Below are 288358 nucleotides of genomic sequence, written 5' to 3'. Positions count from 1 at the left end.
CCTGATTTATCTTAACGTGCCACTCCTCCAATGTGGGGGGGGGGGCAACATCTTTCCAGTGTACAGCTATCAGCTGTTTTGCAGCACTTAGCATCAGTGGGAGTAGACCATGCTTTTTTGGTAAGAAATCCTTTGACGGGCACGAAAGAAGAACTTCCGTAGCCCTAAGATTAGTCTTTATTAGTTGTAATTTTTTGAGAACTAGCTCAACGCCATCCCAAAAATGTCTCAGTTTGGGACAGTCCCAGAATATATGTGTGTGATGTCCTCCAGAGTTGAGGCATCTCCAACAAGCATCATTATCAGCAAGACCCATCTGAAAGAGCTTCGCGGGAGTCAAATGCCACCTGGTCAATATTTTATAAGAATTTTCCTGCAAAAGTACACACCTAGAGAATCCCCGTGCACTAGATAGCATTCTAGATATTTCTCTGTGAATGTAGTGTTGAGTTCCATTTCCCAGGAGTAAATAAATGGGGGTTTAAAATGTGCTCTCGGAGAGATAAGGTGTGAGTAAATACGAGATAAAATTTTTAGCCGTGGAGGCAGAAGTTTGATCATAATATCTAACCAGGACCAATTGGATTTGGTCGCGAATTTCTTCCTAAACCGTAGAAGCGTACGTCGAATGTGCTGGCTCTGAAGAAAATTAGTTGGTTGAGTCGTTGCTCTTGGTGGCCAAACTCCTCCCTGTAATATTTTATTACCATAAAAGCTACTCAATGTTTCTCTAGGGAGGGTAGACCATAGATTATATGGATCTTGAAAATCAAGATCTATTAGATAGGGTATTGAGCCAATCGGCGTTGGCGTCGAGGGAAAAGTGTCCTCTGGTAGTTCCCCCAACATCAATCTTTTGATACGTAATGTAGTAGAAGTTATCTCGTCTAGCCTAAGAGCGACTGGTGGTTTAGCTTTAGTCCAGAGATAAGGTAAACCCCTCGGGCCCAATAGAGCCAGGTCAACACAAGTTCCCTCCCCACCTTCAGCGCAAGACACCACCTTTAACCATCTGCTAAGATGGATTGCTTTATAATATAAAAGGGAGTCTGGGACTCCCAATCCACCAGAGGAGACTGGATAAGAAAGAAGCCTATAAGGCAACCTAGCCGGTTTAGATTTCCAGATAAATTTTCCTATTAGTGACTTTAACGACCCGAAAAAGGTCAGGGGTATCTGAATCAGAACCATATTCATGGCATACAATATGATAGGCATGATATATGCCTTAAACACGTTGATGCGACCCATCCAGGATAAAGTGGGTAGGTTATATTTATGCATCAGGTTTGTGACTTTTTTAATTAAAGGAATGAAATTACTTTGAAATAAGTTAGTGGGGTCTCTAGTTATGAATATTCCTAAATATTTAATAGAGCTATTAGCCCAAGAGAAGGGAGTCTGTGTACGAATAGTGGAGAGTTGAGAATGAGGGAGAGTAATATTTAACGCTTCAGATTTAGTTAGATTAATTTTAAAATTAGAAAGGAAGCCAAACTGTTGAAAAATTTGGAGGATGATCGGGAATGCCTGAGACGGGTTGGATATGAGGAAAAGCAGATCGTCTGCGAAAGCTAGCGTTTTGAGTATCCCCGGACCCACCGACAACCCCTCTATGCGTTGTTCTTGTCTGATGCTTTGTATCAAAGTTTCTATGACTAAAATGAACAAGGATGGAGACAGAGGGCATCCCTGCCTAGTCCCGTTGTGAATCTCAAAACTGTTTGACAGGGTGCCATTAATCCTGACCTTGGCCGTCGGTTGAGAGTAGAGAGAGAACTGCTGTTATATATTGAGGAGGGAAGCCAAATTTAATCAATACCTGTTCCATAAATCTCCAGCACACTCTGTCAAAAGCCTTCTCGGCATCCGTTGACAGGAGTACTAAGGGGACCTGCCGGGTCTTGGCAAATATTATAGACTGTATGGCCCTAGTGGAGTTATCCTTCTCTTCCCTACCCCTCACAAAGCCCGCTTGATCCACATGAATTAATTTGGGTAAAAAGTTGCTTATTCTGCCCACCAGTATTTTAGCCCACATTTTGATGTCAGCATTAAGCAATGAGATTGGCCTGTAGCTGGTGCACAAGTTGGGATCCTTACCCTCCTTCGGGAGAACCGTGATGTATGCCTCCAGGGATTGCTTACGGGGAAGCTGGCCCTCCAAATAGGAATTGAACAAGGTCACCAGATGGGGTAAGAATGATTTTATGAACTTTTTATAGTATATAATAGGGAGACCATCCGGGCCTGGGGCCTTTCCATTTGGAATGGTGGAGAGGGTGTCTAAAATTTCTTTAGGGGTAACCGAAGCAGTTAGTAAAGATTGGCCTTCCGGGGTTATTTTAGGGAGATTTAGTTGAATCAGGAACTCTTTGATTTTTTCTATAGCTGTTATTGGGTCTTGCATGCTATCTGGTATGCTTAAGTTGTATAAACTGTCGTAAAAGGATCTAAACTACTCGGCAATGACTGCGGTCTCGAAAATTGAAGAGCCGTCCAGAGCTTTGAGTTGTCTAATAAACGTCTTGTCCTGCTGCTTTTTAAGCAGTGAAGACATAAGCTTACTACTTTTATTGCCGTGGAGATAGAACCTCTGTTTACTTCTCATATAGGTTTTGGCCGATTGAATATTTAAAAGATTTTTTAGTGAATTCCTTAGGTCCGCCAGTTCAGTTTGTATCTTATTTAACTTGAGATCTCTTGTGCAATCTTTCCAAGGAATTAATTTGGTGCAAAATAGACACAACCTGTTTTGTTCTTTCTTTTTTGAGATGGGAACTCAAAGCTATAAATTCTCCCCTCATTACCGCTTTATGTGATTCCCACACCACAGGTAAGGGCGGGCCAGAGTGTAAATTTGTCTGGAAAAAGAATTCAAGAGTGCCAGTCAGTTTTGTAATGTGGGAATCAGAATCTAATAATGTTTCGTTAAGTGACCATGACTTGGCTGGCCGCGGAAGGGTTACTATGCCTATGTCGAGAAAAATAGTAGCATGGTCCGATAGAGAGATAATGTCTATAGTCGCATTTTTAACTAATGGGAGATTAGTTGTTTGTGTCAATAGATAGTCAATTCTGTGATAGCTACCACACGGGTGGGAATAAAAAGTGGAGTCTCTGCCCGAAGGAAAGAGTGTCCTCCAGGGGTCTATCAAGTGCAATTCCTGTAAAGAAAGGTGTAATTTTCTCAGTGCCCTTTGAGAAAGGGTCGACTTGCCCGTTGAAGTATCTAGGGATGGGTTGAGTGATACATTAAAGTCTCCCCCCATCAACAACAAACCCTCAGTAAATAGTTTTAAGGTATTCATTGTTTTGCACAGCCATCCAATCTGATTCCTATTTGGGGCGTAAAGGTTGCACAGAGTAACTTTAGTATTGGCTATAAGGCCCTTTAGTATAATATATCTTCCTTCGGAATCTGAGAGGCAATCATGCAAGACAAAAGGAACATTCTTTTTAATAGCAATACTCACTCCTCTAGACGCAGACCCACCCGTACTATGATACCAGGTCGGGTAACGAGATCCAGACATATCCGGGACTCTCCCCACTTTAAAATGTGTCTCCTGTAGGAAGACTACACTAGCCTTTTTTTCATATAGAAGGTTCATTACCTGGCTCCTTTTACAAGGGGAACGTAAGCCTTTTACATTGTATGAAGCCACTACCATAGTGGCGAAATTGACTTAATCACCCATAGCAAAATAGATGGAGCAAAAAAAAAAAAATGATTAAGTGCCCCATGCCGACGAGCCACAAAAAATACAAAAATAGAAGATAAAGTAACAGATAGATAACAATAACCAACTACCTGCCTGTGGCAGGGGTAGGGGGTCAAACATACCCCCTATAGCAGAGCAGGGAATCACATCACCAATACACGAGTGGTACATGTTAGCTTATAGGGCAGTTAAATGAAAGCAGCAACACATTAGCAGATGCCAATCAAGGCAAACTAAAGTGATCTAAAACATTACAGTTATACAAAAATTTCCTGGTCTATATGTGAGAAAATACGGCTAGACAGAGCACAATAGAACTCAGGGGGGCATCTCTTTCCTCGCCCCAGATTTCCCTCGTTTAGGAGGCATACGTCTCTTCACTGAGGCCCAGTTACCCTGACCTCCTGTATAAGCATTGATAGGAGGAGGCGTGTGAAGATCCATGTCTAAAGGTAACCATGAAGGATTATCAATAGGAGCAATGTCGAATGTGTCCCATATTTTGGTTAAATCTTCGGGGCTCCTCACTGTTATTTGTTTGCCGTCTCCATTTACAGATATTCCAAATGGAAATAGCCATTTATAAAGGATTTTACGCGAGCGTAGCACTTCCAATAGGGGTCTTAGGATCCTTCTTTTTGCAAGAGTCGATGGCGCAATGTCCTGATAAAGTTGGATAGCAGATCCTTCGTAGGTGAGATTTTTAACGTCTCTTGAGGCAGACAAAATAATATTGGTGCCCACATAGCTCAACAAGCCGCAGATCACATCCCTCGGGGGTTCAGAAGGCTTAGGCTTGGGTCTGAGCGATCTATGGACCCTCTCTATTACAATTTGGTCGCATTTTTCTTGCGAGATTAAGAGGGCAAAGATCTCTTTCGTGGATTTTTCTAATATTTCTGTAGAGACACTTTCAGGCAAGCCTTTAATCCTTATATTTTTTCTGCGACTCCTATTTTCTTGATCTTCTAAGGCCAGAAGAGAGTTATTAAGCTGTGTTCTGTGGTAGTCCAAATGATCTCTCATGGCGTTGGAGTGGCTAATGAGAGAGAACTGAGATGATTCAAGGGACTCCACTCTATTACCAATATGTAACAAATCTGCTCTCATACCAGATATCTCCGTAACCAAAGGCTTTAAAGCTTGGGCCAGAAGTTTCTTGAAGACTGATCTAGATAACTTCCCAGAGTCTGAGTGGGTAATATCACTGCCTGAGACATCATCACTTGAGTCCGAGTCCTCGACCTGTTCCTCCACCTCAGCATTTGCATGCAGCTTTTTAGGTGTAGACCTAGCTGACCCAGGTTTATTTTTCAGAAATTTCTCCATTTCACTTTGCCTGCCCTGATGTACACTAGTAGCCAGCGGTTTTGCACGCTCTTTATTAGATTTAACCATAATGCTTAACTAAAGTGTGTGTTTGAATCACCCCTCGTGCATTCAGGAAAAGTCTACTAATGCATGTTCATAGATGAAGATAACCCCATGCGTCTTGAAAGGTGATGCGCTGACATGAGTGAATAGGGCGGTATCAGCGCTCTAATGTGGTGCACTATATAGAAAGTCTCTCACTGCCGTGGCATAAAATTAGGCCGGTCTTGGCGCCTCTGAAAGGGGGGAGCGGTACCCCCAAACCCCAGGTCGCCCCAGTTCCCTGTATGCAGCAGGAGCAACCGCCTCAGATTCCCCGGGCACTGCACCAGGAGCACCCTCCGTTCACCAGCCAGGCACGTGCGACCAGCTCACCTCCCTCTCCTCTGGTAAGCTAATCCGTTCCTTCCTTTCCTTGTTAGTCAGCGGTCTCTCTTCTGGCAGAGGCCACGGGCCCTCCACCACCTCCAACGGCTCTTTGCAGACTGCTGTCTGGACCACCTCAGGAAGAAGCAGTAAAGATGGCGCCTGACCGCCTCTGGCGCCAAGGCCCGCTCCCCGTGACCGTTCTCCTTGCAGAGGGCCGCGATTCTCTCCTCGCTGTCCTTCACCACCTTCTCTAAGCCCAGCTCTCTCTGGGGGGCATATAGACACTTTCGTTGGGGTCAGAAGAGGGTATATTTCGTGGCTGGCAGTGGGAGCTGCAGCAAAGCGCGTCTTCCCTACAAGCGATCCAGGCCACGCCCCATGTTATATAATTTTCATACCAGGACCCTAATAAGCCCAGATAGCAAGAAAGGGGGGAAAAAGTTAAACCCTCCACATATCAGTGGTGCCAAAACACATAGTATCGAAACTGCCATAAAAACGATCAATAGCCGCAATGAAAATACAGATACACGGATGCCATACCCAGGACCATAACCCCACGCGTATCGCCGTAACAGGATCCATTTTATTTATATGGCAAGAGCCCATGTGAAAATGAAAAATTGGATGCTAAAAGAACATTTTTGTTGGAAAAATTAAAATGTCCATTTTTTCCTTCCACGTTGCTTTAGCTCCTGTGAAGCACCTGAAGGGTTAATAATCTTCTTGAATGTAGTTTTGAGCACCTTGAGCGGTGCAGTTTTTAGAGTGGTGTCACTTTTGGGTATTTTCTGTCATATAGACCCCTCTAAGTGACTTCAAATGTGAGGTGGTCCCTAAAAAAAAATGGTTTTGTAAATTTTGTTATAAAAATGAGAAATCACTGGTCAACTTTTAACCTTTATAAATTCCGAGCAAAAAAAAATTTTGTTTCCAAAATTGTGCTGATGTAAAGTAGACATGTGGGAAATGTTATTAACTATTTTGTGTCACATAACCCTCTGGTTTAACAGAATTAAAATTCAAAATTTGAAAATTGCAAAATTTTCGCTAAATTACCATTTTTTTCACAAACGCAAGAATTATTTACCTAAATTTACTGCTAACATGAAGCCCAATATGTCACGAAAAAACAATCTCAGAATCTCTAGAATCAGCTGAAGCATTCCTGAGTTATTACCTCATAAAGGGACACTGTCAGAATTGCAAAAAACGGCCAGGTCATTAAGGTCAAAATAGGCTGGGTCATGAAGGGGTTAAAACAAACAATTTTGCTAAATTCCTTTCTCAGCTCGTCCAGTTCACATTTAGGTACAGCACAAGTTACTTCACAAGACATGACATTTTCTGTCTCTGTGCTGTCCCTCACTTCTTCAGGAATATCACAGGGTTGCACCGTTGTCCCCGGCGTTTTTAAGTAAAAGAGCCACCTTGTGCAGCACTAATGCTGCATTCTGTCAAAGTGGCTCTGTTAGCTTCCGTTCCACCGCAGAAAAAATCGTTTATAAATAAGAGAGCCGCAGATAACTACTGCGCATACCCGAGATTCCCAGCTCCGCAGTGTGAATAAATCATAAGCGACTGCGGGGCGGGATCTGTGGCCGCGCGATATGAAGGCCAGGATGTGATCTGAGAGCACGGGCACGTCGGGCAGCGCTAACTGCGCATGCCCACGGAACTATAGTACAGCGCAGGCGCCAGCATTTCAAAAGAACACTGAGGAGGCGGCGCCAAATACGAAATGACTGATGGATGCGAGACGTCTGTCAGAGTGGGAAAGATCTGCCCCCCTGTCAAATTTCAGGTATTTTTGAGCAATTTTATAAACGATTATTTCTGCGGTGGAACGGAAGCTAAGTAACAGAGCCACCTTGACAGAATGCAGCATTAGTGCTGCACAAGGTGGCTATTTTACTTAAAAATGCCTGGGAGGGGTGACAGGTTCCCTTTAATGATAAGTAAATGGTGAAAAAACTGGAAACCCAATTTTCAAACCATCAATTTATTTAGTATCACACTCAGAAAAACACACACTTACACAACTTGGCATGCTATCACATAGGTTAACAATGGTTGTCTAAGGAACCTTCTGCCATGCTGAAAGCACATTTTTATGCAAATCTTCAATATAGGTTGCTGACAGCTTCCTTTGCAATTGCTGCCCAATGACATCTTAGATGTAATTAAAGGGAGACAATTCCAAAGAAGCTGCAGATCCTGGTCATACTTGTAGGCCACAAAGGCTGCTCACAGAAGCACAAAAATTATATTGAAGTTTATTAACCCTACAGGTGTTCACAGGAATTTTTGGAATGTTTAAGAATAAAAATTAATAACTAACTTTTTGTCACATAAATTTTACTTTAGGCCCCAATTTTTTGTTATTTTTTTCCAGGGTAACAGGAAAAAATGGACCCCAAAATTTGTTGTGCAATTTCTCCTGAGCATGCCGATATCACATATGAGGGGGGAACCACTGTTTAGGCACAAGGCAGGGCTTGGAAGGGAGTTTGCTGCGGGCGCCATGTTTCATTTGGAGACCACTTGATGTGCCTAAAAAGTAGAAAGAAGTGACATCCATTTTGGAAACTAGAACCTTCAGCTAACGTATCTAGATGTGTGGTGATCATTTTGAACCCTCAGTTTCCTCCCAAAAGTTTATAACATTGAGCCGTGAAAAGAAAAAAAAATTTTCCCCACAAAAATGTGTTTTACCTCAACTTTTGCATTTTCATAAGAGTAATGGGAAACATTGCACCATATAATTTGTTGTGCAATTTCTCCTAAGTTTGCAGATATCCTATATGTTGAAGAAAACTACTGTTTTGGCGCTCATTAGGGCTTTGGATGGAAAGCTGGCCATTTGATTTTTTTTGCATGCAAAATTTGCTGGAATAATTAGCAGACACTCGTTCGGAGAGCCCCTGATGTGCCTAAACAATGGAAACCCCCAAGTGACACCATTTTGGAAACTAGACTCTTCAGGGAACTTATCTAGGTATGTGGTTAGCATCTTGAATCCACAGGTGCTTTACAGAAGTTTATAATATTGAACCGTGAAAATAAAAAAAAAATCAAATTTTTCCCACAAAAATATTATTTTGCCCCAATTTTTTTTATTTTCACAAGGATAGCAGGAGATAAATTGACTCCAAAATTTGTTGTACAATTTCTCCTGAGTACACAGATACCCCATATGTGGGGGGTAAACTACTGTGCAGGTTCACGGCAGGGTTCAGAAAAGAAGTAGTGACGTTTTGATGGAATGGTCTGCCAGTGTCATGTCTCGTTTCAAGAGCCCCTGATGTGCCTAAACAGTGGAAAACCCCCATAAGTGACAGCATTTTTGGAAGCTAGACCCCTCAAGGAATGCATCTAGATGTCTGGTGAGCACCTTGAACCCCCAGTTGCTTCACAAAAGTTTATAATGTAGCGCAGTGAATATTTATAAAAAAAAAATCACATTTTTCTCATAAAAAATGATTTTAGCCTCTTTTTTTCACAACAATAGCAGGGGGAAATGGACCCCAAAATTCATTGTGCAATTTTTCCTGAGTACACCGATACCCCATATGTGGTTTTAAACTACTTTTGAGGCACAGTGCAAAGCTCAGAAGGGAAGAAGGGCTATATTTTAGTTCATATTTTGCTGGACTGGTTTGAGGGTGCCATGTAACAATGGAAGAGCCCCTGAGGTGCCATAACAACATAACCCCCCAAAAGAGACCACATTTCACAAACTATACCTCTCAATTAATCTAGGGGTGTGATGATCATATTGACACCATAGGTGGGTCACAGAATATTATACTATTGGGCAATGAAGAAAAAAATAATTACATTTTTACCACTAAAATTTTGTTTTAGCCCCAGATTTTACATTTTTACACTGGGAAATGGATAAAAATGGCACCCAAATTTGTGTCACAATTTCTGCTAAATGTAGAAATACCCCATTTGTGGCTGTACAGTACTGCTTACATACGGTGAGACACGGGAGAGACAGCAATATTGGCAAACAGCACTTCATCCCTCCTGAGTCTCGCCATATGGCTAAGCAGTAATGTTATACAGGAGGCATCATGTAGCACAGAATTTTCTATAATAGTTATATACAGAGCCCCTAAGTGCTAGAAGAGCAGAATCCCCCTCAATTGACCCTATATTGGAAATTATACTTCTTTGGGACTTTAACTACAGATGTCATGACAATATTGACTCCATGGGTGTTTTCCGGAAACAAGCAACAGTGAATGCCGTTGTAGTGACCAATACATTGTGCGCTGCTCATGCACTTGTAAATTAGGTGGGCTGTCATCACTACAGAAATGCCAAACATGTGGACACTAACTGTGGTTTAGGCACACTGGAGCTCAGAAGGGGTATTTGGATTTGGGGGCACATAATTTGCTGAATTTCTTTTGGAGGGCAAGGGCAAATTTGGTTTTCCAAAGCCTTTGTACCACCAGTAACGTGGAAGGCTCCTATATTTCTGTTAACAGACGACGAACTTGAGGGGGATTTGCTTTTTTGTGGATTGAGTTGAAGCCGTTATTGGGAACATTCTACATAACATTTGGGACTACATTTATCCAGCGCTCTAGATCGAGGTTTCCTTCTAAATCTACGAGTGATGTAATTCAGGTGAAACCCACAAGGGAGGCACTCACTATAATGAGGCAGCAGAGCTACTCTGGGCTCCATCTAGCTTCTGTTCAGCGACGTCCTTTTTTTTAGAGGTACACAAAAGTGTGGCTAACGGCACTTTTATGCACGCCTAAAGAGACAGTCACCACGGGATCATAGGCCAGACGGCATCCAAGGTGCCTCCATATGCCTCATTATAGGGAATCTTCAGCCGGAGGGTTTCGTCTGAATCATGTACAGTATTTCAGAGATTTTTCATGGAAATACCAGTGTAAGCGTTTAGAGCATAGCGCAGGATAAAAATGAGCTGAGCCTTAGGCCGGGGTCACACTGGTGATTAAATCGGACGAATGCAATGCTATAAAAAAATCGCATTGCATTCGTCCCAGTGTTACTCTATAGGGCAGCTCCCATCATGCGATTTTTGATCGGATCCGATCCTCGGACCGAGACAATCGCAGCATGCTGCGATTGTCACCGATTTTCGGATCGGATTCGACAATACAAGTCTATGGAGGCGAGAAAAAATGGGACTAAAAACGGACTAGATGTGTGACTTGCGATAAAATCGCACCCGGTGTCCTTTAGCAAAAGCCGGCAATTCCTCCAATACAGTAAAATCACAGAGACCAGTTAAATAAAGAATGAATAGATCTAGACACATTATATATATATATATATATATATATATATATATATATATATATATATAAACAACGACAGAGCAAAGTCCAGCAATAACGTGAGCAATCCAGGATGCTGTTAAAAAATTTTTTGTCTTTCTTTTTATTCATAAATCCATTAAAATACAATGGTCCAAGCAGTTCAAAACAGCAATAACGCAGGAAAGTAGTGCAGATAGGACTACGCGTTTCAGCGGTAAAACCCGCCTTCTTCACGGTCCAGAAGACCCGTGGAAGCGCTAGAACAGCGCGAAACGGCCGTTGTCAGCTTGTGAACACTCTTGCCACTCTACTCTGACCTGACATGTAACTATGTGTCAATAAAGGAGCTACATTTCATCCTGTCGAGTGCGACCCTTTTCTACATATGGATTCAAAGTCATGTGAGGTCTTGTTTTTTGCTGGACGAGTTGATGTTTTATTGGTACCATTTTTGGGCTCATGACATTTTTTGATCGCTTTCTATTCCGATTTTTGTGAGGTAGAATAAATAAAAAAAGCAATGCAGGAATTGTTTTTTTCATTTTTTTTTAATACCTTTCCACATGTGGTAAAATTGATACTGCAGCTTTATTCTTCGGGTTAGCACTATTATAGCGATACCACATTTATATTTTTTATATGTTTTGGCTCTTTTACACACTTCAAAGTATTTTATATAAAAAATCATTATTTTGCATTGCTTTATTCTGAGAGCTATAACTTTTTATTTTTCGGTGATGGAGCTGTATTGTGGCTTGGTTTTTACAGGATAAGATGACATTTTCAACGATTCCATTTTTATTTATATTTGTCCTTTTCATCGGGTTTTATTTGGCAATATGATGATTAAGCATTGTTTTTTGCCTAGTTTTTTATTTTTTTACGGCGTTCACTAAAGGGGTTAACTAGTGGGACAGTGTTATAGGTCGGGTCATTCCGGACATGGCGATAGCAAATATGTGTACTTTTATTGTTTATGTAATTATATTCAAAATATTTATTTATGCGTACAATATATACAGTATATACAGTTGTGCTCAAAAGTTTACATACCCCGGCAGAGTTTTTGCTTTCTTGGCCTTTTTTCAGAGAATATGAATAACACTAAAACTTTTTCTCCACTCATGGTTAGTGGTTGGGTGAAGCCATTTATTGTTTTCTCTTTAAAAATCATAATGACAACCCAAAACATCCAAATGACCCTGATCAAAAGTTTACATACTCTGGTGATTTTGGCCTGATAACATGCACAGAAGTTGACACAAATGGGTTTGAATGGCTACTAAAGTTAGCTTCATCACCTGTGACCTGTTTGCTTGTACACAGTGTGGGTGCACTATACTGTATGTGTGTGTGGGGGTTCTACATTATACAGTACTGTGGGTGTGGGGGGTCTGCATTATACTGTGTGTGGGGACAGCACTATACTGTGCTGTGTGTATGTGGGAATTGCACTATACTGTGTGTGTGTGTGTGTGTGGTTCTGCATTATACTATGTGGGTGCGGGGGCTGCATTATACTATGTGGGTAAGGGGGGGTGGCATTATACTGTGTATGGGTGGCTGCATTATACTGTGTGTGGGGTCTGCACTATACTGTGTGTGTGGAGGCTGCATTATACCGTGGGGAGGGGGCTGCATTATACTGTGTGGCAGGGATTGCACTATACTGTGTGGGTGGGGGCTGCATTATACTGTGTGCATGTGGGGGATGCATTATACTGTATCTGAGGGGGCTGCACTATACTGTGTGTTTGTGGGGGGTGCTGAATTATACTGTGTGTGTGGGGAGCTGCATTATACTGTGTGTTGTGGCTGCATTATACTCTGAGGGCGCTGCATTATACTCTGATTGGGGCTGCATTATGTTCTATGAGGGGGGTCAATTATACTCTGATGTGGGCTGCATTATACTCTGATGGGGGCAGCATTATGTTCTACGAGGGGGCTGCATTATACTCCGAGGGGATCATGTTATACTCTGAGGGGGGCTGCATTATACTCTTAGCGGGCTGCAGTATACAGGGCTGTATTATACTTTGAGGGGGCTGCATTATACTCTATTAAGGACCATGGGGAGTGCATTTTACTATATGTACTACAGTGGGGAAAAAAGTATTTAGTCATCCACCAATTGTACAACTTCTCCCATTTAAAAAGATGAGAGAGGTCTGTAATTGACATCATAGGTACTATGAAAGTCAAAATGAGAAAACAGATATAGAAAACCACCTTGTCTGATTTGGCAAGATTTATTTTGCAAATTATGGTAGAAAATAAGTATTTGGTCATTGACAAAAGTTCATCTCAATATTTTGTTATATATCCTTTGTTGGCAGTGATAGAGGTCAAATGTTTTCTGTAAGTCTTCACAAGGTTGGCACACACTATTGGTGGTATGTTGGCCCATTTCTCCATGCAGATCTCCTCTAGAGCAGTGATGCTTTGGGCCTGTTGTTGGGCAACATGGACTTTCAAATCCCTCCAAAGGTTTTCTATGAGGTTGTGAAGTTGAGATCTGAAGATTGGCTAGGCCACTCCAGGACCTTCATATGCTTTTTACAAAGCCACTCCTTTGTTGCCCTGGTGGTGAGCTTGGGATCATTATCATGCTGAAAGACCCATCCATGTTGCATCTTCAATGCCCTTGCTGATGGAAGGAGGTTTGCACTTAAAATTTCACAATACATGGCCCCATTCATTCTTTCATGTACACGGATCAGTTGTCCTGGTCCCTTTGCAGAGAAACAGCCCCAAAGCATGATTTTGCTACCCCCATGCTTCACAGTAGGTATGGAGTTCTTTGGATGCAACTCAGCATTCTATCTGCTCCAAACACAACAAGTTTTGTTTCTATCAAACAGTTCTACTTTAGTTTCATCTGACCATATGACATTCTCCCAATACTCTTCTGGATAATTGAAATGCTCTCTAGCAAATTTCAGACGGGCCCGGACATGTACTGGCTTAAGCAGGGGGAAACATCTGGCACTGCAGGGTCTGAGTCCCTGACAGCATAGTGTGTTACTGATGTTAGCCTTTGTTACAGTGGTCCCAGCTCTATGCAGGTCATTCACTAGGTCCCCCCATGTGGTTATGGGATTTTTGCTCACCGTTTTTGTAATCATTTTGACTCCACGGGGTGAGATCTTGCCTGGAGGCCCAGATCGAGGGAGATTATCAGTGGTCTTGTATGTCTTCCATTTTCTTATTCTTATTATTGCTCCCACAGTTGATTTAATCACACCAAGCTGCTTGCCTATTACCGATTCAGTCTTCCTAGCCTGGTGCAGGGCTACAATTTTGTTTCTGGTGCCCTTTGACAGCTCTTTGGTCTTCACCATAGTGGAGTTTAGAGTGTGACTGTTTGAGGTTGTGGACAGGTGTCTTTTATACTGATAACAAGTTCAAACAGGAGCCCTTACTACAGGTAATGAATAGAATACAGAGGAGCCTCTTAAAGAAGAAATTACAGGTCTGTGATAGACAGAAATCTTGCATGTTTTTAGGTGACCAAATACTTATTTGCCACCATAATTTGCAAAATAAATGTTGCCAAATCAGACAAGGTGATTTTCTGGATTTTTTTTCTCATTTTGACTCTCATAGTTGTGACCTACGTATGATGTCAATTACAGGCCTCTCTCATCTTTTTAAGTGGGAGAACTTGCACAATTGGTGGCTGACTAAACACTTTTTTCCCCACTGTATATGGGATCTGCATTATACTGTTTTGAGGACTATATGTACCAATCATTCTTCCTCAGCTGGACTAAGGGTAGGTGCACACAGTAAGTAAGCATTGCGGGTTGGACGCTGTGTACTTGTGCAGCCTCCAGATGTTACAGCATAGTGGATGGGATTTCTAGAAATCCAATGCCTACTATGCGTGCACAGACGCCCGCGGAGACAGACATGCGGCGCGTCTCTCCAGACCGCAGAATGTCTATTTATCTTGCGGAGACGCAAGCCTCCGCAAGATAAATTTCACCCGTACAATGTATTGGACATGGTCAATCTGCACAGTTCAATGAACACATGCGGATTCACTTGCATTCAATAGCCGGCAGCACTTTGGTTGCAACGGACATGTGTTGCGTCCAAAGCGCTGCCAATTACTGAAAATCTGCACATACCCTAAAGAGGCCAGGAAACAAGCGTCGAATGACTTCAGTATTGTCAATTGCACTCGTTTAGCGGCCTGAACTCAGCACAAGTAAATACAACCAAAATGTTTCTGTGCAATATGTGAACATTTGAGGCCCCATTTTAAACTTTTGCCCAGGGCCCCACTTTGTATAAAACCGGCCCTGGCCACAAACCAAAATGCTGTTTTACTAAAGCTAGCTAACTTTTAGACTAGACAGTCTTTAAATGTGACAAATTTATCAGTCTGGTGCATCTTTAGGCTGGCTAGTAGTGATGAGCGAGTATACTGAAGAAGTCTTGTACTTTGCAATGTGTTGAGAATAAATCCACAATTTAATGGCTACATGGTCAGGATCCTGAATTATTCAGCAGTGCAGATTAAATCCACATTTACCCATTTTTTATCTCTGGTTGGTCACGAGTGGATCGGTGGATCTGCAGCAGCGGATATCTCTATACGCTTGCCTTTTGGCTCAAATTGGTGAGTACAATTTGATCCAGCAGCACATATTAAATTTTGGTGTATGGGATTGTAGTTTAGACCACAGCCCTTCATACAATTCTAGGTCACAGCCCTTTGACGCACATGCAGAAAAAAGTACACAGTTTAGAAATCAGCCCCAATGTGCAATACAAATAATAATTTTAACCTTGTAATTTATGCATATTTCTTACAATGCTACTAAAATGGCTTGAGAATAGTTATAAAATATATTTTTCTATAACAAGCTCAGTAAGAGCTATATATATATATATATATATATATATATATATATATATATAGTTTTTAGCTTAGTCACTGCATTGCAAAGTTAATTGAAGGAATAATTTGCATATTATGATCTAATGTAAAACTATATGGTGCACAAATAGCTTTTTTGTTTTTGTAAAAATTTCATTTTTTTTCTAGGAAAATCTTATCTGAGGTTGATTCTGTAAATAAAGAAGCATACGAACAAAAACGAAAAACTGTTTTTCTAGTTCAAAGATCCCCTCTGCAAAGTATCAGGGCAGGTGTTCTTGGAGGTTATATGCAGGATTATAAATTGCCCTACAGAAATCTCCTTCCTGTCCCTCTCTTTGTGCCAAGCAGACTGCACACGCCAGATACGCTGTCTTCAGAAGATCTCCGCTCCAAACAGAACCTGACTCATACAAATGGACTGTATACTGACAAGCAAGATATTACGGCTCTTATTAACAGTTTGCCTAAGGTTGCACAACCAATTACGCTACAGGTTTCAATCTTCATATCTCCTCCCCCAAGCTTATATAATACAGACACACATTAATAAGTACTTTGGATTGGGAAATTGCACTTTTAGTAAATATTGCATGAGAATATGAGAATACTACTACATGAACATTTCTATTCTAGTTAATTTTTAATTACTTCCTACCACTTCCTTTATGGGTTTTCTGGGCTCCACAACATTATGGCAGTCACTCCATGTGGTTGTTAGGGTATTCAATTACTTCCAGCTTGATTGGGAGGTCATGTGACTGGAAATATTCAATCTGCATGCAAATATGTGTCACGTGGCCTTCACTAGATCTGGAAAGAGAGCGGAATGCTGACTGTGTGCATACTGTAATTGTCAGACTTTGTCAATATTCAGCGAAAATAGAGTGATTGCAAAAATTGTTTTGAGCTCAAAAAACATCTATCATAATGTCTGGTTACTGATAATGTATATGTTAGTCTTAAAGGGGGTGTCTGGCCAAAATAATATTTTGTCTATGGGATATGTAAAGCATAAGCCAACACCCACCTAGATCCAGTAAAGGCCACTCTGTACGATGACCGGAAACGGTGATGTAACGGTCACTGGCTGCAGCAATCAGGTGACATGAGCTTCGTGCCCAAAATCATCTGACTGCTGCAATCAATCACAGGCTGCAGTGGTCAAGGCGGCTAATATACAGTCGACTTCACCTCTTCCTGTCTTCGTATAGATCACAGAACAGCCTGTGTTGAATCCAGGTGGCTGATGGTAATTAATCATGACCGAATTTGTTATGTTTTTTATATTATATTTTGCCTGGACAACTCCTTTAATTATTTGATTTGGTGTTTTTATTAAATTTGATTACCATGAATCTGCTAAAACTTATAGTCACTTTTGAATATTTGCAGTGAATAATCAATAGCTATTTAGTTATTACAAGCAATAGTAATTCTTAAGGCATTTTGCCACCTCTTCTGCGCACTATGATTGCTAAAGAGTAATTTTTTTAAGGTTCTTTAAGGAATTACAGGGTTATTGTCAACAGAAATAAGTGAATGGGTTATGTTAAAATGGTAGAAATGAATGTTAGATATCAATTATATTTTAGTTAAGAAATATTTGAAATATCTAAAGAATTAAAAAGTGAAGCAGCAAATTTGTAAAGAGATTACTTTTACAGCATGATCGTGGTGTTGTTTATGGACAGTTACAAGGCAATCAGATTAGTTCAGAGAAATATTTGTGTACTTGGCAGTCAGATTTATAGGATCACAGCCAAAACAAGAGTAAAGGGATACGAATGTGTGAAAACATCTAATATTACATAACACAGGATCAACTCGGGAACAGATTTAAATCAGTCCATCGGTGGAGAAAATTATGAGAGAAAACAAAAGTACTTTTTAAACCCTTAACGACCACCGATACGCCTTTGAACAGCAGCAGTTAAGGGTACTTATTCCTCAGCGACGCTTTTTAATGGAGCAGAGAAAAAAGGTTATAGCGAACCCCAACATTGGAAAATCTCGGCTAGCGGGGGTAGCTGAGACCCCAGAGTACATGATTCAGGTCGGTTTTTACTGACCTCAGTGTTGAAATCAACGTTATTCACAGAAGAACGGCGACCACAGAAAAAAAAAAAAAATCAAATTTCCTATTTATTTCTCTCTCCTATAATATGGTGTAGCACATCAGATGAGAGAAATGGGGTCCCCCGAGCCTCCTCAGTACCTGCGATGTACTGCAGTACCTCCTGCTGTGTCCCCTGGCCCTCTGCGTCTTCTTCTGGGAAAAAAAATGGCGGGTGCATGCGCAGGGCATACGCCGAGATATGCCAGTCATCACCCGGCAACAATAAAAGATTTCTCCTATTGATTAATTTTGATCACTGTGATAGACCCTATCTCAGTGTTCAAAATAAAAATTAGTAAATCAAACCCCCCTTTATCACCCACTTAGGTAAAAATAATTAAAAAATGTATTTTTTTTCCATTTTTCCAATAGGGTTAGGGTTATGGTTGGAGTCATAGTTGGAATTATAGCTAGAGTTAGCGTTGGGGCTAGGGTTATGGTTGGGGTTATAGCTAGGTTTGGGATTATAGTTGTGTTTATAGCTATGGTTAGGGTTGAGCGAGGGTTAGGGTTGGGGCTAGGGTTGGGGTTAGAGTTTTGTTGGGGTTAGGGTGGTGTTGGGGTTAGGGTTGTGGTTATGGTTGGGATTAGGGTTAGGGCTGTGTTAGGGCTGAAGTTAGAATTGGGGGTTTAAACTGATTATGTACATCAGGGGGTCTCCAGATGTGACCTGGCTCCTGCCATTGATTCCAGCCAATTTTGCATTCAAAAAGTCAAATGGTGCCATGCGCCCTAATAATGGCTTTTCCACACATGGGTATCGGCATACTCAGGAGAAATTGCACAACAAATTTCTCCTAATACTCTTGTGAAAATAAAGTTTGGTTCCAAAGTAATTTTTTTGTGGAAAAAGTAAAATGTTATTTTTTTCCTTCCACATTGCTTTAGCTCTCGTAAAGCACCTGAAGGGTTAATAAACTTCTTGTATGTGATTCTGTGCACCTTGATGGGTGCAGTTTTTAGAATGGTGTCACTTTTGGGTATATTCTGTCATATTGACCCGCCCAAATGTGAAGTGGTCCCTAAAAAATATGGTTTTCTAAATGTTGTTGGAAAAATGAGAAATCGCTTGCCAAATTTTAACCCTTATAACGTCCTAACAAAAAAAATATGTTTTCAAAATTGTGCTGACGTAAAGTAGACATGTGGGAAATGTTATTTATTGACTATTTTGTGAGACACAAATCTCTGGTTTAAGGGCACAAAAATTAAAGGTTTGAAAATTTTAAAATTTTTGCCAAATTTCCATTTTTTTCATAAATAAATGCAAGTCATATCAAAGAAATTTTACCACTATCATGAAGTACAATATGTTATGAAAAAAACTGTCTCAGAATCGGTGGGATCTGTTGAAGCGTTCCAGAGTTAAAACCTCATAAAATGACAGTGGTCAGAATTGTAAAAATTGGTTTGGTGATTAAGTACCAAATTGGCTCTGTCATTAAGGAGTTAATTGAGCCTTTGAACAAAAGTTATAGTGGGCAAAACAAATCATTTTCTTTCACAAAAGAAAACTTTTTTTTAACAAAATGGTTACATGGATTTGGACTTAGTAAAGCCTTAATCACATGTTGATGTAGTTGATCAGTGTTTAGTATTATTTGTAAGCCAAAATCAAGAGTGGAACACAGAGAGAATCTATAGTTGAAAGAGTCACACCTTTTGTCTATGGTTTGTGGCTACTATCACGTTGGCCTAAGTTACCTGGATGTGGCTGAGCTGTAAAAGCATGCACAATCCATGGACAGGAGTGGCCTTTTACTGGTAGAAGACAGCCATGCTTATTCCAACTCGTACATCTCCTCAAGGGAAATTAGTCATCTTGTGTATGAAAATATTGTAGGAAGTATGTATGTTAGAGTTTTAAAAAAAGTTTTGCTTCTTAAAAGTTTAAGGGTAGTGCACACGCTTCGGATTCTCCTGCGGATCCGCAGCAGATCCGCAAGCAATGTACAGTACCATGTTAACCAATGGGATTTCAAAACCGCAGTGCACATGCTGCGGATTTGCTGCGGTTTTAAATCCGCAGCATGTCAATTCCTGTTCCATTGTCCAGGTGTCAAGCCGCAGGGGAAAACCGCAGGCAAATCCGCAGGAAAACCGCAGGTCACTTTACCTGCGGTTTTACCTGCAAATCCGTGTGGAAAAATCCGCAGGTGAATCCGCACTGTGTGCACACACCCTAAATGGAATATTTGGTATGTGCTAAATCTTTTTTAAGTTTGCTTTACCTTCTGAGGGTTACTATATGTATACTTACCTAAAATACGATGAAAGATGTTAGGAACACTCTAATAAAAAGAATTTGTGTTACAAAACCAGTGGTATCTTCATCAAATGTTTTGTCTGTTTTTCAGTCATTTCACAATAAAGTACTGGGAAAACTAGCTAAAATATTAATCAAATAAACAAAGATTTTTCTAAAAGAAGGGCTTGAATTCCGGTTTTACCTTAAGGCCGGGGTCAGACTTGAGAGTGTGATGCGAGAAACTCGCGCGAGTCTCTCGCATCAATACCCGCCACTGCCGCCGGCACTCGGGACCGGAGTGGGTGGCCGCATAGAAATACATGCAGCCACTTACTCTGGTCCCGAGTGCCGGGTATTGATGCGAGAGACTTGTGCAAGTTTCTCGTATCACACTAGCAAGTCTGACCTCAGTCTAAAGGGGTTTTCCCACAAATAAAGTATATTTTAATTAATAGATCTTGAAATAAAATTAAGTTTCACAATTAGATGTTGGAAAACTCCTTTGAGCATTATTCACATCGTGCTTTTTTCCAATATTGGCGATTGTTGGATTACTGATGCATACCTCCAACAGGAAGCTGCAACATTTCCCACTGTATAGGCAACCTTGCTTCACCTATTCTATTATATCCCCTCTCTGTGCAAAGCTTAGAGCTTGCAGTTTATTCTGTCAGTAGGATCAACTCTCCTCCTAAGTTGTTTGGGAATGTAGGTCTTAAACATTTGAATAAAATGATTCTTTGATAATTGTGATCTAATGTCTTATTTCAGAGAAATCCACATTTTTCTCATATGTAAATGAGCAGGTAAGATCTATGGGCCGGACACTGATCTGATTGAGAATCTGCCTTTATCGAAATGGGGAGTTATCAGTGTGCACTAACAACCTGCTCTCATAATCACTTACATCACAGTGAGATCAGAACTAACACTGTACAGCAGAGCTAAAATATTACACTTAAAGGGAATCTATCAGCAGATTTTTGCTACTTCATCTGAGAGCAGTATAATGTAGCAAATCTGAATCCAACAATGTATCACTTAGTTTAGAGTGTGCAGCTGTTATGACACAATCAGAGTTTATAAATTTAGTAATGTAGCACAGCTGAGAAAGCAAACCCTGCCCCGATGAGGCTCTGTGTGTACAATGTCTATTGACAGTGAGCTGCTTATCACTGGAGGAGGCGGAGTCGGATTAGCAAGTGACGCGCCCACCAGAGCCATTGGGTACCCAGAATCGGACCAGACAGTTCTAAGGGGTAGGGTCACGGGGCTGTGATCCGTTTCCGTGGCCCTGGCTGTGTCATAAAATAGAGAATAGTTATGTCGTGTTTAATCGTGACACCACCCGTGGTGATCAGCAATGAGTGGCCAACGCTGCAGTTTTGTTTCACTGGAGCTGATGGTGATGCAGCAAAGATGGTCCAGATCCCCACGGGTAAAGCGGGGCACCAGGGCAAATATATTTTATTGTTCAGATGGTGGTGAACGTTGGGGTGCAGAGAATAAGTGTAGGACACAGAGAGGTGCAGTTTTCTTTACCTTTTACTTGAAAGTAGATGCATTCTGGGGTACCAGTTACAGATGACGGATTGAGTCCGGTTTGCCTGGAAGCATTCAAGGGATCGACCCTGCCAGGTGGGGTTGGGGATCTTATTTCTGCGCTCTCTTTTCAGATTCCTGCTGCTTGTAGATAAGCTGCAGCCCTCTCCTGCGTGATGGTTTCTAACCTGTATGGCAGACAGCGTGAGCCTATATCACGGGCACTGTCCTTTTCACTGTCAGACCCAGGCTCTTGGTCTGCTGCCATGCCTTCAGGTGTTCGGTGTGGCCAGGGAGCTTGCAGTCCCCTGACCTCCAGATTCGGCTGTCAGGGCGTACAGCACCCACCCAGCCAAGGACTTTGGCGTCCATTTTTGTCAGCGCTCCACTCTGGGGTCAGCTATACGCAGTTTTTATTCCCCTAAGCTCTTGTCTCTGCTCCTGTCCCTTCCCTCTCCACAGACCAACTGGCAACTCTCCTCTCTCACTGTCCTGTCACGAGCTCCAGCTGGCTCCTGTTTCCATGACAACTCTCCTGTTTCCTCTCTCAGCTGACTTCTTTCTGACTTGCTAACCCCACCTTCTGGTCAGAATTTATAATGAAGCTCGCCTTTCTGGCCTGCAGCAGGAATTGGCATGTACATTGTGTTAACTGGCATTAGGACCCCCTGCCTCCAGGAATGACATCACCTCTTAGAGGGAGTCAATGTCACTGTGGCAACTAGACTCTGGGGTGCCACATTCCCCCCAAGTGAAATTCAGTACTCCCGGACTGAGGTAACATAACAAGAACTGTTAACAACAATAAAAGAAAATCTACAAAGTATTAAGAAATGTAAAAACTATCAAAACCTAGAAAATAAAAAACAATAACAGTTACTGCAGCGACCAGTCCATATGCAGCCATCCAGGAATTGTCTTTGTGCTTGTACCTGGGGTTTGGTTGGTGGGAACCATCTTAGCCCACTTTGTGTGTCGTCCCTGGACGTGGCCACAGGGCAGTCTGTAGATGGGTCTGGTTTTTCGGCCACGCTGGTGGCTTATTTTCAAGGCCAAGTTGGGGTAACTATTTACAAATAAAGTCCTGACCACACATAGTCCTGTGGCCCAATTGTCCTTCAACAAGCTTAACAGTTACAACTATACATTCTTATTAACTTATTTACATTATGTATTCTCTAGAATGGACAGGGATCTGACTTCTGGTACTACGAGTGGATCTATGCAGTACAGTTATCTCCAATGACCTGACCTGTTCTCTAGTGTCTACTGCTGGTGCAGCGAGTGCACTAGTCACTACGCTATAAGTAGACCTGTGTAGTATTGGTATTCTGGACTGCCTTCTCCTGACTCTTAGACTCACCATGATACTGACAGATTCACTGCTAGCAGGGGGCAGATTTCCGCATTCCACTGCAGATGTGGCATCTATTACTGGAGCCATTTCATTAAGAGTCTCTGCTTCATCCGGTGCAGTAGGCTGGTGAAAGGTTAGGACTGGTACTACGATAGCCTGATTCACTTGTGTCCACGGCCACGGAAATTCTCCAAGGATAGTATGGATCTCATCCACCTCTACTGAATGCCAAGGGGTGTTTTGGACTTCCTTTTTGTCTTTCAGTTGATCAGGGCACACTTTTAGATGATCTCTTAAGACTGCCTCTGAGGTTTCTCCTCCATCCTTGCTGTTATTTTTTTTTTTAAACTTCTTTTTTATTGAATTTATAACGAATACAACATAAAGACCATTGTATAAAGTGCAATAGCTACAAGCGTAACTTATACATACAAAACGTACATAAGGTTGGGTCAAACAAATTGAAATTACCCAAGCAAAAATAACCTATCCTCATATGTCCATAACTCTACCTGCCACACATTGATCAACCAATATCCTTCCTGCAAACTTTCTGATGTGATTAACCTTGGTGTTATTAAAGTCTGAAGGTATAACGGTGTATGGCTCAGCCTCCCACTGGTCATCTACTTTGTGAACTCATCTCTTTCTTTTGAGTACTTGTTCTCCTGGTGTTAAGGGAACTGCAGGGGTGTGTTGACTGTAATTCCTTTCCTTCCTCTGTCTTGCCTGGGACAAACTTTTGTCAACACATTCTTGCACTTTGCGGTATTGTTGCTGACGCTCCGTATCCCAGTCTGCATCTGATGATGTCATCTCAGGTGTTAAAACTCCCATGTCCAAATCAATGGGTAACTTGCCAGGTCTTGCCCTCATCAGGTAGGCCGGAATACAATTGGTGGAGTTTACCGGTATATGATTATATAGATCTACCAGATCTGGCAACTTCTCTGGCCACTGGTTTCGTTCTTCCAGAGGTAAGGTCTTCAATAGGTCAACTACCACCTGGTTAATCTCACATATGCCATTTGTCTGTGGATGGTAAGGCGTCATTCTGACTTTCTTGCAACCGTACATGTTACAGAATTCCTGGAACACTTCTGCCTCAAAGGCTGGATCTTGGCGGTGAGCACTTGTTCAGGGTAACCGTGCGGTCAACAAAAGTGTTGTTGAAATGCCTTGGCTGCTGTCTTCGCTGTTTGGTCATTGACAGGCACAACTACCAAGAACCTTGAGTAATGGTGAACGATGGTCAGAGCGTGAGTGTAGCCAGTCCTACTCGGAGTCAACTTCACGTGATCCAAGGCTACCAGTTCAAGCGGCTGTTTCGTGATGGTTGGCTGTAATGGGGCTCACTGACTGTTACGATCTTTCCTGCGCAGGTTGCATGGGTCACATTCTCAGCACCACTTCTCAATAGCTCTCCTCATGCCAACCCAGTAGAATCTTTCACGAAGTAGGACCTCCAACTTCTTCCACCGGAAGTGTCCTACTCCATCGAAGGTATGCCTCCAAGACCATTGGCGAATCCCGCTTTGGAACTACCACCTGTCAGACCAGTTCATGTGTGCGCGAGTTGATGTTCCTCCGACACAGCTTACCCTCATAGATGAACAGCTTGCCTTTCTCCTTCATAACTGCTGTGCTTCCTGTGGGGCATCTGTACTAGCGTTTGAATCAGCTTGTGTCAGCAACTCCTTTACTAGGTGAACGGCTGGGTCACTATCAAGCATCTCTGCCCACTCATGATGGCGTAATGGGTTCAACGTTGCCTATCGTATGATATAGCACTTATTCCTCACCCCTTGGGAGCGCTGGGCCGCAACTGGATGGTGGAAGGCTGGTAACTCGATTTCTTCTGGATGATCTTCCCCATTTGGTGAATTGGGCATCCTGGACAGCACACCAGCATTAGTGTTTTTATGTCTCGCTTGGTACTTGATGGTAAACTCGTAGTTGGACAGCCGGGCCATCCATCGCTGCTCAAGTGCACCTAGCTTTGCCGTTTCAAGGTGGGTTAGCGGATTATTGTCCGTGTGGATGGTGAACTTTGCTGAAGCCAAGAAGTGCTTGAAGTGCTCCATTACCTCTCAGACTATGGCGAGGAACTCCAGTTTAAAGGAACTGTAGTTGTTGGAGTTCATTTCAGTGGGACGATGCTTCCTGCTGGCGTAGGCAATCACTCTCTCTGCCTTTCTGCACTTGTGACAGCACTGCTTCCAATCCCACGTTGCTGGCATCAGTGTAAGGTACAAATGGTTGGTCATAGGGTAGGCCAGGACCTCATCTCCCGTGAGGGCCAATTTCAACCTGATGAAGGGACTCTTCTATCCTTTTGTTCCACTCAAATTGAAGACTCTTGTTCTTGGCCTTCTTGGACTGGCCCACTAGAAGATCTTGCAGGGGTGCGGCTATTTTGGTGAAGTCCTTCATGAAACTCCGGAAGTAGCCTACCAACCCAAGAAACTGCCTTACTTCATGAATGGTGCTGGGTCTTTGCCAGTCCCAGATAATGGTGACTTTGTCAGGGTCTGGTGCCACACCTTCCGCGCTTACCATATGGCCTATGTACTGCACCTTGGTCTTCAAAAGGTGACATTTGGACGGCTTTACTTTCAAGCCAAAGATGGACAGGGCTTCGACTACCTCGGCTAGGTTCTCCAAGTGGTCTTTGTAGGTTTTGGAGAAGACAATAATGTCTTCCAGGTACAGCAGAATGGTTTCAGAGTTTTATGTCCACATCAGCATTTCACTAAGTGCTGAAATGTTAGCAGCGCATTGCTGAGCCTGAACAGCATGTAGATAAACTCACAGAGGCCCACTGGTGTCGTAAACGCTGTCTTCTCTTTGTCTGCCTCTGCCACATGAATCTGCCAATACCCACTGGTGAGATCTAAAGTAGAGAAATAGTTAGCGGTTCTCAGTGCAGCTAGTGATTCCTCAATTCTAGGTAATGCGTAAGGGTCCTTATGTGTAATGCTGTTAATCTGCCTGTAGTCTACATACATTCTCATAGCACCATCTTTCTTTTTAACGAGAACTAATGTGGCTGCCCAGGGGTTACAACTATCTCTGATTACCTCAGCCTCCTTCATCTCCTATAACATACTCTTGGCACATTATTAGTGTGCTGGGGGTACAGGCCGGTACCTTTCTTTAATGGGTGGATGATCTCTGGTGGGGATATGGTGTTTGACCCCTTTTGCCTGCCCAAAGTTTAGAGGATGTTTGCGGAAGACCCGTTCAAATTCTCGAGTCACCCGGTAAGCCCCTTGCTTTTTGTGCGAAGAGGTGCAGTCAGTGCCTGCGTGTAAATGCCATTGTCCTCCACCTGGTCGGATGGAAGCAAGGGCTCTGCTGCCTCTATTGCATTGTTACTGACAGTGAACAGCTTAGCAAGGGTGGCATACCGGGGTAGGTGGACCTCTCTCTCCCCACAATTCAAGATGTGTATTGGTACTCTCCCCTTGCGGACATCAACTACCACTCTGGGTGTCAGGATAGTGGGCCTACTATCAGAGTACATGGGTAGTACCGGGCTTGGTAATCTAGACTGTTATGAACAGGTCACCGAGGAGGATGGCAGAAAGGCTAGGCCACCAGGAAACCAGAAAGGTTGGTCACTTAGCGAATTGCAGACCCCTAATCCTAACAACACAACTAACAGTAGCCTTGTAGCATACCTACGATGTCCTAGATGCCTCAACACAGCCTGAGAACTATCTAGGCCTAAAGCAAGAAAGGTGAAATCTAAACTGCCCTGGAGTAGAACCCCAAAGAAATACATAGCCCCCAAACATGAATTGTCAGTGAGACCGGATGAGGGACAAACACAGGCAGAAAATAGACTGAGCAAATGATGGGGCCCAAACTGTCTAGATAGGATAGGAAAGGAAAGACACTGTCTGCAATCATGCAAAAACCCTAAAAAATTCAACACGTCTGATGTACAAAAAACACTGAGGTCTCACGACCTCTCCCCCACTATATCAGCATTCTGGTGTAAACTGGCAGCAAAGCAAAAATGACTAATATAACAGGGGACTGAACAAACTGACAAGCTGTAACATATGGAGCGGGGTCCAGCACAGCCGCAGCAGGGAGCACGCTGAACCCGCACAGCAAAGCAGAAAAAGGCAAAACCAGATCAGAAGCAAAGGATTAGCAAATGAACAACTTAGCTGAAAAATGCAGGATCAGGCAGGAGACAGCAGACCTCAAGTTGCACAGGAAGAACTAATCACCAGCAAAAATTGAGGGAAGCCTGCTCACTTAAATACTCCCAATTAGTAACCCCAGATTTCCAATCATCATCGTCAGGTGGCAGACCTCTGTCAATCCGGCCAGCTCCACTACCCACAGCAACCACCAGAGGGAGCCCCGACTCAGAAGAGAATTCACAACACTTGACCCCTGAGGCCTATTGCTGCCTGACACCAAATTAGCATTTCACTTCTGGAAGGTACTGCAATGGGGAATGGATCACTTACTCTGACACCGCCGACTTCTCCACCAGACAGCTCTACCTGTTTTCTCTGCATCAGGGCTCTGATCTCCTTTTGCAGGAACCGCTGACTGGAGCTGGCGGTCTCGGCTACCTGTTGTAAAAAAACAATTTCTCCAAGATAATTTTCAATTACATTAGTGCCTAAAATGATCATAGGATGGCATTCTCGTTTGTCAATATCAACTATAATCAAACCTTGCAACTGCAATTCTACTCAGCCAATCTTGATGGTCACCTCTTTATATCCCATTTGAGGCAAGGGCTGACCATTGCTGGCAAGGATGGCAAGGTATTTATCTGGGCTGTATTGTCTGAATCAGGCCAGTACCGCTGAAAGAGGACATATGGCATCGTTGTCACTTGGGAGCGTTCTTCGAGAAGCCATCAATCATGACGGGCAGGACTGACCGTCCTCCTACGTACTTGTCTCGACAACTTGGTGTGCCTGGTCGTCTTACTCCTGGGGGTTGGCCATTTGCTCCAGGGGTTGCTTGTTTAAATAACAGAATCTTTCTACATGTTCCACCTTGTTGCAGCAGTGACAGATAGGCTGTCCGTCCTCGTTGTAATCTTGCTCTGGTCGGTAGTATTCTCTGTTGTCGCCACGGGACATCGTTTGAACTGGAGGCCAGCTGGATCTCCTTCTTTGGAGCCACTTGTAAGGACTGCACAGTTTTTGTGAGTGCAGCCACACTTTTGGTCAGTTCCTTGACTTGGAAACGTAGGTCTGCAGCAGAGTCATCATCTTGGGTCGGCATGTCTGTCTTAATAGGGGTCTGGGGAAAGGATGCTGCCTCTTGCTGGTATGTAATTGCTGGTCGCATAGAGGGCTCTGTGCCTCTAGGATTTGGCTCACGCAGCACCCGGATGGCCCTATCCTTAAAGTGGGCAAAGTCCAGTTCAGGATTCTGTAGGGCCATTATGCGCAGCTGTGTTCTTTGATTGTTAGCAATCTATCTTCATCTTGCAAGCTTGTCAGGGTCAACCTGCTTTACGGCTCATAGCACCCCTCCTGAATCTTAAGAGTATAATCCTGTATACTATCCTGCACCCTTTGTTTGGCCCCAAAGAATCTCATTTTTATCTCTGCTGCAGTACGGGTGTCAAAAGTGTCCTTCAGTCTGGCCAAGATTTGTTTGACAGTTCCTTTATTAGTGTCCGGCCAGGACTTTACTTCCTCTGGGCATCACCAGTTAACTGGCCAATGAGGATACTGCCTTTTTGACTTTTAGACAGGGGGTACACTTTGAACCAACTACATAGTCTTTCCTTAAAATCGCTCAGGGTGCGCAACGCCCGTGAGTACTGGGGTAACCAGGCCGCTCATAGTATATTTTGCATTGATAGCAGCATTACGGATTCTGCGGCTGCCACTGGATCTTGCTGCACTATGGGAGTTGCGGCTGCATCCGCCACTAGATCTCCACCTGGGTTGGGCATTCTCTTCCCCCTTCAGTGAACCTCAGCCAGGCGCTGTTTGCTTTTACCGTTATTAGCAGCTGCTCTCCGATGGGCTGGATTAAGCTCCTTCTGGTCTCCAAGTCAGGACTACCTGCTTTTCACTTGCTCACAATCGAGCGCAGCTCCAGCTTAACTTCGCCTGATGATGTCAGAGCGTGGGCAGGGCTTCAGGCTCTTTTTCTGGCTCTGTCCATGACGGCACGCCCCTCTCTGCTTATGCGCACTGTGTGATGCAGTTATGGCGGTGATTTTGAAAATTAAATTGCGTGCACAGTGTGACGCAGTCATGGCAGTGATTTGAAAGCTCATTAAAGTCGCTGGCACACAATTTAATAAAGTCTCTGTCACATAATACCTGGCTATGCGGCGCTCCGAAAATCCTGTTCGTGACGCCAAAATGACACGTCTACCAGGGCAGTGGGGAACCCGGAATTGGACTGGACAGTTCTATGGGGGAGGTCACGGGGCTGTGATCCGTTTCTGTGGCTCTGGCCGTGTCATAAAATAGAGAATAGTTATGTGGTGTATAATTGTGATGCCACCCGTATTGTTCGGCATTGGGTTGCCGACACTGCGGTTTTGGTCCACCGGGGCTGATGGTGTCGCAGCAAAGATGGCTCAGTTCCCCATGGGTAGAACGGGGCACCAGGGCAAATATATTTGACTGTTCAGATGGTGATGAACGTTGGGGTGCAGAGAATAAGTGTACGACACAGAGAGGTGCAGTATTCTTTACCTTTTACTTGAAATTAGATGCAATCTGGGGTACCAATTGCAGATGACAGATTGAATCCGGCTTGCCTGGAGGCATTCAGGGGATCCACCCTGCCAGGTGGGGTTGGGGATCTTCCTTCTGCGCTCTCTTTTCGGGTCCCTGCTGCTTGTAGCTAAGCTGCGGCACTCTCCTGCGTGATGGTTTCTAACCTGTATGGCAGACAGTGTGAGCCTATATCACGGGCACTGTCCTTTTCACTGTCAGACCCAGGCTCTTGGTCTGCTGCCGTGCCTTCAGGTGTCCAGTGTGGCCAGGGAACTTGCAGTCCCCTGCCCTCTAGATTCAGCTGTCAGGACGTACAGCACCCGCCCAGCCAAGGACTCTGGCATCCATTTTTTTCAGCACTCTGCTCTGGGGTTAGCTATACGCAGTTTTTATTCCCCTGAGCTCTTGTCTCTGCTCCTGTCCCTTCCCTCTCCACAGACCAACTGCCAACTCTCCTCTCTCACTGTCCTGTCACGAGCTCCAGCTGGCTCCTGTTTCCATGACAACTCTCCTGTTTACTCTCTCAGCCGACTTCTTTCTGACTCACTAACCCCATCTTCTGGCCAGAATTTATAAGGAAGTTCCCATTTCTGGCCTGGAGCAGGTATTAACATGTACACACTTTTACCTGGCATGGGGACCCCCCCGCCTCCAGGCATGACATCACCCCTTAGAGGGAGGCAATGTCACTGTGGCAATCGGACTCTGGGGTTCCACACAAGCACTGCTGCTGTAGCTCTGGCAATGATAATCATCAGGTCATAAAACCTTCAGGGTAGGTAAACAGCAGCACACAGCCTGACATGGGATGCATGGTTGAAATTGTGTGTTTAAATACATACCTCATGCTGTCCTCAGATTACATATCAAAAACCTGCTGACAGCGTAATTAACATTTTTTTAACTCCCAACAGGCAATGGCTGTGTGCTCTGCTCCACCTGCGATTGTTAATCTGCTAAATGTCACTGTCAAACTCTGACAGCAGCATTTAACATGCATCAACATTGGGGTGCCTTATTTCATGCACCTGTGGCTGGCCTTCAAAGGAGACCGTAATTTTGGATAGATGCAGAGATGATGTGGCATCGCTATACAGTAGATAGCACAAGCAATCAGACAATTGCAGCTTCAAGTCCCTTAAGGTGACTAAAAGGAACAATGAACAGAAAAACATAAAAGTTCAAATCATCCCTTTTCTCCCCATTAAAAATAAAGATATTAAAATAAATTTAAAAAAAAACACAAATGCATCGCTGAGTTCAGAAAAGTCCGATCTATCAAAATATAAAAATATTAGCCTGATCGGTAAACACTATAGATGGGAAAAAAAATCAAAAAAGCCAAAATTGTTTTTTTGGTAGCTGCAGTTCAACAAAAAATACTGTAACAAGCTATGCTTATGTGGCATGCAGATGCTGTATGGCACCTGCAAACCATACCAGTAAAATTTAGCACGCCTTGCCTTCTTAGCATTGCACTGTGCCTGAAAAATATTTCCTGATTACATGTAGGGTAAATATGGAGCTCAGTGTTATAAAAAAAAATTTCCTATTAGCACTTTGAAAAAATAAAAACTTGGGGCTAAAACAACATTTTAGTGGTAAAAATGTAATTTATCCTTTCTTCACTGCTCAGTGATATAAAATTCTGTGAGGCACATGTGGCGTCAGTATGATCACTGCACCACTAGATGAATTCATTGGGGAGTGTAGTTTGTAAAATGTGGTCACATATAGGGGGTTTCTGTTGTTCTGGCACCTCAGGGGCTCTGCCAATGTGACATGACACCCTCAAACCATTCCAGCAAAATCTGAACACCAATATGGTGCTGTATTGCCAAGTTTTTAACATTAAGGTTTGGATTCAGCTTTAAAGAAGGCTACTACTTGCAATATAATGCAATTTTATTTTAAAGTACAAAATTAAAGGAACAGTATGATTGAATAGTATGATTGTGTACAATTTTGTATATTTTAAGATACAAAGGTTAGTTAACTACATATAAAGATTAAATACATATAATGATTAAGTACATATAAAGATTAAATACATACAGTATATTCACATCATCACCAAGAGGCTTTTAAACATCATCTGCCTGAAATATCAGAGAAGCAACACCAAGGCAGTGAACCCCTGGGAAATTCACAACACTGCACGGGCGTCCACAATTATGCAGGTATTACAACACTGAACATGTACCCCAGTTTTTGCTTCTGTCTTAGTCATGTTTCTCTGGCCTTATATAGTGATTTACACTATATGTAACTCTAGTTTCACCCTGCCCTTCAAGTGGCCAGCTTTCAATATAGGATGAACCGAGATACTAGGTGAACATCAAACGATGAGAAAAGCCTACATGGATTTAGATAAAACCACCACAGAGGTTAAGTAAACCTTAAAGTTTTACAATAACAAACATATAGAAACTTAGAACTGTTTGTGAGGTGAAAGGGTTTCAGGTAATAAGCAAACAGTTCTCAAGATTGTGTCACTATGAGCATTGTCTGTCTGAACTGTATGACCAGAAATGCTCTGTAATTGGTTTGAATGGATTCTGTATATTTCAATATGGACTCAAAATAGCCATTATTATATTCACACTACAATCCACCATTGGCTATTTTGAGCTATACATTATTTATACAAGGTACCATATCCTAAGGGGATGGTTTTAGTGGATTGGCATAAGGATAATAATACAACAACACAAAGCAATGCATGCACGAAGTATAGCAAAAATTATTACTGTATGTGAAGTTCTGGGTCACATTTTCTTCTTGTATGTCTTCATCTTGAGTAGATACCCCTATCAGCTTTGTGCAGAACTGTCAAGGGGCTGATACCGCCACCACACAAGTTTCTAATGTATTGATGGCAGTAGTAGTCTTGGTCATACAAAAATGACTAGTGTTCATCAGCTGAGGCCAGTAAATCCACAGATCCTGTTTAATTTTTCATAAAGCCCCATTTTACATGGTTGGTCTCTCGGTCTTTGGTTTGAAGATCTCTTGGGTAGTGGCAGAAGTTGAAAGGACCACAACACTGTGGCTGCAACGATGCACCATTTCCATATTTTGATCTAAAGGGAAAATATATATATATATATATATATATATATATTATTCTCTGAGATAACACCTGTCAGCTGGGACATGTTCCCACTTCTCTTGCCCGGGTTTCATAACTATCAGCATGTTATCAGCTCCATGAGCAATTACTTCAGCAGGTTCTGGAGGACCTTTGTCCCCCAGATTTTTGCACCATCATTGATAGGATGGGATCCAAATCCTTTATTAAATCTAACCTGATGGGCACCCCTCTGGCCTGTGCCCATTTGTAAATAGCTTTTTCTCCCAGGTGTCCATATTTCTGATGTGCCCACTGAGTCAATCCAAGCAGCCCCTCAGTGGTGTCAGTCTTTGAACTGGATTCAGCGACTGATATTTTGGAATGTTCCTCTGCTAATAAGTTGAAGAGTTTTCCACTGTACCTGAAGCACAATAAGTATCAACATTAAACACAATCACTTTATTTCTTTGCACAATTGCCTAGATATCTTGCCACAACTCTTTCCCCACACTACAGGATTGTTCCATTCAGTAATACTAGGCAGATGCACACCGGTCTCCTAATCCTGTAATTATAAGCTTGTGCCCACTGAATTGTTTTGGATTTACATAAACCAAACTGGTCTCCACCCTTGTATCTACCAAAGCTTTAACATGTTGGCTGTTTTTATTTTTCAGTTAATCACCAAATCTATGTGGGGGAATCTATCCATTTGTGGGATGTGGCCAGCAAGTCAATAACTTATCTCCCCCCCATCGATCCTCTTCCCATGGGTATGTTATGAGATCAGATCTGCTTGCTGTGCAGAGGATTTTTTCTGCCTGTGACCTGATAGTTATACGTCTCATGGAGATCATTCCCCTCCATAGTTTGTGTTTCTTTCTACTTCTCCCTAGGGACACATAGGGTCGTAGCGTGTTTGTTACAACATATACAGTGGAATAAATCCTAAGAAAAATAGGAAGCTAAATGCCTTAAAATAAATCAAATTTTTATTTTAACAAATGCTAAAAACATTACACAAATGCTATAATGATATAGTACAAATGAGGGCAACAGATGCAAGAAAGCAGGCCTCAAACAAAGGTACATAGGGGTTTCAAAAAGGCATGTATATCTGAATCCTATTTATCAATAAATAGATGCAATATTAGAGCAGGTATAATGCAGAAGGAATGTCTCAAAAATAGTAAATTGAGCAAAAAAAGCTTCCCATATAAAACGTCCTTAAGTCAATCCCTGTTTCAAATCAACAATGAGGATTCTAGAAAGAAATGTCCCCATAGAGTAACATGCCAGCCAAATTCCTATATGTAATGGCTATATTGCATATAGGCTGCATAAGTGCATAGTACTGTGCAGACAAGTATACCACAATAGGTAGCATATATAATTAGCCAGATAGGAGAAAGGAAAAGTAGCTGCTGCAGAACAAATACCATACCTAGTCGGCCCTGGCACCCCTGATGCGCGTTTCGCGGTTATGCTTCTTCCAACGGGGCACACTATTTTTGAGACATTCCTTCTGTATTCTACCTGCTCTAATATTGCATCTATTTATTGATGAATAATAGGATTCAGCTATACATGCCTTTTTGAAACCCTATGTACCTTTGTTAAGGCTTGCTTTCTTGCATTTGTTGCCCTCATTTGTACTATATCATTATAGCATTTGTGTAATGTTTTTAGCATTTGTTAAAATAAAAATTTGATTTATTTTTAAGACATTTAGCTTCCTATTTTTCTTAGGATTTATTTGTGATTGGAAGAGCATTTTTTTAGGCGATATACCATTTTTGTGAATATATACAGTGGGTACGGAAAGTATTCAGACCCCTTTAAATTTTTCACTCTTTGTTTCATTGCAGCCATTTGGTAAATAAAAAAAACCCCAAAAAACACAAATGTAGAAATTTTTGCAAATTTATTCAAAAAGAAAAACTGCTATCACATAAGCATAAGTATTCAGACCCTTTGCTCAGGCACTCATATTTAAGTCACATGCTGTCCATTTCTTTGTGATCCTCCTTGAGATGGTTATACTCCTTCAGAGGAGTCCAACTGTGTTTAATTAAACTGATAGGACTTGATTTGTAAAGGCACACACCTGTCTATATAAGACCTCACAGTGCATGTCAGACCAAATGAGAATCATGAGGTCAAAGGAACTGGCCAAGGAGCTCAGAGACAGAATTGTGGCAAGGCACAGATCTGGCCAAAGTTAGAAAATAATTTCTGCAGTACTCAAGGTTCCTAAGAGCACAGTGACATCCATAATCCTTAAATGGAAGAAGTTTGGGACCATCCAGAAGTCTTCCTAGACCTTGCCTTCCAGCCAAACTGAGCAATCGTGGGAGAACCCCCCTTGGTGAGATAAAGAAGAACCCCCCTTGGTGAGATAAAGAAGAACCCCAAGATCACTGTGGCTGAGCTCCACAGATGTAGTAGGGAGATGGGAGAAGGTTCCACAAAGTCAACTATCACTGCAGCCCTCCACCAGTCGGGCCTTTATAGCAGAGTGGCCCGACAGAAGCCTCTCCTCAGTGCCAGACATATGAAAGCCTGCATAGAGTTTGCTAAAAAAACACAAGAAGGACTCCCAGACTATGAGAAATAAGATTCTCTTATCTGATAAAACAAAGATAGAATTATCACTAAAACATTCTAAGTGTATGTGTGGAGAAAACAAGGCACTGCTCATCACCTGCCCAATACAATCCAAACAGTGAAACATGGTGGTGGCAGCATCACGTTATGGGGGTGTTTTTCAGCTGCAGGGACAGGACGACTGATTGCAATTGAAGGAAATATGAATGCAGCCAAGTACAGAGATATCCTGGATGAAAACCTCTTTCAGAGTGCTCTGAACCTCAGACTTGGCTGAAGGTTCACCTTCCAACAAGATAATGACACTAAGCACACAGCTAAAATAACAAAGGAGTGACTTCAGAACAACTCTGTGACCATTCATGACTGGCCAAACCAGAGCCCTGACCTAAACCCAATTGAGCATCTCTGGAGAGACCTGAAAATGGCTGTCCACCAACGTTCACCATCCAACCTGACGGAACTGGAGAGGATCTGCAAGGAAGAATGGCTGGGGATCCCCAAATCCAGGTGTGAAAAACTTTTATTATTCCCAAGAAGACTCATGGCTTTACTAGCTTCCGGTGTTCCTGTTCCATCCTGCTCCAGTCCTGCCGCCCTACTCCAGTCCTGCCTCCAGTGTTCCTGTTCCATCCTGCTCCAGTCCTGCCTCCAGTGTTCGTTCCATCCTGCTCCAGTCCTTCCATCCTACTCCAGTCCTGCCTCTGGTGTTCCAGTTCCATCCTGCTCCAGTCCTTCCGTCCTCCTCTAATCCTGTCTCCTGTGTTCCTGCTCCAGCCATCCCTCCACGTTCCACTCTACTGTCTTACTCCATTCCTGTTCCCCTGTGTTTTAGCTCTGTTCTGGCATCTACTCTTCAGTCCCACAATCCTACTCCAGTCCATCCTGAGCTGCCCCTCTCAGTATCGGCTACCGTGGTACTCGATCCCCTGGGCCTGCTCCTAACGGTCCCTGTATAGGGGGTCGGTTCCACCTGGCAGCTCACCCGGGGCCCCTCGGTGCCACGGCCCAGAGGGTCCACTCCTGGAGATTCCAGCTCCAGACCAGCCACGCTAACAGATTGACTGCAGCCTTTTATCCCAAGCCTGGACTACCACTTTACAGGGAGCCTGACAGGTTATACAGGCTGCTCAAACTATATGCAGCGTGTATCAGCACAGGCTGTAGTATCTCACCAGGTATGAATGTCTCTGTAAGGGTATGTGCACATGTAGCGGATTCGTGTTTGGAATTTTCTGCGCAGAATCTGCTATTTTTGGCAGAATCTGCTATTATTGGTAGAATCCGCAGGTAAAAATCAGCACGTTTTACCTGCAGAATTCCTGTGGATTTACTGCGGATTTTGTGTGGATTTCCCCTGCGTTTTTACACCTGTGGATTCCTATAATGGAATGGGTGTAAAAGCGCTGCGGAATCCGCACAAAGTATTGACATGCTGCGGAAAATAAACCGCTGTGTTTCCACGCGGATTTTTCTGCAGTATGTGCACAGGGTATTTTTTTTTCCATAAGAAAACATTGTACTGTAATCTCTTGCAGATCCGCACAGCAATCCACGTGTGCACATACCCAAAAGCTGCAGCGTTTCAGAGAAAAACATACTAATAGCTGCTGGGCAGCTTGCGGCGCTGTGCACTAGTCCAACAGACATGTCCCTGGCGACCTCTTCCCGCCTGCTGACAGTGACTGAAACGTGTCATCCTACGTGTGCGTATAGCAGAGACTTGTCAGTAACCATCAGCAGCCGGGGAGAAGCGGCCAGGGACCCGTCTGTAGGACTAGTGCAGAGCGCCGCCAGCTCCCCAGCAGCTATTAGTATGTTTTTCTCTGAAACGCCGCAACTTTTGGGTATATGCAGAAGTTCAGGAATTGGCAGCGCTTTCGACGTAGCACATGTCCGTCTCTGCAGGTGAGCTGTGGATGTCGGTGCACGCATAGTGGACATAGGATTTCTTGAAATCCCATCCACTATGGCCTCTTTCACACTTCCGTTTTTTACAATCAGTCACAATCGGCCAGGTTTTGAAAAAAACGGATCCTCAAATTTTTTTTGAGGATCCGTTTTTTTTCCCCATTGACTTGCATTAATGGCGGATTGTGACGGATTGCTGTCCGTTGCATCCGTTTTTTGTGAGGATCCGCCAAAAGTTGCTGTCCGTCACCATCCTCAAAGATTTCAAAACGGAGCTTGTAACGTTTTTTTTCTCTGGCGGATCCTCCAGACACTCATTTAACCCGAAATTCTTTCTGGGTGCCGGACAAAACAAAAATCTCTCTCTCCACATCAGTTAACAACGGATCCGCTTGTATGACTTTTTGGCGGATTTGAACTGATGCAAAAAAACTGAAGTGTGAAAGAGGCCTATGCTGTAACATGTGGATGCTGCGGGTTGGGCGCTGTGGATGTACGCACCGACCAACCCGCAGCGTTTACTGATCGTGGGAACATACCGGCTGGGACACTACAGCCGCTGCTGATAGACGCTGCACAACCCATAAGCGGCCTGTATCACTGGTCAGGAGAGGTTTAATAACTTTATTATTATAATAAGTCATTTACTATAACAGTATTACATATAAGGCAGCTCATGCCGTGGTTACTGTATGGGGGCTTGTTGTACTCACAGGCTGGGCGTATAAGCCCCCTACCTCCCTTTCAGCCCCCCAAACAGCACATGTGCTGTGGTGTAGTGCATGTAGTGCAAAACAGTAAGTAAACACTAATAACAAGCCCCCTGTCCTCCCTCCACCACCCCTTCAGCTCCCACCCTACCACCATCTTATCACATACACCCCACAGTGATCATTACATACCTGAAGTTACTTAGCATAATACATTCTGGCTGCCTTCAGATGAAGTTTGCAGGGGCCCTGGAAATTTCTCATCCAGTGCTGCAGGTGAAGAGCATGCGATGAGGACAGGCCCAGGCAGCGTCAGAGGACACTCAAGGACCCAGGGGAGCCCCAGCAAGGAGCAGAGCTGACCCCAGCCAGTCAGAAAGTCAGGTCAGCTCCGTGTTACCGCTGCACTGAGGACTCTGCCACGCTGCGAGCCTGTGTGCACAATCTCAGGCAGGCAGCCTTATGACAGAAGCGATCATGGATTGGGGGGCCCCTTCATGGAACGGGGCCCAGGGCGGCTGCCCCCCAGTAGCTACGCTACTGGTCTGAATACTTATAACCATGTGATATTTCAGCTTTTCTTTAATAAATTTGCAAAAATTTCTACATTTGTTTTTTTTTTTTTAGTCAAGATGGGGTGCAGAGTGTACATTAATGAGGAAAAAATTGAACTTTTTTTTGAATTTACCAAATGGCTGCAATGAAACAGAGTGAAAAATTTAAAGGGGTCTGAATACTTTCCATACCCACTGTACCTTTTATTAGTAGCTTGGGTCACTCATCTTTAATTATTTAGGTATTTGCTCTATAGGACTTCTTCATACCCTTAGGCTGTGTGCCCACGATGCGATGATTCTTAAGCGTTTTTGCCGCAATTTTCGCTTAAAAATTGTGTACAGAACGCCCCCCATGCATTCCTATGGCATTCCGCACATGCTGTGCTAATGCTGCGCTTTTTTCTGCGGCGGAAACGCATCGCGGAAAAAATCGCAGCATGATCATTCTTTTGTGCGGAATCGCAAAGAATTGCCGCAATTCCACACCCATAGGAATGCATGAGAATCGCTTACTTCCCGCATGTGGCTATGCCCACCATGCGGGAAGTTAAGCGTCTCATGTGCAGTTGGTACCCACGCTGTGGAGGAGAGGAGACTGTCCTCGAGGCCCTGGGTACCATACCTCTGTAAAAAAAAAAAGAATAAAAAATAAAAAAATCAGGGTATATTTACCTTCCGACATCCCACGCTGCCATCCCGGGCCACAGCGTTCCCAGTAATGCCTTGCGGCAAGGTCCTGTGATGACGTGGTCTCGCGAGATCGCTATAGTAACGCGAGACCAACGTCATCACAGGTCTCGCAAGGCATTACTGGGAACGCTGATGCCCGGGATGGCAGAGCGGGACGTCGGAAGGTAAATATACCCCGATTTTTTTTATTTTTTTTTTATCATTTTTCACATTCTATCTTTTACTATTGATGCCGCATAGACGGCCTCAATAGTAAAAAGCTGGTCACACTCGTCAAACACTATGTTTGACGAGTGTGACCAACCTGTCAATCACTTTCCAAGCGATGCTTCAAATCGCTTGGAAAGTGCTTGAGAAAATCACGGCAAAATCGCGAACAGAATCGCGGTAAAATACCGCGCGATTTCTGGGAAGGAATCCGGTTTTCTGTGTGCATTTTAAAACGCTACGTGGGCACATAGCCTTATTGTCAGTGGGCACTGCATTCATACAACCTCTCCTCCAGTGGATGGTTATTTGAGCTCATTGAGGATAGACAGAATCTGTTTATTTCCAACTCATTTCCAAGGCTGCCTATGAATATTATATCAATTTGTTGCACTAGTTGGTTATATACTATTTGGACAGGGTTATGGTTTTGTATTGTTGCATGTTTTTAAGTGATTTTATTACTCTTATGTGTATCCTTTTTGTATCAATAAAATCGTATACTTATTAATTTACTAGGTGTGCACTAGTGATGGGCAAGCACTAAAATGCTCGGGTGCTCGTGTCGAGCAAATTGGAATCCTCGGTGGCTCGACCCAAGTAACGAGCCCAATGTATGTCTGTGGGAAACCCGAGCATTTTTGGAGCAACCCCCCACTCCAGTGGTCTTTTTAGGGTCTAAAATCATCAGAAATCAAGGGGAACAGTGCTCAAATGACATGGGAACATCATGGGTAAGACCCCTAGAAGCATTCTGATTTCCAGGTCACAGCTGTGAACAATTATCAGAGTCTTAGGCTACTTTCACACTTGCGCTTTTTGCTGCGCTTTTTGCGCAGACAAACGCATGAAAAAAATGCATCATGCGTTTGTGTGCATTTTTTTGCGGGCTTTGTTTTTTTTAAAAAAAACCTCATGCTTTTTTTGCGCATACGTGTGCATTACAATGCGCACGTATGCGCACCCATAGACTATAATGGGTGTTTTGCTGTAAAAAAACGCATTGCGTGCGCATGCGTTTTTTTAGGGGCAAGTCGGACGCACAAAAAATGCAACAGGATGTATTTTGTGCGCCCGAGCGCACACTACAAAAAACCGCATGCGCGTACAAACGCATGTGTATGCGCACCCATGTTAAATTATAGGGAAAAAAACCGCATGCAACTTTTACAGGCGCACAATAAGATATACAAAAACTAAACCAAAATGGATTTTCCTGGGAAATATGTTAAGGAACATCCTTTCTAGGGGAATGATTTGTATGTAAGGCAAAATAAAAAACCCAAAACAAAAATGTTTCTCCACCACTTGGGCAATGTTCACACGTACCGTTTTTTGATGCGTTTTTCAACTTTAGCATGGCTTTCAACAAAGAGAAATGCATTCACTGGAAAATGTCATTTGAACATTTTACAACCTTATCTGGCCATGTGGTGTGTGATACATCATCAGAGACATCCTTTTTCATTTAAGAAAGAGGGACTCTGAAAGTCACAAAGCCAATTTTTATAGGGCCGGCAGTCAACCATCAGTATTCTTAGAGAGCCATCAGCCGGCTATGCTTTGTTGTTCCCATTATTAAACAGTGTGTCTCCTATACTGTTATTGCGTATGCAGTGAGTGGCAGGGCTGTCCAAAATTTGGACGCATCACAATAACCCATTGAACGGATGTCCTGGATGGCCACATGAAACCAACGTTCCCATTATTAGTCATTTGGTACTCCCATAATGTTTGCCCATGAAATGACTGCAAGGCCTGCTCCAAATTTGGCTGCACTCCATTAACCCATTGAACAGATGTCCTGGATGGCCACATGAAAACAAAGTTCCCATTATTCATTTGGTACTCCTATACTGTTTTACTATGCATTGAATGCAAGGCCTGCCCTGCACCAAAGTTACACGCACTTCAATAAGACTTTGAAAAGACGGTCGAGATCTCCACATGAAACCAAAGTTCCCATTATTCATTTGGTACTCCCATACTGTCTGCTTATGCATTGAATTCAAGGCCTTCCCTGCCTCAAAGTTACACGCACCCCAATAAGCCTTTCAACCGACGTCCTGGATGGTCACATGCAACCAAAGTTCCCATGAAGGCTACACTGGGATAAGGACGTGCTTGAAGATTGTGCTAGTTGAGTGTGGGCAACGACAGGTACAGGGCAGGAGGCATCTTAACATGCACCGTGGACAGGGGATTGGCTTGCACGCACAACAGTGAAACAAGCAATGGTGTCACCCGCAGACACTGTTCCTGGAGCCTGGTGTTCGGCCCACAAAGTCGGGTGCTTTGCTGCCATGTGCCTTATCATGCTGGTGGTGGTCAGGCTGGTAGTTTTGTTAACCCTGCTGATGCAGGCATGGCAGGTGGTGCAAATGGCCTGTTTGGGGTTATCAGTAGTGTTGAGCGATACCACCCGATACTTAAAAATATCGGATCGGAATGGATCGGCCGATCTAAAAAAAAGTATCAGGTATCGCCGATTCCGATCCCGGAAGTCCCATTCAAGTCAATGGGACAGAAATATCGGAATTGAAAAAACCCCTTTCTTGCCTTGTACAGCCTGTTCGTGAGGGGGGAAGAGTGTGGGCGGTGCGTGGGCAGACACTGTGCGGTGGTCTGTATGGGCCTCTCGGGGGCCTGTGCCGGCTGTCGGTACGGGCCTGCCGGGGGTCTTGTGTGTGTGCAGGCATCGTCCGATGGGACACAGTAGTAGTCCCATCATCCGGCTAATGTGTTGAATGTAAAAAAAAAAATAAAAACATACTACATTCATACAGCATACATACATACATACTACATACATACATACTACATACATATTAGCATACTACATACATATTAGCATACTACATATATAAATACATGCTACATACATACAACATTCATACAACATTCATACAACATACATACATGCTACATACAGTGGGGCAAAAAAGTATTTAGTCAGTCAGCAATAGTGCAAGTTCCACCACTTAAAAAGATGAGAGGCGTCTGTAATTTACATCATAGGTAGACCTCAACTATGGGAGACAAACTGATAAAAAAAAATCCAGAAAATCACATTGTCTGTTTTTTTTTTTTTCATTTTATTTGCATATTATGGTGGAAAATAAGTATTTGGTCAGAAACAAGCAATCAAGATTTCTGGCTCTCACAGACCTGTAACTTCTTCTTTAAGAGTCTCCTCTTTCCTCCACTCATTACCTGTAGTAATGGCACCTGTTTAAACTTGTTATCAGTATAAAAAGACACCTGTGCACACCCTCAAACAGTCTGACTCCAAACTCCACTATGGTGAAGACCAAAGAGCTGTCAAAGGACACCAGAAACAAAATTGTAGCCCTGCACCAGGCTGGGAAGACTGAATCTGCAATAGCCAACCAGCTTGGAGTGAAGAAATCAACTGTGGGAGCAATAATTAGAAAATGGAAGACATACAAGACCACTGATAATCTCCCTCGATCTGGTGCTCCACGCAAAATCCCACCCCGTGGGGTCAGAATGATCACAAGAACGGTGAGCAAAAATCCCAGAACCACGTGGGGGGACCTAGTGAATGAACTGCAGAGAGCTGGGACCAATGTAACAAGGCCTACCATAAGTAACACACTACGCCACCATGGACTCAGATCCTGCAGTGCCAGACGTGTCCCACTGCTTAAGCCTGTACATGTCCGGGCCCGTCTGAAGTTTGCTAGAGAGCATTTGGATGATCCAGAGGAGTTTTGGGAGAATGTCCTATGGTCTGATGAAACCAAACTAGAACTGTTTGGTAGAAACACAACTTGTCGTGTTTGGAGGAAAAAGAATACTGAGTTGCATCCATCAAACACCATACCTACTGTAAAGCATGGTGGTGGAAACATCATGCTTTGGGGCTGTTTCTCTGCAAAGGGGCCAGGACGACTGATCCGGGTACATGAAAGAATGAATGGGGCCATGTATCGTGAGATTTTGAGTGCAAACCTCCTTCCATCAGCAAGGGCATTGATGGTGAAACGTGGCTGGGTCTTTCAACATGACAATGATCCAAAGCACACCGCCAGGGCAACGAAGGAGTGGCTTCGTAAGAAGCATTTCAAGGTCCTGGAGTGGCCTAGCCAGTCTCCAGATCTCAACCCTATAGAAAACCTTTGGAGGGAGTTGAAAGTCCATGTTGCCAAGCGAAAAGCCAAAAACATCACTGCTCTAGAGGAGATCTGCATGGAGGAATGGGCCAACATACCAACAACAGTGTGTGGCAACCTTGTGAAGACTTACAGAAAACGTTTGACCTCTGTCATTGCCAACAAAGGATATATCACAAAGTATTGAGATGAAATTTTGTTTCTGACCAAATACTTATTTTCCACCATAATATGCAAATAAAATGAAAAAAAAAAACAGACAATGTGATTTTCTGGATTTTTTTTTCTCAGTTTGTCTCCCATAGTTGAGGTCTACCTATGATGTAAATTACAGACGCCTCTCATCTTTTTAAGTGGTGGAACTTGCACTATTGCTGACTGACTAAATACTTTTTTGCCCCACTGTATATACAACATACAGTGGGGAAAAAAAGTATTTCGTCAGTCAGCAATAGTGCAAGTTCCACCACTTAAAAAGATGAGAGGCGTCTGTAATTTACATCATAGGTAGACCTCAACTATGGGAGACAAACTGAGAAAAAAAAAATCCAGAAAATCACATTGTCTGTTTTTTTTTTCATTTTATTTGCATATTATGGTGGAAAATAAGTATTTGGTCAGAAACAAAATTTCATCTCAATACTTTGTGATATATCCTTTGTTGGCAATGACAGAGGTCAAACGTTTTCTGTAAGTCTTCACAAGGTTGCCACACACTGTTGTTGGTATGTTGGCCCATTCCTCCATGCAGATCTCCTCTAGAGCAGTGATGTTTTTGGCTTTTCGCTTGGTAACACGGACTTTCAACTCCCTCCAAAGGTTTTCTATAAGGTTGAGATCTGGAGACTGGCTAGGCCACTCCAGGACCTTGAAATGCTTCTTACGAAGCCACTCCTTCGTTGCTCTGGCGGTGTGCTTTGGATCATTGTCATGTTGAAAGACCCAGCCACGTTTCATCTTCAATGCCCTTGCTGATGGAAGGAGGTTTGCACTCAAAATCTCAAGATACATGGCCCCATTCATTCTTTCATGTACCCGGATCAGTCGTCCTGACCCCTTTGCAGAGAAACAGCCCCAAAGCATGATGTTTCCACCACCATGCTTTACAGTAGGTATGGTGTTTGATGGATGCAACTCAGTATTCTTTTTCCTCCAAACACGACAAGTTGTGTTTCTACCAAACAGTTCCAGTTTGGTTTCATCAGACCATAGGACATTCTCCCAAAACTCCTCTGGATCATCCAAATGCTCTCTAGCAAACTTCAGACGGGCCCGGACATGTACAGGCTTAAGCAGTGGGACACGTCTGGCACTGCAGGATCTGAGTCCATGGTGGCGTAGTGTGTTACTTATGGTAGGCCTTGTTACATTGGTCCCAGCTCTCTGCAGTTCATTCACTAGGTCCCCCCGCGTGGTTCTGGGATTTTTGCTCACCGTTCTTGTGATCATTCTGACCCCACGGGGTGGGATTTTGCGTGGAGCACCAGATCGAGGGAGAATATCAGTGGTCTTGTATGTCTTCCATTTTCTAATTATTGCTCCCACAGTTGATTTCTTCACTCCAAGCTGGTTGGCTATTGCAGATTCAGTCTTCCCAGCCTGGTGCAGGGCTACAATTTTGTTTCTGGTGTCCTTTGACAGCTCTTTGGTCTTCACCATAGTGGAGTTTGGAGTCAGACTGTTTGAGGGTGTGCACAGGTGTCTTTTTATACTGATAACAAGTTTAAACAGGTGCCATTACTACAGGTAATGAGTGGAGGAAAGAGGAGACTCTTAAAGAAGAAGTTACAGGTCTGTGAGAGCCAGAAATCTTGATTGCTTGTTTCTGACCAAATACTTATTTTCCACCATAATATGCAAATAAAATGAAAAAAAAACAGACAATGTGATTTTCTGGATTTTTTTTTCTCAGTTTGTCTCCCATAGTTGAGATCTACCTATGATGTAAATTACAGACGCCTCTCATCTTTTTAAGTGGTGGAACTTGCACTATTGCTGACTGACTAAATACTTTTTTTCCCCACTGTACATATATACTACATACATGCTACATATATACTACATTCATACAACATACATATATACTACATACATACATACTACATGCATGCTTCATATATACTACATTCATACAACATATATATATATATATATATATATACTACATATATACTACATAAAACATACATACATACTTGCTTCATGTATACTACATTCATACAACATACATATATACTACATACTTGCTACATATATACTACATTCATACAACATACATATATACAACATACATAGTACATACATGCTTCATATATACTACATTCATACAACATACATACTACATATATACTACATTCATACAACATACATACTACATATATACTACATTCATACAACATACATACTACATATATACTACATTCATACAACATACATACTACATATATACTACATTCATACAACATACATACTACATTCATACAACATTCATACTACATATATACAACATACATACTACATATATACTACATTCATACAACATACATACTACATTCATACAACATACATACTACATTCATACAACATACATACATATATACTACATTCATACAACATACATACAGTCATATGTAAAAGTTTGGGCACCCCTATTAATGTTAACCTTTTTTCTTTATAACAATTTTGGTTTTTGCAACAGGTATTTCAGTTTCATATATCTAATAACTGATGGACTCCGTTATATTTCTGGATTCAAATGAGGTTTATTGTACTAACAGAAAATGTGCAATCTGCATTTAAACAAAATTTGACTGGTGCAAAAGTATGGGCACCCTTATCATTTTCTTGATTTGAACACTCCTAACTACTTTTTACTGACTTCCTGAAGCACTAAATTGGTTTTGTAACCTCATTGAGCTTTGAACTTCATAGCCAGGTGTATCAAATCATGAGAAAAGGTATTTAAAGTGGCCACTTACAATAGTTCTCCTATTTGATTCTCCTATGAAGAGTGGCATCATGGGCTCCTCAAAACAACTCTCAAATGATCTGAAAACAAAGATTATTCAACATAGCTTTTCAGGGGAAGGATACAAAAAGTTGTCTCAGAGATTTACCCTGTCAGTTTCCACTGTGAGGAACATAGTAAGGAAATGGAAGAACACAGGTACAGTTCTTGTTAAGCCCAGAAGTGGCAGGCCAAGAAAAATATCAGAAAGGCAGAGAAGAATGGTGAGAACAGTCAAGGACAATCCACAGACCACCTCCAAAGACCTGCAGCATCATTCTGCAGATGGTGTCACTGTGCATCGGTCAACAATACAGCGCACTTTGCACAAGGAGAAGCTGTATGGGAGAGTGATGCGAAAGAAGCAGTTTCTGCAAGCACGCCACAAACAGAGTCGCCTGAGGTATGCAAAAGCACATTTGGACAAGCCAGTTACATTTTGGAAGAAGGTCCTGTGAACTGATGAAACAAAGATTGAGTTGTTTGGTCATACAAAAAGGCGTTATGCATGCGCTGTATTGTTGACCGATGCACAGTGACACCATCTGCAGCAAGATGATGCTGCAGGTCTTTGGAGGTGGTCTGTGGATTGTCCTTGACTGTTCTCACCATTCTTCTTCTCTGCCTTTCTGATATTTTTCTTGGCCTGCCACTTCTGGGCTTAACAAGAACTGTACCTGTGTTCTTCCATTTCCTTACTATGTTCCTCACAGTGGAAACTGACTGGTTAAATCTCTGAGACAACTTTTTGTATCCTTCCCCTGAAAAGCTATGTTGAATAATCTTTGTTTCCAGATCATTTGAGAGTTGTTTTGAGGAGCCCATGATGCCACTCTTCATAGGAGAATCAAATAGGAGAACTACTTGCAAGTGGCCACTTTAAATACCTTTTCTCATGATTTGATACACCTGGCTATGAAGTTGAAAGCTCAATGAGGTTACAAAACCAATTTAGTGCTTCAGGAAGTCAGTAAAAAGTAGTTAGGAGTGATCAAATCAAGAAAATGATAAGGGTGCCCATACTTTTACACCGGTTAAATTTTGTTTAAATGCAGATTGCACATTTTCTGTTAGTACAATAAACCTCATTTGAATCCAGAAATATAACTGAGTCCATCAGTTATTAGATATATGAAACTGAAATACCTGTTGCAAAAACCAAAATTGTTATAAAGAAAAAAGGTTAACATTAATAGGGGTGCCCAAACTTTTACATATGACTGTATATACTACATTCATACAACATACATATATACTACATTCATACAACATACATATATACTACATATATACTACATACATACTACATATATACTACATTCATACAACATATATACTACATTCATACAACATACATACTACATATATACTACATTCATACAGCATACATACATAGTACATACATACTACATTCATACAACATACATATATACTACATACATACATAATGCTACAGACATACAACATACATACTGCATACAATACATTCATACAATACATACATATAGACATACAGTACATATAACAGTACATACTCACCAATACTTGACACTGGCTTCGGGGATCAAAGTGACATCTAAGGAAAAATATGAAAATACCAAACCACCAAATACTCCCTGATCCGCAGAAATCCACGAGTGAGTGTCCCATGCTGATCTCCCGTGGAGAGCATCAGCATCAGCTGATGCGACCGCTCTCTACGGGGCTCAGGAATCCAGTGTCGGGAGGTAGGTATCCTTCCACACTGTATTCCTCCGCCACTGTAAAAAAATAGTCCCTGGTCTCACTTTATGGCAAATGCTGCGTGGGAACTTTTTCCCGTCCCTTGCCCACTTTAAATGTACTACAATATTTTCCACTTTCACTACATATGGCTGAATTTGGAGCAAACCTATATGTGATCTGTGTGCGGGAAGATCACAGTATCTTGCCTGTAGGTAATTTTTTTTCAGCAGACTGGTGTCAATATCTAGGCTAAGACACCAGAAAAGCAGTTGAATAGAGGCCTCAAATGCCACAATTTGTAGCCAACAGATAGATGAGGCGTGTGACGGAGTTACTACACTAAAATATGTGGCCTGTATTTTTATTTTATTCACAGCAAAATAGTGTCACTATGGTAGCACACAGCCTAAACAGTTCAATGTACGCCTGAAATGCCACAATTTTTAGCCCACAGATAGCTGAGTCGTGTGAAGGAGATAGCACACTGTAAAATGTGGCCTGTATGTTTTGTGTTTTTTTTAACAAAATAGTGTCACTAACTTGGGTAGCACACAACAAAATCTGCTGCATGGAGGCCTCAAATTTGTAGCCCACAGATAGATGAGACATATGACAGATACTACACTGTAAAATATCTGGCCTGTATATTTTTTATTTTGGACAGTAAAATTGTGTCAATAAGTAGGCTAAGACACAACAAAAACAATTCTATGGAGGCCTGAAATGGCACAATTTTGACCGCAATGATATACGATCCGTGTGACAGACAAAACCCCCTTGGAAAACATCTGCCCTGTAGCTAAATATTTTTTTGGCAGCTATCTTTTGGCCAGCAAAATGGTGTCAAGAAATTGTATAAAACACGCAAAATTTTTTTACAGTACCACAAAAGTGGCAGAATTTTCTGCGCGCTCAGATGTGATCAATGGGACGGCCAAACTCGTTTAAAATAGCTGGATTTTCATGCTGTACTATGAACAGGATCTGGCTGTATTCTGCAGTGTCAACAAGCAAATGAAGAAAAAAGTGTGCTCAGGATTCCTTTTGAATAAAATAATCAGGATTAAGATGCAAAAAAAATATTCCTGGCCACGGATACCTGGGGCAATGTATATACGGTCAATATATGTAATAGGCAGTAGCAGCTGTAATGGAATGGACCCTCTTGATGTATGCAATGAAGTATGTCACATACAATGCCTGCCTGACTAGCAGTGATATCTATATACCCACATACACTCCCTACCACTACAATCTATATACCCTGTCATTAGTCCTTAGAAGGGCTGTTGATTTAGCTGGATTTGTGTATTCAACTATGGTATACCCACAGTAACTGTATACCCCACCTATTCTGTCCCTATCGCTGCCGCAACTCTCTCTACACTGGTGCTTCTGGAGCTGACTGGGACAAGCAGGGCGGGGCCAGGTCTGATATAGACCTGATGCTGTGCGGCCAGCCAATCACTGAAATGCCACAACCAACATTGCTGCGGCATTACAGTGTGTGGCAGACAATGCCTGCATGTTGATTGGCGCTCTAAAGAGCGCCAAACATGCAGGGCGGGGACCTGAACTCACGTCGAACAATCCTGGAAATGCTCAGCGCTCGCAGAGTACCGCGATGCTCGGGCAAGCACCGATCATTACCGAGTATGCTCACTCATCACTAGTGTGCACACTAAAAGTGAACTTGTGCTATAAAAAACAAGCTCCCACACAGCTCTGTTGGTCAAAAAAAATCAAAAAAGATGAAACTCAAAATTTGGTGGTGAAATGTTGATAAAAAAAAATAATTTTGTGTGCAAAAGTATCAAGACATAAAAAACTACTTAAAGTCACCAAAACCACTGGCCAGCATACCTGTTGGTACAAGTGTAATGTCTGGGTGCACATTCACAAATGTCTACAATAAAAACAATGAATGTGTAACCCTGCAGTAAGTAAATAGTAGTGACACACACAAAAAAAGTTGACACTTTAGATAAAAAAAAAATAAAGTGTAAAAGAGTTGGCCCACCTTGACAAGATGTATCGAATCAGGATAATCTCCAACTGTAGTAATTCACCTTATGATGTGCACGCAGTTGGGATGACTTTTATGCTATTCCACCTGCTGAAAGGTGTGTCATTTGTGCTCTACTCCCAGCACTTCCAACCATGCAGGAGGTTAGACCAGGAGGTCAGAGCTGTACAATTTCATCTCACACTGTGAAACCTGCTCTAAGCAATGTTGGGCGTGTGCTTTTTCTCCTTAGCGTTGCTGACTGCTTATGTTCAGGCAATGTCATAGAGGGTCATTCACGCCCTCAGTTAAAACTGATAATTTTTAATAATTCCAAGGGGGTGTTAACTCATTAAGTATCAAATACTTTGATTGCTAATATCTTTGGAATGGAGATGCAAAATTAAAAAAAATAAATAAATATTCCGTTCTGCAGGCAGTATTATATCCTGTGTCCAGCTCAATATGAAAAATTTGATGAATGATCCTCTAATGCAGGGGTCCCCAACCTTTCTTACCTTGAGAGCCACATTCCGCTATGAAAGTTGGTCGAGAGCCACATTGCAGATAAAGACATAGTCAAAGCCAATTTACTAGTAGAAAACAAGAAACAACTGGAAACTATCATGTAGTAGAACGTCAACAGTGCAATGAAACTTGAAAATGTCCAGCTTAATAGTTCAGTGTGAAATCTGGCACTGCATGTTTTCTGTCAGTCTTTCAAAATCTGGGTTGTAATTAGTGAGAGCCATGCGCATGCAATCATTCAGGTGTTCGTCTGTCAAACGAGATCTGTATTTAGATTTTAATATTTTCAGAGCTGAAAAACCAGATACACAAAGATATGTTGATCCAAAGCAGGCATTCAGTCGTTGTGAAACAGATTTCAAAAGAAGGTACTTGCAGCGATCAACTAATCTCCAGAAGTTATCCTCCTGACGCCTGGATTTGAGCAACGGATCAGTGTTCAATGTTATAATCTCATTTTCAAGTTGAGAGGTGTCCATTGTAAATGCAGTTGCAATTTCTGATGAAATTACAGAAATATCGGTCATAAATGGATTAAACATAAAGCTATGGCTTCAAGAGCATGAAACTCTGAAAACCGTTTCTCAAATTCTTTGGTAAGTTTTTCACAAATTTCAAGGTAGACATTTTTATCAAATGGAGTGTTCTCCTTTAACAAATTTTGCAAACTGGAGAAAAGATGAAACACACCTGTTCTGTCTCCAACAGAATTCATGATCCTTGACTGTCTGATTATATATATATATATATATATATATATATATATATATATATATATACACACACACACACACACACAATCAGGGCCGCCATCAGGGCATTACTGCCCTGGACTGGCGTATGAGGCCCGGTCGGCAGAGGGGGCCCACATCAGGCCCGGTCTCCTCTGCTCACCGGGCCCCTACCGGCAGGTAAACCGGGCCCGTAGTGCGGCAGCTAAACGCTATTGACATGTGGTCCCGCACATCAATAGTTAACAGCCGCCAGCAAATTGGAGGCTGGCAGCTGACGTCAGCTGCAGCGCGCACATCGCCGGCGTCTGACGTCACTGTCAGTCGCTGGCTAGAGCGCGCTTCAGCAGCTTGGAGGGACGGAGCCTCGCCCGCTGCTGGAGCGCGGCCAGGTAGGGAGAACTTTTTTTTTTTTGACAGCGGCGATCCGGGGGGCCTGGGGCAGAATGCTGGGGGCACAATGCGAGACACTGGGCAGAATGGAGACAGATCGCACAGGATCATTTGGCAGGATGGATACGATGGAGATTATATGGGGGCAGAATGGATACTCATGAAGGCGGGATGGGAGAAGATATGGCTAAAGCCAGGGATGAGACACACGGTGGTCAGGATGGGGGATAAAATTACCATAGGGGCTAATTAAGGGATATTACTGCATTGATGTATTTAATTTTTTGAGGATACTGTTTTAAATGGGGGGCGGTCCTGTTACTGTGCAGAACGACACTGTCACCTTTTTTTCTTCATGTGGTGTAATGTAGAAGTTGGGAAAAAATAAGTAATGTGTTCTGCAAGCGGAGCTCTAGATAACTTATTTCCTGCAGAGACGAGCCCTGGCTGGAAGACGTGATGGCGATCTGTGCTTGATGAATGAAAAGCAATGATGAAGGACTTCACCTAGAGACATCACTAGTGAGTTAGTGTGTTACCTGTACACTGACACTATACATTGTATACTATATACAGAGGTCCTGTGTATAATGTCACCAGTGATCACTGTTACCTGTACATTATATACAGAGCTCCTGTGTATAATGTCATTGATCACTATATTACCTGTACACAGAGACTGCATACTAAATACAGATCTCCTGTGTATAATGCCACTTATGGTGATAGTATTATGTTTTTTATTAATGATCAGTATTGCAGTATTCAGTCACGATGTGGTGGTAATATGTGGTCTGGGCATGGTGCGGTGGTATTTGTCCCTTGTATGTGCTATTATTTGGTCAGTTTGTGGTGGTAATATGTGGTCTGGTCATGGTGCGGTGGTATTTGTTCCTTGTATGTGATCTTATTTGGTCACTATGGTAGCAATATGTGGTCTGGTCATGGTGTGGCAGTATTTATTCCTTGTATGTGGTATTATAGGTCACTATGTGGTGGTATTATGTGGTCTGGACATGGTGTAGCGGTATTTGTTCCTTGTATGTGATATTATTGGTCATTTTAAAAATTGAAAAAGAAATAAAAATATACCTAAAAATTGTATTGCATATTTTAACAAATATTTAATAGGTTACAGTAGAGTAGAGCCCGGCCAAAAGTGTCTACCCTGTTATGGTGGCGGCTTAAAAAAATCTTTTGTCCAAAGCAAAAGCTGCCGGCTATGTGTGATCTGGTGATGGGAACTGTTAATGTGTGATTGGTGAGAAGTGGAGTTTTTCCAAGAGAGAGCGGTAGGACTGTGGACAGTTTGAGGGGTGGAGGCGGGGCTGGGTGGACCCTGGGCGGAGTCTCAAAGTGGGCCCCGAAAATTTTGCCAGTATGGGGCCCTGTATACAATGATTTGCTGTGAATATTCGCAAAGAATTATGGTTTAGTCCAGCCCCATTCTCCCTCCAGTTCACCATTTTCTCTCAAGCCTGCTTCCTGTGAACATCTCATTCCTCTACTCCCCTTGTGTCAGCATCTGTGGTAGGTAATCACTCTTCCCAAATCTAATTCCTGTCTTAGATCACCCTGCTTAGTTATCTCTCCCCTGGTTAGCTATTATGTATTCCTATGAACCCAGTACTGATTCTGTGTATATGTTTTCTATTGTAGTTTCACCACACCAATATATCCTACGTTCAATAAGATACAGATTCAACTACAGTCTCCCTTATTGGACCCCAGTATAGCGGTTTAGCTGCCTGTCAAGCTACATGAAGTCTGCTTCAATTAGTGAGGACAGAACAGTGAAACACAGGCTCTCCAGGTAGTGGGAATACAGAGAGAAGAGCCTTCCATCTTGCAGGACCACAATGAACAACGGCCATCGAGCTAGTGAAAACTCAGAGATAGAAGAGTCTTTCATCCTGCAGAGGCAAGTTACACAGCGCCATCTAGCTAGTGCAATTCAGGGAAAGGACAGCCCTTCATCCAGCTTGCAGGAACTAGTAAACTGCAGAAATCCATCTAGTGAGATTCAAGCCACAGACTACAGAGACTAACACAGCTACAGCAATCTCTGCACAGCCAAGCATCCCTCTAAGACACCAGGTCCCACAAATCACACAGGACAAAATCTGCTAGATCTGTCTCCTCAAAGACTGTATCAGCAGCGTGGTCGCCATTGTCCGCGCAAATGCTGAAGCCGCCAAAATGCGAGCAAGCTATGCTGAAGAGATGCAACTTAAATTAGAGAAAGCACGCCTAGAAGATCAAGAGAGAAAGTCACGCTTAGAGAGGAGCAAGAGAGAAAGACGCAGTTAGAGAAGGCACGTGTGGATGCTGCCTTAGAGAGCCTAGCAGTAAAAAGAGAGGCTGCTGCAGGACTAGCCGAGGCAGAATCACTAGAAGCCGCGCACAACCCTGAGCTGCATAGCCGTAGCAGTACGTCAAGTCTGAAGTTGCCGCTGCAAGATTCACCACAACGCACATCTCAATATCTTAATGAACTTCCTGATCCAAACTATAACCAAGATCACGACACATCTAGTGAAGCGAGTGAGAGTCATCATGAGGCTCAGCTCCAGGAAAACGTGGAGCAGAACAACTCTGCTAATGTCTACCTTGCCCCTCGCCAGATAACCAACATGAATCAATTTGCTGACTCACCGCACGTCAGACCGAAGCAATATGACACCTGCTGGCGCCACCCTGAGGATACTAACAGGTATGAACGCACCTCACATCACTATCAGGGTGACCCATCACCAGTATACTCTGCTGACAACCGGTTCACAACAGAATTTGCTAAATTCTTCACATGATGTGATCTGGTTGCCAAGGGACTCATGAAATTCCCTGACCATGCTGAAGGTTTCAGACCTTGGAAAGCTTCCTTCCAAAATGTCATAGAGACTTGGGGCTACAACACAGGGAAGAAATAGACCTCTTAGTCAAATACCTGGGAGAAGAGTCAGTCAAACAAGCAGTAAAGAGAGACATTAACATAAAGCACCCTCAAATCGGCATCAAAGAGATCTGGAAGAGGCTGGATGAGTGTTACGGCTCAGCAGAGGTAATAGAGAGAGCCTTGTTCAAAAGAATCGATGACTTTCCTAAAATATCTAACAAAGGTCTCCCAAAACTTAGAGAGCTAGGTGACCTGCTAAAGGAGGTCCTAGTTGCCAAATGTGAAGGTGACCTACAAGGACTTGCATACATTGATACAGCCAAAGGTGTTAACTCTATAGTCCAAAAGTTGCCCTAAATCTATAGGAGAGGTGGCTCACACGTGGTTCCACGTACAAATAGAGTGTTTCATTCTCTCCCTTCTCCGTTTTTGTAGACTTTATACATGAACAAGCAACAATCAGAAATTATCCCAGCTTTGACTTTGCAATGTCATATGCCACACCGTCACCAGCTGCAAATCCATGCAGAACATCTGTGGCAGTGCACAATACTTATGCTTCTTCCCCAAGTTCCAATTACAGGTCTGCTGGTCGCTCTCAATCAGAGACAAAGGTGCAGGACCCTGACAAGCAGTGCCCGCTTCATCAGAAGCCTCATCCTCTCCTGAAATGCAGAGCCTTCAGAGAGAAACCTATGCCAGATTGCAGAAGCTTCCTGAAAAAGAATGGTATCTGCTACAAGTGCTAATCATCCACCACTCACCTCGCTAAGGATTGTAAGGTCAGTGTAAATTTCACAGAATGTGGCACCACAGATCATAACACTGCGCTACACCCTGGCCCAGCTCCATGGAGTGCAGAAAACACACCAGCTGACAGTGAGCATGGTGGGGAGGAAAGGAGCACTGGTGGAGCTACGCGAGATCACTTCACAATGTACTGAAGTCTGTAAAGGGACATTAGACAGTAGGACTTCTTAAAAAATATGCCTCAGAGTGTACCCAAAGGGCCATAGAGACAAAGCTGTAAGACTGTATGCTATCTGGGATGATCAAAGTAATCGATCCTTCGCTAGATCAACATTCTTTGACCTATTCAAAATCAAAGGACCAAGCACCCCATACTCATTAAAGACATGTGCAGGTACTGTGACAACAGCAGGCAGGAAAGCTACTGACTACCAAATTGAGTCCTTAGACGGACAATTCTGCCTACCACTACCTACAATCATCGAGTGTAACCAGATCCCAAACAACAGATCTGAAATCCCTACACCAGATGTGGCAATCCATCATACTCACTTAAAATGCATAGCACATCTTATACCGGAACTCGATCATCAGGCACAGATAGTACTGCTGTTGGGAAGAGATATCCTACAGGTTCATAAACTGAGAAGTCACATCAATGGACTCCAAAATGCACCCTATACCCAAAAGCTAGACCTAGGATGGGTCATAATAAGAAACGTATGCTTGGGACATATGCACGCCCCATCTTCTGTGACAAGTATGCTAACAATTACATTGGACAAAGGACGCCCATCTCTGTGTTTCAACCTTGCAACAACGAGTTCCATGTCAAGGAACTACCACACAGCATCCAACCACCCAATCATTTAATAGACTTTACTCATGACAGCAGTATGGTGTCAGGAAGCTATGAGGATCAGTTGGGGTGCAGTCTTCCAGAGAACTAAGCAAGACAACCAAGTAGGAATGTCGGTAGAGGACAAGTTGTTCTTAGAGGTAATGGACAAGGGACTCGTAAAAGATGAGACCAACAGCTGGGTCGCACCTCTCCCCTTCAGAACGCACAGACCACGTCTACCAAACAGAAATTAGGCATTAAAACATTTCTCCTCTCAAACATAATCTGCAGAAGAAACCAGAGATGAAAGATCACTTTTTCTCCTTCATGTCAAAGATATTTGAGAACTGTCATGCAGAACCAGCTCCCACTCTCAAAGACTCTGAAGAATGCTAGTTCCTACCCATGTTTGGAATATACCACCTTAAGAAACCGGGCTAAATTAGAATGGTGTTTGACTCCAGTGTTAAGTTTGATGATATCTCCCTGAATGATGTTCTACTGACAGGACCAGACCTCAATAACAAACTGCTGGGAGTACTTATGCGCTTCTGTAAGGATTCCATTGCTTTCATCGCTGACATCCAGCAAATGTTCCATTGTTTCCTTGTGAGAGAGAGAGAGAGAGACAGGAACTTCCTAAGATTCTTCTGGTACAGATACAATGATCCTACTAAAGAGGCCACAGAGTACCACATGAAAGTGCACATCTTCGGCAATAGTCCTTCTCCTGCAGTCGCCATTTATGGACTCAAAAGGTCAGCTCAAGAAGGAGAAACAGAATACGAATCAGATGTCAGACAATTCATAGAAAAAGACTTATGTTGATGACTGTCTGAAAGCCATGCCTTCAAATGAGACTGCCATCAGTCTTCTCAGGAGAGCCCAAGAGATGATTGCTTGCTCTAACCTCAGGCTTCACAAAATAGTTTCAAACAGCCAAGAACTCATGAAAGCATTCCCTTCACAAGACTTGTGTAATGGTTTCAGAGACCTGGACCTGGGGTCAGACCCCAAACCAATGAAACGCAGCCTCGGGCTTCCCTGGAATCTACAGTCAGACTCCTTTACCTTTGAGGTCAGCCAGGAAGAAAAGCCTTTCACACGCTGAGGTGTCCTGTCTGCCATCAACAGCCTGTATGATTCGTTGGGTTTTGCAGCTCCTGTTACTATACAAGGCAAAGCCATACTAAGAGACTTAACTAAGGAAACATCTGACTGGGATGCACCTCTACCACCTGATAAGAGAATCCTGTGGGAGGTATGGAAGAACTCTTTAGCAGCCCTCTCCAACCTGAATGTACCAAGGCCATACACCCCTGTGCCGTCTACAGAGATACAGAGCTAAAGACTGTATGTATTTGCAGATGCTTCTGTCAAAGCAATTGCTGCTGTTGCCTATCTCAAAACTGTGGACTCCAAATGTCAGAGCCACATTGGATTTATTATGGGGAAGGCCAAACTTGCTCCACAACCAGAGCATACCATACCAAGGTCAAAACTTTGTGCTGCAGTCCTAGCCGTCGAGTTAGCAGAGTTTATCGCATCAGAGATGGATATCGACCTGGCACAAGTCAAGTTCTACTCAGACAGCAAAGTAGTCCTGGGATACATCCACAATGAAACCAGACGATTCTACGTTTATGACAGAGTACTATGAATTAGGAGATCAGTTCATCCAAAACAGTGGCATTACATTCCCATGGACCAAAACCCTGCAGATAATGCAACTAGAGCAGTTGACGCAAGTCGACTAGACAGCACAACATGGCTCTCAGGACCAAAACTATTGTACACTGAGGAACGTTGTCCAGACACCTTTGAACTAGTAGGAGAGGACTCAGATGCTGAAATCCACCCTCAGGTGTCTACACTTCATACAATGACTTCTGCTATCCAGGTGGATCCCACAGATTTGACAAATTTTCAAGTTGGAAGTCACTTACTCGAGCCATCACCTGCCTGACTCATATAGCTCGCTCATTCAAGATCACGAGAGCTTGTGACACAAAAAAAAGTAGAGGTTGGCATCTCTGTAAAAACACCTATGTTGCCTCTGACTTGGAATCTTCCAGAAACCACATCATCTCCACAGTTCAGAGAGAAACCTACTCTGTAGAAATCCAATGTCTCATTAACAAAGCTCCAATACCAGTGAGTAGTGCACTGAGAAAACTCAACAACAACGGTCTGCTGAGAGTAGGAAGCCGACTCAAAGAAGCTAAAATGGAGTTTTAGGAGAAATTCCCTCTTATCATTCCTGGAAAATGTCATGTTGTCTACCTAATCATACAACACTACCTCAATCTTGTCAAACACCAAGGAAGACTATTTACAGAAGGAGCCATCAGAACTGCTGGCCTGTGGATTGTCGGTGCAAAGAAACTCATCAGTAGTGTCATCTACAAATGCATTATCTGCCGTAGGCTTCGTGGTTCCACTCAAACCCAAAAGATGGCTGACCTACCAGCAGGTAGACGCACCCCAGACCCTTCTTTTACCAGCGTTGGTCTCAATGTGTTTGGACCTTGGTCAGTTGTTACTCGTCATACGAGAGGCGGACAAGCTAATAGTAAACGTTGGGCTGTCATTTTTACCCACATAGAGCTGACTGAGTCACTTGACACTATAAGCTTCATCAATGCTTTGAGACGTTTCATTGCCATACGTGGTCCTATCAAACATATACGTTCAGACAGAGGTACCAACTTCATTGGTGCAGCAAAGGAATTGGGCATACCTTCAAATCTAGACCATAAGACTCTCGAGAGGTTCCTCAGTGACCAAAGTTGCACATGGTCATTCAACCCACCTCACTCCTCACACATGGGTGGATCTTCGGAACGAATGGTCTAGTACGGAAAATTCTTGACTCTACTCTTCTTTAGGAAGGAGCAGCGAGACTTACCCACGAAAGCCTAACCACCTTCATGGCAGAAGCCACAGCTATAATCAATGCAAGGCCCTTGGTTCCAGTCCCTAATGACCCCGAAGAGCTCGTTATTGACTCCAGCTACTCTCCTAACCCAGAAAACAGAACTATCCAGTGCCCCTCCAGGAGGATTCGACACTAAGGACCTCTACAAGTGCCAATGGAGACACGTACAAAGTCTTGCCAATACATTCTGGGACAGGTGGCGCAAACAGTATTTGTCTACCCTGCAGCCACGGACGAAGTGGCAATCTTCCAGGCCTAATCTGAGGATTGGTGACCTCGTCCTTGTGAAAGACTGTCAAGTCCACCGAAACCAGTGGCCACTTGGACTAGTGACTGCAACATTCCCGAGTAAAGATGGCAATGTCCGCAAATTCCAACTTAGGATGGCCAAAGGGGATGAACTTAAGACATTCTCCAGACCAGTAACTGAGCTGGTCCTATTGTTGTCTTCGGAGAATAAAAATGGTGACATCCATTTGATGCCAGACGGGGAGTGTTCTGTCTCCGGCATAATTCATGATCCTTGACTGTCTATTCGTTTATATATATATAATACACACACACACAATGATTTGCTGTGAATATCCAGAATATTCAGTTTCAGCCATAGATTTAATGTTTTCTGTATCTTTGGCTCCATCTACTGACCAAAGTCATAACTGCAGTGTTATTGTGTGTCTTAGTTTCACTTTCTAATCTTCTTTCCCTTCAATTCACAATGTATTCTGGGTAAGTTTGCAAAGCATTATGGTTTAGTCCAGCCTCATTCTCCCTCCAGTTCACCATTTTCTCAAGCCTGCTTGCTGTGAACATCTCATTCCTCTATTCCCCATGTGTCAGCAACTCTGGTAGGTAATCACTCTTCCCACATCTAATTCCTGTCTTAGATCACCCTGCTTAGTTAGCTCTCCCCTGGTTAGCTATTATGTATATTATGTATTCCTATGAATCCAGTACTGATTCTGTGTATATGTTTTCTATTGTAGTTTCACCGTGCCAATATACCCTACGTTCAATAAAATACAGATTCAACTTCAGTCTCCCTTATTGGACCAGTATAGCAGGTTAGTTGCCTGTTAAGCTACATGAAGTCTGCTTCAATTAGTGAGGACAAAACACCACCTTTTTGTAGCTGAGACTGGCACAATTTTAGCTTTTGTGTAAAAGCGTTTACTGCCCCAATCATTTCAGTTATTGTTTTGTCTTTACCCTGAAGCTCACGGTTGAGGTCGTTTAATTTTGATGTTATATCAATTAAAAATGCCAGGTCTGCCTGCCACTGGGAGTCTAAGATTTCAGCACAGAGGTCATCTTTCAGTTCTAAAAACTGAATGATTTCTGGTAAAAGGCTCTGAAAACGTTCTAACAGTTTCCCTCTGCTTAGCCAACGTACTTCAGTGTACAAAAGAAGGTCTTTGTATTGGCTATCAAGCTCTTCAAGAAAAGACTTAAAAGAGTCTACAGTTGTGGCCAAAAGTATTGACACCCCTGCAATTTTGTCAGATAATACTCAGTTTCTTCCTGAAAATGATTGCAAACACAAATTCTTTGTTATTATTATCTTCATTTAATTTGTCTTAAATGAAAAAACACAAAGAATTGTCCTAAAGCCAAATTGGATATAATTCCACACCAAACATAAAAAAGAGGGTGGACAAAAGTATTGGCACTGTTCGAAAAATCATGTGATGCTTCTCTAATTTGTGTAATTAACAGCACCTGTAACTTACCTGTGGCACCTAACAGGTGTTGGCAATAACTAAATCACACTTGCAGCCAGTTGACATGGATTAATGTTGACTCAACCTCTGTCCTGTGTCCTTGTGTGTACCACATTGAGCATGGAGAAAAGAAAGAAGACCAAAGAACTGTCTAAGCACTTGAGAAACCAAATTGTGAGGAAGCATGAGCAATCTCAAGGCTACAAGTCCATCTCCAAAGACCTGAATGTTCCTGTGTCTACTGTGCACAGTGTCATCAAGAAGTTTAAAGCCCATGGCACTGTGGCTAACCTCCCTAGATGTGGACGGAAAAGAAAAATTGACAAGAGATTTCAACGCAAGATTGTGCGGATGTTGGATAAAGAACCTCGACTAACATCCAAACAAGTTCAAACTGCCCTGCAGTCCAAGGGTACAACAGTGTCAACCCGTACTATCAGTCGACGTCTGAATGAAAAGGGACTGTATGGTAGGAGACCCAGGAAGACCCCACTTCTTACCCCGAGACATAAAAAAGCCAGGCTGGAGTTTGCCAAAACTTACCTGAAAAAGCCTAAAACGTTTTGGAAGAATGTTCTCTGGTCAGATGAGACAAAAGTAGAGCTTTTTGGGCAAAGGCATCCACATAGAGTTTACAGGAGAAAAAAAAGGCATTCAAAGAAAAAAAACACGGTCCCTACAGTCAAACATGGCGGAGGTTCCCTGATGTTTTGGGGTTGCTTTGCTGCCTCTGGCACTGGACTGCTTGACCGCATGCATGGCATTATGAAGTCTGAAGACAACCAACAAATTTTGCAGCATAATGTAGGGCCCAGTGTGAGAAAGCTGGGTCTCCCTCAGAGGTCATGGGTCTTCCAGCAGGACAATGACCCAAAACACACTTCAAAAAGCACTAGAAAATGGTTTGAGAGAAAGCACTGGAGACTTCTAAGGTGGTCAGCAATGAGTCCAGACCCGAATCCCATAGAACACCTGTGGAGAGATCTAAAAAATGGCAGTTTGGAGAAGGCACTCTTCTAATATCAGGGACCTGGAGCAGTTTGCCAAAGAAGAATGGTCTAAAATTCCAGCAGAGCATTGTAAGAAACTCATTGATGGTTACCGGAAGCGGTTGGTCGCAGTTATTTTGGCTAAAGGTTGTGCAACCAAGTATTAGGCTGAGGGTGCCAATACTGTTGTCTGGCCCATTTTTGGAGTTTTGTGCTTTTTGCTTCATTCTCTTGTATTTTTTCATTTAAGACAAATTAAATGAAGATAATACCAAAGAATTTGTGATTGCAATCGTTTTCAGGAAGAAACTGAGTATTATCTGACAAAATTGCAGGGGTGTCAATACTTTTGGCCACAACTGTATGCTGAAGTGGTCTAGCTCTTATAAAGTTCACAATCTTCACAACTTCATTCATAACATGCTGAAAGTTAATGACTTTGGTACATAGAGACTCCTGGTGAATAATGCAATGATAATTAAGAAAGTGAGGAAAGTAACGGTCATTCCTGCATAATGTGACAAAACCAAATTTTAGACCCAATCATTGCAGGTGCACCATCAGTTGTAATGGATACTAGCTTCTGGAGAGGTATGTTGTGCTCTTGTACATAAGTCTTGAAAGCAGTGTAAATATCGTCCCCTCTGGTTTTCTCCTTTAATGATATTACTGCTAGGAAATCTTTTACACTCAAGACTTCAAACACCATTCGTATATAAATGTTAAGCTGAGCTGCGTCGACTACATCCAAGGATTCGTCAAACTGCAAGCTGAAAAAGTCACACTTTTCTAAGTCTCTCTTCAGCTGGTGACGTATATCTTCAGACAGATTCAATTCTCCGAGTTATAGTGTTTCCAGATAGTTGGAGGCTTTTTATAGCAGAAATAATTTCTGAGTTTTTCTTAAAATCTTGGACTAGTGAGTCTGCGGCTGCAAGCATGGCATCTTTAACTATTTCTCCATCTTCAAATGTTTTTTCCTTTGGGCAAGAATATGTGCAACTTTAAAGGATGCAACTGTAGCCGCTTTAGATTTATTGAGTGGCTTTCTAAATACAGCTTGTTGGGCAGACAGAACACACTTCAAATCTTTGACTTTTATCTTTCTTAGATTAGTGCCCTTTGGATATTCCTGGTCAAACTTCTTGTGTGTTGTTGTGAAATGACGCTCGACATTGCACTTTTTCGCAATAGATACAGTGGCCTGACATAAGGCAGATACACTTGTACCTAAAATGAGTAAAAAGGATATTATTCTTCCCATTCTTCATGAAAACTGTATGAGTGCTTCTTTTGTGACGGACCTTCGTTAACAGAAGCCATGATTTGGATGGGTTCTGAACCTGAAATATGTATGATAAATACTATCAGAATGTGTAAGTTTCTGGTTAACCTACAAATATAGCACATACTTTTGGCTTGGGTAAGTTCTGTGAATCATTAATACTTACCTCTGTAGGGCTGTTCTTTGCACGTTTCTATGCAGGAACTCTATAGTCTACTTTTGTAAGTGCTGCTGTTCACTGCCTCTTCCCCCAGATGCAGACCTTAAAAATTTTTGGATTACCTGTAAAAGGGAGACAACAATTAGTGTTATGAGTGTCCAAAACTGCACATTTAGATGAGCACTACCCACTGCAATTAATACTTACCTCTGTAGTGCTTATTGCTGTCCTCCAATTTCCCAGTAATAGAGGGAAATTGTGTCGACAATGGCGTAATTTTCTTTTTTTTGTGCCTTTCGTATTCCACAGCCATAGAAAAACCTAGAGAAGGCACAAATAAGAACATGCAGATTTTCACTTTCAGTCTATCCTTATGTATTTTACATTATTGTTATGCAAATTGCTTAGTCAAAGAGGACTTGAACTCTAGTGCCACCTATACCCTTTAACAAGCCTTCTCATTTAACCAAGGGTATAAGCCAAATCATATTCTCAATTTGCAGACGGCGTTTGAGTGTTGGCTCCTCGTCAGTGCAAAAATCGTAGTTACTTAACGTTAACTGTATTTCTCTGAGCCCACGACGGCACCACGGAGAGAGGGGATCCGCCTCACAGGGAGAGGAAACCTACAGATAAAAAGGCGGTACCTCTCTCCCGCATCAGTTGTTTTACAGAGCATTAACGAAACTTCTGCCTAATACTAACACAACAACTTTAAGAAAAAGAAATTTCTATAATCATTAAACTGCATAGAGGAGACACCACGCGACTTTTTGACTAAACTGTATTTACAATAAGTGCGCACCCCACGTGTGTAGGGAGGGAATATACAGGTGCCGTCATGGGCTCAGAGAAATACCGTTAACGGTAAGTAACTACGATTTTCTCTTTCCCCCATGAAGGCACCACGGAGAGAATTGCAGAGACTATTTATTAGGGGGGTACCACTGCCTCCAGCACCCTTCTACCAAAAGTTAGATCTGAGGAGGTGGCTAGGTCCAGCCGATAGTGGTTAAAGAAAGTCGAAGGAGAGGACCAAGTGGCGGCTCTACATATCTGTTCAATGGAGACGCCTGCTCTCTCTGCCCAGAAAGTTGACACAAAAAGAGACCTATCCTTTCTACACTCCCTGGTGGCCGCTAGGTATCCAATTAAGTGGAAAAAATGGTTAGCACTCGACTTTTTGTGAAACGGTGCCAGTGAAAGGAACCCGAGGTCCCATAAGCATAAGTTCAGAGAAAATCACTGCACACGTACAAGAAAAATAATGCTTCAGGTGAGTTTATTGCTGATAGGTGAAGCGACAATTTAAACGACGTTTCGGCCAATCATTAGCCTTTATCATATAGTCGCCTTTTCAAAAAAGCAGCATGGGAAAACCAGGTAAGTAGTGTCACCGCAATACAATATGGTATGTCAGAGCATATTGGGTCATTCATTGGTGACGCAGTGGAGGGTGCAGACACTTCTGTGTCCCTGTGGTGACACCGCTCTTGTGGAATGGGCTGTTATTCTGCCTGAAATGTCCGCACCGTGACGAGTACGACAAGGTGATGGTGTCTCTTATCCACCTCGCCAGCGTGCTCTTTGATGCCTTTCGCCCTTTCTTTGGCCCCTGAAAGCAGACAAATAGAGACCTATCCTTTCTACACTCCCTGGTGGCCGCTAGGTATCCAATTAGGCATCTCCTGACATCTAATGTGTGTAGGGTCTCGTCTCCCTTGTTTTTGGGATTGGGGCAAAAGGAGGGAAGTGAGATTTCTTGAGTTCTGTGACATTGGGACGCTACCTTCTGCAGATAGGCTGAGTCTGTCCTAAGTACCACCCCGTCATCCAGGATCTGTGTAAATGGAGGGAAGGCTGACAGGGCCTGGATGTCACTAACTCTACGGGCTGATGTGAGGGCTATCATGAGGGAGGTCTTGAGAGATAATTTTAGCGGTGCTTCTTGCAAAGGCTTAAAGGGAGGCTTGGTCAGGGCTGAGAGTACCAAGTTTAGATCCCAGGGGGGGTATGTTTAGGGAAGACACGGGCCTGAATCTACCGGCTGCCTTAATGAATCTGGACACCCAACAATTCCCTGCCAAGTCACAGTTGTATAGGGCCCCCAGGACCGCCACTTGAACCTTTAATGTCCTGGTAGCTAGACCTTGCTCTAAGCCCTTTTGCAGGAACTCTAAGATTTTTGGTATGGGTACCTTCCCCTTTGGACTGGCCCTTGATACTGAAAGGAACTTCCTCCAGACCCTCCCATACTGTTTATAGTGGTTATCGGTTTTCTGCTTCGTAGTAGAGTGGATACCAAATTTTGGGAGAAGCCTCTGTTGATTAATAGATTCAAATTCCAGGCCATCATATGTAGGTTCCCCACCTGAGGGTGGGCCCTCCGGGAGGATCCAAGGGTTGGAGATGGACATTCTCCTCAACCAAGAGAACCACGTTCTTCTCGGCCAAAAGGGGGCTATTAATATTACCCTCGCTTTGTTCTCCTGAATCTTCCTCAGAACTGATGGAATTAGGGCTATTGGTGGAAATGCATAAGCAAGAGGAAAGTGCCAGGGGATCATGAGGGCATCCAGGGCTACCGGGTTCCCGGAGGGGGTCTATGGAGCAGAAGGTTTCCACCTTCCGATTTGTTCTGTTGGCGAATAGGTCTATACCGGGTTTCCCCCATAGAATCGTGAAAATTTCCTGGTTCAACTCCCACTCGCCCTGTCTCAGCTGTGTGCGACTTAGAAAGTCCGCTGTGACGTTGTCTGTCCCTTTTATGTGGAGTGCCGTCAGTGAGCCTAGGTTTCCCTCTGCAAACTGGAGGATTGACTTTGCCACTGTCATTAGGGCGTGGGATCTTGTGCCCCCCTGATGGTTTAAGTAAGCCAATGCCGTGCGGCTGTCTGAAAACACCCTTATGTGGTGGCTTCTGAGGGATTCCACAAAATACAGGAGGGCGAGCTTTACCGCTAGCAGCTCCTTCATGTTCGAGGAGGCTGCCTTTTCGCCCTCTGTCCAGACCCCTTGTCCAAGTGAGCCCCCCATCCCCTGGGGCTTGCATCTGTAGTCGGGATACCGGTATTACCCAAGGGACCCCCTGGATCGGTTGGATGATTCAGTCCACCACTGTAGTGAATGGGCTGTTTTGGGTGATATGTCTAACAGCCCTTCTAAAGCTCCGTGAAGGGAAATTTCTGCTGCTAGTGTTTCCCACTGTAGATCCCTTGTATGGGCTTGGGCCCACTGCACGGCTGGCATACAAGCAGTCATTGACCCGAGCAAGGACATGGCCTCAGTGTTGTTACTGTGCGAGTTATTGCCCCTGTAGCTATTTGCTTTACATGTAGCATTTTCCCTTCCGGGAGTCGACACTCCTGCCTGAGGGAATCTATAGTTATGCCCAAATACTCTTGTACTTGGCTCGGGACCGTCCGGGATTTTGGTAGGTTTAGCAGCCAACCTAGGTCGGTCAGAGAATTCATAGTCCTGCTCAACTGGTCCCTGCAGTGTGATGGGGAGTTGCCTATTACTAGGAAATCGTCCAAGTATGGGACTATTAGGATGTCCTGCTCCCTTAGATGTGCCATGACCTCTGCTATGATTTTTGTGAATACCCTTGGGGCGATGGCCAGCTCGAATGGGAGAGCTTTGAACTGATAGTGCTTTATCTCTCCCCCCATGGTTACGGCTATCCTGAGAAATTGGCGGTAGTCTGTGTGTATGGGGACGTGGTAGTACGCGTCCTCTAGATCGAGTACAGTCATGTAACAGGACGGAAACAGCATTTTCACTGTAGATTTTATTGTTTCCATTTTGAATGGGTAGATTACCAGGCGCTTGTTTAATTTTTTCAGGTTTATTATTGTCCTGAATGTCCCATTTGGCTTCTTCCTCAGGAAGATAGGGGAATAGAAGCCTTCTACTCTTTCTTGGGGAGGGACCTCTTGCAGTACTGATTTCTCCACCAGGGTCTGAATCTCCTGTTGAATTGCGGCTTGTTCTTCAGCCAACTGCCTCTGTGGGGTCACTACGAAAGAGGGTTTGAGTGAGGTGTGAAATTTTAATTTGAGGCCTGTTTTTATGATGTCTAAGATCCATTGACTGTTTGATATGTTTTTCCAGGTTGGAAAGAAGAGGGCCAATCTTCCTCCTACCTGAGAGACACCTTCATTGGGGTGGCTTCTTGTCTGCCGGTTTTCCAAACATGAACCCCCTTCCTTTGCCTCTTCTATCTTCCCACTTGTCCTGGGAATTTTTAGGCGGCTTCCTCTGGATAAATTTCCTGCTCCAAAATCACTTGAAGGGGAAATTGGATGGGTTAGGGAAAGACTTCTTTTTATCCCCCGCTTTGTCAAGTATGTCGTCTAGCATAGGTCCGAAAAGGAATTCACCTTCACAGGGAATGGAGCAAAGTTTTGATTTTGCTTGCAGGTTTCCCGTCCAGCAATTGAGCCATAGGGCCCTTCTAGCTGCGTTCGAGAATGAGGCTGCCCTGGCTGTTAGCCTGATTGAATCCGCGGATGCGTCTGCAAAAAAGGCTGCCGCTCCTCTCATTAATGGAACGGAGTCTAAGACTGATCCAACCACACCATAAGGGCTCTAGCTGTGCAAGTGGCAGCTATGGCGGGATTTAGCCCTCCTCCGGCTGCCTCCCAGGAACTCTTTAGGAACGTATACGCTTTTTTGTTCATGGGATCTTTCAGTGTACCCATGTCCTCAAATGGCAGAGTGAATTTTTTTGAGGCTTTTGCGATGGCTACGTCCACCTTCGGTGCTTTGTCCCAAAATGAACAGCTTGGGTATTCAAAGGGGTATTTTCTTTTGGGGGCTAGGAGGCCTTTTTTCTCCGGTCTTTTCCACTCCCTCTGTATTAGTGCCTGAATTTTATCGTTCATAGGGAATGATCTCCTTTTCTTCTGCTCTAACCCACTGAATATAGCATCCTGGATAGTCCTTTTGGGCCTGGTGTCTACTAGTCCCACAGTGGTTCTGATTGCTTTTATTAAATTATCGTTTTCCTCTATAGGGAAACAGCTGCGACCTTCCTCGGCAGAGGACGAGGAGTCGGGTGACGGGGCTGTCTGTGTCTGATGCAGAAGAATCGCTCTCCCTATCTCTGTGATCTGACTCGGGATCCCTGCTTTTAGGCTTCTTATGCTTTTTACTTTCTCCCTGGAGGGATTTGAGGGTGTTCTCTACCTGATGTTTAATTAGGTTTCTAAGGTCAGAGGTGAAGCCTGAGGATTCCTTGCATATAGTGTGCTCTATGCAGGATTGGCAGAGCCTTTTTCCCCACCCTGCGGGAAGCTCTTTACAGAGAGGGCAAATCTTGTGGTTGGCCTTTTGCGTGCACTTCTTCCCCTATAAGAGGAGGACAGGCCCTAGTTACAATATGTACATTCACATAGTTCACTCACCCACTGGACCGAAGGATACCGAGTCTGAAGGGACTCCTGGATCTGCAAGAGGCTTGTCTTTTGGGACCCCTGTCCCACCGGACTCCCTGCTGCGGCGGGACTCCGAGTGGCTGCTGCTACTGCATTGCTGTGAGCCTGTGGGATCCTTCTTTCGGTGCCTTCGCGGCGATTGCCGCTGTTGCTGCTGGGGTCCTGCGTCGGAGGACATGTCCCGCAGCTGCTGCTCTTCCTGTGCTGAACTCATAATCCAAGGAACAGGTCAGCGTCGTGCTTCCTGCACCTTTCAACCGAGCGGCCGGAGTTTTTCTTTTTTCTGTGCTCTGAGCGCTCAGCGCCGGCACCCAGAGATGCCTAGCGCTGCCCACACGTGCGCACTCCCGGGCCTCCCAGTGATGCCTTGCGCCGGCCCCACATGACCCGGCTGCGCTCCGCCCCGCGCATGTGTACTGCCGCCGTCCCCGGCTCCCAGCAATGCCTTGCGCCGAGGCTGGCGCGATCTGCCTGTGCTGCCCAGCGCTCGCTGGCCTCCGGTACCTGCCCCGGGCCACCTAGGTTGGTTCCGGGCCCGCTTCTGAGGGGGACGCCATCTTCGGGAGAGGCGGTCTTATATTCTCCCGGGAGTCAGTCGCTTTCATTCATGCGTGGAGTAAGATACAGTATACGTACATTTCCTCACGGTGGCTGTGCTTTCATTAAGATGACCAGGTAGCATTTTAACTATTATTTCCCTGCAGTTTATTTGCAGATAAATAGCATTTAAAAAAAAACAAAAAAAAAAAACATGTGTGCCTTTAGGAGCACAAGCATTAAAAATTTAAAAACACATTTTTCTAAAATTTGAATGATTACACATATTTCTATTGAAAGATTGCAAAAAAAAACATTGACCTGAATACACTAGCAAAGTACAATGTGTCATGAAAAAAAAAGAAAAATAATCTCAATCACTGGGATATGTAGAAGCATTTCAGCGTTATGAGGTAATAATAGATCAGCAGTTTCAAAATAGATAATTGATTACGAATCCCTCACAATCATAGGAAATAAGCAAAAATAGGGAACTTAAAACTTAACATTTAATATTACCATTAAAATGTCACGACACAACACAAAATCAGTGTTCTGTTTTTATGTGTGTTGTGTCGTGACATTTTAATGGTAATATTAAATGTTAAGTTTTAAGTTCCCTATTTTTGCTTATTTCTTATCAGGTAATGACCAGGTCCCAATTTTTCATTCTGACATGTCACATTGAGGTCAAAATTGCTTTGTCACTAAACTGCTAAAATATTCCAAATAAATGTAAGCCATCAAGAGAGATGTTTAGCAGGTTTCAACACAAAGTCTACTTAAAAAATATATGCTTTTAGACTTTTTTATTGAGTTTCTGATTTTTTTTTTTTTTTTTCAGCAGAGACATGGCAGGAATATGTCCTTGCTAACTAAACCAGGTTGACACCTGGGACTCATTCAAGCCAAAAAACAAACACACAGAGTACCATCAGACTGAACAGTCAATCAAGTATTACATAATTATTTTTTTTATGCTAGTAGTTAGTTTACGCTGTCGACAACTATTTAATCATTCATATAAAAGGAAATAAGTTGATCATTCACTGGATTTATGCTTAAAAATCGGCATCCGTGAGCAAGCATGAGTATTAGGGTAAAGCAAAAAGCATCCTAAGGCTACATTTACACATCCGTTATACGTCTGAATGCAGCCCGTTTTTTATTTTATTATTTGTCTTTTTTTAAGCAGCCAGCACACTGACCTATAAAGTTGAATTGAACCCTACACATTTCAGTTTTAAAAACTGATCCATATCTCTTGGTCCTTCAGCCTCTGTGCATGTCTTGACTATTAAAGTCTATGGGAATTTGTTAGGCATGAATGAAAAACAGAAGACATCCTTATTACTTCAGGTTTTGTGTCCTTGCTTCATACGGTTTTAACTGATATATTGTTAAGAGTCGATGGATAAATAAAAGATCAGTCTACCTCCTTCAGTTTTTAAATACAGATGAGACCAAGGATACAACACAGATACAAAACAAGAAGCAATGAGATGCCACATGAGAGAAAACTATAAGTATACAGAAATAGACAAGGATGTGTGAATGAACCTAACAACCTTTAGTATAAAGAAAAAAAAAAGTAACATGTACCGCAACAAAAAATGTTATTAATGTTTTACGCCAACAACATTGAGCACAGATCTGTTACAAAAATGTGTTGTACTAGATGAGGATTACTATATGAATAATTAGACTCACCATGTATACTAAGCAACACTCAGTAAGGTTGTAGATATTTAATCTCTGCACGTCAAAATTTATGGTTTACCACCATTACATTTTTGCATGACATTATTACAGCAAAACCAGTGTAACAGTCACATAAAAATAACTGCCAAGTAAATAAGCCATTATTGATCTGAAATATTTGATACACATTTTAATCCAGGACTTTAAAAAAAAAAAAAAAAAAAAACTAAATAAAACAAGACACTGCACTTTGGGAATAAGGCTTTAGGATATGTTAATACGATCAGTAAATGCTGCGGGTTGAACACTGCGTACTTGTGCAGCGCCCAGCTGGTACCGCATAGTGAATGGAATTTCAAGAAATCCCATGTCAACATATGCCAGCAGCTCACCCGCGGACACGGACATGTGGCATGTCTATCCGCATGAGAAATTTCACCCATACAATGTATTGGATGTGGTGAATCCGCACGGTTCAGTGAACATATGCAGATTCAATAGAAGGTAGCGCTTTGGATGCAGCGAACATGTGCTGCGTCCAAACCTCTGCCGGTTCTGGATTGTCTGCACAAACCTTACACTGGTTTCCTGTAACCTAGTAGACTTGATAGTCATGGCATCCACAAAAATAATTGAAAGTCTTTGGGGCTGTGTGTGTAGCTGAATGCAGAATCATATTGACAAACATTATATTTGTCAGAACAAATTATAGAGTTATGCTCATGTGTAACTGATTTTGATGCATTTTTTTTCTATATGAAAAACGCACGCTATGGCCTGCATGCAATTTAAATACAGGTTTGGTATGGGTTGTTTTATGGGTTTTATGGTTTTAACTCATTATGGTTTTAATGAGTAAAAACTGCAGTAAAAATGTTGAAAGAATTGTCAGTTTTAAAAAAAAAATACAGGTCATAGCTGCAGATGGTGGGGGTAAAAGCAGTGCATCGGTGCCTCAGTCACTTCTCACGCCAATAGCTTCTAACACTATCTTGGATTCAGGACACCTTCAGATTGCAACGACATGGTAAGTGACTGCGGTACTGACATACCATGACCAAGGAAAGTTCTATGTCTGAAATGTGTTGGTTTTGCCTTGATGCAATAATTTAAATGTACCTGGAACGTTTTAAGCTGTACTAATAATTTGGTTAAGTTTTATATACAAACTGCTGAACACCCTCATTTAGGCTAGTTTCACATTAGCGCTTTTGAGCGCAGCGAAGGCCTGCGCACGGCCGCCGCTAAGCCCCGCCCCCTGCCGGTAGCTCCGCCTACCGGCGCATGACGCTGCATGCATCCTGCGTCCCCTATCTTTATCACTTGGAGCGCAGGCCATGCGCAGTATGCGTTTGGCGGCGCATGCGTCCTTTTGACGATGCGCCGACCTGCGCCAAACGCAACCTGCTGCAGTTTGGTTGCGCTCGGCGCACCGTCAAAAAGGCGCATGCGCCGCCAAACGCATGCTGCGCACGGCCTGCGCCCCCAGTGATAAAGATAGGGGACGCATGCAGCATCATGCGCCGGTAGGCGGAGCTACCGGCGGAGGCGCGGCAGGGGGCGGGGCTTGGCGGCAGCCGTGCGCAGGCCGTCACTGCGCTCAAAAGCGCTAATGTGACACTAGCCTTACTTTGACAACAGCATCGCCCTGTGATGACATCCTGTTCCAGGCATGGTGATAGCCAATGCGGAAAGTGAATGCAGCCCCAGGATCCTGTTGACGCCTCGCTTGAGAATCTTCTCAAAAGAAACATCACAAGGAAAGCACAAAAAAAAAAGAAAAAAAAACCTCACTAAATAAATTAGCTGGATAGGGAGAAGTGTAGGGTATTTTGTAATAAAGCAAATTACAAAAGGTGTAAAAATAGAATACAGAGATTTTTCCCCAAAAGAGCATGATGACTTATAACTAGATATGCAATCACTTAATGATTAGTGGTGCTTAGGGTATACAGTATGTACTCATATCAGAATTGTTTCATAAATTGTGTAGGTTTAACACATACCACAGACTTTGGAGAACGGTTGTGCTCACATTTTGGCAAAAAAATAAAGGGCTCTGTAGTCATACAATTTCAGCAACTTCTGCCCAAAACCTCCACTTCCAGCAAGGCAGATTGCTTGCCACATTTATTTATTGTCATTTACAATTAATGTAGATAGAAAGAGAGACATATGAATATAGAGATTTCACACTTGTTCTTAGGATAGCATTTTCTACTTTCCAGTAATGGCTTCTTCCATTTTTTTGAATTTCTTTACGTCTACAGTCAATTGCCAGTATTTTAGGTAGATCCACATTAACCTGCCATTTTCCAGTTTATTGGTGTTTGTTAGTACTGCGCAATGTTTGTCATGTTTAAAGATGTCAATCAAGCCATCGGTCATTCCTATCTCTACAGCTATTGGATTGCTGGCAGCTTTCACAAGCAAATTATTTTCTATTTCAAATCTATTGGTTTTCTGTGCCGTCCAACTGCAATAAATGTTCTGTCTTTCTTTCAGAGCATCTTCAAATTCTTTTAACAAGGTTTTAGCTTTTGTTTGCCATTCTTCCTCCCTCTTAAGAAGACTTGCATAAAATTCCTGTGTGTGGCTACTCTTATGGGCTTCTTTGATTTGCTGCTTCAATTGGTCTCTCTCATTTTCCATCTGCTTTCTCTCTTCGACAAGCTTTTTGCTTTGAGAGATGAGGGCATTGCGATAACTAAGAGTTTTGTTTTGCTCTTTCTCAAGTTCGATTTCTAAGTGTGCCACTGCACGTCTGTTTTCTACAATGATGTCTCGATATTTTGTTTCAAACTCTTTTTCTGCAATGGACAATTTTTTAAGGTATTCTGATTTGGCTTTTCTAACTTCTTTCTCAGATTCTTTTGACCAAATCCATCCTAAAAGAGAAAAATCATACAATTCATGTGTGCAATAAAAGCGATACATTTCTTTAGTAGATGACATAAAAAAGCAACTACATGAATGACTTGGTATCGTGTTCACGGCTTTATACAATTGTTGGGGCCTCGCAATTATACATCTAGTGACTTAATCACACTGTATAGACGGCTAGAGCTTTGACAGGAAATATTCTCATGCATCTGATAACAGCTCCACCAATAATAATAGGTGGCATTAAAAAGTTCATATTTGTAACTATGAGGAAGAAGACCTTCACGCTATGAGGCTGACCAGAACGGAACACTGACATTTTCTATAGGATATCCAGAACACTAAAAAGTCCATTATAACTTCTGAGTGCTACAGCCAAGTCAGCAGGTTGTAAGAACCACATTCCAGAAATTAGGAATACTGCATATACTACATAAGTATGTGGATGCTCTTACTTAAAAGGGTTTCACTAACCTAAGTAACACACTGCTTTTTCATGAAACGTCCACAGATATAAACACTGGCAGGGTGGTGCTGGAGGCCACAATAATGCCTGTACATGCTAGTTTAAGTTTAAAGGGGAACTCCGGGAAGATGAAAAAGTTTGTACTGTCCCTGGCCTCAAACTATAAAGATGAGATGCCCAGTGCACTTTAATTATCTTTATAAACACTTAAATTCGTGTGACAGGAGCTGCTCCTCACTGCTCACCCCTCCCATCTGGGAGATTATATCACACAAAAGTGTTCGGCTCCCCTGCTGTCACTGCTCAGAGCAGATACCATGGTCAATGTTGTGAAATGAAAGTGTGTTGCTATAGGGACATACTATAACTTTATTTGAATATTTTTCTGCAGCCTCATTATCTATCATCACACTGTGTAAACTCTCCCATCGGAGCAAAGATCAGTGTTATATTGATAGACAAAGAAGCTGCTGACAAGAAAGGACAACTGAAATATACTTGTAGCAGGTGAAGGGCAAGGGAGTGGTGGTGATTGGTCTTATAATACAGTGCTGCAATATCCCGAGAGCCGCATGTATGGAATACTCCGTCTATCCTCACTAAACAGTGAAACGTCGCAAGGGAGATACCAGTAAGCGTTCCCATATGCACGGTTCTTGGGGACATTGCTGCACTTTAATACTAGACCAATCAGTGCCGCTCCCCTACCCTTCTCCAGTGATAACTATTTCAGTTCAGCTTATGTGTATATCACTATTAGGCTGTGTGCACACGCTGCGGAAAAGGTGCGGATTCATCCGCGCGGATTTTGTACAATCCGCAGGTGAAACCGCAGGTCAAAAGACCTGCGGTTTTACCTGCGGATTGCTCTGCGGTTTTGCCCTGCGGTTTTTCATCTCCTCAATGGAGGAGATGGCAAACCGCAGGAGAATCCGCAGAAAGAATTGACATGTCAATTCTTTCTGCGGATTGAAAACCGCAGATAATCCGCGCGGAAAATTCCGCACCGTCTGCACTGCGGTTTTTGATTCCCATAGGGAATCATTGTACTGTACACCGCAGCAGAAACTGCTGCGGGTCCGCAGCGGCCAAAACCGCTGCGGAACCGCAGCAAAATCCGCAGCGTGTGCACACAGCCTCAGGCTGAGTGCAGACGTACTTTTTAGCCCTGCGGATTTTTCCGCGCAAATTTCTTCCATTTTTAATGCGGTTTTCCCCCTGCGGATTTGGAGACGGGAAATGGAAAACCGCACAAAAGTAACATGCTGTGGATTTTGTACCGCGGAAAAATCCGCAGCGTCTGCCAGCGTTTTTTTTCCTTCATTGCTTTAAATGCTACTGTACATCACAATGCGGATATGCAACGTTTCTGCGCGGTAAAATCCGCTGCGGATCCGCTGGATATCCGCATCGTGTGCACACAGCCTCACACTGGTGTTGGCTCTGATGGAGCGTTTTCACTGTGATCATAGCACAGACCAGTATGACAATGGTAGGTAGTGAACCTGTAGACAGGCAAAGTTTTTTAATAAAGTAATAGCAGTATGGACAAGGCAGCAGCAAATTTATAATAATTTTATTTCTATAGCGCCGACATATTCCGCAGCACTTTACATTGTAGAGGGGACTTCTACAGACAATCGACATTACAGCATAACAATAAACACATAGATCAAAACAGATACCAAGAGGAATGAGGGTCCTGCTCGCAAGCTTACAATCTATAAATATCTGGTCTTCCTACCTGCACAAAAGAAGCATGTGTGGTGCAGAGGTATCAGTGAGAAGCTTTGTGCCATCCACAAGGTGGCATAGTACTTCTTTAGGAAAACAGATAAAAATAAAAGGAATTTGGATAGATACTGAGTGTTTGTAAAATCAGTACCTAAAATTAGTAAAACGCACATACCGTATATATACTTGTGTATAAGCCGAGATTTTCAGCAATTTTTTTGTGCTGAAAACGCCCCCCTCGGCTTATACACGAGTCATTGACCAGAAGACCAGCGAGAGAGTGGCAGAGCAGCAGCAGGAGCCGGCAGCTGTAACATCATACTCGCCCTCCTCGCGCCATCGTTGAACGTTCCATATATAGGAAAAGGGTGCACTATATATCATATAAATAAAGGGTGGTGCAAAATTGGTAGTAAAGAATGCAATAAAGGAGGAAGAAAAGCACTGCCATAAATATGCACACTACACCATATATTGTGAAAAAATGTTTAGACAAGCTTTATTGGCACAAACTGAACAAGTGCATGATAAAACACAATTAAAAATAGGGGTCCAGTGCTGGGTACCTGCCAAAGCACGGGAGAATAACACGCATGTAATGCATATAATACAATATGAAATATCATGCTGTAAACCTGATAAGCGGCATAAAATACAATATAAAATATCATGCGGTAAACCTGATGAGAGGCAATATATAACACCTACAATAAACCCAACAAAATACCAAATGACAAGAGGTGCTAGCTCCTGGTATTGCAAATAAGAAGCACCATATGGGCTGAAAAGGTATATATGGCTGACGCTATAAAATAATTTGAGGGCAAGACTATGTCAAGTCCTATATGCATGTAACTGAAGGGCTGCTCAGGAGTGAAAATGATCTTATGGAAGTAAATAATATAGTGCAACCAAAGAGAACAATCAGGCCAAGCAACAAAAAGTACAAGAGAGCCAGCCCCAACCCAAAGAATAATGGGTTAAGTACAGCTCTCAAAAAAGCGGCCCCAAATATACAAGGGAACAAGGATTCCCTAACAGAGATCATTCGTGCAAGATTGTAGCAGGCAGGACCCAGAGTGGGAGCCCAGGAGGGTGGCCCCACGCGTATCGCCGTAACAGGTACGGCTTCGTCAGGAGAAGTCGTTGAACGTTCCTGTATCTCCTTTGTCCCGGAGCTGGCAGCTCTTCCCCTGTGCTGAGCGGTCACGTGGAACCACTCATTAAGGTAATGAATATGCACGCATCTCCACTCCCATAGGCGGGAAGCACATATTCATTACCTTAATGAGCGGTATCATGTGACCGCTGAGCACAGGAAGAGCTACCTCGCCAGGACAACGGAGATGCAGGGACATGCAGCGATGGCACGAGGAGGGTGAGGAGGATGGGGGAGTCGAGCCATGCATACGAGGGGACTGGGGGAGCCATGCATACAATGAGGAGACCGGGGGAGCCATGCATACAACAGGGGGAGCCACACAGAGCAGGACAGGGGGGAGTCACACAGAGCAGGACGGGGGGGGGGGGGGGGGGAGTCACACAGAGCAGGACGGGGGGGGGGGGGAAGTGTCACACAGAGCGGGACAGGGGGGGGAGTCACACAGAGCGGGACGGGGGGGAGTCACACAGAGCAGGACAGGGGGGGGTCACACAGAGCAGGACGGGGGGGGGAGTCACACAGAGCAGGACAGGGGGGGGAGTCACACAGAGCAGGACGGGGGGGGGGGGGGGGGGGGGAGTCACACAGAGCAGGACGGGGGGGGAGTCACACCGAGCAGGACAGGGGGGAGTCACACAGAGCAGGACAGGGGGGGGAGTCACACAGAGCAGGACAGGGGGGGAGAGTCACACAGAGCAGGACAGGGGGGGAGAGTCACACAGAGCAGGACGGGGGGGAGGAGTCACACAGAGCAGGACAGGGATGAGGGGACAAGGATACCCGGCTTATACTCGTGTCAATAAGTTTACCCAGCTTTCCGTGGAAAAATTAGGTGCCTCACCTTAAACTCGGTTTGGCTTATACTCGAGTATATACAGTATGTTATTATACTTTTTAGACTAGAATATTGGTGAAGGGTCCTTTTTAAAGAATGGTTCATGCACATTACTACACACCCAAAACTTCCCTGCCACGATCACTAGGGGGTGTCTTGGGGCGTAGAAAGCTGAAGCAAGGGGAAATGCCATGATACTCCTCCTGTGAGACTGCTACAACTTGTGACCACTGTCTCTCTAACAATATATAGACTATAGACCTGCAGGATACAGGTCACACCATCCACAAAGCCATACCCCCTTGCTTCTTCATAGGCATTGCTCAGGAACAGCCAGGAGAGAGGTAACATAGTAACATTAGTTAGCAAGGCCGAAAAAACACATTTGTCCAACCAGTTCAGTCTATATTCCGTCAGAATAAATCCTCAGAACTATGTCCTTCTAAAGAACCAAATAATTGGGGCGTGGCCTAGCACACTCCATATGAGCAGACTTGCTTTCAGGACTCCTCTGCTGTAATCCTGATTTTATCTGATTAAAAGTGACTCCAGAATACCGGTAATGCCCTAAACCGGTGACAGAAGATTGCAGGAACCAGCCCTGACGTGCGGTGTGACTGAGGACTGTAGCTTTGGTGAGAAGAAGGCAGAAGGATGCAGGTGCAGGAGCAGGGAGTCAGGAGTATGATGGTGCCAACAGTGTGGAGGCAGTGGAGAAATCGGATGCAACTAATGCAGCATACAAAAAGCGGCTGGAAATTGCTGCTAAACTTGAAAGATTTGCGCGGATGGATGGTGCAGCACAGGAAATGGCTGAAAGAGGTGAGGAGAGGGCTGGGGAGAAGATAGATGGAGAAGATATGGAGGATTGTGCAACACAGGAGGGGCCAGAGGGAGAGGAGAGAAGGCAGGAGCAGGAAAGCATGATGCAAGAGACTTCTGAGGAGCCTGTAGTAGGGGAGCCCACAATGAGAGACATATATGATCTGGTTAAGTTTTGCAAAACTGCACTAACTATCCTTACAAAGAGAGTGGACGGTATAAAGGAAGAATGATAAATATGAAGGCAGCCATTAACAAGGCCGATACCAAAGTGGGGGTGATGGAAAGAAAGTGAGCACACTGGAGGACCAACTTTCTAAGCTGCGGAAGTCTCACACTCAATGCCTGCAGCAGTGTGTCATTCTGGCTGATAAGAGGGATTTAGAAAACTGCTCCAGGTGGAATAATGTGCGGTTGGTGGGCATCCCTGAAAAGGCAGAAGGGACTGATCCTACAGCATTTGTTGAGGAATGGCTCCACAATAAAATTGGTGCTAACAATCTGACCAAGCTGTTTGTAGTGGAGAGAGCACATCGAGTCCCCGTGAGGCTCCCCCCTCCGGGTTCCTCCCCACATACCATCCTGGCCAGGATCCTTAATTATAGAGATAGAAACATTCTACGGAAGGCAAGAACGGCTAAGGATATGAATATTAACGGCCAAACAGTCCATATACCCCTACTCGGTTGAGGTTCAGAAGCAAAGAATGCGGTATGGTGGGGTGAAGAAAAGGTTGAGAGATATGGAAATGCTGCACTCTACTTTGTATCCTGCTAAGCTCAGCGTTGTGGCCCTGGGATCTGTTCATTTTTTTCGAACTCCGGAGGAGGCAACTAAGTGGCTGGACTTTAACGAGAAAAGGATCAGAGCTGGTAAAGGAAGGGAGAAGTGAGAAGACGCGCTGAGAGCACATTGCCAAAAGTATGGGGCTAACACCAATAGCCAAATTAGATCATCAAGGTAAATTACCTATGTCCATGCTGTAGGAATGTAGGATCATTGAAACGCACCCCAACGCGCATTTCACCGCCACAGGCCTTACCAATTATCCCATTGGTACCACATTATTTAAAGTCTAGGTACATCCATGCTACTCACCTCCTGACGAAACTGCAAGTTAGCCCCATAATTTTGGCAATGTGCTTATATATACACACTATATTCTTTTTTGAATATTTTGCATTCTGTGACAGCTTCAGGCACAATTACATGGTGCCCAATTATTGTTAATCAATATTTATACATCTATTTTGAGCATCATTAGCACTTTATGCATTATATGCATTTTTATGTATTACAGCCACTTATTGTCCACTGTATTAGGTTATTATACTGAATTATTTAATGTGATTGAAATATACTTTGTACTTTTTTGCTGTAGGGAATCTGCTGTATTTGTTCTTATGTGTTTGGTCCCATATATTATCTTTGAGTCCTATTTTATTATGTGCTGTCTTATAACTTAATAAAATATTTTGATATTTTTACATTGATATTGGCTGATTCTTCCGTGGTTCTCTATTGGTGTATAGGACATGCAAACCATTTGCTTTGCTGTAAGCAGCACATAATCCTCAGGGTACACACATTATATATAGTATAGCAAGTCCCCCCTGCTCCTTTTATAGTACTTGCTCGCTGACAAGTCTGTGCCATACCCATACCACAACATTTACAGCAGGTCTCGGTGGTCATGAAATATTTACATGGAATTCTATAATAGATTAGAATAGAATAAATGTGAATGCATGGGAATTTATGTCTGATTTCTTGGTCCTTCTTTGCTAATGAAGGTGACAATTTCGCTGAGCATCTTCTCATTCACACTTTACCAGAGATAAAGCATTAATGGGTTTCTAGCAGCTGTGAAGCCCTCCAATGAGCACGAATTACACACCTAGTGATCAGGGCTGTGGAGTCGTAGCCCATGTTGGTGTAGTCGGAGTCAGTATAAAAACAGGATTTTTGGGTTGCTTACCGTAAAATCTGTTTCTCGGAGCCTTCGTTGGGGGACACAGAGACCATGGGTGTATGCTGCTGCAACTAGGAGGCTGACACTATGCACAAAAAAAGGTTAGCTCCTCCTCCACAGTGTACACCCCACCGACCGGCAGGAAATTCCTCAGTTAGTGAGAAAGCATTAGGAGAAGTAACAGAATAGATTGAAAAACAGAACAGACAACTCAACTGTAAATAACTAACAAACATAAGAACAGGCGTTGTAGAACATGGGAGGGTGCTGCATCCCCTAATGAAGGCTTAGAGAAACAGATTTTACGGTAAGCATCCCAAAAATCCTGTTTTCTCTATCGCTTCATTGGGGGACACAGAGACCATGGGACGTCCCAAAGCAGTCCCTGGGGAGGGAGAACAAACTTCCATCAGGCCAGCGGACTCACCACCGCTGCCTGCAGGATCCTTCTACCTAGGCTGGCATCCGCCGAAGCGTAGGTGTGGACTTTGTAGAATTTCACAAACGTGTGAACCGATGACCAGGTTGCAGCTTTGCAAAGCTGCAGCGCGGAAACTCTGTGGCGCACCGCCCAGGAGGCACCCACTGCCCGGGTAGAGTGAGCTCTAATTCCCGGAGGGGCCAATCGATGTTTGACCCGGTAGGCTTCCAAAATTGTCGATCTGATCGAGCGAGCAATAGTAGCCTTGGAGGCCGGCTAACCTTTTCGCGCCCCATCTGGAATAATGAAGAGAGAGTCTGTCTTCCGCAAAGGAGTCGTCCTAGCTAGATAGACCTTCATCGCCCTGACCAAGTCCAGCTTGTTCAAGGAGCGCTCCCGAGGGTGAGTTGGACAAAAGGACGGGAGAACAATATCCTCATTCAGGTGGAAAGTGAACACCACTTTAGGAAGAAAAGAGGGCGGAGGCCGCAGAACTACCTTGTCCTGGTGGAGTACCAAGAAAGGAGAGCGGCAAGAGAGGGCCGCCAATTCCGACACGCGCCGGATGGAGGTGATGGCTACAAGGAAGGCTACTTTCCATGAAAGGAGAGATAGGGAAACTTCCCTGAGAGGTTCAAAGGGAGGACCTTGCAGAACCTCGAGAACCAGATTAAGATCCCAAGGATCTACGGGCGCTCGGTACGGAGGAGCCGTATGAGCCACTCCTTGAAGGAAGGTCTTGACCTGAGGACGGGGGGGCCAACGTCTTCTGAAATAAATTGGACAGCGCCGAAACTTGACCTTTTAAAGAGCTGAGGGCAAGGCCTGCATCAAGCCCTGTTGAAGAAACGCCAGGACAGAAGGGAGCGAAAAACGCATGGGGAGAATGTCGTTGGCCTCGCACCAAATGAAATAGGCCTTCCAAGTACGGTAATAAATTTTGGAAGACGATGGCTTTCTGGCCCAGATCATGGTATGAATAACTCGATCCGAAAAGCCTGACCGTATCAAAACCTCGGTCTCAACAGCCACGCCGTTAAATTGAGTGGTCGAGAATTGGGGTGGCAAATCGGACCTTGAAACAGAGATCTGCCCTGTCTGGAAGCTTCCAGGGGGCGTCCGCGAGAAGGTTGACGATGTCCGCGAACCAAGACCTTCTGGGCCAATTCGGGGCGATGAGGATGACTTGAAATCCTTCTGCCTTGATTTTCTTCAACAGCCTGGGAAGAAGAGGCACGGGAGGGAACAGGTAGGGGAGCTGGAACTGCGACCAAGGAATGGCCAGAGCGTCGGCGCCCACTGCGAGAGGATCTCGAGACCTGGATACAAACTGTGGCAATTTCCTGTTGAGACGAGAAGCTAGCAGATCTACGTCCGGGGTTCCCCAACGACGGCAAAGCTGAAGAAATACCTCCGGATGTAGGGACCACTCTCCCGCCGCGAGACCCTCGCGGCTGAGAAAATCGGCGGCCCAGTTGTCCACGCCGGGAATGTGCACTGCGGATATTGCCGGGACTGAAACCTCTGCCCAATGAAGAATCTTGGACACTTTTGCCAGGGCTAAGACGCTCCGTGTCCCCCCTGGCGGTTGACATATGCCACCGCTGTGGCATTGTCTGTCTGAATCCGGATAGGCAGGCCCCTGAGAAGTCTCTCCCAGTGAACGAGAGACAGATAAATCGCTCGTATCTCGAGGACGTTGATCGGCAGAGCTGACTCCTGAGTCGACCATCGACCCTGAACAGTATGATTGCGGAACACTGCCCCCCAGCAGAGGAGGCTGGCTTCCGTTGTCACAATCTGCCAGTGAATGGGAAGGAATGACCACCCTAGGGAGATGAGAGGAGACATCAGCCACCAATTGAGGGACTGCTTGACCCGGTATGAAAGACGAAATGGGCGATCCAAGGAAAAGACAGACCTGTTCCACCGAGACAGGATGGCGTGTTGGAGAGGTCTGGAGTGAAATTGGGCAAAGGGAACCAACTCTGTCGCCGCCACCATCTTTCCCAGAACTTTCATGGTTGTCCGGAGAGATTGAAGTCGTATAATCTGTAGCGATCGTACATCCCGCTGCAGGGAGCCAATTTTCTCTTGAGGGAGAAAAACCCTCGATCGACGAGTGTCGAACAATAGACACAGAAACACAAGACGTTGTGTCGGGACAAGACAGGACTTCTTTTTGTTGAGGAGCCACCCGAAATTGGACAGGGTGTCTACGACGATGGTAAGACTTTGGTGAGCTTCATGAAAGGATGGAGCTTTGATCAGAATGTCGTCGAGGTACGGAAAAAGAACGAGACCTCTGATTCTCAACAAGGCCATCAACGCCGCCATGATCTTTGTAAATACTCTGGGTGCAGTGGCGAGACTGAACGGCAGTGCAACGAACTGGTAATGTTCCTGGCGAATCGCGAAACGCAGGAATTTCTGATGCCCGGAGAATATGGGAACATGTAGATAGACATCTTGGATGTCTATTGAACACATGAACTCCTGCGTCTCCATGGAAGCGATTACCGACCGAAGAGACTCCATTCGGAAATGACGCAGTCAGACTCTCTTGTTGAGTAACTTGAGGTCCAAGATGGGGCGAACTGTCCTGGCTTTTTTCGGCACCACAAACAGGTTTGAATAAAACCCTGTGAAACGTTCTGATTCGGGAACGGGCACATTCACTCCGGAACTGAGGAGAGAGGTGATAGACGCAAAGAACCCCGGAACTAGGGCAGGATCTTTTGGAGGTCGGGACTCGAAGAAACGATCCCGGGGACGAGAAACTCTATCTTGTATCCTGATAATACAACTTCCCTGACCCAAGCGTCATCTACTGAGGCATGCCAGACGTCTCTGAAGAAAAGGAGTCGACCTCCCAATTGGGAAGGGAGTTCGTGGATAGTCATGCTGATGTGGACCGTCCAGATCTGGACCTGGAGGATCTGCCCTGGGAGGAGCGAGATCGCCAGGAGGGAGTGGGTCTGAAAGACACCTTTTTCCTATCCTGGCGTGCCTGCGGTCTCTGTTGGTTAGAGAAGTTCTCTGCCGTATTGAAGTGTCGGAAAGACCGAAAGGGCCGAAACTGACGTCTTAGCGGAGGTCTGCGAGGCTTGGACTGAGGGAGGCGGGAACTCGTGCCCCCAGTGGCGTCCTTAATAATCTGGTCCAGCTGGGATCCGAAGAGACGCGCTCCCTGAAAAGGCAGATTGGTAAGGGACATTTTTGAAGACAAATCCGCCTGCCAAGCTTTGAGCCAAATTGTACGTCAAACTGCCACCACGTTGCTTGAAGCCTGAACTGCGCAGGACACGGCATCCAAGGAGGCAGAGAGCAGATAATCCCCTGCATGGGAGAGCTGGTTGGCTAGTTCGGCCAAATGCTCTAATTGGGCCTTATCTAGGATGCCCTTGCGGAGATCCTCTGCCCAAGTGGCTATGGCCTTCGCTACCCAAGATGAAGCGAAGGCTGGGCTTAGCACCGCTGCAGCCGCTTCAAATGCTGACTTTGCTAAGGATTCTATAATTCTATCATTAGAATCCTTTAGTGACGCCACATCTGAAATTGGGAGGACCGTGTTGTTAGAAAGTCTGGACACGGGTGCGTCTACCGAGGGGGAAGCAGACCAGTTGTCGGTGAGCTCTTTGGCAAAGGGGTACAGCACGCCGAGGCGCTTCCCTCTTTGAAAGCGCCTGGTTGGATTTTCTCTTTCCCTGGTAAGAATCTTGCCAAACTCAGAGTGGGAGGCGAAGACCCTGGAGGGTGTTTCTGCCCGTCTGAACGAAATCTCCTGATCTGAGGACTTCGCAGGGGAGTCTGAGATTTCGAAGGTGTGGTTAATCGCAGCAATGAGGTTCTGTACTGTAACCTTCATGTCCGCATCCTGGTCCGAAACCAGCTCTAAGAACCCTTCGGATGACACATCCGAAAACGCTTCACCTGACTGGGGTGAGGATGCACGGGAGGGCGACTGCTGGGAAGGACTATGTGGGGATGTGAGGCCAGGAGAGGATTCCGGCCGGAGATCCCACCTGGGTCTTTGGCGGCTTCTGCTGGTTGGCTCAGATGGAATGTCTTGTGACCTGCTGGACCCTGCAGAAGTGTCCAGGGGCAACTTATCAAGAACGGCCACTAAGGACTGAGACACTCTGGTGAGGTCTGCCACAGATTGTGAAAGAGACGAGGCCCAGCCAGGGATGGGAGGTTCGCTTTCACGTGGCACAATAGATGGCTCCTGAATGGGGTCATGCTGAATGGGATTGCTGCAGTCCAGGCAGAGGGGAGTATGCTGACCTGAGGAAATTTTGTGATTGCAAGAGGAGCGTGCGAAGAACTGGACTAGAGTGCCTGTGTGGGCCGGCGGACGGCTACGCTCAGACTTAGAGTTAGACATAATGAAGGAGGAAAAGAAGGACCCTGAAGAAATGCTGGAAGGTTGGGGGACAGAAAGGCAGAGGAGGGTGTCAGTCTGCAGTTGCAGAACTACTCACGGTCCGGTATCCCTCAAAGCGATGTACCATGCTAGTGAAAATTGCAGGGCCCCAGCAGGGGATAGCTGACATCCGTCTATCGTCTCCGGCTGACAGGCTACAAAGATGGCGGAAGCCTGAGGTGGAGGAAAAAATGCGGTTCAGGAGGGACAAGAAGAAGGGCGGAGTTAGCCGTCTGAACTAAAGGAAACCGCCCCCCCTACCCAGCCACAGGCCAAGAGAGGCGGTGGGAGGGCCTAGGAACGGGCGGGAGCGCAGACGGCCTATGAGAGTGAGCGGGGGGCTTGGCCGCGACGGGCGCGAAGGCCTAAAATGAAGCCGGGGACTAAATTTGAGACGGCGGCCGCCTGTCAGCACTGGGCGGCGCGGAAGTCCCGCAACGCTGCCTCGGCCACCCAGAAGGAAGACGCCGCCAGAACCGCGCTGTAAGATGAAGCCCCCTATGAATACAGGCGGGGGGGACAAGGCCCGCACCACAGTCGGGGCCTAGATGAAATGCGGCGACCGTCGGAAGGCGCGGGCCGCGTATAAGAGCCTGCTGCGCTGCCTTGGCGCCGCTCCAAGGTATCTTTGCGGTGATTTGCTCCGTGCGCCGCTCCTCTGCTCCAATAAAGGTACCTTCTTTATCCAACGCTGTCTGTTAATGTTTCCCGTGTCCGCGCCTCTTCCGACTGACAGGCTCTGGTGGGCAAGTGGGTGGGAGGCGTTTGGCAAGGACCATCCGTCCGCACGGAGAGCTATGAGGATTCGGGGTGGCAGTACACGCCGTACTCAGTCTGTTTGTGGGAGTACAGTTGTGACTCTTCACACTGAATCCCTCCGGAAACCTGAAAAGGAACGACGCACATCGAGGTAGATATGGGTCTAATGAAAGACCCGTGCCCACCTCCTACTAACACTAAGCTAAACTGAGGAATTTCCTGCCGGTCGGTGGGGTGTACACTGCGGAGGAGGAGTTAACCTTTCTTTGTGCATAGTGTCAGCCTCCTAGTGGCAGCAGCATACACCCATGGTCGCTGTGCCCCCCAATGAAGCGATAGAGAAATAGACCGACTCAGTCCTAAAATATATAAGTTGGGTACAGTAAGTAGTTCAATGCAGTTTGTGGGGAATATTTTTTTCATAAGAATTTCGGAAAGTTATGAAGTGTCCTATTACTGATCTAAGGTGTAGACTTTTAGCTGAGATGAATATGTGCTGCAGTTTATGTTCATGATAAGTAGTGAAGCTCCTCCTCTACAGATAATGGGAAAAAATAAACATACAGGGAAGGAAAGCCTACATTCATTTCAGAACTTCTGTAGTGAACAGGAAAGCAATATTAAGGAAGGTAAGTACTTCTGAAAGCATATCTAAATTTTCAATAAACTTTGCATAAATCAATAGTCCAGTATATGTTGTCTCTGTATACTTGATATTTTAGTTTGTTTTTCCTCTTAGCTCATGAATGGAGAAATTAGTTGCTCTGATGACTTACATACACTATACAAATAATATAAGGGGAAAACGGTTTTCTAACATCTCAAATTCGGAAATACAATAACAGAATTGATGAGGAAATATATATGTGTGTGTGTTTTCGAATATGATTCAGCACAAACATACTCCCTCCCTCCTCCCCCTTCATAGACTGTGAAGTAGTATGATGTGAAACATTTAGTGAGCTGTACCCTGAGACAAGCCCGACATTGAAACGTCAGAGTAAAGCTAACATATTTTACAAACTTTATACTTATCTGTCTTATTGATTTATGCAAAGTTTGTTTTATTTCTATCCTAAACTATACAGTAAATGATTCCCTATTCTTACAAGAAACCTTATTTTTTTACAGGACAAATTTTGAGAGCGAATTTGCATAATTACAAAATGTCTAAGCATCATCTTATGAAGTCAGCTGTATTTGAGCATTTCACAGTGACTCAAGATAAAAACATTTTGTGTGTCACTGTAAAAAAAATCAGTGCATACTTAGGCAGTGATAAAAATTCTCCTTCAAGAGCTTTCAATCTAAAAATACATTTACAACGCTGCCACCCAGAAGTTCACAAAGCTGTGATTGAAAAAGACCACAGCAGCACCACGAAACCGGAGACCAGCACTTCCCACATGGCAAAGGAGGAAAGAGTCGCAAACATCAGTTGCAAGATATTTTGTAAGTGACAAAGTTACTGTAACAATGACAACAGATGTGTTTAAAAGACAGCTCATCAAGCTAGTTGTGAAGGACAGTGTACCATTATTATTTGCATGACCAGCTTTTTACAGCTCTTAATGGAGAAATGGCCCACAAGATTGGTGTTTCTCTGGAAAGAGAAAGTATTAGAAAATTAGCGATTGAAGAAGCTCTTAACCAAAAGAAAGATGGTAAAAAGACTCAAGAGACGCTTTGTGTTTCTTAAAATGGATGCCTGCACGCGTCACAGAGTGAAATACTTTGCTATCAACGTTCGATATGTTTGTGACAACAAAAAAATTGTTACTAAGACGCTGGCAGTAAAAGATACTAAAGCTCATCACAGCAGCCAGTTTCTCCATACCTTAGTGGAGAAAGTTCTGCAAGATTATGAACTCAAAAAAGAACAGGTTCTTGCTATTGTAACTGATAATGCTTCAAACATGATAAGTACATTTAAACTGATGAATGAGAATAATGAAGGTGAAAATCAGCTAGAAGAACATTTCACATTCATTATGTTGGACATGGAAGGTCACAGTCGTGTTCCCATAACGGAGGAACAAACAGATATTACTACAGAACAGCAAAATGATTCTTTACAATTAGATGATCTTGTTGAAGTGGCTTCACACCTCTTTCTTATTCATCACATGTGCTATGTTGTGCACACACTGCCTAGCAATAAGAGATAGCCTGCAAGAGGGACATGCTGGAACTCTGATTAGCAAAGTGAGGAAATTGGCCATTGCTGCCAGAACCCCTAAAATTGATTCCATCTTGAAGAGACGTGCTGGAAAAGGGGCAATTAGGGCTAAGCAACAGCACATGTGAAAAAGACTTGGGTATACTAATAGATCACCGACTGAATAGGAGTCAACAGTGTGATGCAGCAGCAAAAAAGGCAAAGGCAATTCTAGGATGTATTAACAGAAGCATACAGTCTACAGTTAGGTCCATATATATTTGGACAGAGACAACATTTTTCTAATTTTGGTTCTAGACATTACCACAATGAATTTTAAACAAAACAATTCAGATGCAGTTGAAGTTCAGACTTTTAGCCTTCATTTGAGGGTATCCACATTAAAATTGGATGAAGGGTTTAGGAGTTTCAGCTCCTTAGCATGTGCCACCCTGCTTTTCTAGATCTAGAACGAAAATTAGAACAATGTTGTCTCTATCCAAATATATATGGACCTAACTGTAGATCACATGAAGTCATTATTGCCCTCTACTCCCTCTTTGGTCAGACCTCATCTGGAATACTGTGTCCAGTTTGGGGCGCCACATTTTAAAAAAAAAAGACATCAACAAGCTGGAGCAAGTTCAGAAAAGAGCGATCAGAATGGTGACCGGTCTGCAAACCCTGTCTTATGAGGAAAGGTTGCATGATTTGGGAATGTTTAGCTTGCAAAAGAAAAGACAGAGGAGACTTAATAGCTGTCTACAAATATCTCAAGGGCTGTCACACTGTAGAAGGATCATCTTTAGGCTGAGTGCACACATACTTTTTTGCCTTGCGGATTTTTCCGTGCAGAATTGAAGAAATCCGCAGGTCAAATGACCTGCATTTTCCCTGCGGATTTCTTCCATTTTTAATGCGGTTTTCTTGCAGTTTTACACTGCGGTTTTCCCCCTGCGGATTTGGAGACTGGGGAGGTGGAAAACCACACAAAAGAAGTGACATGCTGCAGATTTTGTACCGCAGCAAAACCGCGCGAAAAAAACGCAGCGTCTGCACAGCGGTTTTTTTTTTTCATCGATTTAAGTGCTACTGTACATCACAATGCGGATATGCAACGTTTCTGCGCGGTAAAATCCGCTGCCGATCCGCTGGATATCTGCATCGTGTGCACACAGCCTTATTCTCATTTGCACAAGGAAACACTAGAAGCAATGGGATGAAACTGAATGGGAGGAGAGACAGATTAGATATTAGAAAAAACTTTTTGACAGAGTGATCAATGAGTGGAACAGGCTGCCACGAGAAGTGGCGACTTCTCCTTCAATGGAAGTCTTCAAACAGAGGCTGGACAGACATCTGACTGGGATGATTTAGCGAATCCTGCTTTGAGCAGGGGGTTGGACCAGATGGCCCAGGAGGTCCCTTCCAACTCTATGATTCAATTGTGGATCAAGCCACTCGGTGGGGCAGCACCTATTTAAAGATTGAGCGACTGCTTGAGCTGAAAACCCTTCCTTGTAGCTATGGCCGACTCTCAGAAAACACTACCTGAAGGTCAATGGACACAGGTGACTAAATTAAAGGAATTGCTTCATCACCCATTTACAGTGAATAAAAAGCTGTAAGCTGAGGATTTAACTATTGGCATTTTTATAATAGGATTAATCCCGAATCCCCACAGTCTTAGGCATGCCCTAAAAACGCTTTTGTTCGGACTGGCCTACTGCCTCATCTCATTAACCTAATTATCCCTGTGTGGCTCATTTAAAAATATTTTTTACCATATTCAGGTTCCTCGCATCATGTTCTCACATGCTTTATGCATTTAATAGCCCTGTGTGTCTGTACTGTTAAATACTTAGGCTGTTAACTGGTTCATGCAGCATTACAGGAACACCCGATTCGTACACTATGGCTGGTCCGAACAATGAAAGCAATTGTTACCATCTACCTTTTGTGTCTCCCCTTTTTCCTCATAGATTGTAAGCTTGCGAGCAGGGCCCTCATTCCTCTTGGTATCTGTTTTGATCTGTGTTTATTGTTATGCTTTTATGTCTAGTCTCTGTCCAAGTCCCCTCTATAATGTAAAGTGCTGAGGAGTATGTTGGCGCTATAGATATAAAATTATTATTATAAAGGAGTGGAAGAATTTGTTGATTTGCTTGTCCCAAAGAGGAGGATTAATACCAGATGGCATAGCTGCTTCAATGAAACGGAGAGACTGCTATTAGAAAATACAATTCTTCTGGCAGCTGTTTATGTGGACCTGAGTCATCGTATATTACTGGATGATTAACAGCTTACTAAAGGAAAAGAAGCTCTGATTGAGGTAGCAGCTAGGATGAGTGGGCTATAGGACAGCCAAGAGCAAGAGGACTCGGGTCCTGCCAGTGCTGCTGCCATCTCTTTATTCTCATCAGATGAGGAGTTGGATTTCGACAAGTATTTGGACGACATGGAGCAAGCAATGCATTGCTGCAGGGAAAAAGATTCCACTCCCATAGAAAACAAATTGACCATATTTCAGCAAAAATTTTCACTTGCTCTCAAAGAAGTAGAAGAATTCAATCGTTCATCAAAACTGACTGTGCATGAGGAAATTCCTTTATACCGTGAAATTGTTAGTTATGTTACCCATGTGGTTACGGCTTTGCCACCAACCCAAGTTAGTGTAGAGAGGTTGTTCTCTAGCCTTAAAATTATTAGGTCAGATTTGAGGTCATCTATGAAGGAGGATCTGATAGAGGTGATACTATCTCTCAAAACAAATTCATAGACTGCACAAATGTTATTCAGTAAGTTATTGTTGAAAACTGTTTTTTCCCCACTTACGACAAAGTGTATAATAAATTGTAAATATGCAAAAGTTGTATTCCAATAAATATATTTTTTGTTCTATCTAAATGGCTTGATTAGTGTATCATAATAATGATTAAAAGCTTGATGTTACCATTTTACTAGAGTAAATTTATCACTTAAACTTGAGCCATGTATGAGGGAGTCCAAGTCGGTGTCATGGAAATTGAGGAGTCTGAGTCAGAGGTTGGGCTTACCAACTTCACAGCCCTGCTAGTTATACTATTGACTTCCATATTCATAACAAGTTCTGCAGTCTTAAAATGGACATCTCAAGCATCCCCACAGACAGGTTCCATCCCTGGTCCAGGTACAGCAGTCAGAAGCACATCTGAGCATGCAATTTAAAGCACCAACATGTGAAGTGTACCTCCAGTTTTATAGAAAAACTATTACAGTGTGCATAATCAATTGTAAATCAGTATGTTTCCGATTTTGCACTCAGTAGTAGCATGAATCAGTCATTTTGTGCTGTGACCTCAGTTTTGATCTCCCGAGATGTGTAAACTTTTCACATTCCACTGCGCTGGAGACTGAAACTTAGGAGATCACATGGATTATAGCTGATCCATGTGGCTACTGAGAGCAAAAGGAATAAAAGTAATGAAAGGGATTAAGAAAAAAAAAAAAAAACCATTATGGTATAAAACACAGATGAACACAATTTGAACTTACGAAAAGCAGCAAGCCCCAACATTGGTACCAGTAATGCATAGTTCCATTTACTCCCATCTCCGCCATTTCCATCTGGACGAATGTTCAACTCGCGTGGATTGTTTAAATTATTCATTTGTATCCACTTTAGAAATCTAAAACAATAAAAAATACATCAAACAATATTTTAGGTATGTGTAAACAGACTGACACACCCTAGTGAAGACCTTCGAAATCTCCTTTGCTTGTTAAAAAGATTTTGATGACCTATCTATCCATCGTTGCAAGCTGATGAAATGAAATGCCAAAAAAAACTTATAAAGCTAAGCATATACCAAAGTGGAAAAACTCCTGCTCATGGCATGCGCCTCTGGTCACAGGAGCAGATTTCAGTTGAAGTCACGATGCATAGCAAAGGGGAAGTGAGTTATGTGCACTGCTACTCATCTGTCACCAGCCCCTGAGACAGCACCTGTCCTATTCTGAAAACAATGGAGCTGACAAGTTATCAGCAAGCTGATTACAGAAGTGGTGATGATCCTTATACAGATCTGCTCCACTGCAATCTCCACCTGCAAGAGCTTCAGCATTCATCCCTCATCCACTGAAGTCTACAGAGATCCAGACTTCAGAAAATAGGTATATTGTGTAAGTGTAAAGGCTAAAGATGTACTGTACGGCCGCATTGTGTGTTATGTAGGAGCACAACTCCAATAGAGTAGGGTATGGAGTCTGTAGTTCCTGCCATAGAAAACCAATGAGTGGAGCATAACTCTACAAAAGCTATCACCTCTTCTGTGCTGCACTAATTATAGTGGTTTGAAAAAACCACTATATTGTAATCCGAACGCTGCTAACTTATTCTTCTTCTTATTATTATAGTGGTTTGAAAAAACCACTATATTGTAATCCGAACGCTGCTAACTTATTCTTCTTATTATTATTATAGTGGTTTGAAAAAACCACTATATTGTAATCCGAACGCTGCTAACTTATTCTTCTTCTTCTTCTTATTAAGTTGATTTCCGCAATTAATGCGGCCCGAACCACTACACGCACAGACTCCGTTGAGGTGTCGTTTCGAAGCCAGCGTCCATGAGAGGTGTGCTAAGTATTTTTCGTGTTGATCGGATTTGTAGTTTTTGCGCAATTTGCGTTTGAAAATTTTTTTTCCCGTCATTGGAATGCACTGTCTCCAATGCTTTTCAATAGGATATGGCAAAACGTGCCCTGAGACGATTGAAATGGCAGTTGAGCTCATTGATATGCGCAGGCAGACCCAGTTACTATGCCAACGCCTACGAACTTCACCTGAACCCCAGCACAGAGCCTCTGCCACATAATATCAGCTCTTAAAGCGAAACTCACAGCACAAATGCAAATCTAGCTTCATCACATGACACATGCCCCTGAGAGAGAATGTGTGCGCCAAAGTGGATTTAAAAGAAGCCCAGTGAGCCAAACTAGCTCTTAAAGGGCCAATGCGCCAAAGTGATTGTTAAAGGGCCGACACACCAAATCGGAGACTGAGCCACCCCGGCCTCCAAATCGGAGGCTGAGCCACCCCGGCCTCCAAATCGGACGCTGAGCCACCCCGGCCTCCAAATCGGAGGCTCATCGACCCCGGCCTCCAAATCGGAGGCTCTTTGACCTCGGCCTCCAAATCGGAAGCTCAACGACCCCAGCCTCCAAATTGGAGTCTGAGCGACCCCAGCCTCCAAATCTTACCCAGAGTGGCCCCACCCACCAAATCAGACCCAAAGAGGCCCTGCCCACCAAATCGGTCCCTGAGGGGCCCCGCCCACCAAATCGGACCCTGTGGGGCCACGCCCACCAAATCGGACCCTGTGGGGCCACGCCCACCAAATTGGACCCAGAGTGGTCCCGCCCACCAAATTGGACCCAGTGGGGCTCCGCCCACAAATTCAGACCCAGAGGGGCCCCTGCCACAAAATCAGACCCTGAGGGGCCGTGGCCACAAAATCGGACCCTGATGGGCCCCGGTCACAAAATTGGACCCTGATGGGCCCCGGCCACAAAATCGGACCCTGAGAGGCCCCGCCCACCAAATTGGACCCAGAGTGGTCCCGCCCACCAAATTGGACCCAGTGGGGCTCCGCCCACAAATTCAGACCCAGAGGGGCCCCTGCCACAAAATCAGACCCTGAGGGGCCACGGCCACAAAATTGGACCCTGATGGGCCCCGGCCACAAAATCGGACCCTAAGAGGCCCCGCCCACCAAATTGGACCCAGAGTGGTCCCGCCCACCAAATTGGACCCAGAGTGGTCCCGCCCACCAAATTGGACCCAGAGGGGCCCCACCCACAAAATTGGACCCAGAGGGGCCCCGGCCACAAAATCGGACCCTGAGGGGCCCCAGCCACCAAATCGGACCCTGAGGGGCCCCGGCCACAAAATCGGACCCTGAGGGGACCCACCCACCAAATCGGACCCTGAGGGGCCCCGGCCACAAAATCCGACCCTGAGGGGCCCCACCCACCAAATCGGACCCTGAGGGGCCCCAGCCACCAAATCGGACCCTGAGGGGCCCCGGCCACAAAATCGGACCCTGAGGGGCCCCACCCACAAAATCGGGCCTTGAGGGGCCCCACCCACAAAATCGGACCCTGGGGCCAAAGTGGCCCCTGAGAGGCACCCACAGTTAAAACGGATCCTGAGTTGAAAGTCTTGCAGGGGCATCAGGCAAGTCTCTCTTAAAGGGGCAGCCTGGGCACCATTTCAAACCACTATCTGTACTTCCTTCAGGAAATACACATCTAGTTTTCCAGTTGATTTCCGCAATTAATGCGGCCCGAACCGCTACACGCACAGACTCCGTTGAGGTGTCGTTTCGAAGCCAGCGTCCATGAGAGGTGTGCTAAGTATTTTTCGTGTCGATCGGATTTGTAGTTTTTGCGCAATTTGCGTTTGAAATTTTTTTTTTCCCGTCATTGGAATGCACTGTCTCAATGCATTTGAATGGGGAAATTTTGCTATAGACAAAACATGCCCTGAGGCGATTGAAATGGCAGTTAAGCTCATTGATATGCGCAGGCACACCCAGTTACTATGCCAACGCCTACGAACGTCACATGACCTCTCCAAGACAGAGCTTCTGCCACATAATATCAGCTCTTAAAGCAAAACCCACAGCACAAATGCAAATCTAGCTTCATCACATGATGTATGCCCCTGAGAGAGAATGTGCGCCAAAGTGGATTTAGAAGCCCATTGAGCCACCCTGGCTCTTAAAGGGGCGACGCGCCAAAGTGATTCTTAAAGAGCTTGCGCACCAAAATGAGTCTTAAAGGGCCGGCGTGCCAAATCGAAAGCTGAGTGACCCCAGGCTCCAAATCGGAGGCTGATAGACCCGGCCTACAAAAAGGAGGCTGAGCCACCCTGGCATCCAAATTGGACCCAGAGTGGCCCCGCCCACCAAATCAGACCCAGAGTGGCCCCACTCACCAAATTGGACCCTAAGGGGCCCCACCCACAAAATCGGACCCTAAGGGGCCCCACCCACAAAATCGGACCGAGGGGCCCCGGCCACAAAATCGGACCCTGAGGGGCCCCACCCACAAAATCGGACCCTGAGGGGATCCGGCCACAAAATCAGACCCTGAGGGGACCCGGCCACAACATCGGACCCTGAGGGGCCCCACTCACAAAATCGGACCCTGAGGGGCCCCACCCACAAAATCGGACCCTGAGGGGCCCCAACCACAAAATCGGACCCTGAGGGGCCCCGGCCACAAAATCGGACCCTGAGGGGCCCCGGCCACAAAATCGGACCCTGAGGGGTCCCGCCTACAAAATTGAACCCTGAGGGGCCCCAACCACAAAATCGGATCCTGAGGGGCCCCACCCACAAAATCGGATCCTGAGGGGCCCCAACCACAATATCGGACCCTGAGGGGCCCCAACCACAAAATCAGACCCTGAGGGCCCCGGTCACAAAATTGGATCCTGAGGGGCCCCGCCCACCAAATCGGACCCTGAGGGGGCCCGCCCACCAAATCGGACCCTGAGGGGGCCCGCCCACCAATTTGGACCCTGAGGGGCCCCGCCCACTAAATTGGATTCTGAAAGGCCCCAACCACAAAATCGGACCCTGAGGGGCCCCGCTGACCAAATTGAACTCTGAGGGGCCCCACTCACCAAATCGGACCCTGAGTGGCCCCGCCCACCAAATTGGACCCTGAGTGGCCCCGCCCACCAAATTGGACCCTGAGTGGCCCCGCCCACCAAATCGGACCCTGAGTGGCCCCGCCCACCAAATCGGACCCTGAGTGGCCCCGTCCACCAAATCGGACCCTAAGGGGCCCCACCCACAAAATCGGACCCAGAGGGGCCCCACCCACAAAATCGGGCCCTGAGGGGTCCCACCCACAAAATCGGACCCTGAGGCCAAAGTGGCCCCTGAGAGGCACCCACAGTTAAAACGGATCCTGAGTTGAAGGTCTTGCAGGGGCAGCAGGCAAGTCTACTTGTGTGAAGTTGGCACCCCATGTTCTCAAAAGATGAATAAAAATACACCATTTGTTTGTGCTGGTTTGTGCCGCAAAAATGAACGTTTGCGCCGCTTTGGTTCCAGAGATATTGCGCGTTATATTTTTATGAAGCTCCGCCCACTTTCCACCCCATGTTCTTAAATTTTAAAAATGAATACACCATTTGTTTGTGCTGCGCTTGTGCTGGTTTGTGCCGCAAAAATGAACGTTTGCACCGCTTTGGTTTCCGAGATATTGTGCGCTCAATTTGCTGAAACTCCACCCACTTTCCACCCCATGTTCTTAAATTTTAAAAATGAATACACCATTCATTTGTGCTGCGTTTGTGCTGGTTTGTGCCGCAAAAATGAACGTTTGCGCCGCTTTGGTTCCTGAGATATTGCGCGTTATATTTTTATGAAGCTCCGCCCACTTTCCACCCCATGTTCTTAAATTTTAAAAATGAATACACCATTCGTTTGTGCTGCGTTTGCGCTGCAAAAAAAAACGTTTGTGCCGCTTTGGTTTATTAACGTTTGTGCCGCTTTGGTTTACGAGATATTGTGCGCTCAATTTGCTGTAACTCCACCCACTTTCCACCCCATGTTCTCAAATTTAAAAAATAAATAAATACATCATTCGTTTGTGCTGTATCTCGCACTGAGTTTGTGCCTCAAATCACTGTAACTGATATATGGATAAAGGGAGATAAAAAGAAATGAAAAACACCGGCTAGCCATAGCAATTTTATAATAAAAAAAATGTATAAATTGTTCCTTACTAGACCCCATACTTCATTTCGATTTCCTGCTTGTGATGCCCCTCCCCCACACACTGTAACTTGGGGAAAGGCCTAACAATTTGACTACTAGCTGAGAGACTCCCAGGGTAAATCAAGTGTACTTACTTATTTGAACTGAAAATGTGCTAAACTGTCTTGGTAGATTTCTGCAAAGCTATTACCTGAGCAAAGAAACTTTAGTTCAATCATGGAGTTGTACTTTTATCTGTCTACAACAGTGTTTCCCAAGCAGGGTGCCTGCAGGTGTTGCAAAACTACAACTCCCAGCATGACCGGACAGTCAAAGGCTGTCCGGGTATGCTGGGGGTTGTAGTTCTCCAACACATCAAGTTGTTTGTAATTACAGTAATGCTTTAACCCATTAAAAGAGTACTGTGCTGCAAAACTTATCCCCTATCCCACCCCCCGGGGGGGGGGGGGGTTTGGTACTGACCACTGGGACCCCCTGCAATCTCCTGCAGTGGCCCTCAGTGCTCCCCTGCATGGAGCAATCACCGCCCTGTGCAGAGTGACTGCCAACCACAGGGCTTTGCTGTGGCAGGCACGCCCCCACCATTTATTACTATGGGAGAGGCAGAGATACACAATACACTTTTCATCTGTAAAAGTAGAGAGAAGTGAGCATGCTAAGAATAGGATTATTTAATCTCAGTACAGTGATCCCTCAACACATACAATGGCCCCAACATACGATCATTTCAACATATGAAGGACTCTGTTGAATGCAGCATCATCTGCTGCTCCAGTATGGTTTTAACATACGATGATTCACCTGGAACTAATTACCATTGTATGTTGAGGGACCACTGTATCTTAACTATTAAAAATTATGTAATCAATTATTTTCCATATAATACACTGCATGTAAAACTAATAAAAACATTTTTTGTTTTGATCAGATGCCCAGGAAGCCAGCCTGTGACTATGATGACATTATAAATGTCATCTGTTCTTCACATGAAAAAATTATTACAGGACAGGCAATAGCATTCCCCTCAGAAAAAGTATGGGTAGACTTGTGTCAAAAATTAAATAACAAAATGTCACCAAAAAACCTTTACACGTTTGTAAAGACAAATCGGCACAATGTATGGGAAGCCCTTGGTCTGTACAAAGATGTTACAAATATCCCAAAACAACCTTCCAACAGTGAGAGCTCAGAAGGAACAGAGAGTCATTCATCAGTTCAGTGCTATGACATTCAGTTTGAGTTCAGTCTTTCTTTTCAGAGCTGGATCAAAATTTGGCCTGAAAAAGTAATTTACAATGACAAATCTATGTATGCTGATAAAAGAGAATACACAATCTTAAAACCTGGTACATGGACTCACATATTGAATGAGGAGATCTGGAAAAATATCAAGTCATCGTGCACACTTAAATTCAGGAGGGCAAAGGTTTATCCAAATGTTGTATCTAACTACATAGATATAACAGGGTGCTGCACAGAGTGTGATGCACAACTATCCATAAAAGTTGAAGAAATACCAGAGATTGCTAAGCCAGTAGTGCTTAAGTGTATGATCTGCAATATTGATGACAGTCTCCACACAGGAAAATCAAAACATAAATTATCAGGAGATTTAAGAAAAAGGTTGTCAAAAGAACTCTGGGAAGGACGAAAACAAGCACATGTATGGCGAGCAGCTGAGGCTTATAAAGTTATGGATGTTGGTGACCCTGAGCCTAGCCATCTACCAAATCTAGCAACGTTAAGAAAAGCCAAGCAAGAGATTGGCGAAAGAGAGTTAATGCACAAGGACCCAATTCTTTCATTACATCTCCTGAAATACAGTGTTCCTCAGACTGGAAGCATACACAACATTGGTCGAGATAAATTTTTTTGCCATTACTGGACCCAGTCTCAGATGCAAGTCTACCAAATAAAGTCAAAGAACTTGGGTTCCTATGTAAGTTTTGATGCAACAGGTTCAGTAGTGAGAAAACTAAAAAGACCTGTTGGCATTTCTGCACACATCTTTTTGTACCAAGGGGTTTTGTGTTCGAGTGGAGATCATATCCCAGTAGTGCAGATGCTTTCTGAGAGCCATACTGTTAATTCTATAGCACAATGGCTGACTGAATGGAAACAAGCAGGTGCTACTGTTCCAAAGGAAGCAGTTTGTGATTTCTCCCTCGCTTTGCTTGGAGCTCTAGTTAAGGCTTTCACTCCTTACCCCGACTTGAAGACATATATAAATCAGTGTTTTGGAGTGTTGACCAGGAATGTTGCATCAAAACTACCACCATGCTTTATTAGAATTGATGTTGCGCACTGTATCAAGCTTATTAGCCGATGGGAATGTCTGAGGCAAGCTGGAAACAGAGTAAGGGAATTCTATCTCAGAGCAATGGCACAACTTCTACAGTCTACATCACTTGATGATGCGAGAGAACTCATTCATTCAATTTCAGTTGTTGCTTTTAGTGAATCAGAAGGGAATGATGACAGAGGCACACCAGTTTTATCAGAGACTAGCAAAGTTCAACTGAAGAGACGGATTGCAGAGGGACGTGTTTTACCCACTGTCACTGAAGATGACTATGGAATAGAGATGAAAGAACAAGAGGATGAGCCAATTCAACCATGCCAAACAGACCTGAAAATATGGGCAACAGAAATTTGTGAAAGGAGTAAGATGCTTGCAGCAAATCATGGTGACCGAGACAATTTACATTTCCTTCCAGAACTTGTTCCAAATCTTTTAAGAATGGCATGTTACCTTCCACTTTGGACAGCCATAATGGTTCCACACTTTAAAAGTGTGAACATGACAGCAAGTTCTGCAAATGTTGAGGCTGAATTTAAGAACATAAAAAATGGACTCTTTAAACATGAATGTCTCCCTATTAGAACCGACCGATTTGTAATTCGTCACCTTGAATTTATGGAAGGCAAAATGAGACTTTCCTCAGCTCCCATAAAGAAAACCGAAAGCAGTGAAAATATGAGCCAAGAGAATGGGCAAAAAAACAGCAACTGTGAGGAGGATTCACAAGTTCACATAAAATTGGGTGATGAAAGTAGCTTGCAGGAGCAGCCTGTTGAAAATTGGAAAGGTCTCAGTATTCCTCCAAAAAAGAGATTGTCCTACCTAACCCCATGTTCCGAGTTGCTGCACATGGACACAAAATTTAACCGAAAAAAAAAGGTGAGCATTTTGAAAAATGGTAACCATCTAGCTAAAAAACCAATACAAGTAAACAAAAAGCTTATAAGTATCATTAATACCTGTGCATTTGATTCATTTTGCCAGTGTCTTTGTTGTGCATTCTGGGACAGTGGATTATTTTGCAATTATGTCATCAAAGAAAACACCGTTGAAATTTTTGAATTGGTGCAGACAATTGTGACAAAGGGAGTTGGAAAGGAAGTTTATGCAATGAGGGCTAAAATACTGTCTGGAATATTTGAATATGTTCAGCTGAAGTCAGGTGTGAGGCAGGTCAATGCTGAATGTAATGTTGCACACATAATCTCAATGACAATGAGACAGGTACCAAGTGTAATAATTAAAACACAGTGTTCTTCTGTGTACTGCAATAGAAATATAGCTACCGTAATTCAAGAGCAATCCCTCTTCTGCCAATCAATATACATATTTTAGAAACTAATGGACTTAGTAAACTTCAGCTAGCATTGGAAGATGGGCTACACCTAAATGTTTCAAAATGTCTAAAGCCATTAAAGTCACCTCAAGAGTGTCCAGATGGCTTGAAAATTCAGGATGCATCTTCATTGAAATTCCTTTGCAGTGGTTCGGTCACGCACAGCTGCACCACTGGACAAGTACTTTGTATTGAAATAAGTGCAGAAACACAGTATACACTGTCCGAAATACCTGTGAACATACATCTGGACAGTCATTCATTTGTGCTACGAGGGGTTGTTGCCTTCATTCCAGGAACTGGCAATATGTCTCTTGGTCATTATGTTGCCTATTGTAGAAGAAAATTTAATGGCTGGGAGAAATATGATGACCTGTGTGACTTTATTACAACAGCCTCTGCAAAGACCAAGATACAACCCCATGTTGTAATATTTACAAAGGAGGAGTGAATATGTGGAGAATCTGTCTCATCATGAGTCCCGTGGCAAGTCACAGGCACCAAGATTGTTGTGGAAAGTTTAAAAGTATCCTGGCACCAAACAAAGTGTTAGTAATGCTTTCCTCTAAGGTTGTTTTGGTGCTTAAAGTGTATGTTTAAAATAACCTAAAATATGCCTTACCAATATTTTTTTATTCTGTTAACATTTTGTTAATGTGGATTTCCCATTATGATTAAACCGTTTCATGGTTCTTTAAACAGTTCTGCTGTCTACAAAGTTTCATCATTTTTATCTGTGTTTGATTTGCAAAGATTTATTAAGCTCTGAAGGTCCTGTTTAGTTGGACAGCTATATTAAAATAACAATACTTTTGTTTTGAGCCAGACACAAAATCATGGTCTACCATGGTTTTGAGTCCAGCAAGAAAACCACATATGGAGCAAAAATGAGCCAACTAGGGTCACTTGCGGACCCCAGCCAGATCATAGAAATGAATGGAGCGTATGCCCAGTATGCCCAAATGTAATGTTAACCCAGCCATATTCACACTGCAATCCAAAGCCATCACACACAAAGTGGTGATGTCTACGGTCATTGCATATTTATGCAAAGATTTTCATAGAAGATGACAGTCACTTTACATAAACTGGCCAACGTCAAAAGTAATCACAATCTTTTTTTTCCCTGGAATTCTTTTTATAGTGCAACGTAATTTGGCTAAACAATGTGTTAGGCCTGCTGGGTAATATAAAAAAAAGAAACAAAACCCCTCAGCAGGCCCAGATGGAACTATGGGAGCCACTGGGTCCTAAAACCCTCCCTGCAAGGTGACGTCAGCAGGGAGAGGACAGCCAACACTCACGTGACAAAAATAACCAATAAGACTGCAGCTGAAAAGTCAGACACACCTCTGGCTGAGAAACCACAACAGAAAATATATACAATAATTTAATAACGTTGAGACCAGGTGCGGACCACTGGTGCCCCCGCTGATCTAGATTCCCTACGCTGCAACCCTAACTAGACCGTCAGACTTCACACCCGCAAGGGCGATCCACCCGACCACCATCTCCCTAGTCTCACTCCTGTCTCCAACCTGACTAGGGTGGGAGCCCTAGGGTTACAGCTGGTAGTGGCAGAATGTAAATAGGGCACCAGCAGTCCACAGATGTTCTTACCTGGTCCGTAGAAGAAACTGCAGAAGCAAACAATATCTCGGAAACCAAAGCGGTGCAAACATTCATTTTTGCGGCACAAACCAGCACAAACGCAGCACAAACGAATGGTGTATTCATTTTTAAAATTTAAGAACATGGGGTGGAAAGTGGGTGGAGTTTCAGCAAATTGAGCGCACAATATCTCGGAAACCAAAGCGGTGCAAACGTTCATTTTTGCGGCACAAACCAGCACAAACGCAGCACAAACAAATGGTGTATTCATTTTTAAAATTTAAGAACATGGGGTGGAAAGTGGGCGGAGCTTCATAAAAATATAACGCGCAATATCTCTGGAACCAAAGCGGCGCAAACGTTCATTTTTGCGGCACAAACCAGCACAAACGCAGCACAAACGAATGGTGTATTCATTTTTAAAATTTAAGAACATGGGGTGGAAAGTGGGTGAAGTTTCAGCAAATTGAGCGCACAATATCTCGGAAACCAAAGCGGTGCAAACGTTCATTTTTGCGGCACAAACCAGCACAAACGCAGCACAAACAAATGGTGTATTCATTTTTAAAATTTAAGAACATGGGGTGGAAAGTGGGCGGAGCTTCATAAAAATATAACGCGCAATATCTCTGGAACCAAAGCGGCGCAAACGTTCATTTTTGCGGCACAAACCAGCACAAACGCAGCACAAATGAATGGTGTATTCATTTTTAAAATTTAAGAACATGGGGTGGAAAGTGGGTGGAGTTTCAGCAAATTGAGCGCACAATATCTCTGAAACCAAAGCGGTGCAAACGTTCATTTTTGCGGCACAAACCAGCACAAACAAATGGTGTATTTTTATTCATCTTTTGAGAACATGGGGTGCCAACTTCACTCAGGTGGCAAGTCTCTCTTAAAGGGACAGCCCGGGCACCATTTCAAACCACTATCTGTACTTCCTTCAGGAAATACACATCTAGTTATAGTGGTTTGAAAAAACCACTATATTGTAATCCGAACGCTGCTAACTTATTCTTCTTCTTCTTATTATTATTATTATTATTATTAAGTTGATTTCCGCAATTAATGCAGCCCGAACCGCTACACGCACAGACTCCGTTGAGGTGTCGTTTCGAAGCCAGCGTCCATGAGAGGTGTGCTAAGTATTTTTCGTGTCGATTGGATTTGTAGTTTTTGCGCAATTTGCGTTTGAAAATTTTTTTTCCCATCATTGGAATGCACTGTCTCCAATGCTTTTCAATAGGAAATGGCAAAACGTGCCCTGAGGCGATTGAAATGACAGTTGAGCTCATTGATATGCGCAGGCAGACCCAGTTACTATGCCAACGCCTACGAACGTCACATGACATCTCCAGAACAGAGCTTTTGCCACATAATATCAGCTCTTAAAGCTAAACCCACGGCACAAATGCAAATCTAGCTTCATCACATGACGCATGCCCCTGAGAGAGAATGTGTGCGCCAAAGTGGATTTAGAAGCCCAGTGAGCCACCCTGGCTCTTAAAGGGCCGACGCGCCAAATTGATTCTTAAAGAGCCGGCGCACCAAAATGAGTCTTAAAGGGCCGGCGCGCCAAATCGAAAGCTGAGTGACCCAAGGCTCCAAATCGGAGGCTGATAGACCCTGGCCTACAAAATGGAGGCTGAGCAACCCTGGCATCCAAATCGGACCCAGAGTGGCCCCGCCCACGAAGTCAGACCCAGAGTGGCCTCGCCCACCAAATCAGACCCAGAGTGGCCCCGCCCACCAAATTGGACCCTGAGGAGCCCCACCCACAAAATCGGACCCTGAAGGCCCCACCCACAAAATCGGACCCTGAGGGGCCCCACCCACAAAATCGGACCCTGACTGGCCCCGGCCACAAAATCGGACCCTGACGGGACCCGGCCACAAAATCGGACCCTGAGGGACCCCACCTACAAAATTGAACCCCGAGGGGCCCCAACCACAAAATCGGACCCTGAGGGGCCCCAACCACAAAATCGGACCCAGAGTGGACCTGCCCACCAAAATGGACCCAGGGGGCTCCACCCACAAAATCAGACCCTAAGGGGCCCCACCCACAAAATCGGACCCGGAGTAGACCCGGCCACAAAATCAGACCCTGAGGGGCCCCAACCACAAAATCGGACCCTGAGGGGCCCCGGCCACAAAATCGGACCCTGAGGGGCCCCAGCCACAAAATCGGACCCTGAGGGGCCCCAGCCACAAAATCGGACCCTGAGGGGCCCCAGCCACAAAATCGGACCCTGAGGGGCCCCGGCCACAAAATCGGACCCTGAGCGGCCCAACCACAAAATCGGACCCTGAGGGGCCCCGGCCACAAAATCAGACCCTGAGGGGCCCCGGCCACGAAATCAGACCCTGACGGGTGCCGGCCACAAAATCGGACCCTGAGGGGCCCCAACCACAAAACCGGACCCTGAGGGGCCCCAACCACAAAATCGGACCCTGAGGGGCCCCGGCCACAAAATCGGACCCTGAGGGGCCCCGGCCACAAAATCGGACCCTGAGAGACCCCGGCCACAAAATCGAACCCAGAGGGGCCCCACCCACAAAATTGGACCCTGAGCGCCCCCAACCACAAAATCGGCCCTGAGGGGCCCCAACCCCAAAATCGGACCCTGAGGGGCCCCGGCCACAAAATCGGACCCTCAGGGGCCCCGCCCTCAAAATCGGACCCTGAGGGGCCCCTCCCTCAAAATCGGACCCTGAGAGGCCCCGCCCACCAAATCAGACCCTGAGGGGCCCCGCCAACCAAATCGGACTCTAAGGGGCCCCACCCACAAAATCAGACCCTGAGGGCCCCCAACCACAAAATAGGACCCTAAGGGGCCCCACCCTCAAAATCGGACCCTGAGTAGACCCGGCCACAAAATCAGACCCTGAGGGGCCCCAACCACAAAATCGGACCCTGAGGGGCCCAGGCCACAAAATCGAATCCTGAGGGGCCCCACCCTCAAAATCGGATCCTGAGGGGCCCAACCAACAAAATCGGACTCTGAGGGGCCCCAGCCACAAAATCGGACACTGAGGGGCCCCACCCACAAAATCAGACCCTGAGGGGATCCGGCCACAAAATCAAACCCTGAGGGGCCCCACCCACAAAATCGGACCCTGAGGGGCCCCAACCACAAAATCGGACCCTGAGGGGCCCCGGCCACAAAATCGGACCCTGAGGGGCCCCGGCCACAAAATCGGACCCTGAGGGGCCCCGCCTACAAAATCGGACCCTGAGGGGATCCGGCCACAAAATTAGACCCTGAGGGGCCCCACCCACAAAATTGGACCCTGAGGGGCCCCACCCACAAAATCAGACCCTGAGGGGCCCCACCCACAAAATCGGACCCTGAGGGGCCACACCCACAAAATCGGACCCTGAGGGGCCACACCCACAAAATCGGACCCTGAGGGGCCACACCCACAAAATCGGAGCCTGAGGGATCCCCGCCAAGGAATCAGATCCTGAGGCGCCCCACCCACCAAATCAGACCCTGAGGCCAAAGTGGCCCCTGAGAGGCACTCACAGTTAAAATGGATCCTGAGTTGAAAGTCTTGCAGAGGCAGCAGGCAAGTCTCTCTTAAAGGGGCAGACTGGGCACCATTTCAAACCACTATCTGTACTTCCTTCAGGAAATACACATCTAGTATTATTACTATTCAGTTGATTTCCGCAATTAATGCGACCCGAACCGCTACACGCACAGACTCCGTTGAGGTGTCGTTTCGAAGCCAGCGTCCACGAGTGGTGTGCTAAGTATTTTTCGTGTCGATCAGATTTGTAGTTTTTGCGCAATTTGCGTTTTAAAAAACATTTTCCTGTCATTGGAATGCACTGTCTCCAATGCATTTTAACGGGAAAATGTTGCCATAGTGAAAACACGGTGCAGTCGTGAGGTGGCAGTTATGCTCATTGATATGCGTAGGCCAGGGCCGGCGTCAGCACCCGGGCAAATGCCAGGGCCCTGGCGAAATGGGAGGGCCCACTCACGCTGTCTGGGATACCCCCCGGCCGCCGCCATGCCCCCATGTACTGACCCCAACCTGCGCCCTCCGCGAGGGACCCACGCAGTGACGCAGCCCCTTAGGCTGAGTGCAGACGACTTTTTGGCCCTGCGGATTTTTCCGCTCAGAATGGAATAAATCCACTGGTCAAATGACCTGCATTTTTCCTGCGGATTTCTTCCATTTTTCCTGCGGTTTTATTGCGGTTTTTGTACGGTTTTCCCCCTGCGGATTTGGAGACAGGGGAGATGGAAAACCGCACAAAAGAAGTAACATGCTGCGGATTTTGAACCGCAGGAAAACCGCGCGGAAAAATCCCCAGCGTCTGCACAGCGGTTTTTTTTTCATTGATTTTAAGGCTACTGTACATCACAATGCGGATATGCAACGTTTCTGCGCGGTAAAATCAGCTGCGGATCCACTGGATATCTGCATCGTGTGCACACAGCCTTACTGCCAGCAATGACCATCGCTTCCTTCGGCTGTAATCTTGTGTGCGGTGTTGACACAGGACCTGTGATGAGGTCACAGGAGGGGAGGAGTCAGGGGTCACATGATCAGGGTGGCTGCAGCACTCTGTTGTGCTGGTCGCTTGTCATTATGGTGCTGGTCTGGATGGATGAGGTAACGTTTGTGTGTGGGACGGTGGGCGTAGCAGAGCTGTTTGTGTACTTGTGTGGGGTCAGAAGGGGTTTACAAGGTGGATGTAGCAGTGCCGTGTGTGTATTTGTGTGGGGTCAGGGAGGGGTTTTACAAGGTGGATGTAGCAGAGCCGTGTGTGTACTTCTGTGGGGTCAGGAGGGGTTTACAAGGTGGATGTAGCAGAGCCGTGTGTGTATTTGTGTGGGGTCAGGGAGGGGTTTTACAAGGTGGATGTAGCAGTGCCGTGTGTATACTTGTGTGTGGTCAGGAGGGGTTTTACATGGTGGATGTAGCAGAGCCGTTTGTTTACTTGTGTGGGGTCAGGAGGGGTTTACAAGGTGGATGTAGCAGAGCCGTGTGTGTACTTGTGTGGGGTCAGTCGGGGTTTACAAGGTGGATGTAGCAGAGCCGTGTGTGTACTTGTGTGGGGTCAGGAGGGGTTTACAAGGTGGATGTAGCAGTGCCGTGTGTGTACTTGTGTGGTGTCAGGAGGGGTTTACAAGGTGGATGTAGCAGAGCCGTGTGTGTACTTGTGTTAGGTCAGGTGGGGTTTACAAGGTGGATGTAGCAGTGCCGTGTGTGTACTTGAGTAGGGTCAGGAGGGGTTTACAAGGTGGATGTAGCAGAGCCATGTGTGTACTTATGTGGGGTCAGGAGGTGTTTTACAAGGTGGATGTAGCAGAGCCGTGTGTGTACTTGTGTGAGGTCAGGAGGAGGGGGTTTTACAAGGTGGATGTAGCAGAGCCGTGTTTGTACTTGTGTGGGGTCAGGAGGGGTTTAGCAAGGTGTATGTAGCAGAGCCGTGTGTGTACTTGTGTGGGGTCAGGAGGGGTTTTACATGGTGGATGTAGCAGAGCCGTGTGTGTACTTCTGTAGGGTCAGGAGGGGTTTACAAGGTGGATGTAGCAGAGCCGTGTGTGTACTTGTGTGGGGTCAGGAGGGGGTTTTACAAGGTGGATGTAGCAGAGCCGTGTGTGTACTTGTGTGGGGTCAGGAGGGGTTTTGCAAGGTGGATGTAGCAGAGCCGTGTGTGTACTTGTGTGGGGTCAGGAGGGGGTTTTACAAGGTGGATGTAGCAGAGCCGTGTGTGTACTTGTGTGGGGTCAGGAGGGGTTTACAAGGTGGATGTAGCAGAGCCGTGTGTGTACTTGTGTGGGGTCAGGAGGGGTTTACAAGGTGGATGTAGCAGAGCCGTGTGTGTACTTGTGTGGGGTCAGGAGGGGTTTTACAAGGTGGATGTAGCAGAGCCGTGTTTGTACTTGTGTGGGGTCAGGAGGGGTTTACAAGGTGGATGTAGCAGAGCCATGTGTGTACTTTGTGTGGGGTCAGGAGGTGTTTTACAAGGTGGATGTAGCAGAGCCTTGTGTGTACTTGTGTGGGGTCAGGAGGGGTTTACAAGGTGGATGTAGCAGAGCCGTGTGTGTACTTGTGTGGGGTCAGGAGGGGTTTTACAAGGTGGATGTAGCAGAGCCGTGTTTGTACTTGTGTGGGGTCAGGAGGGGTTTACAAGGTGGATGTAGCAGAGCCATGTGTGTACTTTGTATGGGGTCAGGAGGTGTTTTACAAGGTGGATGTAGCAGAGCCGTGTGTGTACTTGTTTGGGGTCAGGAGGGGTTTTGCAAGGTAGATGTAGCAGAGCCGTGTGTGTACTTGTGTGGGGTCAGGAGAGGTTTTACAAGGTGGATGTAGCAGAGCCGTGTGTGTTGTTTGGTGGGGTCAGGAGGGGTTTACAAGGTGTACGGAGCAGAGCCGTGTGTGTACGAGGTGTACGGAGCAGAGCCGTGTGTGTACGATGTGTACGGAGCGAAGCCGTGTGTGTACGAGATGTACGGAACGGAGCCCTGTGTGTACGGAGCTGAGCCGTGTGTTTATGGAGCGGAGCAGAGCCGGGGGTGTACGGAGCGGAGCCGTGTGTGTACGAGGTGTATGGTGGGGAGCATTTATACCTCCCGAGTCCCAACCGTCCCGGATCCAGCGAGACAGTCCTGATTTTGAGAGAGAGACTGCCCCAGCCGGGAGCATACTTTCCCCGCGGGACACAGGAGTACACAGTGGAGCCCCAAGGAGCAATTTAAAACTTGCACGTAACGCTCTGCCGGAAGTGACGTGCTGGAAGCTGACCAGAAATTAGGTCATTTCAGTAGGAGATTGTGACGGAACCATAGAGGCACTTCAGGGAATGCTTCAGATCCATCACCGTGTCCTCCTCTGACAGAGCGGACAGCGGGATCGCCTTGGAATCGGGGATGTCGGGCATGTGAGCGGATCATGATATGTCCTGCACCAGGAGGCTCAGGTGGGCACTACAATGGGAGCTGGGCTGCTATAGTATCTTTATAGAATTTTTCTTTCTCTGTTTCTTTCTCTCTCTGTTCTTTCTCTCTAATCTTTTTTTCTCTCTCTCTGTTCTCTTTCTTTCTTTCTTTCTTTGTTCTCTCTCTCTCTCTCTGTTCTCTCTTTCCTCTTTTTCTTTCTCTCTCTCTGATCTTTCTTCCCCTCTTTCTTTCTATCTGTTCTTTCCCCTCTTTCTTTTTCTCTCTACCTCTCTGTTCTTTCTTTCTTTCCCCTCCTTCTTTCTCTCTCTCCCTGTTCTTTTTTTCTGTTGATGCTTTTTCTCTGTGTTCTTTCTCTCTCCGTTCTTTCTTCCCCTCTTTTTTACTCTCTCCCTCTGTTCTTTTTTCCCCTCTTACTTTCTTTCTCTCTCTGTTCTTTTTTTCTGTCCACTCTTTCTTTCTCTTTGTTCTTTTTCTTTCTTTTTTCCTTCTCTCTGTTCTTTCTTTCCACTCTTTCTCTATCTGTTCTTTCTTTCTTTACACTCTTTCTTTCTCTTTCTCTCTGTTCTTTTCTTTCTCTTTCTCTCTCTGTTCTTCCTTTCTTTCTCTTTGTTCTTTATTTTCTTTCTCTTTCTTTCTCTGTTCGTTCTTTCTATGTTCTTTCTTTCTTTCTCTCGCTCTCTGTATCTTTCTCTCTCTGTTCTTCCTTACATTCTTTCTCTCTTTCTTTCTCTGTTCTTTATTTCCCCTCTTTCTTTCTGTTCTCTCTCTGTTCTTTCTCTCGCTCTCTTCTTTCTTTCATGCGTACACTACTAATCAGTAGCCTCCTTCACATGAACGTGTTTTGCCACAGAGCGAGTGTCTGTGTGTATCACATGCGTGTCCGTGTGATCCACACGGAGACAAGTCCGTTTTTGGCGGTCACCACGGATGTCACACGGCATGAGTCGTGGTATGTGTTAAGGGGGGGACCACTGAGACTTTTTCGCCCGGGGCCCTCAAAAACCTGGAGTCGGCCCTGGCGCAGGCACACCCAGTTACTATGCCAACGAATACGAACTTTACATGACCCCAGCAGGACACAGTTTCTGCCAGATAATATCAGCTCTTAAAGCGAAACCCAAAGCACAAATGCAAATCTAGCTTCATCACATGATGCATGCCCCTGAGAGAGAATGTCCGCCAAAGTGGATTTAGAAGCCCAGTGCGCCAAACTAGCTTTTAAAGGGCCGACGCGCCTAAGTGATTCTTAAAGGGCTGACGCACCGAAATGAGTCTTAAAGGGCCGGCGCGCCAAATCGAAAGCTGAGTGACCCCACGCTCCAAATCGGAGGCTGATCGACCCTGGCCTACAAATCGGAGGCTGAGCCACCCTGGCCTCCAAATCGGACCCAGAGTGGCCCTGCCCACCAAATCGGATCCTGAGGGGCCCCACCCACCAAATCAGACCCTGAGGGGCCCCACAGGCCAAAGTGGCCCCTGAGAGGCACCCACAGTTAAAACGGATCCTGAGTTGAAAGTCTTGCAGGGGCAGCAGGCAAGTCTCTCTTAAAGGGGCAGCCCGGGCACCATTTCAAACCACTATCTGTACTTCCTTCAGGAAATACACATCTAGTTATAGTGGTTTGAAAAAACCACTATATTGTAATCCGAACGCTGCTAACTTATTCTTCTTCTTCTTCTTCTTCTTCTTCATTATTATTATTAAGTTGATTTCCGCAATTAATGCGGCCCGAACCGCTACACGCACAGACTCCGTTGAGGTGTCGTTTCGAAGCCAGCGTCCATGAGAGGTGTGCTAAGTATTTTTCGTGTCGATCGGATTTGTAGTTTTTGCGCAATTTGCGTTTGAAATTTTTTTTTCCCGTCATTGGAATGCACTGTCTCCAATGCTTTTCAATAGGAAATGGCAAAACGTGCCCTGAGGCGATTGAAATGACAGTTGAGCTCATTGATATGCGCAGGCAGACCCAGTTACTATGCCAACGCCTACGAACTTCACTTGAACCCCAGCACAGAGCCTCTGCCACATAATATCAGCTCTTAAAGCGAAACCCACAGCACAAATGCAAATCTAGCTTCATCACATGACACATGCCCCTGAGAGAGAATGTGTGCACCAAAGTGGATTTAAAAGAAGCCCAGTCAGCCAAACTAGCTCTTAAAGGGCCAACGCGCCAAAGTGATTGTTAAAGGGCCAGCGCACCCAAATGAGTCTTAAAGGGCCGACACACCAAATCGGAGGCTGAGCCACCCCGGCCTCCAAATCGGAGGCTGAGCCACCCCGGCCTCCAAATCGGAGGCTGAGCCACCCCGGCCTCCAAATCGGAGGCTGAGCCACCCCGGCCTCCAAATCGGAGGCTGAGCCACCCCGGCCTCCAAATCGGAGGCTGAGCCACCCCGGCCTCCAAATCGGAGGCTGAGCCACCCCGGCCTCCAAATCGGAGGCTGAGCCACCCCGGCCTCCAAATCGGAGGCTTTTTGACCTCGGCCTCCAAATCGGAAGCTCAACGACCCCGGCCTCCAAATTGGAGGCTGAGCGACCCCAGCCTCCAAATCTTACCCAGAGTGGCCCCGCCCACCAAATTGGACCCTGTGGGGCCCCGCCCACCAAATCGGACCCTGAGAGGCCCCGCCCACCAAATCGGACCCAGAGTGGTCCCGCCCACCAAATTGGACCCAGAGTGGTCCCGCCCACCAAACTGGACCCAGAGGGGCTCCGCCCACAAAATCAGACCCAGAGGGGCCCCTGCCACAAAATCAGACCCTGAGGGGCCGCGGCCACAAAATCGGACCCTGAGGGGCCCCAGTCACAAAATCAGACCCTGAGGGGCCCCTGCCACAAAATCGGACCCTGAGGGGCCCCTGCCACAAAATCAGACCCTGAGGGGCCCCTGCCACAAAATCGGACCCTGAGGGTGCCCAGCCACAAAATCCGACCCTGCGGGGCCCCACCCACAAAGTCGGACCCTGAGGGGCCTTGGCCACAAAATCGGATACTGAGGGGCCTCAACCACAAAATCTGAACCTGAGGGGCCCCACCCACAAAATCGGACCCTGAGGGGCCCCACCCACAAAATCAGACCCTGAGGGGCCCCACCCACAAAATCAGACCCTGAGGGGCCCCACCCACAAAATCAGACCCTGAGGGGCCCCACCCACAAAATCAGACCCTGAGGGGCCCCACCCACAAAATCAGACCCTGAGGGGCCCCACCCACAAAATCAGACCCTGAGGGGGCCCAGCCACAAAATTAGGCCCTGAGGGGACCCGGCCACAAAATCGGACCCTGAGGGGACCCACCCACAAAATCGGACCCTGAGGGTCCACACCCACAAAATCGGACCCTGAGGGTCCACACCCACAAAATCGGACCCTGAGGGTCCACACCCACAAAATCGGACCCTGAGGGTCCACACCCACAAAATTGGACCCTGAGGGATCCCGGCCACCAATTCAAACCCTGAGGAGCCCAGGCCACCGAATCGGATCCTGAGGGGCTCCACCCACCAAATCAGACCCTGAGGCCAAAGTGGCCCCTGAGAGGCACCCACACTTAAAACGGATCCTGAGTTGAAAGTCTTGCAGGGGCAGCAGGCAAGTCTCTCTTAAAGGTGCAGCCCAGGCACCATTTCAAACCACTATCTGTACTTCCTTCAGGAAATACACATCTAGTTCTTCTTCTTCTTCTTCAGTTAATTTCCGCAATTAATGCGGCCCGAACCGCTACACGCACAGACTCCGTTGAGGTGTCGTTTCGAAGCCAGCGTCCAAGAGAGGTGTGCTAAGTATTTTTCGTGTCGATCGGATTTGTAGTTTTTGCGCAATTTGCGTTTGAAAATTTTTTTTCCCGTCATTGGAATGCACTGTCTCCAATGCATTTCAATGGGAAATGGCAAAACGTGCCCTGAGGCGATTCAAATGGCAGTTAAGCTCATTGATATGCGCAGGCACACCCAGTTACTATGCCAACGCCTACGAACGTCACACGACGCCCTGAGGACAGAGCTTCTGCCACATAATATCAGCTCTTAAAGCGAAACCCACAGCACTAATGCAAATCTAGCTTCATCACATGATGCATGCCCCTGATAGAGAATGTCTGCCAAAGTGGATTTAGAAGAAGCCCAGTGAGCCAAACTAGCTCTTAAAGGGCCGGCGCACCGAAATGAGTCTTAAAGGGCCGACACGCCTAATCGAAAGCTGAGTGACCACAGGCTCCAAATGGGAGGCTGATCGACCCCCCGGCCTCCAAATGGGAGGCTGATCGACCCCCCGGCCTCCAAATGGGAGGCTGATCGACCCCCCGGCCTCCAAATGGGAGGCTGATCGACCCCCCGGCCTCCAAATGGGAGGCTGATCGACCCCCCGGCCTCCAAATCGGAGGCTGATCGACCCCCCGGCCTCCAAATCGGAGGCTGATCGACCCCCCGGCCTCCAAATGGGAGGCTGATCGACCCCCCGGCCTCCAAATGGGAGGCTGATCGACCCCCCGGCCTCCAAATCGGAAGCTCATCGACCCCCCCGGCCTCCAAATCGGAAGCTCATCGACCCCGGCCTCCAAATCGGAAGCTCATCGACCCCGGCCTCCAAATCGGAAGCTCATCGACCCCGGCCTCCAAATCGGAAGCTCATCGACCCCGGCCTCCAAATCGGAAGCTCATCGACCCCGGCCTCCAAATCGGAAGCTCATCGACCCCGGCCTCCAAATCTTACCCAGAGTGGCCCCGCTCACCAAATCGGACCCAGAGAGGCCCTGCCCACCAAACCGGACCCTGAGGGGCCCCGCCCACCAAATCGGACCCTGTGGGGCCCCGCCCACCAAATCGGACCCAGAGTGGCCCCACCCACCAAATCGGACCCTGAGAGGCCCCGCCCACCAAATTGGATCCAGAGTGGTCCCGCCAACCGAATCGGACCCAGAGGGTCTCCGCCCACAAAACCAGACCCTAAGGGGCCCAACCCACAAAATCTGACCCTGAGGGGCCCCAACCACAAAATCGGACCCTGATTGGTCCCGGCCACAAAATCGGACCCTGAGGGGCCCCGGCCACAAAATCGGACCCTGAGGGGCCCCGGCCACAAAATCGGACCCTGAGGGGCCCCGGCCACATAATTGGACCGAGGGGCCACGGCCAGAAAATCGGACCCTGAGGGGATCCGGCCACAAAATCAGACCCTGAGGGGCCCCGGCCACAAAATCGGACCCTGAGGGGCCCCACTCACAAAATCGGAACCTGAGGGGCCCCACCCACAAAATCGGAACCTGAGGGGCCCCACCCACAAAATCGGAGCCTGAGAGATCCCCGCCCAGGCCAAGGAATCGGATCCTGAGGGGCCCCACCCACCAAATCAGACCCTGAGGCCAAAGTGGCCTCTGAGAGGCACTCATAGTTAAAACGGATCCTGAGTTGAAAGTCATACAGGGGCAGCAGGCAAGTCTCTCTTAAAGGGGCAGCCCGGGCACCATTTCAAACCACTATCTGTACTTCCTTCAGGAAATACACATCTAGTTATAGCTGTGCACCTTCAGGACAGTATATACACAAAGCCATGTGTATCTATTTATATAATTGCCTTGTAATGTTTTCATTTCCTGTTCTGTCCAGATGTCACCGTATCCCAGAATTCCAAGCGGAGGAAGTTCACCGACCGCCATATTGGGACACCCAAGTGATGGGTGTCTCAATATGGAAACTGCTGCTGGTACCAACCTATTGCGTGGTACCACCAGTGGAACACCGCCGCAACACACATACTCACACTCTATACGCCGTACACACCTCACACACTCACGCAGCCTCTTGCGCGGTACCACCAGCGGAACACCGTCGCACTGCGCCTGAGCGACTTCCGCGCAAGCGCAGTGAATCATTCGGCTGATCCCGGCGGCAGATGCGCGACATGTTAACAGGCAGAGGAAGCTGGTCACATTAAAGGGGTTTTCCCACGAACGAAAGTTAATTTTAAAAATTGTCTGTGTCTGACCGTGTACGAGCATTTAAACAAAAAAGGAAGCACACTGTAGCGCCATAACATGCAAACATGAAATATGAAAAATGAATTGCATTACTGCATTAGAAGTATGAAAAATTGAGAAAGTTTTTAATCAAAGCAGGGCCACTACCCCTCCACAGAGATATAGATTTCAATCTAAGGAGAGGATTTACATAGGTTCCTATTCCGATGAAGACTTCAGTCTAAGTGAGGATAGGAATTAGGTTAGAGTCCTAGAAAATGAGAAATGCCTTAGCGTGGCTTCCAGGTACACAAATTGGCCATTTTATGAGCCAAACTTTCTCAATTTTTCAAACTTCTAATGCAGTAATGCAATTCATTTTTCATATTTCATGATTTCATGTTATGGTGCTACAGTGTGCTATCTATTTTGTTTGAATGTATATGAGTTGGTGACTCTAAGTTAAGCACCTGTTCACTGTTTATGCTTGGATGTGACGGTCAGTTTTTAAAATTCGTGTACGGATCATACCACATTTCCTGGGCAGGGGAGGAAGCAAAAGACAATACTGACATTACAGCAGGGGATCACAGTGGATTCATTTTGTGAGGTAAAATATTTCACTGACTGTTTTTAAACAATATTTTACCTCACAAAATGTATACTCTGCGATCTCCTGCTGTAATGTCAGCATTGTTTTTTGCTTCCTCCCCTGCCCAGGAGATGTGGTATGTTTTGTACAAGGTCAGAGAAAGGGGTGAGAGAGACAGAGCACAGGAGAGAAACAGCACATGAGGGGAGAACACAGCACAGGAAGAAGAGAGACAGCAGACGAGGATAGCACATGGGGAGAAATCAGCACATGGGGAAAGAGTGGATAGGTGGGTGAGCACATGGGGGGGTGAGAGATTCTTAACGCTGCAAACCCTGGCCCCATCGTGACATTACCGCCCTCCCTCCATCTAGTTTATATTGAATAAATCTGCATTTATTAATTTATAGCTGTGCACGTCATGGGGGAATAGTCAGGATTTGAGGTCATGGGGGACTGGTCAGATTTCCTTTAAGTGAAAACTAAGGGGCTTCAGTTTTGGCACCATTTCTGTGTACTTACTGCAATACATGTCCCTCTACTTGTCTTTAACAGTTTGTAAATATGCCCTGCAAATGCACCATGACCCTGTCAATTATTTTTATTGCAACAATGGATGAGGGCGCAATTGGAACTTTGGCTTTAGGCTTCTAACATTTTCTTGTACACTCTTGACAAAAATCTAAAAATATATGCACATAAACATACGCATATCCCTAATGTATTTTTAGTGATGAGCGAGCATGCTTGGATAAGGCATTAACCGAGTCGACATGTCTATGTCTCGCGGCTGTTTGACAGGTGCAACATATGCAGGGATTCCCTATTAGGCAATCAATGCATATGTTGCGGCTGTTACATAGTAGCATAGTATTTAACCCCTTACCTACAATTGACGTAATATTCCGTCCATGTGACCATGGACCTAATTACCATGGACGGAATATTACGTCATCGCGATCAGCGGCGCCCACGTGGTGAGCGCCGCTGATCGCGGCCGAGTGTCAGCTAATTATCATAACTGACACCCGGCACAATGTGTCAGGGGCGGTCACGGACCGCCCCCGACACGTTAACCCCTTGCACACCGCGATCAAACGCGATCGCGGTGTACCGGGGGTTAAAGGGAAGCATCGGCAGGGAGGGGGCTCCCTCCGTGCTTCCCTGAGCCCCCCACGGCAGCGCAATGTGCAGCGCTGCTGCGGGGGGCTCTTTCCCTACAGGCCCCCGGATCCAAGATGGCGACGGGGGCCTTCGGGGGCCTGTAGAGAGCTGACTTCCTCACTGCCTGCAAAGCGCAGGCATGAGGAAGTCTGCAGCAGTGCCTGTGACACATCGCTGATCTGTCACAGTGATCTGTGATGTGACAGATCAGCGATCTGTCACAGGACAGTGATGTCCCACCTGGGACAAGGTAATAAAGTAAAAAAAAAAAAAAAAAAAAAAGTGTTAAAAATAATTAAAAAAAAAAAAATCGCTAAATAAATTAGTAAAAAAAAAATATTCCCCAATAAATCCATTTTTTCAAAATAAAAAAACAAAAACAATAAAAGTACACATATTTGGTATCGCCGCGTCCGTAATGACCTGCCCTCTAAAACTGTCCCATTAGTTAACCCCTTTAGCGAACCCCTTAAAAAATAAAAATAAAAAACGAAGCAAAAAATAATGATTTATTATCATACCACCGAACAAAAAGTGCAATAACGCGCGATCAAAAAGACGCATATAAATATGCATGGTACCGCTGAAAACGTCATCTTGTCCCGCAAAAAACGAGCTGCCACACAGCATCATCCGCAAAAAAATAAAAAAGTTATAGCTCGCAGAATAAAGCGATACAAAAATAATTATTTTTTATATAAAATTGTTTTCATTGCAAAAAACCGACAAAACATAAAAAAAGACCTAAATGAGGTATCGCTGTAACCGTACTGACCCGAAGAATAAAAACGCGTTATCAATTTTACCGCACGCGGAACGGTGTAAACGCACCCCCCCAAAAGAAATTCATGAAACGCTGGTTTTTGTTCATTCTGCGTCCCAAAAATCGGAATAAAAAGCGATCAAAAAATGTCACGTGCCCGAAAATGGTACCAATAAAAACGTCAACTCGTCCCGCAAAAAATAAGACCTCACATGACTCGGTGGGTCAAAATACGGAAAAATTATAGCTCACAATATGTGGTGATGCAAAAACTATTTTTACAATAAAAAGCGTCTTTTAGCGTGCGACAGCCGCCAAACATAAAAACCGCCATAAATCGTAAATCAAACCCCCCGTTATCACCCCTTTAGTTAGGGAAAAATAATAAAACTAAAAGAAAATGTATTTATTTCCATTTTCCCGTTAGGGTTAGGGCTAGGGTTAGGGCTAGGGTTAGGGTTAGGGCTAGGGCTCAGATTAGGGTTAGGGGTGTGTTGAGGTTAGGGTTGGAGTTATAATTGGGGGTTTCCACTGTTTGGGCACATCAGGTGCTCTCCAAAGGCAACATGGCGTCTGATCTCAATTCCAGCCAATTCTGCGTTGAAAAAGTCAAATGGTGCTCCTTCCCTTCCAAGCTCTGCCATGTGCCCAAACAGTGTTTTACCCATGTATCAGCCTACTCAGGACAAATTACAAAACAACTTTTGGGGTCCAATTTCTCCTGTTACCCTTAGGAAAATAAAAAATTGGGGCAAAAATATAATTTTGCGGAAAAAAATGTTTTTTATTTTCACGCCCAGGCGTTATAAACTTCTGTGAAGCACTTGGGGGTTCAAAGTGCTCTCCACACATCTAGATAAGCTCCGTGGGGGGTCTAGTTTCCAAAATGGGGTCACTTGTGGGGAGTTTCAATAGTTTAGGTACATCAGGGGCTCTCCAAACGCACATGACACCCGCATACCAATCCATCAAAGTCTGCATTCCAAAACGTCACTACTTCCCTTCCGAGCCCCGACGTGTGCCCATACAGTAGTTTTCTCCCACATATGAGGTATCAGCGTACTCAGGACAAATTGGACAACAACTTTTGGGGTCCAATTTCTCCAGTTACCCTTGGGAAAATAAAAAAAAATGGGGACTAAAAGATGATGTTTGTGGAAAAAATACGATATTTTTATTTTCACACCCGGTAGTTATAAACTTCTGTGAAGCACTGGGGGGTTCAAAGTGCTCACCACACATCTAGATAAGTTCATTAGGGGGTCTAGTTTCCAAAATGGGGTCACTTGTGGGGGGTTTCCACTGTTTAGGTACATCAGGGGCTCTCCAAACGCAACATGACACCCGCAGACCATTCCATCAAAGTCTGCATTCCAAAACGTCACTACTTCCCTTCCGAGCCCCGACGTGTGCCCATACAGTAGTTTTCTCCCACATATGAGGTATCAGCGTACTCAGGACAAAATGCACAATAACTTTTGGGGTCCAATTTCTCCTGTTACCCTTGGGAAAATAAAAAAATGGGGACTAAAAGATCATGTTTGTGGAAAAAATACGATTTTTTTATTTTCACGCCCGGACGTTATAAACTTCAGTGAAGCACTGGGGGGTTCAAAGTGCTCACCACACATCTAGATAAGTTCCTTGGGGGGGGGTCTAGTTTCCAAAATGGTGTCATTTGTGTGGGGTTTCTACTGTTTTGGTACATCAGGGGCTTTCCTAAGGCGACATGGTGTCCGATCTCAATTCCAGCCAAAAACGTCAAATGGCGCTGCTTCATTTCCGAGCTCTGCCATACGCCCAAATAGTGGTTTACACCCACATGTGGGGTATCAGCGTACTCAGGATAAATTGCACAATATCTTTTAGGGTCCTGTTACTTTTGGAAAAATAAGAATTGAGGGTGAAAAGATCATTTTTGTGGAAAAAATATGATTTTTTAATTGTACTGCTGTACGTTATAAACTTCTGTGAAGCCCTTGGGGGTTCAAAGTTCTCACCACACATCTAGATAAGTTCCTTGGGGGGTCTAGATTCCAAAATGGTGTAATTTGTGGGGGGTTTCCACTGTTTTGGTACATCAGGGGTTTTCCAATCGCGACATGGTGTCCGATATCAATTCTAGCCAAAAACGTCAAATGGCGCTGCTTCCCTTCCGAGCTCTGCTATGCGCCCAAATAGTCATTTACACCCACATATGGGGTATCAGCGTACTCAGGACAAATTGCACAATAACTTTTAGGGTCCTGTTACCCTTGGAAAAATAAAAATTGGGGGTGAAAAGATCATTTTTGTGGAAAAAATATGATGATTTTTTAATTGTACCGCTGTACGTTATAAACTTCTGTGAAACCCTTGTGGGTTCAAAGTTCTCACCACACATCTAGATAAGTTCCTTGGGGGGTCTAGTTTCCAAAATGGGGTCACTTGTAGGGGGTTTCCACTGTTTAGGTACATCAGGGGCTCGCCAAACGTGACATGGCGTCCGATCTGAATTCCAGCCAATTTTGCATTGAAAAAGTCAAACGGCGCTCCTTCCATTCTGAGCTCTGCCATGCGCCGAAACAGTGGTTCCCCCCCACATATCAGGTATCAGCGTACTCAGGACAAATTGCACAATAACTTTTGCAGTCCAATTTCTCCTGTTACCCTTGGTAAAATAAAGAAAATTGAACCTGAAGTATTTTTTTGGTGAAAAAAAGTTAAATGTTCATATTTTTTTTAATATTCAAAAAATTCCTGTGACGCACCTAAAGGGTTAATAAACTTCTTGAATGTGGTTTTAAGCACCTTAAGGGGTGCAGTTTTTAGAATGGTGTCACTTTTGGGTATTTTCTATCATATAGACCCCTCAAAGTGGCTTCAAATGTGAAGTGGTCCCTAAAAATAAAATGGTGTTGCAAAAATGAGAAATCGCTGGTCAATTTTTAACCCTTATAACTTCCTAACAAAAAAAAATTTTGGTTCCAAAATTGTGCTGATGTAAAGTAAACATGTGGGAAATGTTATGTATTAAGTTTTTTGTGTGCCGTATCGCTGTGATTTAAGGGCATAAAAATTCAAAGTTGGAAAATTGCGAAATTTTCAAAATTTTCGCCAAATTTCCGTTTTTTTCACAAATAAACGCAAGTTATTTGAATGCAATTTTACCACTAACATGAAGTACAATATGTCTCGAGAAAACAATGTCAGAATCACCGGGATCCATGAAAGCGTTCCAGAGTTATGACCTCATAAAGGTACAGTGGTCAGAATTGTAAAAATTGGCCCGGTAGTTAACGTGCAAACCACCCTTGGTAGTGAAGGGGTTAAAGTTGAAGGGAGACGTTAAAGGGAATCTGTCACCCCATTTTTCGACTATCAGTTGCCGGCACTGCCATCAGGGGCTTATCTACAGCATTCTATAATGCTGTAGATAAGCCCCTGATGTAACCTGGTCTTGGTCCGATGGGTGTCGCGATCGTGCGCCTCCCATCTTGTAGCGATGACATCCTCTTCTTTGCTTCCCGGCGCAGGCGTACTTTACCTGCCCTGTTGAGGGCAGAGTAAAGTACTGCAGTGCGCAGGCGCCAGGCCTCTCTGACCTGGTCCGGCACCTGCAGTACTCTGCTCTGCCCTCAACAGGGCAGAGCAGAGTGCGCCTGCGCAGGAGCCACGACGGAAGCAAAGAAGAGGACGTCACCGTTAGGAGATGGGAGGCGCTGGACAGGACCACTACACCCATCGGACCAAAACCCTACCCGGACCTCCCCTGGGTGAATATAATATAAATAATTTTTCTTATCTTTCAAGTTACATCGGGGGCTTATCTACAGCATTACAGAATGCTGTAGATAAGCCCCTGATGGCGGTGCTGGCAGCTGATAGTCGTAAAATGGGGTGACAGATTCCCTTTAAAGTCCATTTAGTTCAACCCCTAGCATAACATGTTGATCCAGGGGAAGGCAAAAGAAACCCATGCGGCAAACACTAAGCTCTACATTGGGGGAAAAAATTTCTTCCCCACTCCACATACGGCAATCAGACTAGCTCCCTGGATCAATGCCCTATCAAGGAATTTAGTATATATATCCTGTAACATTGTACTTTTCAAGAAAGGCATCCAGTCCCTTCTTAAATTTTAGTAGGGAATCACTCGTTACCACATCATATGGCAGAGAGTTCGATAGTCTCACTGCTCTTACAGTAAAGAATCTGCGTCTGTGATTATGATTAAACCTTTTCTCCAGACGTAGAGTATGCCCACTTGTCCCCGTCACAGATCTAAGAGTAAAAAGATCATTAGAAAGGTCTTTGTACTGTCCCCGCATATTTATACATTGTAATAAATTCACCCCTAAGCAGTTTTTTCAAACTAAATAACCCCAGTGTAATAACCTGTCTTGGTATTGCAGACCCCCCAGTGCTCTAATAACCTTGGTCCCTCTTTTCTGCACCCGCTCTAGTTCAGCTATATCTTTCTTATACACCGGAGACCAGAACTGTGCACAGTATCCTAAGTGTGGTCGCACTAGTGACTTATATAGAGGTAAAATTATGTTCTCCTCGTGAGCATCTATGCCTCTTTTAATGCATCCCATTATTTTATTTGCCTTTGCAGCAGCTGCCTGACACTGGACACTAAATGTGAGTTTGTCGTCCACCCATACACCCAGGTCTTTTTCAGTGACAGTTTTGCCCAGTGTTTTACAATTTAGCACATAATTATACATCTTGTTTGTTCTACCCAAGTCCATGACTTTACATTTATCTCCATTAAAACTCATTTGCCATTTATCAGCCCAAGCTTCTAGCTTACATAAATCTTCCTGTAATATTAAATTGTCCTCCTCTGTATTGACTACCTTGCAGAGTAAAGTGTCATCTGCAAATACTGAAATTCTACTGTGTATGCCCCCCACAAGGTCATTAATAAATATGTTAAAACGAAGAGGGCATAACAATGACCCCTGCGGTACCCCACTGCTAGCCGCGACCCATTCCGTGTGTGCTCCATTAATAACCACCCTTTGTTTCCTATCCCTGAGCCAGCTCTTAACCCACTTACACATTTTCCCCTACCTCCATTGTTCTCATTTTATGTATCAACCTTTTGTGCTTTTGAAAAGTCCATATACACCACGTCCACTGCATTCCCTTGGTCCAGTCTGGAACTCATAGAAACTCATCAGATTAGTCTGACAGGAACGATCTCTTGTAAACCCATGTTGAAATTGGGTCATGAGGTTACTCTTCTTCAGATACTCCAGTATAGTATCTTAGAAAACCCTCCAGGATTTTTACCCACAGTAGAGGTTAAGCTTACTGGCCTATAATTTCCAAGTTCAGCTTTTGTCCCCTTTTTGAATATTGGCACCACATTTGCTATACGCCAGCCCTGTGGTACAGACCCTGTTATTATGGAATCTTTAAAGATTAAAAATAATGGTCTATCAATGACTGTGCTTAATTCCTACAGTACTCGGTTGGTGTATCCCATCCAGGCCAAGGGATTTCTCAACCTTAGTGTTTTTTAGACGCCGCCGTACTTCCTGCTGGGTTAACCAGGTGACATTTAATGGAGAATTTTTGTTATTACTGATCATGTTATCCGTCACGGGATTTTCTTGTGTAAATACTGTAGAAAAAAAGTCATTTAGCAGATCGGCTTTTTCCTCATCCACCATTTCAGCCAAACCATTTTAAGGGGGCCAACACTATCATTTTTTTGTTTATTATTTACCAGCTGAAGAGCCCGGCGCTGCCCGGGCATAGTAACTAACTACGGTTAGTTATAACAAATTATAATTTATAAAGCTGAGTGTATAGCCCTGCCCACTCCGCATAGCCACATTCACTTTAATATCCCACATCATCCCGTCAGCCAGAGGCACTGGATTACTAACCCTAATATCCCACATCATCCCATCAGCCATAGCCACCAGAAAGCTACCCCTAATATCCCACATCATCCTGTCAGCCAGAGCTACCGGACTACTACCCCTAATATCCCACATCATCTCATCAGCCAGAGCCATCGGACTACTACCCCTAATATCTCACATCATCCTGTCAGCCAGAGCCATCGGACTACTACCCCTAATATCTCACATCATCCTGTCAGCCAGAGCCACCGGACTACTCCCCCTAATATCCCACATCATCCTGTCAGCCTGGCGTTAGAACTAGAGCGCTGAGTGGATTTTCCCCGACTTCCATACGAATGATCCCTTTAATAGAAGCCTGGGGTCAGAATCAGAGTGCTGAGGGATTTGCCCTAACTTCCATACAGGAGATCCCATTAAGAGAGTCTGGGGTCAGTACCAGAGCATTTGAAGGCAATTGCTCTGACTTCCATACCGGGGATCCCTTTAAGAGAGGCCTGGGGTCAGAACCAAAGTGCTGGATGGATTTTCCCTCACTTCCCCTGCCCACTCCGCATAGCCACATTCACTTTAATATCCCACATCATCCCGTCAGCCAGAGGCACTGGATTACTAACCCTAATATCCCACATCATCCCATCAGCCATAGCCACCAGAAAGCTACCCCTAATATCCCACATCATCCTGTCAGCCAGAGCTACCGGACTACTACCCCTAATATCCCACATCATCTCATCAGCCAGAGCCATCGGACTACTACCCCTAATATCTCACATCATCCTGTCAGCCAGAGCCATCGGACTACTACCCCTAATATCTCACATCATCCTGTCAGCCAGAGCCACCGGACTACTCCCCCTAATATCCCACATCATCCTGTCAGCCTGGCGTTAGAACTAGAGCGCTGAGTGGATTTTCCCTGACTTCCATACGAATGATCCCTTTAATAGAAGCCTGGGGTCAGAATCAGAGTGCTGAGGGATTTGCCCTAACTTCCATACAGGAGATCCCATTAAGAGAGTCTGGGGTCAGTACCAGAGCATTTGAAGGCAATTGCTCTGACTTCCATACCGGGGATCCCTTTAAGAGAGGCCTGGGGTCAGAACCAAAGTGCTGGATGGATTTTCCCTCACTTCCATACCAGAGATCCCTTTAAGAGGGAAGATGTGCGATGGGTATATGGGCAGGGGGAGGGGGGGGGGGATTCATTTCTGTCATGTGCTCTCTGCTCCTTTCTGGGGACAGACAATGGCTGGGAGCTTATGTTCCCGGAGATGAGAGATTTCTCCCACCATGTCAGTGTCTGCTGAGGTGTTGTCAGGTGGGAAAACTTGCTCATATCAACCAATCTCAGCTCAGTTACTTTTAACCAGCTCTGGTGAAATGAAAGATGCTTTGTGATTGGTTGGTGATTCACACACACACATTTAGTTCTATATATAGAGATGTAGTTAAAGAATATTGAACAGAAGTGAGACATAGCCATTTGCAACATGATAGCCAGAAGGTCAACTGGCTTGCCAGTAGTAAGCCGATATGGGCAATACATGCTGTGCTTTAGTCTGTAGCCTCAGGGGCTGCCTAGCAACCAGCCTGTAATCTGGGGATGGGTCTCATTAGAATACAGCACACAGAGCTGCTAACCCTAAAATGGCCGCTCCTATGAACTGCAATTCTCTCAAAATAATTCTTCTCTTCACAGATATTATGCATTCAAAGGTGATTTATTCCATGTTTGTTTATACATACAGTCTCCTTACTATGATATATGCGAATGCGTAAAGGAGATACGTCCTCTATAATCTACAGTTCGCAAAGCTCCAATCTATGTGCACTTTAAAGGTTAATTTAGATTTGCGCAGAAATGTCTGTGGATGAGCCAAGCATTCCTGTGTATGGAGGAATTGGGAGACATAGTGGTCAGGTGAACGATTGGTCCACAGCCAACTATTGTGTAAAGGGGTCATAAATCTATTGATTGACAGTGGAAATGGGTTAAAAATAAGATCAGCATAAAACAGAAATGCTACAATCTGCCATTATCCAATTTGGTTGCTTTACATAGTGTAGGAAGATTCTAGCCTCGGTATTCATAACACAAATGTAGTAACATGAAAAGACAGGTTATGTATCCAAGCTTTATCTATTTACTAGCTGAAGAGCCCGGCACTGCCCGGGCATAGTAACTAACTATGGTTAGTTATAACAAATTATAAAGAAAAAAAAAAAAAAAAAATTTTATATGTCTCTCTCTGGGTGTATAGCCACATTCACTATAATATCCCACATCATCCCGTCAGCCAGAGCTACCGGACTACTACCCCTAATATCCCACATCATCCCGTCAGCCAGAGCTACCGGACTACTACCCCTAATATCCCACATTGTCCCGTCACCCAGAGCCACCGGACTACCAGGGCTGTGGAGTCGATGCTCATTTTGGTGGAGTCGGTATAAAAAGGACTGACTCCGACTCCTAAAATATATAATAGATTGAGTACAGTAGTTCTATGCAGAATGTGCTGAATATTTTTTCATAGGAATTTGGGAAAGTTATGAAATGTCCTATGGCTGTTCTATTCCTGATCTAAGGTTACATTCACACACAGCGCTTTTTAAGGATACGTTTTTCAGCTGCAAAAGCAGAATAGCTTTTTAAAAACCGCATCACCTGAAAGGTTTTTGAGCTCATTAGAAAAACGCCACACAAACTGACATGCTCATTCAGCCCAAAAACAGATCCTCACAAAACAATGTGTCTGAATGTCATATCTTGAAACCCATTGACTTTGCTGGGATGCCCAGAGTCACTGCATTTTACTGCAAAAAATGGATCCGCAAAAACGCTGTGTGTGAATCATGGCCGTAGCCAGCGAGGGGCAGCTGCCACCCCTAGAAGCAAGGGCACGCACCTATCAAAACTCACTTGTATGCTACAGTGCTCCCATACTGCACCGGCTCCAGACTGCAGGGGGCAATCTCCCCTCCTCTGTCCTGTCTTCTACCGTCTTCACCAGAGAGGAGGGGGGAGGGGTGCCTGCCCAGCACTGGATTCGATTCCTGGGCCCTGAGCTGGAGAAAGTGGGAAAGTTTTGCACACGCTGCAGCTGGCAATAAGAGAGTCTGCAAGAGGGACATGCTAGAAATCTGATTGGAAAAGTGAGGAAATTGGTTATTGCCGCCAGAATCCCTAAAATTGATTCTATCTTGAAGAGACGTGCTGGGAAAGGGGCAATTGTCGATCAAGCCACTCGGTGGGGCAGCACTTATTTAATGATTGAGCGATTGCTTGAAATAAAACCGTTTCTTATAGATATGGCGAACCCTCAAGTAACTCTAAATGAAGGTCAATTGACACAGGTGGCTGAACTGAAGGAATTGCTTAATCACCCATTTACCGTAACTAAAAAATTACAAGCTGAGGGTTTAACTCCTGGCATTTTCATAAGGGAGTGGAAGAACTTGCTATTTTGCCTGTGCCAAAGAGGAGGTTTAATCGCAGATGGCATTTCTGCTTCAATAAAACGGAGAGAGAGACAGCTATTGGAAAATAAAAAAATTTCTGGCAGCTGATTATGTGGACCCGAGTCATCGTATACTGCTTGATGATCAACAGCTTACTAAAGGAAAAGAAACTCTGACTGAGGTAGCAGTTAGGATGAGTGGCCTACAGGAGGACTGCCAGGCGCAAGAGGACTCGGGTCCTGACAGTGCTACTGCTGCCATATCTACATCCTCATCAGATGAGGAGTTTGATTTTGACAAGTATTTGGATGACATGGAGCAGGCAAAGCGTTGCCGCAAGGAAAAAGATTTCACTCCGTCTCCTATAGCAAGCAGATTGACCATATTTCAGCAAAATGTTTCACTTGCTCTCAAAGAAATTGAAAAATTTAACCGTTCATAAAAACTGACTGTGCATGAGGCAATTCCTTTATACCCAGAAATTGTTAGAGATGTTGCCCATGTGGTTACGGCTTTGCCTCCAACCCAAGCTAGTGTAGAGAGGTTGTTCTCTAGCCTTAAAATTATTAGGTCAGATTTGAGGTCATCTATTTCTTAGAACAAATTCATAGACTGCACAAATGTTATTTAGTATGTTTTTGTTGAAAACTGTTTTTTGCCACTTAGTTTATTACATAGTGAAATATATATATATAAATAATCGATATTACATAGTGTATTACATATTTACAATTTATTACAGTTTTTGTGTTCTAAAGTTGTATTCATATTATGTTTTAATTATCTTAATTATTGTATCATAAAAATGATTAAATGTTTGATGCTCACATTGCACTACAATAAATTTTTCACTTAAATACAGTCATATGTAAAAGTTTGGGCACCCCTATTAATGTTAACCTTTTTTCTTTATAACAATTTTGGTTTTTGCAACAGGTATTTCAGTTTCATATATCTAATAACTGATGGACTCAGTTATATTTCTGGATTCAATTGAGGTTTATTGTACTAACAGAAAATGTGCAATCTGCATTTAAACAAAATTTGACCGGTGCAAAAGTATGGGCACCCTTATTATTTTCTTGATTTGAACACTCCTAACTACTTTTTACTGACTTCCTGAAGCACTAAATTGGTTTTGTAACCTCATTGAGCTTTGAACTTCATAGCCAGGTGTATCAAATCATGAGAAAAGGTATTTAAAGTGGCCACTTGCAAGTAGTTCTCCTATTTGATTCTCCTATGAAGAGTGGCATCATGGGCTCCTCAAAACAACTCTCAAATGATCTGAAAACCAAGATTATTCAACATAGCTTTTCAGGGGGAAGGGTACAAAAGGTTGTCTCAGAGATTTAACCTGTCAGTTTCCACTGTGAGGAATATAGTAAGGAAATGGAAGAACACAGGTACAGTTCTTGTTAAGCCCAGAAGTGGCAGGCCAAGAAAAATATCAGAAAGGCAGAGAAGAAGAATGGTGAGAACAGTCAAGGACAATCCACAGACCACCTCCAAAGACCTGCAGCATCATCTTGCTGCAGATGGTGTCACTGTGCATCGGTCAACAATACAGCGCACTTTGCACAAGGAGAAGATGTATGGGAGAGTGATGCAAAAGAAGCCGTTTCTGCAAGCACGCCACAAACAGAGTCACCTGAGGTATGCAAAAGCACATTTGGACAAGCCAGTTACATTTTGGAAGAAGGTCCTGTGGACTGATGAAACAAAGATTGAGTTGTTTGGTCATACAAAAAGGCGTTATGCATGCACTCTATTGTTGACCGATGCACAGTGACACCATCTGCAGCAAGATGATGCTGCAGGTCTTTGGAGGTGGTCTGTGGATTGTCCTTGACTGTTCTCACCATTCTTCTTCTCTGCCTTTCTGATATTTTTCTTGGCCTGCCACTTCTGGGCTTAACAAGAACTGTACCTGTGTTCTTCCATTTCCTTACTATGTTCCTCACAGTGGAAACTGACTGGTTAAATCTCTGAGACAACCTTTTGTATCCTTCCCCTGAAAAGCTATGTTGAATAATCTTTGTTTTCAGATCATTTGAGAGTTGTTTTGAGGAGCCCATGATGCCACTCTTCATAGGAGAATCAAATAGGAGAACTACTTGCAAGTGGCCACTTTAAATACCTTTTCTTATGATTTGATACACCTGGCTATGAAGTTCAAAGCTCAATGAGGTTACAAAACCAATTTAGTGCTTCAGGAAGTCAGTAAAAAGTAGTTAGGAGTGTTCAAATCAAGAAAATGATAAGGGTGCCCATACTTTTGCACCGGTCAAATTTTGTTTAAATGCAGATTGCACATTTTCTGTTAGTACAATAAACCTCATTTGAATCCACAAATATAACTGAGTCCATCAGTTATTAGACATATGAAACTGAAATACCTGTTGCAAAAACCAAAATTGTTATAAAGAAAAAAGGTTAACGTTAATAGGGGTGCCCAAACTTTTACATATGACTGTATAAGCAATATATGTGGAAGTCGGAGTCGGTGTAAGGGAAATTGAGGAGTCGGAGTCGCAGGTTTGGCTTACCGACTCCACAGCCCTGCGGACTACTACCCTTAATATCCCACATCATCCCGTCAAAGCCACCTGACTACTACCCTTAATATCCCACATCATCCCTTCAGCCAGAGCCACCAGACAACTACCACTAATATCCCACATCATCCCGTCACAGCTGCAGGACTACTACCCCTAATATCCCACATCATTCCGTCACAGCCACCGGACTACTACCCCTAATATCCCACATCATTCCATCAGAGCCACCGGACTACTACCCCTAATATCCCCCATCATCCCGTCACAGCCGCCGGACTACTACCCCTAATATCCCACATCATTCCGTCAGAGCCACCAGACTACTACCCCTAATATCCCACATCATCCCATCAGCCAGAGCCACCGGACTACTACCCCTAATATCACGCATCATCCCGTCAGCCAGAGCCACTGGACTACTACCCCTAATATCCCACATCATCCCATCAGCCTGGGGTCAGAAACAGAGCACTGAGTGGAACGGTCCTAACTTCCATATCGGGGATCCCTTTAAGAGAGGCCTGGCATCAGAACCAGAGCGCTGAGTGGATTTGCCCTGACTTCCATACCAATGATCCCTTTTATAGAAGCCTGGGGTGAGAATCAGCACTGAGGGATTTACCCTAACTTGCATACCAATGATCCCGTTAGGAGATGGAGGATGTGTGATGTGTATATGGGTACGGGAGGGGGGGGATTCATTTCTTTCATCTACTCACTGCTCCTTTCTGGGGGGCAGACAATGGCTGGGAGCTTATGTTCCCAGGGATGCTAGATTTCTCCCACCATGTCAGTGTCTGCTGAGGTGTTGTCAAGAGGGAAAACTTGCTCATAGCAACCAATCACAGCTCAGCTACTTTTAACCAGCTCTGGTGAAATGAGAGATGCTTAGTGATTGGCTGCAAGGAAAACTGTTGGTCATAGCAACCAACCACAGCTCAGTTTCTTTTGAACAGCTCTGGTGAAATGAAAGATGCTTCGTGATACACACACACACACAGTACATACATTCAGTTTTATATATAGAGATTACAAATGTTCAGTGATTTCCATTGGTGACATGGTAAATGTCTTTAGACAGCAGCCCAGTTCAGTCAAGAAACGAGCCAGCATATCCTAGGACATGAACTCCACTGTTTCAATGATACATCATCTCAGGTCGATGCTCTAATATTAGATTCAGCGATCGCCAGATCTAGCACCCTGCAGCTTCATTCTGTGGAGCTACATCAAGCACCGCTCAGTACCTGACCACAGCCCACCCCCTTAGCATGTGAAAGACTTGAGACAAAGCATCACTGTGAGGCTGTGTGCCCACGTAGCGATTTTTAAGCGTTTTTGCCGCGATTTTCGGCGCAAAAACGTTTAAAAATCGTGTACAGAACGCCCCCCATGCATTCCTATGGCATTCCGCACATGCTGTGCTAATGCTGCGCTTTTTTCCGCGGCGGAATCGCATCGCGGAAAAAATCGCAGCATGCTCATTCTTTTGTGCGGAATCGCAAAGAATTGCCGCGATTCCGCACCCATAGGAATGCATGAGAATCGCTAACTTCCCGCATGTGGCTATGCCCACCATGCGGGAAGTTAAGCGTCTCATGTGCGGTTGGTACCCACGGTGTGGAGGAGAGGAGACTGTCCTCCAGGCCCTGGGTACCATACCCCTGTAAAAAAAAGAATAAAAAATAAAAAAATCGGGGTATATTTACCTTCCGGCGTCCCACGCTGCGTTCCCGGCCTAAGCGTTCCCAGTAATGCCTTGCGGCAAGGCCCTGTAATGACGTGGTCTCGCGAGATCGCTATAGCAACGCAAGACTACGTCATCACAGGTCTCGCAAGGCATTACTGGGAACGCTGTGGCCCGGGAATAGGCGGCCTCAATAGTAAAAACCTGGTCACACTTGTCAAACACTATGTTTGACGAGTGTGACCAACTTGTCAATCACTTTCCTAGTGATGCTTCAAATCGCTTGGAAAGTGCTTGAATATCGCACGCGAAAATCGCGGCAAAATCGCGATCATAATCGCGGTAAAATCGCGGTGAAATCGCGCGGAAAAAACTGTGCGATTTCTGGGAAGGAGTCCGGTTTTTAGTGAGCGTTTTAAAACGCTACGTGGGCACATAGCCTAATAGTGGAGTCCATATCAGAGGAAATGCAGGCACATGTCTGGAAAGAACTGGACTACTGCTGGGACATTTGCCATGTCCCCTATGGAATGAACAGTAAAAAGATGTAAAGTAGTTAAAAGAAGTAACCAGACAATTCTGCAGATGGCCCACTAGATTGTTCAATGCAAGTTTTTTTGTTTTTAAAAGCCAAGAGTGTATAAAAAAAATAGTCTGAAAAGATGTCAAAAGATGCTTCAGGATGCCCTGAAGTTTCTCCTTCCTGAAAAACATGCTGGGTTTGCACACACGTCTTAATGTCGTCATGAGTACATTCCGTTAGGGTAAGTTCACATGTGGCAAATTTGTTTCAAAATTTGTTACTTAAAAAGAAGGCAAAAAAAAAAAAAAATCAAAAACCTTGTCCCATATTTCGGAATCAATTTGTAAAACTCACTCCGGGACCAACCCTATTCAGAAAAATGTTGCACAAATGTCTACAGACTGTTTCTGCAGTATATTGAGAGTATGTGTCTTTACAATAGGAAAACAAACAGATTTCATTCTGTTCAAAGATGATTTACTAAACAGTAAAGTGAAGGAAGTCAAATTGTGAGCAAACAAGTATTAACCCCTTAGTGACAGTTTTGACCCAAATGACCAGACCAAATTTTTTAAATCTGACTAGTATCACTCCACATCAAAAGCCTGTCATGGGCAGCCCATTCTCCAGACCTGAACTCCATTGAAAACCTCTGGAATGTAATCAAGAGGATGATTGATAGTCACAAGCCATCAAAGAAGAAATGCTTACATTTTTGTGCCAGGATCAGTATGAAAGACTGGTGGCAAGCATGCCAAGATGCATGAAAGCTGTTTTTAAAAATCATGGTTATTCCACAAAATATTGATTCCTGAACTCTTCCTGAGTTAAAACATTAGTATTGTTGCTTCTATATGATTATGAACTTGTTTTGTTTGCATTATTTGAGGTCTGAAAGCAGTTTTTTTTTTTTGTTTTTTTTTTTTAAATTTTGACCATTTTTCTTTTTAAGAACAAAAATACAAAATTTATTGCTTGGAAATTCGGAGACATGTCAGAAGTTTTTAGACTAAAAGAACAATTTACATTTTACTCAAAAATAAACCTATAAAGCAAAAAATCAGACAAACTGAACATTTGAAAGTGGTCTCTCAATTTCTGCCGGAGCTGTAAATGTAAAATATATATATATATATATATATATATATATATATATATATACAGTGCCTACAAGTAGTATTCAACCCCCTGCAGATTTAGCAGGTTTGATAAGATGCAAATAAGTTAGAGCCTTTAAACTTCACACAAGAGCAGGATTTATTAACAGATGCATAAATCTTACAAACCAAAAAGTTATGTTGCTCAGTTAAATTTTAATACATTTTAAACATAAAAGTGTGGGTCAATTATTATTCAACCCCTAGGTTTAATATTTTGTGGAATAACCCTTGTTTGCAATTACAGCTAATAATCGTCTTTTATAAGACCTGATCAGGCGGCACAGGTCTCTGGAGTTATCTTGGCCCACTCCTCCTTGCAGATCTTCTCCAAGTTATCTAGGTTCTTTGGGTGTCTCATGTGGACTTTAATCTTGAGCTCCTTCCACAAGTTTTCAATTGGGTTAAGGTCAGGAGACTGACTAGGCCACTCCAACACCTTGATTTTTTGCCTCTTGAACCAGGCCTTGGTTTTCTTGGCTGTGTGCTTTAGGTCGTTGTCTTGTTGGAAGATGAAATGACGACCCATCTTAAGATCCTTGATGGAGGAGCGGAGGTTCTTGGCCAAAATCTCCAGGTAGGCCGTGCTATCCATCTTCCCATGGATGCGGACCAGATGGCCAGGCCCCTTGGCTGAGAAACAGCCCCACAGCATGATGCTGCCACCACCATGCTTGACTGTAGGGATGGTATTCTTTTGGTCGTATGCAGTGCCATCCAGCCTCCAAACGTCACGTGTGTGGTTGGCACCAAAGATCTCGATCTTGGTCTCATCAGACCAGAGAACCTTGAACCAGTCTGTCTCTGAGTCCTCCAAGTGATCATGAGCAAACTGTAGACAAGCCTTGACATGACGCTTTGAAAGTAAAGGTACCTTACGGGCTTGTCTGGAACGGAGACCATTGCGGTGGAGTACGTTACTTATGGTATTGACTGAAACCAATGTCCCCACTGCCATGAGATCTTCCCGGAGCACCTTCCTTGTTGTCCTTGGGTTAGCCTTGACTCTTCGGACAAGCCTGGCCTCGGCACGGGAGGAAACTTTCAAAGGCTGTCCAGGCCGTGGAAGGCTAACAGTAGTTCCATAAGCCTACCACTTCCGGATGATGCTCCCAACAGTGGAGACAGGTAGGCCCAACTCCTTGGAAAGGGCTTTGTACCCCTTGCCAGCCTTGTGACCCTCCACGATCTTGTCTCTGATGGCCTTGGAATGCTCCTTTGTCTTTCCCATGTTGACCATGTATGAGTGCTGTTCACAAGATTGGGGAGGGTCTTAAATAGTCAGAAAAGGCTGGAAAAAGAGATAATTAATCCAAACATGTGAAGCTCATTGTTCTTTGTGCCTGAAATACTTCTTAATACTTTAGGGGAACCAAACAGAATTCTGGTGGTTTGAGGGGTTGAATAATAAATGACCCTCTGAATAAACTTTTCACAATTTAAAAAAAAATTAAACAAAGAAATAACATTCTTTTTTGCTGCAGTGCATTTCACACTTCCAGGCTGATCTACAGTCCAAATGTCACAATGCCAAGTTAATTCCGAATGTGTAAACCTGCTAAATCTGCAGGGGGTTGAATACTACTTGTAGGCACTGTATATATATATACACACATACACACACACACACATATACATACAGGGGTTGAACAAAATAATGGAAACACCTAACGTTTTGGCATCATAATCTTCGAACATGTTATAAACATGCAAACCGTGACATATGGTAATGTTTTGTAGTTGATTTGTGTCATGTGATATATGTATGTAAATTAACTGTTTGTTTTGCAGAATTGTAAGAACATTGATGAGAACCTGATACCAATGGCAGACCTCTCAGATTTTCAAAGAGGCCAAATTGTTGGTGCTCGTATGGCAGGTGCTAGTGTAACAAAGTACCCGAATGCTTGGCGTGTCAATTCGAAAACCACTGCTCTCAATGACAAATGTTTCCAAGCGTTTAGAGTGGTGTAGAAACCTCCAGAATAGGTCCCTCGAGCAGTGGAAACATGTGATCTTCTCAGACGAATCATCGTTTACCCTCTTTCCGACCTCCGGCCGAGTGTACGTTTGGAGACAGCCGAAAGAAGCATTCCATCCAGACTGTCTTCTCCCAACCGTAAAACATGGCGGAGGTTCTGTGATGATCTGGGATCTCATGATATCCCTTCATGGAAGGATTAACAGCCGAGATTATTTAGGCATTTTGGGTGACCAAGTGCGTCCTATGGTTCAAGCATTGTTCCCGGAGGGGAACGCCATCTTTCAGGATGATAATGAACCAATTCATACAGCTAGAATCATTAAAGCATGGCACGAGGAACATTCTAATGAAGTTGAGCATCTCATCAGGCCCCCACAATCCCCAGACCTCAACATTGAGCATTTATGGTCGATTTTAGAGATTCAAGTTAGACGTCGATTTCCGCCGCCACCGTCGCTCAAAGAACTGGAGGGTGTTTTAACTGAACAGGCTAAAATTCCTTTGGAAACAATTCACACCTTGTATGAATCCATACCTCGGAGAATTGAGGCTGTAATCGCCGCAAAAGGTGGACCAACCCGTGTGTGTGTGTGTATATACACACACACACACACACACACACACACACACACACACAGTAGGTCCATTGTCAGAAAGGGGTTAATCCAGATAGTCATACTACACAAACAATAAATAACATTTTCCCTTCACCCATGAAGGCACACCGGAGAGAGGGATCCACCCAGCATGGACAGTAACCTACTGAAATATAAGGGCGATACCTCTCACTCACTTCAGTTGGGTTCCTCTCCTTGATGGGACTCCCGTACTGAAAAACGGATAACCTGGAATGGGTGAAAGAAAAGCCCCAGGCCCATCCTGGCTTTGGAAGAGCAGGTCTTGTACCTGTGGTGCAGGCCTTCGGGTGCTGTAAGCCCTGTCCATGGGTCCCTTGCGCTCCCCGGGCAGGCTCCCAGCGTGTTAGAGCGGCTGGGGCATCTTCCGAGTGCCGCTGGCGTCACGGGCAAGATGGCGGTGCTGCAAGTCATGCCGATAGGCATGCCCATGTTACGGATGAAGGTGCACCAGAGACAATATGGCGGCACCCTGCATGACACCAGCCGGTATTTGGAATGGAGAAGCGTGGAGGGCAGCCATTGGAACCGGAAGGGAAGCCCCACAAGATGGCACTGGCTGCCACTTCTTATGGGCAAGCAGCAGAGCAGGTAGCTAGAGAGGCCAGATCATCAGATTAGATGAAGATGGAACAAAGCGATTTGCAGCAGCAGCGCCAGTGCAGCCTACCGCTCACCATCAGCGTGAACAAAAGGGAGGCAGCCGTTCAAGTGGCAGGAGCAGCAGCCGTCCTAGCCAGAGGGGCAGGGCATCCTAGGAGTCCTTTGTGTCCAGATAGGATACGTTATGTGTCCCACCGCAGCCTCCGAATCCAGTACCCTTGATTTACAAAGGGTGGTGAGTGATCTCTGTGAATATCAATCATGTTGTTAATGGGCCCCTATTGTTTGTTTAAATCATTAGGAGAAGCCTAGGAAGGTTTTGGGAAAGAAGAGGAACAGAGAGTGCGCTCTGTGCAAAGGCCCTCTGGCGATGGATTGGCAAAAGGACCTCTGCTCCAACTGCATCCACAGGACCATTAGTGAGGAAGACCCCTGATTTCACAGTAAGCCTTCGATCCGTTATTAGGTCCGAAGTGGATGGCTTCCTTAAAACCCTGCTGAAAAAAAAAAGAAAAAAAAGAGTAGAGCGGTTCCCTCTAACTCTGACTCCTCTTTAGACTCATTACAGGGACAGAACCATGTTGAATCCTTGTCGTCGTCCTCCTCCTCCTAGAATAGTGACACCATGAGGTAGACCATGTTTTCCCATAGAGGATACTGATAGACTACTTAAGAGCATGAAGACAACTATGGGCCTGAAGGAGGAGAAAGCGGCTAAGTCTATTGAAGACGTCATGTTTGGGGAGTAGAGGAGAACAAAAAAAAAACGAGCCTTTCCGGTCAACGCTAAGGTCTATGCCCTCATTAATAGGGAATGGAGGAGGCAAGAGAAATCTGTGGATGGAGCTGTGTCCAGGTCATCGCCTCCCTTAGAAGACTTAAGCCCCCGTCACACACAGCGATCTCGCTAGCGAGATCGCTGCTGAGTCACAAGTTTTGTGACGCAACAGTGATCTCACCAGCGAGATCGCTGTGTGTGACAGCTATCAGCGACGGCCCCCCTGCTGGGTATCGCTGATCGTTGTTGAAACGTCTGGACATTTTTGGGGTTGCTGGTCTCCCGCTGGCCAGCACGCATCGCTGCGTGTGACAGGCGGGAGACCAGCGACCAGGAGCTGGTAACCAAGGTACATATCGGGTTTCTAAGGGGCGCGCTCCCCTTAGAAACCCGATGTGTACCTTAGTTACCAGCTCCCTGCATCAGCGCGCTGGTAACTAAGATTTACTGTGGGTAACTAAGCGACGTGCGTCGCTTGTTACCTGCATGTCGCTGGTCCTGATCGCTGGTGAAGCTACCTGTTTGACAGCTCACCAGCGATCATGTAGCGGACACACCAGCGATTCCGACAAGGTGATATCGTTGTCGGGATCGCTGGTGAGTCGCTATGTGTGACGGGGCCCTTAGGGGTACTTAGAAACCCATTAGATAAGAAGGCAGATGCTTATCTGAGACACACGTGGGAAGCGGCAGCAGGAGGACTGAAAGCAGCAATCGCTGGAACTTGTGCTGCACTTTCCCTAATGGTTTAACTACAGCAGCTGGAGGAGCAGTCAAAGGTGTTGAGAGATAGAATCCGGTCAGATATGTTTCTTTTACATGGAGCCGCAGCATTCCTAGCGGATACATCTGCCGACTTTATGAGACTGGCGGCCAGGTCTGCTGGTCTAGAGAATGCGGCAAGGCGGGCCTTATGGCTCAAAAGCTGTCCAGGGGATCTGCAGTCAAAGAACAAGCTATGTTCCTTACCGTGTGATGGACAGTTTGTATTTGGGAAAAAAACTAGATGACATCCTGGAGAAAGGGTTTTCCCAGGTTCTCAGGGGAGCAAAGGAGGTCTTTTTGGGAGGAGAAAATTCAATAGAGGACGTCCTCCGGGAAAGAGAAGGAGGTGGGCGGACAGGGGAAAAAGGGAGCCTGGATTCATGTTCGGCAGTCCCTCCTCCACCTCCAAGAAGTCCTCACAATGACGCCAGAACAGCAATAGGGGGGAGGCTTTCAGTCTTTGATCGGGCCTGGGAGAACATCTCCAGCACCAGGGTCCAGAATACAGTAAGGGAAGGCCTGAGGATAGAGTTTTTCCATCTGCCACATAAGACATTTATAATAACCCCCGTCAAAAAAGCGACAGGAGAACAGCTTGCCCTAGAGACAGATTCTGGGCCTAGTGGACAAAAGTCTTGTGCGAGGTTCTGGGCAAACAAAGGGGATTTTATTCCCCCCTCTTTTTGATAAAGAATCCGGCTGGCTCATTCAGGACCATCATAAATCTCAGAGGTCTCAATTACCTTCAAAATGGAGTCAGTGAGTACAGCCATAAAACTTCTCCATCACAATCGTTTTATGGTGGTAGTCGACATAAACGATGCGTACTATCATATCCTGAGCCATCCGGACTATCAGAAATACCTGAGGGTAGTCCTATACATCCAAGGTGAACTCAGACATTTTCAGTTCCGAGATCTTCCCTTTGGGCTGTCAATAGCCCCCAGAGTATTCACCAAAGTGATAGCGGAGATGACGGCCTTCTTCCGTATCCAGAATACGGTTATTGTTCCTTATCTGGACAACTTTCTGATAGTAGAAGGATCAGAGGAGGGGGGCGTGGCCTGGACCTCATGTAGGGAGGACGTGGAGTGAGAGAGCTCCTGCCCGGATCCGACAATAAATCCTGATTACCGGCACTGCTGACGAGTCCCACTGACCTGGAGGGCTGCAATATCTCCCTGGGCGTTTAGACAGCGGAGGATCCTTGGGCCATGTCGAACCGCAGCAGTAAAAAAGATAAGGAGACGCCGGGGCGCACCTCTGCTACATCCAGGATGGCACCAGCAAACAACAAGTCGGCTGGTAGTGGAGCGATGGGAGCTGCTGGCAGGCTGGAACGATATGCAAGGGTGCCTCCTGCTGCTGCTCGATCGCCCAGTGCACAGACTGAGGCAGACGCTGGATGCAGCGTGGAGCTGGAGGATCATCTCTCCAGGGAGGGAACAGTGAGTAAACTGGGCCCCCCTTCAGCCCAACATGTGCAGACACAGGGGCCTGTGCTGGAGGAGGAAGGAGTGGGGGATGGGGAGCAGCCGGAGTCTGTGACTGCTGAGCCCACACTGGGAGAAATCCTCGCAGCAATTAACTCCTGCAATACCACACTGGCCACTCTAAGTAATCAAATGGAGATTGTCACCAAGGACATGGCCTGTATTAAACAAGAGCTGCGAGGGGTGACTGCCAGGGTGGGGGAACTGGAGGAGCGTGTTGGTGCGACGGAGGATAAATTGCCACCAATAACACGGGAGCTGGGAAAAGCCACGCAAAATATTACAATACTGCTGAACAAGGTGGATGATTTAGAGAACCGCTCCCGTAGAAGTAATCTGCGACTGGTGAGGGTTCCGGAGTGGACGGAGGGGACTGACTCACTTGGCTTTTTTGAAAAATGGCTAATGGACACCTTTGGTAAAGATGTTTTGTCCCCATTCTTTACTATTGAGAGAGCACACAGGGTCCCTACGCGTGCCCCCCCGCCGGGAGCACCCCCGCGTCCCATCTTGCTTAAGCTCCTACACTTTAAAGATAGAGATGCTATCCTGCGCAGATCCAGAGACATTAAGGAACTTGCTATTAATGGGAGGAAAGTCTCCATTTTCCCTGATTTTTCCCTGGAGGTGCAGCGTAAAAGGGCGCAATTTATTGAGATTAAAAAACGCCTACGTGACTTACAGGTGACATATTCCATGATGTACCCTGCTAGACTGCGGATTGATGTGAATGGAGAAACGCACTTTTTTGATACGGCGGGAATGGCGCTGTCCTGGCTGGATATTAATGAGAGGTCCATGAGGAGGAAGAATACTTGAAGTTCTCCCTTTTTTCGCCACCAGGTGTTGTTACTCCTTTTTGTCTAGGACGCTATGCTGGTATAATTACTACTGTTCATTCCATTTCGGATTCAGGGCGGGAGCTGACCGGATTGCTGTGGACACTCGTTACAGTGACAAGCTGTGGACCCTTCTCCCTGCATGGACTCTGGGCGAGTTTTCTAGCCCTGATTCTCTCTATTTGAGAGAAATGTGCAAGTTACACTTGTGTTTGGGGGTAGGGGCGCTGTGCACTGGTGTGCAGTGCTCCCTCTCCCTCCTTTGTTTTTTTCGTTTGTTGTTGTATTCCCTAATTGTTCTGTGGGATGTGATGTGCGTCAGCCGTGTCGCCCAATTCATTGTACTGAGGGATGGTGGAGATTGCCTCTCTCCCTCGGGAGTGGAGTATGTTCCGATTTCTCATTTTTTAGTCTGCTCTTATGGCGATATCACTGAATATTGTAGCGTGGAATGTTAGGGGGCTCGGGGATGCAAATAAGAGATGTGCTATATTTACTAATATGCAGAAATTTCTCCCGGCTATCCTGTGTATGTCTGAGACCCACATGGTGAAAGATAATATTCATTGGCTAAGAAAGGGATGGGTTTCACATGAATATCATTCCACGTACTCGACCCATGCGCGGGGTGTCAGTGTGCTGGTGCACAGGTCCATCCCCTTCTCATGTACTAAATCAGTGGTTGACCCTGGGGGCAGATTTGTATGTTTGCTTTGCACGTTATACGGTATACAATTTATTTTGGTTGCCATATACATCCCCCCGCCCTATTCAGTCGAACCAGTAAAAAGAATCTTGTCTATTTTGGGTTCCTTTCCCCCTGCGCCGACTCTTCTAATAGGAGATTTTAATACATATTTGCATCCCTATTTGGATAAGTTGCATTCGGGAAACATATCAGAGGATGCAGCCTCAACCTCATTTGCTAGAACGTTAGTGGAGCTGGGTATGGTAGATCTTTGGCGTGTCCAAAACCCCACAGCCAGACAGTTTTCCTGCTACTCTAGCTCCCACCACGCTATGTCACGGATAGACCTGGCCATTGGCAATACACTCATGACCCCATATGTACGAGGGGTGGCCTACCTGCCTAGAAGTGTATCTGATCACTCGCCGCTACATGTCACACTTTCATGGGGACACCCCCTCACCCTATCTAGACCTATCTGGAAGCTTAATCCCTTCTGGATCCAGCTTATAGGGGGATCTTTGCATGATGCCATTCTAGAATATTTTCAACTTAATGAGTACTCTGCATCATCACACATAGTCTGGGATTCCATGAAAGCCTATGTCAGGGGCTTATATATTAGAGAAATATGCACACGGAAAAGCCAAAATAGACGCTACACCCAGAGTCTGATCCAGGAGGTGTCTGTTGCGGAGGCTGCGGTGATACTCAACCCGACAGAGGAAACTAAAAAAGCTTTGGAGAAGGCACAGGGGTCGCTCAGGGAAAACCTCATGTCGGCGGCAGCAAATAAACGTTATTTCCTCAAACAAAAATATTTTATAGAGGGGGAGGGAGTAGGACATTTATTGGCCACGGTCATTAGAGCACAGGACGGATCTTCATATATCAATAGGCTAAAAACGGACTCGGGTGGTCCTGTGACAGACAGTGCGGACATAGTGAGTGAGATAAGGAGGTATTATATGCGACTATACACATCAGATTGCAGTCTCACGGAGACTGAGATTGAGCAGTACCTGGATGCTCTCTCTCTCCCTGCATTGGCTGATAGCGATAGGGATTCATTGGATCGGGACATCCTGTTGGAGGAGTTGGAGGAGGCGCTTGGTCAGATGCAAAATGAAAAGGCTCCAGGAATGGATGGCCTGCCTGGCGAGTTTTACAAAACCTATGCACCCTTACTGCTACCTAAGCTACTTAAGGTATTTGAAGAGGCTGAAAGGCAGAGGGTCCTCCCGCCATCTATGAGGGAAGCTTTGATAGTTTTAATATTAAAGCCCGGAAAGGATCCAGAGGTTCCGGATTCATATCGCCCGATTTCCCTATTATCAACAGATGTTAAATTATTGGCCAAGGTACTCGCCAATAGGATGTCCCGAGTTATCTCATCTGTTATACAGAAGGATCAGACGGGATTTATCCCAGGCAGAGCCACATCTATGAACCTTAGGAAACTATACTTGGGGATTCAACATAGTTCTGGGGAGTTGGGGGGAAGAGCAATTTTGTTCTTAGACGCCGCTAAGGCGTTCGATAGTTTGGAGTGGGGTTTTTTGTGGGCGGTACTTCGGAAAATGGGCTTTGGACACAGATTTATAAATTGGGTGAGGCTGTTGTATGGCTCGCCGGTGGCGAAGGTTGGGGCTAATGGCAGGGTCTCTGAGTCTTTTCCTCTTGGGAGAGGTACTAGACAGGGGTGCCCGCTCTCGCCCTTGCTATTTGCTACTGCGGTGGAGCCATTGGCAGTTGCAATTCGGAAGTCCAGAGAAATAATGGGATTCAGATGTGGAACTGTGGAGTTGAGGATATCATTGTACGCGGATGATTTACTTCTGTATTTAGATAAGGTACATTCCTCGATTTTGCCGGCAATGGAGGTCATTCGAGAATTTGGGCTGAGGTCTGGTCTTCGGATTAATTGGTCCAAATCAGCTTTAATGCCGATAGACCCTCTCCCGGCGGATTTCTCAGATTTGCAGATACCGGTCCCTGTAGTTCGGAGGTTTAGGTATCTGGGTATAATTGTTAGTCCTGCCCCGAAGGATTTTCGGGCTCTGAATCTGGAGCCCCTGTTGCAGCGATTTAGAGCAAAAGTACATACTTGGTGTCGCCTGCCGTTGTCGAATATTGGTAGATCTAACTTAATCAAAATGGTAATGATGCCACAATTATTATATTTGATACATAATTCTCCGGTGTGGATCTGTAGGGACTTTTTTGCAAAAATAAATACATTATTCCGGGAATTAATTTGGAAGAAAAAACAGGCTAGGATTCGCTTGGAGATACTGCAGCGAGGGAAGGAGGAGGGAGGATTGGCGGTGCCAAACCCATTCATATACTTTATAGCCTCCCAGATGCAACATCTTAAGGGTTGGGGTAGAGACGGGGCGTGTGACAATGGTGGTGATATTGTGAGGGAAGGATCGGTATGGAAATATCCAGGGTGCCGGTTGGAGGTGGGAAGACGGCAGATAAATGGGGCACGATACCCCACGTTGGCTATGATTTTCAAGGTGTGGGATAGGGGTAAGTCTCTTTTGAAGATAAATGGGCCTACGGAATTGTGGCCATTGTGGCGAAACCCGGATTTGCAAGAGATCAAAAAGCTGGTGGGGTTCGGAAGATGGGAAGATAAAGGGATTTATCTGGTGTCACAAATTTTGCAAAATAATACTCTTAAGAGTTTTGAACAATTGAGAACAGAATTTCACCTCCCGCACGTCTTCTTTTATCAGTACTTACAGCTAAGACATGCATTGGAAAAACAGAGAAGGACAAATCCGGTGATAGTGACACATAATCAAACACTACATATGCTACTTACATCTGAGTCTTCTAGGGGACTTATCTCTGAATTATATAAAAGATTATTACCTGCCCATCTGGAGACATATCCACTGACTGCTGCTAAGAATAAGTGGGAACGGGACGTTGGCCCCCTGACGGAGGACCAGTGGTCCGATATTCTAGAACAGGTCCCTAAAATGGCGGTTTCTGAGTGCCAGCGGCTTTCGCAAATATATCTCATTCACAGGGTATATAAAACACCCAGCTTATTATTTAAAATGGGACTTAGGCCCAATACACAATGTGTTAGGTGTGGGCAGGATGATGCCCACTTGATGCATGTTATGTGGGAGTGCGGGCACATTGGGGATTTCTGGAGGCAGACCCTGGGACTCATAGCCCAAGTATACCATATCACAATACGACCGTCACCTCGTCTATGTTTGTTGAATTTGTGGGAGGAGGGGGTTGACCCGGACTCTGCAGTGGCCCTGGGAATAGCACGCATCCTGTATCAGGCAAGAAAGATACTTGCATATCATTGGTTGGATCCTATGCCACCAACATTGTCAGAGCTTAAAAATAAACTAAATAATGTCATCAGATTGGAAAGGGGGGCTTATTTAAAAAGAAATGCATTAAGAAAGTTTTACAAAATTTGGCAGCCATGGATGGAGTCACCGGGTCTCCCCTCGGGCGCACTGGTACGGGATGCTATGTTGGACCAGTTGCTGTTGTGCTTGCGATGAGGGGATGCTTGGGGGGTGAAAATAAAGTCTAGTGCCCTTTGTGGCGAAGTAGATTTTGAGTGGCACGGTGGGAGGGAGCTGGGGTGGATTGGACCTGATATCCGTGGGGGGCGGGGGGGGGCGAAATATGATGCGGAGTGGCGCGGCTGGCGGGGATGGTTTTCCCGCTGAAATGAGGCACTGATGTATAATTTTGATTTTTGTTTATTTGTGGAGCCATGTTGTTTATAGGCTCAATTTTATGCAAATATCTGTGTTTTGAGATTTCTTCTTTTTATTTATTCTTACACAGGAAGAGTTTTACCCTTTAAATAATATTTGCTCTCAATGTAAATTTTACTAGCTATATAAGATGTCATATTCTTTCTGTATTGATTCCTGAATGTTTAATAAAAAAGATCTGATTCAAAAAAAAGAAGGATCAGAGGAGCACTGTGCTACGCAGTTGAAAGGTGTCCGTGACCTTACAAGAAAGGAGGAGGATGAATGACCTCAAGGAGATCAACATCCGACACTGCGGAGACACCATCACGTGTTTCTCAACGCAGTGATTCTAGAGCACTGCTCCCATCCCTTATGGGAAATAAGTAAAACATGCAAATATATAAGCCGCGGAGACACCATCACATGTTTCTCAACGCAGGCAGTGACTAGCCAGGTCTTTCACCGGGAAGGAACAACCACGGGAAGGGCAGTCTCCAGTGAAGGAAACCACCTATGCCAAAACATGGTATCCATCCACAGACAGCTGTTTCGGGGTATTGCCCCTCATCAGTGTGGAGTAGGAAACTGGCTAGTGGGAGCAATGCCTAGTAACAGACCATGAAAAGAGGAGGATGAGAAACACGTGATGGTGTCTCCGCAGTGTCGGATGTTGATCTCCATGAGGTCATTCATCCTCCTCTTTTCATGGTCTGTTACTAGGCATTGCTCCCATAGTATAGGTGGTTTCCTTCGCTGGAGACTGCCCTTCCCGTGGTTGTTCCTTCCCGGTGAAAGACCTGGCTAGTCACTGCCTGCGTTGAGAAACATGTGATGGTGTCTCCGCGGCTTATATATTTGCATGTTTTACATATTTCCCATAAGGGATGGGAGCAGTGCTCTAGAATCACTGCGTTGAGAAACACGTGATGGTGTCTCCGCAGTGTCGGATGTTGATCTCCATGAGGTCATTCATCCTCCTCTTTTCATGGTCTGTTACTAGGCATTGCTCCCACTAGCCAGTTTCCTACTCCACACTGATGAGGGGCAATACCCCGAAACAGCTGTCTGTGGATGGATACCATGTTTTGGCATAGGTGGTTTCCTTCACTGGAGACTGCCCTTCCTGTGGTTGTTCCTTCCCGGTGAAAGACCTGGCTAGTCACTGCCTGCGTTGAGAAACATGTGATGGTGTCTCCGCGGCTTATATATTTGCAAGTGACCTTACAAGATCTGGGCTGGATGGCGGCAACCCCTAAGGGTACAGACCTTCTTCGGCCTTGTCCTGAACTCCGAGCTGCAGGCTTGTTTCTTGCCCAAAGACAAGGTAGAGAAGGTGGTAAAACTAACCTCGGCAGCCATAGAACTCCCAAAGATGACCCTGAGGAAAGCAAATGTCCCTGTTGGGAACCTTAACGTCCTGTATACCAGCAGTCAAAAGGGGTCAAATTCCTTACCAGGCAGCTGCAGCTGGAGATACTGTCCGCACAAAGATCGCTAAAAGAGCGTTTAGAAGGGATCTTTCTTCAGAGGTCAGAGACTCCCTCAGATGGTGGACAGACAGGGCAAACTTGACATCAGGAGTTCCATGGAAAAGGCCGGTAAATGATGTAATCATGACAGACGCGAGCATCTCAGGGTGGGGGGCACACCTGAGAGGTCAGGCGATTCATGGGTCCTGGGTGCCTCAGGAGCTGGAGTCTTCAACAAATCCAAAGGTCTAAAGGAACTGTGGATGGTAGAAATGCATCTAGAAAACTTTCTCCTTCTCCTCCTGGGTCGCGACGTCTGTCTTATGTCAGACAACATCATGTCCCTTATGGAACTACACCTAAGGGGGACAGAGAATATCGAGGCAGACTTCCTAAGCTGCAACAGAGTAAAGCAGAGGGAACGGGCCCTAAACCTCAGGGTGTTCCAGCACATAGTCCATCTATGAGTAGTAAAGGAAATAGATTTGTTTGCCAACAAAAACAACAGGAAGGTAAAAAAAAGTTCTGTTCTCTAAACCCAAGGGAAAACCCGTTTTCTGTAGACTCCCTACAGATTCCCTGGAACTTCAAGAATGCTTACACTTTGCCTCCAATAGCCATGATTCCAGCGGTAGTGAGAAAAATCAGAAGGGATCAAGCGAGAGTGATTATGATTGCCCCCTTCTGGCCAAAATGACGTTAGTTTTCCCTATTAAGGACAATGTCTCTATCAGACCCATGGATCCTGCCGCAGATTCAAGACCTTCTCAATCAGGGGCCAATATTCCACACCCACGTAAAGGGCTTCCATCTAGCAGCGTGGAATTTTAAAGGGCACTACTGAGTAACAGGGGGTTTTCACCAGGGCTAGTTTCCACCTTGCTGAAGAGTAGGAAACCCATAACTACAAGGAACTACAGCAGAACATGGAGTAAATTCCTAGAATTTTTAAGAAAGCCGTTAGGCCAAAAACCTCTGATCGGTCCCATCTTAAGCCCCCGTCACACAGGGTGAGATCGCTGGCGAAATTGCTGCTGAGTCACAAGTTTTGTGACGCAACAGTGATCTCACCAGCGATATCGCTGTGTGTGACAGGTATCAGCGACCGACCCCCTCGCCGGGTATCGCTGATCGTGCTCGAATGGCCTGGACATTTTTTTGATCGTTGGTCTCCCGCTGGCCAGCACGCATCGCTGTGTGTGGCAGGTGGGAGACCAGCGATCAGCGAGCTTAGAGTTTCTGCAGTCGTGGTTTGAACTGGGGTTAGCTACTAGCACCCTTGAGGTCCAGGTGTCTGCCTTGGGTGCATTGTACAGCTGTAAACTTGCTGCTAATAAGTGGGTGTCAAGGTTTATAAAATCCTGTGTAAGATCCAGACCAGTCTCAATTCCGAAGGTTCCCCCATGGGACATGAACTTGGTGTTAGAGGCTTTAATCCTATTAGAACAAGGAAGCATAAGCCATAAAAAAATATAAAAATTACACCTTTATTGACAAATAATTAAAAAAGTAAAAATGAAGACAAATACATAAAGAAATACTGCCTACATGAGGTCATGAACCCATATCGCACTAGACAAGTGTCATAAAAAGAGGAGAAAACATTTATAAGCACAATAGCCAAATCATTGCCAAGAAAATATAATTTCAATGCCAAAAATAAATAATGTACATCTATGAATAATATAAGCATACTGAAAGGCATCAAGAATCTCCCCCAGGAAGAAGGTGCACTCCAAACGCAAGTCAGGAACCTGCACTGCCTCATTAGGTCAAACTCCCTTTATTTACTTATGCACACTTGTCACCTTACTGAATAATCTGCTGTTCCTATTTGCTCCCATTGTTACTTGCGGCTATGTCTGAGGCGCCAGCCATTTTGATTGTTACACTATGAAAGTTTATCAAAGACACATTTGTAGTTTGCATAAAGGTACTATCACACTTAGCGATGTACCAGCGATCCCGACCAGCGATATGACGCGGTCAGGATCGCTGGTACATCGCTAAGTGGTCGCTAGTGAGGTGCCACACAGGCAGATCTCACCAGCGACATCGCTGGGGACAGGGGTCGCTACTTACCTGTCACACTAGGCGATCCTGCGTCCTCCCGCCCGGCTCCACGCTCGTCGCTCGTCTCTCCACAGGAAGCGCCGCAGGAAGCTGACGACGAGAAACAGTCCTAGACGTTCTCGCGCGATCAGCGATAACCAGCGGGGGAGCGGGTCGTAGGTATCAGACACAGCGATGTCGCTAGCAATATCGCTGTAACGTCACAAGTTATAACGATATTGCTAGCGATATCGCTTAGTGTGACAGTACCTTTAGACACTATCAGCACTAGGCACTTTATTTCTTTAGGAGTTTTTGATATGCAGATCCTTATTTACATGCTCAGTAATTTAAGCCTTTTTTTCAGCTCTAAGGCCTGTTTCGCACATCAGTTTTTTACCATCAGTCAAAATCCGCCAAAATTTGAAAATGGCGGATCCGCTTTTCTTGTGGTGGATCCGCCGTTTTTTCCATTGAGATACATTAGTGGCGGATTTTGGCAGATGGTTCTTCCGTTACGTCCGTTATTCGGTGGATCCGCCATATTTTTGGCGGATTGTGTCTGAGGAGAACGGACTTTGCAACGTTTTTTGGCGCCGTCAAAATGGCGGGAGACGGCGGATCCGCTGTCGTCCGCCATTTGATAGAATGGCCGCCTATGGGCGGCGGATCCGCTATTTTGCGGAATCCGCTTTTTCGCACTGAGCATGCTCAGAAAAAAAGATACTTTTCCAGATAGTCCAAAAACTATATAAAAGGTGGGCTAATGACTCATTGGGCCCAGACATCCGGCACCAGCCAGAAGAGACAAGAGACAGCCTAGCCTGCCTGCCTGCCCGCCTGCCCAGCACCAAGAGGCCTGCCACCACAAGAGGCCTGGTAGCACCTGCCCAGCTCCAAGCCAGGACCGAGAGGCCTGCCAGTGCCAGCCAGCACCAACAGCCTGCCAGCAAAGCCTGCAATTGTGTGAGTATAAAATCTATTTGTGTGGGGCATGTCTGTGTGTTTGTGGCTGTCCTGCGTGTTTGTATGTGTGGCCTGCGTGTGTATGGTCTGCATTCCTGCTGAACTGAGCCATCCTGCATGTATTTACTCCATTCACTGCTAGCAAGCAGCCTGAATGGTACAACTTCCCACCTCTGTTGCCTCTATTTCTCTGCTGCAATATATCCAAATGGTACAACTCTGTACTTTTGCTGCTTTACCATTTTGCAGCATATTTTAATGTGCTTGCTAAAGCTTTGGTATAATTCATTTGTTGCACTGTATGTAATACTTACTGCTTTAGATCCATGACTGGGGCCTCTCTAGATCTTATCAGGTGGAAGGCGCTATAGCATATTGACACAGCATGGTTTAGTGCCTTTGATCATCTAACCATCCCCTGGTGTGCTGGCCCCAGCTGCCAAATTATACCCAACCAGCTCCCACAATCCCTCTCTCCTGACCCTGTAGTGTGGCCTATATATGTAGTAGTTCCTAAGGGGAAGCACACAGTGTGGGGTGCAGCTCGCAAGCATCCCATAAGCAAAGCATCACAGAAGCTAAGCATCATGAAAACGGTAGTTATACATGGCAGTTAGTCAGGGCAGGAGTCAGGTAACCCACACTTTGCTTTCCCCTTTAACCATGTGCTTTATTTTAATCCTCCTGTGTTCCCTTGCCATCCACACTCACCACCCTATCCCCCCTCCATCACGACTCATACACATCAGCCCCTCTATACTTACCTCTCCCATGTACAGCTCCCATGCACTCCTCACCTTCCTGAGAAACCTCAGCCCATCTTGCCCAAACACATCGCAGAAAAAAAACTACTTACAATTCCAACTATTTGCTCTTTATCTTCCTACTCCTACTGATTTCAGGGGACATCTCCCCCAACCCCTACCTTACCTCATATCGAAACCATAATAATCTTATTAATATTACTTGCACTCCCTCATCTCCATCTTTTAATTGTGCCCTCTGGAATCCACGGTCTGCTTGTAACAAGCTTCCTTTCCTACACAACTACTTTCTGAACAACTCTTAATCTGTTGGCCCTCACTGAAACCTGGATTCAGGATTCTGACACTGCCTCTCCTGCTGCTATTTCCTATGGTGGCTTACAATTCTCCCACTCCCCCGAGACCCACAAACAGACATGGTGGTGGAATTGGCATACTCCTGTCCCCACAATGCACTTTCCAGGTCATTCCCCCCAGTTCCATCACTCTTATTCCCTTCTTTTAAGGTCCACACCATCAGGCTCTTTCGTCCCCTTTCCCTCAGAGTAGCGGTCATATACCGGCCCCCAGGCTCACCCACCCACTTCCTTGACCACTTTTCAGCCTGGCTGCCGCACTTCATGTCCTCAGAACTTTCAACCCTTATCCTGGGAGACTTCAACATCCCCATTAACAGCCCTATTTCCACATCTGCATCCCAGCTTCTATCACTAACCACCTCTCTAGGCCTCTCGCAGCTTTCAACCTCTGAGACACAGAAGGACGGCAGGTGGAGACTCCTACCTACCACACAGTCAGAAATCTACAAGCCATTAACCCTCAGACTCCCTACACTCATCACTGTCCCAAATCTCTTTTTCCTGTCCTAATCTGGCTGTTGATCACTACAATGACACTCTTAGAAGCACCCTTGACCAAGTAGCTCCCTGTTGTGAGCTCATTTTCTCGTTCACCTTTGATGTCCGATGAACTCCCTCTGCTGGTGAAAGGAGGTGGTGAAACTGATTTGGATGGGAGAAACCTGTCACCTGAACAGGTGGATTGCGATTGGACATCCGAAATCTCTGAGTGGATATAAGGCAGCCGACACCCTGTAGGGTTGCTGGTGATTGCTCTGCTCTGAGCTCTGGCCTCCAGTTCAGTTCCTGTCTTCTAAAGCTAAGTTTTGCTCTGTTATTGTTCCATGAGATTTTGTCTGATTTGCCTAGTTTTGTGTTCTGCCAGCCCCGGCTGGGGCTCTGCTGAATTTCCATTTTTGTCCCTGATCAGTTAAATCTCTTTTGCTCTGTCTTCAGAATATATCGGAGTGCTGATATAGGGATTATGAAGTCTAGTGACTTCAGGGCCGTTTTTCCTATCAGACGTGTTGGGACATTTTTGGTAGGGTTTTTGCGGATTGCAGCCAGCATCTTTTCTGTCCGTTCCTATCTAGTTAGTTGGGCCCCATCGTTTGCTCTGCCTGTCTGTGTTTTCATCTGTTTTCACCGACAATACATGTTGGGGGCTGTCTATTGCTTTGGGGTCTGGTCTGGGGCAGTTTAGATTTCCCCTTTCTTTCTTTAGGCTTATTTAGTTATCCGGCTGTGAAGAGGCGTCTAGGACCACCGTAGGAACGCTCCACGGCTACTGTTAGTTGTTGTGAATAGGATCAGGGGTCTGCAATCCGCTAGCTACCAACCTCTCCGGTTTTCTGGACTTAGCTTGCATTTTTGCTTTTTCCTCCTCCGGTGACTCATTCATAACAGAATCACCAGCCATACCGCAGATTCTAGGGTACTCAATAGCAGGATGGAATTGTAAAAAAGAAAAAAAAAAAAAAAAAAAAAAAAAAAGAAAAGTGTCAAAATTTTTTTTTTTTAAATGTATATTTTTTCCTCTTTTTCTCTGGGGCCGTAGGAGGAATTTTTTCTTAATGGAGATTAAGCAATTGTCTGATCGTGTGGAGCAGCTCGCTGCTGAAGTGTGTGGAATTTCCGCCTATCTTGCTCATTCACATGCTGCTGAACCAAAGATCCCTACTCCTGATGTGTTTTTTGGGATCGGTCTAAATTTTTGAATTTTAAGAATAATTGTAAATTATTTCTTGCCTTGAAGCCTAGCTCATCAGGGAGCTCTGCGCAGCAGGTTAAAATTGGCATCTCTTTGCTGCGCGGCGATCCCCAGGATTGGGCGTTTGACACCTGATGATCCTATTCTAACTAATGTACGCATTTTTTCAAGCCTTGGGGTTGTTGTATGATGAACCTAATGATATTGATCAAGCTGAAAAAGCCCTGTTGGCATGGAGCCAGGGTCAGGATTCTGCAGAGATGTACTGTCAAAAATTTCGAAAGTGGGCGGTCCTTACTATCTGGAATGATGGTGCCTTGGCAGCTCTCTTTCGGAAGGGTTTGTCAGAAACCGTAAAAGATACTATGGTGGGATTTCCTGTTCCCTCTGGTCTTGACGATTCTATGTCATTAGCCATTCAGGTTGATCGGCGTTTACGTGAACGTAAAATTACAAGAGAAATGTTGCCACCTGTTGAACAAATGTCTGAACCTATGCAATGTGATAGTTTTGTCTAGGGCGCAACGTCAGGAGTTCAGAAGGCGTAATAAGCTGTGTTTTTTCTGTGGAGATGCCTCTCATGTTATTTCTGTCTGCCCTAAACGAGAGAAAGGTTTTGCACACACATTTGCTGTGGGTGGTGTACAACCTTTTTTTCTCCTGGCAATTACTCTGATCTGCTCCCTGTCCACCTTTTCCGCTAAGGCTTTTGTGGATTCAGGAGCGGCTCTGAACCTGATGGACTTGGATTTTGCTAAACGTTGTGGGTTTTTTATGACACCTCTGCGGACGCCTATCCCTTTGAGGGGTATTGATGCTACTCCTTTTGTGAAGAATAAACCTCAGTTTTGGACCCAGGTGGTAATGCGGGTCGCCCCAGACCATCAAGAAAGTTGCACATTTTTGGTGTTGCATAATTTGCAAGATACCATTGTTCTGGGGTTTCCCTGGTTGCAAATCCATAATCCAGTTTTGGATTGGAAACCCGTGTCTGTGGTGAGTTGGAGTTGTCAGTGTGCTCTTAGTGACACTCTTGTTTTCTCCACCTCTCCCCAGTCGCAAGATGTTCCTGACTATTTGGCTGATTTTTATGATGTATTTAGTGAGAATAAGCCTGCGTCTTTGCCTCCTCATAGGAGTTATGACTGTGCAATTGAGCCGAGCCCTGGGTGTAAATTTCCCAAGGGTCGACTTTTCAATTTATCTGTACCCGAGCATGAGGCTATGCGATCTTATATTAAGGAGTCGTTGGAGAAGGGTCATATTAGACCATCCTCTTCACCCTTGGGTGCTGGTTTTTTTTCGTGGCCAAGAAAGATGGTTCATTAAGGCCTTGTATTGACTATCGCTCCCTCAACAAAATTACTGTTAAATATCAGTATCCGTTACCCCTGATTTCTGATCTATTCTCCAGAGTTAAAGGTGCTTGCTGGTTTACCAAGCTTGACCTCAGGGGGGCGTATAATCTTATTCGCATTAAGCATGGGGATGAATGGAAGACAGCGTTTAATACTCTGGAGGGACATTTTGAGTACCTGGTGATGCCTTTTGGGCTCACTAATGCCCCTTCTGTCTTCCAGTGCTTCATGAATGATATTTTCCGGGACTTTGTGGATAAATTTTTGATCATCTATCTGGATGATATTTTGATCTTTCCCAGGGATTGGGATTCTCATGTGGAACATGTTCGGACTGTGTTCCGGATTTTGTGGGAGAATTCCCTGTATGTTAAGGGGTCGAAATGCCTTTTTGGTGTACAGAGGATTTCATTTTTGGGATTTATTTGGTCTCCGTCAACTATTGAAATGGACCCGGCCAAGGTACAGGCCATTTATGATTGGATTCAGCCCACTTCGAAGGCTCTCCAGAAGTTTTTGGGTTTTGCTAATTTTTATCGTAAATTTAGAGATAATTTTTCTGGTATTGCCAAACCATTGACTGATATGACTAAGAAGGGTGCTGATGTGCCGAATTGGTCTCCAGAGGCTGTTTCTTCCTTTCAGGACCTGAAGCGGAGGTTCACTTCTGCTCCGGTTTTGCGGCAACCTGATGTCTCACTCCCGTTTCAGGTATAGGTGGACGCTTCTGAGATTGGTGCAGGAGCTGTTTTGTCCCAAAAAGATCCGGTAACATCTAAAATGAATCCCTGTGCTTTCTTTTCCCGAAAGTTCTCCCCATCTGAACGCAACTATGATGTGGGGAATCGGGAACTGTTAGCCATGAAATGGGCATTTGAGGAGTGGAGACATTGGTTGGAGGGAGCTAGACATCAAGTCGTGGTCCTCACTGACCACAAGAATTTGATTTACCTTGAGTCGGCCAAACGCTTGAATCCTAGACATGCTAGGTGGGCCTTGTGTTTCACACGTTTTGATTTTGTGGTCTCTTTTCTTCCGGGCACTAAGAATGTCAAGGCAGACGCCCTCTCTAGGAGTTTCTTTGCTGATTCTCCTATTGTGACCGAGCCTGCTACCATCTTAGGTGAGGGGGTAGTTCTTTCTGCCATCTCGCCCGATTTAAGACGTGCTCTGGAAGAATTTCAGGAGGACAAACCTGAGCGTTGTCCCATTGGAAAATTGTATGCTCCTGACCAGTGGTGGAAGAGAGTGATGTCTGAAGTTCATTGCTCCGCATTGGCTGGTCATCCAGGTATTTTTGGTACTAGAGATTTGGTGAGTCGGTCCGCCTTATCTCGTGATGTCAGGAATTTTGTGCAGTCCTGTGGGACTTGCTCCCGGTCTAAACCTTGTTCTCACTCTAGTGGGTTGTTGATGCCTTTGCCGGTGCCCAGGAGGCCATGGACCCATATTTCAATGGATTTTATTTCTGAACTGCCTGTCTCTCAGAGAATGACTGTTATCTGGGTGATTTGTGATAGATTCTCTAAGATGGTCCATCTTGTACCACTCCTTAAGTTGCCATCTTCCTCAGAGTTGGTGCCCTTGTTTTTGCAACAGGTGGTTCGCTTGCATGGGATTCCTGAGAACATTGTATCTGACAGAGGAGTTCAGTTTGTCTCTAGATTTTGGAGGACTTTTTGCTCCAAGCTGGGAATTCAGTTGTCCTTCTCCTCTGCGTTTCACCCTCAGACCAATGGGCAGACGGAGAGAACAAACCAGACTTTGGAGTCTTATTTGAGATGTTTTATCTCTGCTGATCAGGATGATTGGGTCTCATTTTTGCCCTTGGCCGAATTTGCTTTAAATAATAGAGCTATTTCTGCCACTTTAATGTCACTTTTTTTTGTAACTTTGGGTTTCATCCTCAATTCTCTTCAGGGCAGGTGGAGTCTTCTGCCTGCCCAGGTGTTGACACTGTGGTGGAGAGAATGCACCAGATTTGGGACCAAGTGGTGGATAAGTTGTCTCTCTCCCAGGAAAAGGCCCAGTGGTTTTCCAACCGGCATAGGACCATTGGTCCCCGGTTTAAGGTGGGTGATATGGTTTGGTTGTCAAAGAATATCTCTATGAAGGTGGCTTCTCCAAAGTTTAAACCTAGATTTATTGGACCTTACAAGATTTTGGAGATTCTTAATCCGGTCTCTTTTCGATTCGCTCTTCCTGTTACATTTAAGATCCATAACGTGTTTCATAAGTCTCTGTTGAAGAGGTTTGTTGAGCCAGTAGTTCCTGTGGTGGCACCTCCTGACCCTGTATTGGTTGAAGGTAATGTGGAATATGAGGTTGAGAAGATACTGGATTCTCGTCTGGCTAGACGGAGACTCCAGTATTTGGTTAAGTGGAAGGGTTATGGCCAGGAGGCTAATTCTTGGGTCTCTACATCTGATATTCATGCCGAAAGATTGGTTTGTGCTTTTCATCGGGCCCATCCTCATCAGCCTGGTGGCGTGGATGAGGGTTCGGTGACCTCTCCTCAAGGGGGAGGTACTGATGTGAGCTCATTTTCTCGTTCCACCTTTGATGTCCGATGAACTCCCTCTGCTGGTGAAAGGTGGTGGTGAAACTGATTTGGATGGGAGAAACCTGTCAACTGAACAGGTGGATTGCGATAGGACATCCGGAATCTCTGAGTGGATATAAGGCAGCCGACGCCCTGTAGGGTTGCTGGTGATTTTTCTGCTCTGAGCTCTGGCCTCCAGTTCAGTTCCAGTCTTCTAAAGCTAAGTTTTGCTCTGTTATTGTTCCATGAGATTTTGTCTGATTTGCTTAGTTTTGTGTTCTGCCAGCCCCGGCTGGGGCTCTGCTGAATTTCCATTTTTGTCCCTGATCGGTTAAATCTCTTTTGCTCTGTCTTCAGAATATATAGGAGTGCTGATATAGGGATTTTGAAGTCTAGTGACTTCAGGGCCATTTTTCCTATCAGACGTGTTGGGACATTTTTGGTAGGGTTTTTGCGAATTGCAGCCAGCATCTTTTCTGTCCTTTCCTATCTAGTTAGTTGGGCCCCATCGTTTGCTCTGCCTGTCTTTCTGTCTGTGTTTTCACCGACAATACATGTTGGGGGCTGTATATTGCTTTTGGGTCCGCTCTGGGGCAGTTTAGATTTCCCCTTTCTTTCTTTAGGCTTATTTAGTTCTCTGGCTGTGAAGAGGAGTCTAGGACCACCGTAGGAACGCTCCACGACTACTGTTAGTTGTTTTGAATAGGATCAGGGGTCTGCAATCCGCTAGCTACCAACCTCTCCGGTTTTCTGGACTTAGCTTGCATTTTTATTTTTTCCTCCTCCGGTGACTCATTCATAACAGCTCCCCTCACCCTCAGAACCTCCAAGCACAGAGTTAAACATCCCTGACTCACATCGCAAACTCAACTTTTCCAGCGATGCTCTAGGAGTGCTGAACGCCTATGGCGAAAAACCCGCACACCAGAAGACTTCATCCACTTCAAATTTATGTTAAGAACCTATAACGCTGCCCTTCACCTCACCAAACAGACCTACTTCACCACCCTGATCTCCTCACTAGCCAACAACCCCAAGAAACTTTTTGACACTTTTCACTCCCTCCTCAGGCCAAAAGCACAAGCCCCTATCAGAGACATTTGTGCTGATGACCTGGCCTCCCACTTTACAGAAAAAATATATAATATCCATCAGGAAATCTGCTCCCAACCACCAAGTGCTGTGACTCCCATCCCTTCCTGCACCTCCCCTGGCTCACTTTCCACATTTGATCCCATCACAGAAGAAGTCTCCAGACTCCTCTCTTCTTCTCGTCCGACTACATGCACTACCGACCCCATTCCCTCACATCTCCTCCAGTCTCTCTCTCCATTCGTCACAACCGACCTAACTACAATCTTTAATCTCTCACTCTCCTCGGGCATTTTCCCATCCTCCTTCAAACACGCCATCATTACTCCATTACTAAAGAAACACGCTCTCGACCCATCCTGCAAAACAACTACAGACCAGTCTCCAATCTCCCCTTCATTTCTAAACTTTTGGAGCGCCTAGTTTACTCCCGTCTTACCCGTTACCTCTCCACTCACTCCCTTCTAGACCCTTCAAAGTCCGGCTTCCACCCCCTACATTCGACTGAAACTGCACTCAGCAAACTGACCAATGACCTTCTGACAGCAAAACGTAATGGTGACCACTCTCTGCTCATTCTTCTTGACCTATCTGCAGCCTTCGATACTGTTAACCACCATCTACTACTCTCTAGGCTCCAGTCACTAGGCATTAAGGACACTGCTCTCGCCTGGTTCTCTTCCTCTCTCTGACCGCTCCTTCAGTGTTTCGTTCCCTGACTCCACTTCATCTCCTCTTCCTCTTGCTGTCGGGGTACCTCAGGGCTCAGTCCTTGGCCCCCTTCTCTTCTCTCTACACAGCCCCAATTGGGCAGACCATCAGCAGATTTGGCTTTCAGTACCATCTTTATGCTGATGACACAACTATACACGTCATTCCCCGACCTTACCCCCTCTGTACTACAGAACGCCAGTGACTGTCTGTCCGCAGTCTCCAATATCATGTCCACTATCTGAAACTCAACCTCTCCAAAACTGAACTACTTCTGCTCCCATCTACTAACCTCCCTAAATCGGACATTTCCCTCTCCGTGGGTGGTACCACAATAACACCCCGGCAGCAGGCACGCTGTCTAGGCGTTATGTTTGACACCAATCTCTCCTTCACATTCCATATACAATCTCTTGCCCACTCTTGCCACTTACACCTAAAGAACATCTCTAGAATCCGCCCTTTTCTCACCATGTAAACAACAAAAACCCTCACTGTAGCATTGATCCACTCCCGTTTGGATTACTGCAACGCTCTATTAATTGGCCTCCCCGTCACTCGACTATCCCCTCTCCAGTCCATACTTAATGCAGCAGCCAGGGTTGTCCATCTGGCTAATCGGTACTCTGACGTGTCCTTTCTTCGTCAGTCATTACACTGGCTGCCCATTCATTATAGGATCCAATTCAAAGTACTTGTTCTCACCCACAAAGCTCTCCACGGTGCGGCACCCCCCTACATCTCCTACCTCATTTCTGTCTATCGGCCTAGCCGATCGCTGCGCTATGCAAACGACTTTCGACTAACCTCTGCACTAATCCGTACCTCCCACTCCCGACTTAAAGACTTCTCCCGTGCTGCTCCTATCCTCTGGAATGCTCTACCCCAAGAAATTAGGACTAACCACAATTTGCATAGTTTTAGGCGCTCCCTCAAAACACATTTGTTCAGAGGGGCTTATCACGTTCACTAATCAAAGTCATTCTATGTGTAAGTGTGCGTGTGTAGCCCATTCACTATATCTTCCATCCTTCACTCCCTCAAGATGGCTGGACCTTCATTGTAAATATACAATTGTAAATACGCACCTGTACTTTGTATCTCCCTCACTTCATTGTAGATTGTAAGCTCTCACGAGCAGGGTCATCTTATTTCGTCTTATTTTGCTTTAATTATTGTATTGTTAACATTGTTACTTATGGCTTGTGTTTTGAAACTGTTAAACTGTAAAGCGCTGCGGAATATGTTGGCGCTAAAGATTATTATTATTATTATTATTATTATTATGTATGTTCGTGGCCTCCCAGTGTTGCATGTCTGTGTGTGTTTATTTTTATTATTTTTTTCATACTTTAATTGTTTTTCTGTTGCATGGGTACTGCATTTTATTTTCATAGTACTGTAATTTTATTTGCAATTGTGCTGTGATTGTGTTATGTGTATTGTATGTGGTGTAACTGTAGTATGTTTTCTGTTTTTTTTATTTTTCATTTATTGTGGTATTTAAAATAAAGAGCAGAGTAGCTACTACTTGTGAAAAAAAAATAAATTTAAAAAAAAATTAATAAAAACTGTTTATAAAAATTGACCGTAGTATTATTTTAAAACCAGGTAAAATATTCTTATGTGCAAAAAAGGTAAAATTAAGTGTATTTAAGTGTATTTGTATTTGGTATACAAGTGTGGTTATACTCTCAAGTGAGATTTTAAGGGAATTAACACACAAACACTTGGGTATACTCTCAGTGAGAGTTTGAGGGAATTACACACATCCAATCACAGTAACTCTCAGTGAGAGATTGTTAGGGAATTTACACACATGCACTTAAAAATGTGGGTATACTGTCAGTGAGTTTCATGGAATTCCACACATTAAATAACAATGAAGATTTTTTTTTTTTTATGTTATTAAAATTATATTTATACTTGCAGATCCGTTTCGGAAGTACCGCAGTATACCCACCAGGCCGCAGCAGAGCAGCCAGACCGCAGCAGACCAAATAATGTCTTCTTCTGGGAGCTCCCCCTCACATCATCAGCGAACTGAGGTAATATAAATAATGGCTTTTTTTAATCTTATTTTACTGTTAAATTTTTTTGTAACCCTATATGCATGTATTCTGTTTTCACAGGAAGCTGAATCTGAGGAGCTTGCAGGAGGAGACATGCAGGGTAGAGAAATGCAAGGAGGGGGAGCGCAGAGTGTAAGTTTAGCACATACAAAAACTCACATTCATACAAAATGCTACAGCCAACAAAAACATTCATCACAGCACACACAACTCCACATCCATCCAACCACATACTTTTTTTTTTTTTTAACAGTCTTCACAATCCAGTGCCCGCACTAGAGCGACTCCCAGGACATGCCAGCGTCGTAGAGGTGATGCCTCTGGTGGTCCGCGAACAGTAAGTAACCCTTTATTTGGTTGATTGATTAAGCTCATGTGTTTCAATTTAATAATTTTTTTTTTTTTCCACAGGTTTCACAGCGTGCTCCCCAAATACCAGTGGAAGAGGGGATAATCATTGATGTGGACGCCCTCATCGAGGCTGTGCAACCACGGGAGCCGCTGTAGAACATGGGAAACCGCTTCCATGCCGACCAACCAACCACCCGACGGCTATGGGATGAGGTGTCTTCGGAGCTTGTAGACAACTAGGAGGAGCTCGATGTGAGGGCCAGGGATTTTGTGCGTAAGTATTCCAATTTCAGGAACTTAATATTACAGCATGTGAAGTTTTTAATACTAACCACTTTTTTTTTTTTTCCCCCTTCACAGGTGACAGGGTTATCATACGGTGGCGGTCGCTCAGGGATCGCTTCAAGAGGGACTTCAAAAAGGAGATGCAGGCCCCGAGTGGATCGAGAGGACGCAGGAGCACCCCGTATAAACATTACAGAGCCCTGTCGTTCCTCCGGTCAATGATGGTGAGCAGAAGGTAAATATTCCACACACCATTTCTGTTGTACAAATGTTTCACCAAATTTTTTTTTTCAGCAATGCTAAATGAAATATATTTTTTTTCTCTTTTCTAGCACCATCTGCAGCACTTGGGAGCCTGCTTCTGAGTTGCCTCCCTCTGGAGGGATCCCTTCGGAGACCGCCATCGGGGACCACATTGAGGTATCCGACCCCTCTGTACCTTCCCTCTTGTCTCGTCCCTCTATCCCCTCCACCAGCACTGGAGCATCAGGGCAGTCTTCATCACATGAAGCTGCTGGTGACTATTTAGAGTTCCCTTTACCCCATCCCTCTGACACTGCCGCAACATCTCGACCAACTTTTGGTTCTGGACGGCAGCGTCAGAGAGATCAGGAAAGGATGACCTTGTCTGACTGGTTGAATCTGAATTCAACCGTTCAGAATGCATTCCGTATTTTGGGGCAACAGTTAACTTCTGGGTTGAACATGATCAATCAAAGCATCATGGAACTCAGAAGTTACATGGAACGGTTGAATGCAGAGTCAAACCAGACGCCAAAACATTTTTTTTCATTCAGTTGTCCGGCAAATGGAAGGTTTAAACACTCACCAGCAGATGCATGTGATGCAAGCCTGTCACAATGCTCTAGTGGCTGCAGTGTCCAAAGCATCCCATTCTACCCATGCACCTCATTCCACTGTCCATCCTCCCACCACCATCCCTCCTCCCACCACCACTCCCCCTTTCTCTAGTTACCCATTCCATTCTTCCCAGTACGTAGCTTCCCCATTGCATTATACCCCAATGCCCTCCCCATACCCACCCCCACACACACCTTCAATGTTCCCACAAACATCCTCTGTTCAACTCCCATCCCAACCTCATGTTTTCAACCACCCTTCCACTTCTGATCCTCACCAACTCCGTTCCCAGTCCTCCACCCCCCCCCCCTCGATGTGGTCAACCTTGTTACCTCCGATGATATCTCCACCCAACAGTACCAGCATCTGTAATTTTGTGAAAAAATTAGTAAAATAAGTTCTCAAAAAATTAGTAATAAACAGTATATAATTTTGAAAAAAGTTCAAAAATAAACATGTTTTTGTTTCAAAACAATTTTATTGTGTAGTTTACTTTTTTTCTTTACTTCTTGGTGAAGTTTCAAAGTACACCGGTAGTGTAAAGGTAAAAAAAAAACACAACACTTGGTAAAATTTCAAAGTACACCGGTGGTGTAAAGGTAAAAAACAACACTTATTACCCACAATTGGTATAAAGGTATCAAAAACTATGAAAGAAAAAAGGAAAAATTACAAAAGTTTTTCTTATCCAAAAAAGGAACCTTGGTATAAAAAAAAAAAAAAAAAATAATACCTTGTCATCTTGCCAGTGAACTCTTCCTTCTGGTGACAGAAAATAATCCGCAAATGTGTCCATCATTCTTGACACTGACACAGTACTCCGAACACTTTTCTTCCATGGAAACAGGTTCCTTTGAAAGTACAAAATTGTGCAGGATTACACATGCCTTCACCACCTCATCCACAGTCTCAGTTTTCATTTTAATGGCAGTTAACAGCACTCTCCATTTTGCAGTTAAAATCCCAAAAGCGCACTCGACCACTCTTCGCGCTCTTGTCAAGCGATAGTTAAAGATTTTTTTGGTGTGTGGCAATCCATGACTTCCATAGGGCTTGAGAAGATGTTTGGAGAGTTGAAATGCGTCGTCAGCAACACACACAAATGGCATTGGTGGGCCTGTTGTTCCAGGGAGTGGTCTTGGAGGTGGGAACTCAAAATTGTCTCTATACAAACGACGGCCCATTGCCGACATCTTGAATACCTGCAAATCGTTGGATCGACCATACGCACCAATGTCGACCGCAATAAATTTGCATTTTGAGTCTGCAATGGCCATCAATACAATGGAGAATTTCTTGTAGTTGAAAAATTCTGATCCAGATCCAATAGGTTTCACAATCCGTATATGCTTCCCATCAACTGCACCAACACAATTTGGAAACTGGCAAATTTCTTGAAAGTTGTCCGCAATCTCCAGCCACCTCTCCTGTGTTGGCTGTGGGATGTACTCATCGTGTAGACAATCCCACAATGCCCGGCAGGTCTGTTAGACAATTCCAGATATTGTCGATATCCCAAGCCGGAATTGGTAATGGAGGGAGGTGAAGGATTCTCCAGTTGCCAGGAATCTGTTAAAAAAAAAGGGGAAAAAGTAAAATTAATACAAACTACAAGCAATAACATAACAATAAAAGTCTGCAGAATCAGAAAACTTTTAAAAAAATAGATAACTTACCGAAGGGTCACCATCAAACGCTTCGCCGGTGAAATAGAAAAGCGCTCCGACACGCTCCACCAACATCTCAAACAAGTCCTGTCTCATGCGCACATAATTGAAGAACTTGTCCGGATTATCCCTCAATTCCAGATACAGTGTAGAAAACACGCCAAGGGTAAATCTCTGTGCATTTATCGGATGAATCCACTACCGTCTCTTCCTCCGACGCATGATTCGCAGTCTTCTTTTCTCCCTCTGTAGAGCAATAATTGCCAAACGATTGCATTGAAAATCAAATTCCATACAGAGAGTGTTAATATTCGCTATTACTCCTTCCATCTCTGCCACTAGCTCTAAAACCTTTCAAAGATATTGTTTTACAACACCATAAGATATAGTTTTCCCTAGTTTCCAGGATCCTATCACATTTTGGAGCATTTTCCAAGAGCCAATCATATTTGGGAGCATCCCATTTGGAAGGTGTGTAAAAACGGATCCGTCAGAAAACGGACCCAACGGATGGCAAAAACGGATGCCAGCGGATGGTACAGATCCATTTTTTGACGGATCCGTACACAAATCCGTATAGCGGATCCGTCAAAAAAACGGATCGTACCATCCGCTTGCATCCGTTTTTACACATTTTTAGCGGATCCCCCATTTTCACTTTTTGGCGGATTTTGACTGATTTGAAAAAAACTGATGTGTGAAACAGGCCTAATCAGTAAGATTGTATTAACCCTTACATTGCCTAGATATTTTCTATGTACCTCCTAGACTGGCTCTATAAGGAATTTTTCTCCTATATAGATTTATGCTTGATGCCTTTCACTATGCTTATATGATTCATAGATATACATTATTTTTGGCATAGAAATTATATTTTCTTGGCGATGTTTTGGCTATTGTGCTTATAAATTTATTCTCTTTTTATGACACTTGTCTGGTGAGATACGGGTTCATGACCTCATGTAGGCACCATTTCTTTATGTATTTGTATCTTGATTTTTTACTTTCTTTTTTAATTATTTGTCAATAAAGGTATAATTTTTATATATATTTTGGCTTATGCTTCCTTGTTCTAATAGGATTAGGGTAATTTGTTGGGAAGTGCCAGTAATCCAGGCAATTCGTTTGTAGGTTTACCTACTTTGTGTCAGAGGCTCTAACTAAGGAGCCGTTTGAACCCAATACATGAGTTGTCAGTGAAATATCTTACTCTAAAAACAATCATATTGGTGGCGCTAACATCAGCCCGTAGGGTGAGTGACTTGTAGGCCCTTTCTATAAATCCTCCTTATATGCAGATATATGAGGATAGAGTTGTGTTAAAATCGGATCTAGCTTATCTTCCCAAAGTAGCATCAAAGTTTCATCGATGTCAGGAGATTGTCCGTCCCTCCATTCTGGGATAACCCTAAAAATCTTGGGGAGAGGAAGTTTCATAATCTTGATGTTAGAAGGGCACTGTTAGAATGTCAGTGACTAACCGGTGGAGGAAGTCCCAGTCTCTATTCATAGCCTTCCAGGGTAGTAGAAAGGGTTATGGGGTGTCGAAGGGTACCATTGCCAGGTGGTTTAGGGAGGCCATTAGTGTAACTTACTCAGCTAGTGGTGCTCCGATCCCTGATGGCATCAAGGCTCACTTACCATTAGCCGTTTTATCCAGAACCCATGACAACACACGTATGTTTCCCCCCACCTTCTCACCATATAGGTGTGCACTATAATTGGGTGTGTTTATGATGTAGTGTTGGTTATATGTGTATTAAACCAGGAGGTCCTCTCATGCTCTGTAACCAACTGAAGCAGGGGAGAGGTACCGCACTTATATCTCAGTAGATTCCTGTCCTGGTTGGGTGGGTGGATCCCTCGCAGGTGTGCTGTCATGGGTTCTGGAAAAACATGATACCGGTAAGTAACCTTGGCGTTTCCCTCATGTCTGCTTTACATCAGCAACATATGTAAAATGTTATTTTATTTTAACATGTTAAAAATGTAGCACTAATGTTTTCATTTTTTTTCAAGGAAATTTACAAAACTTATTTTTATTGGGACCTGTTCCATTTTGAAGTGACTTTGGGGGTCCTATATAATGGAATCCTCCAAAAGTGATACCATTTTAAAAACAGCGCCCCTCAACAAATTCACAATTGCTTTCAGTTAGTTTAGTAACCTTCAGATGCTTTTAAGGAATTCAAAGTGACATGACAGGAAGGAAGGAAAACATTTTTACCACCTCAATGTTTCTAACTCCTAAACCGGCTGCTGTAGCTAGAAGACTGTAAGGCCGTTATCTGGCCATGAATTGCCATCGCAAACATCAGGACCACACGATCAAGATCCCAGGGTGCCTATGGGGTTAAAGAGGAAGCCCCCACACTCTGTTAACCATCTAAATGCTGTAGTCACTATTTACAGCAGTATTTAAGGAGTTAGTCCATCATTGGACGTCTCCCCCCGCTTTGATGAGGGCTCCGGCGGTGAGCCCACATCAAAGCCGGGACATGTCAGCTGTTTTAACAGCTGACGTACCCGCAATAGGTGCAGGTGGAATCGCGAACCAAAGGTGCCTATTAACTAGTTAAACGCCTCTGTCAAATGCTGACAGCGGCATTTAAATCAGAGCTTCCGGCCGCACGTCCGGAAATGCGCGCATAGCTGACCTCCATCACGTGATCGGGAGTCAGCGATGCGTTGGCATAACAACCAGAGTTCTCTTGGAGACCTATAGGTTGTTGATGCCGGATTGCTATGAGCGCCACCCGGTGGTTGGCGCTCATAGCAATGCTGTATTTCTGCTACAAGTAAGCGATCTGAGCATCACCTATATGTAGCAGAGCCGATCAAGTAGTGGATGCTTCTAGCCTCCAATGGAGGCTATTGAAGCATGGCAAAAAATTTAAATATGAAAATAATAAGTTTAAATCATCCCCCTTTCGCCCAATTCAAAATAAAACAAAAAATCAAAAACACATACATATTTGGTATCGCCGTGTTAAGAATCGCCCGATCTATCATCAAAGAAAAAAAAAAGGATTAACCTGATTGCTAAACAGCATAGTGAGAAAAAAAAAAATCAAAATGCCAGAATTAAGGTTTTTTTGGTCGCTGTGACATTGCATTAAAATGCAATAACAGGCGATCAAAAGAACGCATCTGCACAAACTGATATCATTAAAAGCGTCAGCTCGGTGTGCAAAAAATAAGCCATCACCCAACCCGAGATCACAAAAAATGGAGATGCTACAGGTCTCGGAAGATGGCGCAATTTTTTTTTTTTTTTTAACTTTGGAATTTTTTTGAACCACTTAGATAAAAAAATCCCATGCGCAGTGCTGTTATAGATTCACTGAGGATGCTTTTTTGATTTGGCAGGGCCCCGAGACTGACTTTCTGGGCTTCATCCGAGAGCTCAACCAGAATCCATACAACATCAAACTTACATGTAAGATTGATGTCAGAGTAATTGACTTCCCGGATGTAAAAATTATGGTTGATGGGGAAGGTAGAATTCAGACCGATATTTTTCGTAAAGACACTGCGGTAAACTCTTTGTTGCACGCAACATCTGCTCATGACCCCATCAACCATACGAGCCAGGGCTGTGGAGTCGGAGTCGTGGTGTCGGAGTCGGTGCTCATTTTGGTGGAGTTGGAGTCGGTATAAAATGGACCGACTCCGACTCCTAAAATATATAATAAATTGGGTACAGTAATTCAATGCAGGATGTGCTGAATATTTTTTCATAGGAGTTTGGGAAAGTTATGAAATGTCCTATAAATGGCTGTTATATTCCTGATCTAAGGCTACATTCACACACAACGTTTTTCCTGTGTTTTTGAGGATACGTTTTTCAGCTGCAAAAGCTGATCATCTTTTTAAAAAACTGCATCACCTGAAAGGTTTTTGAGCTCATAGATAATGTTTTCAATAGCAAAAGCAGATTAGAAATCTGCTCTATCCATTTATCCATATCTGTCTATCCATATCGTATCTGTACCAAAAAGAATGAAAACCGGGTAGTACACCAATATATATTCTGCTCTATCTAAATATCTTGATTATTGGATCATAAAAATGATTAAATGTCTGAGGTTCACATTGTACTACAATAAATTTTTCACTTAAATATAAGCAATATGTGTGGGAGTCGGAGTTGGAGTCGTGGAGTCGGAGTTGGAGTCGGTGTAAGGGAAATTGAGGAGTCGGAGTCGCAGGTTTGGCTTACCGACTCCACAGCCCTGATACGAGCTATACAAACAGGACAGTTTCTGCGAATGAGGAGGGTGTGTTCTACGGATGGGGCGTTTGAGAGTCAGTCTCCGGACCTCAGCTCCAGGTTCCGTGAGCGTGGGTACAGTAATAGATGTATAAAAGGAGGTTAACGCCGTGCCCGGGGGACTCCACGCAGTCAACTTCTGTGTGGATCTGAGCGCAACACTGGAACAGATCAGCCACTGAGGTATATTGCAATTTTTAATAACCAATGGTCAGATATGCGCCAGATCCTTCAAAAACATTGTCCGGTCCTTAAATCAGATGCAGCCTTGAGCCGAATTCTATCTGATCATCCCCTTATGACAGCAAGGAGAGGGAAAAATCTGCGGGATTTATTAGTTAAAAGTCACTACGTAGCAACTACTCCTAACCGTTTTGGTGCACAGAGGCAACGTTGGGGTTGTTATCCCTGTGGCTCATGTCGGGCATGCAGTAATATCATACGGGCTACATCCATTACATCCTCTGATGGTGGTAAAAATTACCGTATTTTAAGTACATCTCCTGTAGCTCACGGTATGTCGTATACTATGCGACATGTCCCTGCAATTTGGTTTATGTGGGTCTGACGATGCGTGAGCTTTGCATCAGGACCCGTGAACATGTCAGAGATATCACGGCATCAAGGGAATCTACTGATGTTTCTAGCCTAAAAACGATCCCCAGGCACTTTAGGCTGTGCCATGATTCTAATCCATCTGGACTACAAGTACAGGAGATAGACCGGGTTCACTGTGGCACCAGAGGTGGAGATCTGAAACGAGCTTTAGCGCAGCTCGAGTGCCAATGGATTGTTGCACTTGGCACAATGGCCCCGAAAGGTCTTAATGAAAAACTGTCTTTTTCACCATTCCTCTAATTGATATGTTCGGTTTCGCTTTGATTTTATTGGTGTTATGGGTTGTTTTTAATTCCTTCTTTTCTTTTATATTTTTATTAGCCTGAGTATACATGAATTTATGCTATTCTGACCTCTGAAGGTGAACTCTTGTTATCAAGGGTGCACGCATCACAGAAGCAAAGCGTCACGAAGATAAGCGTCGGGATACAGCAGTTATTACATGGCACAGAACTAAAATCCATCTTCTCTCTTCATACAGGTAAAAATTCCCTCTGCTTGCTGTCTTCTACAACATATTCAAATGGTACAACTTCCCACCTCTGATTGCTGTCTCATCTGCTGCAATAGACTCTAATGGTAAAAATTCCCTCTGCTTGCTGTCTTCTACAACATATTCAAATGGTACAACTTCCCACCTCTGATTGCTGTCTCATCTGCTGCAATAGACTCTAATGGTAAAAATTCCCTCTGCTTGCTGTCTGCTGTCATCTGCTGCTTTACCATCTAGAAACATATTTTAATGTGTCTGCTAATTCATTGTTATAAATCATTTGGTGCATTGTACTTAAAACTCACTGTTGCATTTCCATGACTGGGATCAGTGTAGATCTTATCTGGTGGAGGTGTTAAAATAGATGTTGCCTGGCTGAATGTCTTTGATCATCCCAAAAAAACAAAACAACAACCCTGGTGTGCTGAGCCCAGCTGCCAAATTATCCTCAACCAGTTCCCACAATCCATCTCTTCTGACCCAGCAGTCTGGACTATAAATGTGAACCATTCTTAGGGGTGCACACATGTTGGGGTGCACGCATCACAGAAGCAAAGCGTCACGAAGATAAGCGTCGGGATACAGCAGTTATTACATGGCAGTTAGTCAAGGCAGGAGTCAGGTAACCCTCACTCTGCTGTCCCTTTTAACCATGTGCTTTATTCCTATCCTCCTATGTTCTCTTGCAATCCACTTTCACCGACCAATCCCCCCTCCATCACAACTCATATACATCAGCTCCTCTCTCTTTCCTTCTCCCATGTACAGCTCCCATGCACTTCTCACCTTCTTAAAAAACCTCAGCCCATCTTGCCCAAACACACTGCACAAAAAATCTTCATACAATTCCAAAAACTACTTGCTCTTTATCTTCCTGCTCCTACTGATTTCAGGGGACATCTCCCCCAACCCCGGTCCACCATCCCCCAACCTCAACCCCTACCCTACCTCACATCGAAACCTTAATAATCTTACTAATATTATTTGCACTCCTTCATCTCCTTCTTTCAATTGTGCCCTTTGGAATCCACGGTCTGTATGCAACAAGCTTCCTTTCCTACACAATTACTTTCTGAAAAACTCTCTGAATCTGTTGGCCCTCACGGAAACCTGGATTCAGGATTCTGACACTGTCTCTCCTGCTGCCATTTCCCATGGTGGCTTACAATTCTCCCATTCCCCGAGACCAACAAACAGACCTGGTGGTGGATTCGGCATGCTCCTGTCCCCACAATGCACTTTCCAGGTCATCCCCCCAGTTGCATCACTCTCATTCCCTTCTTTTGAAGTCCACACCATCAGGCTCTTTCGTCCCCTCTCCCTCAGAGTAGCGGTCATATACCGGCCCCCAGGCTCACCCACCCACTTCCTGGACCATTTCTCTGCCTGGCTGCCGCACTTCATGTCCTCAGAACTACCAACCCTTATCCTGGGAGACTTCAACATCCCCATTAACAGCCCCACTTCCACATCTGCATCCCAGCTTCTATCACTAACCACTTCTCTAGGCCTCTCTCAGCTCTCAACCTCTGAAACACACAAAGACGGTAACACCCTGGACCTGGTTTTCGCCCGGCTCTGCTCAATCTCCTACATAGATAACTCACCGCTTCCCCTCTCTGACCACAACATTCTCTCCTTTACACTCACAAATCCTCGCTCACCCCAGCACCCTCCTACCTACCATTCAGTCAGAAATCTACAAGCCATTAACCCTCATACACTTTCAGACTCCCTACACTCATCACTGTCCCCAATCTCTTCTTTGTCCTGTCCTGATCTGGCTGTACATCACTTCAATGACACTCTTAGAAGCACCCTTGACCAAGTAGCTCCCCTCACCCTCAGAACCTCCAAACACAGAGTGAAACAGCCCTGGCTCACATCGCAAACCCGATTTCTCCAGCGATGCTCTAGGTGTGCTGAACGCTTATGGAGGAAAACACTTCAAATTTATGTTAAGGACATATAACTCTGCCCTTCACCTCGCCAAACAGACCTACTTCACCACCCTGATCTCCTCACTATCCAACAACCCCAAGAAACTTTTTGACACCTTTCACTCCCTCCTCAGGCCAAAAGCACAAGCCCCTATCACAGACATTTGCGCTGATGACCTTGCCTCCCACTTTATAGAGAAAATAGACAATATCCGTCAGGAAATCCGCTCCCAATCACCAAATTCAGTGACTCCCATCCCTCCCTGCATTCCCCCTGGCTCACTCTCCACATTCGATCCCATCACAGAAGAAGAAGTCTCCAGGCTCCTCTCCTCTTCTCGTCCGACTACATGCACAACCGACCCCATTCCCTCACATCTCCTCCAGTCTCTCTCCCCAGTCGTCACAACTCACCTAACTACAATCTTTAATCTCTCCCTCTCCTCTGGCATTTTCCCCTCCTCCTTCAAACACTCTATCATTACTCCATTACTAAAGAAACCCACCCTCGACCCATCCTGCACAAACAAATACAGACCAGTCTCCAATCTCCCCTTCATCTCTAAACTCTTGGAGCGCCTGATATACTCACGCCTTACCCGTTACCTCTCCACTCACTCCCTCCTAGACCCTTCACAGTCCGGTTTCCGCCCCCTACATTCGACAGAAACTACACTCATCAAAGTGACCAATGACCTTCTGACAGCAAAACGTAATGGTGACCACTCTCTGCTCATTCTTCTCGACCTTTCTGCAGCTTTCGACACTGTTGACCATCCTCTCCTACTCTCTAGGCTCCAGTCACTAGGCATTAAGGACACTGCTCTTTCCTGGTTCTCCTCCTATCTTTCCGACCGCTCCTTCAGTGTTCTGTTTTCTGGCTCCACTTCATCTCCTCTTCCTCTCACTGTTGGGGTACCTCAGGGCTCAGTCCTTGGCCCCCTTCTCTTCTCTCTCTATACGGCCCCAATTGGACAGACCATCAGCAGATTTGGCTTTCAGTACCATCTTTATGCTGATGACACACAACTGTACACATCATCCCCTGACCTTACCTCCGCTGTACTACAGAACGCCACTGACTGTCTGTCTGCAGTCTCCAACATCATGTCTGCTCTCTATCTGAAACTCAACCTCTCCAAAACTGAACTTCTTCTGCTCCCACCATCTACTAACCTCCCTAAATCTGACATTTCCCTCTCTGTGGGTGGCACCATAATAACACCCCGACAGCAGGCACGCTGTCTGGGTGTTATGTTCGACTCCGATCTCTCCTTCACCTCCCATATACAATCTCTTGCCCGCTCATGCCGCTTACACCTAAAGAACATCTCTAGAATCCGCCCTTTTCTCACCATGGAAACAACAAAAACTCTCACTGTCGCCCTGATCCACTCCCGCCTGGACTACTGTAATGCTCTATTAATTGGCCTCCCTCTCACTCGACTCTCTCCTCTCCAGTCTATCCTTAATGCAGCAGCCAGGGTTGTCCATCTGGCTAATCGTTACTCAGACGCGTCCGCTCTTCGCCAGTCGTTACACTGGCTGCCAATTCATTACAGGGTACAATTCAAAGTACTTGTTCTCACCCACAAAGCTCTCCACAGTGCGGCACCCCCTTACATCTCCTCCCTCATTTCTGTCTATCGGCCTAACCGACCGCTGCGCTCTGCAAATGACTTTCGACTAACCTCTGCCCTAATCCGTACCTCCCACTCCCGACTCCAAGACTTCTCCCGTGCTGCGCCAATCCTCTGGAATGCTCTACCCCAAGATATTAGGATCATCCACAATTTGCATAGTTTTAGGCGCTCGCTCAAAACGCATTTGTTCAGAGCGGCCTATCACATTCAGTAATCAAAGTCATGTTATGTTTGTGTGTGTGTAGCCCATTCACTATCTCCATCTAACCCCCACCCCCTGAAGATGGCTGGACCGTCATTGTAAATACATCATGGTAAATACAAACCTATGCTCTGTATCTCCCCCACCTCATTGTAGATTGTAAGCTCCACAAGCAGGGTCGTCTTATTTCGCTTTAATTATTGTATTGTTAACGTTGTTACTTATGACTGTTGTGTTTGAAACTGTTCAACTGTAAAGCGCTGCGGAATATGTTGGCGCTATATAAATAAAGATTATTATTATTATTATTATTATTATACACCAGAATGAGGGAGGGGGTCGGTCCAAACCCTGCACCAGGGCCTGTTGCACTTTAGTTACACCACTGCCGAAAACCAGCCAAGATCATCGCTCAAAAATCTTCAGCGCTCCCATTAACTGTGAATGGAGCAGTGTGCAAGATCGAACACCGCTCCATTCAGGCCTGTTTCTCAGTATCAATGGGGACCCCAGTGGTCAGATTTACTGCAATCTCAAAGTTATTCCCTATTTAATGCATACGGGATCATTTTCAAACTTGAGAATACCCTTTTAATGATACCTAAAGGATATACCGTAGATTTGGAAAATTCATTAAAATACTATAGATGTTACCTGAGAATTCATATTTTACTTTAATTATTGTATTGTTAACGTTGTTACTTTTGACTTGTGTTTTGAAACTGTTAAACTGTAAAGCGCTGCGGAATATGTTGGCGCTATATAAATAAAGTTTATTATTATTATTATTATTATTAAGTTATGAAAATCTGGACTGATTTAAATGGATGACATGAAAAGAAACTATCTACTCATCTGCAATAATGGATTGGCGCTTTATGCTGTATTTATGTATGTGAAAAATGCATGAATTGGCATATAAGTATATTTACTGGTGATTATTGCCAATTAGACTGCTTTCAGTGGCTCAATACTTATATAGACCTCTTTTGCAGGTTATTCTGCCTCCCTTCTTGTTATTTTGTACTGTAAACTGCCCACAGCTTTGCCCTTTATAGTAATAGACGCTGTGTCGTGCACGGTGTACACGCCTGCCGCGTTGTGAAAGGCATCCATATGGTGTCGGCGCCCAGTCGGGTTTCCATGGTCACCGTGGATGTCATGACGTGCGTCGGCTCCGGGATGGCCGGAAATGATGCAGCGGGGACTCCGTGCTCACTGAACATTCAATTTCCCAGATTCATGTCCCCTATAAAAGACTCCTTGGCCTTAACACTAGCCATACGGCCCCCCGAGGAAGCCCTTTTGAGCGAAACGTGTCGGGGCGAAGGCTCGACCTCCCGACTCCCACTATGGGTAAGAGACTTTCCCCTTTTGCATTCATACGGTTGGCATAATGTTTGGGTATAGGGTGAAGAAGTGTCAGTATTTTGTGGTTGGCCATTTAGCTTTGCACTTGTTAGTTGTAGGATCCTGTCCCTATCCCATGGCACTTATACATTATGTGATGAGACTGGGAACTTTACCCGAATAGTGCCATAATAGGTTTTAGGGACACTCTCTATTAACCCTTATCCATGTACTGAACTCTACCTAATGATTTTTTTACCACACGGTAGCAGCGGTTACCATTTATGTCGGGTGGCCTGGCTGCACAGTCTTCCACCATATATGACTCATTTTTTTGTATTTACTCATGTTTTATGGAAATGTATTTATGAATAAAATGTTTATACTTTTTGCACAAAAAATGATTTTGTGCGTTTAATATTAAATAATAGGCTATACTATTTTTGGGCATTTTTTTAACTCGTTTGGCTTTTTGGAGGTTTGATTGTACTACAGAGTTGCCTATCCTTTTATTTGGATTGCAATGTACTCATCAATTATAAGTATGATATCTTTTGCTAAAATTAGACAAAAAAAAAGAACCTAGACATGTTTGCTGTCTATGAACTCGTAATGACCTGGAGAATCATATTGACAGGTCACTTTTAGCATTTAGTGAATCTAGCAAAAAACAAGTGTGGGATTGCACTTTTTTTTGCAATTTCACTGCACTTGGAATTTTTTTTCCCCGTTTTGTAGTTCACAAGATGGTAAAACCAATGGTGTTGTTCAAAAGAAAAAATCGTCCCACAAAAAAATAAGCCCTCATATGGCCATATTGATGGAAAAATAAAAAAGTTATGGCTCTTGGAAGAAGGGGAGGGAAACTGAAAATGCAAAACCAAAAATACCACTGGCGTTAAGGGGTTAAACAGCCACGGTTGGTGCCAACACTGACCATAGATGATGCAGCAAATTGTGTACAGCCGATAGCTGCTGGATTGTCACCCGTCAGAGGATGCTATTCTCTTATGTTGCAGGTCAGTTCTAAAGTGAACCTGTCAGCAGTTTTGGCCGATATAAGATACGGACACTGCCTTTCAGAGATTATCTACAGCAATCTATAATGCTGTGGATAAGGCTCCAATCCGACCTGCAAGATGAGAAAAATAAGTTTTATTATATTCACCTGAGGATGCGGTCTAGTCCGATGAGTGTCGCAGGTCCGGGGCCTCCAATCTTCTTGCGATGCCGCCATCCCGCTTCCTTAATCGCTTCCCGGTATCGCACTGCTGCGCAGGCGTACTTCTGTCCTGTTGAGGGCAGAGTAAAGTACTGTAGTGCGCAGGCGCTGGGTCTCTCCGGCCTTTTCACTGCAGTAATTCACTCTGCCCTCAACAGGGCAGAGAAGTATGCCTGCACAGGAGCATGATGTCGGGGAGCGATGAAGCAAGCAGGAGGGTGGCATCACAAGAAGATGGGAGGTGCCGGACCCGCGACACCCATCGGACCGGACCAAATCACAGCCCCCTCCCCGGTTGAGTATAATAAAACTTATTTTTCTTCTTTTGCAGGTCGGATCGGGGGCTTATCTACAGCATTACAGAATGCTGTAGATAAGCCCTGAAAGGCAGTGGCCGTATCTTATATCTGTCAAAACTGCTGACAGGTTCCCTTCCCTTGTGGTCATTAAGGGGTTAATATTGAACTTCAAGGTAGTGATAATTTTGGTCGGTATGTGTATATTTATGAAAATATCAAATTTCGCAATTTGCAAACATTAAATCTTTATGCTCTTATAGATACTTATATCACACTAATTAATTAATAAATATCATGTCCCACATGTCTACTTTAAATTTGCATCCTTTTGTAAACAATTATTTTTCGTTAGGAAGTTAGAAAGATTCAAATTTGGTCAACAACTCCTAATTTTTCCCCAAAAAATGTACAAGAGCATTTTTTTTTTTTTTTTTTTTTAGGGACCACATCACATTTTAAGTGATTTTGGGGGGAGGGAGACCTATATAACAGAAAATACCCAAAAGTTACAGCATTCTAAAATCTGCACTTCCCAAAGTCCTCAAAACCACAAGAAGTTCATTAACCCTCCAGGTGTTCACAGGAATAAATGGAATGTGGAAGGAAAAAAAAAACTTTTTTTTTTTTAACAAAATTTCTACTTTAGCCCCAAATCTTTTATTTTCACAAGGATAACATGAGAAAACAAACCCAAACATTTGATGTGCAACTTCTCCTGAGTACGCAGATAACCCATATGTGGGAGAAAACTAGTATTTTGGTGCTCCGAAGGGCTTGGAAGAGAAGAAGCACAGTTTGACTTTAACCCAAAAATAGCTGGAATCATGGGTGGAAGCCATGGCACACTTGATGTGCTTAAACATTGGAAACCCCACACAAGTGACAATTTTGGAAAATAGACCCCTCAAGAAATTTATCTAGATGTTTGGTGAGCACCTTAAACCCCGAAGTGCTTGATGGAAGTTTATAACGTAGATCGGGGGGAGAAAAAACCAAAACAAACAAAAAAAAACATTTTTACTGTAAGAGTTTTAGTCCCAATTATAACAAGGTTAACAGGGGAAATGCACAGTACCATTTCTACTGAATACGCCGATATCCCATATATGGGGGAAAGCTACTGTTTGGGAGCGCGACAGAGCTCTGAATGGAATGAGCGCCATTTGACTTTTTGAACGGAAAATTTGTTGGAATCATTAGTGGACGTTATGTTGCTTTACAATTTATAGTGCAATTTCTCCTGAGTACACCGATACCCCCATCTGTGGTTGAAAACTACTTTTGAGGTACAGTGCAAAGCTCAGAAAGGAACAAGCGCCTTATTGGGAGTTCAGATTTTGCTGGAATGTTTTGAGGGTGTCATATCACCTTGGCAGAGCCCCGGAGGTGTTACAACAGAAGAAATAAGTGGTGTCATTTTACAAACTACACCGCAATAAACTCATCTAGGGGTGCAGCAAGCATTTTGACACCACATGTGCCTCACAAATTTAGACGACTGCACGTTGAAGAATGAATAATTACATTTTTCCCTAACATTGTTATTTTTAAAAGGGCCAATAGGAAAAATGGACCTCAGTTTGTTGTGCAATATTTTTTGAGTACACACCAATACCCTACATGTAATCAGCAACTACTTTTGAGGCACAGTGCAAAACTCAGAAGGGAAAGAGCGCCATAATTTAGTGAAGATTTTACTGTTCTGGTTTGCAGGTGTCGTGACCTACTGGGAGAGTGGACTTTTAGGAGCCTATATATATTTGAAACTTCTCAAAAGTGATGCCATTTTAAAAAACGCACCCCTCAAATACTTTTAAAAAAAAAGTTGCTTGGAGATTTTTTTTTAACCCTTCAGTTGCTACACCGGAATTAATGCAAAGTGGAATGAAAAAAAAATACATTTCAATATTACCTCTAAAATCTTGCTTGAGCCCCAAATTTCTTACTTTTGCAGTGGAAACACCAAAAAGTCCCACAGATAGTCAAAAAGTTCGGATTGGACAAACAGCAGGTCTCCGAATGGAATTAGCAATATTTCAGTTTTGGAACACAAATTGGCTGAATCTGTCACCCCTTTTTTCGAATATGAGCTGCCGGCACCGCCATCAGGGGCTTATCTACAGCATTCTGCAATGCTGTGGATAAGCCCCCGATGTAACCTGAAAGATAAGAAAAACACATTAGATTATACTCACCGGGGGGGCGGTCCGGTCTAGGTCCGATTGGTGTTGCGGTCCGGCGCCTCCCATCTTCATACGATGCCGTCCTCTTCTTTCCTTCCTGTCGTGGCTCCGGCTCCAGCGCACTGCTCTGCCCTGTTGAGGGCAGAGCAGAATACTGCAGTGTGCAGGCGCCAGGAGAGGTCCGGCACCTGCGCACTGCAGTATTCTGCTCTGCTCTCAACAGGGCAGAGAAGTGCGCCTGCGCAGGAGCCACGTCAGGAAGGAAAGAAGAGGACGGCATTGTATGAAGATGGGAGGCGCCGGACCGGACAGCGACACCCATCAGACCGGACGCCGGGGTGAACATAATCTAACTTTTTTATCTTTCAGATTACATCGGGGGCTTATCTAAAGCATTATAGAGTGGCAGTGCCGGCAGCTCATATTCGAAAAAAGGGATGACAGATTCCCTTTAAACAGATTACGGGCGACATGCCACAATGGCAGGGTCCGTAAGGTGCCCAAACAGCAGAAACCCCCATAACTGACATCATTTTGGAAACTACACCGCTCAAGGATTTTATCTAGGAATAGAGTGAGGATTTTAAAGCCAAAATGTACTACACAGAATTTGATAATTTTAGGTTGTCATATTAAATATGTTGTCATTAGTGTTGAGCAAGTGCTCGCTACTCAAGTTTGCATTGCGTATGCATGGAGTATCACAGGTGCTTAAGTGACATGCTACAGTCTCCGCCCCGCAGGTTTTTTGGCTGTTAGACACCTAAAAAAAAAAAAAATTTAAAAAAAGAGGCATTGCCCGTGTATGGTAGGCATTCACCGCATGTTAGACAGCCGCAGCACATGTGGAGCAGAGACTCTAGCATGTTACTTGAGCAACTGCGATACTTGGTGCGTATTCAAGAAGCGAGCACTTATGCTCAACACAAGGTGTCATATCGTCAATATTTTTAATTAAAAAAAAACAAAAAAAAAACCTGAACCCTAAGCTACAGCCAAACCCCAAATTGAACCCTAGACCAAGCCCTAAACCAAAGCCCAACCCGTAGAATGTAAGTCTGCAAGGACAGGGTGCTCTCCCCTCTGTACCAGTCTGCCATTTTAAATTTGTTTACTGTTAACGATATCTATAACTTTGTATGTAACCCCCCTTCTCATGTACAGCTCTATGGAATTAATGGTGTTATGTAAATCTAATATATAAAGCTCAATGAATGTGTGTGTGTGTGCGCATGCATGTATGTCCTGGATTGGCATCCGCACAGTCACAGCTACAGCCACAAAATTTGGCAGAGTCACAAGTCTGGACCCCGAGAGCGTCATAGGCTATGTTGTGAGGCGAAATTTTAACCCCGCGTATTCCAATTCACCAAACAATTTTACCCCTATCTACATAATGGGGAGAAAGTGAAAGGAAAAGTGTTGGAGGCAAATTGACAGCTGCCAGATGTGAACAAGGGGGACTTAAAGAATGAGAGCGATGGTGCCAAAGAGTATATACCGTACAGTTGCTAAGGTGGGGCCCTGACACGGGATACTCACCACACACGGGGATATGAACACACACACAAAATGCGCCACACACTACCACGTGCTTCAACACATATACCACCCTCAGCACACATTTCACCACACATACACCAACCTCGTCACATAAAAGTCGAAACACAAAAGTCGCCACTCAAAACTTGCCACGCTGTCCCAGAGCTGTTTAAAAGATGAAAAATGAGCTGTGATTGGTTGCTATCAGCAACAGTTTTCTTTATAGACAGTTATGGTAACTGAGGCCTATTATTCTTATCATTTCTATGGTGTTTTCGTCCTTCTGTAAAGCTGGAAATAACACAATTTATTACCGTGCCAACACAGAGCACCCTCTGACACAGACTGCAGGGGGGGCCCAGTATCACACAGGATAGGATTAGATACACGGCTCAGCAGTCAGTATCACACAGGATAGGATTAGATACACAGCTCAGCAGACAGTATCACACAGGATAGGATTAGATAAACAGCTCAGCAGTCAGTATCACACAGGATAGGATTAGATACACAGCTCAGCAGTCATTATCACACAGGATAGGAATAGATACACGGCTCAGAAGTCATTATCACACAGGATAGGAATAGATACACGGCTCAGCAGTCAGTATCATACAGGATAGGATTAGATACACAGCTCAGCAGTCAGTATCACACAGGATAGGATTAGATACACAGCTCAGCAGTCAGTATCACAAAGGATAGGATTATATACACAGCTCAGCAGACAGTATCACACAGGATAGCATTAGCTACACGGCTCAGCTGTCAGTATCACACAGGATAGGATTAGATACACGGCTCAGCAGTCAGTATCACACAGGAGAGGATTAGACACATGGCTCAGCAGGCAGTATCACACAGGATAAGATTGACGAGTGTTTGACCAACTTTTTACTATTGAGGCTGCCTATGCGGCTTCAATAGTAAAAGATAGGATGTAAAAAAATAATTAAAAAAAATATATATTGTTATTCTTACCTTCCGACGTCCCACGCAGCCTTCCCGCCTCTCTCCACGCTCCCGGTAATCCTTTGCAAGAATAACCGCGATGACGTCCGTTCTCGCGGGATCGCGACGTCTCACGGTCATTCGCGATGACGTCACGTGAATGACCGCGAGACTTCGCGATCCCGCGAGAATGGACGTCATCGCTCGCAAAGGATTAATGGGACCGGGAGCGTGGAGAGAGGCGGGAAGGCTGCGCGGGACGTCGGAAGGTGAGAATAACAATATTTTTTCTTTAAAATTCTATTTTTTACAGGGATATGGTGCCCAGAGCCCAGACTCCTCTCCTCCGGACAGTGGGTACTGGACAGTGGGTACCATCTGCAAATGTTCTGCTTAGTTTTCGCATGGTGTGCACAGCCACATGCGGAAAGTAAGGAGAACAATGCATTCCTATGGGTGCGGGATCGCTGCGATTCCGCTAAATTAATGAGCATGCTGGGTTTTTTACTGCAAAGCGATTCCGCCACAGTAAAAACCGCAGCATTAGCACAGCATTGCGGAATCCCATAGGAATGCATGGGATGCTTATTTTTTGCGTTTTCGCGCCATAAATCGCACGGTTAAAACCGCCGCGAAAACGCGAAAAAACCACCACGTGTGAACATAGCCTAAGGGGTTAAAGGGGAACTGTCATGGCCACAAATGCTATTAACCTGCAGATAAAAGGGATATAGCATGCAAAAGGGAAAACTGGTGAGAAAGCAGGAAAAAAGTCACATAATGGCGTTATTCCTCTTGTACACACACAGGACTCCTTATTCTGAAAAGTCACTTCAAAAGCATAGTTAGGCTGGTTTCACATTAACTTTTTTTGCGCAGCGCATCGTGCGCGTCCATACTCATGCGTCATACACCTATGTTTAACATGGGGGGCGCAAGGTCTTGGGTTTGCACGCGTTCGTATGCGTTTTTTCAAGGTATGCGCCTAGGCGCGCCAGACACAGCTTGTTGCATTTTTGGGTCTGCCGACAGGCGTAAAAAAAAAACAAAAACACGCATGCGCACGGAATGCGTCAAAATAACGCATTAGTCTATGGGAACGCAGGCGAGCGAATGGACAAGCGTTGGTCTGCGTTTTCGTGCGCATGTGCTTTTGTCGTAAAAATGTGTAGACACTGGTTTTAACCCCTAGAGAACGAATGCGCATAAAAAAAGCAAAAGCATGCAAAAACGAATGATGCGTTTTTTTGCATGCGTTTCTATTGCGCACGATGCGCTGTGCAAAAAAACGCTAATGTGAAAGTAGCCTTACACTTTAAGCCCATCCTTTTCATTTTAAACAGAAAAACATGTTGGGTGTATCTTACCAAAAAGCTTGGGAATATCTCTAGTAAAAGTCCAATCAAGCAACTTCATCTGACATTTCTGTAGAAAGAAAAGTTAATGTAAGAAATGAAAACAAATACATTGCCATATTAGGTGGTGAATACCTAGAATGGTCACATGGTGGCTTTCAGAAGTTTTCATGGTGCTTTCAGCCACAAACCTTGTTCCAAACTAGTTTTTAGTTAACATTCTACCGCATAATAACAGGTTAATACCATACTGTTAAGTTTAAAATATGTATTTGCATATCTCTGCTTAACTGCACACTATAAAGTAATAGTACTGCTATCTTTCTCCTCCCTTTCGTTTTATGTACCCTTCCCTCCTGAAAACTTTAATAAAAATATTTTGAAAACAAACTAGTTTTTAGCTTTAAAGAACCCGCCCACTAACTTCTATTAAGGCTGTGTGCCCACGTAAGCGTTTTTTCCCTGCAAAAAAGCTTAAAAAAACACATACATTAGGCATCCCATTCTTGTAATGCATTCCGCAATTTTCGTGCACATGATGCGTTTTTTCCACACAAAAAACACATTGTGGGAAAAATACGCAGCCTGTTCATTAATTTTGAGGAAAAAAACGCATTTCCAACTATATTCTATGAGACTGGGGATGCTCCAGAAAAAAACGCATAAAAAACGTGCAAAAAAAATGTGTTTTTTTCCTGGGAAGGAGTCCGGTTATTAGTCAGGAATTTTCTGCATACGTGGGCACATAGCCTAAATGTGTATGTGCATGTAACGTAGGGCGGAGTTTTAAAATCCTCATCTACTGCTGCTCTCTCCGGGATGCAGCAGCTGCTCTTCTGAGTGATAATACTCTCTGTGTGACCCAGATGTCTTTTAGAATTTAACTCTATGAAGGGTCAATATGAGGATTCATAGGCTCTCACTGTAAGAGAGCATGGAAGAAGCCGGAGAGTCTCATTTGCGGTGACGTCATTCAGAAGGAGCAGAACAGCGGTAGGTGAGTATATTGACACACTCGCACTAGAATACATGTACATTTACACACATTTAATTAAAAAAAAAAACAGTTAGTGGGAGACTTCTATAAAGAGGCCAATCCAGATTCCTAGCACTCAGGACACAGCAAATTGCTGATCACCTCTGCACAACTTGTCTTCTCCCGTGCAAATCTCTGACTATAGACACTAGGAGTTCATTACATTAGAGCAGTGGTCTCCAACCCTCATTACCTTGAAAGCCACATCCAGCTCCCCCATAGTGACACCCAGAGACCCCATTACTGGAATCATGACAGTCCAATCTTCCCTACAGAAATCGCACTGAGGCAGTATGCCAAGATCTAGGGTCCATCTCCAAGCACCTCCGCTGACTGACAACCATCCCAGTATATGCTCAGGCAGGCCTGCTCTTCTGTGCCCTCACCATCTGGAAACCCACTCTTTATAGCTGTTTGCTACTTTACCAAGCTGACTACAGCCATGAGCCACACATCAAGGGAACGCGAGTCACAGGTTGAGGATCCCTGCATTACAGCATAATCGTCATTTTACTTATTTTTCACAAATCAACAGTACACATGAAAATAAGCAACTGCATAATATCTCAGAGAATTCTGCTTCTTTCTCTGCAAAAATTGGTCATTATAATAAACTCTCAATTCTGAGGTAAAATCTGTATTCAGTGAAGAAAGAATATCCCATTACTGAGATAGACTTGTATCCATAGCATCTGCCACCTCCTATGTAGACGGGAGGAAGGTGGAGCTAGAGGCAGAGCTCCTCCCATCTACACAGAATCTTATCAGTAGCCACTCCCATCTCAGTAATGGGAAAGAGTCTTCACTGAACACAGATTTTACCTGAGAACTGAGAATTTTGATAGCTGGTGATGATCGAGCGTGCGCACTACTCGAGTTTACATCGGGTGCAGAGTATCATGGGTGCTCGAGTGAAACGTTTGCGTACTCGAGCCCGCATGTTTCGCAGCTGTTAGACACGTTGCCTGTAATACACAAGCAATCCCCGCATGCCTTGTGGGTGTCTTACAGCAGTGAAACATGCAGGCGCGGGGACAGGAACATTTCACTTGAGCACCCGCGATACCCTATACGTACCCAAGCACCTCAAGAGCAAACTCGAGTAGCGATCATCGAACATCACTAATAATCACTGATCAGTTCTGGCAGGGATATAAGCAAATTTCTTTGAAACGATATACTACAAAGTTGCTTATTTTCAGGTGTCCTATTGATTTATGACAAACATTAAAATGGCAGTTACTCTCTAAAGGTGCTTCCTTTAATGTTAAGGGAGCCTGGCAGCAGATTGGTCCACATAAAAACATACCATTGCTGCTGACTGACGTACCAAACTTAATCTACATGTAATTAAGTTCCTGCTAAGGTAAAACAAATCTCTGCTGTTACTCAGGTTCAGTGCTGCCTCCCTGCCGCTGCTCCTATCTGTGGTGACAGATTGGAATGGACAGACTGCAAAAAGAGTAGATCTATAAAAGGCACCAAGTCACATAGGGCTTATACAATTGCCCCAGAAAATTAGCAACTTTCTAGAGCGGGGGGGGGGGGGCAATTAATTTTCCCAAGGGGCCACATGAGAAACTGGCACAGCTGTGGAGGGCCCAACCAATCGGCTGAACTTAAAGGGGGGGGGTCCAGAACCAAAGGTGAATTTCATATTAAAAGGGAATCTGTCACCTCATTTTTGGCCTATGAGATGCGGCCACCGCCATTAGGGGCTTATCTACAGCAATCTATAATGCTGTAAATAAGCCCCCGATGTAACCTGAAAGATAAGAAAAACAAGTTAGATTATACTCACCCAGGGGTCCGGTGCTTCCCATCTTCTAGCGATGACGTCCTCCTTCTTACTGCTGCTGCGGCTCCTGCTCAGGCATACTTTATCTGGCCTATAGAGGGCAGAGCCAAGGACTGCAGTGCGCAGGCGCCGAACCTCTCTGACCTTTCCCGACACCTGCACACTGCAGTACTTTCCTCTGTCCTCAATAGGGCAGATATAGTATGCCTGCGCAGGAGCCGAGCCAGAAGTAAGGAGGAGGACGTCATCGCTAGAAGATCGGAGGCACCAGACCGCCCCCCGGGCGAGTATAATCTAAAGGCCCTTTTACATTTAGCGATGCACCAGCGATCCGACCGGCGATCCGACCTGGTCAGGATCGCTGGTGCATTGCTAAATGATCGCTAGTGAGCTTTCACACAGAAAGATCTCACAGCGATGCAGCAGCGACGCAGCGCACGATACTCACCTTTCACACACAGCGATGAAGACGTCCTCCCGCCCGCCTCCACGCGTCGCTCGTCGTCACAGCAGGAAGCCCCAGCAGGAAGCTGACGACGAGAAATGGAGCCGGACATTCTCGTGCGATCAGCGATAACCAGCGGGGAGCCGGTCGGAGGTAAGTATCACACATAGTGATGTCGCTAGCAATATCGCTACAACCTCACAAAATCGGTGACGTTATAGCGATATCGCTAGCGATATCGCTATGTGTAAAACCCCCTTAACTCGTTTTTCTTATCTTTCAGGTTGCATCGGGGGCTAATCTACAGCATTATAGATTGCTGTAGATAAGACCCTGATGGCATCTCATAGGTCAAAAATGAGGGGACAAATTTCTTTTATATGTATATCTATTCAGTGTAATCTAATCTTGTTTTCTAATATACTTCAATGAAAAATTCCCTAACGTACACTCTACATTCTGACTTCCTGCCTTTTTTTTTTTTACGTCCCATGACATTTTGTTTGAGATTCACCAGTGCATGCTGGGATACTCGATTGAGCCATCATCAGGGGGCAGAAGCTGCAGACACTGTCAAAGCCTCTGCACCTTCTCTGAAATGAGGCGCCATCAGTGATGTCTGCTAGTCCCTGCTCACCTGATATGTCGGTTGTAAATTCTGACGCATACTAAGTAGGAGTTTTCTGTGCTATATTCCTTGGAATACACAGTGACAGTGCGCTCTCTTGCTGGCTCTGAGAAGAGATGACCCGGCAGGGACCAGTCCAGTCTCTGAAACAGATGACGCTTCTTTTCATGATGGGGAAAGCAGCTGTGGTAGTAATCGCAGCCTCTGCCCCCTGATGATGTCAAGTATGAGTACCCCAAAACGCACTGGGCTTCTCAAACAAATGTCATTGGAAGATTAAAAAAAAAAAAACACCACAAGCAGACAGGAAGTTAGGGAAGAGATGGAAAGGAAGAATTTTTTTAATTGAAATATATTAGAAAAGTGATTAGATTATGAATTAAATTTAGTATTAATGTCACCTTTGGTTTCAGATCACCCTTTAATTCTGCATAATATTAATTTTGTCACTTTACAAAAAGCAATTGCTTATGTGAAGTTTACATGAGCGTATGAAAAAAAAAAAACATTTTCATCCAGAAAAAGACGATTTTCCATCTGTATTGTCATCCGTATGGCATCCATTTTTATAGGTCAGAAGTGAATAAAATTTTAAAGAAAAAATAGTGTCCTGTGATAGTAATCAGGGCTGTGGAGTCGGTAAGCCAAACCTGCGACTCCGACTCCTCAATTTCCCTTACATCGACTCCAACTCCGACTCCACCTCCCACATATATTGCTTATATTTAAGTGAAAAATTGATGGTAGTACAATGTGAACATCAGACATTTAATCATTTCTATGATCCAATAATCAAGATATTTAGATAGATATTATGTTCTATTTATTGGAATACAACTTTAGAACACAAAAAACTGTAATAAATTGTAAATATGTAATACACTGTATACATGTACATGTATACAGTACAGACCAAAGTTTGGACACACCTTCTCATTCAAAGAGTTTTCTTTATTTTCATGACTATGAAAATTGTAGATTCACTCTGAAGGCGTCAAAACTATGAATTAACACATGTGGAATTATATAACTAACAAAAAAGTGTGAAACAACTGAAAATATGTCTAAGGCTGGTTTCACATTAGCGCTTTTTAAGCGCACGCACGGCCGGGGGTAGCTCCGCCCCCGAGCCGGCTCTCTGCCCGGCGTGCCCGCCCCTTGCTTGTAGCGCCGCCTCCTAGCGGCGCCTGCGATCGGCGCACCCTATCTTTAGCATAGGGTGCGCAGATCGTGCGCTAGTTGCGCTTTGACCTGCGCTGCGCACTTTTGACGGTGTGCCGTGCGTGCCAAAATCCGAAAAGTTTGATTTTGGCACGCACGGCGCACCGTCAAAAGTGCGCAGCGCAGGTCAAAGCGCAACTAGCGCACGGCCTGTGCACGATCTGCGCACCCTATGCTAAAGATAGGGTGCGCCGATCGCAGGCGCCGCTGTGCGCTAGGAGGCGGCGCTACAAGCAAGGGGCGGGCACGCCGGGCAGAGAGCCAGCTCGGGGGCGGAGCTACCCCCGGCCGTGCGTGCGCTTAAAAAGCGCTAATGTGAAACCAGCCTTATATTCTAGGTTCTTCAAAGTAGCCACCTTTTGCTGTGATTACTGCTTTGCACACTTTTGGCATTCTCTTGATGAGCTTCAAGTGGTAGTCACCAGAAATGGTCTTCTAACAGTCTTGAAGGAGTTCCCAGAGATGCTTAGCACTTGTTGGCCCTTTTGCCTTCACTCTGCGGTCCAGCTCACCCCAAACCATCTCGATTGGGTTCAGGTCTGGTGTCTGTGGAGGCCAGGTCATCTGGCGTAGCACCCCCATCACTCTCCTTCTTGGTCAAATTGCCCTTACACAGCCTGGAGGTGTGTTTGAGGCCATTGTCCTGTTGAAAAATAAATGATGGTCCAACTAAACACAAACCGGATGGAATAGCATGCCGCTGCAAGATGCTGTGGTAGCAATGCTGGTTCAGTATGCCTTCAATTTTGAATAAATCCCCAACAGTGTCACCAGCAAAGCACCCCCACACCATCACACCACCTCCTCCTCCATGCTTCACGGTGGGAACCAGGCATGTAGAGTCCATCCGGTCACCTTTTCTGCGTCGCACAAAGACATGGTGGTTGGAACCAAAGATCTCAAATTTGGACTCATCAGACCAAAGCACAGATTTCCACTGGTCTAATGTCCATTCCTTGTGCTCTCTAGCCCAAACAAGTCTCTTCTGCTTGTGGCCTGTCCTTAGCAGTGGTTTCCTAGCAGCTATTTTACCATGAAGGCCTGAAACACAAAGTCTCCTCTTAACAGTTGTTGTAGAGATGTGTCTGCTGCTCTGTGTGGCATTGACCTGGTCTCTATTCTGAGCTGCTGTTAACCTGCGATTTCTGAGGCTGGTGACTAGGATGAACTTATCCTCTGCAGCAGAGGTGACTCTTGGTCTTCCTTTCCTGGGGCGGTCCTAATGTGAGCCAGTTTCTTTGTAGCGCTTGATGGTTTTTGCCAATGCCCTTGGGGACACTTTCAAAGTTTTCCCAATTTTTCGGACTGACTAACCTTTATTTCTTAAAGTAATGATGGCCACTCGTTTTTCTTTACTCAGGCTAGTTTCACACTAGCGTTTATGAGCGCAGCGACGGCCTGCGCACGGCCGCCGCTAAGCCCCGCCCCTGCCGCGCCTCCGCCGGTAGCTCCGCCTACCGGCGCATGACGCTGCATGCGCCCTGCGTCCCCTATCTTTATCACAGGGGGCGCAGGCCAGGCGCAGTATGCGTTTGGCGGCGCATGCGCCTTTTTGACGGTGCGCCGACGCAACCAAACTGCAGCAGGTTGCGTTTGGCGCAGGTCGGCGCACCGTCAAAAAGGCGCATGCGCCGCCAAACGCATACTGCGCACGGCCTGCGCCCCCTGTGATAAAGATAGGGGACGCAGGGCACATGCAGCGTCATGCGCCGGTAGGCGAAGCTACCGGCGGAGGCGCGGCAGGGGGCGGGGCTTAGCGGCGGCCGTGCGCAGGCCGTCGCTGCGCTCATAAACGCTAGTGTGAAACTAGCCTCAGCTGTTTTTTTCTTGCCATAATACAAATTCTAACAGTCTATTCAGTAGGACTATCACCTGTGTATCCACCATACTTCTGCACAACACAACTGATGGTCCCAACCTCATTTATAAGGCAAGAAATCCCACTTATTAAACCTGACAGGGCACACCTGTGAAGTGAAAACCATTTCCGGTGACTACCTCTTGAAGCTCATCAAGAGAATGCCAAGAGTGTGCAAAGCAGAAATCAAAGCAAAAGGTGGCTACTTGGAAGAACCTAGAATATAAGGCTGTGTGCACACGCTGCGGATTTTGCTGCGGTTCCGCAGCGGTTTTGGCCGCTGCGGACCCGCAGCAGTTTTTGCTGCGGTGTACAGTACAATGATTCCCTATGGGAATCAAAAACCGCAGTGCAGACGGTGCGGAATTTTCCGCGCGGATTATCTGCGGTTTTCAATCCGCAGAAAGAATTGACATGTCAATTCTTTCTGCGGATTCTCCTGCGGTTTGCCATCTCCTCCATTGAGGAGATGAAAAACCGCAGGGCAAAACCGCAGAGCAATCCGCAGGTAAAACCGCAGGTCTTTTGACCTGCGGTTTCACCTGCGGATTGTACAAAATCCGCGCGGATGAATCCGCACCTTTTCCGCAGCGTGTGCACACAGCCTTAGACACACAGTATTTTCAGTTGTTTCACACTTTTTTGTTAATTATATAATTCCACATGTGTTAATTCATAGTTTTGATGCCTTCAGAGTGAATCTACAATTTTCATAGTCATGAAAATAAAGAAAACGCTTTCACTGAGAAGGTGTGTCCAAACTTTTGGTCCGTACTGTGTATGTATATATATACATACATATACACACACACACACACACACACACACACACACACACACACACTGACTTATCTCGGCTAAGATAAAGCCTAGATCCTCAGGCTACATTCACACTATGGGTGTAGCCAGGATCAAACCTTGGGGGGGGGGGGGGCAGAATCTCATACTGTTCCGCAGAATTTCATACTGCGCACCTCAGCTGCTGCAGAACCTCATACTTCACACCCCTACACTTGAAAATAAAGCCTGCACCTTGAGAAGATGTGGTGATGAATGCAGTCTATTTATTCCAACTATCAGTTGATGTTACTGAAGACGAGCAATGCCTGTCCTGGGTGTCCTTTTGGGCAGCTATGAGGTGTACCTGACTGGTGCTAAAAAAAAAAAAAAGGGGTGTTAGTCTGTGTGCTATCCGGCTTTCATTCTTTTTGGTACAGATATGCTATGGATAGACAGATATGGATAAATGGATATATAGATAAAAGCAGATTAGAAATCTGCTCTGCTATTGAAAACATCTATGAGCTCAAAACCTTTCAGGTGATGCGGTTTTTTAAAAAGCTGATCTGCTTTTGCAACTGAAAAACGTATCCTCAAAAAACGCAGGAAAAACGCTGTGTGTGAATGTAGCCTTAGATCAGGAATAGAACAGCCATTTGTAGGACATTTCATAACTTTCCCAAGTTCCTATGAAAAAAATATTCAGCATATTCTGCATTGAACTACTGTACCCAATTTATTATATATTTTAGGTGTCGGTCCATTTTATACCAACTCCACAGCCCTAATAGTAATGGAAATGTATTCGTAAAAATCGGATGCTATACGGATGATTCATATGGGATCCGATTTTTTTTTATTTTTACACACACAGACTTCAACAGGCGAGTCTGATCCAAAATACAGAAGAGACCGATGGGTGCTGTGACATTTCTCACACAGACGTTTTCAAGCTGTAATCTAAATAGCTCAATTCCATAACATTGCTCCTAGTGCTCTGTCTGAGGTCAGGTTTTTTTTTTTTGTAGACAGAACTTGGACAGATATTACAGTTGTGTGAACACAGCCTGACAATACTTGTTATAATAAAGCTTATCTTAACACGTAACAGCAGTTGATCAAGCAATAAATTGGGAACATTGGAAAAAAGTTTTCTCCCACCCCTGCTCCACATGCAGAGATCCACATCACATATGGGCAGGAGCTGACAGGCAGGGGGTGAGAATCCTTATTACAGTCTATGGAGTGGATGTGATAAGCCACAGATCACAGGGGGAGAACTATGGGGGACTTAACTCTTACCGCCCCTGCACAGGACATACAATAGTACAAGCTGGGAGCAAAGAGGGAGGTAAGGGTTAACTCACATACAAAGGTGAGGACTCCAGCCCTCGGGCTGTGAGTGTCAGTGGGCTGCACAAGAACACTTAGGCTACTTTCACACATCCGGTGTGGTTGTTCCGGCGGGGTGCGGCGGAAAGCCGGACCGCCGGATCAGGCGTGCAGCGGTGACAGCGGATGCAGGTGCGGCGCCTGATCCGGCTTGTAAATCATTTAAAGGAGCCGCAGCGGGAGCAAGTGAGAGAGGCAGCACCCGGGAAGCCGGTATGTACAGAGGAGAGGCAGCACCGGGGAAGCCGGTATTAAAGGAGCCGCAGCGGGAGCAAGCGAGAGAGGAAGCACCGGGGAAGCCGGTATGTACGGAGGAGAGAGAGGCAGCACCGGGGAAGCCGGTAAAGGAGCCGCAGCGGGAGCAAGCGAGAGAGGCAGCACCGGGGAAGTCGGTATGTACGGGGGGGGGGGGGGGGGGGAGAGAGAGAGCGCGCTGCGCCGGGCACTTTTGTGGGGTTAAAACTCACAGTGCCCGCGCATGCGCTGTTGAAAAAGCCGGTCCGGCGCTGCAAAAAAAGTTGCAGCCAACGTCTTTAGCCAGGTTTGCCATTTCCGGCAAAAACCGGAGGCGCCATAAGTCCATCGGGCACGATGCGGCGATCGTTACATTCTATGTGCCAAAACCGGATCCAATTCCGGATCCGGTTTTCATACTTTTCGCCGCATCGTGCCGGATTAAAAAAAACGGATATGTGAAAGAGGCCTCAGGGGGCTGGATGTGGCTGGCGGGACGCAGTTTGCCCAGGCCTGTTCTAGAGCATAACTGGTGGTGCAAATGCCATGATTCAGGTACGAATTAAAAAGAAAAAAAGAAAAGCAGCACTCACTAAAGCTTCATGATAAAGTTATTTATTTTGAAAATTTTAGTCATTCATTATATGGACTGAGGCAAGCAGATGAGGTGTATGCACTCATAAAAGAGTCAGTCAGAAATGAAAGACAATCCCTTGTTCACCAATTACCAAAATGTTGCCACGCCAGACAATTCTATCTCCAGCATCTAAGACTAGCAGTGTCTATGACTAGCAGTAAAGTGAATGCTATTCAAAAATGCGGGGTAGTGTCGTCGACACTCATCATCGTCGTCATCACTGGGTCTCGCTGAGCACGGCGCGACTTGGTCGATTCGGATTATCATAGTAGTGACTATCCGACGCCTGTGAATAGCAGAAACTTTACTTCTAGTCATAGATGCTGGAGGCAGAATCAAGGAACGTGGACTACATTGGACCTGTGTGGCAACATTTTGGGTAGTAAATTGGTGAACAAGCCACTGTCTATTGCCTTTATTTCTGTCTTTCAGGTATCCTTTCATGGACTACTTCAGATTCGTTGCATTACTTCAAACCTGTATGTTTTTTTTGTTTTTTTTTTAAATAAATTGGAGAACAAGGGATAGTGTAGGTGATTTTTTATTCAAAGTTTTTTTCTGTGCACTTTTATTTTTGATTACTGGGTTAGTAATGGGGGTGTCCAAAAGACATCTCTCCATTACTAACCCCAGGGGGGTTGATGGCAACTGTGTTTTTTGACAAATCACAGCAGTCATCAGTCCCAACTACTATGGCTGTGATTGCCACTGCCCTAGAGCAAACGGGAAGAGCCAGGCAAAACACCAGAATTGGTGCATCTCATGTGATTCACCAATTCTGGGGTGGCTGCAGGTTTACATTTTTAGGCTGGGAAGGGCACAATAACAAGGAACCTTCTCAGTCTGCTAGTATCATCCCCCAGCTGTCTGCTTTACTTTGGCTGGTTATCAAAACTAGCGGGGGGACCACACATTTTTTTAAAATGTCTTTATTAAAACCATACTAAAAACACCTGCATAAATGTACGTGTTTTCCTGCAAATTTACTGCATCTAATGCAAGTGTATGTGAAAATTCTGCACAAAAGACTGAACGTTCCCACAGGGGTATTTACGCAACATTAAATAAAATAAAAAAAAAAAAAACAAAAAACACTTGGCCTGGGATTTTTTTTTTTTTTATCCCATCCCTTGTGCTTGTACTGTACAACACAGTGAAAATACACCAGCGTTCTGCACGCAGCATTAGTGATCGTGGGCACGCAGACTAACGTCTGCGAAACATGCAGGGTGGGGACTTGAGCATGGCGCTCAAGCACCCAGCGATACTATAGCAAATAACGAGCATACCCACGCACCCTGATGCACCCTTTTGTCTTGCCAAAATCTGACCATTCTGTTTCCATTAAATGAGCAATATTTCTGTATTGATGCCAATTTATTTTATTAACCTAAACCACATTTCGGAGGGTTTCAGGTTTCAAAAGAATAATTTATACAACCAATGGATGAATTTAACGTCAGGTTATAAACTTTTATTTACATAACATGGATAAGCAACATTACTTCTGTCAGGGAGTGTATGCACTGAAGTTACTGTATATGCACTTGTATGGATTGGACTTTTATGTCTGAAGATAGCACATTTAGGCTATGTGCACAAACTGCGGATTTTGTGTGTTTGACGCGTTTTTTTGCAGCGAAAATGCATACAATAAGCAACCCATTGTATTCAATGGCATTCCGCACATGCTGTGCTAATGCTGCGTATTTTTCCACGGCGGAATCGCATTGCGGAAAAATATGCATCATGTTCATTCTTTTTGCGGAATCGTGGGGATTCCGCACACATAAGAATGCATTGTTTCGCTTACTTTCCGCATGTGGCTATGTAGACTCTCCTCCAGGCCCTGGGTATCATTTCCATGTAAAAATAAAAATAAAAATATAGAACTACACTTACCGGTAGTTGGGTTTCTAAGACCCTCCACGACAGCACATAGGAGGTTGCCTCCCCATCCTGATTAGGGACAGGAAACAAGAGGTTAAATAGCCCGCCCCTTCCTCTAGTGTTTTCCAAGGACCACAGAGTGAATGCTTGAAATTTTATTCACATAAGTCACATGAACAAAATTTTGTTGGGGGGGAATTACCCGTGCTGTCGTGGAGGGTCTTAGAAACCCAACTACCGGTAAGTGTAGTTCTATTTTCTCTAATCCCCTCCACGACAGCACATAGGAGGTATACCAAAGGATAATGGTTTAGGGAGGGACCACGGCTTGCAGGACTTTCCTGCCAAAGGCTAGATCTCGTACTGACATAAGATCTAATCTATAATGCCCCGTGAAGGTATGGACTGAAGACAAGGTCGCGGCCTTGCAGATCTGCTCAATGGATGCATCAGCTTTTTCTGCCAAGGAGACGGAGACAGCTCTGGTGGAGTGGGCTTTCAGGGTTACCGGAGGAAGTAGATCCTGGTTCTTATAAGCGGCTATTATTGCTTTTTTGATCCAGTTAGCTAGGGAGCTTTTGGACACTTTCTTCCCCTTGTTTGGTCCGCCATACTGAACAAAGAGATTTGTCTCTTTCAAATAGGTCAGAACTGCTCGCCAGACATCCAGTGAATGGAATCCCATTTCTCTCTCGTCCCTCGGGCTATCACAGAAAGTGGGTAGTATTATTTCCTGGGATCTGTGGAAATCTGAAGACGCTTTTGGCACAAAGGAAGGGTCTAGCCGAAGAATTAGCCTATCGTCCAGAATTTTTAGATGGGGTTCTCTGATGGACAGAGCCTGAATTTCTCCCACTCTCCTTGCCGTTGTAAGGGCTACGAGTAGTGCTGCTTTCCAGGATAGTTTATCTATCTGGGCCTGGTCGATCGGTTGAAATGGAGGGTTTGTTAGACCCTTTAGTACTATATTCAGGTCCAATGCTGGCGCCATGTTGAATTTATTTTGTTGGATTCTGGAAGCTGCTGACATAAACCTCTTGCTTTGCTAGGCTTTGATCAAAGAAAGAACTTAGGGCTGATATTTGTACCTTGGATAACCCATCCTGTAAGAAGTCTAGGATCTTTGCCACGTTGGGGTGGAAGGGATCTATGGGAGAGTGGATCCGAACCATGCTGAAAAGGTTTTCCATATTTTGGAATATATGGCATTTGTGATTGGTTTCCTACTTTTTTGTAGGGTAGCTATCACTGCATCTGAGAGGCCTCTAGCTTTCGGAATTGCGGTTTCAGAAACCAGGTTGCCAAGCTTAGGCTGTGGGGAGCCAGGTGAAAGATGGGACCTTGATGTAGAAGGTCGCGGTCCGTGGGCAGGATCAGGAGACCCTCTGAGTTCATCAGTTTTAGGGCTCGAAACCAGCTCCTTTTTGGCCAGAGAGGGGCGATCAGGATAGTGTTGACCCCGTCTGTCCTGACCTTTTGAAGAGTTTTTGGTATTAGGGGAATCAGCGGAAAGGCGTATGCCAGTCCGAAGTTCCACGGGTGAGAGAAGGCGTCCACCCTTGAGTGTTTCTCGTTTGGCCCTATGGAGAAGTAATGCTTTGTTTTGGCATTCTCCCGGCTCGCAAATAGGTCTACCTCTGGGAGACCCCATTTTTTGGTTAAGGTATGGAATACTCTGATGTTGAGGCTCCATCCCCCTGGATCTAAGTCCGTCCTGCTTAAGAAGTCTGCCTCGGTGTTGTCGGATCCTTTTAGGTAGAGACCTGAAAGGGACTGGAGATTGTGTTCTGCCCAGCTGAATATCCGTGCCGAAATGTTTTGCAGACTTCCATATTTTGTGCTGCCCTGATGACGTAGATGGGCCACAGTGGTCATATTGTCGGGAGTAAATTCGGACATGGGTTCCCTGGACTAATGTTTCTGCTGCCTTTAGGGCTTCTTCTACCGCTCTCAGTTCTCTGTAGTTTGAAGATTGTTTTTCCATGTCTCTGGGCCAGAGTCCCTGGAATATTCCCTGAGATGATACTGCTCCCCAGCCCCGTTTGCTGGCATCTGTTGTGATTGACGTCATGGGATCTTGTATCCAGGGTGTCCCTTTCGCTAGATTTTCCTGGTTGAGCCACCAGTTGAGAGACAGCTTTACGTGCTGGGGTAGGGAGATTCTCGTATTGAGGGTCTCCGGGTCTTTGTTCCAGCGGGAAAGGATGTATCTCTGGAGTATCCTTGAGATTGCTTGGGCCCAGGGGACCGCTTGGATGCACGAAGTCATTGACCCCAATGTTGACATGGCAAACCTTATGGTCACTGTTTTCTGACTTTTTAGAGTCCGAACTTTGATCTCACGCCCACCTGCTTGGTGAATGGAAGAAAGGTATTTGGTCTTGGGAATCCAGGAGTATCCCTAGAAAGATCTTCCTGGTTGACGGATTCAGGTCTGATTTCTCCATGTTCATCCAGCCAAGGGACGTCAGGGTCTGCAGGACTGTTTGTAGGTGTTGTCTTAGATTGGTGTCGGAGGGAGCCAAGACCAAGAGGTCGTCTAAGTAAGGGACGACACAAAATGTGTTCCAAATTATTATGCAAAAAGAGTTTAGGAGTGATAAGGTTAGAATTTTTTTGTTTGTAATTTAAACTCATTGATGGTGATGTGTGTCAGGGCTCTTTATATCACTGAAAGCAATTGCACATACCTGTGCAAATTAGTTTGGCAGGTGTGTCCAAATAAAGGCAAGACTACTTAAGAAGGCTGTTCCACATTATTAAGCAGCCTACATTTTTTGCCAAAATGGGAAAGAAAAAGGATGTGTCGGCTGCTGAGAAGCAACAAATTGTGGAGTATTTAGGTCAAGGCATGACTACAATCAACATTGCCAAGACACTTCATCGTGATCATCGCACAAGAAGTATGTAGCTGATTCCCAGCACACACGTGTGCGTGCTGATAAGGAAAAATTGAGGACTCTTTCCAACAGGCAATTGCGTCAAGTTAAAAGAGCAGCTGCAAAAATACCTTGTCATAGCAGCAGACAAGTTTTTGAAGCTGCTGGTGCCTCCAACGTCCCCCCGAACAACAAGATGCAGGGTCCTTCAGAGGTTTGCAGCTGTGCGAAAGCCATCCTGTCGACCACCTCTATCCACTGCACACAAGCAGAAACGGCTCCAGTGGGCCAAACGATACATGAAGACTTGTTTTGTTCACCGATGAGTGCCGTGCAACGCTCGATGGTCCAGATGGATGGAGTGGAGGATGGCTGGTTGATGGACACCCCATGAAAACACAGCTAAGGCGCCAACAAGGAGGAGGTGGAGTAATGTTTTGGGCTGGAATCATGGGGAGAGAGATTGTCGGCCCCTTTAGGATCCCTGAAGGGGTAAAGATGAACTCCATAATCTATGTGGAGTTTCTAAAACAGCACTTCCTGCCATGGTTCAAGGGGAAGAACTGTGCTTTCCACAGCAAGATTATTTTCATGCATGATAATGCACCGTCTCATGCTGCAAATAACACATCTGCATCTCTGGCTGCTATGGGTATAAAAGAGGACAAACTTATGGTGTGCCCACCATCTTCCCCTGACCTCAACCCCACTGAGAACCTCTGGAGCATCATCAAAAGGAGTGTCTATGATGGCGGGAGGCAGTTCACATCTAAGCAACAGCTCTGGGAAGGTATTCTGTCCACATGCAAAACAATTGAAGCACAAACCATCCAAAAACTGACAAATTCAATGGACGAGAGAGTTCAGAAGCTTCTTTCGAATAAGGGGTCCTATGTGCAAATGTAACATCACCTAGAATAAAGTTTTGACTTGAAAACTGTTTGATTTCATTTTGTAATAAGCTGATAATGCTTATAATTTCACAATTGGCCATTTTTTTGTTCAAAATAAAAATAAAAAGGTTGAAAACTCTGCTGTGCATAATAATTTGGAACATGCATTTTTTGAGTGTATTTTTAAAAATATACTGTTTTCATAGGCAGTTTGTTCAAAAACATTGCAATTGTACTAGAATATTAGATGACTGGAAAATAACAATGACTGCAATTCATATAGGTAATTTAGAGAAAATATGAGGAAATATTTTTTGCATAATTTGGAACACAGTATATCCTTCCCTCTGAGGAATGCTACCACTTCTGCCACTATTTTTGTAAATGTTCGGGGCGGCGAAGAGATGCCGAAGGGTAGAACTCTGAATTGGAAGTGGTGTACTTCCGTGTGTAGAGTGACTGCGAACCTTAGATATTGCCAATGGGATGGATTGATGGGAACGTGGTAATAGACCTCTTGGAGATCTATGGTGGCCATTGCAAAGTCTCGTCCAATCAGTGGTATCGTAGTCTTTATCGATTCCATCTTGAAGCATTGGTACCAGACATATTGGTTTAGCTTCTTCAGGTTGATGATGACCCGGTATTTCCCACTTGGCATTTTTTTTACCAAGAACAGTCGGGAGTAGTGGCCCTGACCTTGTTCCAGTTCTGGAACTGGAGAGATTACCGCTGATGATAGCATCTTTTGGAGCTCGCCGTGTAGAACCTTTTGCAGTTTTGCTGACGGAAGATGTGTAACTTCCAAGTTTTGTGGGGGGCTGGAGGAAAATTCTATTTTTTCTCCCCATCTGACCGAGTCCAGGATTTTTTGGTTTGTTGTTATCTCCTACCAGCTTGGAAGGTATCCCGCAATTCTGCCCCCTACTTGCTTGGCGTCATTTTTTCGTCTCTGAACGGGAATCGTGAAAAATATTCCTGCCTCTTCCGCCTTTTGGGTAGCTCCAGCGTCCCGATTACCCTTTACCCCTGTATTGTGGGGTTTGAGTCTGGGGTGGATGATAGGGTTTTTTCTTTGGAGTTTTTGGCTCAGGAAGGCTTTTCTTTTTGTTGGTCACCTTCTCTAATAATTCGTCCAATGCCGGGCCCAATACGTATTCGCCCTTGAATGGGATGGAGCATAACTTTGATAGGATATCCCCACTCCACATTTTTAGCCACAGGGCTTTGAGTGGTGTTAGAGAGCACGGACATTCTTGTTGCAATACGGACCGACTCCACCGAGGAGTCTGCTAAAAAGGCGGCTGCCTTCTGTAGAAGTGGTAGAGAGGCTAGGAGATCTTCCTTCGAAGTTCCCCTTTTTATATCGTCTCCTAGCTGCTGAAGCCAGAGGTACAGGGTCCTGGTTGCGCAGGCTGATGCAACATTTGTTTTCAAGGAAGTCGCTGAGGTGGCTTCCTAGGACTTTCTCAATAGGCTATCCATCTTTCAGTCCAGCGGGTCTTTCAGCTGTGAGGAGTCCTCGAAGGGTGGCGTAGTCTTTTTAGCTACTCTGGCTACCTGGATATCCACTTTTGGAATCTCAGTCCAAGGTTTCGCGGCTTCTTCGTCCAGGGGAAATCGATCCTTCATTTCGTCCGGGATACTTAGCTTCTTTTCCGGGAGTTCCCATTTTTCCAGGATTAGACTCTGGATATTATCGTGGATAGGGAAAACCATTTTCTTCCAGGATTTCAGGCCGCCAAATAGGCCACCCCGCTCAGTGCAGGATGACCTATCTTCTACCCCCATTGTGTTCCTGACTGCTGAGAGTAGTTCCTCCATATCGTCAGAGGAAAAGAACCACTTCTTATCTTCTGACTGGACTGGGGTTAGTTCACCCTCCTCCCTCCAGTCTGCCGAAACCATCATTCGGGTTCTGAATCTGAGATGTCCTCAGGGGTGTATTTCCTCTTTCTTGAGGTTGAGGGCCCCCCCCCGGATGACTGGGAGAAGGTAGACAGGGACGACTGGATTTCCTGTCGCATCATCCCACTTAATTCCTCTATCAGGGATGGTTGCTCCTCCCGTACTATTTTTGCCGTGCACTGCTGGCACAATGTCTTTTTATAATCGGAGGAGAGTTTTTACCCTACAGATGGCGCATTTTCGGCTTGTAGGTTTTTCTTCCGTTTTTGGTCTAGGATCCTTGTCTCCCTGAAAGAGAGAGGAGGGGGGCCCCTAAGAATGGAAACCAAAAAGGTATATACCCTTTTCCGAGTGTACTCACTGGGCCAGGGTTTGAGCTGGGCTCTGCAGACGCAGCTTTCAGGGAAGGCGCATCTACCATTCAGACGTTTTGTCCTACCTTATGGCGTCTTCCATCAGGGTCCTTAAATAGGAACCGAGATCCAGCTTCCTTTTCCTAATCCAATCGGATGAGATGGCTCCCCCTCAAGTTCCTGGCGCCACTTCCTTTTTTTTTTTTTTTTTTTTTAATGTTCCCACCAAAATGGCGGTGCGTTCCATTGTGGAACGCAAGGAGGAAGCGACGTTGCGTCTCCGGGCCTCGTGGTGCGCGTCACTTCCGGTGCATGCCGCTCAGGAGAGATAGGCATGCGGCGCGTGGGGGAGCTACGGGAGGCCCCCAGCCCCACTCACCATCCAGCGTTGCCAAAGCACCGGAGGATGCTGCGGGTCCCGCCAGCGGCGGGAGCAGGAACAGGGAGGAAGGTGCAGGACGATCGAACCTGGCTGCACGGCTCATGGTAAGGAGAACCCCGGGATGTCGCCGGCCCCATCCACGGAGCGCATAGCACCTCTTCATTCCTGTTTAGGGACAGGAAAACACTGGGGATTAGAGGAAGGGGAGGACTGTTTAACCTCTTGTTTCCTGTCCCTAATCAGGATGGAGAGGCAACCTCCTATGTGCTGTCGTGGAGGGGATTAGAGAAAAAAAGAATTAAAATAAAAAAAAAATCCTGTTATTCTTACCTTCCGGTGTCCCCCCCGCAGCGTTCCCAGGCCTCAGCGATGCTCCAGCCAACTCCCGTTCCCAGTGATGCCTTGCGACAATGACCCGTGATGACGTAGCAGTCTCGTGACAGACCAAAGGGCAGCGTCCAGTTCTGGAAATGTCTGAGTTGTCTGTTTACATATATAGCTACCCTTAGGAATTGCTAGTCTTCCTCATGAATGGGGACATGGTAATATGCATCCTTTAACCCCTTTACCCCCAAGGGTGGTTTGCACGTTCACGACCGGGCCAATTTTTACAATTCTGACCACTGTCCCTTTATGAGGTAATAACTCTGAAACGCTTCCATGGATCCCGGCGATTGACATTGTTTTCACGTGACATATTGTACTTCATGTTAGTGGTAAAATTTCATTCAAATAACTTGTGTTTATTTGTGAAAAAAAACGGAAATTTGGCGAAAATTTTGAACATTTTGCAAATTTTCCAACTTTGAATTTTTATGCTCTTAAATCACAAAGATATGGCACACAAAAAACTTAAGTAACATTTCCCACATGTTTACTTTACATCAGCACAATTTTGGAACCAAAATTTTTTTTGTTAGGAAGTTATAAGGGTTAAAAGTTGACCTGCGATTTCTCATTTTTGCAACACCATTATATTTTTACGGACCACGTCACATTTGAAGTCACATTGAGGGGTCTATATGATAGAAAATACCCAAAAGTGATACCATTCTAAAAACTGCACCCCTCAAGGTGCTCAAAACCACATTCAAGAAGTTTATTAACTCTTCAGGTGCTTCACAGGAATTTTTTGAATGTTTAAAAAAAAAAATGAACATTTAACTTTTTTTCACAAAGAAAAATTACTTCAGGTCCAATTTTTCTATTTTACCAAGGGTAACAGGAGAAATTAGACTGCAAAAGTTATTGTGCAATTTGTCCTGAGTACGCTGATACCTGATATTCCACTGTTTCGGCACATGGTAGAGCTCAGAAGGGAAGGAGCGCCGTTTGACTTTTTCAATGCAAAATTGGCTGGAGTTCAGATTGGACGCCATGTCACGTTTGGAGAGCCCCTGATGTACCTAAACAGTGGAAACCCCCCACAAGTGACCCCATTTTGGAAACTAGACCCCCTAAGGAACTTATCTAGATATGTGGTGAGAACTTGGAACCCACAAGGGCTTCACAGAAGTTTATAACGTACAGCCGTACAATTAAAAAATCATTTTTTCCCACAAAAATGATCTTTTCACCCCCAATTTTTATTTTCCAAAGGGTAAAAGGACCCTAAAAGTTATAGAGCAATTTGTCCTGAGTACGCTGATACCCCATATGTGGGTGTAAACGATTATTTGGGCGCATGGCAGAGCTCGGAAGGGAAGCAGCGCCATTTGACTTTTTTGGCTGGAATTGAGATCGGACACCATGTCGCGTTTGGAAAGCCCCTGTTGTGCCTAAACAGTGGAAACCCCCCCCACAAATGACACCATTTTGGAAACTAGACCCCCTAAGGAACTTATCTAGATGTGTGGTGAGCACTTTGAACCTCCCAGTGCTTGATAGAAGCTTATAACACCCAGGCATGAAAATAAAAAAATCATATTTTTTCCACAAACATGATCTTTTAGTCGCCAATTTTTTTATTTTCCGAAGGGTAACAGGAGAAATTGGACCCCAAAAGTTGTTTTGCAATTTGTCCTGAGTACCCTGATACCCCATATGTGGGAGAAAACTACTGTATGGGCACACGTCGGGGCTCGGAAGGGAAGTAGTGACGTTTTGGAATGCAGACTTTGATGGAATGGTCTGCTGGTGTCATGTTGCCTTTGGAGAGCTCCTGATGTACCTAAACAGTGGAAACCCCCCACAAGTGACCCCATTTTGGAAACTAGACCCCCCTAATGAACTTACCTAGATGTGTGGTGAGCACTTTGAACCCCCCAGTGCTTCATAGAAGCTTATAACGCCCGGGCGTGAAAATAAAAAAAAATCATATTTTTTCCACAAACATGATCTTTTAGTCAATTTTTTTTATTTTCCCAAGGGTAACAGGAGAAATTGGACCCCAAAAGTTGTTTTGCAATTTGTCCTGAGTAGGCTGATACCCCATATGTGGTGGTAAACCACTGTTTGGGCGCATGGCAGAGCTTGGAAGGGAAGGAGCACCATTTGACACTTTCAACGCAGAATTGGCTGGAATTGAAATCAGACGCCATGTTGCGTTTGGAGAGCACCTGATGTGCCCAAACAGTGGAAACCCCCCAATTCTAACTCAAACACACCCCTAACCCTAATCTCAGCCCTAACCCTAACGGGAAAATGGAAATAAACACTTTTTTTTTTTTAAATTTTACTATTTTTCCCTAACTAAGGGGGTGATAATGGGGGGTTTGATTTACTATTTATGGCGGGTTTTTATTTTTGGCTTTGGCAGCTGTCGCATGCTAAAAGACGCTTTTTATTGTAAAAATAGTTTTTGCATCACCACATTTTCAGAGCTATAATTTTTCCATATTTTGGCCCACAGAGTCATATGAGTCCTTATTTTTTGCAGGACGAGTTGACGTTTTTATTGGTACCATTTTCGGGCGCGTGACATTTTTTGATCGCTTGTTATTCCGATTTTTGGGGCGCAGAATGAACAAAAACCAGCATTTCAAGAATTTCTTTTGGGGGGGTGCGTTTACACCATTCCGTGACCGTCCCTGACACATAGTGCCGGGTGTCAGCTGTGATAATCAGCTGACACCCGGCCGCGATCCGCTGCGCTCCCCTCATGAGCACAGCTGATCGCGCTAGACGTACTATCCCGTCCATGATGTCAGAAAGGTGTTAAATACAAAACACTCATAACAGCCCAGGAACAAGTTCTTTATCGCTGTTATTATCGACTGCATTTTGAATGGTCTGTAGACCAGCAGCTTGTTAAGGTCTTTCAGATTGATAGTCCTCAAAGACTGGTCGGGCTTTCTTATCAGAAACAGGGGAGAATAAAATCCCCTCCCCGGCTGCTGAACAGGCATCTCCACCAGCACCCTCTTTTGAAGTAGGAGCAACACTTCTGTTTTCAGGGCCTGTTCTTTCAAGGACCTGGGGGAAAAGATCTTGAAACTGCGCCTGGGAGTGGAAGTGAACTCTAGTCTCAGCCCTGATTTTATTATATTGAGCACCCTGGCATTGGCAGAGAGTTCCTCCCAGGCAAGGAGGAAGTGGGACAGCCTTCCTCCTACCTGGGACTGCCCATCACTTGGAGGATTTCCGATCGAGGAACCCACAAACATGAAACCCTTGCTCTTTGATTTCTTATCTATCCAGTCGCCCTGTTCCTTGGCGGGTCTAAACCACCTACACCTTCTATAAAAGGAACTTTGAGGACAGGACACACTAGGGAAACCTTTTTTCTTGTCTGCTGCCTTATCGAGAATATCGTCTAGCGCTTGACCAAAAAGATATTTCCCCTCACACGGGATAGAGAATAGCCTAGTCTTGGACTGCGCATTCCCCGGCCAGCTTTTGAGCCATAGGGGTCTATGGGCAGAGAGGTTTGCTGACCTTCCTGCTAACCTATCAGAGTCGGTCGAGGCATCAGCTAAAAAGGAAGCTGCTCCCTGCAACAGCAGAAGATCTGCCAGGATCTTCTGTCTTTGGGTGTTGTCTCTTAGATGGTCGCCAAGCTGCTGTAGCCACCCCACCATTGATCTTGCCGTGCAGGTTGCTGCTATCGCTGGCTTTAGCAAGCCTGCCGATGACTCCCAGGCTTGCTTTAGGAAGATCTCTGCCTTCTTGTCCAAGGGATCCCTTAGAGTCACTAGGTCCTCAAAGGGCAACGTAGATTTTTTTCTTTACTGACTTAGCAACTGCGACGCCAATTTTTGGGGACTACTCCCATATGCCCGTCTCCTCATCAAAAGGATATCTCCTTTTGGAAGATAGTAGTGGCCTTTTCCACTCCTTATTAATGAACATCTTGATGTTTTCATTAACCGGAAAGGAATGCCTCTTCTTTTGACCCAAGCCCCCAATGTCCTGAACTGTCCTTGTTGGCTTTGGATCAGATATGCCCATAGTGGACCTTATTGCCCTAACCAGTCTGTCAGTATCCTCAGCTGAAAAGCAGGGTCTACCCCCCGTGTCATCGGAGAAGGAAGAGGAGGAAGACTCCACCGGGTCCAAACTCTCCCCCTTGAACTCTACTGATCCTTCAGACTTTGATGACAGTGGTTCTGGCTTCCCCTCTTCTCTTTGCCCCATCAGGTGTTTTAAGGACTCATGCACCTCCAATCTAATTATGGTTTTTAGGTCCATAGCTAAAAAAAAAAAAAAAACTTATAACCATAACTCGCAGAGGGTACCTCATATAGAAACGCACATAGTCTCATCTTTTCCAGCTTGTCGCTGGCATTCATCCAAAACCAAACTCGAACTAGTTATTCCACACCGTTCAGGAGAAATCCACTTCTCTGGTTCTGTTGGCGCTGGAACCGTGAAAAACATGGGCCATGAAGCTTAGTTGACGCACGTCGCAGAAGTGTAACTTTCGTATTTTTATCATAACCTCGCAGCATTTTATGACCAATTGATTAGATTCTCATTATTGTCTATGAGAGTAGCTGCACATGTTGAAGACAAAGACTCCCTGCTGGGAGGCGGGAAGCCAGGGACTAGTAATTCAGGTTACACTGGTCATGTGTGTGTGAGCTGTGGGGGAGGAACAAGGGGGTGAGTGGCTGGTGTCTCAGGTTACAGGCTGCCAGTGAGTCAAAATATGCAGGGGCAAAGGGAAAAGAAAAGTGGGGGGGGGTCAAGCCCGCACACCGACATAGCAAAGCTCAGTATGCGAATGGAAGATTCTGCAATGTGATAATCAGGGGAATGTTACATTATCGTTACAGCGTGTGAAACTACTGACGCAATGACGTCATCTGTGTATCGCAGAAGAGTCAGCGCATTGGAGACAGCAACAGGAGCAGATTGCTGGGAACGGGACCGAGGTGAGCATGTTTGTTTTTTTCTTCTTCTCATATGTATGAACATGGGGGTCATGCCGCATATACATGGGGAGGCTGTGTGGGGGTACAAAAATATATAGGGGGGTGTCAGCATACTTGATTATGCTCAATATTAAGTGATAATATTAAATTATTAATTGTGAGTAGAATTAATTTCAAGCTATTGGTTAGGCCCTCCACAACAGTCATGGTCTCTCATGTGGCCTCTCGGGAAAATTAATTGCCCACCCCTGTTCTATACTATAGGAACCATTAGTTTGTAGTTCCAAGATATAAAAGTGTACAGGTCACGTGAAGGACACTTAGGTGCAGGACGGATTTACAGTAACAGGCTAGGTAGCCCAAACCAAAGATAACTATAAATTTGTGACTTGACATAAGGTGGACATGGCTTCTGGGATGCTCAAAAGCCACAAGTGCCAAGATGATCATCTCCAATCCATTGTGGGGATTGTGCCAGATCACTCACCTCATCTATCTTTCACTTCACCGATCCATCTACATTTTAGGAATAACCATGAAAACGTTTATTCCACATGTTGTCTGTTGTCATAACAGCAGGGCCGAAGGAAAAAAAAAAAAAAACACAGTGAGCACAACTGGAGGATGGTGCTAAAGGTTAGGTTCCCAAACCGTAAAAGTAGAAGTTATAAACTTAGCACTCAACTTGGATGTGATCAAAAAGATTTATTGTAGTACGCATACAAAACGTTTCGGTCAATTGCGACCTTCAGTTACGTGCTGTATTAGGTATTCAGCAGGGGATTATATAGCCCTTGAATAGCTCGTTGTACTCATAATACAGTATGTCTGTCAGCATGAGTTAACTTATTTATGTGGACTGATGGGGCATATGTGCCTCCAGATACAGAATCCGCCGCAAGTCAGCAGGGCCAGCGTTAGGGGCAGACAGCCCAGGCAGTTGCCTAGGGCCCCCGTTCCCCTAGCTAGCGGCACATAACGCAGCCGCTATGAGGCCCATGAGGCAGGGGGGCCCGCCTGCCCCCAGAGCTGACTCCACCGCCGCCGCATTGAACTATACCTGCGTCTGCCGGTACAGTTCAAAGCAATGATGGATGAGAGAGCGTCAGCCAACGCTCCTTCTCCCATCATTCCCCACTCTGCCTCTGACACTGCGGGTGCATGATGACGTCTTCGAGCACTCACTGTGTGCAGGCAGAGCAGAAGCTGAGACAGGAGCAGCGCGGGCACGAGGAGAGGTGAGGAGTGTGTTTTTTTTCAATGCAACAGTACTGGACTGTGGGGCCACTCTCGGGGGGGGCTGCATAGTATACCACGTGGGGCTGGGCTGCATACATTATTGTCTATGGGGGAGGCTGTGATATATAATATGGGGGCTAAATTATATAATTATATTCTATGGGGAGGTGGGCTGTATTATATTCTTTTCGGGGCTACATTATATTCTTTGAGTGGGCTGTATTATATTTATTCCATGGGGGTGATTGCATCATACCCTATGAGGGGGCTACATTGAATTCTAGGGGGGGGGCTGCATTATATTGTATGGGGGCTAGATTATACTGTATGAGGGGGCTACATTATATTCTATTGGGGCTGCATTATATTATATGAGAAGGGCTACATTGTATTCTATGGAGGGGATATATTTTACTATACAAGGGGCTGCATTATACTCTGAGGGGGTTGCCATATATTCTATGGAGGGGCTGAATTATACTATAAGAGGGGGGCTGCATTATATTCTATGGGAGTTACATTATATTGTATGGCGGGGCTGCATTATACTGTATCGAGGACTATGGGGAATACATTATACTATATGAAGAACTATGGTGTGCATTATACTGTGGGAAGTGAATTGTACTACATGGATGACTGGCGGTGTATTATACTATATGGAGGACTATGGGGCACATTATATTATATAGAGGACTATGGGGTGTAAACTGTAGATGTGCTGCTGATAACATGATACTGTATGGTGATCTGATAGTAATCGTTCTGTCCCCATCATTCTCTCTCAGATGGTGCAAAGAGGCCGAGAAACAAGTGTTGAACCACTTCAATATTGTCGATCACACTCATTTAGCGGCCTGAACTCAGCGCATGTAACTACAACCGAAATGCTTCTGTGTGATGTGCAATATGTTAGCATTTGGGGCCCCATTTTAAACTTTGCCTAGGGCCCCACTTTGCCTAAAACCGGCGCTGCATAACAGATGTCGACATAAGTAAGGCCTCTTTCAGACATCCGGTGTCAGGGGTCCGACGGCCTGCGGCGAATAGCCGGGCCGCCGGATCTGGCCTGCAGCGGTGACACCGGATGTACATGCGGCCCCTGATGCGGCTTGGAGGACATTTAAAGGAGCCGCAGCACCGGGGGTCGAGAGAGCCAGCCGGAGAGAGATCGGGAGGCGAGAGAGCAGCCAGAGAGACAGCGGGGGACGAGAGCAGACAGAGACAGCGGGGGACGAGAGAGCAGCCAGAGAGACAGCGGGGGACGAGAGAGCCAGCCAAAGAAAGGTATGGAGCATATGGAGAGAGAGGGAGAGGGAGAGGGAGAGAGAGATGCGCGCCGGGCACTTGTGGGGTTAAAACTCATAGTGCCCGGGCATGCGCAGTTGAAAAAGCCGCTCCGGCGCTGCAAAAAAACGTTGCAGCCAACGTTTTTTGCAGACGCCGGACGGCGCATGTTTGCCGTATCCGGCAAAACCCGGAGGCGCCGCATGTCCATCCGGCATGATGCGGCGATCATTACATTCTATGTGAAAAAACCGGATCCAATTCCGGATCCGGTTTACACAAATTTCGCCGCATCATGCCGGATTTAAAAAAACGGATGTGTGAAAGTAGCCTAAATCTAATATATAAAGCTCAAGTGTGTGTATGTATATGTGTATGTCCGGGATTGGCATCCGCACCGTCGCAGCTACAGCCACAAAATTTGGCACAGTCACACGTCTGGACCCCGAGAGCGTCCTAGGCTATGTTGTGAGGTGAAATTTTAACCCCGCGTGTTCCAATTCACCAAACAATTTTGCCCCTATCTACATAATGGGGAAAAAGTGTGTGTATCAAGCCCCGCCCCTCATTATGTCATAAAGGTTGCCAAGGCGAAGCTGATGTCATCATAGGTTGCAAGCCCCGCCGCTCATTATGTCATAATGGTTGACTATGGGATGGAGGATGTGTAATGGGTATATGGGCACTGGACTATGGGATGGAGGATATGTATGACGGGTATATGGGCACGGGACTATGGGATGGAGGATGTGTGATGGGTATATGGGCACTGGACTATGGGATGGAGGATGTGTGATGGGTATATGGGATGGAGGATATGTATGATGGGTATATGGGCACGGGCCTATGGGATGGAGGATGTGTGACGGGTATATGGGCACGGGCCTATGGGATGGAGGATATGTATGATGGGTATATGGGCACGGGACTATGGGATGGAGGATGTGTGACGGGTATATGGGCACTGGACTATGGGATGGAGGATATGTATGACGGGTATATGGGCACTGGACTATGGGATGGAGGATATGTATGATGGGTATATGGGCACGGGACTATGGGATGGAGGATGTGTGATGGGTATATGGGCACTGGACTATGGGATGGAGGATATGTATGACGGGTATATGGGCACGGGACTATGGGATGGAGGATATGTATGACGGGTATATGGGCACGGGACTATGGGATGGAGGATGTGTGATGGTATATGGGCACTGGACTATGGGATGGAGGATGTGTGATGAGTATATGGGCATGGGACTATGGGATGGAGGATATGTATGATGGGTATATGGGCACGGGACTATGGGATGGAGGGTATGTATGATGGGTATATGGGCACGGGCCTATGGGATGGAGGATATGTATGATGGGTATATGGGCACGGGCCTATGGGATCGTGGATATGTATGATAGGTATATGGGCACGGGACTATGGGATGGAGGATGTGTGATGGGTATATGGGCACTGGACTATGGGATGGAGGATATGTATGACGGGTATATGGGCACTGGACTATGGGATGGAGGATATGTATGACGGGTATATGGGCACGGGACTATGGGATGGAGGATATGTATGACGGGTATATGGGCACGGGACTATGGGATGGAGGATATGTATGATGGGTATATGGGCACGGGACTATGGGATGGAGGGTATGTATGATGGGTATATGGGCACGGGACTATGGGATGGAGGATATGTATGATGGGTATATGGGCACGGGCCTATGGGATCGTGGATATGTATGATAGGTATATGGGCATGGGACTATGGGATGGAGGATATGTATGACGGGTATATGGGCACGGGACTATGGGATGGAGGATATGTATGATGGGTATATGGGCACGGGACTATGGGATGGAGGGTATGTATGATGGGTATATGGGCACGGGACTATGGGATGGAGGATATGTATGATGGGTATATGGGCACGGGACTATGGGATGGAGGATATGTATGATGGGTATATGGGCACGGGCCTATGGGATCGTGGATATGTATGATAGGTATATGGGCATGGGACTATGGGATGGAGGATAATTATAATTTGCTATAACTAACCAAAGTTAGTTAATATGCCCGGGCAGCGCCGGGCTCTTCAGCTAGTTCAAAATAAAAAAGGACTAATTCTGCAAATTCGCTAGAAATCTAGCCTCATGTATTTCTCTAGTTGCAAACGGCATGCTGAGGGTCCACAAGACGCCCGCCCGGCACACCGAGGGTCCACAAGACGCCCGCCCGGCACACCGAGGGTCCACAAGACGCCCGCCCGGCACACCGAGGGTCCACAAGACGCCCGCCCGGCACACCGAGGGTCCACAAGACGCCCGCCCGGAACACCGAGGGTCCACAAGACGCCCGCCCGGAACACCGAGGGTCCACAAGACGCCCGCCCGGCACACCGAGGGTCCACAAGACGCCCGCCCGCCAGTGTAAGAGGCGTAGCCATCACAGTCCCTCATTACTGACAGTTCAGTAACTCACCAGCTGCTGCTTCCCACCAGAAACCTGCAAGCGAAAACCACGCCCCGCTCACTGCTCTCTCAGCCACACCTCCACGTCACACGTACGGACCGCACCATTTGTAAACTTCTATAGGGGCACTAAAGGAAGACTCAAAGTCAACTCCGTAAATAACTAAAACGAGAAGCTCATTGTTTTCTGCTTATTCTATAAACAGTGCACTGTGCTATTATGTCTGCAATCTTCACTTGAAGTCACTGAGCAGTAATACATTAGCTACACTGCATTACCGGTCTTTGTTTGATTGGCTGCTTTAATAAAGTTAATTTAAAAAAAGTGGACTGGATTGTGACGTAACCGCTGCACGTGATGTTCGTGATTGCGAAGCTGCTCCAGTTTGTTTACAACTCAGAGGTTAAGAAGATGAGAATCAGCACAAGGGGCTGCAGCATTAGTGGGGCGTCACTGAGAAGGGGCGGCAGCATTAGTGGGGCGTCACTGAGAAGGGGCAGCAGCATTAGTGGGGCGTCACTGAGAAGGGGCAGCAGCATTAGTGGGGCGTCACTGAGAAGGGGCAGCAGCATTAGTGGGGCGTCACTGAGAAGGGGCAGCAGCATTAGTGGGGCGTCACTGAGAAGGGGCAGCAGCATTAGTGGGGCGTCACTGAGAAGGGGCAGCAGCATTAGTGGGGCGTCACTGAGAAGGGGCAGCAGCATTAGTGGGGCGTCACTGAGAAGGGGCGGCAGCATTAGTGGGGCGTCACTGAGAAGGGGCGGCAGCATTAGTGGGGCGTCACTGAGAAGGGGCAGCAGCATTAGTGGGGCGTCACTGAGAAGGGGCAGCAGCATTAGTGGGGCGTCACTGAGAAGGGGCAGCAGCATTAGTGGGGCGTCACTGAGAAGGGGCAGCAGCATTAGTGGGGCGTCACTGAGAAGGGGCAGCAGCATTAGTGGGGCGTCACTGAGAAGGGGCAGCAGCATTAGTGGGGCGTCACTGAGAAGGGGCTGCAGCATTAGTGGGGCGTCACTGAGAAGGGGCAGCAGCATTAGTGGGGCGTCACTGAGAAGGGGCGGCAGCATTAGTGGGGCGTCACTGAGAAGGGGCTGCAGCATTAGTGGGGCGTCACTGAGAAGGGGCGGCAGCATTAGTGGGGCGTCACTGAGAAGGGGCTGCAGCATTAGTGGGGCGTCACTGAGAAGGGGCTGCAGCATTAGTGGGGCGTCACTGAGAAGGGGCTGCAGCATTAGTGGGGCGTCACTGAGAAGGGGCTGCAGCATTAGTGGGGCGTCACTGAGAAGGGGCAGCTGCATTAGTGGGGCGTCACTGAGAAGGGGCTGCAGCATTAGTGGGGCGTCACTGAGAAGGGGCTGCAGCATTAGTGGGGCGTCACTGAGAAGGGGCTGCAGCATTAGTGGGGCGTCACTGAGAAGGGGCTGCAGCATTAGTGGGGCGTCACTGAGAAGGGGCTGCAGCATTAGTGGGGCGTCACTGAGAAGGGGCAGCTGCATTAGTGGGGCGTCACTGAGAAGGGGCAGCAGCATTAGTGGGGCGTCACTGAGAAGGGGCAGCAGCATTAGTGGGGCGTCACTGAGAAGGGGCAGCAGCATTAGTGGGGCGTCACTGAGAAGGGGCGGCAGCATTAGTGGGGCGTCACTGAGAAGGGGCGGCAGCATTAGTGGGTCGTCACTGAGAAGGGGCGGCAGCATTAGTGGGTCGTCACTGAGAAGGGGCGGCAGCATTAGTGGGTCGTCACTGAGAAGGGGCGGCAGCATTAGTGGGGCGTCACTGAGAAGGGGCGGCAGCATTAGTGGGGCGTCACTGAGAAGGGGCAGCAGCATTAGTGGGGCGTCACTGAGAAGGGGCGGCAGCATTAGTGGGGCGTCACTGAGAAGGGGCGGCAGCATTAGTGGGGCGTCACTGAGAAGGGGCGGCAGCATTAGTGGGGCGTCACTGAGAAGGGGCGGCAGCATTAGTGGGGTGGCTCTGAGAAGGGGGCAGCAGCATTAGTGGGGCGTCACTGAGAAGGGGCAGCAGCATTAGTGGGGCGTCACTGAGAAGGGGCAGCAGCATTAGTGGGGCGTCACTGAGAAGGGGCAGCAGCATTAGTGGGGCGTCACTGAGAAGGGGCAGCAGCATTAGTGGGGCGTCACTGAGAAGGGGCGGCAGCATTAGTGGGGCGTCACTGAGAAGGGGCGGCAGCATTAGTGGGGTGGCTCTGAGAAGGGGGCGGCAGCATTAGTGGGGTGGCTCTGAGAAGGGGGCAGCAGCATTAGTGGTGCAGCTCAGAACGGGGCAGCTGCATTAGTGGGGTGATTCTGAGAAGAGAAGGGTCGGCAGCATTAGTTGAGTGGTTCTGAGAAGGGGGTTGCAGCATTAGTGGGGCGGCTATGAGAAGGGCCATGGTTGGGTCTAGATCGGAGTTGATTTTTAGAAGATCTCACTGTAGTTAACTCACAGAACAGAGTTGGTTCCAGGATTCTCATACAATTTACTGACCTCATCTGGCTTTTTTATGCTTTTTTTATGAAATTGCTTAAGGTTTTAATGAATCAAACATTATAAGTCAGACATGAATATTTTTTGCACTTTTATATTTTATGTTTATAGGCAAAATTCTTTTTTTTTCCTGGTTAACAAACCTTGCATGTCATGGTCCAGTCCGGAGTTTATCTTCTGCTGTCTTCACTCCGGACTGGTCATGTGGGGGTTAATCTCAGCCTCGTTCTGGAGCTAGCTGGGCTATTTCAATCCCTCACAGCCTGCTGACCAGTGTTAGTGATAGCTCAAGCTTGCAGTTTAGAGCCGCTGACCATTATACCCTGGTGATCCTCCTGCCTTTGACTGATATTCACGTGTATGACCCGGACTGATTTCTGACCCCGTCTCTTGGTATTCGTCTCTGCTGTTACGTTCCCTCTCTGGCATCTGACTCCCTGGCTTGTACCCCGACCACGTATTTCATCTCACGTTTTGGACCCCGTGCTCATGTTCTGGCTTTCTGACTCTCGGCTTTGGTATTTTGACTATGTGTATTGCTACTCCTTCTGGTACGTCTGCTCCTGCTAGTTTCTGACTCGGTTCGTCTGACTATTCTCTCTCGTTACCTGTGGCACCTGTGCTGTTACTCAGGGTTGCTGCTCTTAGTGTGTAACCTCTCTTCCCTCACCAGCTCCCTCTGGTGGAGGTTTCACTACATTGCATTTTTATTGTGGCTTTTTGTAATATACACTACCGTTCAAAAGTTTGGGGTCACCCAGACAATTTTATGTTTACCATGAAAACTTATACTTTTATTAATCAAATGAGTTGCCGAATGAATTTAAAATCTAGTCCAGATATTGACAAGGTTCAAAAAAAAGATTTTTATTTGAAATAATTTTCTCGTTCAAACTTTGCTTTCATCAAAGAATGCTCCCTTTGCAGCAATTACTGCATTGCAGACCTTTGGCATTCTAGCAGTTAATTTGCTGAGGTAATCTGGAGAAATTTCACCCCATGCTTCCAGAAGCCCCTCCCACAAGTTGGATTGGCTTGATGGGCGCTTTTTGTGTACCATATGGTCAAGCTACTCCCACAACAGCTCAATGGGGTTGAGATCTGGTGACTGCGCTGGCCACTCCATTACAGATAGAATGCCAGCTGCCTGCTTCTTCCCTAAATAATTCTTGCATAATTTGGAGGTGTGCTTTGGGTCATTGTCCTGTTGTAGAATGAAATTGGCTCCAATGAAGCGCTGTCCACAGGGTATGGCATGGGGTTGCAAAATGGAGTGATAGCCTTCCTTATTCAAAATCCCTTTTACCTTGTAAAAATCTCCCACCCAAGAACATCACATTAATTACCTCCACTATGCTTGACAGATGGTGTCAGGCACTCTTCCAGCATCTTTTCAGTTCTTCTGTGTGATCCAAACACCTCAAACTTGAATTCATCTGTCCATAACACTTTTTTCCAATCTTCCTCTGTTCAATGTCTGTGTTCTTTTGCCCATATTAATCTTTTCCTTTTATTAGCCAGTCTCAGATATGGTTTTTTCTTTGCCACTCCGCCCTGAAGGCCAGCATCCTCGAGTCGTCTCTTCACTGTAGACGTTGACACTGGCGTTTTGCGTGTACCATTTAATGAAGCTACCAGTTGAGGACCTGTGAGCAGTGGCGGATTATAATGAGGTCAATTTGGGCAGTTGCCCCGGGCCCAGTGGGGTTAAGGGGCCCACAGCCCAGGCCAGTAAATTGCCCCATTATAATCCGCCACCGCGCAGGGCCGGATTATAGGCAGGGCAGGCGGGGCTTCAGCCCCGGGGCCCCCACCACAAGAGCTTCTAAGGGGGCCCCCACCACATTCCTGCTGGCTGCTGCAATGGCACTCCATCTTCTCCCCACCTAAAAGTGAGTGACCGTGGGGGCGGCATTATGTGCTCTGCTACCAGCAGCATCTACAAGTAGCGTGAACGCTGATGCTGCTGGTAGCGTGCAAAGGCTTGTGATGAGATCACAGGAGGTAAGGTGTCAGGGCCTGCGATCATGTGACCCCTGTCTCCTCCCCTCCTGTGACCTCATCACAGGTCCTTTGCGCACAGCACTGAGAGCAGCCATGTATGTGGAGTGCGGCTCTGCGGGTGGAGGTCGGAGCTGGAGGCTCCATTATTCTCTATGTGGAGTGCAGCTCTGCGGGTGGAGGTCGGTGCTGGAGGCTCCATTATTCTCTATGTGGAGTGCGGCTCTGCGGGGTGGAGGTCGGTGCTGGAGGCTCCATTATTCTCTATGTGGAGTGCGGCTCGGCGGGTGGAGGTCGGTGCTGGAGGCTCCATTATTCTCTATGTGGAGTGCGGCTCTACGATTCGTGACCCCCGTCACGTGACGAGGGGGGCCCACAGAGTCTGAACTGCCCCGGGCCCTGGCTACCCTTAATCCACCCCTGCCTGTGAGGCGTCGATTTCTCAAACTACAGACTCTAATGTACTTGTCTTGTTGCTCAGTTGTGCAGGGGGGCTTCCCACTTCTCTTTTTACTCTGGTTAGAACCTGTTTGTGCTCTCCTCTGAAGGGAGTAGTACACACCGTTGTAGGAAATCTTCAATTTCTTGGCAATTTCTCGCATGGAATAGCCTTAATTTCTAAGAACAAGAATAGACTGTCGAGTTCTATTTTTCTGGCCAATTTGAGAGTTTAACCCCTTCCCAACGAGTGACACAACGTATGCGTCATGAAAGTCGGTGCCAAGCCGACCTATGACGCATATGCTGTGTCATGACTTGAAAGCCCCCCCTGCGGGTCGGGTGACCTGGGTCAATGAAAGGTCACCCGACCTGCAGGTACAGAGGGCTTTGTGCTTCACCCCGGGGGGGAGGCTTCGCCCCCCCCCCGTTGCTGCGATCGCTCTGATTGGCTGTTAAAAGTGAAACAGCCAATCAGAGCGATAGTAATATTTAATCAATGAAATTTGATGAAATATTACAATCCAGCCATGGTCGATGCAGCAGCATCGGACATGGCTGGAGACACCGATCCGACCCCCACCGGCTGACGGGGGTGATCGGCCCCTGCCACAGAATGACCGCAGCGATCTGCCACTGCAGTCATCATCTGCTCCCCCCGCCTTCCCTCCGCTCCTCCCAGCTTCCAATCACCCCCTGGTAACTTCCGAGTGCCACTGTCGCTCCTGGTGTCCAGCTTTCCTGGATCATGGGCGCCGCCATCTTCCAAAACGGCAGGCACATGCGCAGTGCGCCCGTCGAATCTACCAAATGGCAGATTCCATTCATTCATTTTGATCACTGTGATAGATCCTATCGCAGTGATCTAAATAAAAAAATAGTAAATCACCCCCCCTTATCACCCCCATAGGTAGGCACAAATACCGTATTTTTCGGACCATAAGAAGCACCTTTTTCCCCAAAAGTTTTTGGGGAAAATGGGGGTGCGTCTTATGGTCGCAATATACTTACAAATCCTGTTGCGGCGGTCCCAATGCAGCCTCCCTGTGCTCTGTGGTGCGGTGGTGTCGGGGCTCTGTAGTGTGGCTGCAGCGGGTCTCTGTGCTGCGTGGGGGGCTCCGCCGGCATTTCGTTAAAGCCCCCCGCAGCTCCGTTGCTGCAGCGCGGTGGCCTCCAGAAAGATGGCCGCCGGGAGCGGCGCATACTTCAAATCACGGCAACGAGATCTCGTCTCCCGAGATCTCTGGACAAGATCTCGTTGCGGAGATCTGAAACTGAGCAGCGGCCATCTTTCCGGAGGCTCCTGGCGGCCTTCTGTCTGGAGGCCTCTGTGTCGCAGCAACGGAGCTCCGGGGGGCTTTCGGGCTTTAACGAAATGCAAGCGGAGCCCCTCACGCAGCACAGAGCCCCGTCACCACCACACCACAGAGCACAGGGAGGTGCATTGGGACCACCGCCACGCGACCGCTGCAACAAGATTTGTAAGTATATTGTGACCAGAGCACAGCCACCACACAGAGCACAGCCACCCCACGGAATTCGGACTGTAAGACAGACCTCCATTTGACACATTATTTTTTTTCCCCTACTTTCCACCCCAAAATTTGGGGTGCGTCTTATGGTCCGAAAAATACGGTAATAAAATAAAGAAAATTATTTTTATTTTTCCATTAGGGTTAAGGTTAGGGGTGTGTTGGGGTTGGGATTAGGGTTAGGCTTGTGGTTAGGGTTATGGTTAGAGTTGGGATTAGGGTTAGGGGTGTGTTGAGGTTAGGGTTATGGTTAGGGTTGGGATTAGGGTTAGGGGTGTGTTGAGGTTAGGGTTATGGTTAGGGTTGGGATTAGGTTAGGGATGTGTTGGGGTTAGGGTTATGGCTAGGGGTGTGTTGGGGTTAGGGTTGGATTTAGAATTGAGGGGTTTCCACTGTTTAGGCACATCAGGGGGTCTCCAAACGTGACATGGTGCCACCATTGATTCCAGCCAATTTTGCATTCAAAAAGGCAAACGGTGCTCCCTCCCTTCCAAGCCCCGACATGTGCCCAAACAGTGGTTTACCCCAACATATGGGGTACCAGCTTACTGAGGACAAACTAGACAACAACTTTTGGGGTCCAATTTCTCCTGTTACCCTTGTGAAAATAAAAAATTGCGGGCTAAAAAATCATTTTTTGAGGAAAAAAAATGATTTTTACGGCCCTGTGTTACAAACTTCTGTGAAGCACGTGGGGGTTCAAAGTGCTCACCACACATCTAGATAAGTTCCTTGTGGGTCTAGTTTCCAAAATGGGGTCACTTTTGGCGGGTTTCCACAATTTAGGCACATCAGGGGCTCTGCAAATGTAACATGACACCTGCAGACCATTCCATCAAAGTCGGCATTTCAAAATGTCACTACTACTTCCCTTCCGTGCCCCGACGTGTGCCCGAACAGTGGTTCTCCCCCACATATGGGGTGCCAGCATACTCAGGACAAACTGTACAACAACTTTTGGGGTCCAATTTCTCCTGTTACCCTTGTGAAAATCAAAAATTGCGGACTAAAAAATCATTTTTTGAGGAAAAAAATTATTTTTTATTTTCACGGCTCTGCGTTATAAACTTCTGTGAAGCACCTGGGGGTTCAAAGTGCTCACTATGCACATAGATAAGTTCCTTAGGGGGTCTGGTTTCCAAGAAAGGGTCATTTGTTGGGGAGCTCCAAAGTTTAGGCACACAAGGGCTCTCCAAACATGACATGGTGTCCGCTAACGATTGGAGCTAATTTTTCTTTCAAAAAGTCAAATGGCGCTCCTTCCCTTCTGAGCCCTGCTGTGTGCTCAAACAGTGGTTCCCCCCCCCCACATATGGGGTACTAGTGTACTCATTACAAACTGGACAACAACTTTTGTGGTCCAATTTCTCCTGTTAGCCATGTGAAAAAAAAAATAGCTGGCTAAAAAATCGTATTTGAGGAAAAAAATTATTTTTTATTTTCACTGCTCTGCGTTATAAACTTCTGTGAAGCACTTGGTGGTTCAAAGTGCTCACTACATATCTAGATAAGTTCCTTAAGGGGTCTAGTTTCCAAAATGGTGTCACTTGTGGGGGGGGTTTCACTGTTTAGGCACACATGGGCTCTCCAAACGCGACATAGTGTCTGCTAACGATTGGAGCTAATTTTCCATTCAAAAAGTCAAATGGCGCTCCTTCCCTTCTGGGCCCTGCCGTGTGTCCAAACAGTGGTTTATGACCACATATGAGGTATCAGTGTACTCAGGAGAAATTGCCCAACAAATTTTAGGATCCATTTTATCCTGTTGCCCATGTTAAAATTAAAAAACTGAGGCTAAAAGAAAATTTTTGTGAAAAAAAAGTACTTTTTTTTATGGATCAATTTGTGAAGTACCTGGGGGTTCAAAGTGATTACTATGCATCTAGATAAGTTCATTGGGGGTCTAGTTTCCAAAATGGGGTCACTTGTGGGGAAGCTCCAATGTTTAGGATTTAGAATCCAGTCAGAAACTCCAGATCTCCAGTCATTCTCCTCATTATCAGGTGGCAGGCCTCTGTTAATTAGAATAAAAAACAAATCTGAACTGAGAAAAGTAAGTTAATGTGTATGCACAATGTAAGTGCATATTAACACATGACCATTAACCAGAGAAAACAAAAAGCAAAAAACACAAATATCCTGAACTAAAAGTAAAAAATATACTGCAAATAATGCATAAAGGTAATAATAATAATAAGGGTATTTAGTAAACATAATTTTGATCAAAATAATGTACAAGCCATCCCGCCACGTCACGGCAACCCTTGTGGGACAGTCCCTACTCTAGTATTTAAAACCTTTTCACTTGCCAAGTGGCGTGAATGTGAATAAGGGTCGAGCGGCTGAACCACTTGTAACAGCTTAGGCCAGACTGGATGGCTTTCCCAGCTCAGAAAGAGGGCGGTCACACCCATATATGCACTGAATGCACAATGAAATGAATAAAAAACAAATCTGAACTGAGAAAAGTAAGTTAATGTGTATGCACAATGTAAGTGCATATTAACACATGACCATTAACCAGAGAAAACAAAAAGCAAAAAACACAAATATCCTGAACTAAAAGTAAAAAATATACTGCAAATAATGCATAAAGGTAATAATAATAATAAGGGTATTTAGTAAACATAATTTTGATCAAAATAATGTACAAGCCATCCCGCCACGTCACGGCAACCCTTGTGGGACAGTCCCTACTCTAGTATTTAAAACCTTTTCACTTGCCAAGTGGCGTGAATGTGAATAAGGGTCGAGCGGCTGAACCACTTGTAACAGCTTAGGCCAGACTGGATGGCTTTCCCAGCTCAGAAAGAGGGCGGTCACACCCATATATGCACTGAATGCACAATGAAATGAATAAAAAACAAATCTGAACTGAGAAAAGTAAGTTAATGTGTATGCACAATGTAAGTGCATATTAACACATGACCATTAACCAGAGAAAACAAAAAGCAAAAAACACAAATATCCTGAACTAAAAGTAAAAAATATACTGCAAATAATGCATAAAGGTAATAATAATAATAAGGGTATTTAGTAAACATAATTTTGATCAAAATAATGTACAAGCCATCCCGCCACGTCACGGCAACCCTTGTGGGACAGTCCCTACTCTAGTATTTAAAACCTTTTCACTTGCCAAGTGGCGTGAATGTGAATAAGGGTCGAGCGGCTGAACCACTTGTAACAGCTTAGGCTGGTTTCACATTCGCGCTTTTTAAGCGCACGCACGGCCGGGGGTAGCTCCGCCCCCGAGCCGGCTCTCTGCCCGGCGTGCCCGCCCCTTCCTTGTAGCACCGCCTCCTAGCGCACAGCGGCGCCTGCGATCGGCGCACCCTATCTTTAGCATAGGGTGCGCAGATCGTGCGCAGGCCGTGCGCTAGTTGCGCTTTGACCTGCGCTGCGCACTTTTGACGGTGCGCCGTGCGCGCCAAAATCAAACTTTTCGGATTTTGGCGCGCACGGCGCACCGTCAAAAGTGCGCAGCGCAGGTCAAAGCGCAACTAGCGCACGGCCTGCGCACGATCTGCGCACCCTATGCTAAAGATAGAGTGCGCCGATCGCAGGCGCCGCTGTGCGCTAGGAGGCGGCGCTACAAGGAAGGGGCGGGCACGCCGGGCAGAGAGCCGGATCGGGGGCGGAGCTACCCCCGGCCGTGCGTGCGCTTAAAAAGCGCGAATGTGAAACCAGCCTTAGGCCAGACTGGATGGCTTTCCCAGCTCAGAAAGAGGGCGGTCACACCCATATATGCACTGAATGCACAATGAAATGAATAAAAAACAAATCTGAACTGAGAAAAGTAAGTTAATGTGTATGCACAATGTAAGTGCATATTAACACATGACCATTAACCAGAGAAAACAAAAAGCAAAAAACACAAATATCCTGAACTAAAAGTAAAAAATATACTGCAAATAATGCATAAAGGTAATAATAATAATAAGGGTATTTAGTAAACATAATTTTGATCAAAATAATGTACAAGCCATCCCGCCACGTCACGGCAACCCTTGTGGGACAGTCCCTACTCTAGTATTTAAAACCTTTTCACTTGCCAAGTGGCGTGAATGTGAATAAGGGTCGAGCGGCTGAACCACTTGTAACAGCTTAGGCCAGACTGGATGGCTTTCCCAGCTCAGAAAGAGGGCGGTCACACCCATATATGCACTGAATGCACAATGAAATGAATAAAAAACAAATCTGAACTGTGAAAAGTAAGTAAATGTGTATGCACAATGTAAGTGCATATTAACACATGACAATTAACCAGAGAAAACAAAAAGCAAAAAACACAAATATCCTGAACTAAAAGTAAAAAATATACTGCAAATAATGCATAAAGGTAATAATAATAATAATAATAAGGGTATTTAGTAAACATAATTTTTGATCAAAATAATGTACAAGCCATCCCGCCACGTCACGGCAACCCTTGTGGGACCCTTATTCACATTCACGCCACTTGGCAAGTGAAAAGGTTTTAAATACTAGAGTAGGGACTGTCCCACAAGGGTTGCCGTGACGTGGCGGGATGGCTTGTACATTATTTTGATCAAAATTATGTTTACTAAATACCCTTATTATTATTATTACCTTTATGCATTATTTGCAGTATATTTTTTACTTTTAGTTCAGGATATTTGTGTTTTTTGCTTTTTGTTTTCTCTGTTAATTAGATCAGCTCCATTACCTCCAGTAACCACCAGAGGGAGCCCGGGAAGAGAACTCGTGACCCCTCTATCAATATAACCAGCTCCACTATCTTCACTAGTAACCAGAGGTAGGCCAGATAATTCACAACAGGAATGCTTCCATGGATCCCAGTGATTCTGACATTGTTTTTTCGTGACATATTGTACTTCATGCTAGTGGTAATATTTCATTGATATAACTTGCGTTTATTTGTGAAAAAACGGAAATTTAACAAATTTTGAAAATTTCGCAATTTTCCAACTTTGAATTTTTATGCCCTTAAATCACAGAGATACGGCATATAAAAAACTTAATAAATAACATTTCCCACATGTCTACTTTACATCAGCACAATTTTGGAACCAAAATTTTTTTTGTTAGGAAGTTATAAGGGTTAAAACTTGACCAGCGATTTCTCATTTTTGCAACACCATTTTATTTTTACGGACCACATCACATTTGAAGTCACTTTGATGAGTCTATATGATAGAAAATACCCCAAAGTGATACCAATCTAAAAACTGCACCCCTCAAGGTGCTCAAAACCACATTCAAGAAGTTTATTAACCCTTCAGGTGCTTCACAGGAATTTTTTGAATGTTTAAAAAAACAAAAAAAACAATGAACATTTAACTTTTTTTGCAAAAAAATTACTTCAGGTCCAATTTTTTTTTATTTTACCAAGGGTAACAAGAGAAATTGGACTGCAAAAGTTATTGTGCAATTTGTCCTGGGTACGTTGATACCTGATATGTGGGGGGAACCACTGTTTAGGCGCATGGCAGAGCTCAGCAGGGAAGGAGCACCGTTTGACTTTTTCAATGCAAAATTGGCTGGAATTCAGATCGGATGCCATGTCACTTTTGGAGAGCCCTTGATGTGCCTGAACAGTGGAAACCCTCCACAAGTGACCCCATTTTGGAAGCTAGACCCTCCCCAGGGAACTTATCTAGATATGTGGTGAGAACTTTGAACCCACAAGGGCTTCACAGAAGTTTATAACATACAGCTGCACAATTAAAAAATCATATTTTTTCCACAAAAATGATCTTTTCACCCCCAATTTTTATTTTCCCAAGGTTAACAGGACCCTAAAAGTTATTGTGCAATTTGTCCTGAGTACTCTGATACCCGATATGTGGGTGTAAACGACTATTTGGGCGCATGGTAGAGCTCGGAAGGGAAGCAGCGCCATTTGACTTTTTTGGCTGGAATTGAGATCGGACGCCATGTCGCGTTTGGAAAGCCCCTGATGTGCCAAAACAGTGGAAACCCCCACAAAGGACACCAATTTGGAAACTAGACCCCCCCCAAGGAACTTATCTAGATGTGTGGTGAGAACTTTGATCCTCCCAGGGCTTCACAGAAATTTATAACGTACAGTTGTAAAATTAAAAAATCACATATTTTCCACAAAAAAGATCTTTTCACCCCAAATTTTTATTTTTCCAAGGGTAACAGGACCCTAAAAGTTATTGTGCAATTTGTCCTGAGTACGCTGATACCCCCCATGTGGGGGCAAACCACTATTTGGGTGCATGGCAGAGCTTGGAAGGGAAGCAGCGCCATTTGACCTTTTTAGCTGGAATTGAGATTGGACTCCATGCCGCGTTTGGAAAGCCCCTAATGTACCTAAACAGTGGAAACCCCCCACAAATGACACCATTTTGGAAACTAGACCCCCATGGAACTAATCTAGATGTGTGGTGAGCACTTTGAACGCACAAGGGCTTCACAGACGTTTATAACGCCCTTGCGTGAAAATAAAAAAATCATTTTTTCCACAAACATGATCTTTTAGTCCCCAATTTATTTTCCCAAGGGTAACAGGAGAAAATGGACCCCAAAAGTTGTTGTCCAATTTGTCCTGAGTACGCTGATACCCATATGTGGGAGAAAACTACTGTATGGGCACACGTCGGGGCTCAGAAGGGAAGTAGTGACGTTTTGGAAAGCAGACTGTGATGGAATGGTCTGCGGGTGTCATGTTGCCTTTGGAGAGCCCATGATGTACCTAAACAGTGGAAACCCCCCACAAGTGACACCATTTTGGAAACTAGACCCCATAAGGAACTTATCTAGATGTGTGGTGAGCACTTTGAACCCCCCAGTGCTTGTTTATTTTTTTTTATCAAATAGATTTTTATTAATCAGAATTCAAAATACAGAATATACAGTAAATCTTCCACAAACAATAGATTTACAAATTGAACATCCCTGTTCCCCCTCTCCCACCCCACCCCCATGTAGACAGCATATATAACTCTTTTCTCCATAAGATTTCTCTTACACCATAATTTACCATTAGTCATACTTTTTACCCATATTGTCAATCAAACCATACAAAACAGAAATGTTCCTATGTCCGGGTATTAATGGTCTATCCACAACACCAGCATTGTAAAATATAGCACATTCCCATCAGTTAACTGTACCATATTGTAACCAGGGATTCCACAACCTCTCATAGGTTTTAGAATTGCCTCTTTTAGCATATATCCTTTCCTCCAGCTGGATGATACAAGACACCTGTTTCACAAACTCTCTCCCAGAAGGTGGTTCTTTCCTGATCCAGTTCCTCGCAATCAGCTTCCTTGCTACATATAGTAGTCTGGCTATAGCAAGCTTTGCACTATTAACTATTTCAATTTCCTCCACATATCCCAGTATGCAGACCAGTGGGTTTTTGGGTATAACACTTCCGTAAGCCCCTTCTATTCTGTTAATGACATTAAACCAGAACGCAGATAGCCTGGGACAAGTCCACATCATATGAAGGATTCCGGCATCAGACCCCCCACATCTTGGACAGTCAGAGTTGTCCCTCAGCCCCATTTTAAACATCAGAAGGGGGGTACGGTACACACGATGGATTACATAAAGATGGGACAACCTAGCTGGTTCACTCATGGTGAGTTTGGGGACATATTCTAGGACGCTGTCCCATACCTCGTCAGTCATCACCCCAATCTCTCCCTCCCACTTGGATCTTGCTTTAAGTGGGAACCCCATTAAATGTGTATGCAAGATATCTTTGTAGGGGTTAGAAATTACCCCTTTTGTAAGTCCATCACCACCACATATATAGTCCAACACTATGTCAGATTGTATCTGCAGGTTTCTGGAAAGTTTTTGAGCCGTAATGGCATGCCGTACCTGACAGTAGTGGTACCATTCAGAATCCGGCAACTGAAACTCACTCTGTAATTGCACAAACGGTCTCAGCTCCCCGTTACCAGTGCTTGTTTATAATGCCCGGGCGTGAAAATAAAAAAAATCATATTTTTTCCACAAGCATGACCTTTTAGTCCCTAAATCTTTTATTTTCCTAAGGGTAACAGGAGAAATTGGACCCCAAAATTGTTGTCCAATTTGTCCTGAGTACGCTGATACCCCATATGTGGGAGAAAACTACTGTATGGGGACACGTCGGGGCTCGGAAGCAAAGTAGTGACGTTTTGGAATGCAGACTTTGATGGAATGGTCTGCGGGTGTCATGTGGGTTTGGAGAGCCTCTGATGTGCCTAAACTGTTGAAACTCCCCACAAGTGACCCCATTTTGGAAACTAGACCCCCCACGGAACTTATCTAGATGTGTGGTGAGCACTTTGAACACCCCAGTGCATCACAGAAGTTTATACCGCCCGGGCGTGAAAATAAAAAAATAGTTTTTACACAAACATGATCTTTTAGTCCCCAATTTTTTTTATTTTCCCAAGGGTGACAGGAGAAACTGGACCCCAAAAGTTGTTGTCCAATTTGTCCTGAGTACGCTGATACCCCATATGTGGGAGAAAACTACTGTATGGGCACACGTCGGGGCTCGGAAAGGAAGTAGTGACGTTTTGGAATGCAGACTTTGATGGAATGGTCTTCAGGTGTCATGTTGCCTTTGGAGAGCCCCTGATGTACCTAAACAGTGGGAACCCCCCACAAGTGACCCCATTTTGGAAACTAGACCCCCTAAGAAACTTATCTAGATGTGTCGTGAGCACTTTGAACCCCCCAGTGCTTCACAGAAGTTTATAACGCCCGGGTGTGAAAATAAGAATGTCATAGACACCGCACTGCACTTGCTCATAGAGCCAGTGCACGTGTCCTGAGTACAGAAGCAGCGCTAAAAGATACTTGTGGAGAAGGGCAGCAGAGGTGACCATGCGTGCTTCAGGCTAATAGTGTCAGGGTCCAGTCAGCGCTGGAAGGTAAAGAGGCATAGGACCTGCGAACACTGAAACTGAATAATCTGGCACGGGACCTATGGTCATGTGACTGCAAGGGGGCGGGGCTTAGCGTCCTGTTTACAGATAGGACAGGACACCATACAACAACTCAGAGTCAGGCAAAACAGAGGTCACAGCAGTACGGCAAACGAGGTACAGGAGGGACAAACAGACGGGTAGTCAGACAAAGCCAAAGGTCATACACAAGAGGGCGACGTGGTACCAAGGGGACAAGCAGAGAGAAGTCGGGTCACAAGCAGAGAGTCATACACGAGAGGTAGCGCAGTACAAGAGGGTCAGGAAGAACTCGTAACAGGGACAGAACCAGATCACAACCGAACAAGCAAACAAGGCAAGGCACACGTATACAAGAGGTCACTTAACTCAGCCGAGGGCAGGAGTATAACAGACACCGGACCCAGGTCCAGTGAGCACTAAATAGCCTCCTTCTGCCAGAGAGAGGCAGCACAATTAACCCATAGTCTAACCAGGACGGGTCAAAGCGAAATCCCGTCCTGGATCATGACAGTACCCTCCTCTCAATGGGGGGCCACCGGACCCCCAGGTCTCTCAGGGTACTTGGCGTGAAAGGCTCGGATCAACCGATCTGCATGAACTGATCGAGCAGGAACCCACGAGCGTTCCTCAGGACCGTAGCCCTTCCAATGTATCAGATACTGAAGGGCGCGACGGACCAACCTGGAGTCGACAATTTGTTCCACCTCGTACTCAGCCTGCCCATCTACCAAAACCGGTGTCGGGGAAGATGATGACCCCTCCCCACCGGACCTCACAGGTTTCAAAAGGGCCTTATGGAAAACATTAGGGATCCTTAGAGATGGCGGAAGACTCAACCGAAAAGCCACCGGGTTAACTGCTTCGGTAATTACATAGGGACCTATAAACTTGGGTCCAAGCTTCGCAGAGGGGACCTTGAGCCTTATGTTTTTGGTGGATAACCATACCTTATCTCCGACCTGAAACACTGGACCCACGGATCGTTTTTTGTCCGCAAAAAATTTAAATTTGTCCTGGGCCTTCGTAATGTTATTCTGGACCTCCCGCCATACCTCCCCCAACCGCTGGATCGTCTCATCCGCCCCAGGACACCCAGAATTCAAGCGGGAAAATTCTCCAAAATGAGGATGAAACCCATAATTGCAAAAAAATGGAGATGTACCCGTAGACTGGTTAGTGCGGTTGTTAAATGCAAACTCAGCCAATGGTAACACAGAACACCAATCATCCTGTCGGGCTGAGGTCAAACAACGCAGAATTTGCTCCAGAGACTGATTGGTCCGCTCAGTCTGCCCATTAGTCTCTGAATGGTAGGCGGATGAAAAGGACAGACCAATGCCCAACCTCCTACAAAAAGCTCTCCAAAATCTGGACACAAATTGCACTCCCCTATCAGACACCACATTCAGGGGTACCCCATGCAACCGCACCACATGCTCCACAAACAATCTGGACAATGTTTCCGCATTAGGTAGAGCTGCCAAAGGTACAAAATGTGCCTGCTTACTAAATCTGTCCACTACGACCCAGACCACGGTATTACCCTTGGAAGGGGGAAGGTTGGTGATAAAATCCATGGACAGATGAGTCCATGGTCTCTCAGGAATTGGCAGTGGTACCAATTCCCCGGCCGGCCGGTTATGGGGAGTTTTCGCACGAGCACAAACCTCACATGCAGACACATACTCCCCAACATCAGAGGCTAAAGAAGACCACCAGAATATTCTAGCAATGGCCTTCCAGGTCGCTGAGATCCCTGGATGTCCACCCAGAACTGAGTCATGGAACTCCTGGAGGACCTTGAGACGAAACTGAGCTGGCACATAAAGTTTATCCACCGGCTTAGCTGGAGGTGCAAGAGCCTGGGCTTCTCGAATCTCCCGTTCCAACACATTAGATACCTCTGCCACCACCACCCCAGGCTGAAGAATGGAGGATGGAGGTTCCGGGGGGGGGACACCGGATCTAGACTGCGTGACAACGCATCCGCTCTGATATTCTTGGATCCTGGTAGGAAAGTGATCGAGAAGTTGAATCGGGAAAAAAAAAGTGACCATCTAGCCTGTCTGGGAGTCAACCTTTTAGCTGACTCAATGTAAGCTAGGTTTTTGTGGTCCGTGATTACCGTTATAGGATGAACAGCCCCCTCCAAAAAATGCCTCCATTCTTCAAAGGCCAATTTTACCGCCAGAAGTTCCTGATTCCCAACATCATAGTTTCTCTCCGCAGGGGAGAACTTCTTTGAGAAAAAGGTGCAAGGTCTTAAATTGGTCAAAGTGGCGGGTCCCTGGGACAATACCGCCCCCACCCCCACCTCTGAGGCGTCTACCTCAACAATAAATGGTTCAGAGGGGTCCGGTTGAATAAGAACCGGGGCCGACATGAAACATTTTTTCAAAAACTGAAATGCCGCTACCGCTGCGGTTGACCAATTCTTGATATCGGCCCCCTTTTGAGTCATGTCTGTGAGGGGTTTGACCACCTGTGAGAACCCCCTTATAAATTTCCGATAATAATTAGCGAACCCTAGGAAACGTTGCAGACCCTTCAAATCACACGGTTGAACCCACTCGAGAATGGCCTGCACCTTATTAGGATCCATGCGATACCCTTCAGCAGACACAATGAACCCCAGAAAGGACAGTTCCTGAACAAAAAATAAACATTTTTCAAGTTTAGAAAAAAGACAGTTCTCCCTGAGCCTTTGGAGAACTGCCCGAACATGACCAATGTGAGCCTGTATATCAGGCGAGTAGATTAAAATGTCATCCAAATACACCACCATAAAACGTCCAATCAAATCAGAGAACACATGATTTATGAAATTTTGGAAGACCGCTGGAGCGTTGGTCAGGCCGAAGGGCATGACCAAATTTTCAAACAACCCTTCAGTAGTGAGAAAAGCGGTCTTCCACTCATCTCCGTCCCGGACTCGGATAAGGTTATACGCTCCCCGTAGATCTAATTTCGAAAACCACTTAGCTCTGGACAACTGATTGTATAAATCAGGAATAAGTGGAAGGGGATAAGTATTCCTCACAGTTATTTTAGTTAACTCACGAAAATCGAGGCATGGGCGCAAGCCACCGTCTTTTTTTTTTTTACAAAAAAGAACCCTGCCGCCACAGGAGAAACAGAAGGATGAATATGTCCCTTACGGAGGCTCTCGGAAATATATTCCTTCATCGCAGCCTGTTCCGGACCCGAGAGGTTATACAGGTGGGCTTTGGGCAATTTAGCACCTGGAACCAGGTCAATAGCACAATCAAATGGTGGTAAAACCTCAGCCTCCTTTTCGGAGAAAACGTCTGTATAATCTATCAGGCACTCCGGAATGCCTTCTAGACCCACGGACGAGAGAGAGAGAGAGAGATTTTTTTGTCCGGCACCCAGACAGAGAGAGAGAGAGATTTTTTTTTGTCCGGCACCCAGACAGATTTTGGGGTTAATTCAGTGTCTGGAGGATCCGCCGGCAAAAAAAACGTTGCAAGCTCCATTTGGAAATCTTTGAGGATGTTGACGGACACTAAGATTGTGGCGGATCCTCAAAAAAACGGATGCAATGGCCGGCAATCAGTCAGGATCCGCCAATAATGAAAGTCAATGGGGAAAAAAATGGATCCGCAAAGAAAAATGGCGGATCCGTTTTTTTCAAAATTGGCGGATCTTGACTGATTGTCAAAAACGGAAGTGTGAAAGAGGCCTAATCTGGCACGGGACCTATGGTCATGTGACTGCAAGGGGGTGGGGCTTAGCATCCTGTTTACAGATAGGACAGGACACCATACAACAATTCAGAGTCAGGCAAAACAGAGGTCACAGCAGTACGGGCAAACGAGGTACAGGAGGGACAAACAGACGGGTAGTCAGACAAAGCCAAAGGTCATACACAAGAGGGCGACGTGGTACCAAGGGGACAAGCAGAGAGAAGTCGGGTCACAAGCAGAGAGTCATACACGAGAGGTAGCGCAGTACAAGAGGGTCAGGCAGAACTCGTAAATGGGGACAGAACCAGATCACAACCGAACAAGCAAGCAAGATATCAGGCACAAGGCACACATATACAAGAGGTCACTTAACTCAGCCGAGGGCAGGAGTATAACTGACACCGGACCCAGATCCAGTGAGCACTAAATAGCCTCCTTCTGCCAGAGAGAGGCAGCACAATTAACCCATAGTCTAACCAGGACGGGTCAAAGCGAAATCCCGTCCTGGATCATGACAAAAAAAATATTTTTTTCCACAAAAATGATATTTTTGCCCCCAATTTTTTATTTTCCTAAGGGTAACAGGAGAAATTGGACCCCAAAAGTTGTTTTGCAATTTGTCCTGAGTAGGCTGATACCCCATATGTGGGGGTAAAACACTGTTTGGGCGCATGGCAGAGCTGGGAAGGGAAGGAGCACCATATGACTTTTTCAACACATAATTGGCTGGAATTGAGATCAGACGCCATGTTGCGTTTGGAGAGCACCTGATGTGCCCAAACAGTGAAAACCCCCCAATTCTAACTCCAACCCTAACCCCAGCACACCCCTAACCCTAATCTCAGCCCTAACCCTAATGGGAAAATGGAAATAAACGCATTTTTTTCATTTTATTATGTTTACCTAACTAAGTGGGTGGTAAAGGGGGGTTTGATTTACTATTTATAGCGGCTTTTTATGTTTGGCAGCTGTTGCACGCTAAAAGACGCTTTTTATTGTAAAAATAGTTTTTGCATCACCACATTTTGAGATCTATAATTTTTCATTATTTTGACCCACCGAGTTATGAGAGGTCTTATTTTTTGCGGGACGAGTTAACGTTCTTATTGGTACCGTTTTCGGGCACGTGACTTTTTTGTTCGCTTTTTATTCCGAGTTTTGGGACGCAGAATGAACAAAAACCAGCATTTCAAGAATTTCTTTTGGGGGGTGCGTTTACACCGTTCCGCGTGCGGTAAAATTTATAAGGCGGTTTTATTCTTCGGGTCAATACGATTACAGCTATACCTCATTTATGTCTTTTTTTATGTTTTGGCGCTTTTATGCAATGAAAACAATTTTATAAAAAAAATAATTATTTTGCATCGCTTTATTCTGCGAGCTATAACTTTTTTATTTTTTCGCTGATGACGCTGTATGGTGGCTCTTTTCTTTGCGGGACAAGATGACGTTTTCAGCGGCACCATGGTTATTTATATGCGTCTTTTTGATCGCGCGTTATTGCACTTTTTGTTCGGCGGTATGATAATAAAGCATTATTTTTTTTGCTTTGTTTTTTATTTTTATTTTTTAAGGGGTTTACTAAAGGGGTTAACTAATGGGACAGTTTTATAGGGCGGGTCGTTACAGAAGCGGTGATACTAAATATGTGTACTTTTATTGTTTTGTTTTTTTTTATTTCCAAAAAATGAATTTATTAGGGAATATTTTTTTTTTATATATTTAGCGATTTTTTTATAAGTTATTTTTACACTTTTTTTTAACTTTATTATTATACTGTCAACTTATTATATGTCAACTCGAGGACAGTTCAAGATGGACGTGTTGTTCCAGTTGTTTTGAGGCATAGGGGAGAAGTCATATAGGGCGATAGCTAGATACAGAGGATGGGTCAGGAGCGGGCTTTTTGAGGATAGGTGTGATTAAGGCATGTTTAAAGCTTGAGGGGAAAACAACAGTTGTTAGTGATAGGTTGAAGAGGTGGGTTAGGGTTGGGATGAAGACTGTGGTGAGTTTTGGGATGAAGTGGGATGGGATCTTGAGAGTAGAGTGGAGAGTCAATCTTCTGTAATGGTGGAGAAGTTGGTTTTGGAGGAGGAGGGCAGTTAGGAGGAAGGGCACTGGGGGTTGTTGACCAAGACTGTCTCTGATGTTATCAATCTTCTCCTTGAAAAATGAGGCAAAGTCTTCAGCTGAGATGAATGGGGAGGGAGGAGGTGCTGGGGAGTGGAGGAGAGAATTGAAGGTGTTGAATAACTGTTTAGGGTTGTGAGACAGGGAGGATATGAGAGATGAGAAGTAGTTTTGTTTTGCTGCAGGGAGTGTGGCCTTGAAAGTAGTGAGGGACTGCTTTAATGCGATAAAGTCCTCATTGGAGTGGAGTGGGATCTTTTCCATCTCCGCTCAGCAGCCCTGGAAGCCCGCCTCAGTTCTTTGGTCAGACTGGTATGCCAGGGCTGTCTGTTGATTTTGCAAGCTTTGGTATGTTTGAGAGGGGCTACTGATTCCAAAGCTACAGTTATTGTGGTGTTATATAGAGCGGCAGCGGCATCCGCATTTTGTAGGGAACTTATGTCTGTAAGAGGGAGGAGGGATTCAGACAGTGAGTGTACTGTACTGACTAGAGTATATGGGCTGCTGGGGAACCTACAATTTGGCCATACATTCTATATACCTCAGTATTGTACTGACTAGAGTATGCAGGCTGCTGGGGAACCTACAAGGTGTCCATACATTCTATATACCTCAGTACTGTACTGACTAGAGTATATAGGCTGCTGGGGAACCTACAAGGTGTTCATACATTCTATATACCTCAGTATTGTACTGACTAGAGTATATAGGCTGCTGGGGAACCTACAAGGTGTCCATACATTCTATATACCTCAGTACTGTACTGACTAGAGTATATAGGCTGCTGGGGAACCTACAAGGTGTTCATACATTCTATATACCTCAGTACTGTACTCATCGCTCCCAACCGTCCCGATTCTCACAGGACAGTCCCGTTTTTGACACCCCCCACCCGCGTCTCGCCCGGGACGCTATTTTTACCGCATTGCACTGAACCGCCACGCCCCCCCATGCACCGACCCCATCCTCGCCATCCCAGAGAGATCTACCGCAGCCTGCAATGATGTGGCTGGGCTGTGTGCTCTGTGAGCACAGGACCTGTGATGAGGTCACTGGAGGGGAGGAGTCAGGGGTCACATGATCAGGGGCCTCGGTGGCTGCAGGACTCTGCTGTGCTGGTTGTCATTGTGCTGGATGAGGTAAAGTTTATGTGTGGGGTCAGGAGGGGTTTATTTTGTGGATGGAGCAGTTTACAGGGTGCCATGTGTGTACGGTGCGGAGCCGCATGTGTACGGTGCGGAGCCGCATGTGTACGAGGTGTATGGAGTGGAGCCGTGTATATGAGGTGTATGGAGCGGAGCCGCATGTGTACGAGGCGTACGGAGCGAAGACGCGTGTGTACGAGGCATACGGAGCGGAGCAGTGTGTGCGAGGCGTACGGAGCGGAGCAGCGTGTACGAGGCATACGGAGCGGAGCCGTGTGAATGATGTGTGCGGAGGGGAGCCGCGTGTGTACGAGGTGTATGGAACAGAGCCGTATGTGTACAAGGTGTACGGAGCGGAGCCCTGTGTGTACAAAGTGTACGGAACGGGGCCCTGTGTGTACAAAGTGTACGGAGCTGAGCCGTGTATTTACGGTGCAGAGCAGAGCCACGTGTGTACAGAGCGGAGCAGCGTGTGCGCGGGGCCTACGAAGCAGAGCCCTGTGTGTACGAAGTGGACGGAGCTGAGCCGTGTGTGTATGGAGTGGAGCAGAGCTATGGGTGTACGGAGTGGAGCTGCATGTGGACAAGGTTTACGGAGTGGAGCCATGTGTGTACAAGGTGTACAGAGTGTGGCTGCGTGTGTACAAGGTGTACGGAGCAGAGCCGCATGTGTACGAGGTTTCCGGAGTGGAGCCATGTGTGTGCACGAGGCATACAAAGCGGAGCCGTGTGTGTATGAGGTGTGCGGAGCCATGCGTGTACAAGGTGTATGGTGGGAAGCATTCATACCTCCCATCCATTCCGGATCCAGTAGGACAGTCCCGATTTTGAGACTGCCCAGGCCGGGAGGTTACTTTTCCCGTGGACACAGGAGTACACGGCAGAACCCCGAGGAGCACTTTAAAATTTGCATGTGACTTTCCACCTGAAGTGACGTGCTGGAAGCTGACCTGAAATGAGGTAATTTCGGGAGGAGATTGTGACGGAACTATGGAGGCACTTCAGGGAATACTTCAGATCCATCACCGTGTCCTCCTCCGACAGCGCGGACAGCAGGATTGCCTTGGACTCGGGGATACCGGCCATGTGAGCGGATCATGATATTTACTGCATCAGGAGGCTCAGGTGGGCACTACAATGTGAGCCGGACTGCTATAGTACCTTTATAGAATCTTTATTTCTTTCTCTCTCTTCTTTCTTTCTTTCCCCTCTTCCTTTCTCTCTCTGTTCTTTCTTTCACTCTGTTCTTTCTATCTTTCCCCTCTTTCTTTCCCTCTCTAATCTTTCTTTCTCTCTCTGTTCTTCCTTTCTCTCTCTCTCTGTTCTTCCTTTCTCTCTCTGTTCTTTCTTTCTCTCGCTCTCTGTTCTTCCTTTCTCTGTTCTCTTTATCCTCTTTCTCTGTTCTTTCTTTCCTCCCTCTCTGTCTGTTCTTTCTATCTCTTTCTCTCTCTCTGTTCTTTCTTTCTTTCCCATCTTTCTCTATCTGTTCTTTCTTTCTTTCCCTCTCCCTCTCTGTTCTTTATTTCCCCTCTTTCTTTTTTTCTCTCTCTGTTCTTTCTCTTTCTCTGTTCTTTCTTTCCTTCCCCTCTTTCTTTCTCTCTGTTCTTGTTTTTCTGTCCCCTCTTTCTTTCTCTCTCTCTTTCCCCTCTTTCTTTCTTTCTTGCTTTTTTTTTCACTCTCTGTTATTTCTTTCTTTCCCCTCTCTTTCTCTGTTCTTTCTTTCCCCTCTTTCTTTTGTTCTCTCCATGTTCTTTCTTTCCCCTCTTTCTTTCTCTCTCCCTTTCTGTTCTTTCTATCTTTTTCCCCTTTCTTTTTTTCTCTCTCTCTGTTCTTTTTTTTTGTCCCCTTTCTTTCTTTCTCTCTTTCTTTCTCTCTGTTCTTTTTTTCTCTCTCTCTGTTCTTTCCCCTCTTTGTTTCTCTTTCTCTGTTCATTCTTTCTCTTTTTTTCTCTCTCTAATCTTATTCTTTCTCGCTCTAATCTTTCTTTCTCTCTGTTCTTTCTCTCTGTGTTCTTCCTTGCTTTCTCTCTGTTCTCTTTCTTTCCCCTCTTTATTTCTCTCTGTTCTTTCTCTCTTCTTTTTTCTGTCCCCTCTTTCTTTATCTGTTCTTTCTCTGTTTTTTTCTGTTATTTCTCTCTCTGTTTCTTGCTCTCTGTTCTTTCTCTTTCTCTCTTTCTTTCCCCTCTTTCTTTCTTTCTCTCTGTTCTTTCTTTCCCTCTCTGTTCTTTTTTCTCTCTCTGTTCTTTCTTTTCCTCAGTACCAGTCAGTGTGCCAACAGTACCAGCCACTGTGCCCATAATGCAAGCCACTGTGCCATCAGTACCAGTCAGTGTGATGAGCTGTGCTAAATGGGTGCGGTCGGGGCATGGACATGGGTGTGACTAGTTCTGAAATGGGTGTGGTTGGGGCGTCGTCTAAAATTTGCCGCGGCACGCTGGGAAACATATAATGTGTTCATACATTCTATATACCTCAGTTTTATGCTGACTAGAGTATATAGGCTGCTGGGAAACGTATGTGTTCATACATTTTATATACCCCAGTATTGTACTGACTACAGTATATGGGCTGCTGGGGAACCTACAAAGTGTCCATACATTCTATATACCTCAGTTTTGTACTGATTATATAGGCTGCTGGGGGCATATAATGTGTTCATACATTCTATATACCTCAGTATTGTACTGACTAGAGTATATAGGCTGTTGGGGGCTTATAATGTGTTCATACATTCTATATACCCCAGTTTTGTACTGACTACAGTATATGGGATGCTGGGGGCATATAATGTGTTCATACATTCTATATACCCCAGTTTTGTACTGACTAAAGTATATAGGCTGCTGGGAAACATATGTGTTCATACATTCTATATACCCCAGTTTTGTACTGACTAGAGTATATAGGCTGCTGGGGGCATATAATGTGTTCATACATTCTATGTTAGGAATGGCGGAAAGCACTAAATAAAAATATAAATAAAGTGCGTTCGCCGCTCGGGGTCCACCGCTGCTAGACGGTGGCAGAGCAATATGGCGGAGGTGCGCACGGGGTTAGCCTTCACCCTGGTGCGCAAAGCAATCGCTGTTTAGTCACAGAGATGGCAAAAACATAAAATACTGAGCCTGTTAGGGTCACAGGAGCTCAGAGCAATAACACACACGGTAAACGGTCACAGGAATAGCCCAAGATGGCGGCACTAAGTCCTTCTAGACCTACCGTGTGTGTCCGAGTATATAGCGTCGCAGCCGCGAACGCTCAAGTGGGCTGCTACTGCAGCACGGCGTGAATACTGCCGCTCAACGACACTGCTATGGCGCAGGCGCAATGTCTGATGCTAGCAGCTGAGTTTGGAGCAATAGCGCGCTGGCACTGGTAGTAACTCAATCCCTCACACAAGCGTATTATCAAAGGGAAGGGGTTTCAAATGAGACATTCACCAGATCATGCATCCATCACACATTCACTCAGCAGCAAGTATGTCTATACTAGCGCATGGCGGAACAGCAATGCGCGCCTTTTATAGCAGCCGGGACCTTCCACACGCCTCCAGATCTCTGAGATGGACAAATGAGATTTGGAGCAGGACCTGAGCACGACTCCCGATCTCCAATGGGAGATCGTCCCATGAGCATGCTCAGTAAGTGGAGAGAAGGACTTAGCCTCAGGAGAGATTTGCTGCAAGGCAAACTCCTCTGCAATCTATTCTGCAGTGGATAAAGAGCAGGAGACTGCAGAATGTGAGGGTCTGGATTCCTGCATAGCGACCGCAGAAACCTGACTCTTAACATTACCCCCCCTCCTAGGGGCCCCCCCTCCCTGAGACTTCCGACCCGCCAACTTGTGCCTTTTAGTGGCGTAGGCCTCAGACTCGTCCGAAGGCAAGTCTGTTGTCCGGGTAGGTGACAAGGAAACCCGGGACACGCGGAAGGCATCAGGGATGGCAAGATCGCCAGGTTTGAGAAGGGACACATGGGAGACAACGGGAGCGGAAGTTAAAGTGGGACGCCGCCGTGTGTCGGCGGGCGTCGCCACTCTCCTTTTGGAGAGGCTATACCATGAACAAAAGGCACAGGTCCGAATATATCTTTTTACATCCCGAGCCCTGTGCGGCCACCAATAAGACCCAGCCAGGAGTTTTGTGGTCTGCATATAGCCGCAGTGACCACCCCTCCTGGAAGCGTGTGTCCACGCGAGAACCCTCGGCTGAAGGTGATGAGGGACAAAGGTCTTACCCGACGGCACAGAGTTTGGCCATTGCGGGGCGCTGTTGTCTGGAGCAACAGCATGTTGACAACGGTAACCGCAAATGGAGTCTTGTGCCGGACACGCCTCGAGAACGGCACGAGACACCTCCATTGGCTCAGGGGTTGGAAACTGTGGCTCGGGTGGTTCCAGAGGCTCAAAAACGTTGGGAGCTGGGGTAACCTTCCGCTTGGATTGAGCACGCTCCATACCGTGCTCCGAAAAATCAAGGTCAGTGCGGGAGGAAATGGCAATCAGCTCCTCCAAAGTTGCGGGTATCTCCCTAGTAGAGAGAGCATCTTTGACGTGCTCTGACAAACCTCTCCAAAACACAGGGATAAGGGCTTTGTCAGACCACTCCAGCTCGGAAGCCAGTGTCCGAAAACGAACGGCATACTGACTAACCGAGAGGGATCCCTGGATCAAAGCCAGAAGCTGAAGAGAGGTGCCGTGCGTGACCCGTGGACCGAGGAAGACCTGCTTAATAGCTGTTAAAAACTGAGCAGCAGTCCGAACCTCTGGGTCACCTCGCTCCCATAGTGGCGTAGCCCACTCCAACGCCTTGCCCGACAGAAGGGAGACAATAAACCCCACCTTGGCCTGCTCCGTTGGGAATCGCGCAGCCAGTAGCTCCAACTGGATAGAGCACTGGCTGATGAAACCCCTACAGGAGGCGCCATCGCCAGAAAATTTATCAGGCAACGGGAGGCGGGTAACTGACGGCGCGTGGGAGGACGTGGACATACGCGTAACCACGTCAGTGATTGCTTGCACAGCAGCTTCGGTGGATTGCGCAGCTGAGAGAGCCCTCTCAAGAGTGGCCAACCGGCCCTCAAGCTGCCGAATGCACTGCAAGAGTTGCTGTTGTTCTGCCATCACTAGCCAGACCCTGGCGCTAGTATAATGTTAGGAACGGCGGAAAGCACTAAATAAAAATATAAATAAAGTGCGTTCACCGCTCGGGGTCCACCATGCGGTAGATGGTATAACCGCTGCTAGACGGTGGCAGAGCAATATGGCGGAGGTGCGCACGGGGTTAGCCTTCACCCTGGTGCGCAAAGCAATCTCTGTTTAGTCACAGAGATGGCAAAAACAAAGTACTGAGCCTGTTAGGGTCACAGAAGCTCAGAGCAATAACACACACGGTAAGCGGTCACAGGAATAGCCCAAGATGGCGGCACTAAGTCCTTCTAGACCTACCGTGTGTGTCCGAGTATATAGCGTCGCAGCCGCGAACGCTCAAGTGGGCTGCTACTGCAGCACGGCGTGAATACTGCCGCTCAACGACACTGCTATGGCGCAGGCGCAATGTTGGACGCTAGCAGCTGAGTTTGGAGCAATAGCGCGCTGGCACTGGTAGTAACTCAATCCCTCACACAAGCGTATTATCAAAGGGAAGGGGTTTCAAATGAGTCATTCACCAGATCATGCATCCATCAACCATTCACTCAGCAGCAAGTATGTCTATCCTAGCGCATGGCGGAACAGCAATGCGCACCTTTTATAGCAGCCGGGACCTTCCGCACGCCTCCAGATCTCTGAGATGGACAAATGAGATTTGGAGCAGGACCTGAGCACATGACTCCCGATCTCCAATGGGAGATCGTCCCATGAGCATGCTCAGTAAGTGGAGAGAAGGACTTAGCCTCAGGAGAGATTTGCTGCAAAGCAATCTCCTCTGCAATCTCTTCTGCAGAGGATAAAGAGCAGGAGACTGCAGAATGTGAAGGTATGGATTCCTGCATGGTGACCACAGAAACCTGACTCCTAACATTCTATATACCTCAGTTTTTTACTGACTAGAGTAATATAGGCTGCTGGGGGCATATAATGTGTTCATACATTCTGTATACCTCAATATTGTACTGACTAGAGTAATATGGGCTGCTGGGGGCATATAATGTGTTCATACATTCTATATACCTCAGTTTTGTACTGACTAGAGTAATATGGGCTGCTGGGGGCATATAATGTGTTCATACATTCTATATACCTCAGTATTGTACTGACTAGAGTAATATGGGCTGCTGGGGGCATATAATGTGTTCATACATTCTATATACCTCAGTTTTGTACTGACTAGAGTATACAGGCTGCTGGGGGCATATAATGTGTTCATACATTCTATGTTAGGAACAGCGGAAAGCACTAAATAAACATATAAATAAAGTGCGTTCGCCGCTCGTGGTCCACTGTGCGGTAGATGGTATAACCGCTGCTAGACGGTGGCAGAGCAATATGGCAGAGGTGCACACGGGGTTAGCCTTCACCCTGGTGCGCAAAGCAATCGCTGTTTAGTCACAGAGATGGCAGAAACATAAAATACTGAGCCTGTTAGGGTCACAGGAGCTCAGAGCAATAACACACACGGTAAGCGGTCACAGGAATAGCCCAAGATGGTTGCACCAAGTCCTTCTAGACCTACTGTGTGTGTCCGAGTATATAGCGTCGCAGCCGCGAACGCTCAAGTGGGCTGCTACTGCAGCACGGCGTGAATACTGCCGCTCAACGACACTGCTATGGCGCAGGCGCAATGTCGGATGCTAGCAGCTGAGTTTGGAGCAATAGCGCGCTGGCACTGGTAGTAACTCAATCCCTCACACAAGCGTATTATCAAAGGGAAGGGGTTTCAAATGAGTCATTCACCAGACCATGCATCCATCAAACATTCACTCAGCAGCAAGTATATCTATCCTAGCGCATGGCGGAACAGCAATGCGCGCCTTTTATAGCAGCCGGGACCTTCCACACGCCTCCAGATCTCTGAGATGGACAAATGAGATTTGGAGCAGGACCTGAGCACATGGCTCCCGATCTCCAATGGGAGATCGTCCCTTGAGCATGCTCAGTAAGTGGAGAGAAGGACTTAGCCTCAGGAGAGATTTGCTGCAAGGCAATCTCCTCTGCAATCTCTTCTGCAGAGGATAAAGAGCAGGAGACTGCAGAATGTGAGGGTCTGGATTCCTGCATAGCGACCGCAGAAACCTGACTCCTAACATTACCCCCCCTCCTAGGGCCCCCCTCCCTGAGACTTCCGACCCGACAACTTGTGCCTTTTAGTGGCGTAGGCCTCAGACTCGTCCGAAGGCAAGTCTGATGTCCGGGTAGGTGACAAGGAAACCCAAAACACGCGGAAGGCATCAGGGATGGCAAGATCGCCAGGTTTGAGAAGGGACACATGGGAGACAACGGGAGCGGAAGTTAAAGTGGGACGCCGCCGTGTGTCGGCGGGCGTCGCCACTCTCCTTTTGGTGAGTCTATCCCGTGGAAAAAAAAGGCACAGGCCCGAATACATCTGTTTATATCCCGAGCCCTGTGCAGCCACCAATAAGACCCAGCCAGGAGTTTTGTGGTCGGCATATAGCCGCAGTGACCAGTCACCCCTCCTGGAAGCGTGTGCCCACGCGAGAACCCTCGGCTGAAGGTGATGAGTGACAAAGGTCTTAACCGGCGGCACAGAGTTTGGCCATTGCGGGGAGCTGTTGTCTGGAGCAACAGCATGTTGACAACGGTAACCGCAAATGGAGTCTTGTGCCGGACACGCCTCGAGAACGGCGCGAGACACCTCCATTGGCTCAGGGGTTGGAAACTGTGGCTCGGGTGGTTCCAGAGGCTCAAAAAAGTTGGGAGCTGGGGTAACCTTCCGCTTGGATTGAGCACGCTCCATACCGCGCTCCGAAAAACGGAGGTCAATGCGGGTGGAAATGGCAATCAGCTCCTCCAAAGTTGCGGGTACCTCTCTGGTAGAGAGAGCATCTTTGATGTGCTCCGCCAAACCTCTCCAAAACACAGGGATAAGGGCTTTGTCAGACCACTCCAGCCAGTGTCCGAAAACGAACGGCATACTGACTAACCGAGAGGGATCCCTGGATCAAAGCCAGAAGCTGAAGAGAGGTGCCGTGCGTGACCCGTGTACCGAGGAAGACCTGCTTAATAGCTGTTAAAAACTGAGCAGCAGTCCGAACCTCTGGGTCACCTTGCTCCCATACTGGAACCTTCAAAGTGTTCATACATTCTATATACCTCAGTTTTGTACTGACTAGAGTAATATGTGCTGCTGGGGGCATATAATGTGTTCATACATTCTATATACCTCAGTTTTGTACTGACTAGAGTAATATGTGCTGCTGGGGGCATATAATGTGTTCATACATTCTATATACCTCAGTTTTGTACTGACTAGAGTATATAGGCTGCTGGGGGCATATAATGTGTTCATACATTCTATATACCTCAGTTTTGTACTGACTAGAGTAATATGGGCTGCTGGGGAACCTTCAAAGTGTTCATACATTCTATATACCTCAGTATTGTACTGACTAGAGTATATAGGCTGCTGGGGGCATATAATGTGTTCATACATTCTATATACAGTGGGGAAAAAAAGTATTTAGTCAGTCAGCAATAGTGCAAGTTCCACCACTTAAAAAGATGAGAGGCATCTGTAATTTACATCATAGGTAGACCTCAACTATGGGAGACAAACTGAGAAAAAAAAATCCAGAAAATCACATTGTCTGTTTTTTTTTTTCATTTTATTTGCATATTATGGTGGAAAATAAGTATTTGGTCGGAAACAAAATTTCATCTCAATACTTTGTGATATATCCTTTGTTGGCAATGACAGAGGTCAAACGTTTTCTGTAAGTCTTCACAAGGTTGCCACACACTGTTGTTGGTATGTTGGCCCATTCCTCCATGCAGATCTCCTCTAGAGCAGTGATGTTTTTGGCTTTTCGCTTGGCAACACAGACTTTCAACTCCCTCCAAAGGTTTTCTATAGGGTTGAGATCTGGAGACTGGCTAGGCCACTCCAGGACCTTGAAATGCTTCTTACAAAGCCACTCCTTCGTTGCCCTGGCGGTGTGCTTTGGATCATTGTCATGTTGAAAGACCCAGCCACGTTTCATCTTCAATGCCCTTGCTGATGGAAGGAGGTTTGCACTCAAAATCTCACGATACATGGCCCCATTCATTCTTTCATGTACCCGGATCAGTCGTCCTGGCCCCTTTGCAGAGAAACAGCCCCAAAGCATGATGTTTCCACCACCATGCTTTACAGTAGGTATGGTGTTTGATGGATGCAACTCAGTATTCTTTTTCCTCCAAACACGACAAGTTGTGTTTCTACCAAACAGTTCCAGTTTGGTTTCATCAGACCATAGGACATTCTCCCAAAACTCCTCTGGATCATCCAAATGCTCTCTAGTAAACTTCAGACGGGCCCGGACATGTACAGGCTTAAGCAGTGGGACACGTCTGGCACTGCAGGATCTGAGTCCATGGTGGCGTAGTGTGTTACTTATGGTAGGGCTTGTTACATTGGTCCCAGCTCTCTGCAGTTCATTCACTAGGTCCCCCCGCGTGGTTCTGGGATTTTTTCTCACCGTTCTTGTGATCATTCTGACCCCACGGGGTAGGATTTTGCGTGGAGCACCAGATCGAGGGAGATTATCAGTGGTCTTGTATGTCTTCCATTTTCTAATTATTGCTCCCACAGTTGATTTCTTCACTCCAAGCTGGTTGGCTATTGCAGATTCAGTCTTCCCAGTCTGGTGCAGGGCTACAATTTTGTTTCTGGTGTCCTTTGACAGCTCTTTGGTCTTCACCATAGTGGAGTTTGGAGTCAGACTGTTTGAGGGTGTGCACAGGTGTCTTTTTATACTGATAACAAGTTTAAACAGGTGCCATTACTACAGGTAATGAGTGGAGGAAAGAGGAGACTCTTAAAGAAGTTACAGGTCTGTGAGAGCCAGAAATCTTGATTGCTTGTTTCTGACCAAATACTTATTTTCCACCATAATATGCAAATAAAATGAAAAAAAAACAGACAATGTGATTTTCTGGATTTTTTTTTCTCAGTTTGTCTCCCATAGTTGAGGTCTACCTATGATGTAAATTACAGACGCCTCTCATCTTTTTAAGTGGTGGAACTTGCACTATTGCTGACTGACTAAATACTTTTTTTCCCCACTGTACCTCAGTGTTATGAAAGAGTCACCGTAGGAGGCAGACAAAAAAATAGAAGCTACATCCAGAAAACCAGAGAAGTTGGCAACTATCAGATTGCAGACCCCTGAACCTATCAACACAACTAGCAGTAGCCGTGGGGGGTTCCTACGGTGCCCTAGACCCCTCGATCACAGCCGGAGAGCTAAATAGCCTAAAGACAGAAAAGGAAATCTAAACTGCCCCAGAGCAGACCCCAAAGTAAAAGGCAGCCCCCAACATATAATGACGGTGAAGCAAGATGAAAAAACACTCACACAGACAGAAAGATAGGCTGAGCAAACGATGGGGCCCAAGCTAACTAAACAGAACAGGAAAGGAAGGTTGCTGTCTGCAATCTGCCAAAACCCTATCAAAGACATAAGCCAACAAGCTGATATGGAAAAAGACCCTGAAGCAGCTAGGCTTCAAAAACTAAATCAGCACTCATGTATTTTCAGAAAACAGAGCTAAAGGAATTCAGCTCACCCCAGCAGGGAATGGCAGAAATCCAGAAAAACAAAGCAAAACAAAGTCAAAGCACAAGTGCAAAAAGCCGAGCAGAAAACTTAGCTTTAGAAGAGCAGGAATTCAGACTGGTCTCCAAGGATCCCACAGAGAAATCACCCGCAGGGCAGAAGGGCGTTGGCAGCCTTATATCCAGTCAGTAACTCCACTCAGCCAGTCATCATCATTAGGCTCAGGTGTTTGATAATCAGGCTCACTACCTTTCTTTACCAGAAGAGGGAGTTCACCGGGCCTCAGTAGTGAAGGGGAAAATGAACTCACAACACCTCAGTATTGTACTGACTAGAGTATATAGGCTGCTGGGGACATATAATGTGTTCATACATTCTATATACCCCAGTATTGTACTGACTAGAGTAATATGGGCTGCTGGGGGCATATAATGTGTTCATACATTCTATATACCTCAGTATTGTACTGACTAGAGTAATATGGGCTGCTGGGGGCATATATTGTGTTCATACATTCTATATACCTCACTTTTGTACTGACTAGAGTAATATGGGCTGCTAGGTGCATATAATGTGTTCATACATTCTATATACCCCAGTTTTGTACTGACTAGAGTAATATGGGCTGCTGGGGGCATATAATGTGTTCATACATTCTATATACCTCAGTATTGTACTGACTAGAGTATATAGGCTGCTGGGGGCATATAATGTGTTCATACATTCTATATACCTCAGTTTTGTACTGACTAGAGTAATATGGGCTGCTGGAGGCATATAATGTGTTTATACATTCTATATACCTCAGCTTTGTACTGACTCGAGTATATAGGCTGCTGAGGGCATATAATGTGTTCATACATTCTATATACGTCAGTTTTTTGTACTGACTAGAGTATATAGGCTGCTGGGGGCTTATAATGTGTTCATACATTCTATATACCCCAGTATTGTACTGACTAGAGTAATATGGGCTGCTGGGGGCATATAATGTGTTCAGACATTCTATATACCTCAGTTTTGTACTGACTAGAGTATATAGGCTGCTGGGGGCATATAATGTGTTCATACATTCTATATACCTCAGTTTTGCAGTGACTATAGAGTATATTGGCTGCTGGGGGCATATAATGTGTTCATACATTCTATATACCCCAGTATTGTACTGACTAGAGTAATATGGGCTGCTGGGGGCATATAATGTGTTCATACATTCTATATACCTCAGTATTGTACTGACTAGAGTAATATGGGCTGCCGGGGGCATATATTGTGTTCATACATTCTATATACCTCAGTTTTGTACTGACTAGAGTAATATGGGCTGCTGGGGGCATATAATGTGTTCATACATTCTATATACCTCAGTATTGTTCTGACTAGAGTAATATGGGCTGCTGGGGGAATATAATGTGTTCATACATTCTACACTCACTGGCCACTTTATTAGGTACACCATGCTAGTAACGGGTTGGACCCCCTTTTGCCTTCAGAACTGCCTCAATTCTTCGTGGCAGAGATTCAACAAGGTGCTGGAAGCATTCCTCAGAGATTTTGGACCATATTGACATGATGGCATCACACAGTTGGCGCAGATTTGTCGGCTGCACATCCCTGATGCGAATCTCCCGTTCCACCACATCCCAAAGATGCTCTATTGGATTGAGATCTGGTGACTGAGGAGGCCATTTGAGTACAGTGAACTCATTGTCATGTTCAAGAAACCAATCTGAGATGATTCGAGCTTTATGACATGCCGCATTATCCTGCTGAAAGTAGCCATCAGATGTTGGGTACATTGTGGTCATAAAGGGATGGACATGGTCAGCAACAATACTCAGGTAGGCTGTGGCGTTGCAACGATGCTCAATTGGTACCAAGGGGCCCAAAGAGTGCCAAGAAAAAATTCCCCACACCATGACACCACCACCACCAGCCTGAACCGTTGATACAAGGCAGGATGGATCCATGCTTTCATGTTGTTTACGCCAAATTCTGACCCTACCATCCGAATGTCGCAGCAGAAATCGAGACTCATCAGACCAGGCAACGTTTTTCCAATCTTCTACTGTCCAATTTCGATGAGCTTGTGCAAATTGTAGCCTCAGTTTCCTGTTCTTAGCTGAGAGGAGTGGTACCCAGTGTGGTCTTCTGCTGCTGTAGCCCATCTGCCTCAAAGTTCGACGCACTGTGCGTTCAGAGATGCTCTTCTGCCTACCTTGGTTGTAACGGGTGGCAATTTGAGTCACTGTTGCCTTTCTATCAGCTCGAACCAGTATGCCCATTCTCCTCTGACCTCTGGCATCAACAAGGCATTTCCGCCCACAGAACTGCCGCTCACTGGATTTTTTTTCTTTTTCGGACCATTCTCTGTAAACCCTAGAGATGGTTGTGCGTGAAAATCCCAGTAGATCAGCAGTTTCTGAAATACTCAGACCAGCCCTTCTGGCACCAACAATCATGCCACGTTCAAAGGCACTCAAATCACCTTTCTTCCCCATACTGATGCTCGGTTTGAACTGCAGGAGATTGTCTTGACCATGTCTACATGCCTAAATGCACTGAGTTGCCGCCATGTGATTGGCTGATTAGAAATTAAGTCTTAACACACAGTTGGACAGGTGTACCTAATAAAGTGGCCAGTGAGTGTATATACCTCAGTTTTGTACTGACTAGAGTAATATGGGCTGCTGGGGGCATATAATGTGTTTATACATTCTATATACCTCAGTTTTGTACTGACTAGAGTATATAGGCTGCTGGGGGCATATAATGTGTTCATACATTCTATATACCCCAGTATTGTACTGACTAGAGTATACAGGCTGCTGGGGGCATATAATGTGTTTATACATTCTATATACCTCAGTTTTGTACTGACTAGAGTAATATGGGCTGCTGGGGGCATATAATGTGTTCATACATTCTATATACCTCAGTATTGTACTGACTAGAGTATATAGGCTGCTGGGGGCATATAATGTGTTCATACATTCTATATACCTCAGTTTTGTACTGACTCGAGTATATAGGCTGCTGAGGGCATATAATATGTTCATACATTCTATATACCTCAGTTTTGCACTGACTAGAGTATATGGGCTGCTGGGGGCATATAATGTGTTCATACATTCTATATACCTCAGTATTGTACTGACTAGAGTAATATGGGCTGCTAGGGGCATATAATGTGTTCATACATTCTATATACCTCAGTTTTGTACTGACTAGAGTATATAGGCTGCTGGGGGCATATAATGTGTTCATACATTCTATATACGTCAGTTTTGTACTGACTAGAGTATATAGGCTGCTGGGGGCTTATAATGTGTTCATACATTCTATATATGTCAGTTTTGTACTGACTAGAGTATATGGGCTGCTGGGGGCATATAATGTGTTCATACATTCTATATACCTCAGTTTTGTACTGACTAGAATAATATGGGCTGCTGGGGGCATATAATGTGTTCATACATTCTATATACCCCAGTATTGTACTGACTAGAGTAATATGGGCTGCTGGGGGCATATAATGTGTTCATACATTCTATATACCTCAGTTTTGTACTGACTAGAGTAATATGGGCTGCTGGGGGCATATAATGTGTTCATACATTCTATATACCTCAGTATTGTACTGACTAGAGTAATATGGGCTGCTGGGGGCATATAATGTGTTCATACATTCTATATACCTCAGTATTGTACTGACTACAGTATATGGGCTGCTGGGGGCATATAATGTGTTCATACATTCTGTATACCTCAGTTTTGTACTGACTACAGTATATAGGCTGCTGGGGGCATATAATGTGTTCATACATTCTATATACCTCAGTTTTGTACTGACTAGAGTAATATAGGCTGCTGGGAGCATATAATGTGTTCATACATTCTATATACCTCAGTATTGTACTGACTAGAGTATACAGGCTGCTGGGAGCATATAATGTGTTCATACATTCTATATACCTCAGTATTGTACTGACTAGAGTATACAGGCTGCTGTGAGCATATAATGTGTTCATACATTCTATATACCTCAGTTTTGTACTGACTAGAGTATATGGGCTGCTGGGGGCATATAATGTGTTCATACATTCTATATACCCCAGTATTGTACTGACTAGAGTAATATGGGCTGCTGGGGGCATATAATGTGTTCATACATTCTATATACCTCAGTATTGTACTGACTAGAGTAATATGGGCTGCTGGGGGCATATAATGTGTTCATACATTCTATATACCTCAGTATTGTACTGACTACAGTATATGGGCTGCTGGGGGCATATAATGTGTTCATACATTCTGTATACCTCAGTTTTGTACTGACTACAGTATATAGGCTGCTGGGGGCATATAATGTGTTCATACATTCTATATACCTCAGTTTTGTACTGACTAGAGTAATATAGGCTGCTGGGAGCATATAATGTGTTCATACATTCTATATACCTCAGTATTGTACTGACTAGAGTATACAGGCTGCTGGGAGCATATAATGTGTTCATACATTCTATATACCTCAGTATTGTACTGACTAGAGTATACAGGCTGCTGTGAGCATATAATGTGTTCATACATTCTATATACCTCAGTTTTGTACTGACTAGAGTATATGGGCTGCTGGGGGCATATAATGTGTTCATACATTCTATATACCCCAGTATTGTACTGACTAGAGTAATATGGGCTGCTGGGGGCATATAATGTGTTCATACATTCTATATACCTCAGTATTGTACTGACTAGAGTATATAGGCTGCTGGGGGCATATAATGTGTTCATACATTCTATATACCTCAGTATTGTACTGACTAGAGTAATATGGGCTGCTGGGGGCATATAATGTGTTCATACATTCTATATACCTCAGTATTGTACTGACTAGAGTATATAGGCTGCTGGGGGCATATAATGTGTTCATACATTCTATATACCCCAGTATTGTACTGACTAGAGTATACAGGCTGCTGGGGGCATATAATGTGTTTATACATTCTATATACCTCAGTTTTGTACTGACTAGAGTAATATGGGCTGCTGGGGGCATATAATGTGTTCATACATTCTATATACCTCAGTTTTGTACTGACTAGAGTATATAGGCTGCTAGGTGCATATAATGTGTTCATACATTCTATATACCCCAGTTTTGTACTGACTAGAGTAATATGGGCTGCTGGGGGCATATAATGTGTTCATACATTCTATATACCTCAGTATTGTACTGACTAGAGTATATAGGCTGCTGGGGGCATATAATGTGTTCATACATTCTATATACCTCAGTTTTGTACTGACTCGAGTATATAGGCTGCTGAGGGCATATAATATGTTCATACATTCTATATACCTCAGTTTTGTACTGACTCGAGTATATAGGCTGCTGAGGGCATATAATATGTTCATACATTCTATATACCTCAGTTTTGTACTGACTAGAGTATATGGGCTGCTGGGGGCATATAATGTGTTCATACATTCTGTATACCTCAGTATTGTACTGACTAGAGTAATATGGGCTGCTAGGGGCATATAATGTGTTCATACATTCTATATACCTCAGTTTTGTACTGACTAGAGTATATAGGCTGCTGGGGGCATATAATGTGTTCATACATTCTATATACCCCAGTATTGTACTGACTAGAGTAATATGGGCTGCTGGGGGCATATAATGTGTTCATACATTCTATATACCTCAGTTTTGTACTGACTAGAGTAATATGGGCTGCTGGGGGCATATAATGTGTTCATACATTCTATATACCTCAGTATTGTACTGACTAGAGTAATATGGGCTGCTGGGGGCATATAATGTGTTCATACATTCTATATACCTCAGTATTGTACTGACTACAGTATATGGGCTGCTGGGGGCATATAATGTGTTCATACATTCTATATACCTCAGTTTTGTACTGACTACAGTATATGGGCTGCTGGGGGCATATAATGTGTTCATACATTCTATATACCTCAGTTTTGCACTGACTAGAGTATATAGGCTGCTGGGGAGCATATAATGTGTTCCTGCATTCTATATACCTCAGTATTGTACTGACTAGAGTACATAGGCTGCTGGGGGCATATGATGTGTTCATACATTCTATATACCCCAGTTTTGTACTGACTAGAATAATATGGGCTGCTGGGGGCATATAATGTGTTCATACATTCTATATACCTCAGTTTTGTACTGACTAGAGTATATAGGCTGTTGGGGGCATATAATGTGTTCATACATTCTATATACCTCAGTTTTGTAGTGACTGGAGTATATGGGTTGCTGGGGGCATATAATGTGTTCATACATTCTATATACCCCAGTATTGTACTGACTAGAGGAATATGGGCTGCTGGGGGCATATAATGTGTTCATACATTCTATATACCTCAGTTTTGTACTGACTAGAGTAATATGGGCTGCTGGGGGCATATAATGTGTTCATACATTCTATATACCCCAGTTTTGCACTGACTAGAGTAATATGGGCTGCTGGGGGCATATAATGTGTTCATACATTCTATATACCTCAGTTTTGTACTGACTACAGTATATGGGCTGCTGGGGGCATATAATGTGTTCATACATTCTATATACCTCAGTTTTGCTCTGACTAGAGTATATAGGCTGCTGGGGAGCATATAATGTGTTCCTGCATTCTATATACCTCAGTATTGTACTGACTAGAATACATAGGCTGCTGGGGGCATATGATGTGTTCATACATTCTATATACCCCAGTTTTGTACTGACTAGAGTAATATGGGCTGCTGGGGGCATATAATGTGTTCATACATTCTATATACCTCAGTTTTGTACTGACTACAGTATATGGGCTGCTGTGGGCATATAATGTGTTCATACATTCTATATACCTCAGTTTTGTACTGACTAGAGTAATATGGGCTGCTGGGGGCATATAATGTATTCATACATTCTATATACCCCAGTATTGTACTGACTAGAGTATATAGGCTGCTGGGGGCATATAATGTGTTCATACATTCTATATACCACAGTATTGTACTGACTAGAGTATATAGGCTTCTGGGGGCATATAATGTGTTCATACATTCTATATACCCCAGTATTGTACTGACTAGAGTATATAGGCTGCTGTGGGCATATAATGTGTTCATACATTCTATATACCCCAGTTTTGTACTGACTATAGTATATAGGCTGCTGGGGGCATATAATATGTTCATATATTCTATATACCCTAGTATTGTACTGACTAGAGTATATAGGCTGCTGGGGGCATATAATGTGTTCATACATTCTATATACCCCAGTATTGTACTGACTAAGAGTATATAGGCTGCTGGGGGCATATAATGTGTTCATACATTCTATATACCTCAGTTTTGTACTGACTAGAGTATATAGGCTGCTGGGGGCATATAATGTGTTCATACATTCTATATACCTCAGTATTGTACTGACTAGAGTATATGGGCTGCTGGGGAACCTACAAAGTGTTCATACATTCTATATACCTCAGTTTTGTACTGACTAGAGTAATATGGGCTGCTGGGGGCATATAATGTGTTCATACATTCTATATACCTCAGTATTGTACTGACTAGAGTATATGGGCTGCTGGGGAACCTACAAAGTGTTCATACATTCTATATACCTCAGTATTGTACTGACTAGAGTAATATGGGCTGCTGGGGGCATATAATGTGTTCATACATTCTATATACCTCAGTATTGTACTGACTAGAGTATATGGGCTGCTGGGGAACCTACAAAGTGTTCATACATTCTATATACCTCAGTATTGTACTGACTAGAGTATATGGGCTGCTGGGGGCATATAATGTGTTCATACATTCTATATACCTCAGTTTTGTACTGACTAGAGTATATGAGCTGCTGGGGGCATATAATGTGTTCATACATTCTATATACCTCAGTTTTGTACTGACTAGAGTAATATGGGCTGCTGGGGAACCTTCAAAGTGTTCATGCATTCTATATATCTCAATATTGTACTGACTAGAGTATATGGGCTGCTGGGGGCATATAATGTGTTCATACATTCTATATACCTCAGTTTTGTACTGACTAGAGTAATATGGGCTCCTGGGGGCATATAATGTGTTCATACATTCTATATACCTCAGTTTTGTACTGACTAGAGTAATATGGGCTGCTGGGGAACCTTCAAAGTGTTCATACATTCTATATATCTCAGTATTGTACTGACTAGAGTATATAGGCTGCTGGGAGCATATAATGTGTTCATACATTCTACTGTATATATCTCAGTATTGTACTGATTAGAGTATATAGGCTGCTGGGGGCATATAATGTGTTCACACATTCTATATACCTCAGTATTGTACTGACTAGAGTATATAGGCTGCTGGGAGCATATAATGTGTTCATACATTCTATATATCTCAGTATTGTACTGACTAGAGTATATAGGCTGCTGGGAGCATATAATGTGTTCATACATTCTATATATCTCAGTATTGTACTGATTAGAGTATATAGGCTGCTGGGAGCATATAATGTGTTCATACATTCTATATATCTCAGTATTGTACTGACTAGAGTATATAGGCTGCTGGGAGCATATAATGTGTTCATACATTCTATATATCTCAGTATTGTACTGATTAGAGTATATAGGCTGCTGGGGGCATATAATGTGTTCATATATTCTATATACCTCAGTATTGTACTGATTAGAGTATATAGGCTGCTGGGGGCATATAATGTGTTCATACATTCTATATATCTCAGTATTGTACTGACTAGAGTATATAGGCTGCTGGGAGCATATAATGTGTTCATACATTTTATATACCTCGGTATTGTACTGACTAGAGTATATGGGCTGCTGGGGAACCTACAAAGTGTTCATACATTCTATATACCTCAGTATTGTACTGACTAGAGTATATGGGCTGCTGGGGGCATATAATGTGTTCATACATTCTATATACCTCAGTTTTGTACTGACTAGAGTATATGGGCTGCTGGGGGCATATAATGTGTTCATACATTCTATATACCTCAGTTTTGTACTGACTAGAGTAATATGGGCTGCTGGGGAACCTTCAAAGTGTTCATACATTCTATATATCTCAGTATTGTACTGACTAGAGTATATGGGCTGCTGGGGGCATATAATGTGTTCATACATTCTATATACCTCAGTTTTGTACTGACTAGAGTAATATGGGCTGCTGGGGAACCTTCAAAGTGTGCATACATTCTATATATCTCAGTATTGTACTGACTAGAGTATATAGGCTGCTGGGAGCATATAATGTGTTCATACATTCTATATATCTCAGTATTGTACTGATTAGAGCATATAGGCTGCTGGGGGCATATAATGTGTTCATACATTCTATATACCTCAGTATTGTACTGATTAGAGTATATAGGCTGCTGGGGGCATATAATGTGTTCATACATTCTACATATCTCAGTATTGTACTGACTAGAGTATATAGGCTGCTGGGAGCATATAATGTGTTCATACATTTTATATACCTCGGTATTGTACTGACTAGAGTATATGGGCTGCTGGGGAACCTACAAAGTGTTCATACATTCTATATACCTCAGTATTGTACTGACTAGAGTAATATGGGCTGCTGGGAGCATATAATGTGTTCATACATTCTATATACCCCAGAATTGTACTGACTACAGTATTATAGGCTGCTGGGAGCATATAATGTGTTCATACATTTTATATACCTCGGTATTGTACTGACTAGAGTATATGGGCTGCTGGGGGCATATAATGTGTTCATACATTCTATATACCTCAGTTTTGTACTGACTAGAGTAATATGGGCTGCTGGGGGCATATAATGTGTTCATACATTCTATATACCTCAGTATTGTACTGACTACAGTATATGGGCTGCTGGGGGCATATAATGTGTTCATACATTCTATATACCTCAGTTTTGTACTGACTACAGTATATGGGCTGCTGGGGGCATATAATGTGTTCATACATTCTATATACCTCAGTTTTGCACTGACTAGAGTAATATGGGCTGCTGGGGGCATATAATGTGTTCATACATTCTATATACCTCAGTTTTGTACTGACTAGAGTATATAGGCTGTTGGGGGCATATAATGTGTTCATACATTCTATATACCTCAGTTTAGTAGTGACTAGAGTATATGGGCTGCTGGGGGCATATAATGTGTTCATACATTCTATATACCCCAGTATTGTACTGACTAGAGTAATATGGGCTGCTGGGGGCATATAATGTGTTCATACATTCTATATACCTCAGTATTGTACTGACTACAGTATATGGGCTGCTGGGGGCATATAATGTGTTCATACATTCTATATACCTCAGTTTTGCACTGACTAGAGTAATATGGGCTGCTGGGGGCATATAATGTGTTCATACATTCTATATACCTCAGTTTAGTAGTGACTAGAGTATATGGGCTGCTGGGGGCATATAATGTGTTCATACATTCTATATACCTCAGTTTTGTACTGACTAGAGTAATATGGGCTGCTGGGGGCATATAATGTGTTCATACATTCTATATACCTCAGTATTGTACTGACTACAGTATATGGGCTGCTGGGGGCATATAATGTGTTCATACATTCTATATACCTCAGTTTTGTACTGACTACAGTATATGGGCTGCTGGGGGCATATAATGTGTTCATACATTCTATATACCTCAGTTTTGCACTGACTAGAGTAATATGGGCTGCTGGGGGCATATAATGTGTTCATACATTCTATATACCTCAGTTTTGTACTGACTAGAGTATATAGGCTGTTGGGGGCATATAATGTGTTCATACATTCTATATACCTCAGTTTAGTAGTGACTAGAGTATATGGGCTGCTGGGGGCATATAATGTGTTCATACATTCTATATACCCCAGTATTGTACTGACTAGAGGAATATGGGCTGCTGGGGGCATATAATGTGTTCATACATTCTATATAACTCAGTTTTGTACTGACTAGAGTAATATGGGCTGCTGGGGGCATATAATGTGTTCATACATTCTATATACCCCAGTTTTGCACTGACTAGAGTAATATGGGCTGCTGTGGGCATATAATGTGTTCATACATTCTATATACCTCAGTTTTGTACTGACTACAGTATATGGGCTGCTGGGGGCATATAATGTGTTCATACATTCTATATACCAAAGTTTTGCTCAGACTAGAGGATATAGGCTGCTGGGGAGCATATAATGTGTTCCTGCATTCTATATACCTCAGTATTGTACTGACTAGAATACATAGGCTGCTGGGGGCATATGATGTGTTCATACATTCTATATACCCCAGTTTTGTACTGACTAGAGTAATATGGGCTGCTGGGGGCATATACTGTGTTCATACATTCTATATACCTCAGTTTTGTACTGTCTACAGTATATGGGCTGCTGTGGGCATATAATGTGTTCATACATTCTATATACCTCAGTTTTGTACTGACTAGAGTAATATGGGCTGCTGGGGGCATATAATGTGTTCATACATTCTATATACCCCAGTATTGTACTGACTAGAGTATATAGGCTGCTGGGGGCATATAATGTGTTCATACATTCTATATACCACAGTATTGTACTGACTAGAGTAATATAGGCTGCTGGGGGCATATAATGTGTTCATACATTCTATATACCCCAGTATTGTACTGACTAGAGTATATAGGCTGCTGTGGGCATATAATGTGTTCATACATTCTATATACCCCAGTTTTGTACTGACTAGAGTATATAGGCTGCTGGGGGCATATAATATGTTCATACATTCTATATACCCTAGTATTGTACTGACTAGAGTATATAGGCTGCTGGGGGCATATAATGTGTTCATACATTCTATATACCTCAGTATTGTACTGATTAGAGTATATAGGCTGCTGGGGGCATATAATGTGTTCATACATTCTATATACCCCAGTATTGTACTGACTAAGAGTATATAGGCTGCTGGGGGCATATAATGTGTTCATACATTCTATATACCTCAGTTTTGTACTGACTAGAGTATATAGGCTGCTGGGGGCATATAATGTGTTCATACATTCTATATACCTCAGTATTGTACTGACTAGAGTATATGGGCTGATGGGGAACCTACAAAGTGTTCATACATTCTATATACCTCAGTATGGTTCTGACTAGAGTAATATGGGCTGCTGGGGGCATATAATGTGTTCATACATTCTATATACCTCAGTATTGTACTGACTAGAGTATATGGGCTGCTGGGGAACCTACAAAGTGTTCATACATTCTATATACCTCAGTATTGTACTGACTAGAGTAATATGGGCTGCTGGGGGCATATAATGTGTTCATACATTCTATATACCTCAGTATTGTACTGACTAGAGTATATGGGCTGCTGGGGAACCTACAAAGTGTTCATACATTCTATATACCTCAGTATTGTACTGACTAGAGTATATGGGCTGCTGGGGGCATATAATGTGTTCATACATTCTATATACCTCAGTATTGTACTGACTAGAGTATATGGGCTGCTGGGGAACCTACAAAGTGTTCATACATTCTATATACCTCAGTATTGTACTGACTAGAGTATATGGGCTGCTGGGGGCATATAATGTGTTCATACATTCTATATACCTCAGTTTTGTACTGACTAGAGTATATGAGCTGCTGGGGGCATATAATGTGTTCATACATTCTATATACCTCAGTTTTGTACTGACTAGAGTAATATGGGCTGCTGGGGAACCTTCAAAGTGTTCATGCATTCTATATATCTCAATATTGTACTGACTAGAGTATATGGGCTGCTGGGGGCATATAATGTGTTCATACATTCTATATACCTCAGTTTTGTACTGACTAGAGTATATGGGCTGCTGGGGGCATATAATGTGTTCATACATTCTATATACCTCAGTTTTGTACTGACTAGAGTAATATGGGCTGCTGGGGAACCTTCAAAGTGTTCATACATTCTATATATCTCAGTATTGTACTGACTAGAGTATATAGGCTGCTGGGAGCATATAATGTGTTCATACATTCTATATATCTCAGTATTGTACTGATTAGTGTATATAGGCTGCTGGGGGCATATAATGTGTTCACACATTCTATATACCTCAGTATTGTACTGACTAGAGTATATAGGCTGCTGGGAGCATATAATGTGTTCATACATTCTATATATCTCAGTATTGTACTGACTAGAGTATATAGGCTGCTGGGAGCATATAATGTGTTCATACATTCTATATATCTCAGTATTGTACTGATTAGAGTATATAGGCTGCTGGGAGCATATAATGTGTTCATACATTCTATATATCTCAGTATTGTACTGACTAGAGTATATAGGCTGCTGGGAGCATATAATGTGTTCATACATTCTATATATCTCAGTATTGTACTGATTAGAGTATATAGGCTGCTGGGGGCATATAATGTGTTCATACATTCTATATACCTCAGTATTGTACTGATTAGAGTATATAGGCTGCTGGGAGCATATAATGTGTTCATACATTTTATATACCTCGGTATTGTACTGACTAGGGTATATGGGCTGCTGGGGAACCTACAAAGTGTTCATACATTCTATATACCTCAGTACTGTACTGACTAGAGTATATGGGCTGCTGGGGGCATATAATGTGTTCATACATTCTATATACCTCAGTTTTGTACTGACTAGAGTATATGGGCTGCTGGGGGCATATAATGTGTTCATACATTCTATATACCTCAGTTTTGTACTTACTAGAGTAATATGGGCTGCTGGGGAACCTTCAAAGTGTTCATATATTCTATATATCTCAGTATTGTACTGACTAGAGTATATGGGCTGCTAGGGGCATATAATGTGTTCATACATTCTATATACCTCAGTTTTGTACTGACTAGAGTAATATGGGCTGCTGGGGGCATATAATGTGTTCATACATTCTATATATCTCAGTTTTGTACTGACTAGAGTAATATGGGCTGCTGGGGGCATATAATGTGTTCATACATTCTATATACCTCAGTATTGTACTGACTAGAGTAATATGGGCTGCTGGGGGCATATAATGTGTTCATACATTCTATATACCTCAGTATTGTACTGACTACAGTATATGGGCTGCTGGGGGCATATAATGTGTTCATACATTCTATATACCTCAGTTTTGTACTGACTACAGTATATGGGCTGCTGGGGGCATATAATGTGTTCATACATTCTATATACCTCAGTTTTGCACTGACTAGAGTATATAGGCTGCTGGGGAGCATATAATGTGTTCCTGCATTCTATATACCTCAGTATTGTACTGACTAGAGTACATAGGCTGCTGGGGGCATATAATGTGTTCATACATTCTATATACCTCAGTTTTGTAGTGACTAGAGTATATGGGTTGCTGGGGGCATATAATGTGTTCATACATTCTATATACCTCAGTTTTGTACTGACTAGAGTATATAGGCTGTTGGGGGCATATAATGTGTTCATACATTCTATATACCTCAGTTTTGTAGTGACTAGAGTATATGGGTTGCTGGGGGCATATAATGTGTTCATACATTCTATATACCCCAGTATTGTACTGACTAGAGGAATATGGGCTGCTGGGGGCATATAATGTGTTCATACATTCTATATACCTCAGTTTTGTACTGACTAGAGTAATATGGGCTGCTGGGGGCATATAATGTGTTCATACATTCTATATACCCCAGTTTTGCACTGACTAGAGTAATATGGGCTGCTGGGGGCATATAATGTGTTCATACATTCTATATACCTCAGTTTTGTACTGACTACAGTATATGGGCTGCTGGGGGCATATAATGTGTTCATACATTCTATATACCTCAGTTTTGCTCTGACTAGAGTATATAGGCTGCTGGGGAGCATATAATGTGTTCCTGCATTCTATATACCTCAGTATTGTACTGACTAGAATACATAGGCTGCTGGGGGCATATGATGTGTTCATACATTCTATATACCCCAGTTTTGTACTGACTAGAGTAATATGGGCTGCTGGGGGCATATAATGTGTTCATACATTCTATATACCTCAGTTTTGTACTGACTACAGTATATGGGCTGCTGTGGGCATATAATGTGTTCATACATTCTATATACCTCAGTTTTGTACTGACTAGAGTAATATGGGCTGCTGGGGGCATATAATGTGTTCATACATTCTATATACCCCAGTATTGTACTGACTAGAGTATATAGGCTGCTGGGGGCATATAATGTGTTCATACATTCTATATACCACAGTATTGTACTGACTAGAGTATATAGGCTTCTGGGGGCATATAATGTGTTCATACATTCTATATACCCCAGTATTGTACTGACTAGAGTATATAGGCTGCTGTGGGCATATAATGTGTTCATACATTCTATATACCCCAGTTTTGTACTGACTATAGTATATAGGCTGCTGGGGGCATATAATATGTTCATACATTCTATATACCCTAGTATTGTACTGACTAGAGTATATAGGCTGCTGGGGGCATATAATGTGTTCATACATTCTATATACCCCAGTATTGTACTGACTAAGAGTATATAGGCTGCTGGGGGCATATAATGTGTTCATACATTCTATATACCTCAGTTTTGTACTGACTAGAGTATATAGGCTGCTGGGGGCATATAATGTGTTCATACATTCTATATACCTCAGTATTGTACTGACTAGAGTATATGGGCTGCTGGGGAACCTACAAAGTGTTCATACATTCTATATACCTCAGTTTTGTACTGACTAGAGTAATATGGGCTGCTGGGGGCATATAATGTGTTCATACATTCTATATACCTCAGTATTGTACTGACTAGAGTATATGGGCTGCTGGGGAACCTACAAAGTGTTCATACATTCTATATACCTCAGTATTGTACTGACTAGAGTAATATGGGCTGCTGGGGGCATATAATGTGTTCATACATTCTATATACCTCAGTATTGTACTGACTAGAGTATATGGGCTGCTGGGGAACCTACAAAGTGTTCATACATTCTATATACCTCAGTATTGTACTGACTAGAGTATATGGGCTGCTGGGGGCATATAATGTGTTCATACATTCTATATACCTCAGTTTTGTACTGACTAGAGTATATGAGCTGCTGGGGGCATATAATGTGTTCATACATTCTATATACCTCAGTTTTGTACTGACTAGAGTAATATGGGCTGCTGGGGAACCTTCAAAGTGTTCATGCATTCTATATATCTCAATATTGTACTGACTAGAGTATATGGGCTGCTGGGGGCATATAATGTGTTCATACATTCTATATACCTCAGTTTTGTACTGACTAGAGTAATATGGGCTCCTGGGGGCATATAATGTGTTCATACATTCTATATACCTCAGTTTTGTACTGACTAGAGTAATATGGGCTGCTGGGGAACCTTCAAAGTGTTCATACATTCTATATATCTCAGTATTGTACTGACTAGAGTATATAGGCTGCTGGGAGCATATAATGTGTTCATACATTCTATATATCTCAGTATTGTACTGATTAGAGTATATAGGCTGCTGGGGGCATATAATGTGTTCACACATTCTATATACCTCAGTATTGTACTGACTAGAGTATATAGGCTGCTGGGAGCATATAATGTGTTCATACATTCTATATATCTCAGTATTGTACTGACTAGAGTATATAGGCTGCTGGGAGCATATAATGTGTTCATACATTCTATATATCTCAGTATTGTACTGATTAGAGTATATAGGCTGCTGGGAGCATATAATGTGTTCATACATTCTATATATCTCAGTATTGTACTGACTAGAGTATATAGGCTGCTGGGAGCATATAATGTGTTCATACATTCTATATATCTCAGTATTGTACTGATTAGAGTATATAGGCTGCTGGGGGCATATAATGTGTTCATATATTCTATATACCTCAGTATTGTACTGATTAGAGTATATAGGCTGCTGGGGGCATATAATGTGTTCATACATTCTATATATCTCAGTATTGTACTGACTAGAGTATATAGGCTGCTGGGAGCATATAATGTGTTCATACATTTTATATACCTCGGTATTGTACTGACTAGAGTATATGGGCTGCTGGGGAACCTACAAAGTGTTCATACATTCTATATACCTCAGTATTGTACTGACTAGAGTATATGGGCTGCTGGGGGCATATAATGTGTTCATACATTCTATATACCTCAGTTTTGTACTGACTAGAGTATATGGGCTGCTGGGGGCATATAATGTGTTCATACATTCTATATACCTCAGTTTTGTACTGACTAGAGTAATATGGGATGCTGGGGAACCTTCAAAGTGTTCATACATTCTATATATCTCAGTATTGTACTGACTAGAGTATATGGGCTGCTGGGGGCATATAATGTGTTCATACATTCTATATACCTCAGTTTTGTACTGACTAGAGTAATATGGGCTGCTGGGGAACCTTCAAAGTGTGCATACATTCTATATATCTCAGTATTGTACTGACTAGAGTATATAGGCTGCTGGGAGCATATAATGTGTTCATACATTCTATATATCTCAGTATTGTACTGATTAGAGCATATAGGCTGCTGGGGGCATATAATGTGTTCATACATTCTATATACCTCAGTATTGTACTGATTAGACTATATAGGCTGCTGGGGGCATATAATGTGTTCATACATTCTATATATCTCAGTATTGTACTGACTAGAGTATATAGGCTGCTGGGAGCATATAATGTGTTCATACATTTTATATACCTCGGTATTGTACTGACTAGAGTATATGGGCTGCTGGGGAACCTACAAAGTGTTCATACATTCTATATACCCCAGAATTGTACTGACTACAGTATTATAGGCTGCTGGGAGCATATAATGTGTTCATACATTTTATATACCTCGGTATTGTACTGACTAGAGTATATGGGCTGCTGGGGGCATATAATGTGTTCATACATTCTATATACCTCAGTTTTGTACTGACTAGAGTAATATGGGCTGCTGGGGGCATATAATGTGTTCATACATTCTATATACCTCAGTATTGTACTGACTACAGTATATGGGCTGCTGGGGGCATATAATGTGTTCATACATTCTATATACCTCAGTTTTGTACTGACTACAGTATATGGGCTGCTGGGGGCATATAATGTGTTCATACATTCTATATACCTCAGTTTTGCACTGACTAGAGTAATATGGGCTGCTGTGGGCATATAATGTGTTCATACATTCTATATACCTCAGTTTTGTACTGACTAGAGTATATAGGCTGTTGGGGGCATATAATGTGTTCATACATTCTATATACCTCAGTTTAGTAGTGACTAGAGTATATGGGCTGCTGGGGGCATATAATGTGTTCATACATTCTATATACCCCAGTATTGTACTGACTAGAGTAATATGGGCTGCTGGGGGCATATAATGTGTTCATACATTCTATATACCTCAGTATTGTACTGACTACAGTATATGGGCTGCTGGGGGCATATAATGTGTTCATACATTCTATATACCTCAGTTTTGTACTGACTACAGTATATGGGCTGCTGGGGGCATATAATGTGTTCATACATTCTATATACCTCAGTTTTGCACTGACTAGAGTAATATGGGCTGCTGGGGGCATATAATGTGTTCATACATTCTATATACCTCAGTTTAGTAGTGACTAGAGTATATGGGCTGCTGGGGGCATATAATGTGTTCATACATTCTATATACCTCAGTTTTGTACTGACTAGAGTAATATGGGCTGCTGGGGGCATATAATGTGTTCATACATTCTATATACCTCAGTATTGTACTGACTACAGTATATGGGCTGCTGGGGGCATATAATGTGTTCATACATTCTATATACCTCAGTTTTGTACTGACTACAGTATATGGGCTGCTGGGGGCATATAATGTGTTCATACATTCTATATACCTCAGTTTTGCACTGACTAGAGTAATATGGGCTGCTGGGGGCATATAATGTGTTCATACATTCTATATACCTCAGTTTTGTACTGACTAGAGTATATAGGCTGTTGGGGGCATATAATGTGTTCATACATTCTATATACCTCAGTTTAGTAGTGACTAGAGTATATGGGCTGCTGGGGGCATATAATGTGTTCATACATTCTATATACCCCAGTATTGTACTGACTAGAGGAATATGGGCTGCTGGGGGCATATAATGTGTTCATACATTCTATATAACTCAGTTTTGTACTGACTAGAGTAATATGGGCTGCTGGGGGCATATAATGTGTTCATACATTCTATATACCCCAGTTTTGCACTGACTAGAGTAATATGGGCTGCTGTGGGCATATAATGTGTTCATACATTCTATATACCTCAGTTTTGTACTGACTACAGTATATGGGCTGCTGGGGGCATATAATGTGTTCATACATTCTATATACCAAAGTTTTGCTCAGACTAGAGGATATAGGCTGCTGGGGAGCATATAATGTGTTCATACATTCTATATACCTCAGTATTGTACTGACTAGAATACATAGGCTGCTGGGGGCATATGATGTGTTCATACATTCTATATACCCCAGTTTTGTACTGACTAGAGTAATATGGGCTGCTGGGGGCATATAATGTGTTCATACATTCTATATACCTCAGTTTTGTACTGTCTACAGTATATGGGCTGCTGTGGGCATATAATGTGTTCATACATTCTATATACCTCAGTTTTGTACTGACTAGAGTAATATGGGCTGCTGGGGGCATATAATGTGTTCATACATTCTATATACCCCAGTATTGTACTGACTAGAGTATATAGGCTGCTGGGGGCATATAATGTGTTCATACATTCTATATACCACAGTATTGTACTGACTAGAGTAATATAGGCTGCTGGGGGCATATAATGTGTTCATACATTCTATATACCCCAGTATTGTACTGACTAGAGTATATAGGCTGCTGTGGGCATATAATGTGTTCATACATTCTATATACCCCAGTTTTGTACTGACTAGAGTATATAGGCTGCTGGGGGCATATAATATGTTCATACATTCTATATACCCTAGTATTGTACTGACTAGAGTATATAGGCTGCTGGGGGCATATAATGTGTTCATACATTCTATATACCTCAGTATTGTACTGATTAGAGTATATAGGCTGCTGGGGGCATATAATGTGTTCATACATTCTATATACCCCAGTATTGTACTGACTAAGAGTATATAGGCTGCTGGGGGCATATAATGTGTTCATACATTCTATATACCTCAGTTTTGTACTGACTAGAGTATATAGGCTGCTGGGGGCATATAATGTGTTCATACATTCTATATACCTCAGTATTGTACTGACTAGAGTATATGGGCTGATGGGGAACCTACAAAGTGTTCATACATTCTATATACCTCAGTATGGTTCTGACTAGAGTAATATGGGCTGCTGGGGGCATATAATGTGTTCATACATTCTATATACCTCAGTATTGTACTGACTAGAGTATATGGGCTGCTGGGGAACCTACAAAGTGTTCATACATTCTATATACCTCAGTATTGTACTGACTAGAGTAATATGGGCTGCTGGGGGCATATAATGTGTTCATACATTCTATATACCTCAGTATTGTACTGACTAGAGTATATGGGCTGCTGGGGAACCTACAAAGTGTTCATACATTCTATATACCTCAGTATTGTACTGACTAGAGTATATGGGCTGCTGGGGGCATATAATGTGTTCATACATTCTATATACCTCAGTATTGTACTGACTAGAGTATATGGGCTGCTGGGGAACCTACAAAGTGTTCATACATTCTATATACCTCAGTATTGTACTGACTAGAGTATATGGGCTGCTGGGGGCATATAATGTGTTCATACATTCTATATACCTCAGTTTTGTACTGACTAGAGTATATGAGCTGCTGGGGGCATATAATGTGTTCATACATTCTATATACCTCAGTTTTGTACTGACTAGAGTATATGAGCTGCTGGGGGCATATAATGTGTTCATACATTCTATATACCTCAGTTTTGTACTGACTAGAGTAATATGGGCTGCTGGGGAACCTTCAAAGTGTTCATGCATTCTATATATCTCAATATTGTACTGACTAGAGTATATGGGCTGCTGGGGGCATATAATGTGTTCATACATTCTATATACCTCAGTTTTGTACTGACTAGAGTATATGGGCTGCTGGGGGCATATAATGTGTTCATACATTCTATATACCTCAGTTTTGTACTGACTAGAGTAATATGGGCTGCTGGGGAACCTTCAAAGTGTTCATACATTCTATATATCTCAGTATTGTACTGACTAGAGTATATAGGCTGCTGGGAGCATATAATGTGTTCATACATTCTATATATCTCAGTATTGTACTGATTAGTGTATATAGGCTGCTGGGGGCATATAATGTGTTCACACATTCTATATACCTCAGTATTGTACTGACTAGAGTATATAGGCTGCTGGGAGCATATAATGTGTTCATACATTCTATATATCTCAGTATTGTACTGACTAGAGTATATAGGCTGCTGGGAGCATATAATGTGTTCATACATTCTATATATCTCAGTATTGTACTGATTAGAGTATATAGGCTGCTGGGAGCATATAATGTGTTCATACATTCTATATATCTCAGTATTGTACTGACTAGAGTATATAGGCTGCTGGGAGCATATAATGTGTTCATACATTCTATATATCTCAGTATTGTACTGATTAGAGTATATAGGCTGCTGGGGGCATATAATGTGTTCATACATTCTATATACCTCAGTATTGTACTGATTAGAGTATATAGGCTGCTGGGAGCATATAATGTGTTCATACATTTTATATACCTCGGTATTGTACTGACTAGAGTATATGGGCTGCTGGGGAACCTACAAAGTGTTCATACATTCTATATACCTCAGTACTGTACTGACTAGAGTATATGGGCTGCTGGGGGCATATAATGTGTTCATACATTCTATATACCCCAGTATTGTACTGATTACAGTATTATAGGCTGCTGGGAGCATATAATGTGTTTATACATTCTATATACCTCAGTTTTGTACTGACTAGAGTAATATGGGCTGCTGGGGAACCTTCAAAGTGTGCATACATTCTATATATCTCAGTATTGTACTGACTAGAGTATATAGGCTGCTGGGAGCATATAATGTGTTCATACATTCTATATATCTCAGTATTGTACTGATTAGAGCATATAGGCTGCTGGGGGCATATAATGTGTTCATACATTCTATATACCTCAGTATTGTACTGATTAGAGTATATAGGCTGCTGGGGGCATATAATGTGTTCATACATTCTATATATCTCAGTATTGTACTGACTAGAGTATATAGGCTGCTGGGAGCATATAATGTGTTCATACATTTTATATACCTCGGTATTGTACTGACTAGAGTATATGGGCTGCTGGGGAACCTACAAAGTGTTCATACATTCTATATACCTCAGTATTGTACTGACTAGAGTAATATGGGCTGCTGGGAGCATATAATGTGTTCATACATTCTATATACCCCAGTATTGTACTGACTACAGTATTATAGGCTGCTGGGATCATATAATGTGTTCATACATTCTATATACCTCGGTATTGTACTGACTAGAGTATATGGGCTGCTGGGGAACCTACAAAGTGTTCATACATTCTTTATACCTCAGTATTGTACTGACTAGAATATATGGGCTGCTGGGGGCATATAATGTGTTCATACATTCTATATACCTCAGTTTTGTACTGACTAGAGTATATGGGCTGCTGGGGGCATATAATGTGTTCATACATTCTATATACCTCAGTTTTGTACTGACTAGAGTAATATGGGCTGCTGGGGAACCTTCAAAGTGTTCATACATTCTATATATCTCAGTATTGTACTGACTAGAGTATATGGGCTGCTGGGGGCATATAATGTGTTCATACATTCTATATACCTCAGTTTTGTACTGACTAGAGTAATATGGGCTGCTGGGGAACCTTCAAAGTGTGCATACATTCTATATATCTCAGTATTGTACTGACTAGAGTATATAGGCTGCTGGGAGCATATAATGTGTTCATACATTCTATATATCTCAGTATTGTACTGATTAGAGTATATAGGCTGCTGGGGGCATATAATGTGTTCATACATTCTATATACCTCAGTATTGTACTGATTAGAGTATATAGGCTGCTGGGGGCATATAATGTGTTCATATATTCTATATATCTCAGTATTGTACTGACTAGAGTATATAGCCTGCTGGGAGCATATAATGTGTTCATACATTTTATATACCTCGGTATTGTACTGACTAGAGTATATGGGCTGCTGGGGAACCTACAAAGTGTTCATACATTCTATATACCTCAGTATTGTACTGACTAGAGTATATGGGCTGCTGGGGGCATATAATGTGTTCATACATTCTATATACCCTAGTATTGTACTGACTAGAGTATATAGGCTGCTGGGGGCATATAATGTGTTCATACATTCTATATACCTCAGTATTGTACTGACTAGAGTATATAGGCTGCTGGGAGCATATAATGTGTTCATACATTCTATATATCTGAGTATTGTACTGATTAGAGTATATAGGCTGCTGGGAGCATATAATGTGTTCATACATTCTATATATCTGAGTATTGTACTGATTAGAGTATATAGGCTGCTGGGAGCATACAATGTGTTCATACATTCTATATACCCCAGTATTGTACTGACTACAGTATTATAGGCTGCTGGGAGCATATAATGTGTTCATACATTCTATATACCTCGTTATTGTACTGACTAGAGTATATGGGCTGCTGGGGAACCTACAAAGTGTTCATACATTCTATATACCTCAGTATTGTACTGACTAGAGTATATGGGCTGCTGGGGGCATATAATGTGTTCATACATTCTATATACCCTAGTATTGTACTAACTAGAGTATATAGGCTGCTGGGGGCATATAATGTGTTCATACAGTCTATATACCCTAGTATTGTACTGACTAGAGTATATAGGCTGCTGGGAGCATATAATGTGTTCATATATTCTATATACCCCAGTATTGTACTGACTAGAGTATATAGGCTGCTGGGAGCATATAATGTGTTCATACATTCTATATACCCCAGTATTGTACTGACTAGAGTATATAGGCTGCTGGGAGCATATAATGTGTTCATACATTCTATATACCCCAGTATTGTACTGAGTAGAGTATATAGGCTGCTGGGAGCATATAATGTGTTCATACATTCTATATACCTCGGTATTGTACTGACTAGAGTATATAGGCTGCTGGGAGCATATAATGTGATCATACATTGTACTGACTAGAGTATATAGGCTGCTGGGAGCATATAATGTGTTCATACGTTCTATATATCTCAGTATTGTACTGACTAGAGTATATAGGCTGCTGGTAGCATATAATGTGTTCATACGTTCTATATATCTCAGTATTGTGCTGACTAGAGTATATAGGCTGCTGGGGGAATATAATGTGTTCATACATTCTATATACCTCAGTATTGTACTGACTAGAGTATATAGGCTGCTGGGAGCATATAATGTGTTCATACATTCTATATACCTCAGTATTGTACTGATTAGAGTATATAGGCTGCTGGGGGCATATAATTTGTTCATACATTCTATATACCTCAGTATTGTACTGACTAGACTACATAGGCTGCTGGGGGAATATAATGTGTTCATACATTCTATATACCTCAGTATTGTACTGACTAGAGTAATATGGGCTGCTGGGGGCATATAATGTGTTCATACATTCTATATACCTCAGTATTGTGCTGACTAGAGTATATAGGCTGCTGGGGGCATATAATGTGTTCATACATTCTATATACCTCAGTTTTGTACTGACTAGAGTAATATAGGCTGCTGGGAGCATATAATGTGTTCATACATTTTATATACCTCGGTATTGTACTGACTAGAGTATATGGGCTGCTGGGGAACCTACAAAGTGTTCATACATTCTATATACCTCAGTATTGTACTGACTAGAGTAATATGGGCTGCTGGGAGCATATAATGTGTTCATACATTCTATATACCCCAGTATTGTACTGATTACAGTATTATAGGCTGCTGGGAGCATATAATGTGTTCATACATTCTATATACCTCGGTATTGTACTGACTAGAGTATATGGGCTGCTGGGGAACCTACAAAGTGTTCATACATTCTATATACCTCAGTATTGTACTGACTAGAGTATATGGGCTGCTGGGGGCATATAATGTGTTCATACATTCTATATACCTCAGTTTTGTACTGACTAGAGTATATGGGCTGCTGGGGGCATATAATGTGTTCATACATTCTATATACCTCAGTTTTGTACTGACTAGAGTAATATGGGCTGCTGGGGAACCTTCAAAGTGTTCATACATTCTATATATCTCAGTATTGTACTGACTAGAGTATATAGGCTGCTGGGAGCATATAATGTGTTCATACATTCTATATATCTCAGTATTGTACTGATTAGAGTATATAGGCTGCTGGGGGCATATAATGTGTTCATACATTCTATATACCTCAGTATTGTACTGATTAGAGTATATAGGCTGCTGGGGGCATATAATGTGTTCATACATTCTATATATCTCAGTATTGTACTGACTAGAGTATATAGGCTGCTGGGAGCATATAATGTGTTCATACATTCTATATATCTCAGTATTGTACTGATTAGAGTATATAGGCTGCTGGGGGCATATAATGTGTTCATACATTCTATATATCTCAGTATTGTACTGATTAGAGTATATAGGCTGCTGGGGGTATATAATGTGTTCATACATTCTATATACCCTAGTATTGTACTGACTAGAGTATATAGGCTGCTGGGGGCATATAATGTGTTCATACATTCTATATACCTCAGTATTGTACTGACTAGAGTATATAGGCTGCTGGGAGCATATAATGTGTTCATACATTCTATATATCTGAGTATTGTACTGATTAGAGTATATAGGCTGCTGGGAGCATATAATGTGTTCATACATTCTATATATCTGAGTATTGTACTGATTAGAGTATATAGGCTGCTGGGAGCATACAATGTGTTCATACATTCTATATACCCCAGTATTGTACTGACTACAGTATTATAGGCTGCTGGGAGCATATAATGTGTTCATACATTCTATATACCTCGGTATTGTACTGACTAGAGTATATGGGCTGCTGGGGAACCTACAAAGTGTTCATACATTCTATATACCTCAGTATTGTACTGACTAGAGTATATGGGCTGCTGGGGGCATATAATGTGTTCATACATTCTATATACCCTAGTATTGTACTGACTAGAGTATATAGGCTGCTGGGGGCATATAATGTGTTCATACAGTCTATATACCCTAGTATTGTACTGACTAGAGTATATAGGCTGCTGGGAGCATATAATGTGTTCATACATTCTATATACCCCAGTATTGTACTGACTAGAGTATATAGGCTGCTGGGAGCATATAATGTGTTCATACATTCTATATACCCCAGTATTGTACTGACTAGAGTATATAGGCTGCTGGGAGCATATAATGTGTTCATACATTCTATATACCCCAGTATTGTACTGAGTAGAGTATATAGGCTGCTGGGAGCATATAATGTGTTCATACATTGTACTGACTAGAGTATATAGGCTACTGGGAGCATATAATGTGTTCATACGTTCTATATATCTCAGTATTGTGCTGACTAGAGTATATAGGCTGCTGGGAGCATATAATGTGTTCATACATTCTATATATCTCAGTATTGTACTGACTAGAGTATATAGGCTGCTGGGGGCATATAATGTGTTCATACATTCTATATATCTCAGTATTGTAATGACTAGAGTATATAGGCTGCTGGGAGCATATAATGTGTTCATACGTTCTATATATCTCAGTATTGTGCTGACTAGAGTATATAGGCTGCTGGGAGCATATAATGTGTTCATACATTCTATATATCTCAGTATTGTGCTGACTAGAGTATATAGGCTGCTGGGAGCATATAATGTGTTCATACATTCTTTATACCTCAGTTTTGTACTGACTAGAGTATACAGGCTGCTGGGGGCATATAATGTGTTCATACATTCTATATATCTCAGTATTGTACTGACTAGAGTATATAGGCTGCTGGGAGCATATAATGTGTTCATACATTCTATATATCTCAGTATTGTACTGACTAGAGTATATAGGCTGCTGGGGGCATATAATGTGTTCATACATTCTATATATCTCAGTATTGTACTGACTAGAGTATATAGGCTGCTGGGAGCATATAATGTGTTCATACGTTCTATATATCTCAGTATTGTGCTGACTAGAGTATATAGGCTGCTGGGAGCATATAATGTGTTCATACATTCTATATATCTCAGTATTGTGCTGACTAGAGTATATAGGCTGCTGGGGGCATATAATGTGTTTATACATTCTATATACCTCAGTTTTGTACTGACTAGAGTATATAGGCTGCTGGGGGCATATAATGTGTTCATACATTCTATATACCTCAGTATTGTACTGACTAGAGTATATAGGCTGCTGGGAGCATATAATGTGTTCATACATTCTATATACCTCAGTATTGTACTGATTAGAGTATATAGGCTGCTGGGGGCATATAATGTGTTCATACATTCTATATACCTCAGTATTGTACTGACTAGACTACATAGGCTGCTGGGGGAATATAATGTGTTCATACATTCTATATACCTCAGTATTGTACTGACTAGAGTAATATGGGCTGCTGGGGGCATATAATGTGTTCATACATTCTATATACCTCAGTATTGTGCTGACTAGAGTATATAGGCTGCTGGGGGCATATAATGTGTTCATATATTCTATATACCTCAGTTTTGTACTGACTAGAGTAATATAGGCTGCTGGGAGCATATAATGTGTTCATACAGTCTATATACCTCAGTATTGTACTGACTAGAGTATACAGGCTGCTGGGAGCATATAATGTGTTCATACATTCTATATACCTCAGTATTGTACTGACTAGAGTATACAGGCTGCTGTGAGCATATAATGTGTTCATACATTCCATATACCCCAGTATTGTACTGACTAGACTACATAGGCTGCTGGGGGAATATAATGTGTTCATACATTCTATATACCTCAGTATTGTACTGACTAGAGTAATATGGGCTGCTGGGGGCATATAATGTGTTCATACATTCTATATACCTCAGTATTGTGCTGACTAGAGTATATAGGCTGCTGGGGGCATATAATGTGTTCATACATTCTATATACCTCAGTTTTGTACTGACTAGAGTAATATAGGCTGCTGGGAGCATATAATGTGTTCATACATTCTATATACCTCAGTATTGTACTGACTAGAGTATACAGGCTGCTGGGAGCATACAATGTGTTCATACATTCTATATACCTCAGTATTGTACTGACTAGAGTATACAGGCTGCTGTGAGCATATAATGTGTTCATACATTGTACTGACTAGAGTATATAGGCTGCTGGGAGCATATAATGTGTTCATACATTCTATATACCCCAGTATTGTACTGACTAGAGTATATAGGCTGCTGGGAGCATATAATGTGTTCATACATTGTACTGACTAGAGTATATAGGCTGCTGGGAGCATATAATGTGTTCTTACGTTCTATATATCTCAGTATTGTGCTGACTAGAGTATATAGGCTGCTGGGAGCATATAATGTGTTCATACATTCTATATATCTCAGTATTGTACTGACTAGAGTATATAGGCTGCTAGGGGCATATAATGTGTTCATACATTCTATATATCTCAGTATTGTACTGACTAGAGTATATAGGCTGCTGGGAGCATATAATGTGTTCATACGTTCTATATCTCTCAGTATTGTGCTGACTAGAGTATATAGGCTGCTGGGAGCATATAATGTGTTCATACATTCTATATATCTCAGTATTGTGCTAACTAGAGTATATAGGCTGCTGGGAGCATATAATGTGTTCATACATTCTATATACCTCAGTTTTGTACTGACTAGAGTATACAGGCTGCTGGGGGCATATAATGTGTTCATACATTCTATATATCTCAGTATTGTACTGACTAGAGTATATAGGCTGCTGGGAGCATATAATGTGTTCATACATTCTATATATCTCAGTATTGTACTGACTAGAGTATATAGGCTGCTGGGAGCATTTAATGTGTTCATACGTTCTATATATCTCAGTATTGTGCTGACTAGAGTATATAGGCTGCTGGGAGCATATAATGTGTTCATACATTCTATATATCTCAGTATTGTGCTGACTAGAGTATATAGGCTGCTGGGGGCATATAATGTGTTCATACATTCTATATACCTCAGTATTGTACTGACTAGACTACATAGGCTGCTGGGGGAATATAATGTGTTCATACATTCTATATACCTCAGTATTGTACTGACTAGAGTAATATGGGCTGCTGGGGGCATATAATGTGTTCATACATTCTATATACCTCAGTATTGTGCTGACTAGAGTATATAGGCTGCTGGGGGCATATAATGTGTTCATATATTCTATATACCTCAGTTTTGTACTGACTAGAGTAATATAGGCTGCTGGGAGCATATAATGTGTTCATACAGTCTATATACCTCAGTATTGTACTGACTAGAGTATACAGGCTGCTGGGAGCATATAATGTGTTCATACATTCTATATACCTCAGTATTGTACTGACTAGAGTATACAGGCTGCTGTGAGCATATAATGTGTTCATACATTCCATATACCCCAGTATTGTACTGACTAGAGTAATATGGGCTGCTGGGGGCATATAATGTGTTCATACATTCTATATACCTCAGTATTGTACTGACTAGAGTATATAGGCTGCTGGGGGCATATAATGTGTTCACACGTTCTATATACCTCAGTATTGTACTGACTAGAGTAATATGGGCTGCTGGGGGCATATAATGTGTTCATACATTCTATATACCTCAGTATTGTACTGACTAGAGTATATGGGCTGCTGGGGGCATATAATGTGTTCATACATTCTATATACCTCAGTATTGTACTGACTAGAGTATATAGGCTGCTGGGAGCATATAATGTGTTCATACATTCTATATACCTCAGTATTGTACTGACTAGAGTACATAGGCTGCTGGGGGCATATAATGTGTTCATACGTTCTACTGTATATATCTCAGTATTGTACTGACTAGAGTAATATGGGCTGCTGGGAGCATATAATGTGTTCATACATTCTATATACCTCAGTTTTGTACTGACTAGAGTAATATAGGCTGCTGGGAGCATATAATGTGTTCATACATTCTATATACCTCAGTATTGTGCTGACTAGAGTATATAGGCTGCTGGGAGCATATAATGTGTTCATACATTCTATATACCCCAGTATTGTACTGACTAGAGTAATATGGGCTGCTGGAGGCATATAATGTGTTCATACATTCTATATATCTCAGTATTGTACTGACTAGAGTAATATGGGCTGCTGGGGGCATATAATGTGTTCATACATTCTATATACCTCAGTATTGTACTGACTAGAGTAATATGGGCTGCTGGGGGCATATAATGTGTTCATACATTCTATATACCTCAGTTTTGTACTGACTAGAGTAATATAGGCTGCTGGGAGCATATAATGTGTTCATACATTCTATATACCTCAGTATTGTACTGACTAGAGTATACAGGCTGCTGGGAGCATACAATGTGTTCATACATTCTATATACCTCAGTATTGTACTGACTAGAGTATACAGGCTGCTGTGAGCATATAATGTGTTCATACATTGTACTGACTAGAGTATATAGGCTGCTGGGAGCATATAATGTGTTCATACATTCTATATACCCCAGTATTGTACTGACTAGAGTATATAGGCTGCTGGGAGCATATAATGTGTTCATACATTGTACTGACTAGAGTATATAGGCTGCTGGGAGCATATAATGTGTTCATACGTTCTATATATCTCAGTATTGTGCTGACTAGAGTATATAGGCTGCTGGGAGCATATAATGTGTTCATACATTCTATATATCTCAGTATTGTACTGACTAGAGTATATAGGCTGCTAGGGGCATATAATGTGTTCATACATTCTATATATCTCAGTATTGTACTGACTAGAGTATATAGGCTGCTGGGAGCATATAATGTGTTCATACGTTCTATATCTCTCAGTATTGTGCTGACTAGAGTATATAGGCTGCTGGGAGCATATAATGTGTTCATACATTCTATATATCTCAGTATTGTGCTAACTAGAGTATATAGGCTGCTGGGAGCATATAATGTGTTCATACATTCTATATACCTCAGTTTTGTACTGACTAGAGTATACAGGCTGCTGGGGGCATATAATGTGTTCATACATTCTATATATCTCAGTATTGTACTGACTAGAGTATATAGGCTGCTGGGGGCATATAATGTGTTCATACATTCTATATATCTCAGTATTGTACTGACTAGAGTATATAGGCTGCTGGGAGCATTTAATGTGTTCATACGTTCTATATATCTCAGTATTGTGCTGACTAGAGTATATAGGCTGCTGGGAGCATATAATGTGTTCATACATTCTATATATCTCAGTATTGTGCTGACTAGAGTATATAGGCTGCTGGGAGCATATAATGTGTTTATACATTCTATATACCTCAGTTTTGTACTGACTAGAGTATATAGGCTGCTGGGGGCATATAATGTGTTCATACATTCTATATACCTCAGTATTGTACTGACTAGAGTATATAGGCTGCTGGGAGCATATAATGTGTTCATACATTCTATATACCTCAGTATTGTACTGATTAGAGTATATAGGCTGCTGGGGGCATATAATGTGTTCATACATTCTATATACCTCAGTATTGTACTGACTAGACTACATAGGCTGCTGGGGGAATATAATGTGTTCATACATTCTATATACCTCAGTATTGTACTGACTAGAGTAATATGGGCTGCTGGGGGCATATAATGTGTTCATACATTCTATATACCTCAGTATTGTGCTGACTAGAGTATATAGGCTGCTGGGGGCATATAATGTGTTCATATATTCTATATACCTCAGTTTTGTACTGACTAGAGTAATATAGGCTGCTGGGAGCATATAATGTGTTCATACAGTCTATATACCTCAGTATTGTACTGACTAGAGTATACAGGCTGCTGGGAGCATATAATGTGTTCATACATTCTATATACCTCAGTATTGTACTGACTAGAGTATACAGGCTGCTGTGAGCATATAATGTGTTCATACATTCCATATACCCCAGTATTGTACTGACTAGAGTAATATGGGCTGCTGGGGGCATATAATGTGTTCATACATTCTATATACCTCAGTATTGTACTGACTAGAGTATATAGGCTGCTGGGGGCATATAATGTGTTCACACGTTCTATATACCTCAGTATTGTACTGACTAGAGTAATATGGGCTGCTGGGGGCATATAATGTGTTCATACATTCTATATACCTCAGTATTGTACTGACTAGAGTATATGGGCTGCTGGGGGCATATAATGTGTTCATACATTCTATATACCTCAGTATTGTACTGACTAGAGTATATAGGCTGCTGGGAGCATATAATGTGTTCATACATTCTATATACCTCAGTATTGTACTGACTAGAGTACATAGGCTGCTGGGGGCATATAATGTGTTCATACGTTCTACTGTATATATCTCAGTATTGTACTGACTAGAGTAATATGGGCTGCTGGGAGCATATAATGTGTTCATACATTCTATATACCTCAGTTTTGTACTGACTAGAGTAATATAGGCTGCTGGGAGCATATAATGTGTTCATACATTCTATATACCTCAGTATTGTGCTGACTAGAGTATATAGGCTGCTGGGAGCATATAATGTGTTCATACATTCTATATACCCCAGTATTGTACTGACTAGAGTAATATGGGCTGCTGGGGGCATATAATGTGTTCATACATTCTATATATCTCAGTATTGTACTGACTAGAGTAATATGGGCTGCTGGGGGCATATAATGTGTTCATACTTTCTATATACCTCAGTATTGTACTGACTAGAGTATATGGGCTGCTGGGGGAATATAATGTGTTCATACATTCTATATACCTCAGTATTGTACTGACTAGAGTAATATGGGCTGCTGGGGGCATATAATGTGTTCATACATTCTATATACCTCAGTATTGTACTGACTAGAGTATATGGGCTGCTGGGGGCATATAATGTGTTCATACATTCTATATACCTCAGTATTGTACTGACTAGAGTAATATGGGCTGCTGGGAGCATATAATGTGTTCATACAGTCTATATACCTCAGTATTGTGCTGACTAGAGTATATAGGCTGCTGGGAGCATATAATGTGTTCATACATTCTATATACCCCAGTATTGTACTGACTAGAGTATATAGGCTGCTGGGAGCATATAATGTGTTCATACATTCTATATACCTCAGTATTGTGCTGACTAGAGTATATAGGCTGCTGGGAGCATATAATGTGTTTATACATTCTATATACCTCAGTATTGTACTGACTAGAGTATATAGGCTGCTGGGAGCATATAATGTGTTCATACATTCTATATACCTCAGTATTGTACTGATTAGAGTATATAGGCTGCTGGGGGCATATAATGTGTTCATACATTCTATATACCTCAGTATTGTACTGACTAGACTACATAGGCTGCTGGGGGAATATAATGTGTTCATACATTCTATATACCTCAGTATTGTACTGACTAGAGTAATATGGGCTGCTGGGGGCATATAATGTGTTCATACATTCTATATACCTCAGTATTGTGCTGACTAGAGTATATAGGCTGCTGGGGGCATATAATGTGTTCATATATTCTATATACCTCAGTTTTGTACTGACTAGAGTAATATAGGCTGCTGGGAGCATATAATGTGTTCATACAGTCTATATACCTCAGTATTGTACTGACTAGAGTATACAGGCTGCTGGGAGCATATAATGTGTTCATACATTCTATATACCTCAGTATTGTACTGACTAGAGTATACAGGCTGCTGTGAGCATATAATGTGTTCATACATTCCATATACCCCAGTATTGTACTGACTAGAGTAATATGGGCTGCTGGGGGCATATAATGTGTTCATACATTCTATATACCTCAGTATTGTACTGACTAGAGTATATAGGCTGCTGGGGGCATATAATGTGTTCACACGTTCTATATACCTCAGTATTGTACTGACTAGAGTAATATGGGCTGCTGGGGGCATATAATGTGTTCATACATTCTATATACCTCAGTATTGTACTGACTAGAGTATATGGGCTGCTGGGGGCATATAATGTGTTCATACATTCTATATACCTCAGTATTGTACTGACTAGAGTATATAGGCTGCTGGGAGCATATAATGTGTTCATACATTCTATATACCTCAGTATTGTACTGACTAGAGTACATAGGCTGCTGGGGGCATATAATGTGTTCATACGTTCTACTGTATATATCTCAGTATTGTACTGACTAGAGTAATATGGGCTGCTGGGAGCATATAATGTGTTCATACATTCTATATACCTCAGTTTTGTACTGACTAGAGTAATATAGGCTGCTGGGAGCATATAATGTGTTCATACATTCTATATACCTCAGTATTGTGCTGACTAGAGTATATAGGCTGCTGGGAGCATATAATGTGTTCATACATTCTATATACCCCAGTATTGTACTGACTAGAGTAATATGGGCTGCTGGGGGCATATAATGTGTTCATACATTCTATATATCTCAGTATTGTACTGACTAGAGTAATATGGGCTGCTGGGGGCATATAATGTGTTCATACATTCTATATACCTCAGTATTGTACTGAATAGAGTAATATGGGCTGCTGGGGGCATATAATGTGTTCATACTTTCTATATACCTCAGTATTGTACTGACTAGAGTATATGGGCTGCTGGGGGCATATAATGTGTTCATACATTCTATATACCTCAGTATTGTACTGACTAGAGTAATATGGGCTGCTGGGGGCATATAATGTGTTCATACATTCTATATACCTCAGTATTGTACTGACTAGAGTATATGGGCTGCTGGGGGCATATAATGTGTTCATACATTCTATATACCTCAGTATTGTACTGACTAGAGTAATATGGGCTGCTGGGAGCATATAATGTGTTCATACAGTCTATATACCTCAGTATTGTGCTGACTAGAGTATATAGGCTGCTGGGAGCATATAATGTGTTCATACATTCTATATACCCCAGTATTGTACTGACTAGAGTATATAGGCTGCTGGGAGCATATAATGTGTTCATACATTCTATATACCTCAGTATTGTGCTGACTAGAGTATATAGGCTGCTGGGAGCATATAATGTGTTTATACATTCTATATACCTCAGTTTTGTACTGACTAGAGTATATAGGCTGCTGGGAGCATATAATGTGTTCATACATTCTATATACCTCAGTATTGTACTGACTAGAGTATATAGGCTGCTGGGAGCATATAATGTGTTCATACATTGTACTGGCTAGAGTATATAGGCTGCTGGGAGCATATAATGTGTTCATACATTCTATATATCTCAGTATTGTACTGACTAGAGTTTATAGGGTGCTGGGGGCATATAATGTGTTCATACATTCTATATACCTCAGTATTGTACTGACTAGAGTAATATGGGCTGCTGGGGGCATATAATGTGTTCATACATTCTATATACCCCAGTATAGTACTGACTAGAGTATATGGGCTGCTGGGGGCATATAATGTGTTCATACATTCTATATACCTCAGTATTGTACTGAGTAGAGTAATATGGGCTGCTGGGGGCATATAATGTGTTCATACGTTCTATATACCCTAGTATTGTACTGACTAGAGTATATAGGCTGCTGGGAGAATATAATGTGTTCATACATTCTATATATCTCAGTATTGTACTGACTAGAGTATATGGGCTGCTGGGAGCATATAATGTGTTCATACAGTCTATATACCTCAGTATTGTACTGACTAGAGTATATAGGCTGCTGGGAGCATATAATGTGTTCATACCTTCTATATACCCCAGTATTGTACTGACTAGAGTAATATGGGCTGCTGGGGGCATATAATGTGTTCATACATTCTATATACCTCAGTATTGTACTGACTAGAGTAATATGGGCTGCTGGGGGCATATAATGTGTTCATACATTCTATATACCTCAGTATTGCACTGACTAGAGTATATGGGCTGCTGGGGGCATATAATGTGTTCATACATTCTATATACCTCAGTATTGTACTGACTAGAGTATATAGGCTGCTGGGGGCATATAATGTGTTCATACGTTCTTTATACCTCAGTTTTGTACTGAGTAGAGTATATGGGCTGCTGGGGGCATATAATGTGTTCATACATTCTATATATCTCAGTATTGTACTGACTAGAGTATATAGGCTGCTGGGGGCATATAATGTGTTCATACAGTCTATATACCTCAGTATTGTACTGAATAGAGTATATAGGCTGCTGGGAGCATATAATGTGTTCATACATTCTATATACCTCAGTATTGTACTGAATAGAGTAATATGGGCTGCTGGGGGCATATAATGTGTTCATACATTCTATATACCTCAGTATTGTAATGACTAGAGTATATGGGCTGCTGGGGGCATATAATGTGTTCATACATTCTATATACCTCAGTATTGTACTGGCTAGAGTAATATGGGCTGCTGGGGGCATATAATGTGTTCATACATTCTATATACCTCAGTATTGTACTGACTAGAGTATATGGGCTGCTGGGGGCATATAATGTGTTCATACATTCTATATACCTCAGTATTGTACTGACTAGAGTATATGGGCTGCTGGGGGCATATAATGTGTTCATACATTCTATATACCTCAGTATTGTACTGACTAGAGTAATATGGGCTGCTGGGGGCATATAATGTGTTCATACATTCTATATACCTCAGTATTGCACTGACTAGAGTATATGGGCTGCTGGGGGCATATAATGTGTTCATACGTTCTTTATACCTCAGTTTTGTACTGAGTAGAGTATATGGGCTGCTGGGGGCATATAATGTGTTCATACATTCTATATATCTCAGTATTGTACTGACTAGAGTATATAGGCTGCTGGGGGCATATAATGTGTTCATACAGTCTATATACCTCAGTATTGTACTGAATAGAGTATATAGGCTGCTGGGAGCATATAATGTGTTCATACATTCTATATACCCCAGTATTGTGCTGACTAGAGTAATATGGGCTGCTGGGGGCATATAATGTGTTCATACATTCTATATACCTCAGTATTGTACTGAATAGAGTAATATGGGCTGCTGGGGGCATATAATGTGTTCATACATTCTATATACCTCAGTATTGTAATGACTAGAGTATATGGGCTGCTGGGGGCATATAATGTGTTCATACATTCTATATACCTCAGTATTGTACTGACTAGAGTAATATGGGCTGCTGGGGGCATATAATGTGTTCATACATTCTATATACCTCAGTATTGTACTGACTAGAGTATATGGGCTGCTGGGGGCATATAATGTGTTCATACATTCTATATACCTCAGTATTGTACTGACTAGAGTATATGGGCTGCTGGGGGCATATAATGTGTTCATACATTCTATATACCTCAGTATTGTACTGACTAGAGTATATGGGCTGCTGGGGGCATATAATGTGTTCATACATTCTATATACCTCAGTATTGTACTGACTAGAGTATATAGGCTGCTGGGGGCATATAATGTGTTCATACATTCTATATACCCCAGTATTGTGCTGACTAGAGTAATATGGGCTGCTTGGGGTATATAATGTGTTTATACATTCTATATACCTCAGTATTGTACTGACTAGAGTAATATGGGCTGCTGGGGGCATATAATGTGTTCATACATTATATATACCTCAGTATTGTACTGACTAGAGTATATGGGCTGCTGGGGGCATATAATGTGTTCATACATTCTATATACCTCAGTATTGTACTGACTAGAGTATATAGGCTGCTGGGGGCATATAATGTGTTCATACATTCTATATACCCCAGTATTGTGCTGACTAGAGTAATATGGGCTGCTTGGGGTATATAATGTGTTTATACATTCTATATACCTCAGTATTGTACTGACTAGAGTAATATGGGCTGCTGGGGGCATATAATGTGTTCATACATTCTATATACCTCAGTATTGTACTGACTAGAGTATATGGGCTGCTGGGGGCATATAATGTGTTCATACATTCTATATACCTCAGTATTGTGCTGACTAGAGTAATATGGGCTGCTAGGTGCATATAATGTGTTCATACATTCTATATACCTCAGTATTGTACTGACTAGAGTATATGGGCTGCTGGGGGCATATAATGTGTTCATACATTCTATATACCTCAGTATTGTACTGACTAGAGTATATGGACTGCTGGGGGCATATAATGTGTTCATACATTCTATATATCTCAGTATTGTACTGACTAGAGTAATATGGGCTGCTGGGGGCATATAAAGTGTTCATACATTCTATATACCTCAGTATTGTACTGACTAGAGTATATGGCTGCTGGGGGCATATAATGTGTTCATACATTCTATATATCTCAGTATTGTACTGACTAGAGTAATATGGGCTGCTGGGGGCATATAATGTGTTCATACATTCTATATACCTCAGTATTGTTCTGACTAGAGTATATGGGCTGCTGGGGGCATATAATGTGTTCATACATTCTATATACCTCAGTATTGTACTGACTAGAGTATATGGGCTGCTGGGGGCATATAATGTGTTCATACATTCTATATACCTCAGTATTGTACTGACTAGAGTATATGGGCTGCTGGGGGCATATAATGTGTTCATACTTTCTATATACCTCAGTATTGTACTGACTAGAGTATATAGGCTGCTGGGGGCATATAATGTGTTCATACATTCTATATACCTCAGTATTGTGCTGACTAGAGTAATATGGGCTGCTTGGGGTATATAATGTGTTCATACATTCTATATACCTCAGTATTGTACTGACTAGAGTAATATGGGCTGCTGGGGGCATATAATGTGTTCATACATTCTATATACCTCAGTATTGTACTGACTAGAGTATATGGGCTGCTGGGGGCATATAATGTGTTCATACATTCTATATACCTCAGTATTGTACTGACTAGAGTATATGGGCTGCTGGGGGCATATAATGTGTTCATACATTCTATATACCTCAGTATTGTACTGACTAGAGTATATGGGCTGCTGGGGGCATATAATGTGTTCATACATTCTATATACCTCAGTATTGTACTGACTAGAGTATATGGGCTGCTGGGGGCATATAATGTGTTCATACATTCTATATACCTCAGTATTGTACTGACTAGAGTATATAGGCTGCTGGGGGCATATAATGTGTTCATACATTCTATATACCTCAGTATTGTACTGACTAGAGTATATAGGCTGCTGGGGGCATATAATGTGTTCATACATTCTATATACCTCAGTATTGTGCTGACTAGAGTAATATGGGCTGCTTGGGGTATATAATGTGTTCATACATTCTATATACCTCAGTATTGTACTGACTAGAGTAATATGGGCTGCTGGGGGCATATAATGTGTTCATACATTCTATATACCTCAGTATTGTACTGACTAGAGTATATGGGCTGCTGGGGGCATATAATGTGTTCATACATTCTATATACCTCAGTATTGTACTGACTAGAGTATATGGGCTGCTGGGGGCATATAATGTGTTCATACATTCTATATACCTCAGTATTGTACTGACTAGAGTATATGGGCTGCTGAGGACATATAATGTGTTCTTACATTCTATGTACCTCAGTATTGTACTGACTAGAGTATATGGGCTGCTGGGGGCATATAATGTGTTCATACATTCTATATACCTCAGTATTGTACTGACTAGAGTATATGGGCTGCTGGGGGCATATAATGTGTTCATACATTCTATATATCTCAGTATTGTACTGACTAGAGTAATATGGGCTGCTGGGGGCATATAAAGTGTTCATACATTCTATATACCTCAGTATTGTACTGAGTAGAGTATATGGGCTGCTGGGGGCATCTAAAGACATACTGATAGGGAATTTAGATTGTGAGCCCCATCGGGGACAGTGATGAAAATGTGTGCAAAAACTGTAAAGCGCTGCGGAATATGTTAGCGCTATATAAAAATAAAGATTATTATTATTATTATTATTATTATATAATGTGTTCATACATTCTATATACCTCAGTTTTGTACTGACTAGAGTATATGGGCTGCTGGGGGCATATAATGTGTTCATACATTCTATATATCTCAGTATTGTACTAACTAGAGTAATATGGGCTGCTGGGGGCATATAATGTGTTCATACATTCTATATACCTCAGTATTGTACTGACTAGAGTATATGGGCTGCTGGGGAGCATATAATGTGTTCATACAGTCGATATACCTCAGTATTGTACTGACTAGAGTAATATGGGCTGCTGGGGGCATATAATGTGTTCATACATTCTATATACCTCAGTATTGTACTGACTAGAGTATATGGGCTGCTGGGGAGCATATAATGTGTTCATACATTCTATATACCTCAGTATTGTACTGACTAGAGTATGATAGGAACTGAAGGAGTTAAATTGAGTTCTGTCTATGTTGCATTCTCTTGTTTAAAACCTTATCTGTTCTTCGAGGAGATGTCTCAGACATCTCCCTTGTGAACCAAGGTCAAATACCTCTGCTTTTTCGCCTAAATGACTTTCTTTGTCTAAAACAAGTTGTAAAATCATTTGTACTGCGCATGTCTGTAAAATGTTTAAATTCTTTACTATAAAAGACGGAAGCCTAACTGATAAGCCAGAGGCGTCTTGGAGGCATCCTGAGTTGTACCATACAGCTGGTGTCTGTGTAGTTCTTCTCCACGGAGCTGATTTAATTAGAGACATATGATGCTTCACACCCAAGAACATCGGTCCTTCAGATGAAAGAGTAATCTGAGGGATCCCGACAGTTTCCTGGCGCCCGAAACAGGGACCTGATATAGGCACCTCTCCAAGACTACCCGATCTACAGACCACACCAGTTACTGATGAAATTGTGAACAGCAGACCTAAACACCTGGCCAGGTAAGAGATCAATTTTTCTCTTCTCTGCTCTTCATAATCTATCATTATAACTAAGGTCCGTATAAAGGGGAATCTAGTAGAGGAGGGGGCCGTAAAATCAGGTCCATATAAGAACTCTGAGGAAATCGGGTGTGACACGCATATGTAATTTCTGCTCGAATGAGAGGTTACTGTAGGTTCTGTGTGTGCACAGCTATTTTTAGAAAAAGAGCTGATGCAAATCAAAATGGGAGAGGTCTGACATTATGGAATATAAGGCTGGGTGAACAGTTCATACTGCGCAGCCCGGACGGACAAGTTTTTCACAATAGACGGTTCCGCACTAGGAATAGAGGAGGTTGTTGAATGGCTACTTTGATTTGAAAGGTTGTGGAAAGTAGACAAATAAGCTGCACAGTAGGTATTCGTTCAAAGAGTGGTGATATTGCCTAACTGGGCCATGTGACAGCGTCCTTTCGGGGAGGTCACCGCCTAAGCTTAAATCAACACCCTTTACGAATAAACCTTGTGACAGATAAGAGTGTGACCGAATGAGCACAGGACCGTGAAATGAGCCTGTGACAGGATATGACTGAAGAACCCCAGTAGATGGACACTTTATTTACAATCCTGTGTGTTGTGGGAGTATTTCTGTTCGGATGCTACATAGCATATAAGTACACGAAACACGTAGTACACCGAGGAACAGACACTCCATTTAGCCTGTTAGCACCTTAGGAAGAAGGTAACGAGGTATAGTAGAGCCTAGTCTTGAGCTTACCCAATACACCACCTAAGGCAGGGGACTAACAGGAAGACAACAAGAGAGACAGGATAAGAATAAAAGATAAGATGGGGAACAGTCAGGGAAAGATACCTGAAGAAGGAAATCGGTTATGTGATATAATTGAGGATAGATATGGAAGTAGTGCAGCAAAGAACCTGGAAAAAGTATTAATCAAATCCAAAGTGCAAGATAGGCAGGCTGTGTGAATCCTTGTATATATGTCTATGAGAACCTCTGAATAAGATGAGAGATGAGTAATTGAGTATAAAAAAAAAAAAAAAAATCAGTGAATGAGCACGTATGAATGAATCATCACACATCATTTTTGTGTCAAGAGATTTGTGACCTTTCTAGTTGTGGTGGAATCCCGGACAGATGCGTTATAGATATTTCAAATCTACATCTGAGACTGAATGAATTGAGTAATGATATAGTTCGTGTTATATGTGGCATTACATTGTAAAGTTTCCTGAATGCATTTGGCCAGAAAAAGGGCAAGGCATGGTTAATCTCATTATACAGTTATCTGCTCTTACAGTGAAATCCCGTGATTTTGAGTTTCTTTGTAGAAATTGATTTTGATAAGTCTAAAGAACTACAGAATTCTGTGAAGGACGACGCTGCATTCTGATGGGAGGGGGGAATGATACCGCTGCGTAGTTTTTCTTCTCCCTTCGCTCTTATCTCTGCTGAGTGTGAGCTGTGCTCAAAATTCTCTGTAATTCTATCCGTAAGGTACACGCTGAAAGATTTGTGCATTTTAAAGCAACAGTACTTAATTGAAGATTGGAAGTTAAAAGTAAGATATGGTGCCTAATTTAGAAGGGAATTGTAAGTGATTGCTTGGTCATTAATGTGTTTGAACCTGCTTCTAGTTGTGTGATTGATTTGTATAGCAAATTGTGTCAAATTACAAGAGACAGAGAAGGAAGGAAGCAGTAAAACAAGTGGGACAAATATTGAAAAAGGCAAAAATACCAGAGTGTGAATGTTTGGATGTACAAAAAGGCACAGACAAGGGAAGAAAATAGCAAGTGAATAAATGATGCTTGAGAATGTGCAGCAGTGTGGAAGGTGTATTATGAATGTTTGATTGACAAAGTGTAACCAGAGACCCAGACAAAACAGATGGACTTGTAAACACTGTGGTCAGACTCAGACAAACCCAGACTGAATAGCTACTTGTGTGACCTGTGCTACTGACCTAAGAGAATTGCACTAAATCCTATCCAGACAAGATCATAAGAAGCTGACATAATAGTGTGGATAGTGGGTAGTAGGGACATTGGCCCTTGAGGAGTAAGCTGACAGTAGACATCAGACGGCCAACCCCATCAGGACCTAGAAGTGTGACTAGAATAAGAAAGATACAGGTGTATTATCCCTGGAGCCCCTCTGACCAGCTAGCTTTGCTGAAGCAGCTGCCTGCCCCTGAAGACCAACCATTCCCGTTTTACAGACACATAAAGGAAGTACAGCAGACATATAAGTGTACCTGGGCAGACCTAGAGAGGTTGATGAGTTTAAAGGCAGGTGACGCACTAGATCATATAATTAAGACACATACAGATGTGACAAAGAATCAGGCTTGGGGCATGGATGATAAATCTGCACAATCTGGGGAGACGTACTGTGAGTCACTAAGACAATGGGCTGCAGTGGAACAATCAGAGCAGTCTGTACTCCTGACTAATGTGACACAGCAAAGAGGAGAGAGTGTAGAGATGTACTTTGGACGGTTACAGCTGAAATGGGCAGACATGGGGTACATTTGCATAAACCCACTTGATGTTAGAATACTGGTGAATGCATTCATTGACGGTATGAACAAAGACTTACGAGACGCAGTACAGACAGCCAGACCTGAATGGAGACATGTAGATCCGAAAGACCTCCTTAAGGTAGCTAAAGAAATTGAGCAAACAAGGATAATAAAACGACCTGTCATGTATGCTGGAGCACAAGGAAAAAAGTGGAGACGTAATAGGGAAGGCATGTGAGATGACACTGACGTTTCTTTTGACAATCTATTCCCCACATGACATCCATGCCATACTCCTACAAGTTCAACCAAAACATCTGTCTAGGGCCAGACAGCTCCGACTTGAGTGTGCTCTACTAATTCCTGAGTATGTCACTCCTCAAAAGATGTAACGTTCTGAATCCAGCCACCCTCCTGCCTATGGATTCAGAAAAGGGGGAATTGGTGACCGTATTGGTAAGTGAGGAAGGATACTTTGACATGACGCATGAACATGTCTGCATAGAACTGATGAGTCAGGAGACAGTTGGGTTTGCACACATTCATGAAAAACCTGTTCCTAATGCAGACTTTGAGTTTCTTTTTTGTAGATGGCCCCAGATACCACCAGGATGGACGATTCTACACTGGATATGCAGTAGTATCCTCACATGAGGTAATCCGAGCGGAACCACTCTCTCCTCACATGTCGGCGCAGGAGGCAGAGTTGAAGGCACTCACTGAGGCGTGTAGAGCCGCTGCAGGTAAAGTCGCTAATATTTTCACAGATTCGAAGCCCATTAAAAATGCAGAGCTGGTGAAACAATTGATGGAGGCATTGATGTTACCAGTCCAGGTTGGCATTGTCAAGGTAAAAGCACACACAAAGGTGACTCCGTGGAGGTAGAGGGCAATAGAAGGGCGAACGAGGCTGCTAAAATAGCACAAGGCGGCCTAGAGAGAGCAGTGGACGGTGGCGGGGAGTCAGCGTATTCCAGCCACATTGGGTCTAGATGTCCTGAAATCCCTCCAGCAAAAGGCTGCCCAAACAGAGAAGGTACACCGGGGGAGACTGGGAGCTGAGCTGAACTCAAATGGAGTATGGGAGAATAAGGATAAAATGTGCCCACCAAAGTCCCTGTTCCCAATCATGGCGCAAGCAGCACATGGCCCCAATCACACCTCAAAAAGTCACATGTGTGCCATGGTAGATGCCTTCTGGATCGCTCCTGGCTTCAGTTGCGCAGCCGCGAAACTTGTACAATCATGCCTCATCTGTGCACAGCACAACCCAGGTAAAACAGTAAAAGTCCCTAAGAAAGCGACACCTAGGCCTCTCTACCCGTTTCAGAGACGGCAGATTGACGACATACAGCTACCAAGGTAGGAGTGTATGCAAATATCCTAGTATGTGTAGATCT

General features: G+C 44.3%; 1 protein-coding gene across 9 annotated transcripts; it reads right to left on the bottom strand.

Annotated features, from left to right (window-relative positions):
* Positions 1-71230: 71230 nt before the first annotated feature.
* CCDC127 (coiled-coil domain containing 127) lies at positions 71231-210189 on the bottom strand. Of its 9 annotated transcripts, none has more exons than XM_073587722.1 (6): positions 210037-210104; positions 205501-205574; positions 181377-181434; positions 179162-179223; positions 92371-92504; positions 71231-74086 (listed from the first exon to the last, which is right to left on the bottom strand). In XM_073587722.1, exons 5-6 carry the CDS (start codon positions 92483-92485, stop codon positions 73416-73418), a joined length of 786 nt encoding a protein of 261 aa, XP_073443823.1. In that variant the 5' UTR covers positions 92486-92504; positions 179162-179223; positions 181377-181434; positions 205501-205574; positions 210037-210104; the 3' UTR covers positions 71231-73415. The 9 variants fall into 9 exon arrangements, with proteins under 9 accessions (XP_073443823.1, XP_073443819.1, XP_073443822.1 ...); XM_073587718.1 differs by lacking the exon at positions 179162-179223 and adding an exon at positions 160021-160100; XM_073587721.1 differs by lacking the exons at positions 179162-179223; positions 205501-205574 and adding exons at positions 160021-160100; positions 189383-189504 and having other exon boundaries at positions 210037-210052.
* Positions 210190-288358: the final 78169 nt, after the last annotated feature.

Source organism: Dendrobates tinctorius, unplaced genomic scaffold (genome assembly GCF_039654945.1).
Source record: "Dendrobates tinctorius isolate UK_male_01 unplaced genomic scaffold, ASM3965494v1 ptg000102l, whole genome shotgun sequence".
NCBI lineage: Eukaryota > Metazoa > Chordata > Amphibia > Anura > Dendrobatidae > Dendrobates > Dendrobates tinctorius.
Note: the sequence above shows the minus strand (reverse complement) of the source record. Positions and strands in the feature narration are given on the sequence as shown.

Excerpts from the sequence above, each read along its gene's own strand:
- CCDC127 (XM_073587719.1), bottom strand. The coding sequence starts at position 92,485 with ATGAATAATTTAAACAATCCACGCGAGTTGAACATTCGTCCAGATGGA. Across the intron at positions 74,087-92,370 it reads GTTGGGGCTTGCTGCTTTTC|GATGGATTTGGTCAAAAGAA; the intron begins GTAAGTTCAAAT and ends TTTCTCTTTTAG.